At 52.1% G+C, this 279,317-nt stretch overlaps 8 protein-coding genes and 1 long non-coding RNA gene across 45 annotated transcripts in view; 3 read left to right on the top strand and 6 right to left on the bottom strand.

Annotated features, from left to right (window-relative positions):
- Window positions 1-4,292: 4,292 nt before the first annotated feature.
- On the bottom strand, window positions 4,293-33,457 carry ATP1A3 (ATPase Na+/K+ transporting subunit alpha 3). The gene is made up of 23 exons (XM_021930363.2): window positions 33,257-33,457; window positions 27,781-27,867; window positions 27,623-27,682; window positions 26,985-27,188; window positions 25,140-25,253; window positions 24,888-25,022; window positions 24,118-24,235; window positions 23,729-23,997; window positions 19,072-19,270; window positions 18,886-18,995; window positions 18,666-18,800; window positions 15,759-15,951; window positions 15,316-15,491; window positions 15,101-15,237; window positions 13,601-13,751; window positions 12,437-12,605; window positions 8,110-8,264; window positions 7,907-8,030; window positions 7,157-7,302; window positions 6,530-6,660; window positions 5,380-5,481; window positions 4,956-5,047; window positions 4,293-4,676 (listed from the first exon to the last, which is right to left on the bottom strand). Exons 1-23 carry the CDS (start codon window positions 33,260-33,262, stop codon window positions 4,648-4,650), a joined length of 3,042 nt encoding a protein of 1,013 aa, XP_021786055.2. The 5' UTR covers window positions 33,263-33,457; the 3' UTR covers window positions 4,293-4,647.
- Window positions 33,458-37,480: 4,023 nt separating this feature from the next.
- On the bottom strand, window positions 37,481-119,102 carry GRIK5 (glutamate ionotropic receptor kainate type subunit 5). Of its 7 annotated transcripts, none has more exons than XM_031660274.1 (20): window positions 112,555-113,478; window positions 109,017-109,145; window positions 108,533-108,697; window positions 106,067-106,164; window positions 105,796-105,961; window positions 102,927-103,105; window positions 100,635-100,688; window positions 100,372-100,533; window positions 98,007-98,159; window positions 97,508-97,612; window positions 97,285-97,392; window positions 86,285-86,488; window positions 64,334-64,447; window positions 64,040-64,149; window positions 63,387-63,560; window positions 46,173-46,338; window positions 45,264-45,489; window positions 42,872-43,000; window positions 42,650-42,771; window positions 37,481-38,458 (listed from the first exon to the last, which is right to left on the bottom strand). In XM_031660274.1, exons 2-20 carry the CDS (start codon window positions 109,093-109,095, stop codon window positions 38,030-38,032), a joined length of 2,943 nt encoding a protein of 980 aa, XP_031516134.1. In that variant the 5' UTR covers window positions 109,096-109,145; window positions 112,555-113,478; the 3' UTR covers window positions 37,481-38,029. The 7 variants fall into 7 exon arrangements, with proteins under 7 accessions (XP_031516134.1, XP_031516133.1, XP_031516135.1 ...); XM_031660273.1 differs by having other exon boundaries at window positions 37,484-38,458; window positions 64,238-64,447; window positions 112,555-113,481; XM_031660275.1 differs by lacking the exons at window positions 37,481-38,458; window positions 112,555-113,478 and adding exons at window positions 41,038-41,794; window positions 118,626-119,102 and having other exon boundaries at window positions 64,238-64,447.
- ZNF574 (zinc finger protein 574) lies at window positions 113,714-124,853 on the top strand. Of its 9 annotated transcripts, none has more exons than XM_017952921.2 (2): window positions 113,714-114,314; window positions 121,872-124,853. In XM_017952921.2, the coding sequence occupies exon 2, from the start codon at window positions 121,892-121,894 to the stop codon at window positions 124,580-124,582; it is 2,691 nt and encodes an 896-aa protein (XP_017808410.1). In that variant the 5' UTR covers window positions 113,714-114,314; window positions 121,872-121,891; the 3' UTR covers window positions 124,583-124,853. The 9 variants fall into 9 exon arrangements, with proteins under 9 accessions (XP_017808410.1, XP_017808408.1, XP_017808414.1 ...); XM_017952919.2 differs by lacking the exon at window positions 113,714-114,314 and adding an exon at window positions 119,385-119,543; XM_017952925.3 differs by lacking the exon at window positions 113,714-114,314 and adding an exon at window positions 119,673-119,726.
- Window positions 124,854-129,730: 4,877 nt separating this feature from the next.
- On the bottom strand, window positions 129,731-133,020 carry LOC103880105. Its single transcript, XM_009194594.4, has one exon. The coding sequence runs from the start codon at window positions 132,985-132,987 to the stop codon at window positions 132,409-132,411; it is 579 nt and encodes a 192-aa protein (XP_009192858.1). The 5' UTR covers window positions 132,988-133,020; the 3' UTR covers window positions 129,731-132,408.
- On the bottom strand, window positions 130,767-242,106 carry POU2F2 (POU class 2 homeobox 2). 20 transcript variants are annotated; one of them, XM_031660280.1, is made up of 15 exons: window positions 240,956-242,106; window positions 205,006-205,066; window positions 166,221-166,286; window positions 166,054-166,088; window positions 165,837-165,893; window positions 160,621-160,803; window positions 143,680-143,785; window positions 143,490-143,581; window positions 139,714-139,875; window positions 139,420-139,561; window positions 139,177-139,325; window positions 138,921-139,097; window positions 137,458-137,524; window positions 135,676-135,877; window positions 131,225-135,547 (listed from the first exon to the last, which is right to left on the bottom strand). In XM_031660280.1, the coding sequence occupies exons 3-15, from the start codon at window positions 166,276-166,278 to the stop codon at window positions 135,097-135,099; spliced, it is 1,881 nt and encodes a 626-aa protein (XP_031516140.1). In that variant the 5' UTR covers window positions 166,279-166,286; window positions 205,006-205,066; window positions 240,956-242,106; the 3' UTR covers window positions 131,225-135,096. The 20 variants fall into 20 exon arrangements, 19 of the variants coding, with proteins under 19 accessions (XP_003915659.1, XP_003915658.1, XP_021786064.1 ...); XM_031660281.1 differs by lacking the exon at window positions 240,956-242,106 and adding an exon at window positions 221,776-221,866; XM_009194589.3 differs by lacking the exons at window positions 205,006-205,066; window positions 240,956-242,106 and adding an exon at window positions 176,084-176,196 and having other exon boundaries at window positions 131,225-135,198; window positions 135,474-135,547.
- Window positions 176,255-178,165, top strand: LOC101017710. The gene is made up of 3 exons (XR_640991.4): window positions 176,255-176,458; window positions 176,602-176,725; window positions 178,001-178,165. It is a non-coding gene; the product is annotated as an uncharacterized LOC101017710 (long non-coding RNA).
- A 1,066-nt stretch (window positions 242,107-243,172) lies between the features above and the next one.
- Window positions 243,173-265,936, bottom strand: DEDD2 (death effector domain containing 2). 2 transcript variants are annotated; one of them, XM_003915613.5, is made up of 5 exons: window positions 264,838-265,832; window positions 263,886-264,251; window positions 262,047-262,166; window positions 254,807-254,947; window positions 243,173-244,399 (listed from the first exon to the last, which is right to left on the bottom strand). In XM_003915613.5, the coding sequence occupies exons 2-5, from the start codon at window positions 264,211-264,213 to the stop codon at window positions 244,008-244,010; spliced, it is 981 nt and encodes a 326-aa protein (XP_003915662.1). In that variant the 5' UTR covers window positions 264,214-264,251; window positions 264,838-265,832; the 3' UTR covers window positions 243,173-244,007. The 2 variants fall into 2 exon arrangements, with proteins under 2 accessions (XP_003915662.1, XP_009192863.1); XM_009194599.4 differs by lacking the exon at window positions 254,807-254,947 and having other exon boundaries at window positions 264,838-265,936.
- A 1,147-nt stretch (window positions 265,937-267,083) lies between these two features.
- On the top strand, window positions 267,084-273,885 carry ZNF526 (zinc finger protein 526). Of its 3 annotated transcripts, none has more exons than XM_009194596.1 (3): window positions 267,084-267,170; window positions 271,045-271,138; window positions 271,220-273,885. In XM_009194596.1, the coding sequence occupies exon 3, from the start codon at window positions 271,237-271,239 to the stop codon at window positions 273,247-273,249; it is 2,013 nt and encodes a 670-aa protein (XP_009192860.1). In that variant the 5' UTR covers window positions 267,084-267,170; window positions 271,045-271,138; window positions 271,220-271,236; the 3' UTR covers window positions 273,250-273,885. The 3 variants fall into 3 exon arrangements, with proteins under 3 accessions (XP_009192860.1, XP_003915667.1, XP_003915668.1); XM_003915618.2 differs by having other exon boundaries at window positions 267,163-267,277; XM_003915619.4 differs by lacking the exon at window positions 267,084-267,170 and adding an exon at window positions 267,267-267,523.
- Window positions 273,886-277,271: 3,386 nt separating this feature from the next.
- GSK3A (glycogen synthase kinase 3 alpha) overlaps window positions 277,272-279,317 on the bottom strand; it is a 14,072-nt gene continuing 12,026 nt past the window's right edge. Inside the window, exons 10-11 of the mRNA XM_003915616.5 lie at window positions 279,200-279,292; window positions 277,272-277,956 (exon numbers count right to left, since the gene is read on the bottom strand). Coding sequence (XP_003915665.1) covers window positions 277,883-277,956; window positions 279,200-279,292 — 167 coding nt within the window. The 3' untranslated portion in view covers window positions 277,272-277,882. The remainder of the gene's footprint in view (window positions 277,957-279,199; window positions 279,293-279,317) is intronic.

Genomic DNA, 279,317 nt, shown 5'->3' with positions numbered 1-279,317 from the left:
AACATAGCGGCAGAGGCCTGGAGGTGTCGAACAGCATGGGCCATGGTGGGAGATGGGGTGGGGGACAGTGGAGTCTGAGGGGCAAGGACATTGCAGGAGGGGCCTTAGGAGTGGGAGGGTCGGGGGGGGACTTTGAATAAGGGAATTTCAGGAGATGGGGCCTGGACACAGGGGCAATGTGGGAGAGGAGGGCCTGAGGCAGATACATCATGAGAGATGGTGAGAGATGGGGTCCCTGAGAGAAGGGGCCTTTGGCAGATGGGCCCTGAATTAGGGGAGTAGGCGGGTGGTGTGCTGGGAGATGAGGGAACACCCAAAAAGATTGTGAGTTCCAGGCAGGGTATGGTGGCTCACGCCTGTAATCCCAGCACTTTGGGAGGCCAAGGTGGGTGGATCACTTAAGGCCAGGAGTTCGAGAGCAGCCTGCCCGACATGGTGAAACCCCATCTTTACTAAACATACCAAAAAAAAAAAAAAAAAAATTAGCTGGGCGTGATGGTGCGCGCCTGTAATCCCAGCTACTGGGAAGGCTGAGTCAGGAGAGTCACTTGAACCCAGGAGGCAGAGGTTGCAGTGAGCTGTGACTGTGCCACTGTACTCCAGCTTGGGCGACAGAATGAGACCCTGTCTCAAAAAAAAAAAAAAAAAAAAAAAATGGATCCCTCCAGCCTGAGGCCTCCTCCCTGCCTCCTGGGATCCCCAAGGAAGTGGTGCTGGGAGAGCAGGAAGACCTTAGTGCATTCAGCCAGAAACCTGGGGTCACTGTCCCTGCTGTGTGACCTCAAGGAAGGCCCTCCCCTCTCTGGGCCTCAGTCTCCCCACCTGTCTATGGGAGCGTCTCTTCCCCTGCACCAGATAGATAAAGCAGTATTTGTGGGTTTCCTAGGAGAGGTCTGGGCTCATGTAGCCCCTACCGGGATCAGACTGTACCCTGGGGTCACGAGGGGTGTCCAGCGCACGTGGCCACTGCCCTCCAACTGCCTTTCCCCCTCAGATTTGGAAGCTTCTCCCTCAGCCATTGTCTTGTGCGGTGGGTGTGTACATGCACTTGCACACTCACCCACTCACACTTGCGCTCAGCATCCCGGCCATCCAGACACTGGCATTGGAAGGCAGGTAGGCCCAGGCCTGGCCCCAGCCCCCCCTCTGACTTGCCTCCCTGGGCTGTGTTAGGAAGACTGCCTCGAGAGAAATGGATTCGCTGCCCCACCAAGGTGGCGAAAATGAAAATGAAAAGGACTGACAATTCCCAGTGGAGAGGGGATGTGGAGCAGCTGCTGCTTCCTTACGCTGTTGGACGCAGAATGGCACTCGAACTTTGGAAAAGGTCTGGCAGCGTCCATGAAAGCTAAACATAGTCTATCCCATGAACCAGCGATTCCACTTCCAGGCACGTGCGTACCCAACAGAATGCACATCTGTCATTAAAAGACACAACTAGAGGGCCGGGCGCGGTGGCTCACGCCTGTAATCCCAGCACTTTGGGAGGCCAAGGCGGGCAGATCACAAGGTCAGGAGTTCGAAACCAGCCTGACCAACGTGGTGAAACCCCATCTCTATTAAAAACACAAAAATTAGCTGGGCGTGGTGGTGCGTGCCTATAGTCCCAGCTACTCGGGAGCCTGAGGCAGGGAAATCACTTGAACCCAGGAGGCAGAGATTTCAGTGAGCCGAGATCGTGCCACTGCACTCCAGCCTGGCGACAGAGCAAGATTCTGTCTCAAAAAAAAAAAAAAAAAGACACAACTAGAGGGCTGGATGCGGTGGCTCGTGCCTGTGATCTCAGCACTTTAGGAGGCTGAGGTGGGTGGATCACTTTTGTTTTTTTTTGAGACAGAGTTTCATTCTTGCCCAGGCTGGAGTGCAATGGCGTGATCTCAGCTTGCTGGAACCTCCGCTTCCCAGGTTCAAGCAATTCTTCTGCCCCAGCCTCCCAAGTAGCTGGGATTACAGGCATGTGCCACCACGCTCAGCTAATTTTGTATTTTTAGTAGAGACAGGGTTTCTCTATATTGGTCAGGCTGGTCTCGAACTCCCAACCTCAGGTGATCTGCCTGCCTCAGCCTCCAAAAGTGCTGTGATTACAGGCATGAACCACCGCATCCAGTCTGTTTTGTTTTTTTCTTTTTAGATGGGGTCTCACTCTGTCACCCAGGCTGAAGTGCAGGGGCGTGACCTCGGCTCACTGCAACCTCCACCTCCCAGGTTCCAGTGATTCTCCTGCCTCAGCCTCCTGAGTAGCTGGGATTACAGGTGCCTGCCACCACACCCGGCTAGTTTTTGTATTTTTAGTAGAGACGGTTTCACCGTGTTGGTGGGTGGATCACTTGAGGTCAGGAGTTCAAGACCAGCCTGGCCAACATGGCAAAACCCAGTCTCTACTAAAAATGCAAAAACTAGCCAGGCGTGGTGGCAGGCACCTGTAGTCCCAGCTACTTGGGAGGCTGAGGCAGGAGAATCGCTTGAACCCAGGAGGTGAAGGCTGCAGTGAGCTGAGATGGTGCCACTGCACTCCAGCCTGGGCGACAAAGCAAGACTCCGTTTCAAAAAAAACAAAAAACAAAAAACGACATGACTAGAATGTTCCTGTCCCTAGCAGCACCAATTGTAATAGCCCCAAACTGGAAACCCCAAAGTCCCTCAACAGGAGAATAGACAAGTTGTGTTATGGAATGATAAGGAAGGGGCCACAGATACAGGTGACAATATGGATGACTCCTATAGACATAATGCTGAGAACAAGGAGCCAGACACAGAGATGACATGCTGTAAGGTTTCATTTGTATGAAGCTCAAGAACAGGCACAACTGATGTGTGATGACAGAAACCAGATCAGCTCTTGCCTCTGGAGGGGAGGCGACTGGAGGGGCTCCAGTGAACTTTCTGGGTGGAGGGAAAGGTTCTATGCCTTGATCTGGGTGGTAGCTTTGCAGATGCAACTTTTTTTTTTCTTTTTTTTTCCTGAGACGGAGTCTCACTCAACCTCTGCCTCCCGGGTTCAAGCAATTCACCTGCCTCTGCCTCCCGAGTAGCTGGGATTACAGGCATGCGCCACCATGCCCAGCAATTTTTTTTTTTATTTTTTATTTTTTTTGAGACACAGTCTCGCTTTGTCGCCCAGGCTGGAGTGCAGTAGCGCGATCTCGGCTCACTGCAAACTCCGCCTCTCAGGTTCACACCATTCTCCTGCCTCAGCCTCCCAAGTAGCTGGGATTATAGGTGAGTGCCACCATGCCCGGCTATATTTTGTATTTGTAGTAGAGACAGGGTTTCACCATGTTGGCCAGGCTGGTCTAGTACTCCTGACCTCAAGTGACCTGCCCTCCTGGGCCTCCCAAAGGGCTGGGATTACAGGCGGGAGCCACGGCACCTGGCCTGCAGATGCAACTTTAAAATCATTGAGCTGTAGCCTTAAGATGTGTGCACTGCACTGTATGAAAGGTTATCTCAATAAAATGAGAGAATAGCGTAGTGACCTAGAACTTTGGACAGCCTGGGTTCAAATCCCAGATGTGTCTCTTCTTAGCTGTGTGCAAATCACTTCTCCTCTCTGTGCATATTTATTTATTTATTTATTTATTTATTTATTTATTTATTTAGAGACAGAGTCTGGCTCTGTCGCCCAGGCTGGAGTGCAGTGGCCGGATCTCAGCTCACTGCAAGCTCCGCCTCCCGGGTTCACGCCATTCTCCTGCCTCAGCCTCCGGAGTAGCTGGGACTACAGGCCCCCGCCACCTCGCCCGGCTAGTTTTTTGTATTTTTTAGTAGAGACGGGGTTTCACCGTGTTAGCCAGGATGGTCTCGATCTCCTGACCTCGTGATCCACCCGTCTCGGCCTCCCAAAGTGCTGGGATTACAGGCTTGAGCCACCGCGCCCGGCCTCTCTGTGCATATTTAATGTGCACCTTGTGCAGAGTGCTTAGAAGTGGGCAGAGCACATAGCGGGCACTCAGTGAATCACTGTCATCACCATCATCATCAGCATTGTGTCCCCTGGGTCCTACTCCTATAGGAGAGGCTCCCAGTCACCATCCCACATCTGCTTCCCCTCCCTTTCCCCTGTTCTGATTCCACAATCCCATCGCCGGGCGAATTCAAGCTGCTCTGAGTTTCGTGGAGTTGAAAACTCCGTGATTAGATGGCTCTGAGATTCGGTGACTTTCAAGCCAGTGCCAGGCTAAGTTCCTGAGGTTTTGAGAATCTCCTGGCAACGCGCCCCAGCAGAGGGGATGCCATCCCGGCCATCCCGGCCACAGTCCCTGTCCAGAAAGCAGGCACGACACACACACTGCTTCTCTCTCCCCACTGATATATTTGATAATTGTCCAGAACCAGAGACAGCATCAGCCGAGGGGCTGAAAGGGAGTAAAAAAGAGCCCAGGGAGGTGGCTGGGGCCGGAGGAACGGATAGAGGGGTGAGGAAAGGGAGAGAAACTGACACAGAAAAGAGAGAGGAGAGAGGCAGGGGGCAGGGGAGAGAAGCCAGCCAGAGTAGGGGTGTCAAGAGATAGTGGAGGGGGTGGGGGCCAAGGTGGGGCCATGGGGAGAGAGGGCTCCTCCCCGCAGAATACAAAATGGGGGGGACTGGCAGGGGCGGTCCTGGGCTTGGGGGACAGGGAAGAGACGGGCGATGTGGTGGGGCTGAGGTCAGTAGTAGGTTTCCTTCTCCACCCAACCTGGAGAGACAAAGGAGGAAAGAAAGAGACAGAGTAAGAGATGGAGAGAGATAGGCAAGGTGAGCCACCCAGCAGAGAGAGGGACAGAGAGGGAGAGAGACAAGGAAACCACACAGAGACCCGTGAGAAGACAGAGCGGAGGCCTGGAGAGATGGGAAGAGAGAGAAGAGTGGGAACTGGGCGGCAGAGCCATCCAGCAGGGCGAGGGGAGCCTGGGACCAGCCGCCTGAGACCCTGCTGTCCCCCGCCCCCCTTGGCCGCTTTGCCAAGCCCCCTCACCCCCTGGGTTCCTGCGCAGGATGAGTTTGCGGATTTCGTCGTAGACGAAGATGAGGAAACTGTAGGGGAAGGCACAGAACCACCAGCTGGGCCTGTGGAGGGGAGAGCAGGAGGGCTTGAGTGCGGGGCCCTAACGAGAGGCAGAGCTTCAGGGGACAGGAGGGGACGTGGCAGGGACGCGGTGGGGCAGTCTCCCAGGACCCTTCGTGCTCACAGGTGGAGGCTGCCCTGGGTAGGGCTGGGGCCTGGGGTCTGCGGAGTAACCCGTGGTAGGAGCAGCCCATGGGGGAGACTTGGGGGCATCAGAATGGGGACTGCAGTGGGGACACCAGGGGAGGTGGGGCCTGAGGTTCAGACTGAGTCTAAGGGAAGGCTCCGTGGCAGGTGCTGGTGTGGGCAGGGCTGGGGGCAGCGGGGCACTCACTTGAGAGGGTACATGCGCAGGGCCACATCCATGCCGGGACAGTAGGACAGGAAGGCAGCCAGGGCCGTCTCCTCAAACAGCCCGAAGATCAGGATCTTGTTCCTGGAGGCACAGAAGGGCAGGGCTGGGCCCAGAGAGCACCCACCCTGCACATGCCACCCCGCAGAGACAGGGAGAGGCACAGTGCAGACACCCAGAGACAGCAGCACAGACACAGAGACAGAGGCAGAGACACAGGAAGAGAGACGGAGATGGGGAGACATGCCCCAACAGAGAGAGACAAAGAGGCAGAGCAATGGTGACACAGAAAGAGACAGAAAGACAGGGACACAGAGACAGACACAGAGACAGGGACAGACACAGAGACAGACACAGAAATCAGGACAGACACAGAGATAGGGACAGACACAGAGACAGACACAGAGACAGGGACAGACACAGAGAAGCACTGGTATAAAAAGAAAAGGACAGGAGCACCTCCACCACACACAGAGGCTGAGAGAGAATCAAGGACACACAGGATCCCTTGAGAGAAAATCAGTGCAGTGGCAAAACCCAAAATGGGCTGGGCATGGTGGCTCACATTTGTAATCCTAACACTCTGGGAGGCTGGGGCGGGTGGATTGCCTGAGCTCAGGAGTTTGAGACCAGCCTGGGCAACATGGCAAAACTCTACTAAACATACAAAAAATTAGCCGAGCCTGGTGGTACACACCTGTAATCCCAGCTACTTGGGAGGCTGAGGCACGAGAATCGCTTGAACCCGGGAGGTGGAGGTTGCAGTGAGCCGAGATCGTGCCACTGCACTCCAGCCTGGGCAACAGAGCAAGACTCTGTCTCTAAATAAATAAGCAAACAAACAAATAAATAAATAAATAAAAATTAGCCATATATGATGGTGCATGCCTGTAGTCTCAGCTACTCAGGAGCCTGAGGTGGGAGGTTCACTTGAGCCCAGGAGGTCAAGGCTGCAGTGACCTATGTATGATTGCACCACTGAACTCCAGTCTGGGTGACAGAATGAGACCCTGACTCAACAAAACAACAAAAATCCAAAGCAAGGACACAAGAGGAAGTACACAGACAGACAGACAGACACTCGGACAGGACGGATGGCTGTACAGCCGCTGTGTGTGCCCCCAGCTCTCACTTCATGCCCTGCTGGAAGACTGAGTTCCTCCGGGTCTTGCAGATGATCAGATCTGCCCACTGGACGACTACGATGCTCACAAAGAAGGCTGTGTGGCAGGTGAACTCCACCACCTTCCTCTGCTCGTATGTCTGCAGGAGCGGTGACCGGGGCATGGGACATCAGTCAGTGGCACTGCAGCCCTAGCCGCCACCCCGACGTTCTGGTGCTCTTTGACCCACCCCATCCTGCATGGGGTCCCCAGGGCCTCAGGTGTGTCTTCCTTCTGCGGGCTCATGGTCCCAAGGGAGGAGGCAGGAGATGTACAAGAAAGGAGAAAGGTTAATGGTGACCTCACCGTCCACCAGGGGCCAGGAGGATGAGGACCCTGTGGTCCTCCCAAGGATAGACAGCAGCTGGACTTTGAAGGGACAGACAGAGGCAGGGAAGAAGGCCTGGCAGGGCAGAGAGCTCAGGCAGTGGGAGACAAGGCTCCAGATGGGCTGGGCAGGGGCATCCAGGAAGCCCCAAGTGCCCAGCAAAGGCCTTGACACTGCCATGGGGGACTGAGGAGCCATCGTAGGAAGTGGCCGTGCATGGCTGGGACAGCTCGCCCCGGGCAGGAACACAGCACCCTGCCTCACTCACCCACTGCTGCCCGTAACTGTCCTCCAGGTCGTTGACAGTGCGGTCATCCCAGTTTAGCCGGATGCCCACCAGGTTGCCAGGCAAGAAGCCATTTTCTGCCAGGATCACAAAGTAAGAGAAGAAACCACCGAGAGCCTGGATCATTCCTGGAAGGAGGAGAGAGGAAGCAGAGGAGAGGCTCAGGTCGGGGCCAGCAGCCAGCCCAGGGCACCTCGGAGGGCCCAGAAGCCCCCTTGGAGAGGGAAGTGTGCCCCTCTGGCCCTGTTATCTGGACACCGGTTCCCAGAGGGCGACCTGAGGTCTCACTTGGTGGTGAGGCCCTAAGATGGGTGGGCCACCTGGGACAGGGGCTTTGGAGAGGGGGATCTCCCAGAGGGATAACCCGGAGCCCCTCTCCCACCCGACCCAGGCCACCTAAACATCATGAATTCTTGGGGGATCCCCAGCTTGAGCTCCCAACACAGGAATGACCTCCCTGGGCCTAGGACCACCGCCATGAAGTCTCTGCTTGCTGGGACAGCCCCCAAGTGTGGCTGCTTCACACCTCTGGGGCTCTGCACACATCGGCAGCAGAGAGGAGGAGGTGGAGAAGGATGGGGTGCAGACCCCGCCCTCAGATAGCTCACTGGCTGGTCCTGTCCACGTCTGCTCCCCTGAGTCAACGCCAGGGTCCCAAGCACCCACGGTGGGCCAGGCACTGCTCTAGGCCTGGCATTGGGCCGTAAGGAGATGGAGTCCCCGGTGCCTCACCGATCTGCCCATAGGCCATGCTGATGAGTCTCTCATTGACCAACTTGTCCGTCCGTGGGTTCCTGGGCTGTCTCTTCATGATGTCACTTTCAGCAGCCTCGTATGCCAGTGAGATGGCAGGGACCTGGGTGGAAGAGGCCAGGTGAGCCGGGAAGGGGAGGACTCCACCCTCCTGGGCCCCAAGGGTGGCCGTCAGGGCTCACCATGTCGGTGCCCAGGTCGATGCAGAGGATGGTGATGGTGCCCAGGGGCAGCGGGATGTTGGCCATGATGAACAGCAGGAAGGGCGTGATCTCTGGGATGTTGCTGGTCAGGGTGTAGGCGATGGACTTCTTCAGGTTGTCGAAGATCAGGCGGCCTGTGGCACGGGCGGGCTCAGAGCAGGCACCCATGCCAGGGAGCTCCACTCCCTCTGCTCCTCCTCCGCCCCTGTCCAGCGTCCTTTTCTACCTCCTAACCTACCCACCATTTTTTTCTTTTTGGGACAGGGTCTCACTCTGTTACCCAGGCTGCAGGGCAGTGGCACGATCAGGGCTCACTACAACCTCGACTCCCAGGCTCAAGTGATCCTCCCACCTCAGCCTCCCGTGTAGCTGAAACTACAGGCACGCGCCACCACGTCCAGCTAATTTTTGTATTTTTAGTAGAGACAGGGTCTCACCACTTTGCCCAGGCTTGTCTCTAATTTCTGGGCCGTGATTCCACCTCAGCCTCCCAAAGTGCTGGGATTACAGGTGCGAATCTCCACACCAGGACTGTCACCCACCCACCTTTCCACATAAACATCCAACCACATCACCTTTGTCGAAACATTCTGGAAATAACCACTCTGGAAGATGGTTTGGGAGTTTCTATCAAACAACCCCCACCCCACCGACCCAGTAATCTGACTCTTAGGTTTTATACCCGAGAGACAGGAGGACTGTTTATGCCCAGCAAAAAGCAAGTACAAGAATGTTTATCATAGCACCACTCATCACAGCCAAAACCCAGAGTCAATCTCACGTCCATCAACAGGTGAGGGATGAATAAACCACTGTTGCACTCCAGCCTGGGCAACAGAGTGAGACCTTGTCTCTAAATAAATGAACAAGTAAAAAGATTAGCCCATAAATAAAGAGGTCAATCATTAAGAAAGAACAGGCCAGGCGAGGTGGCTCACGCCTATAATCCCAGCACTTTGGGAGGCTGAGGCGGGTGGATCATGAGGTCAGGAGATCGAGAGCATCCTGGCCAACATGGTGAAACCCCATCTCTACCAAAACACAAAATATTAGCTGGGTGTGGTGGCGCACGCCTGTAGTTCCAGCTACGTGGGAGGCTGAGGCAGAAGAATTGCTTGAAGCTGGGAGGCGGAGGTTGCAGTGAGCTGAGATCATGCCATTGCACTCCAGCCTGGCAACAGAGCAAGACTTTGTCAAAAAAAAAAAAGAAAGAAAGGAAAGAAGGAGAGAAGGAAGGAAGGGGGGGGGGGAGGGAGGGAGGGAGGGGTAGGCTGCCTGCGGTGTGGCTGCTTTGATTGCTTTGATGGCTCTTGCGTAGCAATAAGAGCCTGAGCCACTCCCGCCTGATATTCTCGTTCCCTGCATTGTGCTCTTCTCCACAAACTAGTGGTTTCTCGTCCTAAAATATTTATGGATGAAATGATGACTTAAATGTGCATCAGCATAATCCAGTGTGTGTTCCAGGGGGTGGGGAAGAAACAAGGTGTGCCGTGCGCTGATGGCCGCTGCAGCTGGGAGGGAGGCGCAGGGGCCCACTGTGCCTTTGCTCTACTTTTGGGTATATCTGGAATGCCCTCTGATGGAAGTTATTTTGTTGTTTGTTTGTTTGTTTGAGACAGGGTCTTGGATCTCTATCTCCCAGGCTGGAGGGCAGTGGCACCATCATGGCTCATGGCAACCTTGACCACCCAGGCTCAAGTGATCCTCCTGCTTCAGCCCCCCGAGTTGCTGAGACTACAGGTGTGTGCCACCATGCCCTGCTAATTTTTTAAATTTTCTGTAGAGACCAGGTCTTAATTTGTTGTACAGGCAGGTCTTGAACTCTTGGGCTCAAGCAATCCTCCCGCCTTGGTCTCCCAAAATGCTGGGATTACAGGCGTGAGCCCCCGTGCCTGGCCCCTGACGGAAGTTAGACATTTCTTCCCTCCCTTCAGAGAGGCCTTCCATGTCCACCCCATCTGGGCAGGACTCTCATTATTATCTATTGCAGCAACCTGCTTTCTTCTGGGCATATATCACAATTTGTAATTACGTATCTGTTAACTTGTTTAAGGCTGTCTCTCCAGCCCCATGAGAACAGGGATGGTGCCTGCTCTGCTCACAGCTGCCTCCCAGCTTCCAGCATGATGCACAAGATTCGGAAGGAGCAGATGGCTGTATCTGAGACAGTGTGTGTATTGTGTATGCATAAGATGCCTTGGGGAGGCCAGGCATGGTGGCTTACACCTGTAATCCCAGCAAATTGGGAGGCCAAGGTGGGAGGATTGCCTAAGCCCAGGAGTTGAAGTCCTGGCTGGGCAAGGTGGCTCATGCCTGCAATCCCAGCACTTTGGGAGGCCGAGGTGTCGGGATCACTTCAGGTCAGCAGATCAAGACCAGCCTGGCTAATATGGTGAAACCCCATCTCTACTAAAAATACAAAAATTAGGCCGGGCGCGGTGGCTCAAGCCTGTAATCCCAGCACTTTGGGAGGCCGAGACGGGCGGATCACGAGGTCAGGAGATCGAGACCATCCTGGCTAACATGGTGAAACCCCGTCTCTACTAAAAAATACAAAAAACTAGCCGGGCGAGGTGGCGGGCGCCTGTAGTCCCAGCTACTCGGGAGGCTGAGGCAGGAGAATGGCGTGAACCCAGGAGGCGGAGCTTGCAGTGAGACGCCGTCTCGAAAAAAAAAAAAAAAAAAAAAAAAATTAGCTTGGTGTGGTGGCATGCACCTGTAATTCTAGCTACTCGGGAGGCTGAAGCAGGAGAATCGCTTGAACCCAGAAAGTGGAGGTTACAGTGAGCCTAGATTGTGCGCCTGTACTCCAGCCTGGGTAACAGAGCAAGACTCTGTCTCAAGAAATAAAACACTAGCCTGGCCAACATGGCGAAACCCCATCTCTACAAAACCTTAAAAATCAGCCAGGTGTGGTGGTGCATACCTGTAGTCTCAGCTACTTAGGGGCCTGAGGCAGGAGGATCGATTAAGTCCAGGAGGTGGAGGCTGCAGTGAGCCGTGATTGTGCCACTGCACTTCATCCTGGGCAACAGATTGAGACCCTATCCCTGCCCCCACTCCCCGCAAAAAGATATCTCTTGGGGGGATAAGAAGATGTTAACCATGGTTTCCTCTGGGACATAGGAAACAAGGACTAAGGACATTTAATCTGTTACTCTGGGCTCAGCTTTGCTGTTTGAATTCTCTTTTACCATGAACTACTTTTTACACTAGAGACATTTCAAATAGGAGAGAGAAATTGCAAGAAAATCCACTAAGGCATGAATCGTGATTATTTCTGGATGGCAAGGTTATGGGTAATTTGATTCCAATTTTTTCCTGAATGCCTTTTTGCATTTGTTTATAATTATCATGAATTAATTTGATGATCAGAATAAATCTGAATGTGAACCAGCCCTTCTGTGGCCTCGTCCGGGCCTGTCAGGAGGTGGTGCCTGTGGGCTCTGTGGCCTGGGCTCCCAGTGCCCCCACCTCAGCAGCAACACCAGCCTCAGACCCAGCCCCTCACACTGCCTTGCCTGTGTACCGGTTCCTCTGCCTATGACTCCCTGGCACTAGTCTATGTGGACGCCACAGCATGGCCCCTGACTTGGCTCAGCCATCCCTGTACACTCTGGGAAGCTCCCTTGACCTGCAGCCCAGGCTGGCAGAGAGGCCCCCTGAGGCCTCCCCCAGGGTCCCTGACTTCCCTCTGGTTTGGCTTGAGAATTTTTTTTTCTTTTTCTTTTTTTTTTTTTTTAAGATGGAGTCTTGCTCTGTTGCCCAGGCTGGAGTTCAGTGGTGCAATCTTGGCTCACTGCAAGTTCTGCCTCCTGGGTTCACACCATTCTCCTGCCTCAGCCTCCCGAGTAACTGGGATTACAGGCACACGCCACCACGCCTGGCTAATTTTTTGTATTTTTAGTAGAGACGGGGTTTCACCAGGGGTGTTAGCCAGGATGTTCTCGATCTCCTGACCTTGTGATTCACCTGCCTCAGCCTCCCAAAGTGTTGGGATTACAGGTGTGAGCCACTGCGCCCAGCCGATAATATTTTTTAAAAGTCTCCAAGTCAGCTTCACCCACCAGATGGGACCTGGGCTCGATGATGTGGGGACCCTGAAATATGTCAGCTCAGTCCTGCCCAGGGGAGCTTCTAACCCCACAGGGAAGGAAGACAGACAAGGACAGCCTCAAGCTCCTCCAGGGCCAAGGGGGCTGTGGTCTCTGTCACACATCCCCCTGCAGCCCTGGCCAGTTCCCCTTGCTGGTCTCAGGCCTCTGGCAGTGACCCTGGTTTCCAGGGCCAGCCCTGGCCAACTCACCCTCCTCTACCCCCGTGACAATGGAGGCAAAGTTGTCGTCCAATAGGATCATGTCGGCTGCCTGCTTGGAGACATCAGAGCCAGCGATGCCCATGGCCACCCCAATGTCGGCCTTCTTCAGAGCGGGGGAGTCGTTCACACCATCCCCGGTCACAGCCACAATTGCACCCTGGAGGGAGAGAGGGTAAGGATGACACCCAGGGGCCAGGCCCCAGAGTCTCCTCCCTCAGATCCAGAAGCCCAAGACCCCAGCCCCGTCCTCCTTCAGACCCAGGAGTTCAGGTCCCCAACCTCCTCTTCCCCTCAGACCTAGGAGTTCAGGCCCCCAGACCTTCCTCCCTCAGACCTGGTCGTCCAGACCCCCAGACCCTCTTCCCTCAGACCCAGGGGTCTAGGCCCCCAGCCTCCTTCTCCCTCAGACCCAGGAGTCCAGGCCCCCAGCCTGTCCTCCCTCAGACCCAAGGGTCCCATTCCCCAGTCCTCTCCCTTCTGCACCCAGGTTCCAGCTCCCAGCTCTCTCCCTCCCGGTTCCCGTGTTCCCAAGCCCTCGCTCCTCCTCCTCCTCGGTTCCTGTGTCTCAAGCCCCAGCTCCTCCTCCTCTGCACCCCAGCCCGGCCCCAGCTCTCCTCCCTCTGACCCTGGTGGCCCAAGCTCCCAGCTCCTCCTCCCTGGTTCCTGTAGTCCAGTTTCTGTCCTCCCTCCTTTCGACCCAGTGTCCCATTCCCCAGTCCTCCTCCCTGGTTCCAGGACTGTGTCTCCCAGTCCCTCCTCCTGTTCAGTGTCCTGGCCTCCCTGTGCTCCTCCCTCCTCGAGTTTGTCTCCAGCTCCCACCCCTCTCCCCTGTCTCTGTAGTCCCAGCCCCGGTGCCTCCTCTGACCCAGAACTGAAGTCCCCAGCTCCTCCCTCCTGAGACCAGAGTTCCGCTCCAGCCCCTCCTCTCCTGTGAGTTCCAGCCCCAGCCCAAGCCCCGCCCCTTTCTGGGACCCAGTCTGAGGTTCAGCTTCCTTCCCAGACCCAAGGTCCAGGCCCCCAGCCCCTCCCCGTGGTTCCAGTGGGAAGTCCAGCCCCAGCCCTCCTCCCTCAGACCCAGGAATCCAGGCCCCGGCCTCAGTGAGGACCCAGGAGTCAAGGCCCCGTCCCCCTCTCTGCGGGAGCGCAGCACACCTGTCTCTGACAGCCCTCCACAATGATGAGCTTCTGCTGGGGGGACGTGCGGGCGAAGACGATCTCGGTGTGATTCTGCAGGATCTCGTCAATTTGCTCGGAGGTGAAGTCCTTGAGGTCGGTGCCGTGGATCACACAGGCCTTGGCATCCCTGGGAAGAGCAGAGAGGGTGATGGCTGAGGTCAGGGTGTGTGAGGAGTGGCACAGTGAGCCCTGAAGCACAGAGAAACAGAGGGGCCAGCTCCACAAATAGGAGAGCCAGAGGACCAGGGGCTGCGGGAAGGGGCCTCTGGGGGAAGCAGGGGAGAAGGGGGCTACTGCAGCAGGGCATGCGGGCAGACCTGAGGAAGGACTTCCAGGCAGTGCATTTATGTATGTATGTATGTATGTATGTATTATTTTTGAGATGGAGTCTTGCTCTGTCACACAGGCTGAAGCACAGTGGTGCAATCTCAGCTCACTGCAACCTCTGCTTCCTGGGTTCAAGCAATTCTCCCATCTCAGCCTCCCTAGTAGCTGGGATTACAGGTGCCCACCACCACGCCTGGCTAATTTTTTTATTTTTTAGTGGAGTTGGGGTTTTGCCATGTTGGCCAGGCTGCTCTCGAACTCCTGACCTCAAGTGATCCACCTGACTCGGCCTCCGGGGTGCTGGGATTACAGGCATGAGCCACTGCGCCCGGACAAGGGGCAGCGGATTCAGAGGAATGGAGATATATGGACAAACGGAAGGGAGGCAGAGTCAGAGATAGGCATGAGGATGGAAAAACTGAAGAAGTCAGAAAAACAGAACAGAAAAGAGAGAGACAAAGAGAGACAGACAGGAAAAAAGAGAGACAGACACAGAAGTACTGGATTCTACTGAATCCTCTGAGATAGGAATTATTAGTAGCCCATTTTAGAGATGGGCCAACTGAAGTTCATGGATGCTAAAGGACTTGCCCAATGTCACACAGTTTGTGAGCAGTAAAAGCTGGGATGCAGGCGGGGCACGGTGGTTCACGCCTGTAATCCCAGCATTTTGGGAGGCCGAGGCAGGTGGATCACCTGAGGTCAGGAGTTCGAGACCAGCCTGGCCAACATAGTGAAACCCCATCTCTACTAAAAGTATAAAAAAAATTAGGCAGGTGTGGTGGAGGGCCCCTGTAATCCCAGTTACTTGGGAGGCTGAGGCTGAGGCACAGAATTGTTTGAACCTGGGAGGCAGAGGTTGCAGTGAGACATGATTGCGCCACTGCACTCCAGCCTGGATGACAGAGCGAGCCTCTGTCTCAGAAAAAAAAAAAAAAAAACAAAGACTGGGAAGCAAACCTATGCCTGGCTACCTCTGTGGCTGCAATGTCCCCACACCAGACGGAGGGCTGGACCCAGGGCCTGGTCCATGGAGAAGTCCCAGAAAGAATAGGAACGGCAGTGCAGTGGGAAGTTGCGGGGAGGCAGTGCCCCTGTGTCAACACCCTAGAGGGATGTCCAGGGTCCTGGTTGGGATGGGTGGCTCACCGGGGGTTAACCTGGCTGACGGGAATGTTGAGACGGGCGGCGATGTCCTCCACAGTCTCGTTGCCCTCAGAGATGATGCCCACGCCCTTGGCAATGGCCTTGGCCGTGATGGGGTGATCGCCGGTGACCATGATGACCTGCAGGCATTGATTTTTAGAGATGGCCTCCCCCGCCCCATGTCTGGCTTCGCCTTCCCCAGCCACCCCAAGCCACACCTTGATGCCTGCGCTGCGACACTTGCCCACCGCGTCAGGGACGGCTGCCCGGGGCGGGTCGATCATGGACATGAGGCCCACAAAGCAGAGGTTGTCTGTGGTGAAGTTCACGTCATCACAGTCGAAGGCAAAGCCCTTGGGGAACTGCTCCTCGGGCAGGTAATAATGGCAGAAACCTGGTGGCAGGGAAGGGTTGGGGTGTGAGGGTTCCAGCCTCGGAGCCCCTGCCCCATGCCCCTAGATGTCTGCATCGCCCGCATTCCATCTCCCCATCGGCAAGACGGCCGGTCAGCATTCATTTCCTAGGATGCCTTCCCCTCTCATTCATTCATTCATTCATTCACACTACATTCTGGGAGGCCCTGGACTGAGCCAGGCTTTGGGCAGCATCACAACCCTCCTTGCCCTCTAGGGACCCCAGAGCCCGCCCGGCAGCCTCGCACCAAGCACGCGCTCGCCCAGGCCGCCGAGCTCGAGGTAGGCATTCTGGAAGGCCTCCTTCATCTCCTCATCCAGAGGCTGCTCCTTGCCCTGCAGCAGGATGGTGGAGCAGCGGTCCAGGATGCGCTCGGGGGCACCCTTCATCACCAGGAGGTATCGGTTGTCATTGGGGTCCTCGGTCTCATGGATGGAGAGCTGGGGACCGAGCAGAAGGTGGCGTGCCTGAGCCACGCAGACACCAGGAACCTCCCTGCCCCATCCTGTCCCTGGTCCAGAGCCAAGGGTGCCAGGACAGACCCACACAGGGGCTCCCCCAGAGGGGACACTCTCACAGAGACCTCTGCTCATTCCTGTCCGCTTCTGTCTATCTCATGGATATTTCTTTCTCTTTTTTTTTTGGAGATGGAGTCTCACTCTGTTGCCCAGGTTGGAGTGCAGTGGTGCGATCTCAGCTCACTGCAACCTCCGCCTCCTGGGTTCAAGCGATTCTCCTGCCTCAGCCTCCCGAGTAGCTGGGATTACAGGCACCACCACCACACCCAGCTAATTTTTGCATTTTTAGTACAGACGGGATTTTGCCATGTTGGCCAGACTGGTCTTGAACTCCTGGCCTCAAGTGATCTGCCCTCCTCAGCCCCTCAAAGTGGTGGGACAACAGGCGTGATCCACCACACCCGTGCTCCCCTCCCCCCACCGTTTTTTGTTTTGTTTTGTTTTGTTTTGTTTTTTAAAGACAGAGTCTTATTCTGTCACCCAGGCTGGAGAACAGTGGCGAGATCACAGCTCACTGCAGCCTTGACCTCCCAGGCTCATGCGATCCTCCCACTTCAGTCTCCCACGTAGCTGGGACCACAGGTCCGCACCACCATGCCTGGCTAATTTTTTGTAGAGATGTGCTGTCCCTATGTTGCCCACGCTGGTCTCAATTTCCTGAGTTCAAGCGATCCTCCTGCCTCGGTCTCCCAAAGTGCTGGGATTACAGGCGTGAGCCACCACGCCCGGCCATATGCTTCCATTTTTATGAAATGTCCAGAATAGGCAAATCCATACAGACAGAAAGTAGGTTAGTGGTTGCTTAGGGCTGGGAGTGTGGGGGAGGAGGGGGCGGGTGACAGCTGAGCGATGCGGGGTTTCTTTTTGGAGGTGATGAAAATGCTCTAAAATTGACTATGTGGATTACTGCCTATATCTGCAAATATACTATTATACATTTAGAGGGACGAGCTACGGTATGTTAATTATATCTTAATAAAGTTATTTTAAAAGCTCTGAGTCAACTCCTGTGTCTCTTTGGCTCAGAAGCCCCTGGAGGCTTGTGTGCTCCTCAGAGTCACAGCCAAGTCCTCTCCATGCCCGTGAGGTCTGACAGGATCTAGCCAGCACCCACCACTCCCACCAAGCTCCCTGGCTCCTAGCCCCTCTGCATTGGCTGGCTGGCTGGCCAGCGTTCAGATGCGCCAGCACACTCCCGCCTCTGTGCCTTTGCACAGGCTGTGCCTGCTACTCAAGTGCTCTTCCCCCAGACACCTGAAGGGCTCCCTCCCTCAGCACCACAACCGCTATGATTACCTCCTCATGCCTTTGTTATTGCCTGTCTTCTGGAGCCAGACCGTAAGTCCCAGAGAGTGGGGGACTTCACCGTTTCACTCACTACTGTGTGTACACCCAGCACCCAAAACAGCGCCTAACATGTGGTGGCTGCTCAACAAATGTATACTGAATGGGCCAGGCATGGTGGCTTATGCCTGTAATCCCAGCACTTTGGGAGGCCGAGGTGCACCCACCTCACTTGAGGTCAGGGGTTCAAGACCAGCCTGGTCAACATGGTGAAACCACATCAATACTAAAAATATAAAAATTAGCTGGGCATGGTGGTGCACACCTCTAATTCCAGCTACTTGGGAGGCTGAGATACGAGAATCACTTGAACCCAGAGGCGGAGGTTGCAGTGAGCTGAGATCACACCACTGCATTCCAGCCTGGGCGACAGAGCGAGACTCCGTCTCAAAAAAAAGTTTGCTGAGGCCGGGCACGGTGGCTGACGCCTGTAATCCCAGCACTTTGGGAGGCTGAGGTGGGCAGATCACGAGGTCAGGAGATCGAGACCATCCTGGCTAACACGGTGAAACCCCATCTCCACTAAAAATACAAAAAATTAGCCGGACGTGGTGGCAGGCACCTGTAGTTCCAGCTACTTGGGAGGCTGAGGCAGGAGAATGGTGTGAACCCGGGGGGTGGAGCTTGCAGTGGGCCGAGATGGTGCCACTGCACTCCAGCCTGAGCGACAGAGTAAGACTCTGTCTCAAAAAAAAAAAAGTTTGCTGAATAATTGAAAGTTGCTGCTCTGCCCCAAGAGGTCTCCTGCTTGTTCCCACTCTCTGCTGTAGGAAAACTTTTTTTCTTTTTTTTTTTTTTGAGTCAGGGTCTTGCTCTGTCACCCAGGCTGGAGTGCAGTGCGTGATGTAGGCTCTCTGCAGCCCCAACCTCCCTGGCTCAGGCAATCCTCCTGCCTCAGACTCCCAAATCGCTGAGATCATGGGCACATACCACCACACCTGGCTAACTAAAACAACAAAAAAAAAGATTCATACAGATGGGGTTTTGCCATCTTGCCCAGGCTGGTCTCAAACTCCTGGCCTCAAGTGATCCTCCTGCCTCAGCCTCCTAAAGTGCTGGTGTTACAGGTGTGAGCCACCACACTCGGCCTGCAGGAAGATCTTTACTCCTCAGCGTCTCACTCCAACAGAGATCTGGCTCCTACTCCCAGGTTCTCCCCGTTCCTCTCCCCACCAGGTGGGTATTATCATTCCCATTTTATAGATGGGAAAATCAAGGTTCTGTGACACCTCTTTACGGGCATCATAGGGAGCCTGAGGTCCAGGCTGGCTCTCCCGGAAAGCCCAGAGTACCTGGTATTTGTTGGTGGAATTGAAGGGAATCTCAGCCACTTTCTTGTTGCGTTCACGCATCAGCTTCACGGAGCCAGAGGACAGCTCAATGCACTTGAGCAGGGCAGACTCAGAGGCATCCCCGGCCACATCCCTCTGCAGGGAGAGAGAGCCGTCAGAGCAGGGGCAGCGGAGGGCAGGACACAGGCGGGGCCGAGGTGAGGCCAGCAGCTGAGCCCACCTTGAGCACAGGGATGTTGTCCTGACCACCCTTGAAGACGGCGCGATTGCAGAGCCCGGCGATGTGAGACAGGGCCACCCAGGTGTGTGAGCTCTTGTCGAATGAGGTTCCTGGGGGAGGCACGTGTGAGGGCCAGGGGCTCCTGGAGCCAGGCGCCCATGGTCCTCACCCGGGGCCTGCGCTCACCTGACTGGTCCTCAGTGGTGTCAGCCTCGTGGATCTGGTTGTCAAACCACATGTGGGCGACCGTCATGCGGTTCTGAGTGAGGGTCCCTGTCTTGTCCGAGCAGATGGTGGACGTGGAGCCCAGGGTTTCTACAGCCTCCAAGTTCTTCACCAGGCAGTTCTTCCGGGCCATGCGCTTGGCAGTCAGCGTCAGACACACCTGGAGGACGAGCAAGGGCAGGCAAGTTACAGGGACAAGCCCGGCAGGCAGGGTTGGATGAATGACACCAGGGCCATAGCCCAGCAGCCCGGCCCCCGGAGAATCCTGAAGGCCTGGAAAAGAACGAGGCAGCAACGCCACCCTCAAGTTCAGACCAACAGAAACAGGGCAGAGATACCCAAAGACAGGGACAAGAATGCTCATAGCAGCCACATGCATAATAGTGCAAAATGGCCAGGCGCAGTGGCTCACGCCTGTAATCCCAGCACTTTGGGAGGCCGAGGTGCAAGGATTGTGTGAGCCCAGGAGTTTAAGACTAGCCTGGGCAACACAGTGAGACCTCAACTCTAGAGATTTTTTTTGTTTTTTCAGTTAGCCAGGCATGGCGGCACGCACCAGTAGTCTTAGCTACTTGGGAAGCTGAGGCAGGAGGATCGCTTGAGCCCAGGAGTTCAAGGCTACAGTAAGCTACGATGGCATCACTGCACTCCAGCCTTGGCGACAGAGTGAGACTCTGTCTTAAAATATTGTCCAGGCCAGACGGGGTGGCTCAGCCCTGTAATCCCAGCACTTTGGGAGACCGAGGTAGGCACATCACTTTAGATCAGGAGTTTGAGACCAGCCTGGCTAACATGGTGAAACCCCGTCCCTACTAAAAATACAAAAGTTAGCCGGGCATGGTGGTGAACACCTGTAATCCCAGCTACTTGGGAAGCTGAGGCACAAGAATCCCTTGAATCCAGGAGGCGGAGGTTGCGGTGATCCGAGATAGTGACGCTACACACCAGCCTGGGCAATAGAGTGAGACTCTGACTCAAAAAAAAAAAAAAAAAAAAAAAATTGGCCAGGCACAGTGGCTCACGCTTGTAATCCCAGCACTCTGGGAGGCTGAGGCGGGTGGATCATGAGGTCAGGAGATCGAGACCATCCTGGCTAACAAGGTGAAACCCCGTCTCTACTAAAAAATACAAAAAATTAACCAGGCGTGGTGGTGGGTGCCTGTAGTCCCAGCTACTCGGGAGGCTGAGGCAGGAGAATGGCGTGAACCCGGGAAGCGAAGCTTGCAGTGAGCCGAGATCGTGCCACTGCACTCCAGCCTAGGTGACAGAGCAAAAAAAAAAAAAAAGAAAAGAAAAATTGTCCAAAACTGCAAACAACTCAGATGTCCACTAACAGCAGAAAAGATAAATTGTGGACAATGGAATGCTATACATTGATAAAAACAAATACATTATTGCTGCCTGCACCCGCATGGGTGAAGGTCAAAAACATGTTCAGCCAAAAAGAGCCAGAAATGAGTTCACACTGAATTATTCCATTAATACAAAGTTTCAACACAGGCAAAGTTAATCTATGCTGTTAGCAGCCAGATTAGCGGTTACCCTTGGCTTGGGGGTGTAGTGGCTAAATAAAGTCTTGAGGGGGCTTCAGGGAGATGCAATCTTGATGCAGCTGACGTGATTGTGTTCAGTTTGCCCCAAATCATCAGACTATATGTTCACAATATGCTAAATCCTTTGCATATAAAAATCTCTTTGACATAAGGTAGCATTTAACATAGCTAATACGGAAAACGGTAAACTTGTTTTTTTGTTGTTGTTTCGTTTTGTTTTTTTGTTTTTGTTTTTGGACATAGTCTCGCTCTGTCGGCCAGGCTGGAGTGCAGTGGCTCAGTCTCAGTTCACTGCAAACTCCACCTCCCAGGTTCAAACGATTCTCGTGCCTCAGCCTCCTCAGTAGCTGGGATCACAGGCACCCACCACCACGCCTGGCTAATTTTTGTATCTTTAGTAGAGATGGGGTTTTGTCATGTTGGCCAGGCTGGTCTTGAACTCCTGATCTCAAGTGATCCACTCACCTCGGATTCCCAAAGTGCTGGGATTACAGGCGTGAGCCACCCTGTCCAGCCTTGATATGTAAAACTTTGCATAAAACATTAAGTCAAACAATGAAAGAGGAAAATGGTATTTCTAGGATAGTCCCTGGCATGCACCTTGAAGACAGCATTTAGTCAATATGCTCACAGCTGTCAGGGGGACCTCACAGAGAACAGACTTCTGGGGTGAAGCAGGCAGCAAAGAAGCCAGAGGAAAACTTTTAAATTAGTAGTAGTATTAGTATTAGTATTTTTTTCTTGAGATGTATTCTCCCTCTGATAAACAGGCTGGAGCGCAGTAGTACAATCATGGCTCACTACAGCCTCAACCTCCTGGGTCAGCCTCCCGAGTAGCTGGGACTACAGGCATGTATCAACACGCCTGGCTAATTTTTAAATTTTATTCTATTTATTTATTTTTTTGGGGGGACAGAGTCTGGCTCTTGTCATCCGGGCTGGAGTACAGTGGCGTGATCTTGGCTCACTGCAACCTCTGACTCCTGGATTCAAGCTATTCTCCTGCCTTAGTCTCCTGAGTAGCTGGGATTACAGGCACCTGCCACCAAGCCCGGCTAATTTTTTTTCTTTTTTTTCTTTTTTTGAGACGGAGCCTCGCTCTGTCACCCAGGCTGGAGTGCAGTGGCACGATCTCGGCCCACTGCAAGCTCCACCTCCTGGATTCACGCCATTCTCCTAACTCAGCCTCCCAAGTAGCTGGGACTACAGGTGCCTGCCACCACGCCCGGCTAATCTTTTTGTATTTTTAGTAGAGACGGAGTTTCACTGTGTTAGCCAGGATGGTCTTGATCTCCTGATCTTGTGATCTGCCCGCCTCAGCCTCCCAAAGTGCCGGGACTACAAGTGTGAGCCACTGGGGTTGGCCACGTCCAGCTAATTTTTGTATTTTTAGTAAAGATGGGGTTTTGCCATGTTGGCCAGGCTGGTCTCGAACTCCTGACCTCAGGTGATCCTCCCGCCTCAGCCTCCCAAAGTGCTGGGACTACAGGCGTGAGCCACCGCACCAGCCTTTACATTTTTTTGTAGAGATGGGGTCTCACTCTGTTGTCCCGGCTGGTCTCAAACTCCTGACCTCAAGCAGTCCTCCTGCCTGGGCCTCCCAAACTGTTGGGATTACAGGAGTGAGCCACTGCACCAGGCTTATTATTTTATTTATTTTATTTATTTATTTTTTTTTTTGAGATGGCATCTTGCTCTGTCACCCAGGCTGGAGTGCAATGGCATGATCTCGGCTCACTGCAACCTCCGCCTCCCGGGTTCAAGTGATTCTCCTGCCTCAGCCTCCCAAGTAGCTGGGACTACAGGTGCCAAGCACCATGCCCAGCTAATTTTTATATTTTTAATAGACACAGGGTTTCACCATGTTGGCCAGGATGGTCTTGATCTCTTGACCTCGTGATCCGCCTGCCTCGGCCTCCCAAAGTGCTGGGATTACAGGCGTGAGCCACCGTGCCCAGCCTATTTTATGTATTTTATATTTATTTATTTATTTATTTTTGAGATGGAGTTTCACTCTTGTTGCACAGGCTGGAGTGCAATGGCGCAATCTCGGCTCACTGCAACCTCCGCCTCCTGGGATCAAGTGATTCTCCTGCCTCAGCCTCCCAAGTAGCTGGGATTACAGGCATGCACCACCACGCCCAGCTAATTTTGTATTTTCAGTAGAGACAGGGTTTCACCATGTTGGCCAGGCTGGTCTTGAACTCCTGACCTTAGGTGATCTGCCTGCCTCGGCCTCCCAAAGTGCTGGGATTACAGAGTGAGCCACTGTGCCCAGCCTCATTATTTTATTTTATTTATTTATTCATTTTTATTTATTTATTTTTTGGAGACGGAGTCTCGCTCTGTGGCCCAGGCTGGAGTGCAGTGGCATGATCTCGGCTCACTGCGAGCTCTGCCTCCCGGGTTCACGCCATTCTCCTGCCTCAGCCTCCCGATAGCTGGAACTACAGGCGCCTGCCACCACGCCCGGCTAATTTTTTGTATTTTTTGTAGAGATAGGGTATCACCGTATTAGCCAGGATGGTCTCGATCTCCTGACCTCGCGATCCACCCGCCTCAGCCTCCCAGAGTGCTGGGATTACAGGCGTGAGCCACCGCACCCGGCCCTATTTTATTTTTTAACTTGATGTACTCTTCGAACTTTTCATCATGAGCGTGCACTTCTTAATTTTGTAAGTAAACTTAACAAGCGATAGGATTGTTGGCTCTTTACGGCTTGCCAGTGTTTTTCCAGATTTTTGTTTGTTTCTTTGTTTGCTTTGTTAATGAGGCCCTCTGAGTCAGGCCCAGGTTGTCTTTCACAAGAACACTGTGATCCAGGTCCCCAGCCCCTTCTTTCCCAGCCCCACGTCCCATAGACACATGGGTCCAGGCCTCCAGCCCCTCCTCCCTCAGACTCAGAGGCCCAGGCCCCCAGCCCCTTCTTTCCCAGCCCCAGGGGTCCAGACCCCAGTCCCACCTCCCCCAGACACATGGGTCCAGGCCTCCAGCCCCTCCTCCCTCAGGCTCAGGGGTCCAGGCCCCCAGGCCCTCCCCGCGCAGACACAGGAGCCCGGCCTTACAGTGACAGTGGCCAGCAGACCCTCTGGGACATTGGCCACGATGATGCCGATGAGGAAGATCACAGCCTCGAGCCAGGTGTATCCGAGAATGAGGGAGAGGATGAAGAAGGAAACGCCCAGGAAGACAGCCACGCCAGTGATGAGCTGGATGAAGTGCTCAATCTCGATGGCGATGGGCGTCTTGCCCACCTCCAGCCCTGAGGCCAGGGTGGCAATGCGGCCCATGACAGTACGGTCGCCCGTGGCCACCACCACGCCCCGAGCCGTGCCTGCAGGCCAGAGGGGTTAGGCTGAGGTGGGGTGGCTCAGGGAGGTTCCAGAGGTCCTGACCCCTTGGGACACATCCCTGTGTCTGCCCCAGCTGTGTGTCTTCTCTGCACCCGCCTCACCTTCCACACAGTTGGTGGAGAAGAAGGTGATGTTCCGAGTCTCCAAGGGATTGTCGTGTGTGCAGTCGGGAGAGCGAGTCTGGGGCTCGGATTCGCCAGTCAGGGAGGAGTTGTCCACCTGGGGGTAGGTGCAACAGAGACAGGGTTCAGTCCAGGGCCTGGGACAGGAGGGTGTTTGTGCAGAGGGCTTGGGGCTGAAGGCTGTGTGCCTGGAGATCAAAGCTAGAAGCCTGGGTGCCCAGTGGGCGAGTGGTGTGTGGGAGGCCAGAGGCTGGAATCTTGAAGGTGGGGAGGACACAGGGCTGCTGGCCAAGGTCTAGGGTCCCTAAGGATCTCCGAAGGGTGAGGGCTAGGCCTGGACTCCTGACTGTTGGGTAAGGAGGGGTCCCAGGGTCTAAACTCCTAGGCTGAAGGAGGAGGGCCTAGGGGCCTGGACTCCTGGGTCTGAGGGAGGAGGGGCTGGGGGCCTGGACTCTTGGGTCTGAGGGAGGAGGGTTTGGGGCCTGGGCTCCTGGGTCTGAGGGAGGAGGGACTGGGCCTGGGCTCCTGGGTCTGAGGGAGGAGGGGCTGGGCCTGGGCTCCTGGGTCTGAGGGAGGAGGGGCTGGGCATGGACTTCTGAGTCTGAGGGAGAAGGGGCTAGGTCTGGACCCCTGCGTCTGAGGGAGGAGGAGTTGGGGCCTGGGCTCCTGGGTCTGAGGGAGGAGGGGCTGGGCATGGACTCTGGGGCAGCCTGAGGGAGGGTAAAGCCCGGTCCCAGGCCCAGGCCCACCTTGCAGCCATGGGCTGAGATGATCCGCAGGTCAGCTGGCACTCGGTCTCCGCCCTTGATCTCCACCAGGTCCCCGACCACCACCTCCTCAGCGTTCACCTGCATCTTCTCACCTTCCCGGATCACCAGGGCTTGCTGGGGTGGGATGGAGTAATGTGACCTCCAAGACTCCCTCTGCCTGGGGGTCACTGGGCCCAGCCCCCAGCCCATACACTAACACCCCTCTCTGGCCCCTTGCCGGGCACCCTTCACCTGCGGCACCATGTTCTTGAAGGACTCCATGATCTTGGAGCTCTTGGCCTCCTGGTAGTACGAGAAGCAGCCAGTGATGATCACCACGGCCGCCAGCACGATGCCCAGGTACAGCTGTGGGGAGATGTGGGGATGTTGATCAGGGGCCGCCCACACCGCTCCCCACCAGTCCCTGCATGCCTGGGAAGGGAGCTTTGTGTCAATGGGGGTCTGTATTTGTGTGTCTGACCCCAGACCGGTTATGAGGGTTGGTGTGTCTGAGTCTCCCCTGTCTGTGCTTGAGTCCCTCTTTCTGTAACAGCTGTGTTGGAATCTAAGGGTCTGTCGATTTTTTTGTTTTTTTTTTTTTGAGACAGAGTCTTGCTCTGTCGCCCAGGCTGGAGTGCAGTGGCATGATCTCGGCTCATTATAAGCTCCTCTTCCTAGTTCAAGCGATCCTCCTGCCTCAGCCGCCTGAGTAAGCTGGGACTACAGGCGTGTACCACCACACCCGGCTAATTTTTTGTATTTTTAGTAGAGATGGGGTTTCACCACATTGGCTAGGATGGTCTTGATCTCCTGACCTTGTGATCCGCCGCCTTGGCCTCCAAAAGTGCTGGGATTACAGGTGTGAGCCACCGTTCCTGGCCTTTTTTTTTTTTTTTTTTTGAGACAGGTCTTGCTCTGCTACCCAGCCTGGAGTACAGTGGCGCAATCTCAGCTCACTGTAGCCTCAACCTCCCCAGGTTCAAGCAATCCTCCCACCTCAGCCTCCAGAATAGCTAGCACTACAGGTGTGCGCCACCAGGCCTGGCTGTTTTTTGTATTTTTTTGTATTTTTTTAGAGACTGGGTCTGTCTGGGAAACTCAGGTTTCTGGAACTCCTGGCCTCAAGTAAGCCTCCTGCCTTGGCCTCCCAAGGAGCTGGGGTGACAGGCATGAGCCACCATGCCCGACTTGTCCATCTATTTTGTGTGTGTGTCTGTCCTCCTGCACATGTTAAAGAGTCTAGGATGCGGCTGTCTGTCCGTGTGTCTGTATGACTGGCTGCATGCCTGACTTTACATTCTACAAGGCAGCTTCTTCGGTTCCCTGTGTGTGGGTCCCTGTCTCTGTGTCTCCAGCTTTGCCTCTCTGTGAGAGCTTGTGTCTGAGACTGTTTAGATTTGAATATCTGAGGACGCTGTCTGTGCCTGACTCTCACGTCTCTCCGGCATGAGGTTATGCCTGCATTGCTGTGTGTGTGTGTGTGTGTGTGTGTGTGTGTGTGTGTGTGAGTGTGTGTGAGCTTCTCCGTCAATGTGTGTCTGAGTCTGTGTCTGTGTTTCTGAATTAGGTGGCCGTGTTTGAATGCATATCCTGGTGTGGTGTCTGTGTTGACCCTCCACGTGCATGCATGTGTGTGCACCTACGCAGGTGAGCATCTCTGTGTGGCTGGTGTGTGGGTCTGTGTTACGTGCATGGGATCTGAGGCTGCATCTCGAATGTGTCCCTGTGTTATGGGGATGGGCCCTGATGTATCAGCAGCGGGGTGTGCCTGGGTCTCTATGTGATACTCACTCTGGGTATCTGTCAGGCCATGACCACCTGCTGGTGTCTGTTCTCAAGGCCACTGAGGTCACACAGCCTTGGGACATAGCCCCGGGTCACACATCCTGCTGCGGGGCCTTGGACAAGTTACCTGGCTTTTCTGAGCCTCAGTTTGCCTTGTATTTGATTTGGTTCTCCTGCTGGGTGATTGTGAGTTAGATGGGAAAAAGGGAGAGGGTGGGCTGTGAAAAGCCTGGAGGGATGGGAAGAAGTTGGGGGGTGGTATCCATAAATAAATGTGTAGGGCCTTGCGCAGGGCAGGGTCCAGGCACTCACGTTGTCACCAGAGGGGTCGTCCTCGGTGCCTGCCTGGATACCGTAGGCCAGGAAGCAGAGGATGGCCCCAATCCACAGCAGGATGGAGAAGCCCCCGAAGAGCTGCCGGCAAAACTTGACCCACTCTGGGGTGGTAGGCGGTGGCGTGAGTGCGTTCGGCCCGTCCCGGGCCAGGATCTCCTGGGCTTTGCTGTGGGTCAAACCCTGAGGGACAGAGGACTCACACAGAACCCTCCCTGGGAAACCCTGGCACCCCAGGCCTTCACCAGACCCCCAGAACTTAAGACACCAGCCCCAGCCCCTCCTCCCTCAGACCCAGGGGTCCAGGCCCCAGCCCCTCCTCCCTCAGACCCAAGGGTCCAGGCCCCAGCCCCTCCTCCCTCAGACCCAGGGGTCCAGACTCCCACCCTGCCTCCCTCAGACCCAGGGGTCCAGATCCCCAGACCCTCTTCCCTCAGACCCAGGAGTCCAGGCCCCCAGCCCCTCCTCCCTCAGACCCAGGGGTCCAGGCCCCCAGCCCCTCCTCCCTCAGACCCAGGGGTCCCGGCCCCCAGCCCCTCCTCCCTCAGACCCAGGAGTCCCAGCCCCCAGCTCCTCCTCCCTAATTCCCATGGTCCCAGCCCGCAGCCTGGCCGCACCTGCACACAGTCTGTGTTGTACTTCCGGCAGACCTCTTCCACTGACATCTTGTGCTCTGTCTGAGGAACAGGAGTTTGGGGAAGACGATGAGTTCCTAGGCCAGCCAGGAACTGGTGAGGCTCTCTGGGAGGGTGTGCGGGCAGAGGGTAAGGCTTACCATAGCCACCTCCTTCTTGAGGTCATCCAGGTCCCGGCGCTCCTTGCCCTTGTTCTTCTTGGGCGAGTCCTTGTCATCTTTCTTGTCCTGCGAGGTGGCGATACGATAGCTGTCAGAGTCACCAGACTGCGGGCGAGAAGGGGTTCCAGGGGGACACCGGCCCTCCGTGCCCCGGCTATCCTCCTGGCCGGTGCCCCTGCATCTCTGGGTGGGGGTCTCTGCCTCTCGGAGTCTCCCTGTGTCTCCTGGCACCTCTGGATGACTTCACCTCCTTTCTGCCTCTGGTGACTCTCAGGCCTCAGTGAGTCTCGTCTGCTCCGATCGGCTTCCCTGTCTCCGGTTCTGTGTGTCTCTGAGTCTTTGTCCCCGAAGGTCCCTGTCTGGCTTCTGCCTATGTTTCTGTCTTTCTCTGTTTCTGTACCCATCTTTGCGGGCCTCTCCCCTTCTGTGTTCTGTGTCTATGTGACTTTGTTTTTGTTTTTTGAAACAGTGTCTCACTCTGATGCCCAGGCTGGAGTGCAGCGATCACAGCTCATTGCAGCCTCAACTTCTGAGGCTCAGTGATCCTCCCACCTTGGCCTCCTGTGTAGTTGGGACTACAGGTGTGTGCTAATTTTAAATTTTTTTCTAGAGATAGGGTCTCACTATGCTGCCCAGGCTGGTCTCTAACTCCTGGACTCAAGCGATCCTCCTGCTTTAGCCTCCCAAAGTATTGGAATTACAGGCGTGAGCCACTGTGCCCCGCCTCTATGTGACATTTTAACTCTGCTTCTGTCTCTTCTTCCCTCTCCCTGGCCCTGTCCAATCTTCCTACATATCTGTCTTTTCTATGTCTCCATCTGTATCTCTCTCTATCTCTTTCTCCTCTGTCTGTCTCCCTTGATGTGTCTCTCCAGGTCTGTTTGTGGCTCTTGGTCTTATTGTTTTGTTTCATCATCTCTCTGTCTCCTGTCTCTTTATCTCTCCATCTCTGTATCTCTATCTCTGCAAGGCTGTTTCTCTCCCTCGATAGCTCTCTCTCTCTCTATCACTCTGATCTCTTTATGTTGTCTCTGTCATTCTCTATCCTGATCCCAGTCTCTGGATCTCTCTGCTTATGTCTTTCTATGATTTTGTCTCTCTCTGATCTCTGGTTCTTTCTGTCTCTCTGTCTTGCATGATGTCTGTCTCCATCTCTTGGCTGTCTCTCCCCAGGTCTGGCTGAGTTTCTGTCTCTCTGGGTTCTTATTTCCCTCTGAGTTGGCGTTTCAAGGATCAGTACTTTCTGTCTGTCTTTTTCCACCTTTCGGTCTGTCTCCCTCTGTCATTGTGTCTCTATCTTCCTCTCTCAAGCTGTCTCCTCTGGGACGCTCACCTCTCTCCCTACCTGTCTCTTCTCCTGTTTCAACCTCTCTGTCTCTCTGATATCTCTCTCTCTGGGATCTGCCTATCTCTGTCTCTCTCCCACTCTCTCTGGGATCTCCTCTCTATCTCTGAATCTCTCCTCTCTCACTATCACTAAGATCTCTTCTCTCTCTCTCTCTCTCTGTGTCTCTCTTTGGAATTTTCCTTTCTGTCTCTCTTGAATCTTCTGTTCCCCTCCTTCCCCATATATCTCTCATTCTTTTTCTCTCTCTCACTGTCTCATCCTGGGATTTTCCTCTCTATCTCTGTCTCTTTCTCCCACTGTCTCTCTCTCTGGGATCTCCTCAATACCTCTCTCTCTTAATGTCTCTCTCTGAGACCTTCCCCTCTCTCTCTCCCCATATATATATATATGGAGATCTTCCTCTCCATATATATATATATATATAGGATCTTTCTCTCTCTGTCTCTTTCTCTCACTTTCTCTCTGGGATCTTATTCTCTATTTCTGCCTCTCTGAGATCTCCTCTCTCTGTCTCTGGGATCTGCCTCTCTCTCTCTGTCTGTATCTCTGTCTCTGTCTCTCTCACTGTCTCCCTCTGGGACCTTCCTCTATCTCTGTCTCTGTCTCCCTGTCTCTGCCTCTCTCTGGGATCTCTGTTAAGGATGCCCATGGAGCGTCCTTAACAGAGGCTGGGCATGGCCAGGTCCCTGGAGGACACAGCAGGAGAGCGAGAGGCAGAAGCCCTAGTCCTGGCTTGAACTGCGCATGGTGTGAGTGCCTGAAGTTCCAGTTTGGGAGCCTGGGCGGTTGGGGAGGGCAGTGTCCGAGGCTGGTGGGAGGGGTGGGGCGAGGCTGGGTGCCGCGAGGGCTGCTGACAGGTCCTGCAGGCCCAGGGCCAAGCTGGGATTCGAGGCTCAGCGCGGCTCAGCACTAATCTCCTCGTGACCTTGCAGAGGGCCTGAGCTGCCTGCTGTCTGCCCCCAGACCCAGACGCTGAGTCGGAGGGTGGGGGTGTGCAGGGAGGGGCAGCAGGCTGGAGATCTGGGAGCCTCAAGAAGGGGTGCAGGGGGTGGGAGGGAGGCTTGGCCCCACGCCAGCCCTGCAGCAGCACTGCGTCTCAGATGCGGAGGCACAGAGGCTTGGGGGACGGGGAGACCATCTTTCATACTCCCCTGCAGTGCCAGGGGTGGTCTCAGCTTTGCCGGACAGGGTAGACCCAGGGATGGAGAGACATGGAGAGATGGAGAGTTGTGGAGCTACAAAGGCCTGGGGTCAAGTCCTGTGCAGGAGGCCAGGAGAGGGGTGAGATGGGGGTCAGAAGAGAGAGAGAGGGAGAAAATCAGCTGCCTACCCAGAAACCTTAGTGAAGGCTGGGAGCTGATGCTTGGGGCCCCATAAAAGCTAAGGGCAGGGCCGGACTTTCAGATCCTGGAGGCTGGGGTCCTGGACCCCTGGGTCTGACGGAGGAGGGGCAGGGGCCTGGACTCCTGGACTGGAGGGAGTGAGGGACAGTGACTCCTGGTCGAGTGGGAGGAGGGGTCTGGGGGGACACCAGTCTGAGGGGAGGAGGAGGGCTGGGGCCTGACCTGGGTCTGAGGGGTGAGGATAGCCAGGACCCTGGGTCTGGAGGGAGGAGGAGGGTTAAAATGGACCCCTGGGTCTGTGGGAGAGGAGTGGCTGGGGCCTGGACCCCAAATGGAGTGGAGGAGTGGAGGGAAGGAAGGAATCTGAGGGAGGGAGGGAGGGGGAATGGTCTGGAGGGAGGAGGAGGGAAGGAAGAGGAAGGGCTGGGACTGGTCTTGAGGGAGGCTGCCCGGGACTCCCTGGTCTGAGGAAGGGACTGACCTGGTCTGGGAGGTCAGGCCTGGACTCTGGTCTGAGTGGGGGTCGACCCTGGGTCTGAGGGAGGGGCCTGGGAACCTGGATCTGGAGGGATGGCCTGACTCCTGGTCTGAGGAGGGACTGTGGGCCTGGACCCTGGGTCTGGACCAGTGGAGGGACGGGGCCCACCCACTGAGGGAGGAGGGCCGGGGCCCGGGACCCGAGGAGGGGCCGGGGCCTGGACCCCAACTGGAGGGAAGTGAGGGGCTGGGGCCTGACCCCTGTCTGAGGGAGGAGGGGCTGGGGCCTGGAACCGGGTGAGAGGGGCTGGGGCTCCACCCCTGGTCTACAGGGCTGGGGCCTGACTCCTGATCTGGGGAGGGGCTGGGGCCTGGACTCCTGGTCTGAGGGAGGAGGGACCGGGAGCCTGGACTCTTGGCTCACCCTGGCCCTGGCCTTGGCTCCTGCTCGCCCTTGCCATGATCAGACCCCAGCGGGCTCCCATCTGTTGGAGTGCAGAGCTGAGGCTTTCCCAGTCAAGGCAGGAGGCCCAGATGGGCGCACTGTGGGGCGGGAGCACCTCCAAGGGTGGGGGCCACGCCTGTCTCGCTGTGGCCGCCTCTGCAGCTCCTTGCCATTTTCTGTGCTGTCCGCCTCTCCCTGATCTGGCGCCAGCTCCCGCAGCCTCTCTGCGCCTGGGCCAGCCTCCCCTCCCCCTCGCAGGGGACCTGGCCCACATCTCTGGCTGTCTCTCCCTTGACCTCCCCCTTTGCCCTCTGCCTCTTCTTCCTTTCCCTCAGACTGACTGTGGTTGCCGCTAGATAGGAAATATCTGTCCTTGTGTCTCCTTCTCTGAGCCTCAGTTTCTCATTTTCTCTCTCAATGTCTCTCCATGTGTCTCAGACATGTCTCTCTGCTTCTCTGTCTCTTTCTCTCTATGTCCATGTCTCTTTCTCTGTCTCTTTCAGAGCATCTCTGTCTTTCCATGTGTCTCTGTCTTTCCTTCCCATGTCTAAGCTGCCTTCATTTCTCCTCTCGTCCCCACTCCTTTTCCTAAGACCACCCTCCCACCACTTCCTTCTCTAGGGCTTTTAGCATCAGTCTTCTCCCAATCCATCCACAGTTTCCCTCACTCCATCCCACTTACCTGACAGCTATCACTGACTACCCCTTCTCCCTTCTCTCCCCTAGTCCTGCCCCAACCCAATCCTCCTTCCCAGCCCCCCTGGCCCACCCTGCCCCACCCCACAGAGCTGCACCCCCATCCCCCACCTCCATCTCTGGGCCCATCAGCCTTTTATCCGCCATCTTTCTCCCTAGTCCTCATATTCTCCCTCCACTGGCCTCTCCCGCCCTCTTCATCCCACCTACCTCCACCCACCCCCTCCTCTCCTGATTCCCCCTCCCTTCAGCCCCGCCCCAGACACACAGGGAGGAATCCAGGGCTGCAGCAAGGGTCAGGTGGTCAGCCAGGGAGGGAGGCGGCATCTGCTGGAGAGACTCACAGACAGACAAGGACACACGGACACAGAAGCAAGGACACAGCCAGGCATGCACGCTCCCCACTACACAGTTGCACACGCACACCCTCATCTGTGCACTCAGTCTCCCCACCTTGGCTCTCCTGTTCCTCTCCTCCTCCCAGCCTCCCATGCCTGCTCCTCTACATGAGGGGCTGTACACACACACACACTGCAGCCCCACGCTGCGACACTGCGGAGCCTGCACACACACACACACACACACACACACACACACACACACTGCAGAGCTCCCCCATCCAGGCCTGGAAGGAGAAAGAGAGGTCATCTGGTGTCCATCCCAAAGCCTGGACCTATCTGCACCCTGCCAGGGAAGCAGGAGGGCCTCAATAACCCCAGACGCACTAACATGAGCTCTCATAGACACACCCAGATGCGACTGCAGACTTTCAGACACTACGGGCCCCACACACTCGCTGCCAGGGCCTGACCAAGCCAGCAGCTCTCATACACACATGCAACCGTGCACATGCAACCGCACAAGGTCAGGCGGAGATGCTGAGGGCTGGCCCACGACCTCGCTGATCCCCGCACACAAAGCCATGTCAACGTGCGCCACAGACCCCCCGCCGCCCCCTGCGGCCCCGCGCACACATTCGCAGCAGCCCCACGACCACATGCATTGGCCGGGTCAGCCGGCTTCCCGGGTCTCGCAGGCCTGGCCCCGGAGGGCAGGGGTTCCGGCGCCCCCGCCCCCCGCGCACACCCAATGTCACCGGCCCCACAATGTCACACGGAAGCGGCGCCCAGCCGGCCCAGCACCTACCCCCATCTTGGCGGCTCCGCTGGGAGAGAGCCGGGCGGGCGGGGCGGGGGCCTCTGGGAGGGCTCAGGCGCAGGCTCGGGCTGGGGGCCTCTGCAGCGCCCGCGCCTCGGTCGGTGCGCGCGTCCGTCCGTCCGTCCGTTGGTCCCACCGCACAGAGGCTGCGGCGGCCGCCGCCTCCGCCTCCTCATATGCCCGCGTCCACGGGAGGGGGGCGGCGCTGGCCAATCAGGGGCGCCGCCGTGCAGACGGACGGCCGGCGGCCCCACCCCCGGTACTGCAGCTGTCCTCCCCCTGGGCTCCGCAAAGTGGCGGCGCGGCAGCGAAAGAGGAGCGCTGCGGGGGGTGGGGGGATTCCCGGAGACCCCCGCAATAGGGGACCTGGAGACCCCCTCAATACGGGGTAGGGCCTCCAAGGAGGGGCGCTCAGGGAAAGAGAACCCCGGAAATCCTCTCATTGTGGGGGTGTGCCACCATCGAGAAGGGTACGCTGTGGGGGGGCGGGTGGTGACACGAGGTGGGAGGAAAGCCCGGTGAATCACTGCAGTGTGGCACCAGGGCCCCTAGAGACGGTGGGGGGTGGTGCTGTTCAGGGAGCGGGCCCTGCAGGAGGTGAAGTTGGAGGGGAACACAAGAGAGCAAGAAAGGCAATTGAGGAGGGGAGATGGGGGGAGGAGCCCGGAGATTCCTTCACTGTGGGTGCCCCCCCACTACGCCTGAGCTATCCAATGAGCCACAACCACACAGGGTATACGGGAGACACAACACGGTGGAGGATGGCCCCAGGAGACCCAGAAAATGCCCAGTGTCACAGTTACACAGGACCATCACACTCATAGCCCAGACGCTAGGGACATGCACACACCACAGGGTTGCACTCACATTCCATCACATGCCAGCATGTGCCCTCACACACACACCACCCCATCACACACAGAGTCTCAAACATATAGGAGTGAAACACACACAAGGCACACACCTTACACACCCATCATACCACAAGATAATCACAATCACAGTCACAAAGTGCTGTGCAGACTAACATGGACACTCCGAAAATCACAGACTCACACATCACACACTCTACCACACCTGACCTCCCACCATTTCACATAGAGACCCACACCGTGCAACCCAGAAACCAAAACACACCTGCACTCAGCACCATCACACACACACAGGCCTCACACTGCCTCCAGACACATTACATCAGCCTTTGTGGACATCGTTGCATGATCCCACAATGTTGTACACATCCTCACACACACTGCTCCCTAGTGTGTCTGGGCATGAGCAACAGCCCACAGTGCAAAATTGCCAATGCTAACTGTGAATGACAGACAAAAAGGTGCACACACTTACACACAGCACAATAATTAAAACACAAGTCACACGACACCCACATCTCCCACACATACACACATCACGTTATTGCAGCACTATCGCAGACATCTTTGTTGCACCTCCAAACACACCCCAACGCCCTCACCCACATGACACACAGCCGTCACAGTATATGTACACACACAGACGCGCAGCCGGCACCCACACCCCAGGCCTGCCGCCGACACACAACACCCCATCAGTCACCCCACTGGAGCCCAAGAAGTTGAGGCCTCCCCACTCACTCCAACACCACTTTGTTCTAGGAGGAACACCCCAGACTCTCCCTGGAGATGGTAGAAGAGGGAGAGACACAGAGAGCATTTGACCTTGTAGCTTTCTCAGAATGTGGGTATCCTCTCCACCTATGGGAAAGGAGATGTAGGAGACACAGGCAAGGGATGGGGAGTGAGCTTGGTGTGTGAGGGTGGGTGGGTGAAGGTTGAGGACCTGGTGCAAGGAAATGTGTGAAAGGCTGAAGGCCAGAGAGAGGTACAAAAACAGAGACAGAGATTCAGAGCCACAGCATATGAACAGAGATAGGGCCAGAGAGTGAATGGAGACTTTCTCCAGTGCCCAGAGCCCCATCCCAATCCTGTCCTCTGACCCGTCCCCATCTTTCTCGCTGTCCTTTGTTGCCATGGTAACAGGGAGGCTGCCTCTGCAGCAAAGGAGGTTGGGCCTGCAGACTGGGCTGTTGCCATGGAGACTGGGAAAGGGGGAGGAGCTACATCTTTTAACCCAGATGCCTCGCCCCCAGATGCCCCCTCCCCAACTCTGCCCTCTTCCTGGGGGAGGCAGAGCCTATCAACATATCCTCCGTTCCTTCTCTTGACACCTTGGCCTAGAGGCATGGGCCTGGACCATCGAGAATGGGATTGGGGAGATGGAGAAGCCTGGGGAGGTGGGAGAGGCCTGGATTCCAGGAGATTCTAGGCTCTCTCTACTCTTGCTCTCCAGCTGGGCTGGGGGAGGCCTCAAGTCCTTCCCATCCCACCTCAGACACAAGCTCACGTCCCCCCTCATGCACTCCCTCCTCAGGCACGAGCCTGATGAGACTGATGACTGTGCATCGTGCTCCCGGTGAGGATCTGCAGAAGTGGGGGGGGGGGGGGGTGAGGAGGAAAGACTGGGAAGGTCACAGGGATAAAGGGGGATAGGGGAGATAAATGTGAGAGGCAGAAGGAGAGACACAGGGGGAGAAACAGACAGGCAGCCCAGAATCAGAGACAGGCAGATACAGACAGATTGAAAAAGAGAAAGAGATTGGCAGATGCAGAGATGAGAACACGGAGACAGAGCAACGGAAGAGTTCAGTGAAGGTGACAGAGACAGAGGGAGGTAGAGAGCCAGGCAGAGACAGGCTTGGTAAACTAGGGAGACTCAGAGATAAAGGCCAGGGGGAGACTCTGAGCAGAAACCTGGCAGGGGATGGGGGACTCAGAAATGGGGGAGAGACCCCAGAGGGAACTGGCCTCGAGGCATTGGGACAGAGAAGGGGAGAAACCAAAAATGTCTGTAATCATGTTCTTCTAGTCACCTCGACAGACAGTCCGGCCCAAGGGCAGAAACATTGATTGGAGTGTGTAAGAGACAGATGCGAGACAACAAAGAGAGGCTGGTGCCCGCCCCCACACCTGTCCGAGGGGCACACAGGCAACCAGGGTCTGAGACGCAGAAGGGGATGGGTGGCGACGGGGGGCGCTGTGTGTGGGGAGGGGTCTCCCGAGGTGGGGCCGGCCTGCCAGGACTGCGCAGGACAGGCAGGCCCTGGAGGACAGTCGGGAGCGCTGGGCTGAGGCTGGCCAACTGGGTGCTGAACGGACAGCTCCCAAGCCCCGGGCCGCCGCCCAGGGATGGGCCCAGCCTCGCTTTCTCTGGGACCCTTCCAGTCAGGTTTTCCTCTCCGTTCCAGCCCCCTCCAGGCTCCATTTAGTTCTTTATGGCTTCCTGTCTCTTGCCTCAATTCCAGGTGTCTCTTACCCTCCCGCTTCACCTCTGGTCTCAGCCCTCTATTCCTTCTCCACCTCACCCAGCCTCTCTCCCTGTCTCTCCGGCTCTGTGACCCCCAGCTCCCTCTCCCCATCCCTCTCCCGCCCACTCTGCCCGCTTCGTTGTCTCTCCCCATCTCTGTCTCTCGCCATCCCTCCATCTCTCCCTTTCTGCTCGGCCTCGTTTTGACTCTTGCTGTGTGACCTTCACTCGTCCTTCCTCAGCTGCAGTTTCCACAGAAACCTCCGGCGGGGCGAGGGAGGGCGGGGACAGAAGGCGGACCCACCTTTCTCCTGCGCCATCAGCCCTTCAGCCTCTCCCACCCCTGCCAGCCCGCCCGCCCCCCAGTCTACTGGGATTTCTCACTTCCTCTCTTGGGGGCTGGGGAAGTACATTTTCAACAGAAACACGGGGGTCACAGTCACAGACAGTTGAAGATGGCCTCGCGGATACGTGCACACACGATCACAACGTCACTGAATCACCCCGGCCCAGGCACACACTCGCCACCCCAGGCACGGCCACACTCAACAGCTCACTGGCCCTCCCCTCCCCCAGCCCCATCTGCTTTCTTTCTGTGTCTCCGCTTCCGGTGTCTCCGCGTCTCCAGATCCCTGCATCTCTCCATCTGTCTCAGGGTCTCTGTCGCAGCCTCCCTCTGTCCTGAGAGAAGGTCAGTGGAGAGGGGCCAGGTGCTGGAACCCCGGCTGGCCTGCAGCCTGTAGGCAGGGCCGAGGGTGGAGAGAGCATAGAAGTAACCATCGAGGCTCACTCCGGTTCTCGGCAGGTGCCCCGGGGACCCAAGCCTCCAATGCCCTCACACCCCCAGGAAATGAGAGCCGGTATCCCCAGTTCTGGGGTTTTGTTCTTTTTTTTATTCCAACAGGGGCTGAGATGTGGCAAGGGGAGGGATGGGGGCCCAACTGACCCCCTCCCTGGGGGGGTCTCATAGAAATTCCGAGGTTTCTCCCCCCAAAAAAGAGAGGAAGAGAAGAGTGGAGGGGCACCAGGGGACACCCATCTGTCCAGAGGCCCTCCCCACCTCCAGAAGCGTGGGGGGCTGCGTCAAGTCTTGGGGAGCCTGAGCAGTTCCAGAATGGGGTCCTCCCCGCTGACTGCTTTCCGCTTCCTAGAGCGGCCCCCGAAGTCCCCAGCCCCTGGAGTCCTCGGTTCCTGCGCCCTTCTCGCCCGCGGCACCCTCTTGCGAGTCCACTGGGGGGCGCAGGCGGGCTCCAGAGCCGGGCCTCGGACTTCACCGGGAACCAAAGGCAAAATCGCGGCGTCCGGGGCGCCGGCGCACAAGTCCTGTCCCGCGCCCGCTGGGGGAGCGGGGACTGCTGGGGCCTGGGGCAGACCCCGTCCCTGCGGTCAGTTCGGGCGCCCGAACGGCCCCGCCCGTGGTCACTCGTGCTCCGCCAGCTCCCGGGAACCGGCGGGGCCAGGCCGCGGCCGGGGCGGGCTGGTGGCTTCGGTGGGGGCGCCCAGGCTACGTGGGGGCGCGCCGGCCCCCGAGGCCCGCAGCGCCTGGATGCGCCGGCACTCCTGGCAGACGCGCACGTGGGTGCAGGGGGTGGGGGCAGCGGGTCGGGCTCCGCTGGGGGGTCCTGGGTCGTCCAGGAGGCGCTGCGGGCCCCCGTGCGCGCCGCCCGCATCCCCGCCCGCGCCGGCCGAGTACAGCTTGCCGTTGCTGAGGCGCATCTCGCGGACTGCGCGCAGCGACAGCAGGGCCCGGCTCGGGCCGCCCGGGCGCCGGCGCCGGCGGGAACGCGACGTCTTGCGGCAAGACACGGCGTGGCGCAGCTCCTGCAGCATCTCCTGGCACACCGACACCTGGGGGCGGCGCGGGCGGTCACCGTCCCGGCGCAGTCCGCCTCCCGCCTCCCCCAGCTCCTCTCCACACCCCACTCCTCCTTCTCCTTTCCTCGGCCGGGTCTTTCTTCCTTCTGCCCTCGCTTCCCTTCCCACTTCTCTTCCCTTTATCCCCCCCGTGTTTTCTGCCTCCCCTCTCCACCTCTCCCTTCCTGTCTCCCCACTTATCTCCAATGTCTCCATTCTTCTCTGAGTTTGTTCCTGAATCTGCCCTTCACCTTCCACCTACGCTCCTCTCTTTCCTCTGGTCTTTTCACTCTAAATTTTCTCCAGTTCTTCCCTCCTGATTTCCCATCCTCTGCCCCCATCCATGCGTTCATTATTGCAAGGCATATTTACCCGTGGCCTGCTGTGTGCCCGTGGCACTATTCTGGGCACTGGGGATATATGGCAGAGAACGAAACAGACAGAAGTCCCAGCCTTCGTGGAGGTTATACTCAAGTGTGCAGACAGAAGATAACAAACATTCATGTAGTATGTTAGGCGCAATGAGTGCTTTGGAAAGAAAATCGGGAAGAGGCCTAAGGTGTATGGGTAGGGAGTGGTGATGAATTCTGAGACAGGGCAGTCAAGGAAGACCTCACTGAGAGAAGGATCCTTAAATAAAGACAGGGTGAGCCACGTGGAGACCTGGGACGCCAGCATGCTGGACAGATAACCAGGCAGGGCTGGAGTGCCCAGGTGGGAGCGACTTGGCACGTCTGAGGCACTGCAAGCAGGTCAGCCTGGCTGGAGGGGGGCGTGCACAGGGAAGACAGGGAAATGAGGTCAAAGGTGGCTGGCTCTGCTAAGGCCCATAAACCATTGGAAGGATTTTTGGCTTTCATTCTGACAATCAGAATGGAAGAGTCAGATGGGAGCCATTGGAGAACTTTAGATACAGGACTGCTGTGTTTTCACAGGATCACTCTGGAGCTGTGTTGAGAACAGATTGTAGGGAGGCCAAGGGTAAGAGCAGGGAGTCCATGGAGGAAGCTATGACAATAACTCGGGCAGGAGATGGGGGTGGCTGGACCAGAGTGACCTGAGAAGGGGCTGGATTCTGGACATATTCTGAAGGTGAAGCCAATAGGATCTGCTAAGAGATCAGATACGGGGCATGGAAGAGAGGGAATAGTGAAACAAAAGTCCAATATTTTGGCCTGAGCAACTGGAAGGACCAAGTTGCCTCACGGGTGGGCAGAAGCCCAATATTGGACACATTGCATCACGTGCACACCTATCAGACATCCAAGTGGAGATGCCAAGTGTGGAGCTGAAGTTGCAGACCTTGGCTTCAGGGGAGACACATATTTGTGGGTTAAGGCAGGCAGCCCTCAAGATCCCACCTCCTGCATCCATACCCCTGTGTAATCCCCTCTGACAGCGTATCAGAGCTGGTCTGTGTGACCAACAGAATTAGGCTTGGCAATTGCACATTCTGTTCCACCTTGCTCTCTCTGATTACTCGCCCTGGGGGATCTCAGCTGCCCCATGGTATGAGGACACTCAAACAGTCCTTGGAGAGGCCCTTGCTTGAGGAACCGAGGCCTCCTGCCAACTGCCATGTGAGTGTATTCATCGTGTTTTTTATTTTCTGTGTCTTAGGATGTTTTGACACTTTAAACATCTTGCAGGCTGGGGAGAGACTACCCCTCCCAGAACTAGCCAAGCCTTAGAGATAGCAGAGGGCTCAGCTGCCTTTCATGTGCAAACCAACCAATCCTGAGTCTATACCCCCAACCTCCCCTTTTACCTAACTCTCACATACCAAGCCAATATTCTTCCTGCCCTAAATGAACCCAGGGGCCAGGTACCAGATAACTAGGGCCAGCCCCTATAGCCCAGAGTCCACTGACATTATTCAAACTGGTCAGTTGTAAGCTGTTTCCCCTGCCCTGCCTTGGCTTTCCCGAGGAAACCCCAATAAAGGGTGTGGGGCTGCTGGCTCCTGCTTCTAGTGTTTCCCTTGTGCCCCCTTCTCCTGGGAAATGTTAAGGAATAAAAATCATTTTTCTTTCTTTTTCTTTTTGAGACAGTCTCACTCTGTTGCCCAGGCTGGAGGCAGTGATGCGATCTCGACTCACTGCAACCTCCGCCTCCCAGATTTAGGTAATTCTCCTGTCTCAGTCTCCTGAGTAGTTGGGACTATAGGTGTGCACCACCATGCCTGGCTAATTTTTGTATTTTTAGTAGAGACAAGGTTTCACCATGTTGGCCATGCTGGTCTTGAACTCCTGGCCTCAGGCGATATGCCCTCCCAAAGTGCTTGGATTACAGGCATGAGCCACCATACCTGGGCAAAAATCATCTTTCGATGAAATTGGTCTCTCCATGTTGTCACTTGGCTACTTCCAGAAACTAAAATCCCATGGGGACATTTGGGACAGTGAGCCATCTTAGAAGGGAACCCTCCACCCCTTGTTGAGCCTTCAGACCACAGCAGTCTGGTCAAAAAACATGACTATGATCTCACCAGAGACCCACGGCAGCCAGAAACATTCAACTAAGCTGCTCCCAGGCTCTGGACCCACAGAAACTGTGAACCAATGGAAGCTGGCTTTTTAAAGCTGTTAAGGTCATTTTTATGATAGCAATAAATAACTAACACAAGAGTCACCAGCACATAGCGGGTCTTAAGAGCCATTTGGCTGGTGGGATCACCGAAGGAGTAGAGAAAGACCGAGAAGAGAAGCAGTATAAGGACTGAGCCCTGGAGCCCCACAACAGAGGCTGGGGAGAAAGAGAAACCCAACGAGGGAGTCTGGGAAGGAGTGACCAGAGAGGTGGGAGAAGGGGAAGAAGGGGTTTTGAGGACTGAGAGTGACTGGCTGTGCCGAAGCCCATTGCTACCTCATATAGATGAGGCCTGAGACCGGGAATTTCAGACGTGGAAGTTGTTGGTGAGAAGAGTGGCTTCAGTGGAGTGGCAGGGACAGATGCCAGACTGGAGTGGGGGCAAGAGGAAATGGGAGGAAAGAAGAAACTGGAAACATCAGGGAGACCCCCACTGCTGCCAAGGCTGTAAAGAGAAGGGGAGAAAGTGGGTGGTGGCTGGGAGGGAAAGTGAGGTCGGGAGAGGGTTTCTTTAAGACTGGAGAAATGACAGCACATTTGTATGTCGGTGGCCTGAATCCAATAAAGAGAGGATAACTGATGCTGCAGGAGGAAAGGAGAGACTTGCTGGAGGGATGTCCTTGGGAAGGCAACCTGGACACAGGTGGAGGGCACCTTTACTAGCAGCATGGACAGCTCCTTCAGAGGAGTCCTCGAGCCAAGTGCAGAACACTGGCAGGCAGCTGGATGCAGAGCCAGGGTCTGGGGAGTAGATGTAAGGTCAGCCGCTGGATGTGAGGAGGGGATGAAGGGCTGGAGGCTGACAGAGAGAGGGGAAGTGGGGAACCAGCAGTCCAGGGGTGCAAGAGCACGAATGGGTCTGAAAATGCAGGGGTGTGGCTGGGCAGCCCCCAGGGACACGGAAGCAGCCCTCCTGAACACGGTGTAGGACCAGACCAGGGCTATGCCCCCTTCAGGTTCCATCGTCTACTGTTTCCTCACCTGTTTCTCCTCTTCTTTTTTTTTTTTTTTTTTTTTTTTAATTTGAGACGGAGTTTCCCTCTGTCACCCAGGCTGGAGTGCAGTGGCACGATCTCAGCTTACTTCAGTCTCCACCTCCCGGGTTCGAGCGATCCTCCCACCTCAGCCTCCCTAGTAGCTGGGATTACAGGTGTGTGCCACCATGCCCAGCTAATTTTTGTATTTTTAGTAGAGATGGGGTTTCACCATGTTGGCCAGGCTGATCTTGAACTCCTGACCTCAGATGATCTACCCGCCTCAGCCTCCCAAAGTGCTGGGATTACAGGCGTGAGTCACTGCACCCGGCCCTGTTTCTTATTTCTTCTTGCTTTTCTGCCTCTGTGGCTCCCCACATCCTGTCCCTCACCTCCTCTCCCTGCATCCTCATCGTTCCCTGTACCTACTTTCCCTCCTGTTCTTCCTCACGCGCTGATTCTCTGGCCCCATCAGCTCTCTTACTTCCCCACCTCCTGCATTCCTCCGCCCTTCTCACGATCCCCACCACCCTCCACGTATGGCTCCCAATGCCACGATCTTCACGCACCTCAGCCCCTGGGGGTCCCTGTTCCTGCCCATCCCCGCCCCTAGCCTCCTCACCTCCTCGGACTCTGCTGACCTCCGTGTGGACCATATGAATTCCATGACCGCCACGAAGACAGCAATGATGAGGCCACAGATGAGTACGACAAAAATGCCACCAATGTTCTCCATGCCCAAACCTGGGGGGCAAAGGGAGTTGGGGAGTCATGGAGTCGGGGCCGTGTGGGAAGGGGGCTGGGAGGGGGCTGTGGGAAGGGGACACCACACGCAGAAGCTGACCTTTAGCTCGATGGTCCTCCTCCTTGGGGCACCGGCCCCCCTCCCACCATTTGCGCTTCAGGATCTCCAGCCGGTTGTTCTCCTGAAGCTGCAGGATGGCCAGTGTGATCTCATCCCGGAATGGGGAGCCTGGGCGGGCACATGAGGCGCTGGACCAGCCATCGGAGCCCCGCAGCCCTGCCCGCCCCAAACCCCAAACTGTGCCCTCACCACAGCCTTCCCCCGCTTCCACCACGTGCCCGGGGTCTTCCCTGTGGCCTCCCCTCACCCACCCCCACCCCGCCCAGTCTCCTCTCAACATAGCAGCCAGAGAGACAGTGTTAGGAAGAGTCATAGGCCACACCTTTCCTGTGCTCAGGACTCTCCGTGGCTTCCTGTTGCAAGCTCCTCCCCTCAGCCACTCTCAGACACCCTCATCCCCACGGCTCTCAGCTCCAGCCCCACCAGCCTCCTGGATGCTCCCCAAATCCATCACACACAGTCCTGTCTTAGGACCTCTGCCTCTGCCTGGAATGTTCCTCTCCGCACTTCATCCAGGTCTCTGCCCACATGCTGGCTCCCCAGGGAGTCTATTCTGACGACTTTATTTAAAATGGCACCAAGTGCCCCACTCCCTGTCAGTGTCTTCCCCTTAATTTACTTTGGAGCAGCTGTTACCACCTAACACTGTATTATATGGCTATGTGTTTATCATCTGTCATCTGCAGCCCCGTCAGGGTATCACAGCATCCATTGCGGGACTTGGTATGCAGTAGGACACCAGACGAATCCCCATCCACACTTCTCCCTGGACTACCTCTCCTCCCCACCCTCAAGTCCTGCCCTTAAGCTATCCTTGGGTTTCAACACCTCACACACCCTATTCTATACTTATTTCTTCATTGACTAAGATACTTCCTGACCATCTACCACAGAATCAGAGACATGGGCAGGTAAAGGTGATTAATATCTACCAGGCACCAACTGTGTGCCAGACCCTGGGTTTACTCAGGTCTTATGATGATCCTGTGGGGCAGGTATTCCCACCTGAGGCAAGTGTTTCTGAATGAGGAAAGCGATACACTTGCTTAAGGCTGTGCGCTGGGTCAGGGAGGAAACTGGGATTTCTTTTTTTTTTTTTTTGAGACAGAGTCTCACTTGGTTACCCAGGCTTGCATACAGTGGCATGATCATTGTTCACTGCCACCTCCACTTCCTGGGCTCAAGTGATCCTCCTACCTCAGCCTGTAGCTGAGACTACAGGTGCATACCACACCTGGCTAATTTTTTAATTTTTTGTAGAGACAGGGTCTTGCTATGTTGCCCATGCTGGTCTCAAACTCTTAGGCTCAAGTGATCCTTCTGGCTTGGCCTCCCAAAGCACTGGAATTATAGGCATAAATCACAGTGACCAGACGGAACTGGGATTTGAATCCAGGTCGGTGTGACTCCTGGGCCTGTCCTCCAAGCACTAACCTACACTGCTTCCCTGGCACCGACTCACCTACAAAACTGCTAAGATCTGGGGCAATTTGCTATGCAGTAATAGATAACTAATACAGGTGTCATCAGTACGTGGATGATTTTAAAAGTCAAAATGCCAAAATTTGATGACAATTTGGTCGTGATTTCTAGCACTGAGTCCTGGAAAAACATGTCCTGGGCCACGCGACGTGGCTCATGTCTGTAATCCCAACACTTTGGGAGGCTGAGGCGGGCGGATTACCTGAGGTCAGGAGTTTGAGACCAGCCTAGCCAACATAGTGAAACCCCGTCTCTACTAAAAATACAAAAATTAGCTGGGCGTGGTGGCGGGGGCCTGTAATCCCAGCTACTTGGGAGGCTGAGGCAGGAGAATGGTGTGAACCCAGGAAGCAGAGCTTGTAGTGAGCCGAGATCGTGCCACTGCACTCCAGCCTGGGTGACAGAGCAAGACTCCGTCTCAAAAAAAAAAAAGTGTCCTGAAATGTAAATAGGCAATACAAGTCTCCCTACCAGATCCCTCCATCCTTCCCATCCATCTTACAAGCATTTTTCAAGCACCTGCTCTGAGCCAGGCTATAGGTTTTATGCAGGAAATAGGAAACAAATAAGACCAGGTCCTCACTCCCTCAAGGGGCCCTTGAGGGAAGACAGCAAGTCCCACCACCCACATATACTGAATTGTACACACAGTCTCACTGAATTCTCCCAATAGCTCTGCGAGGGCTGGATTGCTGCTAGGCCTGGTTTTGTAGGTTGGGGGCACAAAGGCTCAGGATGGTGGTGTCACCTGTCCAAGACCATACAGCCAGGAGGCCACATGCAACACACCCAGCCTGCCTCGGGGGTGCCTGGCCCGGTCCTGGGCCTGCTCACAGGTGGTTTCGGATGCCCATGGCCCCGCTGTGTTCCACACCACGCTGTGCCGTACCCAGCGGCATGCCGATGCCGTAGCCCTTGGTGTCGAGGAGTCCCCCAATCTGGGTGAGGTTGCAGTTGAGGCGCCGGTGGTACTCATTCATGGTGGACTCGAGCAGGAAGGCATAGCGGGAGTTGAGGACGCGGGCGATGCCCTCTTCTGTGCTCTTGACGAACACGCTGGGCTGCTTCGACTGCATGTAGTTCCACATGCGCTGGTACGTTTGGTACCGTGAATTCTGCGCAGGGGAAGACAGGGGAGGGTCTTTCCAGCCGCTTCCTTTCCCCGAGCCCTTCCCGTCCTCCAGGAAGTCTCCCTCAACCCAGGAGAGTTCAAGGTGATCAAAGGAAGACAGAAAGAACCAAAGCAGAGGAGAGAGATGAGACGGACAAACTGTCCAGGCCAGGTCCAAGGCATCCCCACAGCCACTGTGCCCACCACCCATCTGGGGGCCCGGTGAGTGCACCTCCACCTCCTCCCCCTTAATCCTCCAGCCAGTGACCCCTGCCCAACTCAGGCCTCCTTTAGACCACTAGGACCTCCCTGCCAAGCTTGCTTTCCTTTTCTTTGTTTCCCACCACCCCAAAATAAAAAGGATCAAGCACTTTTCACCTTGAAGGGCCTTCCCTTCTCTCTGTCAGCCCATATTCCTGGTCCCGACACTTCCAGCAGCCTCCTTGATCCCATTTGGCCCATATGACATTGACATTTGATACCACATATGCCTCCCTGCCCTCATTCCCCAGTTCCCTAGCCAGCCAGCTGTGATCCCCATGACAGAACGTTTTCTGCTCCCCAGCCTCCAAAGCTGCTACTGACAGTCAGTCCCTCTGACCCAGGAGACCCTGCCCAGACCTATCCTGAGCTGCTTTGCATGGCAGGGATCCCAATACCATGCCCAAGAGGTTCTGGTAGCCCCACCTGGAAGAAGGTCATGGTGGAGCCAGCATGGATGGTGCCGTACTCGATGTTGGTCTGATCTGCCAGGTCATCGGCCGACTCCACAGGCACCTCCATGCGCTGCACGGTGAGGAAGGCGGCCAGGTTGGCCGTGTAGGAGGAGATGATGATCAAGGTGAAGGCCCACCTGAGGGGTGGGAGGGGTGAGCCATGGGCTGGAGCCACCCCTGCCACCCTGCCCCCGTGGCCATGCCCCCCATTGGTGGTGCCCCTCCCAAGTGACCCCAGCATCCAGAAGGCTCAGTGATTGCTGGGTGCAGAAGCAGGGGGTGTGGATTCTGAAGCCACACTCCCTGGTTGTAAATATTGCATCTGGAGATTTCTGCTTCCAGATATAAAAGAGTAAGATGGTCTGGAAATACCTTCCCACCATAAACAGCTAAAGAGCTGGATAGAATACATGAAACTTTTTTTGTTTGTTTGTTTGTTTTGAGACGGAGTCTCGCTCTGTCGCCCAGGCTGGAGTGCAGTGGTGCGATCTTGGCTCACTGCAAGCTCCGCCTCCCGGGTTCACGCCATTCTCCTGCCTCAGCCTCCTGAGTAGCTGGGACTACAGGCGCCCGCCACCACGCCCAGCTAATTTTTTGTATTTTTTAGTAGAGATGGGGTTTCACCGTGTTAGCCAGGCTGGTCTTGATCTCCTGACCTTGTGATCCGCCTGCCTTGGCCTCCCAAAGTGCTGGGATTACAGGCATGAGCCACTGTGCCCGGCCTGTTTTGTTTTTTTGGTTTGTTTTTTGTTTTTTGTTTTTGTTTTTTTGAGATGGAGTCTTGCTCTGTCACCCAGGCTGGAGTGCAGTGGCACAATCTCAGCTCACTGCAAGCTCTGCCTCCTAGGTTCACACCATTCTCCTGCCTCAGCCTCCTGAGTAGCTGGGATTACAGGTGCCCTCCATCACGCCCGGCTAATTTTTGTATTTTTAGCAGAGACGGGGTTTCGCCATGTTGGCCAGGCTGGTCTCAAACTCCTGACCTCAGGTGATCCACCTGCCTCAGCCTCCTAAAGTGCTGGGATTACAAGCGTGAGCGACCATGCCCGACCAGGAAACTATTTAAAGACATATTATTAGTTCTCAGCAGTGATGAAAGCCAACAGTCTGAAAACAGTGAGAATGAAGAGGATACTTTATGTTTTGTTGAAAATAGTGGCCAAAGGGAGTCATTAAGTGGAGACACAGAAAGTCTGTCATGTGACAATGCATTGTTTGTAATTGACACAACTCCTGGAATGAGTGCTGATAAAAATTTTTACTTGGAAGAGGAAGACAAAGCAAGTGAGGTTGCCACTGAGGAAGAAAAAGAAGAGGAAGAGGGTGAAAAAAAGTGAAGAAGATTCATCAGACCATGACGAAAATGAAGATGAGTGTAGTGATGAAGAAGACTTACTAAATAGCACAAAGGCTAAACTTCTAAAGTTGACAAGCAGCAGCATAGACCCTGGTCTGAGTATCAAGCAGTTGGGTGGTTTGTATATTAATTTCAATGCAGATAAACTACAGTCTAACAAGAGAACCCTAACACAGATCAAGGAGAAAAATAAAAATGAGCTTCTGCAGAAAGCTGTCATTACACCTGATTTTGAAAAAAACCACTGTGTTCCACCATATAGTGAATCAAAGTATGAACTTCAGAAAAAACGCAGAGAAGAACGACAAAAAACAGCAGGGGATGGCTGGTTTGGTATGAAAGCTCCAGAAATGACAAATGAACTGAAAAATGATCTCAAAGCACTGAAGATGAGAGCCAGCATGGACCCAAAGATTTTACAAGAAAAATGATAGAGATGGCTTCCCCAAGTACTTCCAGATTGGAACCATTGTTGACAATCCAGCTGATTTCTACCATTCACGAATTCCCAAGAAGCAAAGGAAAAGAACTATTGTGGAAGAACTGCTGGCTGATTCTGAGTTCAGAAGATACAGCCGAAGGAAGTACTTAGAGATCATGGCTGAAAAAGCAGCAAATGCAGCAGGAAAAAAGTTCTGAAAGAAGAAGAAATTTCGCAATTAAGATTTACCAAGCAAACTGCCACATTTTATATCGCCCCTTTATTTACTTATTAAAAGCGTTTTGAAAACTAACACCATCATCTAAATTAATTTACCGTAGACTGGCCCTGTTCGTACAGGAATTTCTATTTGGAAAAAGTTGATTTGAGAATTGATTACATGCCCTTAGAAAATAGGGGTGTCTAAAAGACCCACCCTGGTGTAGACTCTTTAAGGGAAAAAAGGAAAAAGAATCTCAACCATTTTAAGATAACTGATGGTTTGTAAAGTTTTCAATGCTTAAAGAAAATTTAAAAGATAGGATAAAGTTTGCTAACATGTTCAAAGAACTTTATAAAAATGATCAAAGATATATAAACATTATTGTAATTTAAAAAAATAAAAATAAAAATAAAGACATAGGACAACAGACATTGTAGAACTGTGATTCCTGAGAAGAGAAACAAAATGAGTCTTATCATTGTCCAGGCTGTTTGGCTGGATTTAATTTATAGGAAGGGAAGCCCAAACAGCCCAGCAATCCTGCTGAGTTGCAGAGATGGAGACTGGCGATCAGGCAGGCCAAGATGGCTGGAATCTGGGGGACAGAGTGCCTGAGAGGAGGGAGCTGTGAAGAGAGAGAGGGTTCAGAAACCAGTGGTCCCCTTGAGTCTTTGACTGAATATCAATCTGTGCATGCATGGGGTGAAACTCTGTGGGGCTGGACAAGAGCAACTTTCAAGGAGAGAATAATTCTTAAGAGTTCACACAGGGCTGAGAGCCTTTTGAGTTCCCTCCAGCCAGAGTAGAAAGATTTCACTGAATACATGAGACATTCAGTAGAGACCCAAAAGTGTAACATACTAGAAATAGGATTAAGTTAGCCCTAGAATAAAGGCAATGCTAAAGTTGTCCTAAAAGAGTTTAAAAACAGGCCTAGAAGGATCAAAGTAATTCACAAGTAACTTAACTAGATTCCAGGAAAAGTCTCTAATACCCTTTAGAGAAATATATTCAGCAATGTAAACAATGTCTGTTATGTAATTTTTCTTTTTTGAGGTGGAGTCTCACTCTGTCGCCCAGGCTGGAGTGCAGTGGTACGATCTCAGCTCACTGCAACCTCCGCCTTCCAGGTTCAAGCGATTCTCCTGCTTCAGCTTCCTGAATAGTTGGGATTACAGGCACTCGCCAGCACACTTGGCTAATGTTTGTATTTTTAGCAGAGATGGGGTTTCACCATGTTGGCAGGTTGGCCTTGAACTCCTGACCTCGGGTGATCTGCCCGCCTCGGCCGCCCAAGGTGCTGGGATTACAGGCATGAGCCACCAAGCTTGGCCTATTATGTAATTTTGTTTGTTTGTTTGTTTTGAGATGGAGTCTCGCTCTGTCACCCAGGCTGGAGTGCAGTGGCGCGATCTCGGCTCACTGCAAGCTCCGCCTCCTGGGTTCACGCCATTCTCCTGCCTCAGCCTCCCATGTAGCTGGGACTACAGGCACCTGCCACCACGCCCAGCTAATTTTTTGTGTTTTTAGTAGAGACGGGGTTTCACTGTGTTAGCCAGGATGGTCTCGATCTCCTGACCTTGTGATCCGCCCATCTCGGCCTCCCAAAGTGCTGGGATTACAGGCATGAACCACCGCACCCAGCCTATTATGTAATTTTTTTAAAAAAAGACCAGGTTGGGCATGGTGGCTCACACCTGTAATCCCAGCATTTTAGGAGGCCGAGGTGGGCGGATTGCTTGAGGCCAGGAGTTCAAGGACAACCTGGTCAACATGGCAATACCCCGTCTCTACTAAAAATACAAAAATTAGCTGGGTGTGATAGTGCACGCCTGTGATCCCAGCTACTTGGGAGGCAGAGGCATGAGAATCGCTGGAATCCAGGAGGTGGAGGTTGCAGTGAACCAAGATCACCACTGCACTCTGGCCTGGGCCACAAAGCAAGACTCATGTCTCAAAAACAAAAAAAAAAGACCAGGTAAACAAAGGTGCAGGAAAATGTGACCTATAACCTATAACCAAGAGAAAAATCACTCAAATGAAACAGACCCAGAATTAACATAGATGATGATGGAATTAGCAGACAAGGACATGAAAACAGCTATTATAAATATGTTCAGAATGCTCAGGAGTCTAGAGAAAAACATGAACATAATGAAAGGAACAGAAGACATAAAAAAGAAATGAACAGAACTTTTAGAGAATGAAATACACACATCTGAAAGAAAAATTTTACTGAAAGGGATTACACAGATTAGACACGGTAGCAGAAAAGCTGAGGGAATTTGGGCAGGCACCGTGGCTCATGCCTGTAATCCTAGCACACTGGGAGGCCGAGGCGGGAGCATCACTTGAGGCTGGGACTTTGAGATAAGCCTGGTCAACATAGCCAGACCCTGTCTCTACAAAAAAATAAAAAAATTAGACGGGTGTAGTGGTGCCTGCCTATAGTCCCAGCAACTTGGGAGGCTGAGGTGGGAGGATCACTTGAGGCCAGGAGTTTAAGGCTGCAGTGAGCCTGATCATCACTGCACTCTAGTCTGGATGACTGAGTGAGACCTTATCTTTAAAAAGACAAAAAAAAAAAAAAAATCCCAGCACTTTGGGAGGCCAAGGTGGGAGGATAAGCTGAGTTCAGGAGTTTGCGAACAGCCTGACTAACATGGCGAAAACCCGTCTCTACCAGAAATACAAAACTTAGCCAAGTGTGGTGGTGCATGCCTGTGATCCCAGTTACTCAGGAGGCTGAGGGAGGAGAATTGCCTAAACCTGGGAGGCGGAGGTTGCAGTAAGCTGAGATTGTGCCACCGTGCTCCAGCCTGGGCGATGGAGTAAGACTTTGTCTCAAAAAAAAAAAAAAAGAAAGAAAGAAAGAAAAAGAAAAAGAAAAGAACGGTGGCTCACGCCTGTCATCCTAGCACTTTGGGAGGCCGACGTGGATGGGTTGCCTGAGCTCAGGGGTTCTAGACCAGCCTGACCAACATGGAGAAACCCTGTCTCTACTAAAAATATAAAATTAGTCGGGCGTGGTGGTGCATGCCTGTAATCCCAGCTACTTGCGAGGTTGAGGCAGGAGAACCGCTTGAACCCAGGAGGTGGAGGATGCGGTGAGCTGAGATCACGCCACTGCACTCCAGCCTAGGCGACAAGAGTAGAAATCCATCTCAAAAAAAAAAAAAAAGATTAGAGAATTTGAAGACTGCAATAGAATCTATCCAAAATAAAGCACAGAAAGGAAAAAGTGACTGAAAATGAGCGCAGAGCCTCAATGGCAAAAAAATCTGATGAAGTAATGGCCTACAACTTTTCAAATTTGATGAAAACCATAAACTTGCAGATCTAAGCTCCATAAACCCCAGGTAGGCTAAACACACATATTTATAAAACGCACCAAGACACATTCTAATCAATTGCTGAAAACCAGCAATAAAGAGAAACATCTTAAAAGCAGCTAGAAGGGGGAAAACATTACATTCAGATAATCAAAGATAACATGGGTGCCAGTCGACTTCTTGTCAGAGAGTGTGCAAGCCCAAAGACGATGCAACATGCTGAAAAAAAAATCAAAACAAGCTGTCAACCTAGAATTCCACAGCAGGCAAAAATATCCCTCAAAGAAGACACACTAACACATTTTTCATACAAAACCAAAGCTGGGAGAATTAATTGCCAGCAGACCTGCACAGCAAGAAATATTAAGGGAAGTTCTGCAGCTAAAAGAAACACACCACCAGATAGAAACGTGGATGTACCAGAAGGGGTGAAGGGTACCCTCTTCAAATGGTAGATTTGTGGGTAAATAAAAAAGATATATTCCTCACTTTCAAATTTCCTTATGAAGCATTTAGTGATTTTGTTTTGTTTCTGAGACAGGGTCTCGCTCTGGGGTGGAAAGACATGAACATAGCTCACTGTAGCCTCAGCCTCCTGGACCCAAGCAATTCTCCCACCTCAGCCTCCCACGTAGCTGGGACCACAGGCACGCATCACCATGCCTGGCTAATGTTTCTTATTTTTTTGTAGAGGTGAGGTCTCGCTATGTTGCCCAGGCTGGTGTTGGACTCCTGGGTTCAAGCAATCCTCCCACCTCAGCCTCCCAAAGTGTTGGGATTATAGGCGTGAGCGGTGCACCACACCCAGCTGCATTTACTGTTTAACACACACACACACACATACACACAAACCTAATGTATTATGGGGTTCATAAGATATGCAGAGCTCAAAGGATGGGAGGGTGAGAGGAACATATGTTGTCAAGGTCTTATATCTTATGTGAAATGGTATAATGTTACTCGAAAATATTTTGTAATAAAGATGCATATTGTAAATCCAGAAAACCACTAAGAAAAATAGAACAAAGAAGCATAGTTAACAAGTCAAGAGTAGAGATAAACAGAATTTTTTTTTTTTTTGAGACGGAGTCTTGCTTTGTCACCCAGGCTGGAGTGCAGTGGCTGGATCTCAGCTCACTGCAAGCTCCGCCTCCCAGGTTTACGCCATTCTCCTGCCTCAGCCTCCCGAGTAGCTGGGACTACAGGCACCCGCCACCTCGCCCAGCTAGTTTTTTGTATTTTTTTAGTAGAGACGGGGTTTCACCAGGTTAGCCAGGATGGTCTCGATCTCCTGACCTTGTGATCCACCCGTCTTGGCCTCCCAAAGTGCTGGGATTACAGGCTTGAGCCACTGCGCCCGGCAACAGAATCTTAAAAATCCCAACAGGCCAGGCACAGTGGCTCATGCTGTAATTCCAGCACTTTGGGAGGCCAAGGTAGGCAAATTGCTTGAACTCAGGAGTTTGAGCAGCCTGAGCAATGAAGTGAAATCCCGTCTCTACAAAAAATAAAAAAATTAGCTGGGCATGGTAGAGCGCACGTATGGTCCTAGCTACACAGGAGGCTGAGGCAGGAGGATGGCTTGAGCCGAGGAGTTGTATTAGTGCCACTGCACTCCAGCCTGGGTGACAGAGTGAGACCCTGTCTCGAAAGAAAAGAAAATAAAAAGTCCCACTAAACCCTCAAACATAGAAAAAGAGAAAAAGGGGAACAAAGAACAGATGGGACAAATAGCAGATTGGCAGATTTAAACCTAACCATATCAGTAATTACATTAAGGGTAAATGGTTTGAACCAAGGGTTGGCTAACTATGGCCCACAGGCCAAATCTGGCCTGCTGTCTATTTTTGTACAGCCCCATAAGCTAAGAATGGTTCTTACATATATATAGTATATGTATATGTACATACATATATACATATACGTATATATACACATATACATATACGTATATATACACATATACATATACTATATATATGTAAAAACCTATATGTATAATCACTCCAGCCTGGATGACAGAGCGAGACTTCATCTCCAAATCAGAGTCTCGCTCTGTTGCCCAGGCTGGAGTGCAGTAGCACGATCTCAGTTCACTGCAACCTCTGCCTCCCAGGTTCAAGCAATTCTCCTGCCTCAGCTTCCCAAGTAGCTGGGACTACAGGCACACACTACCACGCTAGGCTAATTTTTTGTATTTTGGTAGAGATGGGGTTTCACCTTGATGCCCAGGCTGGTCTAGAACCCCTGAGCTCAGGCAATCTGCCCGCGTTGGCCTCCCAAAGTGCTAGGATTACAGGCGTGAGCCACCACACCCGGCCGGTTTTCACATTTTTAAATGGTTAAAATGAAATCAAAAGAACAGGCTGGGTGCAGTGGCTCACACCTATAATCCCAGCACTTTGGGAGGCCAAGGTGGGTGGATTGCTTGGGCCCAGGAATTGAGACCAGCCTAGGCAACATGGCAAAACTCTATCTCTACAAAAAGCCAGATTTGGTGGCACGTGCCTGTGGTTCCAGCTACTCAAGAGGCTGAGGTGGGAGGATTCCTTAAACCTGGGAGGTTGAGGCTGCGGTGAGCCAAGATTGTACCACTGTATTCTAGCCTGGGCAACAGAGAGAGATCTTGCTTCAGAAAAAAAAAAAAAAAAAAAAAAAAACAGGAATATTTTATGACACATGACTTATATAAAATTCAAATTTCAGTGTCAGTATCCATAAATAAAGTTTTATTGGAACACAGCCACACTCATTCATTTAATGTATCATCTACAACAGCTTTTATACTACGGTGGAAGACTGAGTAGCTGGAACAAAGACCATATGACAAACAAAGTCCAAAATATTTTACTTAGGGCCAGAGCAGTGGCTCATGCCTGTAATCCCAGCACTTTGGGAGGCCGAGGCAGGAAGATCGCTTGAGGCCCAGGAGTTCAAGACCAGCCTGGGCAACAAAGTAAGAACTCTCTCTCTACACACACACACACACACACACACACACACACACACACACAAGTAATAATAATAATAATAAATTAGTCAGGCACATAGTCCTAGCTACTCAGTAGGCTGAGGCAGGAAGATCCCTTGAGCCCAGGAGTTTGAGGCTCTAGTGAGCTATAGTCACACTGCACTCCAGCCTGAAGACAGAGCAAGACCCTGTCTCTAAAAAAATAGGGATAAAGATAAAGATTTAAAAACATCTTTACTTAGAGAAAATATAAATGTTTGAGGTGATGGATTTCCCAATTACCCTGATCCCAGCATTTCAGGATGCTGAGGTGGGAAGACTGCTTGAGCCCAAGAGTTTGAGACCAGCCTGGGCAACATAGTGAGACTTCGTCTCTACCAAAAACAAAAAAATTTAGCCGGGTGTGGTGGTGCACACCTGTGATTGTGATTCCAGATACTCAGGAGGCTAAAGTGGGAGGGTCACTTGAGTCTGGGAGGTTGAGGCTGCAGTGACCTGTGATCACACTACTGCACGCCAGCCTGAGTGACAGAGCAAGACTCCATCTCAAAAAAAAAAAAAAAAAAAGTCACCTGTACTCCCAAAAATATGTACAACTATTGCATAGAAATAAAATTTAAAAGAAAAATTACTGGCCAGACATGGTGGCTCACGCCTGTAATCCCAGCACTTAAGGAGGCTGAGGCAGGTGGATTGCCTGAGCTCCAGAGTTTGAGACCAGCCTGGGCAACATGGTGAAATCCTGTCTCTACTAAAATACAAAAAATTAGCCAGGCATGCTGGCGTGCGCTTGTAGTCCCAGCTACTTGGGAGGCTAAGGCAGGAGAATTGCTTGAACCCAGGAGGCAGTGAGCTGAGATTGTGCCATTGCACTCCAGCCTAGGCGACAGATCAAGAGTTCATCTCCAAAAAAAAAAAATTTACCATCTGGCCCAATGCAGAAAAAGTTGGCCAAACCTTGCTCTAAGGCCTAAGCGTACATTGTTTATAAGAAACACACTTGGGGTGGGGCATGGCGGTTCATGCCTATAATCCCAGCACTTTGGGAGGCAGAGGCGGGTAGATCACTTGAGGTCAGGAGTTCAAGACCAGCCTCGCCAACATGGTGAAACCCTGCCTCTACTAAAAATATAAAAATTAGCTGGGTGTGGTGGCATGTACCTGTAATCCCAGCTACTCAGGATGGTGGCATGTACCTGTAGTCCCAGCTAGTCCGGAGGCTGAGGCAGGAGAACCACTTGAACCCAGGAAGTAGAGGTTGCAGTGAGCTGAGATCACACCATTGCACTCCCCGATACTCACCACACACTTGGTCAGGTGTGGTGGCTCATAGCTGTAATCCCAGCACTTTGGGAGGCCAAGATGGGAGGATCACTTGAGCCCAGGAGTTGGTGACCTGCCTGGGCAACAAAGTGAGACCCTATCTCTATTTAAAAGAAAAGAAAAGGAATGATCTTTAAATATAATAATCTAGATGGGTCGAGAGTAAACGAATGGGGAAAAGATATGCTATGCAAACATTAAGCATCAGAAAGGCAGAGTGCCTATATTAGTATCAAATAAAGTTAACTTCAGAACAAGGAATGTTACCAGGAATAAGGAGAGACATTATATAATGACACGCGTCAATTCATCTAGAGGACATAACAGTCCTAAACATTTGTGTGCCTAATTACAAAGCTTCAAAATGCATAAGGCAAAAATGGATAGAATTGAAGAGAAATGGATAAATTTCCTGCAATTACAGGGTTAGATTTCAAAACTCCTCTCAATAACTGATGGAACAAGTAGAAAATCAGTAACGATAGAGAAAACTTGAATAACGTGATCAATCTACTGGCCCCAATTGATCCTTATAGAACACTGCACCCACCAACAGCAGAAACACATTCAATGCAACTCCACATAGAACATTTACCAGGACAGACCATATGCTGAGCTCTAAAGCAAGTCTCAATAAATTTAAAAGGATTAAAGTCCTCTAGAGAATGTTCTCTGACCATGATGGAGCTAAATTAGAAATCAATCATAGAAAGATCTCTGGAAAATCCCCAGATCCTGTCTCCATCACTGCCTTGCGTGTGACCTTGGAATTGTGCTGCAGCTTCCTCACCTGTGAAGTTAGTACAATTGTAGGCCCTTCCTCACTGGGTTTTGCGAAGAGTGACTGAGTTCATCTGGCACACAGCAAGTGCTATGCAAGTGTTTGCTCTCATTGTCTTGGTGACACAGGACCGGCCCAGGAGAACAGGCTCCCACCAGCCTGGCTGCAGGACCCCAGAGCAACCGCTTGTCTTACCGTGGCCCCCTCTGTCCTCCCTACTGGCAAGTAAGAATGGCCAGGGTCCCTGTAGGTCATATAGATCTGAGGGGCCTGAAGGCAGGAGATGCTGAAAAGGGCCTCCCAGACCTCCCACCCTCACATTCCCAGCACGTGATAATGAAAACAGCAGCTGTTCTCTGCAGAACACACGTGCAAAGTGCTACGCTAGGCACTGGGATGGGGATGGAGTGAGGGCTTGATAGAGAGAGATGAATTATACAGCCTCCTGCAAAATAAAACCAAAACCCCAAGGAACAAAGACCCAGGGTTTGACTTAGCCTCTCCAGAAACCAAGTCTCTCCAAACCCATCTTACTGGTCAATGCTGTCATTCATGCAAAACAAAACTGTTTGCCCAGGCGCAGTGGCTCACGCCTGTATCCCAGCACTTCAGAAGGCCGAGGCGGGTGGATCATCTGAGGTCAGGAGTTCGAGACCAGCCTGGCCAACATGATGAAACCCCATCTCTATTAAAAATACAAAAAATTAGCCAGGCGTGGTGGCTGGCACCTGTAATCCCAGCTACTTGGGAGGCTGAGCCAGGAGAATCGCTTGAACCCGGAAGGTGGAGGTTGCAGTAAGCCGAGACGTCCCATTGTACTCTAGCTTGGGCAACAAGAGCAAAACTCCGTCTCAAAAATAAAAAAATAAAAACAGAACAAAACAACAACAACAAATATTACTCAGTGCCTAGTACACACCAGAAATGCACCTCTTGTTTTAATTGAGGGATGACTGGGTGTTGTTTTGTTTGGAACTTTGCTGAGAGCTGCTCACTGTTGGGGGAAATCATGTCTCTGACAGCAACTCCACTCAAACTGGAGACCCAAGTCAAGACCCTTGCACCAGCTGCATTAGCAAATCACGTTCACAGTGACTTGTATTTGCACAAACATACTTATTCATCAACTATTTCGATGTGTCAGATATCAAGTGGCAACATAATTCTGTTAAATTATCTTACTTCTCATCATGCCACTTACTCATTCTAAGCAGGCACCGACTGTTGTATTCTGTCTTCTGGTGTAGCCACACCCAGGCATTTGTGTATTGCCATAATATTACTTTATTAGAAGTCACTTCCCTGCTTTTTCTCCTTCATATTGCAATTGGGGCGTTATATTGATTTTTTTACAAATTATGCGTGTAGGAAGATATATTACCCTTGAATTTCAGCTCGGGGTGGAAAAGGATGTATTTAAAAATATTTATTATAAAAAGAGGGTGTTGGGTCTGCAAGCACTGAAAACTCACTGGTGGGAGCAAGAAGCCCCATTTGAGGGATGGCAAGGGCAGAAGGAACCCACAGCAAATGAAACAGGACCAGAGAAGTTGGAGGAAACCAGGAGGACACAGAGCCTAGAAGCAAGGAGAGAGTTTCTAGTAGGGTGGCTAACCTGGTGAATGCTGCCTGGAGGTAAGACAGAGACTGGAGGCATGGATAAGGGGTCATATGTGCCCCTGGTGCAGCTGGGGTTGGGGGAAGGTGGGCAAAGCCCAACTACTGGCTAGATCTGAGGTTTTATGGTTTTCTGGCCAGGAGGGCGTGAGGAAAGGAGGACCTTGGGAAAAGTTGAGGACAATGGCTGCAGAGACAGCCTAGGAGCCACCTAGAGATGGATGAGTGAAAGCAGGAAGGGCTCAGAGAATGGGAAGAGGGAGGTCAGAGGACTCATCGCACCAAGTGACCAAGGGAGAGTCGGGAGGGATGGGGTCCACGGTCAGAGTGAAACCTTAGAAATGTTGACTCCCGGCCGGGCGCAGTGGCTCACGCCTGTAACATCCCTGCACTTTGGGAGGCCAAGGTAGGTGGATCACGAGGTCAGGAGATCAAGACCATCCTGGCTAACATGGTGAAACCCCATCTCTACTAAAAATACAAAAAAAAAAAAAAAAAAAATTAGCCGGGTGTGGTGGCAGGTGCTTGTAGTCCCAGCTACTTGGGAGGCTGAGGCAGGAGAATGGCGTGGACCTGGGAGGTGGAGCTTGCAGTGAGCCGAGATCGCGCCACTGTACTCCACGCTGGGTGACAGAGCAAGACAAGGAAAGGAAAGGAAGGGAAAGGGAAAGGGAAAGGGAAGGAGAGAAAAGACGACTTCCAGCCAGGTGCCATGGCTTACACCTGTAATTCCAGCACTTTGGGAGGCTGACCCAGGTGGGTGGATCACTTGAGGTCAGGAGTTAGAGATCATCCTGGCCAATATGGAAACACCCCATCTGTACTAAAACTACAAAAATTAGCCAAGTAAGGTGGCGCACACCTGTAATCCCAGCTACTTGGGAGGCTGTGGCAGGTGAATCACTTGAACCTGGGAGGCGGAGGTTGCAGTGAGCTGAGATCATGCCACAGCACTCCAGTCTGAGCGACAGAGCAAGACTCCATCTCAAAAAAAAAAGGGGTAAAAAAAAAAAAGAAACGTTAACTCCGGAGGCAGAGTCGTCCTGAATAGTGACAAGACCTCGGGTGTGGCTGCAGGAGGCTGTGGGCTGAGGGGGCCTTGGAGAGGAGGGGCCCAGTTGGTGGGTTCTGGCCAGGCTGCTGCAGGTCAGCTACCAGCCAAGTCCTCAAGGGTGATGGCACCAAATCCCACCCCCTACACTGGACCCTGAGTCCCACAAGGGCAGGGACTGGCCTGCTGAGTCATGGTGCTACGTCACATCTGAAGATTCTCAAACATCTGCTGAATGAGTGAATGTGTGGGAGGACTTTGGGTGCAGAAGAGAGTGGGCCCCAGGGCCAAAGGCTCCGATGAGGGAGGGAACATGAGTGGGAGCTGTCCAGGTGACAGCGATGGGAAGGGGCAGAAAACAGCTGGCTAGAGAGTGTGACCCTCAGGAAAAGGGCCCCTGGCTGGGCGGCAGAAGCAGTGACCAGCAGAGAGGAGGCCACTGGTCTCCCCCAACCCTCCTGTGAGGACGCCACCATATTTGTCACGGCAGGTCTCCTGGGCGCCCTCTCAGCACCTCACACACCTGGCCCTCTCCCTCTCTAAAATGCTCCTCCCTCTCCTTGGCATGGACGACTCTGTTTCTGCCTTTAGGATTCAGCCCACTTCACCTCCTCAGGGGACCCTCCTCTGACAGCCCCCATGCTCTACTGTTCTGTTACTGTATCCTGTTTGGTTCCTCAATAGCACATTTTATGTGCATCTGCAACATCATTATATAGAAAATATTAGTACATTTCACCTGGACTGTGTGGCTGGCAGAATAGGCCCCACCCACCAGCACCAAAGAAGTCTCTATTATAATCCCCAGAATACGTGAAGATGTGACCTTACTCGGCAAAAGGGACTTTGCAGCTGTGATTAAGTTAAGGATCTGGATATGGGGGGGATTACTCTGGATTATCCAGGAAGGCCCAAAGGAATCACAAGGGTCCTTATGAATGGAAGAAGGAAGTTACAGAGAGAGATTTGTGGATCCTATGCTGCTGGTTCTGAAGATGGAGGAAGGGGCCATGAACCAAGGAATGCAAGTGGCTTCGAAACGTTAGAAAAGGTAAGGAAACGGGTTCTCACCATAGAGCCTCCACAAGGAACCAGCCCTGCCAAGAACTTGATTTTACCCCATTGAGATCTATTTCAGACTTCTGACCTCCAGAACTATAGGAGAATAAATGTGTATTGTTTTAAGCCACTAAATTTGTGGTAATTTTTTGCAGTAGCAATAGGAAACAAATACGGCTATAGGGCTTTCATTGGATTTTTTTGGGTTTTGTGCTTTTTTTTTTTTTTGAGACGGTCTCGCTCTGTCATCCAGGCTGGAGTGCCATGGCGCGATCACAGCTCACTGTAGCCTCAACATCCTGGGCTCAAGCAATCCTCTACAGGGGTATCATCGGAAATGATGCCCATCCAAAACCGTTTAAAAAAACCATCAAGACTTGCAAGTGTCCAAGCCAAGTGAATTGCTAATGCCTGCCATACCGCAGTTAGTTCCACTTAGGAGAAGGGAAAAAACTGCCACCTATTAAGGTTAGTCTTGAATTGAAAAAGGCACAAATTAGATAATATCTTTGGGACCTATTCTTTGAATAAAATAGGAAATCCAGTGTCGATTTATCTGTTTACTAGTTTATTGTCAGCTCCTCTGCCTCTCCAGGGCAGGGATGGGGCTGATTCCTCACCTGAGTGCGTGGCACATGGACAGGCTCAATAGGCATCTGTGAAATTGTTAGAGGCATGTGAACCAGAGCAACTCCATCTTGAATAGGAACTGAGTAAAATGAGGCTGAAACCTACTGGGCTACATTCCCAGACGGTTAAGGTATTCTAAGTCACAGGATGAGACAGGAGGTTGGCACAAGATACAGGTCACAAAGACCTTGCTGATAAAAGGGGTTGCAGTAAAGAAGCCAGCTAAAACCCACCAAAACTAAGATGGCCACGAGAGTGACCTCTGGTCGTCCTCACTGCTACACTCCCACTGGAACCATGACAGTTTACAAATGCCATGGCAACGTCAGGAAGTTACGCTATATGGTCTAAAAGGGGGAGGCATGAATAATCCACCCCTTGTTTAGCACGTCATCAAGAAATAACCATGAAAATGGGCAACCAGCAGCCCTCGGGGCTGCTCTGTCTATGGAGTAGTCATTCTTTTATTTATTTATTTATTTATTTATTTTTTGAGACAGAGTCTTGCTTGGTCACCCAGGCTGGAGTGCAGTGGCGAGATCTCAGCTCACTACAGCTTCCGCCTCCTGAGTTCAAGCAATTGGAGTAGCCATTCTTTTATTCCTTTACTTTCTTAATAAACATGCTTTCACTTTATGGACTCGCCCTGAATTTTTCCTTGTGAGAGATCCAAGACCCCTCTCTTGGGGTCTGGATCGAGACCCTTTTCCTGTAAAAGAATGACCATGGGTGAGTGAATTCTGTGGTGGGGAGGTGAGGAAGAAGTGTTCCTCAAGAAGGCCAGATACCTGGGGTTGCCCTGGAGAGGCTCCCAAGGGCCTTGAGGGCTAGGCTGAGCTTGGACAGTGCTGAGGGCCCACTGGCATGGGGGAAGGAGCCTGGTCCTGGCCCCAGCCCGGCCCTGCCTCTAGCTGACTACACAGTCTTTAGCAAGCTATTCCTTCTCTCTGGGTCTCAGTCTCCTAATCCATAAACAGGGAGCATATTCCCTGTTCCAAGCATTCTCCTCGGCTCTCCGTGGTTCTTGTGAGGAACAGGAGGTGAGAAGAATTGCAGGAACAGCAACCAAGTCCAGCTGCTATTTAAAGCCCAGGGTAGCAAACGTGGATGCTTACGGAGGCCAGGCCAGCAGGCGACTGCAGTGGGCAGTGGGAACGGGGGTGGATGGGAGCAGACGGTGACACCAGGCAGGAATGCCAGCCAAGCGCTGCCAGATCTCCCAGATTTTCAAGGAAAGCAAGAAATCTAAATTTGTGAGTGAATGTGCTCCAAGTGTTGGCATTCAATTCCCAGTTTCTTAAAACTGTGAGCCAAGGCTGGGCATGGTAGCTCACACCTGTGATCCCAGCACTTTGGGAGGCTGAGGCAGGCAGATCACTTGATGTCAGGAGTTCAAGACCAGCCTGGCCAACACGGTGAAACCCTGTCTCTACTAAAAATACAAAAATTAGCCAGGTGTGCCAGGCGCGGTGGCTCACGCCTGTAATTCCAACACTTTGGGAGGCCAAGGCAGGTGGATCACGAGGTCAGGAGTTCGAGACCATCCTGGCCAACATGGTGAAACCCGTCTCTACTAAAATACAAAAAGCTAGCCGAGTGTGGTAGTGCATGCCTATAGTCCCAACTACTCAGGAGGCTGAGGCAGGAAAATCTCTTGAACCCGGGAGGTAGAGGTTGCAGTGAGCCAAGATCACGCCACTGCACTCCAGCCTGGCAACAAAGCGAGGCTCTGTCTCAAAAAAAAAAAAAGAATCGCTTGAACCTAGGAGGTGGAGGCTGCAGTGAGCCGAGATTGTGCCACCACACTCCAGCCTGGGTGACAGAGGGAGACTCTCTCAAAATAACAACAGCAACAACAATATCAAACCTGTGGGCCAGACACCACAAGCTGTGGGTGTTTGCCGTCTGACATGTAGTTTCTTGGGGCTTGGGACGGGGGCAAAGAAGTTCTGTCTGAGATACTGGGTCCCTGTGGGACTTTGAGAAAACATCTAGGCAGTGACGGCTATCTTGGCTTGGAGATTCTATGTCCCTGTGATGACCAGGGCAACGTCCAAGACAGTGACACTGATCCTGTTACAATTGTACGCCTCCTGCCCACACAAGGCTGTAGGGCTCACAGAGCACTCTTCCATAGCAGCCTCACTGAATCCTCACAACCCTGAGACGTGGGCATCTTTCTCCTCATCTTTCAGGGAAGGCCACTGAGGCAAGGGGAGGGGTGCGACCTAGCTAAACTCACACAGCCAGTGAGCGGCAGAGCTGGAGCTCAGCTCTCCCCACCCCATTCCTCGTCTTTCAGCTCTGCAGGGGGAAACGGGGAATCAAATCTGCCAGGAGATGCCACAGCCCCAACCCCACCCAGGCCTCAGATGGGTCCCTCCCCTACCCCGGGCAGAGGCAGATAGAAAGCTTCTCACCAGACTCCGCTGACACAGCGCGTGGACAGCGCCCGGGGCATGATCTCCGAGCCCTGCTGCATGAAGCCCCCCACGGGAAACCACAGGCTGTTGCCCAGCGTGTACTGGTTCTCCAGGATGTGGGGGCGTGCGCGCAGGCATGGGTGCGGGTTATACCACTCGTAGGGGCTCAGCCTGTGGAGAGATGTGCAGCGGGTGGATGGAGCCCAGGGCCCAGGTGGGGAGGAAAAGGAGAGAAGCAAAGGAAAAAGATGAAGTCACAGTGATCAGAAGAAAAAGGGGAGAGATGGAAAAAGGAGTGAGATGGACAGAGACACACAGAGAAGAGGCAGAGAGAGATGCACAGAGATGGAGACAGAAGAGGCAGAGACAGACACAGAGATGCACAGAGAGAAATAGAAAAAGGACGCGGTAAAAAAGGGAGAGGAGGGAAGGGGAGAGACCCAAACACAGAATCACAGAGCAGTCAGAGCCACAAGGGGAAGAATGAGACTCAGACACAGGGTACAAAATTGAGAAAGGAGGGTGCAGGGAATCCAAGGCCCCAAAGGGGAGGCCAAGGACAGTTCCGAGAGAGAAGGGGCAGGTCAGTCCCAGAGGCCCCGGCTCGTGCCTCCTCCAGCCCCTTCCTTCCCAGTAGGCAGTGGACTCACCTGGCAGCCAGAAACAGGACACAGCTGACAGCCAAGTAGGCAAGAAGCATGAAGAGCCACACGGCAGGGGAGAAGGGGTCCAGGAAGGAGAAGTAGCCAGGCTTGCGGCCCTGTGGGGAGAGGGAATGAGACCCAGAGCCACCCCTGGCCTGAGCCTCACACCCAGCCCCTGCCCCACCAGGGACTTGGGAGCCTGACCGGCCCATCTGAGGTCCTGGGGAAGTCTGGCTCCCACTCGCAGCCTCCGAGCCTCCATGCCAGGCAAGCAGCCCATGGTCTCCAGGGGAACCATACCATGTGCACTCGGTAGAGGATGCTGATCCCCAGGGTCATGAAGGGCTTGGAAAAGTCGATGACCTTCTCCCGCTCAGCTGTGATGGTGAAGGCGGCCACAGCCAGGTCTGCCTTCTGCTGGAGGGGAAGCCAGGCGGGGGCGGAGGGGGGCAGAGGGGAAGACAGAAGTGGACAGTTAGAGAGAAATGCATGGAGAGTGAGCAACTGAGGGAGGTAAGAGAGAGAGAGGTAGGGAGCAGAATGGGCCAGGAGCCTGGACTGACTGCAGGAGTCCACCTTGGGCCTGAAATCGGACTGTCATCACATATCCATCCTCATCATCTCACGTCTCCAGGCACACTGACTCCGTCCCCTAGGCCTCAACTGTGCCCCAGCATCAAGGGCTGGGGATGGGGGCTCTCCCCAAACTCCAATTCAAGCAGCAACTTCTCCCTAGGGCCATAAAAGAGCCAAGGTCCTGAAGGGGCTGAGACTGACAGAACTCGAGATAATACAGGCCCAGACAGAACACAGAGCAGGGAGAGAGGATGCAGGGCCCAGAAATGACCCTGGGTAGGGAGGAAGGGTGCAGGTCAGCATGTCTCCACAGCCAGTGGAGATATAACCCAGGCCCCGGCCCAGTGTATAGTCAGGGAGATAGGGCACAAGCCCCAAACAGCATCCTGGTCAGGAGATGACACCAGTACCAAACCACAACCCTGGATGAAGGAGAGGTGGCCCAGGCCCAAAACTTCACCTGGAGTCAGAAATAGATGGCACAGGACCCAGATACAAACCCAAGGTCGGTGAGAGATGGCACAGGCACAAAAGATAACCACGAGGTAGAGAGAGGTGGCACAGGCTAAAAACAAAACCCATGGTCAAAGAGAGAGCAGACAGGCCCACCGTGAAATCCAGGGTTGGGGAGAGAGGACACAGACCCCAAAGATGACCCCAAGCAGAGAGGGAAATGGCCCAGGCTAAACAGCTAAAGCCAGGTACGGGAGAGATGGCACTAGCCTCAATATAACCGAGGAGCAGAGTGAGACAGCACAGCCCTGAAGCATCATCCAGAGGCGGCGGTGTGGCAGGGGCCCAGAATGTGGATTTGGAGAATCTCTCTGGGAATTCCTGGGTGTTGAGCATAGGGAATTTCTCTCCCCTTTCTCGTACACTTGCCACTTTTATGACTAATACGTTAGTCGTTGTGGGAATCATCACAACTAATATAGGACTCTAATTATTTTAAGCACCCACTGGGGGTCTGTCCCAGCAAGGCCCTGCTTGGTGGCCACATCCTCATTTCAGAGAGGAGGAAGCAACGGCCTTTCAGGTGGGCTCTGGTCCTGGGGCCAGACGCTCAAGATCCCACTTCCTCCTGAAAGCCTAAGGGCCCCCCATCCTTTGTTCCCACACTGGCCTTCTCCTCACTCACTCCTGGGGCCATGCCTCAGGCCAGACACCTGCCTCTTGCTGGGCCAGGCAAGGACAGCGGCTCTGCTCCTGAAACACTCCTTGGATCTGTCCATTTCTCTACAACTCTACTGCCTGGGCCTGGGCCACTGGTATCTCACTCCTGACTACAGCACTGGCTGCCTCCCCGGCGCCCCCTGTCGCCACTCATAACCTCCCAATCCATTCCTCACATATAAGCCAAGGGGACAGTCTCCTGTTTAAAACCTGTCATGGCTTCCCCCAGCACCTAAGACAAAACCCTCTCATGGCCAAGAGGCCCTGGCGACCTGGGGCTCAGCTGCCCTGCCAGCCTCCCCTCATATCTTCTGTCTTGCCAGCTCTGCTCCAGCCACGATGGCCTGTTCTTTCCTCAACGCAGCAGGCTCATGCCCGCCTCAGGGCCTTTGCACATGCTCTCCCCCAAGCTCTTCTTCCCCATTCCAGGCTCCCATCACACCCACCCCTTCAGCCCTCACCAAAGCAGCCTCCAGACCCCACCTCACTCCTACCCTAGGGTCCTCTCACATTCCCCAGGCCCTTTTTTTTTTTTTTTTTAAGATGGAGTCTTGCTCTGTCACCCAGGCTGGAGTGCAAAGGCGCAATCTCAGGTCACTGCAACTTCCGTCTCCTGGGTTCAAGTGATTCTCCTGCCTCAGCCTCCCGAGTAGCTGGGATTACAGGGGCATGCCACCATGCCGAGCTAATTTTTGTATATTTTGTAGAGACGGGGTTTCACCAAATTGGTCAGGCTCGTCTCGAACTCCTAACCTCAGGTGACCTGCCCACCTCAGCCTCCCAAAGTGTTGGGATGACAGGCATGAGCACCACGCCAGGCCCCATCACCCTGTTCTTAGCACGACTGGAGATGGCCTTGCTCAGATGCTTGGTAATAGGCTGTCTTCACTCCATTACAGGTTCCTTGCCTGTCTGGCTCAGTGGGGCAGCCCAGAGCCCACAGACGGCAGGTTCCCAACAGACCCTGCTTGGGTTTGACCGAGTACAGCCTCTCTGACTGGCATTCTAGGCAGCCGATGGCTCCCCCACCGCATTCCTGGGCCACTCGCCACCCCTCTCTCTCGTGCCAGCTTCTTTCTGGCTCTGTCTGAGGCGCCTGTCCACCCTGTAGAGCTGGATCCTATCCATCCCTCCAGGGCCCCTCATGCCTTCGCTCCTCTGGGATGCCATTCATGGACCCCCACTCCCTGGACACCACTTGATCTCAACACATCGCTCAATTTGGAAAATATCTGTTTCTTCTCTGCCTGTGCTGCTAAACCACAAACATTTCAGAAGCAAGGCCAGTTGGACATGTCATGTGTTTCTGGCACTGCTCGGGGCCAGCTTAGAGCAGGATCTGCTGTGTCTCATGTCCCATCCTCCTCCGCTGAAACCCCGGAATGTTGCTGCTTCCTCTGGGGCCCTCCCAGATGCAGAGACCTCTTCTTCCCTGGTACCACAATAAAACCTCACGCAGTCAGACACTCGCATGCACACAGCACTTACCCCATGCAGCCCCTGTCCCAGGGTTTTCCTCAGAGTAGCCTGTTTGGTCCCCAGAGCAACCCAATGCAGAGGGACCTCCATTTCTACCATTCTACACATGAAGAAACTGAGGCACAGAGACTAAGCCTCTTGCCACAGTCAACCCCTGGATTCAGAACCACTCCCCGCCTAGGGGCTTTATCTGCCTGCAGCCCTGGTCCCTCCATGGCTGGGGGTACCTGAGGTCAGGCCCAGTTGGGTGACTCCTCCCTGGATCCCAGGGAGTTCAAGAAATGAGGGCTTACTGATGGGAGGAGTCAGCGAGTCCTTGAACCTCTGGCCAATATGGTGGCAGCAGCAGCCTCCATCTCTCCCTGACACTGCTCCACATCCAATCTTCCATCCAGCACCATCTCAGGCAGAAGCATGGGGGTTGTCCTGTACACAGCCTCTCCCTCACCCCTCACTGCATCCATCCTCAAGCCCCCGATTTTGACCCCTAAACACCTCTGGAACAGAGTCACTGCCTTCTGCCTCCGCCACTCACACCCGCCCATGCCACCATCTCTGACTGAATAGCTGGTCTCTGCCTCCCAGGACATACAGCCTGCAGCCCCAGAGATCTCAACATATGACAGTCTGGTCACAGTATTCCCCTGCTTAGATTCTGCAATGGGCTGGGCACAGTGGCTCATGTCTGTTAACCCAGCACTTTGGGAGGCCGAATCAGGAGGAATGCTTGAGCCAAGAGTCCAAGACCAGCCTAGGTAATGTAGCAAGACTCCATCTCTACTAAAACTAAAAATAAATAAATAAATTCTGCAATGACTCTGCTTGTTCATATTTTTATTTTTAGAGACAGTGTCTCGCTTTGTTAACCAGGCTGGAATGCAGTGGTGCAATCATAAGTCACTGCAGCCTTGAACTCCTCAAGTGATCCTCCCACGTCAGCCTCCTGAGTAGCTGGAACTACAGGTGCGAGCCACTACGCCTGACTAATTTTACTTCTTAGAAAGACCAGGATATGGCTATGTTCCCCAGGCTGGTCTCGAACTGCTGGGCTCAAGTGATCCTCCTGCCTCAGCCAAAGTGCTTGGATTACCGGTATAAGACATGGCACCTTGTTCTTTTTATTATTACTATGACTATTATTATTTTTGAGACCAAGTCTTGCTCTGTAGCCCAATCTCTGCCTCCTGGGTTTCAGGGATTCCCCTGCCTCAGCCTCCCGAGTAGCTGGGACTACAGGCGTGTGCCACCATGCCTAGCTAATTTTTTATTTTTAGTAGAGATGGGGTTTCACCACGATGGCCAGGTTGGTCTCAAACTCCTGACCTCAGGTAATCCGCCTGCCTGAGCCTCCCAAAGTGCTGGGATTACAGGCATGAGCCACTACGCCCGGCCCTATTTATTATTATTATTATTATTATTATTATTATTATTATTATTGAGACGGAGTCGGCCTCGTCGGGTTGTGTTTGAGACGGAGTCTCGCTGTGTCGCCCAGGCTGGAGTGCGGTGGCGCAATTCGGCTCACTGCAAGCTCTGCCTCCCGGGTTCACGCCATTCTCCCGCCTCAGCCTCCGAGTAGCTGGGACTACAGGCGCCCGCCACCTCGCCCGGCTAGTTTTTTGTATTTTTTAGTAGAGACGGGGTTTCACCATGTTAGACAGGATGGTCTCGATCTCCTGACCTCGTGATCCACCCGCCTCGGCCTCCCAAAGTGCTGGGATTACAGGCTTGAGCCACTGCGCCCGGCCGAGACGGAGTCTTATCACCCAGGCTGGAGTGCAGGGATACAATCTTGGTTCAGTGCAACCTCCCAGGCTCAAGCAATTATCCTGCCTCAGCCTCCTGAGTAGCTGGGATTACAGGTGAATGCCACCATGCCCAGCTAATTTTTGTATTTTAGTAGAGACAGGGTTTTGCCATGTTGCCCAGGCTGGTCTTGAACTCCTGACTTCAGGTGATCCACCTGCCTCAGCCTCCCAAAGTGCTGGGATTACAGGCATGAGCCACCGCACCCCATCTTGTTCTTAAACTATCATCCAAACGCCCCACCCAACCCGACGAGGCCCTGACCACACCTATCACCCCAATAAGACTGTGCCCCACACCTGTTCCCCTTATGACACCCTGCCTTACACCTGGCCCCAAAACGTCCTGCACCATCCAACCCCCACAGCCTCACCCCCTACCATCTTGCCCTGTGTCCCACATTGCAGCCACATTGCCCTTTCCATTTGTTCATTCTTTCATTTATTTACCTGCTTGACAAATATTTGCAGAGCACCCTCCACTAGCCCAGCACAATTCTAGCTTTGGGGATACAGCGGTGAATAGAAACATACAATGTCAGGTAGCGACAAGTGCTGTGATGAAAAATCAAGCAGGCAGCTAGAGAGAGACTAGGGGAAGATGATGTTTTAGATCTGCTCCCCACTGTTGCAAGGGGGGTCTTATTTGAATAGCAACATGAAGGAAGTACAGAAAAGGCAGGAGAAGACCTAGGGGGAAGATTCCAGGCTGAGGGATCAGTGGGTTCAGTCCCTGAGGTGGGAAGAGACTTGCAGCATCCAGTAAGGCTGGAGCAGAATAGAAGGGGCAGGGAAGGCAACAGAGTGGGGCCCAGAGCCTGGCAGGGCCTTGCGGGCCACAGTAAGGGAACTGGATTCTGCACCTTAGGCAATGGAGGACATTGCATGAGGATGTCATATAGGAAGGTGTGAAAAGAGAGTGACATTATCAGACCACAGGCACAAGAGTGGATGTGGGAACCAGGGAGCCAACTGCAGATGCCCATGGTGGTGCTGGGGGCAGGACTGAGTGGCAGCAGTGGTGGTGGAGAGAGATGGTGAGATTTGGGTTTCATCTGAAGGTGGGATGGAAGGATCCTAAATGCTGCAAGTTCCTCCTAGGCTCCTCCTAGAGTCTTTGGAGCCCCCTTCCCTCCTCCTACTCACTTTTCATTTCTAAAAGAAAGGCTTATTTATTTGTTTTTGTTTTTGAAACAGAGTTTTGCTCTGTCACCCAGGCTGGAGTACAGTGGTGTGAAAATGGTTCACTGCAGCCTCAAACTCTTGGGCTCAAGCGATTCTCCTATACCTCAACCTCCTGAGTAGCTGGGACTACAGGTATGTGGCACCTCGCCTGGCTAATTTTTTCATTTTTTGTAGAGATGGGGGTCTCACTATGCTGCCCAGGCTGGTCTTGAACTCCTTGGCTCAAGCAATCCTTCCACCTCGGCTTCTCAAAGTGCTAGGATTACAAGTGTAAGCCACCACGTATGGTACAAGACCTATTTCTTAGAGATGACTTCCCCACCCTGACCCTCTAGCCCCTACCCTGATGGGCCCCCTCACAGTTATTTAATCTCTGAAATGAAATCAGGAAGAATTAGAATGATAAGTCATCCATAATGATGGGGGGGGTGTCATCTAAATGCCCAAAGCCAATCAAAGCACTTGTGATAGTCCCCCAGCTCCCAACCCATCCTGTATACCCTGTTCTGTGCAAACCATATTCCTGCTTTGCCCGCTGCGCTCTGCCAGGCTCTGCCAATAGGGGGCGCTAGAGGGAGGTTGCCAGACTGAGGAGGGAGGAGGGATTGCTCCTTCCTGTCTCCTCTCCCACCCCAGCCGTCTTCCGCCCTCTCCCTGGCAGCATCGTTTCTTCTCCTGGCAGCAGAGAATCCGGTGTGCAGCTTCCCGACATCTACAAACCCATCTCATCCAGCCTCTCTCCAGAACCCAGCGCCAGCTGCGAGCACCTCTCCCAGGGTCTGACTTTCAGCTCCACGGAGCCCTTCCTCTAAGTTTCCAAGAGTTTCAGCTCTTCCCTTTCTTCCTTCAGAACTAGAGATGTGGCCACTTCCTGCCATGATACTTCCATGACACCTGAGAGTGAGGGGTGGGAAAGCTATGACCCTTGGGCCAAGTCCAGCCCATCTGTCTGCCTTTGTACATAAAGTTTTATTGGAACACAGCCAGGCCCACTGTATTGTCCATGACTACTTTCCATACAACAGAAGAGCTGAGGAGTTGTGACAATAAGGCCTTAAAGCTGAAAATATTTACACTCTGGCCAGAAAAAGCTGGTTAGGTCGGTGCAGTGGCTCATGCCTATAATCTCAGCATTTTGAGAGGCCAAAGAAGGAGGACTGCTTGAGCCCAGGAATTCGAGACTAGCTTGGGCAACACAGTGAGACCCCATCTCTACAAAAACTTTTTTTTTTTTTTTTGAGATGGAGTCTTGCTCTGTCACCAGGCTGGAGTGCAGTGGCATGATCTCGGCTCACTGCATCTCCGCCTCCCAGGTTCATACGATTCTCCTGCCTCAGTCTTCCGAGTAGCTGGGACTACAGGCGTGTGTGTGCCACCATGCCCAGCTAATTTTTGTATTTTCAGTAGAGATGGTATTTCACCATGTTGGCCAGGATGGTCTCGATCTCCTGATCCACCCACCTCAGCCTCCCACAGTGCTGGGATTACAGGTGTAAGCCACTGCGCCTGGCTGCTACAAAAGCTTTTAAGAATTAGCTGAGCATAGGCGTTTGAGACCAGCTTAGTCAACATGGTGAAACCCCGTCTCTACTAAAAATACAAAAATTAGCCAGGCGCGGTGGCAGACGCCTGTAATCCCAGCTACTTGGGAGGCTGAGGTTGCAGTGAGCCAAGATTGCGCCACTGCACTCCAGCCTGGGGGACAAGAGCAAGACTTCTTCTTAAAACAAACAAACAAGCAAACAAAAAACCCCTAGAGGTCTGCACAATGAGCTAGCCACTGGTGCCTGCTCAAGGCTCCATACAGCATTCCTATTTGCCATCAACACTTTGCGAGTTCATCTCCGGATCTGCTGGTTACATCTGGCCCAGGTGGCAGATCAGCTCGCATGCAGCCTGGACTGGCTGCAGAGTCTCTGATGCTCTGGACCTCACTCCAAATGAAAAGCCTTATGGGGTGTATGGAAAGTAAATGGATTCGAAGTAGCACATCCCAATGTGGTACAAGTTGTCACCAAAATCCAAAAAGTCCACGAAATGTCACAGCATCAACCCAACAGCACCCCTCCTCAGCAGTCTAAGTCTCAGCTCTGTGGGGCCCCTCCTCTGAGCTTCTAAGTTTTCATCTTTCAAACTCTTCCCCTTGTCCCTTAAGGACTAAGGGTGGTAGCTGCTTTCTGCCGTTGCTACTGCCATGACCTCTTAGTTTTCTTTTTACCCTTTAAGTTAGCTGGTTAACAATTTTACATTTAGTTAACAATTCTTTATACTAAATGCTGTCTGTTCAAATAACTGATATGATTCTATTCAAGTAAATGGGGCTGGGTTTTGTTTTGTTTTTGTTTTTTTTTTGAGACAGAGTCTCGCTGTCGCCCAGACTGGAGTGCAGTGGCACAATCTCGGCTCACTACAACCTCTGCTTCCTGGGTTCAAGCGATTCTTGTGCCTCAGTTTCCTGAGTAGCTGGGATTTTTGTATTCTTAGTAGAGACGGGGTTTCACTGTGTTGGCCGGGCTGGTCTCGAACACCTGACCTCAGGTGATCCACCCACCTCAGCCTCCCAAAGTGCTGGTATTACAGGCGCGAGCCACTGCGCCCAGCCCAGGTTTTGTTTTTGTTTTTGAAACAGGGTCTCGCCCTGTTGCCCACGCTGGAATCCAGCAGCGTGATCATAGCTCACTGTAGTCTCGAACTCCCAGGCTCAAGTGATCCTCCCACCTCAGCCTTCCAAGTAGCTGTGACTATAGGCATGCACCATGCTCAGCTATTTTTTTTTTTAATATTTAGTAGAGACAAGGTCCTGCTATGTTGCCCAGGCTGGTCTTGAACTCCTGAGCTCAAACAGTCCTCCTGCCTCAGCCTTCCAAAGTGCTGGGATTACAGGCGTGAGCCACTGCGCCTGGCAACCGGTGCTGTTTTGTATCCATTCTGGACCCTGCCAGACTGGACCCTGCCAGACTGCCATCCACCAGGTTTAATGCCAACTGCACTTACTCAACTACTTCCTGCTCATCAGATCTGATCAGCATAATGTTGTCAATGTAGGGGACCAGTGTGAGGCTATGTGGACTGTAGAGTTCAAGTTCTTTGCAGCCTAAATCAGGACAGAAAGTGGGAAAATTGATGTTGCACTGAGCAAGACTGTGAAGATGTGAACCCTTGCCTTCTGGTAGCCCTTGGAAACTGGTATGAAGAAAAAAGCATCTGCCAGGTTAGTAACTCACACCAGCTGCCAACGGCTGTGCTGACTTGCTCCAGTAGATAAACTTCATTTGGGACAGGAACTGCAATTGGAGTCACCCCGATCACGTTGACAATAATCCAAAGTCATTCTTCCAAAATCCATCTGCCTTCTGTACAGGCCAAACGGACCAGCTGAATGGGGATGGGATCACTACCCCTGCTTCTTCCAAGCTGTTAATGGTGACACCAATCTCCACAATTTCCACAAAGGTTAGAGAATTGCTTTTGAATTACTATTCTGGGAAAGACAGGGAGTTCCAGGAGCTTCCATGTGGCTTTTTCTACCATAATGGCCCTGACTCCATGGGTCAGTGCGCCAATGACAGATTCTGCCACCTACCATGTGTGTCTATTCCAGTTATACAACCAGGACCTGGGAAAACACAGAGTGGTACCGTGGCCCCATCAGGCCCCTTCTGAGTTAACCTGGGTTCAGATTCCATCAGTCACTTGACCACATAAGCCCCACTGTGTGGCCTACCAGTCAAAGCAGGAAAAATCAAAATGATATGTCATCCATGAAAATGACAGGGAGTTGTCTAAATAGCTAAAAGCCAATAAAAACACTCAATGCTGAGGAGCCTGTATAGAAACTGTTGTAGTCTTTCTGGAAAATAATTCAACAAAATATCACAAAAGCCACAAAAAGGGTCTTCTTCTTCCCCCGGGTTATTCTATCCAGAGAACCAATCCTAAGAAAATAGGCTACAATGCAGGCAAAGCTTTTGTGCATAAAGATGCTTGTTGGCCGGGTGCAACGACCCATGCCTGTAATCCTAGCACTTTGGGAGGCCAAAATGGGTTAACCACTTGAGCCCAGGAACTCAAGACCAGCCTGGGCAACAAAATACAAAACCATTAGCCAGGCATGGTGGTGCACACCTGTAGTCCCAGCTACTCAGGAGGCTGAGGTGGAAGGAGCACTGAGCCTGGGAAGGTTGAGGTGGCAGTGAGCTGTGATGGCACCACGGCACTCCAGTCTGGGCAACTGAGTGAGACCCCAATCTCAAAAATAAAAAAATATGTTTGTTAATGGTTATTTATAAGAGCACAAACAATAAAAACACCTGGAAACAACTAGTTATGAAAAATGGCTAAATAAATTATGGTACATCCACATGGGATTACTAGTATGCGGCCAGGTAACATTCTGTTTAGGTTAAAACAATAATATTATATTTGGCCTTCGAGATGGGCAAAGCTTTTATTTTAAAGACTGATGACACTGACTGTTAGCAAGAGTATGGGAAATTTCACATTCTCATGCACTTTTGATAGGAATATAAATTGGTGAAGTCTTTTGGAACAGCTATTTGGCAGTATACACTTAGAAAAAATTCATACCCTTTGACCCAGCACTTTCACTTCTTGGAATGTATCCCTCCGGAACACTCCCACAAATCCGTAGGCCAAGTTGATCGTGACACTGGCTATGCTAGCAAAACTGGAAGCCATCCAAATAGCCATCAATATGGGATATGGTAAATAATTCATGCTGAGTCACACAATGGAATCCTTATATCCTCACTTGAATTTTAAGCAGGCATCTCAAATGATCCGTGCCCAGAGAAAACTCTCATTTCTCGGCCCCAGCAAACTGCTCCTCCCATGTCCTCCTTAGAGGGGAAACCAGCCTCGCCGTTCGCCAGGTGCCCTGGCCAAACCCCACAGTCACCCCGATTCCTCTCTTCCTCTTATGCACATCCAAGCTGGCTGCATGCCTGACACAGCTGCCACTCAAACAAAGGCAACATCTTCTCTCATCCACGCCCTCCAACAGCTTCCTAAATGGACCATTCTGTTTCTACTCTTGTCCCACTAAGGTGTTCCTCGAGACAGCAGCCAGTGCAATCATTTTTAAATGATTTAAAAATTAGATACCGCTGGTCTATGTATACAATGGAATATTATTCAGCCGTAAAAAGGAATGCAGGTCAGGCACAGTGGCTCACGCATGTAAACCCAGCACTTTGGGAGGCCAAGGTGAGTGGATCACGAGGTCAGGAGGTCGAGACCATCCTGGCCAACATGGTGAAACCCTGTCTCTACTAAAAATACAAAAATTAGCCAGGTGTGGTGGTGTGCGCCCATAGTCGCAGCTACTCAGGAGGCTGAGGCAGGAGAAAATTGCTTGAACTCAGGAGGCGGAGGCTGCAGCAGTGAGCCGAGATCATACCACTGTACTCCAGCCTGGGCGAGAGAGCAAGAGTCCGTCTCAAAAAAAAAAAAAAAAAAAGGTGCGGGGAATGCAGTACTGGTATATGCCATGATGTGGATGAACTTTGAAAAGTTGGAAATATCATGCCAGGTGAAAGACCATATATTGGAGGTAGCCCACACATTGGATGATTCAATTTACGTGAAATATTTGCAATAGGTAAACCCATGGAGACAGAAAGATGGGTGGTTGCCAGGGGTTGGGGTAGCGGGGAGGGAATGGGGAGCGACTGCTTAATGGGTATGAGTTTTCTGGGAGGTTATGAAAATGTTTTAGAGCTGGATGGCAGTAGTGATTGCACAACACTGTGAATGTACTAAATGCCACTGAATTGCACTCATTAAAGTAGTTATTTTTATGTGACATAAATTTCACCTCGATAAAAAGGAGAAAAAAATTGATCAGGCTGGGCACGGCGGCTAATGCCTGTAATCCCAGCACTTTGGGGGGCCAAGGCAGATGGATCATTTGAGGCAAGGAGTTCAAGACCAGCATGGCCAACAAGGCAAAACGCTGTCTCTATTAAACATATAAAAATTAGCCGGGCATGGTGGTGTATGCCTGTAATCCCAGCTACTTGGGTGGCTGAGGCACAAGAATTGCTTGAACCCAGGAGGTGGAGGTCGCAGTGAGCCATGATCGTGCCACTACACTCCAGCCTGGGCTACAGAGTGGGACTCTGTCTCAAAATAAAATAAATAAAATAAAATATCATGGCACATTCCTTGCTTAAAACTTTTCTTTTTTCTTTTTTTTTTTTTTTTTTTTTTTGGACGGAGTCTCTCTCTGTCGCGCAGGCTGGAGTGCAGTGGCTGGATCTCAGCTCACTGTAAGCTCCGCCTCCCGGGTTTACGCCATTCTCCTGCCTCAACCTCCCGAGTAGCTGGGACTACAGGCGCCCGCCACCTCGCCCGGCTAGTTTTTTTGTACTTTTTAGTAGAGACGGGGTTTCACCGTGTTCGCCAGGATGGAAAACTTTTCAATGGCTTTGCAGCACAATAAAAATAACAGCCAAGGCCAGGCACGGTGGCTCACACCTGTAACCTCAGCACTTCGGGAGGTCGAGGCAGGTAGCTTGCTTGAGCCAAGGAGTTCAAGACCAGCCTGGCCAACGTGGCAAAACCATGCCTCTACAAAAAATACAAAAATTAGCCAGGCATGGTAGAGCGTGCTTGTAATCCCAGCTACTGGGAAAGCTGAGGTGGGAGGATCGCTTGAGCCTGGGAGGTTGAGGTTGCAGTGAGCCAAGATGGCACCACCGCACTGCACCACTGCACTCCAGCCTGGGTGACAGAGCAAGACCCTGTTTCAAAAACTAAAAAATAATAAAAAATAACAGCCACACTCCTTAGCAGTGACTGTGAGGCCCTGTGATGTGGGCCCTGCTCTCAGATCTCTCTGCCCCTCACTCTTTCCCCTTAACCAACTTTTCCCCTCAAGTCTTTATACACATGGGCTCTCTACTTGGAAAACACTCTTCCCCCAGATCCATCCTTTCACTCAGCAATTATTTACTGTGCACCAGCTGGGTGTCAGATGGTTCTAGGCGCTGGGGATGCAGAAGTGAGGAAAATAGTCAAACTTCTGCCCTCGTGAAACCCTCCCTGGTGGGTCTTCTCAGGACTGTATTCCCCACCCCTTTTAGGTCTCTTCTCAAACGCTACCCAACCACCTTGTCTAAAACAGCATCCACGCACCAGACACTTTTATCTCCTTACCTCGCTTCACCTAACACGATATTAATATATCCGCTGTCAATTTCCCCCACTAGAACATCAGCAGTGCGGGTGGGGGGCGGGAAGAGGGGGGACAAGGAGCACATCTGCTCATTACACTGCTGCCCCCTAGTGGCCGAAATGGAGTGGGCGCAGAAGGCTCTCTCAATAGTTATTCAGTAAGTGATTTTGTTTTTCAGTAGCTGGTTTGTTTTTGTTTTTGTTTTTGTTTGAGACGAAGTTTCGCTCTTTTTGCCCAGGCTGGAGTGCAATGGCGCGATCTTGGCTCACCGCAACCTCTGCCTCCCAGGTTCAAGCAACTCTCCTGCCTCAGCTTCCCGAGTAGCTGGGATTACAGGCATGCGCCACCACATCCAGCTAATTTTTTTTTTGTATTTTCAGTAGAGACGGGGTTTCTCCATGTTGGTCAGGCTAGTCTCGAACTCCCAACCTCAGGTGATCCACCTTCCTCGGCCTCTCAAAGTGCTTGGATTATAGGCGTGAGTCACTGCACCTGGCCTAAAGGTAGCTGTTTTTAAAGACGAGGCAGATCTGTGTGTACTAACATGGGAAGATGGCCAAGTCATAAGTAAAAAAAAGCAAACTACACAGCAGTAAGTATAGCAGGATATCATTTTTACAAAAATAAAAATTTAAGAAATTTAGGCCAGGCATGGTGGCTCACGCCTGTAATCCCAACACTTTGGGAGGCCCAGGTGAGCAGATCACCTGAGGTCAGGAGTCAAGACCAGCCTGGCCAACATGGTGAAACCCCTGTCTCTACTAAACAATACAAAAAAATTGGCCGGGCATGATGGTGGGCGCCTGTAATCCCAGCTACTCAGGAGGCTGAGGCAGAAGAATTGCTTGAACCTGGGACGTGGAGTTTGCAGTGAGCCAAGATCGTGCCACTGCACTCCAGCCTGGGCAACAGAACAAGACTCTGTCTCAAAAAAATTAAGAAATTTAAAAATGTACCTCTATTAATAAATTTGTAGAAAATGAATTGGAGGAATATGGTCTCTGAGGTGTGAGACCATCATGTATATCCAGTGTTTCTGCTATTCGTACCATTTGATGTTTTATCATTTGGTATTACATATATAAACAGAAAATAAAGGAGTTCCTTCTCAAATAATTGCTTATGAAAATTTGATGGTATGCAAAAATGCTTTTTAATGCATAAATACTTGCTATTGTTGTGCAAAATGGGATTATATTTAGTACAAATATGTTTTATAATCGGAAACACAGTATAATGTAAAATTTTTTTAGTGAGATGGACTTTAGTTAGTTAGTTATTTTTATTTTTGAGACAGAGTCTCGCTCTTGTTGCCCAGGTTGGAATGCAGCACAAGCCTGGCTCACTGTAACCTCCACCTCCCAGGTTCAAGCGATTCTTCTGCCTCAGCCTCCCGAGTAGCTGGGATTACAGGTGCACACCACTATGCCTGGCTAATTTTTTTGTACTTGTAGTAGAGATGGGGTTTCACCATGTTGGCCAGGCTGATCTTGGGTGATCTGCCCGCCGTGGCCTCCTAAAGTGCTGGGATTACAGGCGTGAGCCACCATGCCCAGCCTATTTTTTCAAAACAGGGTCTCACTCTGTCGCCCAGGCTGGAGTGCAGTGGTGCAATCATGGCTCACTGCAGCCTCAACCTCCCAGGCTCAAGTAACCCTCCCACCGCAGCCTCCTGAGTAGCTGGGACTACAGGCACATGCCACCACACTTGGCTAATTTTTTTCAATTTTTGTAGAGACAGGGTTTCACCATGTTGCCAAGGTTGGTCTTGAACTCCTGGGCTCAAGCTCCTCCCACTTCGGCCTCCTAAAGTGCTGGGATTACAGGCATGAGCCACTGCATCTGACCTGTTTATAATTTTTTGATGCATATATACCCACTATTTTTTGTGCAAAATGGGATTATACTTAGTATAAATAGTGTTTTATAACCTGAAACACAACATATGTAAAATTTCCAAATAACAAATAAGCATAAAAACAAGTATTCTGCAATATCTTCCTTCTCTGTACCAACCTATGTTTTTTGTTTGTTTGTTTGTTTGTTTGTTTGGTTTTGTTTCAGAAATGAGGTCTCGCTCTGTTACCCAGGTTGGAATGCAGTGGCACAATCATAGCTCACTGCAGCCTTGAACTCCTGGGCTCAAGCAATCCTCTCATCTCAAGCCTCCTCCCAAGTAGCTGGGAATACAGGTGTGTGCCACTATGCCTGGCTAATTTTTTGTAGAGACAGGGTTTCACCATGTTGCCCAGGCTGGTCTCAAACTCCTGGCCTCAAGTGACCCTCCCGCCTCAGTTTCCCAAAGCACTAGAACTACAGGTGTGAGCCACCATGCCTGGACGTGTGTTTTTCACAATGAGTAAACATTTTAGAATTGGAAGACAAATACTACATGTCATTTGAAAATGCAATCTAGAAGACGATGCAACCCCCCAGGAGACAGGGTTGGATAAGGAATGTAAGCAGGAAAGTTGAAATCCACCACTATGTGCTCAGCTGAAGAAAAACTGCTGGGTGTGTGTGTGTGTGTGCGGGTGTGTGTGTGTGTGGTGTGTGTGCATCTTCTCTTTTTAATTCCTTTTTTTTTGAGACTGAGTCTCACTCTCTCGCCCAGGTTGGAGTGCAGTGGTGTGATCTCGGCTCTTTGCAACCTCTGCCTCCCAGATTCAAGCGATTCTCCTGCCTCAGCCTCCTGAGTAGCTGGAATTACAGGCATGTGCCACCACGCCCAGCTAATTTTTGTATTTTTAGTAGAGATGGGGTGTCACCATGTTGGCCAGGCTGGCCTCGAACTCCTGACCTCAAGTGATCCACATGCCTCAGTCTCTCAAAGTACTGGGATTACAGGCGTGAGCCACCACGCCCGGCGTGTGTGTACATCTTCTATCAGATGAAGAGAACTGGGGACAGCATTTCTAATGACTCCTTGACAGAATCAGTCAATTGTCCATTCAACACTAACTTATTGGAAACCTGCCATGTGCCAGGCCCTGAGCTGAGGACACAGCAAAGTAGACAAGGCTCCCATCCCCAGGGTGTGGAGGCCACAGGTGAGGTGGGTGGGTATCGTCTTGGTCATGACAGCATCTATGACCTGTGTTGATCTCATCTGTCCCCTGTGATACCCCTCCAAGTTAGGGGTCACCACTCCCCATTTGAGGGGACACTGAGGCTCAGAGGGGGCAGCCACCTGCCTGCAGGTCACAAAGCCAGTAAGGAGTAAGTCCAGATTCGAACCCAGGGTTAGCCAACTCCAAAGCCCATGCTTCTAACCACACTCACATACAGACCGCCTCAAGAAAGATATCTAGCAGTAGTGACCACAAGTGAGCCAGGCATGTGCCAGGCTCCGTGCAAATGTGCTCTCATTTAAACTCATCAAAACTCACTGTCTGGGTACAGTGGCTCATGCCTGTAATCCTAGCACTTTGGGAGGCCAAGGCGGACAGATCACTTGAGGTCAGGAGTTCAAGACCAGTCTGGCCAACATGGTAAAACCCCATCTGTACTAAAAATACAAAAATAGCCCAGCATTGTGGTGCGTGCCTATAATCCCAGCTACTTAGGAGGCTGAGGCAGGAAAATCGCTTGAACCCTGGAGGCAGAGGTTGCAGTGAGCCGAGATCACGCCACTGCACGCCAGTCTGGGTGACAGAGTGAGACTCTGCCTCAAAAAAAACAAAAACAAAAAAAACCCTCAGTGAGGGAGGTAACATTAGCCCCTTTCCAAGAGGAGTGACTGAGGTTCAGAGATAAGTGGCTTTCCAGGGATCATGTGGGAGCACTGGGGACCTGAAGCTGGCTCCTTCTGGCTCCTAACCAGTGCATTGCTACAGTGGACACCATGGTGGCTACCCAGACTCTGTTTCAGGAGTGGGGCACTCATTGCCTCAGCTACTCAGGGTGTAGGTGGCTGACGGCTCTCAGCTCTGTCAGTAGAAGAGTGTCCCTTCACCCAAAGTCCTGACTCCCCAAAAGCAGCCCACATCCAGTGACGTATCAGTGAGTGCTTAAAGGCCTGGCACCCTTACCACAGGGGGAGGTCCTTGACGGCCAGTCCAGCTCCAGAGCTGCCTGTGGGGCGGCTAAGGCCCAGTTGTGACTGCAGCACAGCTCAATTCCTCTGCCCAAGCCTGCTTCCTTCCCTCCCGCATGGGGCAGGTTTCCAGGGGCTCGCCATCACACCTCCTGCCTGTATGTCTCCATCTCAGAGTCAGCTTCCTGGGACCCCGACCTAAGATCTTCTCTGTCCTTGAAGGCTAAGCTTTATCCTGACGGCCTCAGGGGCTTCCGTGAAAGCATACAAGTGACAGATCAGACTCGCACTGTAGAAAGGTTCTGCTGGAGGACAAGCTGGAGAGTGGAGAGACTGGAAACCAGGAGGCCAGTAAGGAGGCTGATGAGAGGGGTGGGACCTGAATTCACACCATGGCAGTGATGGCAGGGAGAAGGCCAATGCCAGCCATGGCCACTGGGTGGAATAAATGGGTCATAATTCAAGACTGGCCAAGGAGCCCTGTGCCTGGCCCCGGGGATGACTGGCGGGATGCTGGTGCCCCAGGCTGTCTTCCATCTGGAAGTCACTCACCAGCTCTGGGCCACCCTGATGGGGTGCCCACCTTGGCTCTCCCAGTCTCTAGCCATGTGGCCTGGACATGAAACCCTGGTGTCTCATCATACATTTGAGAAAACGGGGCTAATACCAGTCCCTTCCTCATTGGGTGGCCATGAGGAGTCAAGGATGGAGACAGTCAGAAAGCTCGGACAAGGCCCTGGCACAGCATGCCACTCCATCAATGTACTCCAGGCTTCCCAAGTTCCTGGCTGGAGGGCTGGAAAGGGCACGGGCCTTAAGTCAGACACACCTGGCTGCAGCCCTGTGTGTTAGGGACTCCAGGTCTCACACTGGGCAGTGATCCTCAGGCCATGAAGGACTGTTATGAGAATTATGTTAAGTAACACTTGAAAAGTTCCTCGCACATGGTGTGAAATCAACAAATGACAGCTGCTGCTGTTGTGATGATGGTGGTGACTATTCCTGTGCAGCTCGGCACACTCAGCTATCCCACAGCAGGGCAAGGCCAAGCCCCGCCTATCCTTCATGCTCCAGCTCCTCCTCCAGTGTTCTCCCCATAAATGTCACTGCCATCACCCAGATGCCCAAGCCAGACACAGGAGGAACACTCTCCCTTCTGTCCTCTCCTGCATCTCCCACCCTAGGCAGTTACCAAGCCCTGGTGCTCTTTAGCCCTTCCCCTAGTCTCTAGCTCTGACTTCCTCCCGCCTGAGGCCCACCAGCTCATTCCTCATCTCCTCACTGGTCTTCCTGTTACCACTGCTTCCCCCAACCCCAGGGCCAATTCACTTGAGCCAGATCAAAACCCTTCAAGGGTGGCCGGGCACGGTGGCTCACACCTGTAATCCCAGCACTCTGGGAGGCTGAGGCAGGTGGATCACCTGAGTTCAGGAGTTTGAGACCAGCCTGGCCAACATGGTGAAACCCATCTCTACTAAAAATACAAAAATTAGCCAGGTGTGGTGGCATGCGCCTGTAGTCCCAGCTACTCAGGAGGCTGAGGCAGGAGAATCATTTGAACGCAGGAGGCAGAGGTTGCAGTGAGCCAAGATTACCCCACGGCACCCCAGCCTGCCTGGGCAGCAGAGCAAGAGTCCGTCTCAGAAAAACAAACAAAACAAACAAACAAACAACAACAACAACAAAACCCAAAAACTCTTCAAGGGCATCCCATGGGCTTTCTGCTGAGGCCCACACCCTTTAGCCCACTCAATAAGAGCACATCGGGCTTGTTCACCATGGTATCCCCGGGGTATAGCACAGGGCTTGGTATACAGTAGACACCCAACAAATACTGGCTGAATGGAAAATGGATGAACACACAAATCTATGTATGTGCTGGCTATGCCAGTATGAATAATAACAATAATAAAAATAGTATAATCCCAGCACTTTGGAAGGCTGAGGTGGGAGGATTGCTTAAGCCCAGGAGTTCAAGACCAGCCTAGGCAACAGGGCCAGACCCCATCTCTACAAAAACCACAAAAATTAGCTGGGCATGGTGGCATATGCCTATAGTCCCAGCAACTCGGGAGGCTGGGGTGGGAGGATCACTTGAGCCCAGCAGGTTGAGGCCTCAGTGAGCTGTGATTGCACTACTATGCTCCAGCCTGGGTGACAGAGAGAGATCCAGTCTCAAAGGAAAAAAAAAAAAGGACACACGCATACAGCACCCACTATGCACCAAGCCCTGTTCTAAGTTCTTCATTGCATGTTGTTCTTCAGAACAACCCTATATGCTAAAGGACTTTAATTCCCCAATTTTACAGTAGAACAAACTACAACCTAAAGAAATGTTAAGCACTTGCCCAAAGCCACACAACCAGTGCACAGCAGAGCTAAGATTCAAACAGCCAACCAGAAACACTCCTGGCTGCCACACTTTGCTGGCCCCAGGCCCCAAATCCTCTCACCCCACACTACTGAGTAGGCCCTGAGACACAAAGGTCAGACAGCTGTAAATAGGACTGTTCCAGACTTCTGTGTTGGTGAAAAAAGGGCATCCAGTTCAGAGTGACTTCAGGTGCAGGGCTACTCCCTTGGAGCCTGCTTATTTCTGGGATACCAGATGAAAGAATATTTCTGAGCCTACGTGACTAAAGATCAGGCTGTGGAAACAGGTCACGAGAAAGCCTACACCCTCAGGTGGGCATAGAGCTGTCAGCTCTGGGGCTACTCATCTCCTGTCTCACCAGCGGCCTCTTTGGGCTTCAGGCTTTAAAATTCACCCTGAGCTGGGTACAGTGGCTCACACTTGTAATCCTAGCACATTGGAGGTGAGGTGGGCAGATCACTTGGGGCCAGGAGTTCAAGACCAACCTGGCCAACATGACGAAATCCTGTTGCTCCAAAAAATACAAAAATGAGCCAGGCATGGTGGCGCACCTGTAATCCCAGCTACTCAGAAGAGGCCAAGGCAGGAGAATCGCTTGAACCTGGGAGGTGGAGGTTGCAGAGAGGCAGAGGTTGCTATGAGCAGAGATCGTGCCACTGCAATCCAGCCTGGGCAACAGAGGAGACTCTGTCTCCAAAATAAATAAATAAATAAAATAATAATAACAATAAAATTCACCCTGACCTTAAAACTCACCCTGGGGCAGAAGTTTTCAAGCCAGCTGGCAGCTTTATGGGGCAGCGCCTCGGGGCCTACCTGTGGGGTGGGGTGGGAGGCCCCCCTATCTCTGCCTCCACCAGAGCAGCTCTGCTCTTGCCCAGGGTTCTGAGGGAGCTTGTAATTGGAAAAAAAGTTCTGCTATCAAAATAACTTTTGAAAGTCAGTGCCCTAAGGGATAAACGTCCTTGTCAAGCAAAGTGGCCCTCTCGTGTCTTTCCTGGTGATGTTCAGGGGGTTGGATGCTGTAAATTCTGGCATGAGAGAGAGGAGGGTGAGAATCTCTGATGAGCTCAGTAAAGTCTAACGTCAAGGCCGCCCTGGCCATCTCTGGCCACAGTCACTTGCTCTGCACACCAGCTCTGGGTGTGTCCTAACCAGGGGCCTACTTATCTCCCAGGGCACAGTCCTGCCTCTGGGCAGTTGCGCCCATAGTTTCTCCCACTTGGAATAAAAAGAGGAACTACATTTCAGTCCCCTAGTATCTGCCAAGCAATGTGTGAGGTACTTGTCCCCATGTCCCGTAACCCTCACTATAGACCTGCAAGGTATTATTATCCCCATCTTAGGGAGGGGAAAACTGAGGTTCAGAGAAGAGAAATGACACTTAAGGATTCAAATCCAGGATTGTCTGATGCCCAAAGATCCTTTCCACTGCACCCTTGCCTGCCACCTCCCATGGCCCTGCCTTCCATCCCTCCTCAGCTGCAACCAAATCCTGTCCATGCTCAGGCCTTGCTGGTTTCTCCAGTGCACCCCACTCCCTCGTATCACCCCACCTTTGTAGATGCTATTTCCTCTGCTCCAAATACGCTCCCCTTCCACACCCCCTTCACCTTGCTGACTCCTTCATGCCCTTTGGGAATCACTTTGGGTATCATCTCTTCTGGGAAGCCCCCCAGGATGCCTGACTGGGTCAGGAACCTTCTCTGGGACCCTCCTCTGAGCTCCCCCATCAAAGCCCAGATGGCTCTGTGCTGTGGTCATTTGCTGTCTTGCACCCCAAAGAGACTCTAAGCTCCTGGGGGCGGGGTCCAGATCCACTGTACTAATAGTGGGATCCCATGTCCAGCAAGGAGCAAGGAACATAGTAGGTGCTCAATAAACACCCACTGAACGGGTGAATGTGTGAGTTCTACACGCAACCCTCCAGGTCCATAACATGCCAGGCCCTCCCCGGCAGGTGCTGGGCATAGCACACAGGTGAGGTGCACTTCCTGCTCTCAGCCCTGCCTCCTGCAGGAAGCCTTTGACCACCTCAGACCTTTTCCTGCTCGCCACTCCATGTCTCTTTCATTCACTTAACAAATCTTTGCACACCGACTAATCCAAGGTGGCACGACAGGGGCATTTGGCAAAGCAGGACACAGGTGGTGATGCATGTACCACCTCTCGATGCATGTACCACCTCTCCTCCTCTGTCCCATCCCATGGCACCCGCCAGGCACAGGCATACAGCACAACATCAGTGAGGTGGTCTGAGGAGCCCTTCATGGCTCCTTCCACTTCTGCCACCGGCCAAATTCTAAGGTTCGACTTCTAAGGTTCTAAGGTTCGACTGCTTCTAAGGTTCGACTGGCTGCCCAGCTGCCTGCCCTCCCTCACTCGCCAGGTCCATGCCTCTTCCCCAGCCCCAGCCCAGCCGTACCCGGTTGATGAGCTCGCCAACCATGCCTGTCCAGGAGCCGTTGGGCTCGGGTGCCCCGTACAGCCCATCCTCCACCAACCGCAGGCGGTAGCGGAAGCGCAGCAGCTCGGCCAGCTCCCGCAGCATGTCCACGCAGAAGCCCTCGAAGCGTTCATTCCCTGACAAGGCCTGGAAGTTGGGCCGCCGCATGACGTATGGGTTCTCCTGGGTGGGCAGAAGAGAGCAGGGGTCAGAGACTGGGTGTCTAGGAGCTGGGTTGGGGATCCTAGAGCCCGGACCAGGCAGGTAGAGCAGGAATCTGCTTGCTGAGCAGGGATGATTTATTCATAGTACACATTTCTCACTTACAAATGCTCAGAGTGGGGAATAGACCTGAAAGCCAGGGAAAAACACATGGGCACTGCCAGTCCCTAGCAGATTGCAGGGAGCCATTTTAATCTCCAGCAGCCAACCTGACACTCATTGGTCCCAAGCTCAAATGCATACGAGGGAGGAGGTAACTTTAGAGTGAGTCAGACTAGGTAGAGCTTGTGCCAAAGTGGATCAGGGGCTTTCAGATTTCGTATTACAACTCACAGTAAAAGATACATTTTACCCTGCAACCCAAGTCACCCACACATGAACACACATAACTAGACTTAATTCCACAGAACAGTCCTTGCCCTAGTAACTACGGGCAATACACTGATATTTTCTGTTCTGCTATACTTCATCTTTCCACATGTCCGGTAATGACTCACCAAACCAACTTCATGAGCCACCAATGGGTCCAAGAGAGTATCCTTCACCAGGGTTTAGCTCCAGCCCAGTGCCCCATGAGGGAGGGAGGCTGAAGATGACAGATGGTGCAATTTTTTTTTTTTTTTTTTTTTTTTGAGACAGAATCTCACTCTGTCACCCAGGCAGGAGTGCAGTGGCGCAATCTCAGTTCACTGCAACCTCCACCTCCTGGGTTTAAGTGACTCTCCTGCCTCACTCTTCCAAGTAGCTTGGATTACAGGTACCTGCCACCACGCCCAGCTAATTTTTTTTTTTTTTTCATATTTTTAGTAGAGACGGGGTTTCACCATGTTGGTCAGGCTGGTCTTGAACTCCTGACCTCAAGTGATCCGCTCGCCTCAGCCTCCCAAAGTGCTGGGATTACAGGCGTGAGCCACCGCACCTGACCCAGACGGTGCAATTTCAAGAGAATTTGGAAACCTAAGATTGTTTTGTAAAATCTCCTGATTATAAATGTTAGTAACTCTCATGCCTGAAATCCCAGTGCTTTGGGAGGCTGAGGTAGGAGGATTGCTTCAGCCCAAGTTTGAGGCTGCTGTGAGCTATGACTGTACCACTGCACTCTAGCCTGGGCAACTGAGCAAGATTCTGTCTCTAAAATAAAATAAAATAAAATAAAATAAAAGTTAGCAACTGATATGGTTAGGCTTTGTGTCCCCACCCAAATCTCACCTTGAATTGTAATCCCCATAATCCCTACGTGTCAAGGAAGAGACCAGGTGGAGGTAACTGAACCATGAGGGCGGTTTCCCCCATGCTCTTCTCGTGATAGTGAGTTCTCACAAGATCTGATAGTTTTATAGTTTTATAAGGGGCTCTTCCCCCTTCACTCAGCACATCTCTCTCCTGCTGCCTTGTGAAGAAGGTGCCTTGCTTCCCCTTCGCCTTCCACCATGATTGTAAATTTCGCGAGGCCTTCCCAGCCATGCTGAACCTGTGAGTCAACTAAACCTCTTCCCTTTATAAATTACCTAGTCTCGGGCAGATCTTTACAGCAGTATGAAAACGAACTAATACAGCAACCAATTCAAATTCTAATACCGATTATTATTAAATGTTCTGCAGGCCAAAACAAACACAGTTTCTAGTTTGCACTCTCTGACCTACAGTCAGTTTGCCACGTTGATGCTTATTTCTGAGGGGTTTGAGCAAACTTTACTGACCCCATTGTGCCAAAGAAACACAAAAGCAGGCCGGGCGCGGTGGCTCAAGCCTGTAATCCCAGCACTTTGGGAGACCGAGACGGGCAGATCACAAGGTCAGGAGGTCGAGACCATCCTGGCTAACACTGTGAAACCCCGTCTCTACTAAAAAATACAAAAAAAAAAAAAAAAAAAAGAAACACAAAAGCAGAAAGGATGGTCTAAGTGCTAGGAAGACAAGGCATGTAAAGATGGTAACAAGTGGGAAACTTATCTGGACACAGTTATTGTCTAAATGGCTGGTTGCACAATGTCACTTTGGACTAATGAACAAAAGGACTTAGGACTTAGGGAAGACCCAGGAAAGAGCTTTGGTTAAAATATCCACAATGAGCCAGGTGTAGTGCCTCAAGCCTGTAATTCTAACACTTTGGGAGGCCAAGGCAGGTGGATGGCTTGAGCCCAGAAGTTCAAGACCAGCCTAGGCAACGTGGCAAAACCCCGTCTCTATAAAAAATGCAAAAATTAGCTGGGCGTGCCGGTGTGCACCTGTAGTCTCAGCTACTCGGGAGGCTAAGGTAGAGTCCCAGAGGCTCAGGTTGCGGTGAGCCAAGATTGTGCCACTGCCGGCCAGCCTGGGTGATGGAGTGAGACTCTCTCAAACAAATAAATAAAATAAAATATCCACAATGGTTATTGTGTATTGAGAACCTGTGCTGTGCATTCTCTCAATTACATCATTTCAATTCCTCATGGCGACCTTACATTGAAATGGGCATGAGTAGATTCCTTTTACACATGTGGACACGGAGGCTCAAAGTGGTCAAGTGACCTCTGTCACCTCTCATTCATTCAACACACAATTACTGAGCTCCATGGTAGATGTGGCCACAATATTGTGCTGCTTCTTCGTTAGCAGATGGGGTCCATTTATCCCTGGGTCCAGACTCCTTGGTCTGAGCTGGCCTTATGACTTGTTTTGGCTAATTGGATGTGGCAGAAGTGATGCTGTGTGAATTCCAGAGCCTCAGCCTTCAGAGCAGCCCCCATTTAAGGAAGCCCAGGCTAGCCTCCTGGAGGGTGAGTGAACCAAGGCATGCCAGCCAACAGCCAGCATCCACAGCCATTCTTCACTTACCAGTCCAGTCTGGACAGCAGCTGAATGCTGCCACAGTGTGCCCAAGCGAGACCAGCCAAAGAACCACTGAGTTGACCCATGGAATCATGCAAAATAATCAACTGCTATTCTTTCAGTTTCTGGGTTCTGGGTGGTTTGTCACACAGTGATGGAATCTCCTACTATGTGGCCAGGTCATAGGCTCTGGACTCCAGGACCCCACAGAGCCCTACAGCTACACAATGATGGGATGGAGGGCAGTCAGTGATTCTCTATCAAGCTGCCTTTCCAGAACCAAAACTGTGGAACTGGGAACAAGAATGTGAGATAATACTAATAATAGCGGCAGCAGCCAGCATTTCTTGTGGGCTTGCTGTGTGACAGCAATTCTGTCAGCGTGGGAGGGCAGTATTATTACCTCTCTTTTAGAGATGAGGATGCTGAGGTCCAGACAAGTGAAGTAGTAAGTGTCTGAGAAGGACAAGCTGGTCTGATTCCAAAGCTCCCCTCTTAAACCCTGTGCTAGACTGAGCTCAAGTGGACAGAATCAGACAGTGGATATGGGAGAAGCCAGACAGAGGTGAGGGACCCAGGCTGGGTATCAAAGCTGGAGAATCAGAAATCGAGAATCCTAGAGACAAGGGCCTGGCTCCCATACAGTCCCCTTGACATACAGAAGATAGAACCAAGGCTCAGAGAGGTAAAGAATCTAGCCCAAGGCCACCCAGCTGAAGCAGGGCAGTGGGAAGGGAGACGGAGCAGAGCTGGGCTTCACAACCCAGTCACTGTGCACTCTGAACCCTGTTCCTTCACTATGCCAAGCTGATCTCTAATTTCAAGACTGAGGAACTTGGGTTCAGGGTCTCAGGACTGGGGTCTGAGCTTAGAAAGACAAAAAGAGTCTAGGGTCTGTGAATAGAACTCAAAATTAGATAACCATAATCTAGGACTCAACTTAGAGCCACAGACTATTAGAACAGAAGGGTCCTCAAGGAGCCTCAAATCCAGGGTCTTCAGACTTCAAAAAGAATTGTATGCAGAAGCCCAACACTGCAGCCAGACAATGAGATATTGCTAAGTCCAGTTCTAAGAATTTACCCTACAAATGGCTGTGCATCAAAAACGCAGGTCCAAGAAAGTCAGCGCAGCATTGCTTGTAGTGAGAACAAAGACTGAAACAACCTAATTTGGGCCAAGTTAAAAAGATTATCGATGTCATAAAAGAATCCCAGGCAACCACTAAAATAGCAAGGTCTACAAGATATATTAGGAGGAAAAAAACAAGCTACGGAACAACGTGTACAATATGCTACTCTTTGTTAAAGAAATAGCAAGGATGTGCTTGTATACGTGTAGACATTTCTGGAAGGATGGTGGCCTCTGAAAAAAGAAAATGAAAGACCCAGGGAAGGAAGGAAAATGATTTTTCACTCCTCACCTGCTTTGTACTCTTTGAATTCTATTTTACATAGGTTTGTATTAACTTCTGTCCCTTCCCCAATTTTATTTATTTATTTTTGAGACAAGGTCTCGCTCTGTCACCCAGGCTGGAATGTAGTGGTGCGATCTCGGCTCACTAGAACCTCTGCCTCCTGGGCTCAAGTGATTCTCCCACTTCAGCCTCCAGAGTAACTGGGACCACAGGCACGTGCCACTAAGCCCAGCTAATTTTTGTATTTTTTGTAGACACAGGGTTTCATCATGTTGCCTGGGCTGGTCTCGAACTCCTGAGCTCAACTGATCTGCCCACCCCAGCCTCCCAAAGTGCTGGGATTATAGGCGTGAGCCACCACGCTCAGCCCCCACGCTCAGTGTAACAATTTTTTTTTTAATTGAAGTATGAGATTTAAGTGTGTATGAAAATGCAGGGTTGGCTGGGCTTGGTAGTTCATGCCTATAGTCCCAGCACTTTGAGAGGCCAAGGAGGGAGGATCACTTGAGCCCAGGAGTTCAAGACCAGCCTAGGCAACATAGGAAGACCCGTCTCAATAAAAATAACTTACAAAAAATAAAAAGAAATGCAAAGAGTCAAGAAGAACCAAAGTAATCCTAAAGAAGAAAAGCAAAACTGGGGTTTACCCTGTCAAATATTAACACTTAATTTAAAGCTATGGTATTTAAGACATTGTAGTACTAGAACAAAGATAGACAAATAGACAGTAGAATGGAGTGTTTGGAAACCCACATATAAATGGATATTGATTTGTGACAAAGGTAAAACTGTCCTGAAGGGGGAAGAATGATTGTTATAATAAATGGTGCTGCTGAATTAAATACCCATATGGAAAAAAAATGTATTCTGGCCTAGGCGCGTTGGCTCATGCCTATAATCCCAGCACTTTGGGAGGCTAAGGCAGGTGGATCACTTGAGGTCAGGAGTTCAAGACCAGCCTGGCCAATATGGTGAAACCCCTACCTCTATTAAAAATACAAAAATCAGCCAGGCATGGTGGTGGGTGCCTGTAATCCCAGCTACTCGGGAGGCTGAGACAGGAGAATCACTTGAACCCAGCAGACGGAGGTTGCAGTGAACCGAGATCACACGCTACTACACTCCAGCCTGGGCAACAGAGTGAGACTCTGTCTCAAAAAAGTAAGTAAATAAAAGAAAACAAAAAACAAAACAAAAAAACAATAAAACAAGAACAAAATGTATTTTGACTCCCCTACCCTATGTAAAAATCGATGGCAGACCCAAATGTAAAAGGCAAAATTATTAAGTTTTTAGAACACAAATAGTAGAATATCTTCATGATATATGGGTATCCACGGAATTCTTAAATTCTAAAAGCATTAACCATAAAGGAAAAAAGCTGATGGAGTGAACTTTAGTAAAGTTAAATATCAAATCCTTTTATCCAAAATATACTACTGAGAATGAAAAGGTAAGCCACAAAGGGGGAGAGGACATTTGCAATACATACATCAGACAAATGACTTGTACTCAAGAATGTATAAATAACTCACAAATCAATAAAAATGTCATATATCCCAATTTTTTTTAAATAGAAAAAGACATGAATAGGAACCTCACAAATGAGGGTTTCCAAATAGCCAATAAAGGGCCAGGTGTGGTGGCTCATGCCTGTAATTCCAGCACTTTAGGAGGCCAAGGTGGGTGGATCCCTTGAACCCAGGAGTCCAAGACCAGGCTTGGCAACATGGTAAAACCCTGTCAATTAAAAAAAATTTTGTTTTTAATTAGCTGGGTGTGGTGGTATACGACTGTGGTCCCAGCTACTCAGGAGGCTGAGATGGGAGAAGCGCTTGAGCCTGGAGGTTGAAGCTGCAGTGAGCTACGATCGGGCCACTGCACTCCAGCCTGGGTAACAGAGCAAGACCCTCTCTCAAAAAACAAAAACAAAGAAAAATCAAATAGCCGATAAACACAAAAAGGTGTTCTACCTCCCTGATCATCAGGGAAATGCAAATGAAAACCACCATATATGGTTGGTACCTTTATACACTCACCACTGACAAAACAAGGAGCAAGTGGAATTCTCATTCATTTGCTGCTGCTGGGAATGAAAGTGAAAGTGGTTCAACCACTTTGGAAAACACTTTTACAATAACTGCTAAAGCTGAGACAAACACCCTGCAACTCAGCAACTAGAACACACCCAACAGAAACACCAATACACGTTCACCAAAAGACATGGAAGAGAACCTTCCTAGCAGTACTATACCTAACAGCAAAAAGCCAGAAACAAACATCCATCCAGAGTTGACGAATCAGGAAATTGCAGTACATTCAACATACAACGAGACTACACCACCTGCAATGCCACAGATGAATCTCATAATGTTGCCAGAAGAAGCCAGTCTCAAGAGAGAACACATAGTACGATGCCATTTATATGAGGTTCAAGGGTGGGCAAAGCTGATCTGTGGTGACAGAAGCTGAGATGGGGGTTAGCCTTGGAGGGTTAATGATTGGAAGGGCATGGGGTGGCTTTGGGTTGGGGACAGCTGGTTGATTACACAGGTGTGTTCAGTTTTTGAAACTTCAGTGAGAAGTAACACAATTTGTGCACATTTCTGTATGTGTGTTACATTTCAACGAAAATCTCTGGAAAGTAAAAACAAAAAATTAAAGTAGGGTAGGTTCCAGAACATTCCTTACAAGCTGATTGCTTGGATGCTTTCATGAACCTGGGATCCAAATCCTTGTCCAGGATTTCCTGGAGTGTAGTTTAAACAACAATGATCTAGTCCAACCTCCTCACTCTGCTATGAATATTTTATTTACGCATTTATTAATTATTATTATTTTTAGACAGGGTCTCACTCTGTCACCCTGGCAGTGGTATGATCTGGGCTCACTGCAGCCTCAACCTCCCAGGTTCAAGCAATCCTCCTGCCTCAGCCTCCCAAGTAGCTGGGACTAAAGACACGCACCACCACGCCCAGCTAATTTTTGTATTTTTAGTAGAGATGGGGTTTCGCCATGTTGCCCAGGCTGGTATCGAACTCATGGGCCCAAGTGATCCTCCCACCTCGGTCTCCCATAGTGCTGGGGTTACTGGTGTGAACCACCATGCCCAGACTGCTAGGAATACTTTAATCCCCTCACTTTAAAGGAGGAAACCGAGGCTAGAGAGAAGAGACCTGCTAGGGTCACACAGTGTGTGGATGGCAGTGCCAGGCCCAGGACACAGCCCTGAGGGCTCAGAAAGAAGTAGAAATAATAGAGGCAACATGGCCGGGCGCAGTGGCTCATGCCTGTAATCCCAGCATTTTGGGAGGCCGAGGCAGGCAGATCACAAGGTCAGGAGATTGAGACCATCCTGGCTAACACGGTGAAACCCCGTCTCTACTAAAAATACAAAAAAATTAGCTGGGCATGGTGGCAGGCGCCTGGAGTCCCAGCTACTCGGGAGGCTGAGGCAGGAGGATGGCGTGAACTGGGAGGCAGAGCTTGCAGTGAGCCGAGATAGTGCCACTGCACTCCAACCTCAGTGACAGAGTGAGACTCCATCTCAAAAAAATAAAAATAAAAAATATTAGAAGCAATGTGGTGCAAAAGACAAGCATGTGGGCTCTGCTGCCTTCTAGCTGGGCAACCTCGGGCATGTCATTTAACCCTCCCATGCCTGAGTTTCTTTATCTGAAAATCAGTGCTTCTGTGAAGATTGAGTCACATGAGCACAGGGCTTGGCACAACGCTCAAAGCCATGAACCACAAGCTCGGGAGAGGGAGGGAGGGAGGGAGGGAGGTTCTCTCACGCGTACCTTAGGCACTGCAAGGGCCTTCTTAATTCATGTGATCCTCTCACTGCCCCTCAAGGTGAGATGCAGACCCGTTTTACAGATAAAGCAAAGGAGACTGGAGAGTTAAGGGACTTGAACTAATAAGAGCAGAGGAATGGGACTGAGGTCCCTCTGTCCGCAGCAGAGAGACTACTCTTAACTGCCACACTAGTCACCAAAGGGCAGGGTGAGGTGTCTCAGTTCAATGAAGGGAATCCTCAGGACCACCTGGGGGCCCTGAGAAATTCTCCAAGACTGGGGCAAGACCAGGGGCTGAGGAGGGCAGGCCCCTGCACTGTCTCAACTCCATGGGACTTCTGTACCCCAGCTGGGGCCTCTCTCCATCTCAGTGCCAGTCCATCCTATCTCAGCACGAGATCCCTGAGCCTGCCCCAGGGGCAGCGCTAGCCTGCACTCCCATCACCAGAGCCCCTCGCTCCCACACCTGGACCACCTCTAATCCCTAGCAGCATCCCTCAAGGGCCAACAAGGAGCTTTCCTGACTCCAGATCTGGCCCCGCCCCTTCCTGCTCAACACTCTCTCTCCAAGGTAAAGCACAGGACAACTAGGTCCTTCAGAGCCCCTTCCCCACCTGCTGCCCCACAGCCCCTAGGCTGCCTCTGTCCCATCACTCACCACAACCCTCTGTACTTGCTAGGTGTCAGTCATGGCTCTAGGCCCTGGGAATAGAGCAGCGAATGAGACAAGTTCTAACCCACATCTTGCCCTAGGCACCCAGTTTGAGTCACATCTGAATCTCCAAGTACCTGACACAGGTCTTGCCAAGAAACCCATGTCAGGCAATACCAGCGAATGAACAGGGCTTGTCTGACTGTGTACACAGAGGCTGTTGCCTCTCTGTTCAAACTGACAAACACCTCCTAAAACCCTGGCTCCTGCCCCTCCTGCCGCTCCTGCTGCCTGGGATATTTTCCGCACACCCAACTCCTATGCAACCCATCTAAGGTCACCTCTGCCAGGAAGTCTTCTTCGAGCCTCTTAAAGCTGACTCAGTCCCTCCTTTCTTTGGGAGGCCCTCATTGTGGGAATGACTGTGTCCAGGTCTGTCTCCTCCATCAGACTGGGACCACCTCCCAGTGCCACCCGAGAGCACCTGACTCATTTCTGTGCTTCTAGAATGTAAGGGCCAGCACCATACAGCTTTGGTAAATATTTATGGACCAAATGAATAAGTGAATCAACCCATCAAGAGATGGGCGAACATCACGAAGGGAAGAAAAATACAAGCTCCCAGGCCTTGAGAAGAAGCGGGGAGGAGAGTGAAGAAGACACTCGAAGCTCCCAGGGTCATGACTCAGCTCTCCTGACCTCCCCTCCCTGACCTCTGCACCCTGTTCCCCACCAAGGCCCCGAACTTTTCTGCCTCCATAGGCTTCAGGGATTGACCGCATACCGCAGCACAGAGGGTCTGACTGCTCCTAGCCAAGCCTCCACGGTCCCCTGGGGAGGCTGTTAGGAGGTGTCTGGTTTCCCATCTGCAGGCCATCTATCCCTCCACAACAGGATCACTGGCCTTGCTCCAGAGGGACTCGAGGTCCATTTTAGATCAGGAGTTCCCTAGGGACCGAGGGAACTGCTCTGCGACTCACTGCTTTAGGGGGCCCTCTAACATCCTGCAAAACCCTCTTGTAACCCTCTCTGAATGTCAGCATCCACAGCTAATAGCTGACACAGCTCAGAGTTACTGAGCAGCTCCCTCAGTAACAACAAATGCTGACAGGCTGCAGACTTGGCCGCTCTGAAGAGCGTGGCTGCCTGGCGTGTCCAGCCTCCAGGCCAGCTGCTTGGGGAAGCCTCCTGCTCGCCAGGCCTGTGCATCACCCCCTCCCTGACCTCCTAAGGCCAGGGAGGAAGCCCATTGTGCCTGGCAGGAGGCAGCATGGTGCAGCAGAGAGGGCACTAGCTCTGAGCTGGACACTCAGCTCTGCCGGGAACTTACTGTGTGACCTGCTTCCTTATCCTCAAAACGGGGAAATAAGACGAAGCTCACAACGGTAGCCATGAGGTCTAAAGAATGACGCTTGGAAAGGGCCTAGCACAGTGCCTGGTGCAGAACAGGTGCTCAATAAATACTTGACGTACAAAGGCCCCTCTGCCTCTGATTTGGCGAAATGCAGGAGTGGCACTCTCAGGGCTACAGGACAATGCCCCTCGCTGGTGCTTGGGTACTGAGAGGTCTGGAGCTTCAGAACACAGTGGTCAAGACTCGGGCTCTGAAGGATTAGAGACATAGCTTTCAGTCCTGGCCTGTGCTGGATACTTGCTGTGTGACCCTGGGCAAGTTGCCTCCCTCTCTAAGCCTCAGTTTCCACAACTTCAAGATGGACACTGAGTTGGCATTGTTGATACATGTTGTCGTCAAAGGTGGCAAAACAACTGTTCTGGCAATCATGATTCACCAGGATTGACCAGGGCCAGACACTGTGCAAAGAGCTGGGTTAAAGTTGGCCCTGAGGGCAGTCTGCTCCCTCCCTGCTCTGGCAGCATTTTGGATGGTAGTGCCTTATTCACAACCTGGAGTTGCTGGGTGCAGGAATCCCGGCCCCCACTGGCCTGTGCGCTGTGCCAGCCAATGTATCCCTCCACCTCACGGTGGGAGCTAGGACTGGGCTCAGGGCAGCGTCAGGGAAGGCCCAGCGTTCAGGCCCCTTCACTTACCACTCCCAGGCCCCCGTCTAGGGCCACTCACCAGGATGGTTGTGACCACCAGCGTCTTGTTGGCCAGTGTCTGCGACAGGTTGATGTCCAGGGTGGTGGCATTCATGGCCAGGGTGCGGTTAGAGTACCACACCCCAATCTAGGGGGCAGAGAGGGTGCTGTCAGCTCAGGCCCTGCCCAAGGTCATGGCAGCCTCTGGGCCTGCCCCCACCCTCACCCCAGCAGGGCTCTGGCGTCGCCCTGGGTCTGCTCACCTCACGGTGGCCCTGCCGGGACTTTTCTAGGATGCGCAGGGTGTAGTTGGTTCTCTGTCCTTTGCTGTTGAACTCGACCCGCCCGGTCAGCCCATCATACTCTACCTGGCAGGGTGGGGAGGGAGGGCAGAGGGAGGATGCAGGGGCCCAGAGATGGGCAGGGAAGGCCCAGCGTGATGAGACATCCACAGAGAAAGGCACAGACACACCAGGGTGGAGGGGACAAGAGAGAGAAGAAAGAGGAAGATCACAGTCAAAACAGCAAGATAACATGCAAGGAAGCAAGGGGAGATGGGACAAAAGGCATGAAGAAGGCAAGACTCGGAAAGAGAGAGTGCGAGCAACCCAGACAGGCAGCAGCAGCCGGGAGTGGACAGGGGAGGCAGTGGGTACAGTGGGAGGAGCAGGGAGGGCAGAGGGCCACAGGGTGGACACAGTGAGTGCTCCCACCTGAGGTGGCCATGCCCTGCCTCCTCCACCCACCCCTGCTCAGGCTCACCATGCGCAGGTAGTTCATGAGGCTGGTCCCATGGGGCCAAATGTTGGCCGACGTACAGGCCAGCGGCTTCACACCGATCTCCTGGCTGCGGTTCAGCTCTCGGACAGCGCTCACCACCACGTGCACGGCATCAAACATCAGTGCAGCTGACAGCTGTGGTGGGACAGAGGCGGGGGTGGGATGGATAAGAGGCTGCTTAGCCAGGGGAGCCCCAAAGGCCCCTGAGCTGCCACCCTCAAGCCCTCAAATAACTTCCCTCTCCCCAGGAATGGGAAACTGGGTGGGTCAGGAGTGAGGAAGTGGCTCCAGTGTCTTTTTTGGGAAGTGGAATTGACAGCGGGGAAGGTGTGTGTGCTTCCTGTGTCTTGGTGGGAGTAGGTTTCCCAGACTGTGTGTGGCCATGTGTCTCTCAGAGGGTGCCTGGATAGCCAGCTGTGTCACCTGCATGGGCAGGTATGTCCGGCAATCTGGGTGATGCAGGCCAGGGAAGATGGCCACAGTCCCCATCTGAGTGTGTCTGGGACATGTTTACATGAGTGGGGCTGGATGACCATGCCCATTCATCTATACGAAGGGTGGGTGTGGTGTCAGAAAGGTAGGAGCGTTTAATGGTTGGTCCCAGGCCTGGGAGGCAGGTGGCTCAGAGCTAGAGGCCCGGCTCTGCTATTTTCTCATTCTGTGACAGGGCTAAGTCCTCATTCCTCCCTGAACCTTAGTTTCCTTTTCTGTAAAATGAGGATAATAGTAATCTCTACCTTCATGTGCTGTTGTGGGGATCTGGTGACATAACGCCTGTAAAGCACTCAGAACAGCACCTGGCACACAGTGAGCGTCCCATACACTCTGGCCACCAAGCTGTGACACAACCACGGTGTCTGTGTGTGCTTGTTAGGGTGTGCCCTAGCTGTGTTAGTGTGAAGGTCTGAGTATCTGTGTTGTGTAGATGTGCACAGGAGTACACACAAATGTGCCTCTGTGTTGGGGCGTGTGATGTCCCTGTGTGGACCCAACTGACTAGACAGCTTGGTGTCCATGTGCACTCTGTGCATAGAAGTGTCTTGGTGTCTTGGTATCTGAGTAGATGTCAGTGAACAAATACATATAAATATGCATCTTCTGTATGCTGGTATTTATTCAACATCTATTATCAGACACCTGTTATGAGTTACGCTGTTTTAAGTACTGGGGATACAATGCGGAACAAAATAAACAGAACCCCCTGCCCTCATGGAACTTACAGTCCTCAAATCCATATCTCTATGTAAGTCTAATATACGGTAAGCCACATCGTGATGAAATAAGCAAATATAAGTGCTATGGAAAAAGACAAGGCAGGGAGGGGTAAAAAAGTAGATACTTTACCTTTTTTATTTTTTCTTTTGAGACAGAGTCTTGCTCTGTCGCCCAGGCTGGAGTGCAGTGGCACAATCTTGGCTCACTGCAACCTCTTCTACCTCCCAGGTTCAAGCAACTGTTGTGTCTCAGCCACCCAAGTAGCTGGGATTACAGGCACGTGCTACCACACCCAGCTAACATTTGTGTTTTCAGTAGAGACAGGATTTCACCATGTTGGCCAGGCTGATCTTGAACTCCTGACCTGAAGTGAGCCTCCTGCCTCAGCCTCCCAAAGTGCTGGGATTACAAGTGTAAGTCACCATGCCTGGCCAGTTTATCCTTTTTTTTTTTTTTTTTTTTTTTTTTTTTGAGACAGAGTCTCACTCTCTCACCCAGGCTGGAGTGCAATGGCACGATCTCAGCACACTGCAACTTCCGCCTCCTGGGTTCAAGTGATTCTTCCGCCTCAGCCTCCCAAGTAGCTGGATTACAGGCACCTGCCATCACACCCGGCTAATTTTTATACTTTTGTAGAGGTGGGGTTTCACCAGGTTGGCCAGGCTGGTCTTGACCTCCTGACCTCAGGTGATCTGCCTGCCTTGGCCTCCCAAAGTGCTGGGATTACAGGCGTGAGGCACCACGCCAGGCCAAGTTTACCATTTTTTAAACAGGAGGAGGAAGGAAAAATCTTATACCTGAGGGGACACTGGAGCAACGTCCTAGTGATGGGGAGCGACCCACCGCTTCTCTCAGAAAGTTCACGGGAAGCAGGGGGAAGAGGGTGTGGAGAGGCCCTGAGGTGCACCTGTGCTTGGGGCATCAGCGGCACCTCGAGGAGCTGGTGTGGCCAGAGTGGTGTGGGAGGTAGAGGGAGAGGAGGACATGGCCCCAGTGCATCACAAGGCCACACCACGAGGCCTCAGGGAGGCAAGAGGGTTCTGAGCATGATCTGAGCGAGGTCTGAAAGGGGGTCCCAGAAGTATCTGTGCACAGAGTGTCTCTGGGTGTGACTGGGTATCTGTGTGCTCACCGCAGGGCCTGGGTAGGTGCTGGCTTCACAGTTCTCCCTCCAGGACATGTTGAGGCTGCGGACAAACTCAGGGTAGAAGGGGTGGGATGTGTTGAACATGGAGAAGCCCAGGATGTTGGAGGAGTCCTCCACAATACCGTCCAGATGCAGGATGGGGAAGTCCTGGGACCAGAAGAGGTGGTGAGGCCTGGGGCCGAGACCTAAGTGGGACAGCTGTGGTGGGAGGGAAGTGGGGGCAGAGAGGGGCCAGAAGGCCTACGCACCATGGTGGTGAGGATGTACTTGTAAAATGCTGAAGTCATTCCCAGTTCTGAGGCCTGGAAAACACAGGGAGGCAAAGAGGCAGAGTGAGAGACAGAGACCCACAGGCAGAGATGGGGAGGACTCAAGAGAGGAAGAGAGATTTAGAGACAGACCTGGTGAGAAGACATCCCATGGGAAACACAGTAAAGTAAGAAATGCTCAGAGATAGACAGACAGGGAGGAGGAGACAAGTGGGGGCAGAGGGAGGCCTTAGTCCCTGGTGTCCTGGCATGCTGACTGCTGTCCCAGGTAGGATGGAGATTTTGCTAGAGGAGAGAATAGGGTCCCCAAACGCCCCCATCTCTCATGAAGGCACTTACAAGATTTCCTTCTGGAGACAGGTAAGAAGAAGTCTCAGAAATAGGGCAGGAAGGGGAATTATTATTTTTATAAAGATAGGATCTTGCTCTGTTACTTAGGCTGGAGTACAGTGGATCATAGCTCACTGAAACCTTGACCTCTCAGGCTTAAGTGATCCTCCCACCTCAGCTCCTGAGTACCTGGAATCATAGGCATGCACTACAATGCCCAGCTAATTGAAAAAAATTTTTTTGTGTGTGTGTGTGTGTGTGTGTGTGTGGAGATGGGGTCTTGCTATGGTCCCAAGCTCCTGGCCTCAAGCAATCCTCCTGCCTTGGCCTCCCATCGTGCTGGGATTACAGGTGTGAGCCACCAGGCCCAGCGGAGAGGACAGCCTTAATTTTAAGCCCTACACTCTCCAAAAGCCAAGGTTGGGCTGCTAATGTGTAGGGCTCAGCCCAGGCATAAGGTCAGAAAATCGATTCCCTGCAATCTTTAAGAGTGCTTTGCAATAATAGCAGCCAGTTTGAATGTCAAGATTCATTCTTGAGCCCCTTTTCTCATAGTCCTCAAGGAAAACAAAGCTGGAAAAATTCTTCCTGCCAGAAGCACCCAAGTCTGTCCCCCCACGAGAATTATAAAATTAAAGGGCACCAGCTTGCATTTCCTGGGTGGCAGGAGTTGGGCTCTCATCACGTGGGTGTCAGGGAAGGGCAGGCTTGGAAAGGGAAGAGACAACTGTTCACATGGCTGGCACAGGAGGGGACAGGATCCCAGCCCAGGCCTGCCTGGTGCCCAAACCTGAAACCTCTTCCTTAAGTCATCCTGTCTCAAGAACCCAGTGGATTCTGTTCACACTTCCTGTGGGCTACAGCCAGCAGTGATATATGGGTTTTTTGTTTTTGTTTTTGTTTTTTTTTTGAGACCAACTCTTGCTCTGTCACCCAGGCTGGAGTCCAGTGGTGCAATCTCAGCTCACTGCAACCTCCACCTCTCAGGTTCAAGCGATTCTCCTGCCTCAGCCTCCTGAGTAGGTAGAACTACAGGCACCTGCCACCATGCCCGGCTAATTTTTTTGTATTTTTAGTAGAGATGGGGTTTCACCGTGTTACCCAGGATGATCTTGATCTCCTGACCTCGTGATCTGCCCGCCTCGGCCTCCCAAAATGCTGGGATTATAGGCATGAGCCACTGCACCTGGCTGACATACGGTTTTAATTTAAAAAAAAAAAAAAAAAGTAGAGAAAAATAAATAATACAAATTTGGTTACTGGCCGGGTGTGGTGGCTCACGCCTGTAATTCCAGCACTTTGGGAGACCAAAGCAGGCAGATCACTAGGTTACTAGGAGTTCAAGACCATCCTGGCCAATATGGTGAAACCCTATCTCTACTAAAATACAAAAATTAGCCAGGTGTGGTGGCAGGTGCCTATAGTCCCAGCTACTTGGGAGGCTGATGCAGGAGAATCGCTTGAACCCAGGAGACGGAGGTTGCAGTCAGCTGAGATTTCGCCACTGCACTCCAGCCTGGGCGACAAAGCAAGACTCCGTCTCAAAAAAAAAAAAAAAAAAAAGAAAAAGAAAAAAAATACATGCAAAAACACCTTAACACAGAGCTCAATAAAAAATGTTTAAAAATCCTTCAGTGCTACGATGTAGCCAGATCTGACTCTGGGCCAGGCACTGCCCTACATACTTTACTTGCCACTCACTCATTATCCTCACAACCCACTGAACAGTGACTATACACAGGCAGATGGGGTGACTGCCCAGGACCACACAACCAGGAAGCAGGCGGGCTGAGAGACAAACTTTATAATTATCATCTTCACGGAAGAAGAAGGTCTTGAAGCCCCCTTTTGACTCCTGAGGCCCATGGCATTGGGTGACTTGCTCAGTCACCCCAAGTTTCTGGCCCCAGTCCTTTGGGAAATTAGAGGTGGGGGGCTCACCTTACGGAGGATGAGGTGGGAGATGGAGGCGTTGGCATCGATGATGATAGTGGACACCTTGTCATCACGGATCTCCTTGAGCAGCGGCGTGGGGTCCCGGCTGTCGTCCAGCATCCTCACTGACAGTGTCTCCTTGGAGATGAGGAAGCCACGCACCAGTTCCTCCAATCGCAGCAGGCCTGAGGGAGGGGTGGGGCCTTGGGTTGGAGCCCTTCTAGGTACCCAGGCATGGCACAGACACTCACTCTTCCTCAACATGGGGCAGCTGGGCAGAGGACTGGAGGGTGTGCAAGGACATGAGGCAGCTGGGCAGAGGACTGGAGGGTGTGCAAGGACATGGGGCAGCTGGATCCCATGGGGTAATGGGCTTGGGGACTCGAAGCCTGGGCCCTCCCCAATTAAAATCCCAACCTAGACCTCTTCCTAGAACTCCAGATTCCTGTCTCTGCCACCTTCCTGACCCCTCACTGGGGTGTCTGACAGGCATCTCATGCTTAATCTCCTTGCTCAACCACCACGGCTTTCCCGTGTTGGTGAACAGCATCTCCAGTGTGCCAGTTGCTCAGGTCAAAACTCTGGCTTCCTCTCTTTCACACCCAATCCATCAAGGCCCTACCTTCCAAACACGTCAGATCCCCTTACCCCATGCCACTGTCACCACCCTGCCCTGAGCCAACACCAATTCCTGCCTGCTGCAATCCCCAAGCCTGCCCCTGAGTCTGTTCCGTACACAGCAGCCAGAATGATGCAGGTCAGATGTGCTCCTCCTCTGCCCCAAACCCTCGAATGACTTCTCAGTTCAGAGTCATTGAGGCCGAAGTCCTCACAGCCTCCAGGGCCCCACACAATCTGCCCACCTCACCCCCTTGTTACTGCCCAGACTGCAAGAGTTCAAGACCAGCCTGGCCAATATAGTGAGACACCATCTCTTTAAAAAAAAAAAAAAAAAAAAAGGTGCTTGTTGAGCATGTGCTCTGAGCCAGGCTCTGCTCTTAGTATTGGGGGTCAGCCGTGAGTGAAGCAGACCGGGTACAGGATGAGGAGATCAGTAGGGCAACAAATACCGCAAATAAGTGCATTACATGGTTAGAAGTAATGAGTTCTACGTTAAAGCAGAAGTGAGTTATGAAGACTGGGAGTCTAGTGTGGGTGTGGGGTACAACTTTAAATGAAATGGTGGGTGGGGGACTCATTGAGACACTAGAGTACAGACTGATCCCTAATAGCCTAATACCAAGAGCCGGGCCTGGCACATAGCAGCTGCTCGATAAATACCTTTTTTTTTTTTTTTAAACCACCCAGCCCACAGCCCTTCCTCTCCCCACCACTCACTCTCTGGGCTTGAGCCACACCGCCTCCTTGCTGTTCTGCACACACCACAGTCTTGCTCCTGTCCTGCAGCCTTCACGCTGGCTATTCCCTTGGCCTGGAACCCTCTTCTTTCACATCCTCACATGGCTCCCTCCTTCCCCTCCTCCAGGTCTCTACTCCAACGTCACCTTCTCAATGAGGCCCTCGCCCACTATTTCATTTAAAGTTGCACCCCACGCCCACACCCTTCTTCATAAGTCATTTCTACTTTTCCATAGAACTCACTATTTCTAACCATGTAATACACTTATTTGTGGTGTTTTTTGCCCAAGTCCTCTCATCAGAATGTCCTTGGACTACTTCACCCACGGCTGACCCCTAATACCAAGAGCAGCGCCTGGCACAGAGCAGGTGCTCAATAAATTTTTTTTAAGAGATGGGGTCTCACCATGTTGCCCAGGCTGGCCTTGAACTCCTGGCCTCAAGCCATCCTCCCACCTTGGCCTCCCAAAGTGCTAGGATTATAGGTGTGAGCCACCACGCCTGGCCCAGTAAATACTTCTTGAAGGAGGAATTCCTTCTAGAGGCTATGGAGCACAGTCCCTCCCTGCCTCAAGCTCCATACCCACAAATCCACCAGTCTACCAGACATCTCACATGAATGTCTCAAAGACACACCATGCCCAACGTGTGCCCCTGATGAATAGTGTTCCTCCTTGGCAGAGGCCTCACACCATCCCTAGCCCCACCCTCTTCCTTCCGTCACTGCCTCTCATATCACCCTGGCCCCCTCATTCCAACTGCCACCACCTGGGCCCAGACCAGTGTCACCTCTCCCTGCCTTTCGCTTGTCTCCTTGCCACCCCTCTTGTCACTCTCCAGCCTGTTCTCTACACTGCAGCCTAAGCGCTCTTCCTAGAACACGAATCTGACCCTGTCCCCTCGCCCTGCCCTGCATGGGGACCTCCCATGGCTCCCATCATCTCTTGCTTCGTTGTTCCCGTATTTCAGCCACTGGGAGCATCTGTAAGCCTCTTGAAGGGCCGTGCTCCCTGGGCCCTCTACCTCTGCCCTTGCCACACTCTGCTTAGAACCTGTTCCCTCTTTCTTCCCACACCCTTCAGGTTCAGCTTAGATGTCTCTTTCTCATAGGCACAGGCTCTGAACCTCCCAGATGGATTAGGATCCCTCCTATGTGATACCAGAGGCTCCACATGCCTCTTGGCAGCACACGTACCACTCTGTATCACAACAGCTCAATGACCAATGACCTCCACTAGAACCGGAGTTCCAAGCACCCAGGGACCACGCCCAGGGCCTAGCAGAGGGCCTTGACATGACAGGTGCTTAGTCACCATCTGGGGACTAAATGGATCTCTTTGAGGAGAGAAGGGGTCTGTGGAACCAGAGGCCTCGGTTTCTGAAGATGGGAGAAGAGCCTGGTGTCTGGGTGCCCCAGGGTTCTAACTAGCGGGCAGTGAACCACTGTGTGGGACACCAGATCTCTTGGGAAGGGGTGTCTGGGGAACAGAAAACAAAATATCCAGTTCTCCCTCACACTCAGCCTTGGCGCAGATAAGGCTGGCCGAGGGGTAGTTGAAGGACTTGAGGATTCGGGAGACTGCCAAGCTGACGTCCTCGTTACTGGGGTACAGGCTGACAGATGCGAAGCGAAGGTACTGAAGGCGGGGTGTCTCCTCGGGACCCACCTTGATGTGGGGGATCTGGACAGAGAGGAAACTTTGGCCTCCATCCTGCTTCTCCGCCCAGCCCTTGCCTCCCAGGGACCCACTCCCCGCAAAGCCCTGGGCCCATGCTCCCCACCTCACCTCCTTCTCTCCACAGATATGGCTCACAGTGGAGGCAGATGCTGGGCTGGAGGAGGGCCCAAGGACAGACACAACCCCTTTGGGCAAGATCTGACACACTGCAAGGGAAGGGGAAGAGACCACAGAGTCAGGGACCCCCTGCCTCCTCTCCTTCCCCATCTCTCAGGGAGCCCCCATGGCCCAGGAGAGGATCAGACACTGGCAACTGCCCGATCCTCTTCTGCCATCCGGGACCCAGAAGGACAGTCTCTGACCCCACCCAACAAGTGAACATGAGGGGGCATGAGACAGAGAGAGATGAGGACACAGCAACAGAGGGACAGGTCAGGCCAAGGGAGATCAAAGGAAGGGATAAAGAGAAAGAGACACCAGGGGCCTCCTCTGCCTGCAAAGCCTGTGCCTAGTCCCTCAGCCGCTGTTGTTCTCAATCTTTTCAGCCATGCCACAACCCACGGTGCACTCACTACCTCCTCCCCTGACCCCGCAGCCCAGGTCCCCTGGAGCCTCCTCATATTCCAAACACCACTCTCCTGCTTTACCTACTTCCTCCTCTTTCTTCTGCTCTCTTCCTTCTTAGACACATGTGTGTCTCGAGACTGGGAGGTGGAAAGCTGCTGTTTTTGCTTGTCCAGTGCCTGTTTTCATGGCAGAACCCTAACTTCTCCTGGGGGAACTATCCCCACCCTTCAGTCCAATGTTCCCAGGATTGACTGACACCTGATGCAGGCCTTGGGGAGTCACAGAACTCCATTCTTCTAGCCATGGCAACTGGTTCAGAGATACGTATGCGTGCAAATCAGACCATGGAGCACCTTCCCCAGGTCTTTTGCTACAATTATCACTGGGTTTGCTAAACTGGTGAGATGTAAGCTTGGTGCTGCTGGGGCCATCTCACCACCAGCTGAGAGAGCATTTCTGAAAATAAAGCCAACTCAGAGGAAAGCAGGCCTCAAAAGTAAAGACACAGAGAGATTCTCCAGGATGTCATTTGTATACCTGAATCCAGCCATGCCTGAAACAATCCTAGGCCATCGTTTGAACACCTGGATTCAACCATGCCTGAAATTTGTCTGTAGGTCTTTTAGTGACATTTGCTAATATGTTCTCTTTTTTCCTTAAACCAGGCTGAGTTTGGTTTCTGCCACCTCTAACTAAAGGCGTCATAACTGAACACCTCATTTCCTCCAAATTGGCTCCTTCTGGACCTTCCACACTGGTGAGGGCCCCACCATCCACACAGACCAGATGCCTGGAAATGGTCCTTGCCTTCAATCTCTCTCCTGACAGCCAATTAGTCACCACGTCCTGTCTCTTCTTTGTCCTCAAATATCTCACATCTGTCCCCTTCTCTTCAACCCCTTGGCCCCTGCCCTAGTTTAGGACTCTCAACTCAGACATATACCAGAGTTCTCACTCATTACCCAAATCCAGCCTCCAGATTCTCTTTCCAGAAGCCTTGCTCCCTGGTATAGACCTATCAATGGCTTCTCAGTGCTTGTGGGTGAAGGCGGCATCTTTCAGCCCAGCACTCTAGCCTCCTTGAGCCGGCCTGACAGCCTGCACAGCCTCGCTTCCTACTGCCTCACACTGAGCTCTGAAGTCTCTCACAATCTCTCCAAATATGCCCTGAATCCAGGTGGATTCAGGATGGGCTCAACCCCACACACCCTCATTCCTTGGCTCCAAATATTTCCCTCTGCTCCCACCCTGATCCCCATCCCATCTCCAGACTCTAGGCACATGCCTGGAATGCCATCTGCCTCCTCACCCTCCATCCCAGCTTCTCCCAAATTGTACTCTGTGCCACACCAGCCAAAAAAGCCTGGGAAACGCCATACCCCATTCTCCCTCTTAGTGATCTGAAACATGCAGTAACACCATAAAGCCTCTGATAAGGCCTGCAGGAAAGAAACCTGTCTAAAACATGTTTTAAGGCAGCATCTCCCGAAGGTCTAACTGCAGCACATCTGTTCAAGTGACACCTTTGAACATTCAGCCCATTAGTATTCCATAGACACTTCCACACCCCCGTCATGTGGCCGGCTGTGCTTGGAGCCATGCCACTCCTTCTACATCCTGTTCACCTTTCAGAGCCCAGCTTCAGACTAGCTTTCTCCAGAATGCCTTTGCTGACCCTCGCGCAAGCCTCCTGCCCTCCATGCCTGGGGCTTGTTATTAAGCCCTGGGGGCTAACAAGCATCCATGGCCAGCTGGGATGACAGGGCTTATCTTTCCAATGCCACCCTGTGCTCCTCCAGAGCAGACCTGGGGCTTATGCTCTCCCTCTTCTCCAACCTCCAGGCCCAGCAGCAGCCATGTCTCAGAAGAAGGCAGAGACAAACACAAAGGAAGGGGGAAGATGGAGCTAGAAGAGGACAAGACCAGGTCAGAAGCCAAGGGCAAAGGGATGGACTGAGGGCCACCGGCCTGCCCTGCCTCACCCCATGCCCCCAAGGCCCCGCTCACTGGTGTCCGTGGTCTCGTACTGGCTGTCCCGCTGCAGCTCAAAGATGTCTACTTCCACTCGGGCCTTGGCTGGGACCTCGATGATCCCGTTGATCTGCTCCCGGGCCAGGGCTAAGGCCAGACGCTCACCGCGGCCACACACTGTCTGATCATCCAGGATTGCAGCTGAGGGGACACAGGGGTTGGGGACCAGACTCCTGAGTCATGAGGAAGGAGGGGGCTGGGGTCTTGGACTCCTGGGCTCTAGGGTGAGGTAGGTGTAGGGACCAGGGGTCTAGACACCTGGATCTGAGGTTGGTAGGAGCTAGGGGTCTGGACTCCTGGGTCCTGGGGGAAGGAGGAACTGGAGGCTGGGACTCCTTGCTGCTGAAGAGAGTTGAGACCCAGGTCCTGAGGGACTGGCATGCATGGGTCCCCAGAGGAACCCCAGGGCCTGACGGGAGGGTCTCTGAGGACACAGGGGCAGGGTGCAGGAGGGCCTCACCCATGCGCAGTGATGAGAGCACCTGGCAGCTGGGGCTGGCGAAGGCAACAATCAGCAGCAGCAGCAGCTCAGCCGGCATCTTCCTCCCCTCCTCATGGGGACGCAGCTGCCGCGGCCCCCACTCGCCACCTACAGGGAGACCCCCCAGCCCAGGGGGAGATTACTATGTGGTGGGATGGAACCCCTTGGAGGCCTGCTGGATGGGGTGATCACAGAAGCCTTGGGGACACTGTTGGCAAGCAGTTCACAGCTCTGCAGAGCCCTGCTCTGTTCAGAAGCTGGCAATACTGAGGGCATTGCGAGAAGGGAAGCTCAGCTCAGAGAGGAGAGTGGAGGTCACAGTGCTCAGGTGCTGAGTGGGACAGGCTGCAAGAGAGAGGATGGGCACAGCTACCAAAACAGGAGGGAGGCGTGCAAGGTTCTCAGGTAGGAGTGAATTCCTGGGACCAGCCCCACCCTAATAGGAAACCAGGAAGTGCCACCCCCCACCCAGTCCCGCCCCTGTCTCTGGGCAGGCAGCCGTTACTAGGCAACAGAAACCGGCTGGAGAGGATGCGGTGGTTGCTAGGCAACCCCATCCCAGGCCTCACTTGCCACTTCCTGACGTCCCTGGTTCCCACAATCCCATGGGGAGAGAGGCCTGGACATCCGAGGTCTGGAGGGGAGAGTATCCAGGAGTTAAGAAACTTCGGGAGAGATGGAGAAAAAGAGAGAGAGGCACACACAGAGCCCCATAGATGAATGGATCCAGAGCAGTAAAAGAGCTAATAAATAAATAAATAAATAAGCAAAGAGAGAGAAGGGAGGAAACAGAGAAAGTGAAAGAGAGGCTTAGAGAAGTGAAAGACAGAGACTCAGAAAAAGAGAAAGGACAAAATAAATAGAAATACAAGGGAAGACAAAGACAAGACAATAGGAAAATGGGGGTAGAAATGGAGAGAAAAGAAGAGAGTTACAAGGAGCTAGGAAGAGGACAAGAAGGGAGAAAGAGGGGAGAGACAGGAGGATGAGGAGGCAAGATAAAGAAAGGACAGAGCAGGGAGAGGAAGAGAGAGGGACAGGCTGGAGAGGTGGAAACCAAGTCACAGGTGAGACACAGGAAGACGGAGACAGAGGATGGAGAAAAGATATGAACCGACTTGGATACAAACAGGAAGAGCTGGAAGGGAGGAGTTAGTAAGGCAGGGAGTGAGCTGCCTGCCAGAAGTTGGTGCCAAACTGCTGCCCCCCACCCTGCTAGGGAGCAGAAGTAAAGGGGGAGATGGTATATCTTTGCTCTTCACAACTCTCCACTCCTATGGAGTCAGGGATTCCTCTAGGCACCCCAGCCTTCTGCAGGGCAACCAGTTCGGCCAGACGCACAGCTCCGCTCCCTCTGGCTGAGGGCTGTGCCCCAAGGGAAGGGATGCTTGGGTTTCCATGGAGTAGGGTTACTGTGGGGGGCCCAGAATGCTGTGAGGTGGGCCTGGACACCGGACCCCACTCAGTCCCCATGGAAGGACAGCTTGAGCTGGTGAAACTGGAATGAGAACTTTGAGGGAAGGATAGAGGCACAAGTCCTTCTGACCATCTCAAGTGGCCTGGAAAACCCAGGCCAGGGATCAGTCTCAGCTCTGCCCCAGACTCACTGCGTGATCTTGAGCAAGTCACCGCCCTCTGGGCCTCTGAGAAGGAGAGAGTGCCGGGTGGGAAGGCATGATGGACAGGCTGGCGACTGCAAACTATAATGTGGATTACGGTGAAGGCTTGTCAAGTATGGAGGCACAAGGGATGCTGGGAGACCGGGAAGAGGCGCTCACAGTGGGAGGAGTGTGAAGGGCGGGGCTAGGAGAGAGGCAGGAGGGGAGTGGGTCATCCTGAGACACCAGGGACTCCTGAAGAAAATCAGGGAGCAGAGGACAAAGGACAGAAAGACTGAAGGAAAGATGGGGCAGAAGGACAGGAACCCACAGGTGGCAGCCAAAGGTGGGAGTGGACAGAGAAAAAGACTACACGACAGGGTTGAGGGGCAGCAGGTGGACACAGATACACACAGAAAGACAGCCCAAGAGGTAGGAACTGAGGCTAAGTGAGAAAGCAAGAGGCAGACACGGCCTAGAAGCGAGACATCAAAGGAGACAGAGACAGGGCAGGCAGGGTGTCAGGCAGGCCCAGGACTCATAGCCCCAGAGACTGGGCAAAGCCAGATAAAGGTCAAAACCCAGCAGAGAGCTGAGCAACAGTGGGCACAGGAGAGACATCAGCAAAGGTGAGAGGCAAGGAGGGCCAGCAAAGGCACACGGGGTGAGGGAGAAGGCAAAGGGAGATAAAGAAATAGCAGCAGGTACAAGACTTGGGAGAAGGAGAGAAACGGCCAAACTCCGCAAAGAGAGATGGCCAGTCGGAAAGAGAGACAGTATGTCACAGCTGCACAGCAGGCCCATAGAAGAGGAAGGGGCAAGGGGGAAAAGCAACTGGGAGACAGAAAGGGGGAGTCAGGGAGAGAAACAGAGGTGGGAAGATGGAGTGAGTGCACTAGAGGGGCACAGGCAGGGACAGGGCAAGCGCCTGCAGGAGGGGCTAGACCCACACAGAGGCACAGCCACCCCAAGACAGTCAGGAAAGCTGTGCAGGGGAGCAGGAGATCCTGGGGCCCAAAAGCCCCCAGATATGGAGAGAAAAGGGAGCAGAAAGGCCACGTGAGGTAACACAAAAGTGGGGAGAGAGAATGGGAGGGGAAAGAGTTGGACCAGCCAGGAAAAGTCAGCATGGACCATGGAGCAGTGGGGCAGCAGCTGAGGAGGGAGGGATGGAGGAGCTGGGCACCCAGAGTGGATCTGGGGGAAAGAGGTGGAAAAGTGACAGAGGGAAGACAGCCTCCAAGCCCAGAGGCAGAGAGAGGGAGGAGGACAGGTGAGCGGAGGCACAGAATGGAAAGAGAAGTGGAAAGAGACCTGCCAAGGGAGACTCGGAGAGAGGGAAGCCAGGGTGGAGGAGTTCTGACAGAGACAGGGATCTAAACAGAGACATGCTGAGAGCAGCCTGGGTTAACAGCGAAGAGAGAAGTTGGACAGAGTCAGAGAGGGGCCCAAGAGACACAGAAAATGGGGGCTCAAAAGCGGAAAGACATCTCCAGGAGACAGAGATTGGATGGGATGGGGACAGGGCCAGGGCCCACCGAAGGCAGGCAGAGGATGAGGCTCAGAGGAACAGAAAGAGCCAGTCTGGGACCAGGACGGAGGCTTGGAGACAGCAGGGGCACAGACATGCCAGGGGCCCGGGGTAAGTCAGAGCCCGAGTAAGAGCAGTCAGCCCAGTAGGACCCACAAAGCTGGAGAGCTGGGGGTGGCAGCGAGCTATGTACCCAGAATAAGGGGTGAGAAGAGGTGGAGGTGAATGGACACTGAGGCGATGGAGGGCGCAGAGCAGGCCCCCAGTGGGGGAGGGTACTTGCCAGTCCGGAGAACGGGGAGAATGTGGTGCCCCCCTGCCAGGCAGCACCAAGCCCAGCCTTCCAGGACCCAGAACCCAGCCCAATCCCCGCCCTGCAGACACTCACGGATCCTGGTGGGACGGAGGGCTGGGCTCCCTCGAGGCCCGAGGACCGACAGCGGGAGGTGCTCCGGCACTGGGTGGCGGTGGGGCTGGGCGGGGGGAGAGGGCAGTCCACAGGGCCCCCTCCCCCGCCGCTGGCGGTGGCCCCCAACTAATCCAAAACGGTGGCTCCACAGAAGCAGGGAGGAAGGACAGGTGGAAGAGGAGAGGGCGGGCCGGGGAGGGGGAGGAAGGGGAAAGGAGAAAATGGAGGAGAGAAGGGGAGAGAGGAGAGGGGGAAGGAGCAAATGGAGGGGAAGGAGAGAGGAAAGGAGGAGAGGAAGGTGAAAACGGAAGGGGGGGCACAGGCAAAGCCGGGGGAGGGGGAAGCTGGCCCAGGAAAGGGCCCCCGCCCCCTCCCCTAGCCAGGCCGACCTGGGGGGGCCACAGGGGGCGAGGACTGGGTGGAGAAAAGGAAGCCGGCCATCAGGAGAAGTGGGGGAGGGGAGGGCCTGCTGGGGGAGGGGGCCGCCCCCTTCCCCCCTCCCCCCTGGAGCCTGGGCCCTGCCCTGGTTGAGGCAAGGGCCCGGAGTCCTCAAGCCCTCAGCCCCCACGGGAAAAGCATGCTGGGGGCGGGGAAAGCCCGGGAGTGGAGGGCTGGGGAGGATGGAGAGCTGGGAGACCCAGAGAGGCCGAGAAGGGGGCAAATGAGGTGGAGAGAGAGGGAGGAGAGAGAGGAGGATGGAGAGGAGCAGGTGGAAGAGAAAGGCGGAGGAGGGTGGGGTGTCCCAGGGGCTCCCGGTGCTGGGCCTCAGTGGGAGGGCCTGGTCACAGACTCCTGGTCCCCTGTGAGGAGAAGCCGCTGGCTCCAGTCCCCGGCTGGGCCTGCCTCCCCGCCGCTGGCTGCCGCCACTGCTGCCGCCACCGCTCAGTCTCCCCTCTGAGGCCGCCGCCTGCCTGCCCGCCTGCCTGCCCGCCTGCCACCCGCGCTGGGTCCTGGAGCGCGGGGGGGTAGTGTTGGGGGGGTTGTGGGGAGAGAGAAGAGGGAGGGAGGGAGGCAGGGAGGAGGGCGGGCAGGAGGAAGGGAGGGAGGCAGGCAGTGAGCGAGTAGGGAGGGGAGTCGGGGGAGGGGGAGCCCGTATTGGTTGGGGATGGGGGCCCCCCCGCGAAGAGAATGCTGATGAGAAGACGGAGCTGCATTGGATGGAGGGCCCACCCCCGAGCCACCCCCTCTACCACCCCATGCCACCGCCCTGCCCAGACAGCCCTGGGCACAGGAGCCCACAGAGATGGGAGGCAAGGAGACCTGGGTAGAAGGCCACTGAGATGAAGAGAAATGAAGAGAAGAGAGACAGCCATCAAGACTGTCCAGAGAAGTGGGCTGAGGCCCATAAACCCCACAAGGACAGGAAAAGCCCAGGGATAAGAAAGAAAGGCCCATGGACACAAGGGAGCAGCCTGCACAGACAAGCAAAAGGACCTCGGAGACAAGGGGCAGTATGAGTACACAGAGACCTCCCGTGAAGGAAAACAGGGAAGAAGCCAGAGACACGAGAGAAGCCCCTGGAAACAGAAACCACTCCTCAGATATGGGGAGCGGTCCACAGGGCAGGGAGAGAGCCAAGGAGAGCCGAAGAAGGTCACAGAAACAAGGGAGGTCTACAGACACCAGGGGACCACAAAGACAAGGATGTGGCTCATAGACACAAGAGAGCCACTGAGGCAGGAGCTGCCAGCCTGGAGATGCGGGGCAAGCTTCTCCCAATAGAAATAGCTCCTATAGAGGTGAGGGGATGGGTGGTGAGTATGGGAATTCCCTATGGTGCACAGAGAAATCCTTGGGACCCACAGGGATGAGTGGGTGGAGAGAAGGGGCCCTCATTATCTAGTCGCAGGAGCAGAGAGGCAGTGGGAAAGGTGGATAGGAGAAGGACAGGGAGCTGGAGGGCAGAGCCAGGAGAAGTGGGAGACTCCTTCTCAGGGAACACTCTAAGCCTCTCAGAAGGAGCTGAGCAGGGCAGGGGGATGGAAGAGAGAAGCGACACAGATCTTGGAGTGGGGGTGGGTGGTGCATGGCTGGCTGGGGGGGTGAAATTTGGGGGGAAGAAACATGACAGTTGGCACTGAAGGCTGAGCCCGTGACTCACCACCACCCCCGATGCTCGTGATGGGGAGGAGACACTGACACACTCACGTGCAGCCCACAGCACATGTGACCGCATGCCTCGAACACACAGCTGGCACATGGCAACTCCTGGACCACATGCCAGCCTAGCACGGGAAGCCCTCTGCAAGCTGGCATGTGGGGCATCCTGGACACACATCTGACACATATATCTGACACTGAAGGACCACCAACTTTGCACACACCTCCTTACCCCACTTGGTCAACATCTACACCCACCCCTCAAACACCACACTCAGCTTCAGCCAGGCCTAAAAGCCCAGACTCACACCTGCCTCTGGGACTTTGCTTATGGAGGACTTCAACACAGAACACCATCCTTTCAACCGGGGCGGTTGCTCATTCCTGTAATCCCAGCACTTTGGAAGGCTGAGGCAAGTGGACCACCTGAGGTTGGGAGTTCAAGACCAGCCTGGCCAACATGGCAAAACCCCGTCACTACTAAAAATACAAAAATTAGCCAGGCCTGGTGGCATGCTCCTTTAGTCCCACCTACTTGGGAGGCTGAGGCACGAGAATCGCTTGAACCTAGGAGGCAGAGGTTGCTGTGAGCCATGATCATGCGACTGCGCTCCAGCATGGGAGACAGAGCGAGACTCTATCTCACAAAAAAAAAAAAAATGACCACCATCCACTCTAAATTCAACCTGTCCCCGAAATCCTAGCCAGTCCTGTGCTACCACCTCCAGAAAGACCAGTCCAGGCCTCAGCTTATTCCTATATCATCTGGAGAGAAGAGAGACCTACATAACCCAAATCAAGTTGGGAAGTCCAAGCTAAAGGCCTGAGAAGTTACCTGGATCCTCAGATTTTCTTTTTTTCTTTCTTTTTTTTGAGATGGAGTCTCGCTCTGTTGCCCAAACGAGTGCAGTGGCGCGATCTCAGCTCACTGCAAGCTCCACCTCCCGGGTTCACGCCATTTTCCTGCCTCAGGCTCCCGAGTAGCTGGGACTATAGGTGCCCCCCACCACACCCTGCTAATTTTTTTGTATTTTTAGTAGAGATGGGGTTTCACCATGTTAGCCAGGATGGTCTTGATCTGATTCGTGATCTGCCTGCCTCGGCCTCCCAAAGTACTGGGATTACAGGTGTGAGCCACCACGCCCGGCCAGATTTTCTTTTCTTTCTTCTTTTTTTTTTTTTTTTGAGATGGAGTTTTGCTCTTGTTGCCCAGGTTGGAGTGCAACGGCGCCATCTTGGCTCACTGCAACCTCTGCCTCCGGGGTTCAAGTGATTCTATTGCCTCAGCCTCCCGAGTAGCTGGGATTATAGGCATGCACTACCATGCCCGACTAATTCTGTATTTTTAGTACAGACGGAGTTTCTCAATGTTGGTCAGGCTGGTCTTGAACTCCTGACCTCGGGTGATCAGCCTGCCTGGGTCTCCCAAAGTGTTGGGATTACAGGTGTGACCCACCGCACCCAGCCCGATCCTCAGATTTTCAAGTGGGGAAAAGGAAGTTTCAGCAGGAGCAAGAATCTGCCCAAGGTCACACAGCCTGTCAAAAACTGAGCATGGCTTCCACTTCTCTGGCACCTATCCCAGGTGATTTTGCCCTAAGGGCAAACCCAGACTGCTTCAAAGCAGGCCAAGCCTAGCTTTAGCTCACTAATTTCCACCAGCTCTTTCCTTTACTTCTTGCATTCATCCCTTCAACACTGAACCACTTGAACTTCCCACCTGCCAGGCAGGTGAGCCTGGGGGCCAAGAATGGAGACCTTAAGGTCAACTCCTGGGTTGGAATCCTGACTCTTCCTAACTATGGGAACTACGACTAGTTACTTCTCTGGGCCTCGATGTTTTGTAAAGTCAGTATGACAGTTTCTCCCTTACATGATTGTTGAGAGGATTAAACTGAATAATGCATGTAAACATTGAGCATAATACCTAGCACGTCATAATACACTCAAGAGATGTTCGTTATTACCATTAGGCTCCTAGAGATACTAATAAAAATCACAACTGGCCAGACACAGTGGCTCACACATGTAATCCCACTATTTTGGGAGGCCAAGGCAGGAGGACGGTTTGAGCCCAGGAGTTCTGAGACAGCCTGGGCAACATGGTAAGACTCTATCTCTACAAAAACAAAAAACAAAAAAACAAAAAACGGGCACGGTGGCTCATGCCTGTAATCCCAGCACTTTCGGAGGTCAAGGTAGACAGATCCACTTGAGGCCAGGAGTTCAAGACCAGCCTGGCCAACATGGCAAAAACCCGTCCCTACCAAAAAATATGAAAAATTAGCCAGGCATGGCAGCACATGCCTGTAATCCCAGCTACTCAGGAGGCTGAAAATTGCTTGAGCCTGGGAGGCAGAGGTTGCAGTCAGCTGAGATCACACCACTGCACTCCAGCCTGGGTGACAGAGCTACACTGTCTCAAAAAAAAAAAAAAAATTAGGAGCTGGGCACAGTGGCTCACATCTGTAATCCCAACACTTTGGGAGGCCGAGTTGGGGGTGGATCATCTTAGGTCAGGAGTTTGAGACCAGCCTGGCCAACATGGCAAAATCCCGTCTTTACTAAAAATATAAAAATTAGCCGGGAGTGGTGGTGTGTGCCTGTAGTCCCAGCTACTCGGGAGGCTTAGGCAGGAGATCACTTGAACCCAGGAGGCGAAGGTTGCAGTAAGCTGAGATCATGCCACTGTACTCCAGCCTGGGCGATGAGCGACAGGATCCCTCTCCAGAAAACAACAAAGCAAAACAAAAAATTAAATTAAAAAAATAGGCCAGGTGCAGTGGCTCACGCCTACAATTCCAGCACTTTGGGAGGCCAAGGCAGGTGGATCATGAGGTCAGGAGATTGAGACCACCCTGGCCAACATGGTGAAACCCCGTCTCTACTAAAAATACAAAAATTAGCCAGGCATGGTGGCAAGTACCTGTAGTCACAGCTACTCAGGAGGCTGAGGCAGGAGAATCGCTTGAACCCGGGAGGTGGAGGTTGCAGTGAGCCGAGATTGAGCCATTGTACTCCAGCCTGGGTGACAGAGCAAGACTCTGCCGTCTCAAAAATAAATAAAATAAAATAAAATAAAGAGTAACTCCTAGATGTCTTTTACTCTGTGCCTCACAACCACCATGAGATGGGTTGTGATTAGCCCCATTTCACAGATTAGAAACTTAGGCTCAGGATAGTTGACTTGCCCTAGAACCAGGATTCCAATCCGGCAATCTGTTTTAACTACACAGGCCTGCTGTTAGAGAATTTAATCCATGAGAAGGTTAGGACATCTAATGACTAAATGACCATAGCAAAGCTGATGAATTGGTCCCGGGTCTCACTGTGAGACGCATCCCATAGTGGCTTTTGGCATCAGGTAGGTAAATAAATAACAGTTCTGAGAGTGAGTTTCCTCATCCGAGAAACTGAAACTCCTCTGTGCTTGGGTTCAGGGAGTAGGTCTGGAAACGTTTCTTTTTTTCTTTTAGATGGAGCCTTGCTCTGTCGCCCAGGCTGGAGTGCAGTGGCACGATCTCGGCTCACTGCAACCTCGGCCTCCTGGGTGCAATCAAATCTTGTGCCTCAGTCTCCCGAGTTGTTGGGGTTACAGGCACAAGGCAGAACACCCAGCTAATTTTTTGTATTTTTAGCAAAGATGGTAGTTTCACTAGGTTGGCCAGGTGGGTCTCGAACGCCTGACTTCAAGTGATGAACCCTCCTCAGCCTCCCAAATTGTTGGGATTACAGGTGTGAGCCACGGCGCCCTGCCTGGAAACGTTTCTAACAGTACTGGGGCAACTCCCTCCCAAGGCCCTGAGGGGCGCAGGAACGAGGTGAGTAGGAAGGGCCAGAGCCCCTTGGACACATGGGGCCCCGCTCTCGAGGTGTAAGGGTCAGAGTCACCCCGGAAGGAGGTGGAGTGGAGTCCGCCCTCGAATGGCTCACTTCCTTCAGGCTCTCACCCCGATTGTCCTTCAGGTCCTCTACCCGCCACATTCCCTGTTTCTTCCAGTGAAATTGTCTGTCCTTGCTTCTTTTTCTCGATATCCTCGCTTTCCTTGCTTCCCCTCTGACATTTCTCCTCTCTCCACTTCCCAAAAGTCCCCTCGGTCTTTACTCTGTTTCTTCCTGTCGCCTTCATTTCCCTCCTTTTAATAAAGTGAGTCTGGAGCCTTGGTTTCCCTTTTCTCCCTCCATGTGACTGGCACTGAATGCAGTTTGCCCTCGCCCCATCACGCTAAGTGGTTTCACTTTCTCCCTCTGACCCTCGGGGAAACCACAAAGGTTCCTGTGCCTCCATTCCCCGGTTCCAGCCCTCGGGGTGCCGCGTGCCTCAATTTCCCAGGATCTTTTCCTCCCTCTCCCTGACCCCAACGCTGACTCCCTCATGGCGTCCCCAAGATGGCGCCCGCGGCGGCGCTCCGCCGCCTGACGTCATCGCACCGCCCTCCGCTCAGAGTTGCCCACTGGAGCCGTCGGAGGCGGAGTCAAGGAGGAGGAGGAGCATCCTCTAGGGAGGATTAAAGGGGCGGGCACTATCCACCCGAGGGCTGACCGGTGAGGGAACGTCGCTAAAGGATTGGTTGGGCGCTGCGGGAAATCTCGATGCTCCTCACTATTGGCCCAAGCCTCAGAGACATGAACTTCGATTGGCTGAACGGCAGGGCCCGAGCGGGCGATGATTGGTTGCGTCCGGCCGTCCGTGCGGCGGCCGACGGAAGGTGGGAGGGGCGTTGCTGAGGGTAGCTGGGGGCGAGAGTGAGGCTACGGAGCAGGCGAGAGGCGACGCGAGAGCTAGAGCGGGCGCAGCGTTAGGGTGGCCGTGCAAGGGGAGCCGTGGCCCGGGCCCGGGCCCGGGGCGTGCGAGACGGCTGAAGCAGGTGAGCGCGAGCGGGCGCGCAAAGGCTAGCCGGGCTGCCCTCCCTGCCGCCGCGGCCTCCTCTCGCCAGGCCGCCTGCGCACTGAGGGCCTGAGGGGGTGCGCGCCGGGCAGTTAGGGCGGAGCGGCACCAACGGCCGACCGGGCGCGCGGGCAGCAAGGCGGGGGCCGGGCCCGAGCGGCAGGTGGGGAAGGGGCCTGGAGTCGCGTGCGGGGCTGAGTGAGGAGGGGCGGGGCTTGGGCTGGGGCTTTGGCGGGGCACCTGGGCGGGAAGGGGAGGCCTCAGAGCTGTCCCAGAAGGGCTCCGCCGCTCCCCAGGGTTTGGGGTAAAGGACTTGGTGGTGTGGCAAGTCCAGGACGAAGGGGCTGGGCCGGTTAGAGGCACTTGGGTGCCCAGTGAGGGGCTTAGGGCGTGAGAAAGAGAATTAAGTTAATGGAGGGGGAAAATATCTAGTTCTTCCTGGAAAGAACTGGGGCAGTGAGAGGGGTTTTGGTGTGAAAAAAATATTAGGAAATCGATATCCCCAAGGGAGCGGTTTAGAGCTAAGGAGGGGTCCAGTTGTAACGGATGGGGTTAAAATAATGTGAAGAGGCCTTAAACCATGTATCAGGAGGTTGGGTACCCTTGGAATACGTGGAGAGAGGTCTCTGTACAAAGAAGGGTTATGTGTGTTTTAAAAGGATGTTTGGGTGTTCCTAGAATGAGCCGGGAAAGGTAGTCTTTTTTAAGTACAGGTAATTAGGCCAAGGTGAAGATGGGATTTGGTTATTGGAAGGGGAGGAAGTAGGGTGGGAGAGATCTGTGTGCTAAAGTGACGAGTGCCTGGGAATTCCTGGAATGAGACTGAGAGGTTGCTAAGACGTTGGGGGTCTGAGTACCCCCAAAGTAGTAGGCTAGTGAGAGGGGCTTGAGTGTGAGGAAAAGGGGTCTGTCTGCTGGAGTAGGGTGGTGATGGGGGTTCTGTATGAGAATAGGAGGTCCGGGTATCCCTAAAGGGGATTTGGGCAGCAGGAGGGGTGTGTGTAGAAGGAGCTTAAGCCGTTGTGAAAGACGGTCTGGATATCCCTGGAATGGGTTGAGTGTGTGTGGATCTTTACACAAAGGAGTTATGTTGCTACGAAGAGGAGGGTCTGAGCATCCCTAGAATGGGTTAGGGTGGGTTGGGTCTTCTTGCAAATTAAAAAAGATTGGGTTAATAATGTGAAGGAGGATCTGGATATTCCTGAGATGGATTTGCCGGGGCAGGGGGAGGTCTGTTTGCAAGAGAGGCATAGGTTGATATGAAGTGAGGGTATGGGCGTCCCTGAATGAGTGGCTGTGTATGAATAGGAAGGGTTTTAATCAATGGGAAGAGGGGACCTGGGTATCCCAAAGGGGATTAGAATTGTCTATTTGGTCTTGGTACAAAGAAGAGGTGATGAATGTAAAGAGTGGAAAGATACCCTGGAGACAGGAGTTAGGGTGGTGGAAGGGTCTACGTCTGAAACAGGAAGGAGTAGGCCTTTGTGAAAATGGGTCTGGGTATTCTGGATAGGGGGTTAGGGTTGGAGAGAGCCTTGATTTGTAGAAGAGTTTAAGTAATTAAACAGGGCTGGGTATCATGAAGTGGTTAAGGTGGGCAAAGTCTGGGTGTGGAGATGGGTTAGGCCAACGTGAGAAAATCTGATTGGGGGGAAGGGATATAGTTTGACGTGAGGAATCCAGGCACCCGAGGAAGAGTTGGTGGGTAGCAGGGGAGTTGCGTGTGAAGGGGAGAGGTGGCACCGTGTACAGTGCTGAAAGTGGAGTGGTGGGGCGTTGGGCAGTTTGAGTGGTCTGGGTGTAAAAAGAAGTCTGAGAACCTGGGAGAAGGAGCAGAGGTCATGGGAGGGGTGTGGCTGGGAGAAACAGGTGGGGAAGGCCTATATGGGGTTTCAGTTGGGTACCTTGGAGAGGAATGGGGTGATGTGAGTTGGTAAGAAAAGGAGTCAGTGGAAGGAGGTCTGAGTGGAGGTTCCCATGTGCTGGGCGTAACTGTGGGGCCCACTGTAAGGTGTGGGAGATGAGGGGACTGAACAGGTTACAAGGATCTGGTGGGTGGAATTTGATGCAAGTTGATGTAGAGGTGAGACTGGGTAAATTCCTGGGGAAGGGACTGCCTGGGAGATTTTGTGTTTGGTGTTTTATGTTGAAGGGAGGAAGGATTATTAGGAGGGAAGCAGAATTTTAAAAATCGAAGGAAGAACTTAGAGGGGGCATAGATCTAAGGTATTGGGAGTGGAGAGTGATAAAGGGAAGAGCTGAGGAATCGGTGACCTAACTGGTTTGTCCCCACTGTCCCCTCTTCCAGCCCAGGGCCTTGCTGCCGCCATGACTGAGGAATCAGAGGAGACAGTCCTGTACATTGAGCACCGCTATGTCTGCTCTGAGTGCAACCAGCTCTATGGATCCCTGGAAGAGGTGCTCATGCACCAAAACTCCCACGTGCCCCAGCAGCACTTTGAGCTGGTGGGCGTGGCTGACCCCGGAGTCACTGTTGCCACAGACACAGCTTCAGGCACGGGCCTCTATCAGACCCTTGTGCAGGAGAGCCAGTACCAGTGCCTGGAGTGCGGTCAACTGCTGATGTCGCCCAGCCAGCTCCTGGAGCACCAGGAGCTGCACCTGAAGATGATGACACCCCAGGAGGCAGTGCCAGCTGAGCCACCACCCAAGGCACCACCCCTGAGCTCCAGCACCATCCACTACGAATGTGTGGATTGCAAGGCTCTCTTTGCCAGCCAGGAGCTCTGGCTAAACCACCGGCAGACACACCTCCGGGCTACACCCACCAAGGCTCCTGCCCCTGTTGTCCTGGGGTCCCCAGTTGTTCTAGGGCCTCCTGTGGGCCAGGCCCGAGTGGCTGTGGAACACTCATATCGAAAGGCAGAAGAGGGTGGGGAAGGGGCGACTGTCCCATCTGCCGCTGCCACCACCACTGAGGTGGTGACCGAGGTGGAGCTGCTCCTCTACAAGTGCTCTGAGTGCTCCCAGCTCTTCCAGCTGCCAGCGGATTTCCTGGAGCACCAGGCCACTCACTTCCCTGCTCCTGTCCCCGAGTCTCAGGAGCCTGCCCTACAGCAGGAGGTGCAGGCTTCGTCACCTGCAGAGGTGCCTGTGTCTCAGCCTGACCCCGTGCCAGCTTCTGACCACAGTTATGAGCTGCGCAATGGTGAAGCCATTGGGCGGGATCGCCGGGGGCGCAGGGCCCGGAGGAACAACAGTGGAGAAGCAGGCGGGGCAGCCACACAGGAGCTCTTCTGCTCAGCCTGTGACCAGCTGTTTCTCTCACCCCACCAGCTACAGCAGCACCTGCGGAGTCACCGGGAGGGCGTCTTTAAGTGCCCCCTGTGCAGTCGTGTCTTCCCCAGCCCTTCCAGTCTGGACCAGCACCTTGGAGACCACAGCAGCGAGTCACACTTCCTGTGTGTAGACTGTGGCCTGGCCTTTGGCACAGAGGCCCTCCTCCTGGCCCACCGGCGAGCCCACACCCCAAATCCTCTGCATTCATGTCCGTGTGGAAAGACCTTTGTCAACCTTACCAAGTTCCTTTATCACCGGCGTACTCATGGGGCAGGGGGTGTCCCTCTGCCCACAACACCAGTCCCACCAGAGGAACCTGTCATTGGTTTCCCTGAGCCAGCCCCCGCAGAGACTGGAGAGCCAGAGGCCCCTGAGCCCCCTGTGTCTGAGGAGACTTCAGCAGGGCCCACTGCCCCAGGCATCTACCGCTGCCTCCTGTGCAGCCGTGAATTTGGAAAGGCCTTGCAGCTGACCCGGCACCAACGTTTTGTGCACCGGCTGGAGCGGCGCCATAAATGCAGCATTTGTGGCAAAATGTTCAAGAAGAAGTCTCATGTGCGTAACCACCTGCGCACGCACACAGGGGAGCGGCCCTTCCCCTGCCCTGACTGTTCCAAGCCCTTCAACTCGCCTGCCAACCTGGCCCGCCACCGGCTCACACACACAGGAGAGCGGCCCTATCGGTGTGGGGACTGTGGCAAGGCTTTCACACAGAGCTCCACACTGAGGCAGCACCGCTTGGTGCATGCCCAGCACTTCCCCTACCGCTGCCAGGAATGTGGGGTGCGTTTTCACCGCCCTTACCGCCTGCTCATGCACCGCTACCATCATACAGGTGAATACCCCTACAAGTGTCGTGAATGCCCCCGCTCTTTCTTGTTGCGCCGGCTGCTGGAGGTGCACCAGCTCGTGGTCCATGCCGGACGCCAGCCCCACCGCTGCCCATCCTGTGGGGCTGCCTTCCCCTCCTCACTGCGGCTCCGGGAGCACCGCTGTGCAGCCGCTGCTGCCCAGGCCCCACGGCGCTTTGAGTGTGGCACCTGTGGCAAGAAAGTGGGCTCAGCTGCTCGGCTGCAGGCACACGAGGCGGCCCATGCGGCTGCTGGGCCTGGAGAGGTCCTGGCTAAGGAGCCTCCTGCTCCTCGAGCCCCACGGGCCACTCGTGCACCAGTTGCCTCTCCAGCAGGCCTTGGAGGCACTGCTACAACATCCCCTACAGCCCCTGCCCGCCGCCGGGGTCTAGAGTGCAGCGAGTGCAAGAAGCTGTTCAGCACAGAGACATCACTGCAGGTGCACCGGCGCATCCACACAGGTGAGCGGCCGTACCCATGTCCAGACTGTGGCAAGGCGTTCCGTCAGAGTACCCACCTGAAAGACCACCGGCGCCTGCACACAGGTGAGCGGCCCTTTGCCTGTGAAGTGTGTGGCAAGGCCTTTGCCATCTCCATGCGCCTGGCAGAGCATCGCCGCATCCACACAGGCGAACGACCCTACTCCTGCCCTGACTGTGGCAAGAGCTACCGCTCCTTCTCCAACCTCTGGAAGCACCGCAAGACCCATCAGCAGCAGCATCAGGCAGCTGTGCGGCAGCAGCTGGCAGAGGCGGAGGCTGCCGTTGGCCTGGCCGTGATGGAGACTGCTGTGGAGGCGCTGCCCCTGGTGGAAGCCATTGAGATCTACCCTCTGGCTGAGGCCGAGGGGGTCCAGATCAGTGGCTGACTCTGCCTGACTTCCTCTTCAGCACCTCCATGCCCTGTTGCTGAAGGCCCTCCAGCATCCCCTTAAGCATCTGTACATACTGTGTCCCTTCCTCTTCCCATCCCCACCACCTTGTAAGTTCTAAATTGGGTTTATTCTCTCCTGAGGTGGGTGCTTTGGGGTCCTTGACACACAAAAAGGTGCCCCCCCTACCTTCCACCTCTTAGCACTGGTGACCCCAAAAATGAAACCATCAATAAAGACCGAGTTGCCAGCAGTGTATAGAGTGGAATTTGGGAGTCACGGGTCTTACCTCTCATGGCTGCGTCATCAGCACCCAGAAGTGGGCCTGGCAGGTAGCAGGGATAGTACAAGCCCAGTAAACATTTGCTGGGCTGAAGAGAATGACCTGGTGTTCATGGGCATGGCTCTCAAGCAGGGCCTTCACTTTACTGCTAGATGGAGGTAGCATGACTCTTGCCACTAGAGGTCCCTGGTTCTGTGGAAAAGCTCAAGTGTGCTTGTGCTGGCAGCAGGAACTTTCAGAGAAATCAGATTCTGACACCCCTGTCCCTGACTCCTGGCCTGATATGGGCCTTGTCTCCCAAGGCCATCTGGTTTTCTCATTGATCCCCAAGAGCAAATGCAGGTAGGCATGATCTCTGGGGCTGTGGAATTAAAGGAGATTCTGAATAATATGTGTCTGGACATAGGGGTGGTGACTTGAATCCCCTGAAGTTGGACTTTGGCTCAGCCAACAGATTTTTATTGTGAGAGATGGATTGTTGGAATGGCTGGCCAATGTTTGAACATCTAGTTAGTCTCAAGTACTATGTAACAGTAATATTCACACTGATTAGGTGAGAACATTTTGCAGGGAAGGAATCTCCAGTCAAAAGCATTGAGATGACTTCCCCAAGGTCAGATTCAATCCAGGCAGGGCAGAGCTTGAATTCAAGCCTGATTTCTTTTTTTTTTTTTTTTTTTGAGACAGAGTCTCGCTGTGCTCCCAGGCTGGAGTGCAGTGGCGTGATCTCGGCTCACTGCAAGCTCCGCCTCCCAGGTTCACGCCATTCTCCCGCCTCAGCCTCCCAAGTAGCTGAGACTACAGGCGCCCGCCACCACGCCCGGCTAGTTTTTTGTATTTTTAGTAGAGACGGGGTTTCACCATGTTAGCCAGGATAGTCTCGATCTCCTGACCTCGTGATCCACCCGCCTCGGCCTCCCAAAGTGCTGGGATTACAGGCTTGAGCCACCGCGCCCGGCCCAAGCCTGATTTCACTTCATTTGGTTTAATCACCCATATGCTTTTCTCTCCATTCTGCTGCCTTCTGCATACTTCGGGGAGGGTGGTGGAGACAAGATAGGAGTATGTGACTGGGGGGATGCTAGGCTGCTGTGCTAGCCTTGCTTCTGAGACCCCCTCTCCCCAGAGATTATTCCAAATCCTTCTGTTGAACTCGTTTTCCTTTTATTTATTTATTTGTTTTTTCGAGATGGAGTCTGCTCTGCTGCCCAGGCTAGAGTGCAATGGTGTGGTCTTGGCTCACTGCAACCTCCACCTCCCAGGTTCAAGTGTTTCTCCTGCCGCAGCCTCCCAAGTGGCTCGGGTTACAGGCACATGCCACCACACCTGGCTAATTTTTGTATTTTTAGTAGAGGCGGGGTTTCACCATGTTGGTCAGACTGGTTTCCAACTCCCCACTTCAGGTGATCCACCCGCCTCAGCCTCCCAAAGTGCTGGGATTATAGGCATGAGCCACCGCGTCTGGCCTAAAACAAAACAAATTCTAATAATCTTGTAAAATAAATGACATAACATTTGAAAAGTTAATGTATTAGGGTTCTGTTTATACAAAAAAATACATAGTAGGTTATGTGTATGTGTATCCTACCTGTTACATGTATATAAATTATACAATAGATATAGTAAATATTGATACATATATAAAGAGATTTTTATTGTTTCACTCTTTATAGACATATATAAACATACATTTTAATGTTTATATACATATAGTTCCAAATCCTAGGATTTTTTTTAAATTAAGTTCTGGGATACATGTGCAGAACGTGCAGGTTTGTTACATAGGTATACACATGCCATGGTAGTTTGCTGCACCCATCAACCCGTCATCTACATTAGGTATTTCTCCTAATGTTATCCCTCCCTAGCCCCCTGCCCTCTGACAGGCCCTAGTGTGTGATGCTCACCTCCCTGTGTCCATGTGTTCTCATTGTTCAACCCACTTATGAGTGAGAACATGTGGTGTTTGGTTTTCTGTTCCTGTGTTAGGTTTTATTTTTATCTTTTTATTAGAAATGGGGTCTTGCTATGTTGGCCAGGCTGGTCTCAAACTCCTGGCCTCAAGGGATCATCCCATTTTGGCCTCCAAAAGTGCTGGGATTAGAGGCATGAGGCACAACACCTGGCCTGTTGTTTTTTTTTTTTTTCTATTTTTCAGAGTCTTGCTTTGTCACCCAGGCTGGAATGCAGTTGCACGATCACGGCTCACTGCAGCCTCAACCTCCTGGGCTCAAGTGATCCTTCTGCCTCAGCCTCCCAAGTTGCTGGAACTACAGGCGAGCACCACCACCTCTGCCTAATTTATTTTGTAGAGATGGGGTCTTGGGTTCTGTGTGGTTCTGACTGTGCCACCTTGAAGATGGGCCTGAAGCCAATGATCTTCCTCCATGTACTATTCTTATGCCTCATCCCTGCTGACTTGTTTGGAGAGTTGAGGAGCTTTGCATTTTTTCAGTCTTGCCAAAACACTGCAATGCTAACACTTCTTGTCTTACTACATATGAAACCTATCTTTCACTCATACTTTTCCTGTGCCTCGATTCCCACAGCCCTCACTATCAAATTTGCAGGATCCCAGCACCTGTGTGCCAAGCATACATTAGAGGATGGAACAGTGTTGAGGAAACCCAACAGCTCTTTTTCCACCCCCCCCCCACAAGATAGAGTCTCACTCTGTCACCCAGGCTAGAGTGTTGTGGCATGATCTCGGCTCACTGCAACCTCTACCTCCCAACTTCAAGTGATTCTTGTGCCTCAGCTGCCCGAGTAGCTGGGATTACAGGCGTGCACCACCACGCCCGGCTAATTTTTGTATTTTTAGCAGAATGGGGCTTCACCACATTGGGCAGGCTAGTCTTGAACTCCTGGCCTCAAGTGATTCGCCAGCCTGGTCCTCCCAAAATGCTGGGAGTATAGGCGTGAGCCACTGCGCCCAGTCTTAACAGTGCATTTTCATTAATACTACTTCTACCTTTCAGTGGTGAGGTCTTAGGGATCAGTCCATGGCCTGATGGCCTGCAGAAGCTGTTGCTACTGCCGAATGACAGATGGGCACAATAATTTGAGTAAGAGTTAATGTTGCTCTAAAAAGGAAGGGGGTTGGTGTGTACATTGTACCACCAGAAAACTTCAAAATCAACTCTGGTTGGTTGGTTTGAGACAGGGTCTCGCTCTGTCACCACCCAGGCTGGAGTGCAGTGGTACTATCATAGCTCACTGCAGCCTTGGCCTCCCGGGCTCAAGAGCTCCACCTCAGCCTCCCAAGTAGCTGGGACCACAGATGTACACCATTATGCCCAGTTAATTTTGTTCAATTTTTTTTTTTTTTTGAAATGGAGTCTCTGTCATCCAGGCTGGAGTGCAGTGGCACAATCTCTGCTCACTGCAACCTCCACCTCCTAGGTTCAAGCGATTCTTCTGCCTCAGCCTCCCAAGTAGCTGGGACTACAGGCACGCACCACCACGCCCGGCTAATTTTTGTATTTTTAGTACAGACGCGGTTTTACCATATTGGCTAGGCTGGTCTCGAACTCCTGACCTAATGATCCACCCACCTCAGCCTCCCAAAGTGCTGGGATTGCAGGCATGAGCCACCACACCTGGCCCAATTTTGTTCAATTTTTGTAGAGATGGGGTCTCACCGTGTTGCCCAGGCTGGTGTTGAACTCCTGGGCTCAAGGGTTCTTCTTGCCTTGGCCTCCTCAATTCTAGGGTTACAGGCAGGAGCCACCGCACATGGCCTGGTTTTTTTTTGTTTGTTTGTTTTTTTGAGATGGAATCTCGCTCTGTCGCCTGATCTGGAGTGCAATGACGCAATCTCGGCTCACTGCAACTTCCACCTCCCGGATTCAAGCTATTCTCTAGCCTCAGCCTCCTGAGTAGCTGGGATTACAAGCATGCACCACCACGTCTGGCTAATTTTTGTATTTTTAGTAGAGATGGGGTTTCACCGTGTTAGCCAGGCTGATCTCGAATTCCTGACCTCAGGTGATCCGCCTGCCTCAGCCTCCCAAAGTGTTGGGATTACAGGCGTGAGCTACTGCGCCTGGCGTTTTGTTTTGTTTTTTGCATTTTTTTGGTGATGTGAAAAAATGACGTATAACTCTTCTGTTAATTTATTTGACAATTTGTGAGGCTGAAACTTTTTAATGTGTTAAGTGAAACTCTGGTTTTGAAGAGTCTCTTTAGTCCTCTAGGGAAGCACCCAGGGATGGAAATGGGGAGGTACTTGCTGGTTTCCTGGCTTTCTCATAGCTCTCGTTTATTGAAGACAGTGTGCTGGAGCCCAGTCCTAAGCACTTGACTTAGACCATCATCCTACAACCTTGTGAGGTAGGTATTGTCCCTAATTTACAGTGAGGACACAGAAACTCACATATTGAAGGTCATAGAACGGCAGAATTGAGATTTGAATTAGGAAATGTGAATTCATCCTGAATTCAAAGACGGTTCTTTGGCAAGAACATTTGTGCAGGTTTTACTTCCAAACAAACATTCACTATTTTTAAACATTTATTTTATTTATTATTATTTTTTAAACACGGTCTCTCTCTGTTACTCAGACTGGAGTGCAGTGGCATGATCACGGTTCATTGCGGCCTCGACATCCTGGGCTCAAGCGATCCTCCCACCTCAGTCTCCCAAGTAGCTAGGACTAGACAACAGGCACACGCCATGATGCCTAGTTGAGTTTTTGGGGCTTTTGTAGAGAAGAGTTCTCACTCTGTTGCCCAGACTGTGAACATTCACTATTGGAACAGAAGTAAAGCCCTCCCCTCCCCAGCATACAGATCTCCAACCCCACACCCTGATGTCTTCACCACTCTTCCCAGGACAGAGAGGAGACCAAGGGAGAGCAGGCATCATTTCTCTCTGTACAGTTTTTAATTTTTTATTTTTTGATGTTTGTTGTTCAGATGAATGACACACTCAAGTTACAAAAATGGGGCCTTAAAAGAAGCACATTGTACAATGAACAAGCAGATTGGAGTTAAGAACACTGAAACGCTAACCCGCTACCACGAGAAGAGACAGGGAGGGGGTACAGGAAGGGAAGGAAGGGGCTACCAACACAGGGGTCAGACGGAACTGAAAGGGAGGCTAACTTGGTGAGGATGGAGGAAAGACAGGTCTACTCTGGGGCTGATTTCTGGATGCCAGTTCTTGGGCACCCTTGCCTTGTACTTGCCACCCCCTCCAACTTCACCCACCTCCATTCCAACCTGGTCATTCTGGGCGGTGAGAGACACCCACACCAGAACGGGCTGCGCCAATCAGGTCTTTACGAGGTAGGGTGGTCACCTTGCCCTAGTGCAGCCCTGGATTTGGAAGGTGATGGTGGCAGCAGTGGGACAAGAGGCCAGAAAGGAGTTGATCAAAGTTCAGGCCACTGCTCTTCCCAAAGACTCCTCACTCTTTCCCCACCCCACCATGATCCAAAGGCCCTCTATGAGTTGCCGAGAGAGGCCCCCAGTCACCCTGCAATTATATAAATAAATAAATACTGAGCCCCTGGGTTTGGGGGACAGGTTGGGGGAGGGGCAGCAAGGATAGAGGACAGGAAAGAGAGGAAGGGGAGGGAGGCAAAAGGGAGGGGTCACAGACATAGTAAATAGTCGTCTCCATCCCAGCAACACTTCTCTCTGGATTTTTCTCTCCTTTTCTTGTTTGTTTAACAAGGAGCTAACAATTCAAGGACAAATACTTAAAAATATACATTATTTTTTCTTTGTTTCCGCCTTTGTCATCGTCGTCTTGCTTTGGAGACTGCTGAGGTCAAAGTTCAAACCGCATGAAGGACCTGCGGCTTGGAGTTTTTGTGTATTTTTTTTTATTTTTATTTTTAAATTTTTTTCACTTTTTTTTCCAACGTATAAAAAGGTAGCGGAGTTGTCTGTGGGTTTTTTTTTTTTTTTTTTAATGGTTAAATCTTTGGTTTGTTTCTTTTTTCTCTTGGAGGCCTTTATCTCTCGCACTTGCCTTTCCCACTCAGAGACCAGTGGGGGCCCGCGTGTCTCAATCTTGCTGTCTGTCTCACTCTCTCACTCAGGTCCCCCTACCCTGGGCTAGAGGAAGAGAGAGGCACCCTGGTATTCGGGTGGGTTAGAAAAACTAGTCAGGTCAAGAGGTTACCCTGACTTGGCTAGTCCCTCGCCAAATCTCCCCAGGGCTTGGAGAGCCCATCATGGCCTTCTCCGGGGAGATGGGTAGAAAACTCATATCCTTCCCCTCCTCCTGATCTCAGCCCCAACTCCTACTGGGGCTTGGGTTCCCCATCCCTACCCACCCCAACACACACACACCCACCCCCCCCCCCAGAAGAGAACAGAGAGAGGTGGTTTAGTTACTGGCATCAGTTTTTTTTTTTTTTTTTTTTTTTGGCACAATGAAAAGGCCCACCATTAGGGTAGACCCAGTCTCTGTCCCTCCCTTAAGTAGGAGGTCAAGGTTGGGGAGAAGAGAAATTCAGAGGGCTCCCCACTGCTCCAATCCACTCATCTCTCCTCTCTTTCTAGCCCAGGCCCTCAGCTCCCAACCTCGGACACCTAACCTAGCCCATAGCCTAGCCTGGGGTTTCCCTCCCCATCCCCCACATAAAGCTCCCCAGCCCTCCAACTCTCTCGCTCACACACAGACACACGGACACAGGCTCTGTACAGACCACAAAATAAAAACGATGAGATAGTTTTGTTTCCCGGAGTCGAGACGGGGGACCAGAGTGGAAGGGGCAGATGGGGGTGGGGGGCATGAATTCCCCCATCACCTTCCCAACCCTGGCTCCCTCCAGCCCCCCAGCCCCTTGCCCTGGCTGGCCCCCAGCCAACGATATTTGGTTTCCTTTTTTTAACATTAAAGTTCTATGAGGTATTTGGTGCCTTATCTCGAGTCCTCGGGGGAGGGGGGCCCAGGGGGGAGACCTGGGGCTCACCTGCCCCTCCTTCCCTCCTACCCCCTTCCCAATATTTGGTTTCACAGCTGTAGTTAAAGCTTGGGATTTGGTTATTTTTCCCCCTCCCAGGAATTTTCTTTTTTCTTGTTTTTCTTTTCCTAGGTGTGAGGGTTGGATGGGGAGGGTCCCCAGCACCCCTGGCTGCACAGGGTTCCCTCCACCAACATCAGGGCATCTGCCCCATTCCTGCCCCCTGCTCCTCCTTGTCTGTTTGCCCCACTACCCCATACTGGGGTGGGGAGAGGTCCCAGGTGGTGGGACTTGATGGGGAGGAAGCAGGATGAAGTGGGTGGTGGTGAGTCCTGGATTTTCTTTCCTTTTTTTTTTTTTTTTTTTTCCTTTTTGGTCTAGAATCATAGTTTTTGTTTGAGTCATCTCCACCATGCCTTCCATGCTGCCTGTCTTCTCGGAGGGGGTTTTTGGTTGTAATTCCTTTCATTTTGCTCTGCTCAAATGTCCTTCCTATTTGGTCAGGAGCCCTTGGCCCCCTCTCCACCCTTGGGCTGGGGCCCAGGCCCTCTTGCCAGTCCCTTCTCTCTTCAGGAAATAAACATGGACAAACTCAGAGGTAGGGTAAGGGCAGGGAGTCATTCAGCGGAGATGCTTACATTCCGGCGAGGATGGGTCAACAAGGTGCCAGGCCCCATCGTGCCAGGGGTGGGAGGGGCGGCTACTCCACCACTGCCCGGACAAGGCACCCGGAGGCCCCTGCAATGGCCGAGTCTCTGCTGCCTCCGTGGCCCAGCCCAACAGTTTCATTTCCCGGGTGGGAGAAGGGAGACAAGAAAAAAGAGAACGCTGAGGCCTGGGGCTCCATCTGCCTCTCCTCAAAGTGTCCGGCAGAAAGTGGAAGCTGCCCAGGCCAAAGCCCTGTGGTCTCAGGGCTCTCCCCTCTCTCTGCTCCTGCCCAGCGAGGGGCGGGGGCCACACTGTGGCTGTCAGGCCCCACCCTGATTTCAATGGCTCGTGTCCTTCACTGCAACACTTTGGTTTGAGGAGAGACACAGAAAGAACAAGATTGAGAGAGGAGAGAGGAGAGCAAAGGGAGACGGAGGAGAGAGGAAGGAGGGAGAAGAGAGGAAGGAGAGGAGGAGAGAGGACAGACAAAAGAGAACCGAAAAAGAAATCAAAGGAGGAATCAAACCACCGGAGGGTTAAGTTTTCCTTCATCTGTTCTTTTTGCTTTCTTACTCCCTTTTTTCCTGTCTTTCTTTTCTTAAAGCTTTTTCAGTTGATTTGGGGGGGGAGTTTGGGGTTCTTCACCCCTGTCCCTGACACCCTCTCTCAGCCCCACCCACCTGCTTCTATCTGCCCTGGCCGAGGGACAGGCCCTGCCCCAGCCGCCCCCTCCGGCTTTCCCAAAGACGACGTCCATGAGGTATTTGTGAAGAGAAAGAAGCATCCGTCCTTCTGTCCGCCTCGGGGAACAAGGGCCACTGGTGCAGGGGCTTGGCTCCGCCTCGCGGTTCCGTCTTATTCTTGAAGAGTCCTCATCTTCTTTCCCTTTTATATATATATATACGTATATATATATATAAATTCTTTTTTTCTAGTTTAAATTTATTGTTTGTTTCTGTTTTTTTGGTTTTTGGTTCAAAACTTTGTTGGCCTCCACAATAGCAGGAGGGCAGGGTGGCTCCCAGTGGTGTCTCTCCTCTGTCCGTCGTCAGTGGAGATGTGTCCAGGGCTGGTCAAACACAGGGTCCAGCCAAGACTTGTGGAGGTCTTGTGGGATTGGTGGCCACCACCGCACCCTCTCAGATGGGGACCACAGGCTGTGGCTCTGTCCCACCACATGGACCCTGATGGGGATGCCATCTTGAGGAACCCCACCACTGGGGTGTGTGCGTGTGTGCATGTGGGGGGGAGGGAGAGGCATTCGCCAGTACCAGAGGGGCACGGGGTGGGAAAAGCAAGGTGAGTTCTCTTTTTGGTTTCTGGTTAATGTCAAAGAACGTGAAGGATCCCACGGATAGGCACTGGAATATGAATTTTTTTTTTTTCAGGGAAACAGACAGGATGGAAAAAGACAACTGAATGCCCTCAACTGAATGCCTTCATCCCCTCTAGCCTGAAACTTCCACCTTCCCATAAGATGGGGAGGGGGTCGCTTCCAGAGCAGAGGAGCGTGACAGGGTTGAGGAGGGACTTGTGAGAGCTAGAACTTGGCAAAATGGCCTAGCCCACCTTTCAAAGGGGAAAAGAGGGAGGAACAGGGGATGAAAAGTTGTCCCCAGGCCTTCTCTTGAACTCTCCCCTGGCTGGGGGGAGGCAGGAGGTTAAAGCGAGCCCCCCTGCCCAGGTGGGGAGAGCTGGGGGCCAGGGGAGAGGGGGACACATGGTAGGGACACATTCTGTTGAGCACAATGCTAAAAATTCTGTACATCCTTTGGATGAAGCTACTGAATATTTGGTGTAAGGTTGTTCAGGCCCTTTCTCTTTCACCTTCTGGAAAAGAACATTTGGTGGGTGGTGCTGAGCCCCAGCCCATCAGCCCATCTGCCCAGGCTGTGCCCTGTCTTCGCTGGTCCAGGGCTGGGGGCTGGGACTAGGAAGCTGGCATCTTCTTTTTCCATCTGTAGCCCCCATGCGGGGAGGCAGGGTTGGGGGTTGGTCCCACAGCCAGGGCTCGGTGGCATGAGGTCTGACCTGCTGGAGGCTTCTCCGCCCCTGGCTGGGGTTCTTATTTGGCGTTGTAGCAGTGAGGGTGAGCACGCTGAGGTCTGGCTCGCGACTGGATTTTTGGTTTGTTTGATTTTGTGGGGTTTTTTTTTTTTTGGTTAGTTTTTGGTTTTTTTTTGTTTGTTTTTCACCTCTGGTTCCTTTGGGGCAGCTGGTTTCTGTTGTGATTATTTTTGGTTTTCTCTTTTGTTGGTTAGTTTATTTCCTTTTTTTTTTTTTTTTGGTTGGTTGGTTTTCTTGGTCTTTCCTCCCTTGTCACTCTGCTCTGAGGACCCTCTGTGTCCCCACCACTGGCCTCCTCGCCCTCTTCCCAGGTGAGGGACCAAGGCAGGGATCAGAGGAATGGGAGGGGAGGCATGGCTGGCCCTCACTCAGGTTTGGACCCTGCCTCGGGCCCCCCTGGGCCTCCAGGGGTCTGTGCGGCCACCTCGCTGCAAGTGGAGGAGGAGGAGGAGGAGGATGAAGAGGATGAGGAGAGGCCAGGAGACTTGCTGGAGATGGAGGCTGCCACAGCCGCAGCTGCTGCTGAGACCAGGCCCACGCCAGGTGGGGTGCTGAGCAGGGGCAGCCCAGCATGGTTCAAGAAGAGCGGCGAGGTCACCAGGCCAGGGCTCCCCGGGGTTGCGCCAGCTGCCCCCAGCACCAGGTTCCCGCTGCCATCAAGGCTGGTAAGGGGCAGGGTTCCACCAGAGGCCAGGGCTGGCGGGGAGAGAGAGAGGCTGGGCTGGGGGCACGCCGGGCCAGGGGAGACCTTTGCCTTCCAGCGTCCTGCCCAGAGTGCCCCCCATCTCCCCATCGGTCCCACTGACCCCCATCAGCACCCCTCACATCTTCCCCAAAGGTGAGATGGGTATGAAGAGGCGAGCGATGCAGTGAGCAGGGGCGGGATGGCATGGCTGGAGCAACAATGGCAGGGCTCGAGGCCCCAGAGGATAGGGCTGGTGACGATGGGTGTGACATGAGGCAGCACGCACCTTGGATAGTGGCCAAAGGGTTGTTGCTCATGAGGGCTGGACTCAGCCCGGAGCTCAACCCCACCATTGTGCTTCTGCAAGAGGCAAAGCAGAGGCATTAGCAGGGGCAGGGACCTGCCAACATAACTGGGGTGCAGCTCCCCACCCTAGAAGCAGCAGCGACCCTGCTTCTCCCCACAGCCTCCCACCTGCACCCACTTACCCCGTGCTGGGGTTCAGGCCCGACAAGCCGATAGCCGAGTGGCTGCCTTGAGGGCTGGGGTTTGTGCTGTTGGTGGTGGCCGGGGGTGGGGGAGTGACAGAGGGGATGGAATTGAGGGGGGGCACAGCCCCGCCCCCGCCCCCACCCCCTCCAGCTGTCCGGCTGGGGTGGAGCGTCCCCACAGCTGAGGATAAGGTAGTAACTGCCAGAGAGAGACAGAGAGATGGGGGCTTCAGCTTCCACTCATCCCCCACTGAGGAACCTGGGGTGAACTCCTACTTGTCCTCCCACCCAGCTCATGAAGCATCTCCTCAGTCAGAACAGCCTTAGACCTCCCTGCCCTCTCTTCCCAGAGTGATTTCCCTGTGCCTCTGCCATAGTGACCCCTATCATAACAATGGAAGTCAGAGCAGCTGCTTCCTGCTGAGCCCTGGCACTCTGCACTCCCCGCCCTGAACCACTTTTTTACTGACTAGAAACGGGGGCCCCCAGGAGTCAGAACCCTATGGCTCCCTCTAGGGGAGGGGCGAGGGATGCCAGGCACATTGCCACAGCTGAGGGATGGGCAACCTGGCAGGGACTGAGGGCCCAGACTCAGCCAGACTGCTGGGGTAGAAACTCCTGGCTCTGTCTCATCCCAGGGGTGCCCTGGGGCGAGTGCCTTAACCTCTGACCTTCAGATCCCTTGTCTGGAAAATGGGGATAATAATAGAACCTATCTCATAAAATGAGTTTGAGAATTAAGTCAGTCAATGCAGTTTACAAAGAGCTTAGTACAGTGCCAGGCAAGCACTACTTTATAAATCTCCACTTACTATTTTCTAGCCTGGGGACAGGCAATATGTTGTTCTATGTGTGTATGTGTGTGTATATATATCTATGTGTATATATATCTATTACGTATATATTATGTGCATATATATTATGTGTATATATATTGTGTGTACATGTGTGTGTGTGTGTATATATATATATATATTTTTTTTTTGAGATGGAATCTAACTCTGTTGCCCAAGCTCGAGTGCAGTGGTGTGATCTCAGTTCACTGCAAACTCCTCCTCCCGGGTTCAAGCGATTCTCCTGCCTCAGCCTCCCGAGCAGCTGGGATTACAGACACACGCCACCACACCCAGCTAATTTTTGTATTTTAGTAGAGACAGGGTTTCCCATGTTGGCCAGGCTAGTCTTGAACTCCTGACCTCAGGTGATCTGCCTGCCTTGGCCTCCCAAAGAGCTGGGATTATAGGCATGAACCACCACACCAGGCCAATTTTATATTATTCTTATATATATGGTGTATAACCATACATCTAAACCTGCCGTGTCCCAGGAATAGGGAGGGGAACTCTGGGTACAAGAGTATGTATGTATGCATGTATGTGTGTATACATACATACACTCTTACATACATGTATTTATATCTTTTGTATGTATTACAGATTTATAATAATTTTATAAAAACTGAGGCTTAGAAGGATAAAATAAGCACTTGAATTCACACAGCCTAAAAATGACAGAGGCCAGGCACAAAACCCAAGTGCCTCACCTTTTACCAGGCCCATGCTTTTCTCATATGAAATCGTGAAGCAGATTAAAGCTGAGTTGCTCCTGTAGAGGAGGGGTGAGTCCTGCCCTCTTCCCACTGTTTCTCCCATTCCCCCACCCACACTCCCCGGGCTCAGTCTTGAGGCCCATGGACACCCAGAGCCACTTGGGAACCTCAGGCTCCAGCCTGTGCCACATCCTCCCAGGCCCCCCTCATCATCTTCTGCCCTCCCTGACCTGTTGTGCTCAGACTGCTGGAAGCTTGGGACAATGGTAAGGTTCCCGCGCCCCCTTGGGGTGTGACCTGAGGAGAGAAGAAAGGAGGTATGGTTAGCCACTGTCTGCCAGCAGCCCCTGTGATGCTCCCTGCAGGACCCCACTCCTCTGTCCCAGGATGGGGGCAGGGGGCTTTGGCACAATGCTGCATTTGTATTATTCCACATGCTTTCTTCACACTTGCCCTAGCTGATCCTGAGCCACAAGCATGAAGGGCTAATTCTCCATTAAGAGCACCCCGAACCTCTCTTCTGACACCGCCCTGTCTGGCTAGTCTCTGCAGGGTTGCATCCTGTCTGAAGTGACTACACTGGAAGAGTGGCTGCTCTACATGCTCCTACTATTGTTGGTTCTACAAAACTAAAATTCTTTTCCCTGGACAAGCAAACACCACCCTTTTACCAGTGGGGTTGGCAAGCAATGCAGCAGAGACTGATCAAAGTGACCCAGGCAGGGAAAGAGCAGATCTGAAGTGTGAGGCTAAATGGATGCATATCTTTGCATCAGGGTGTTGAGATGTCATATTACTTGATTTTCTGGGACCATCCACCAGCTTCCTTCTTGGCCACCCCACCTCCAGTCTCACCTTTGCATCAGCTCCAGAAAAACCTCACTAAGTGTGGTTTCTCTCCTTCCCCAGCTTAAAACCCCTCCTTACCTCCTCACTGCCCATGGTTCAAGTTCCAGCTCTTCACTGTAAAACTTAGGGTACATGCCCCCACCCCTTCCCCAACCTCATTCATATAAACTGCAGCGCCAACCACACTAAATTGCACTGGAGTTTCTCAAATTGGGCTGGGCACACCCGGGTTTCTAGGCCTTAGTGCACACTGGTCCAGGAAGGCCCTTTGCCTTCTCGTGGCTGGCTAACTCTCCCTTGTCCTTTAGAACTCAGTTCAGACAGTGCCTCCTTCACCCCACTGGGGGTGGCGGCTCCTCTCTGGAACATCACAGCTCTTTCCAGGAATGGAAATAAAGGGATGGGATAAAGGATGTCCCAGCTGTGTCTGAGATCAAGTGGGCCTGTGTGTAGCTATGGACCTGAGAGTACACCCATGGGTGTGACAATGTCCCTGAATGGCCAATAAATGCCTCTCCCTGCCTCCCTGTGGCTGTGAGCCTGTGTGTGCTAAGCTGGACCACGTCCTTGGACATATATCCCTCCCTGTGTGGCTATGCCACTGTAATAACTCTGTGTCTGGCTATGTCGGTGTGTATCTAGGGGTGCTTGTATCCCCCAGGTAAGACCACAGTTCCCTGGAAACTGCCCCTGTGTGACTGTGCCCCTCTACGTGATGGCCTGTCCCCAAGAGTGACTCTCCTTGCCTCTGTTCTAGGCTCTGTGGACAACCAGGTAGGGTGGGTTTCACACAGGTGCCTGCGGAGTTCTGTGGTCTCCCATCCCCCAGGCGGGCTCTTCGTACCATATGGGGGCTGTAGCTGGCCGGCTTCCCCGGGCTGGGCAGCATGGGGGCCGCACTGCAGGGGTTGATGCGTTTCTCCTTCTGGCGCCGGTTGCAGAACCAGACGCGGATCACTTCTTTCTCCATGTGCAGCTGCTCGGCGATCAGCAGGATCTCCTCTGAGGTAGGCTTCTGGTTCTGCAGGCAGAGGGCTTGTTAGCCCGGGGCCCACCGCCCGCCACCCCTCAGGTGAGGGCCACCCAGGAGAGGGCCTCACCGCTAGAAAACTCTTCTCTAAGGCGAAGCGGACGTTTGTCTCGATGCTGGTCCTCTTCTTGCGTCTCCGGCCGGGCAGCCCGTCGAAACCCAGGCTGGGGCTGCTCAGCTGGTTGGGGCTGGGCAGGCTTGAGTCCACAGACATAGTCTCTGTGCCCCGGGGGAGACGAGAGCATTAGAAGGCGCCTCCCGCGGCCACCGGCCACCGCCCGCCCCCTACGCGGGAGCCCCAGCCTAGTCCCACCTGCGTCGTTGAGCCACTTCTCCAGGAGGGGCTTGAGTTTGCACATGTTCTTGAAGCTCAAGTTGAGGGCCTCGAAGCGGGAAATGGTCGTCTGGCTGAAGTCGTTGCCGTAGAGCTTGCCCATGGCCAGGCCCACATCACCCTGTGCCAGTGCGGGGGGGAAGGGGCGGAGGTCAGGGCCGGGCCTTCCGGAACTGGGCCCGCTCCGCCCACCGGCTGGCCACGCCCCTCGCGGCATTCATCAACTGACCACGCCCCCACGCCCACTGCCCAGCCTGCAAGGTGGCTCCAGACCTGCGTGAAGCCCAGCTTGATGCGGCGTTGCTTGAAGGTGCGGGCGAACTGCTCCAGCTCCTCCAGATCACTGGGCTCCTCGGGGTGGGATGGTGGCTCCAAGCATTTGGGGGGCTGCGGGTGCGAGAGGTGCGGGTCGGGCAGCGTAGGGCGGGTCACGGCCTGGTGGGGTGGGCAGGTGGGTGGGATGTAGGGCGGAGGACCAGGAGTGGGCTCAGCGATGGATGCACAGTCTCCCTCCCGCCCTCTTCGCCCCTGCGTTCCATCCGCCGCTTGCAGACTCCCCCCGCCTTCCTCCACACGTACTATCAATCCCTTTAAAGGTTGGACTCTGCTGCCCTACATGGGTTTCCTCATTGCCTGGGACTCTCTGCACTGTCCCTTCACGCCTGCGAACTCCCAGTAGGAGCAGCCAGGGCTCTTTCCCTGGAGCTGGAGGCAGTGGTTCATCCTCATCTCAACCGGGGAATCAAGGACTGGCCCTGCCACCAAGTCACTGCTTAGCCCAGGCCTCACTTTCCCCCTCTGCGGGATGGGAACAATCACTGCTGTTCTGTCTACCCAACGGGGCTGTTGAGAGAACCGGGTTAAAGATGAGTAGGTCGTGCAGGCCCATGGACTGTACAACGCCAAGAGTGAACCCTAATGTCAACTATGAACTTTGGGTAATAGTGATGTGTCAATGTAGGTTCATCAGCTGTTACACTTGTACCACTCTGGTTGGGGATATAGATATGTGGGAAGCTGTGCATGTGCAAGGGCAGAGATAGATGGGATATCTCTGTATCTTCCACTCAGTTTTGCTGTGAATCTAAAACAGCTCTTAAGAAATTAAGTCCTAAGCAATGAGTAGATTGTAAATAAAATAAAATAAAATAAAATAAAATAAAATAAAATAAAAGGACTGGGAGGCAATTAGGGAGATTTACAAAAAAGCAACAGCTCTATCTGGGATGATTCATTGCCCTAAAAATAAAGGATCTGAAGCAAGTGGTGGGTGCAGGGATGTCCGTCACTCAGGTCCTTGATCCATTATTCTCCAAAATGCTGGGGCCAGATGTTTAGGAATTTTTCAGATTTTTGTTGTTGTTGTTGTTTTAATTTTATTATTATTTTTATTTTTATTTTTTTTCTGAGACGGAGTTTCACCCTTGTTGCCTAGGCTGGAGTGCAATGGTGCAATCTTGGCTCACTACAACCTCTGCCTCCCGGGTTCAAGTGATTCTCCTGCCTCAGCCTCCTGAGTAGCTGGGATTATAGGCATACACCACCACACCCGGCTAATTTTGTATTTTTAGTAGAGATGGGGTTTTTTCATGTTGGTCAGGCTGGTCTTGAACTCCCGACCTCAGGTGATCCACCCACCTTGGCCTCCCAAAGTGCTGAGATTACAGGGGTGACCACCGTGCCCGGTCTTTTTTTTTTCTTTTTCTTTTTCTTTTTTTTTCTTTTTGTATAAATTTAAGGACAACAGGTGCAATGGCTCACACCTGTAATCCCAATACTTTAGGAAGCCAAAGTGGGAGGATCGCTTGGGCACAGGAATTTGAGACCAGCCTGGGAAACATGGTGAAACCCTGTCTCTACAAATTTTTTTTTTTTTTTTTTTTTTTTTTTTAAAGACAAAGTCTCGCTCTGTCGCCCAGGCTGGAGTGCAGTCGCGTGATCTCGGCTCACTGCAACCTCCGCCTCTGGGGTTGACGCCATTCTCCTGCCTCAGCTTCCCGAGTAGCTAGGACTACAGGCGCCTGCCACCATGCCCGGCCAATTTTTTGTATTTTTAGTAGAGACAGGGTTTCACTGTGTTAGCCAGGATGGTCTCGATCTCCTGACCTTGTGATCTGCCCACCTCAGCCTCCCAAAGTGCTGGGATTACAGGCGTGAGCCAAAGCATCCAGCCATATCTCTACAAAACTTTAAAAAATTAATCGAGCATGTGGGGCGTGACTGTAGTACCAGCTACTCAGGAGGGCTGGGGACTGCTTCACTTGAGCCCAGGAGGCTGAGGCTGCAGTAAGCTGTGATCGCACCACTGCACTCCAAGCCTGGGTGACAGAGTAAGACCCTGTTTCAAACAAAAAACAAAATGTTAAGGGGTACAAGTGCAATTTTGTTACACAAATGTATTGTGTAGTGATGAAGCCTAGGCTTTTAGTGTATCCATCACCCGAACAGTGTACATTGTACCCATTAAGTAATTTCTCATCATCCACCCACTCTCACCCCTCTCAGGTTTTGTTGTTGTTGTATTAGAGACCAGTCTCACTATGTTGCCCAGGCTGGCCTCAAACTGTTGGGCTCAAGTGATCCTCCTTCCTCAGGCTCACAAGTAGCTGAGACTATAGGCATGCACCACCGTGCCTGTTTCAGTTTTCAGAAAACCTGCATAGGCAACCAGGCACGGTGGCTCATGCCTGTAATCCTAGCACTTTAGGAGGCCGAGGCAGGTGGATCACCTGAAGTCAGGAGTTCGAGACCAGCCTGGCCAACATGGTGAAACCCCCATCTCTACTAAAAATACAGAAATTAGCTGGGTGTGGTGGCGCATGTCTGTAATCCCAGCTACTTAGGAGGCTGAGGCAGGAGAATCGCTCGCTTGAACCCGGAAGCAGAGGGTGCAGTGAGCTGAGATTGAGCCACTGCATTCTAGCCTGGGCAACAGAGCGAGACTCCATCTCAAAAAAAAAAAAAAGAAAGAAAGAAAGCCAACATAGGATGTATATCATAGATAATGTGGCACAGCCCCCACCCCCACTGGGGTCAAGGATATTACTACATAATCAGATACAGTAACAGTTTTGCAGCAGCAAAAATGCCATACCAAGAGGGGCAAAGAAAAGTCACACACTGCCTTATATCATGGCAGGGCAGGTTTTGCAGTCAAATGAGTTCTCATACCAATGGTGCAAGAACAACTTGACTTTCAGAGCGTTTGGGATTTCAGAACTGCAGCTAAGACCTGTATTAGTCTCTAATCTTTTCAGTCCTTCTGAAATAGTTAACGTATATTTTTTTAAAGGGCTATAAAAAATGGGTGGAAAAAAACGTTGAAATTCATAAAAGGTGGTGAAAATGATCATTAAAGTCTATAACTCAGGCAGCAAACTGAACGAAAGGCCTTGGGGTCCAGGTGCCAAGGTGGTCTGGAGAGCTGGCACGCTAAGGGGCCTCTGCTCCTGCTAGTGGTCAGGCCAACTGCTCACTGCGCCAAGCCACCACATAGACACAGGTATGGCCCTGCCAGATTTTCTGGTTTATCAAGAGGAACTGAAAATCTGGTGCTTTCTGGGAATTTAGTTGACAATGGCCAAATAAAAGACACCTGTGGGCCTTGTTTTCAGTCTCCAGTCTGGGAAGTGGATGTGAAATAATCACCTAATGAAGGCCTTCTTCAGAGAATCCTCCATCGCAGTGCTGGAAGAGGCCCGAGGCATTTGTAGCCTAAAGGCTCGCAACGCCCTACAATTTTGTTTTTGCACATGAGCATTTTGGGGGAATGGGGATCAGATCTAAATCTTTCATCACATTCTCAAAGGAGCCCATGTACCTGAAAGGGTTAAGAACCACTCGTCTGGGCCAGCTCCCCTCATTCTATGGAGGAAGAGGCTGACTCAGACAGGGAGATGGGCTTGCCTGAGGTCTCACAGCAAATCACTGGCAGAGTGTGGCTGGGTCAAATGGAGAGGAGACTCTCACTCGCTCCACACCCCCGTTTACCCTGCTTTCAGCAGGCCTTGCTGCTGGCCCAGCCTGGTGCACTCAGTGGACAGTCTCACCTGTGTGGGAAGCCCGGCCCGGGGCTGGGAGGTCAGAAGAGCTCCCTGGGTTTGCTGAGGTAGCTGGAATAGATTTGGTGTCGGTAGCAGGCCTGGAGGGACAAGGGGAAATACACAGGGTGAGGGGGAGGGGAAGGTGAGGAAGTTCTGTAGAGGTGTCAGGGAGGCCATCTGGGGTGGGGGGCCTTACCTGGCTGGCTCTGCTGGGCCTGCGGTAGCAGGAACTGAGCAGGTGGCTGGAGGTGGTGGCCTGGCACAAGCACCAGCTGCTGGAGCTGGAGGAGCTGCTGTATGTCCTGGCAGGGAGCGGGGTGGACAGAAAGACAGCCTGAGTCCTGGCTGGGTTTCATCCTCTCTGCATCACCTGAACCCTGAGGGGCTGAAACCAGGAAGCTGCTCCACATGGCAATCTGGCACTGGGCAGTAAGGGATGGTCCACTCGATCTTTGAATGGCATCCCTGAGCTAAGGGCACCCAGAGGCTTCTCTCTACCATGGGGTACCAGACAGTCCCAACTGGGCAGTTGTGGGAGGGCTCACTCTTTATTTACTCCTTCTTTCTTTCTTTTTTTTTTTTTTGAGATGGAGTCTCGCTCAGGCTGGAGTGCGGTGGCCTGATCTCAGCTTACTGCAAGCTCTGCCTCCCGGGTTCATGCCATTCTCCTGCCTCAGCCTCCCGAGTAGCTGGGATACAGGTGCCCGCCACCACTCCTGGCTAATTTTTTGTATATTTAGTAGAGACGGGGTTTCAACATGTTAGCCAGGATGGTCTCGATCTCCTGACCTCGTGATCCGCCCACCTCGGTCTCCCAAAGTGCTGGGATTACTTTGGGAGTCACCGTGCCTGGCCACCCTTTCTTGATGAAATATCTGCCTTGTTTTAACATTTCCACAGAAAAAATAGAATTATTTAAAAATGTAAGCCAGGCCGGGTGCAGTGACTCATGCCTGTAATCCCAGCAATTTGGGAGGCCGAGGTGGGTGGATCACCTGAGGCCAGGAGTTTAAGACCAGCCTGGCCAACATGGCAAAATCCCATCTCTACTAAAAATACAAAATTAGCCAGGTGTGGTGGTACATGCCTGTAGTCCCAGCTATTCTGGAGGCTGATGCAGAAGAATTGCTTGAACCTGGGAGGCATAGGTTACAGTGAGCCGAGATCACGCCTATTCACTCCAACCTGGCTGACAGAGTGACTCTGTCTCAAAAACAAATAAATAAATAAACTGTAAACCAGACCAGGTCTTTCCTCCTTCAAAAACACCCCCAGCTGGGCACGGTGGCTCACGCCTGAAATCCCAGCAATTTGGGAGGTGAAGGCAGGCGGATCATGATGTCAGGAGATCAAGACCATCCTGGCTAACACAGTGAAACCCTGTCTCCATTAAAAATACAAACAATTAGCCAGGCATGGTGGCACACACTTGTAGTCCCAGCTACTCGGGAGGCTGAGGCAGGAGAATCGCTTGAACCTGGAGGTGAAGATTGCAATGAACCGAGATCATGCCACTGTACCTCTCTGCACTCCAGCCTGGGCGACAGAGCAAGACTCTGTCTCCAAAAAAAACAAAAAAAAACAAAACAAAACAAAAAAACACTCCCAAGGCAAATAATATCATGTCTGGACTTAGCTTTAAAATGCTCCAGCAAACAGTGTAAATTAGTACAACCACTTTCGCAAGCTCTTTAGCACTGTTATAGGTTGCAGTGTCTCCCCCCACTCCCTGCCACCCCCCAAAAAGATATGTTGGAATCCTAACCCCCAGAACCTCAGAGATTAACCTTATTTGGAGATAGGGTCTTTGGCAGATGATCAAGTTAATATGAGGTCATTAGGGTGGGCTCTAATCCTATATGACTTGTGTCCTTATAAAAAGGGCAAATTTGGACATAGACATGGATAAAGGGAAGATGATGTGAAGAGACACAGAGAAAAGACAGCCACCTACAAGCCAAAGAGAGAGGCCTGGAACAGATCCCTCCCTCACAGCCCTCAGAAGGGACAGATCCTTCCCTCATAACCCTGCTGACACCTTGATTTCTGACATCCAGCCTCCAGAACTGTGAGACAATACATTTCTCTCAAGTCACCCAGTTTGTGGTTCTTTGTTTTGGCAGCCCTAGCAAACTAATATAGACACTATCTAAGAAAGCTAAACATACACCACCCTTATGACCCAGCAACTCCACTCCTGCATGTAACCCACCATACATGTGTATGTGTTTACCACAAGACATGCACTACAATGTTCACGTGGACCATTTGAAATAGGCAGGACTTGAAGATAGCCCAAGTGCCCACAACAGTAGAATGGGTAAAGAAACTGTTTCAGTGGAAGCTACGGCAACAAGAATGAGCAGTCCTACAAGTCGCGGTTACGTGCCACAACACAGACTTCCCAAACATCATCAGTGAGAGAGCTAGTTATGACAGAGAACATCCTGTATGATTCTAATGGTTGAAGTTTGGGGAGTAAAGACTGAAAAGGGACACCAGGGGGTTTCTGGGGGCTGGCCACATTGTTTCTAGATCTGGGTACCGGTTCCATGGGAGTGCTCATAGCTGTATACCTATGATTTGTGCACCTTTATATATGTATTATATTTTAATAAAAGTATTTTTTAAGACAGGGCCAGGCACAGTGGTGTGTGCCTGTAATCCCAGCACCTTGGGTGGTTGAAGCAGGAGGACTGCTTGAGTCCAGGAGTTCAAGACCAGCCTGGGCAACATAGTGAGACCCCTATGTCAAAAAAAAATCTTGTTTGTATAGTGGTAAGTAAAAAATAAAGTAAAATAAAGAGAAAAAAGGGGGGATGAGGTAGGGAGAGAGGGAGAGGAAAAAAAATTCAATCCTCCACCCACCTGGGAGGCATAGGTTACAGTGAGCTGAGATCACGCCTATTCACTCCAACCTGGCTGACAGAGTGAGACTCTGTCTCAAAAATAAATAAATAAATAAACTGTAAACCAGAAAAAAAAAAAAAACAAAAAAAGTAAGGAGTTTAGATGAAACCCTATTTGCCAATAGGACTGGCAAAATGTTGATATCTATTGAGCTTGGTGAAGAGTATATGGGGTTCATGACATAATTCTCTCTACGTTTACGTTTAAACATTTCTGAAAGAAAAAGCAAAACCACCTTACATACACAGTCCAGTGGCTTCTCATAGCCCTCAACAACGCAAACAAAACCCCTCACCTGCCTACAAGTCCCTTTATACTGAAGCCTGTGCTTGTCTCCCTGCTCATCTCCCACCACCCTCTCCCTCCCTGGCTGTGCTCCAGCCATTCAGCCCTTTTCTGTTTTTTTCAAATGCACCAAGCTTGTTCTTGTTCCTGCTCAGGCCCTTTACACATGCTATTCCCTCTACTGGGCAGTTCTAATTCTGACACTTATGCCTGGGTCCTAACACAAAGTCACCCTCTCAGAGGTGCCCTCTTTGACCACCCAGTCTATACCAGCCCCTGGCCCGGCCTCCCCTTATCACCCCATTTCATCTCCCTCACAAGGCTTATCACCATCTCCAGGCATCGCTATTCCGTTTACTCATTCATGACATGCCCCTCTCACTGGGACGTCAGCTCCATGAGAGTGTGATCTTGACTGTTTCAGTCACCACTGTATCCTCAGCACCTAGAACAGCACCTGGCACCCAGTAGGTGTTCCACATAGATACGTTAATGAACCGACACTGATGCTTCATCATTTACTTGGCAAATTTTATGTAGAGTTGAAAGCTATAACATGTTACTTACAATTTTTTTCCTTCTGGGAAATTGTGGGGGTTGGGACATGCCCCTCAATTCTTCCCAATGCTATTATTATTCCAAAGACCAATTTGATGTGCCAGGAAGTGAACAAATTGGGAAAATATATAAGCAATTCAACAGAAGGGGCTCATTTCTTGAATATACAAAGAGTGATTTTGCAAATAACTCTATATAATTAAAAAAGAAGAAGAAAAAAATAGTGATTATGAATCCGTAAGTAAAAAACTGACAACCCAGTAGTAATGTGGCTGACAGACAGGCCTGGAGAGTGCCCAGTGAAATAAATGTGAACAGCTCTGGATGGAAATACACTCAGATTCACTCACAATAAGATAAACACAACTGCAATTGCACTGAGATATCATTTTTACCTCTCAGATCACCAAATATAAAAATAGTGTGTAATACTACACTGGGGAGTGTGGGGAAACACACATTCTTGTACATGCTGGTGAGAGGGTGATTTGGCAATGTCTATCAAAATTACAATTGCACACAGCCTTCAACTCAGCCATTCCACTGCTAGAAATTTATCTATTCTCACTCTAGAAGGCTGCACCTCTCTAGAAGGCTGTTCCCAGCAGCAAGTGGCATTTTGGTAAAACAGTAGAAGGTAGCTGGGCATGCAGCAAGAGAGGACGGGTTGGATGAATGAAGGTAGAGCTCTACAGTGGAATACTATACAGTCATCAACAAGAATGAGGAGTCTCGTTTGTGTCCTGATATGGAACAATCTGCAGGATGTCTTGTTGAGTGGAAAGCTCAAGAGGCAGAACAGAGGGTATGATGTGGTACTGTTTGTGTCAAAAAAAAAAAAAAAAAAAAAGAGTATATCTGGATATTTGCTTGGGTATGCATAGTTGATGTCTGGAAAACCATACTAGAAGGCCACGCTGTAAGTCCATCCATACCTCTGGGATTTGAAACACGTACCTGGTCTGAGTAAATAAATATCCCAGTGTCTCACCCCCACACACCCAAACAGTCACTGCTGATCAATATCCCTGCTTTTCGACGGCTCGACGCTATTCCCTGACCCCCTGGGGGTGCCTCTGCTTATTCTGTGTATGGCAGTGGACTGGGTACTCCTGTGCTCCTGATCTCTCTCACTCTTGCTGCTAATCATCTCAGAATCCAGTTTAAGGGTTCTGAAGTCCTAGCACTCTATCCTGTGAAACAATGTCCACCCTGCCTTCCCTTTCCCAGCTACCCCAGCCCAGGAATACCTCCACCTCCGCTTCACCTCAACTGTGAAGTGCGCAACACTTATGCTTCATGGCCCCCCATTTACAGTGAACCCTTTCAAGACCCCATACCTAATTTTTGTTTCAAACATTGTCTTTTTCTTTCAAAGGGACTCCAAGTTGCATAATCTTTTGGCCCCACAAAACGAGACCCACCTGCCCTGTGCTGCACATCTCCCAAGTCAATGCATTTGCTTATGTGTACCTTTCCTCTGCTAGACTGAAATTCTAGCAGACCAGAGGCATATCTTATTCTTCTTGTATCCCTAACTCATATCGGAACCTGGTAAGCCCCCATTAAATGCCCACTGAATTGAATCTAATGAATAAGACCAGAAATCAAGTCTTATTACCAGTGTTTTTCTGATTTCCTATAACCCTTAGCTTGCTGATTAAAGTATTTGTTAACTCCTGTTCCTCCTCAGCATGACTCTCAGTGAAAATTCCCCTTTCCTCCAGAAGCCTAGAGAGGTGTCTGTGGGTTTCATTCTGAATCACCAGAGAGAGGAAAGAATGGGGAAAGTGCATCCCAGTTTGCAGAAGGTCTCATGGTGAGAAGTTCAGATGGGAAACATTTAACCACATCCCTGTCCAGTTTCTCAGACCAGAGACTTAGAGGTCAACCTTAATCCCACCTCCCTTCCTCTCCCCATCCACCCAATCCATCTGCAAGTCCTCTCAGTTCCCTCTACATCTCCTCCTGTCCACAGTCACTGTCCTGGTCCAAACCACCATCCTTCTACCCCAGACCATCCATTCACCCCCAGGCAGGCAGAGAGGGGTCTAAAACAATAGAGTTCTAAACTTTTTTGTGCCCTGAATTCTTTAGCATCTGAAAAAAATAAAAAACCCTATTGCCCTTTTCTCAGAATTAAAAACACATAAGATATATAGAATCTTTCTTTCTTTCCTTCCTTTCTTTCTCTCTCTTTCTCTCTTTCTTTCCTTCCTTCCTTCCTTTTCTCTCTCTCTCTCTTTATTTCTTTCCCTTCTGTCTCTCTTTATTTCTTTCTTTTTTTGAGACAAGATGGAGTCTCTCTGTCACCCAGGCTGGAGTACAGTGGCTCAGTCTTGGCTCACTGCAACCTCTGCCTCCCGGGTTCAAGTGAGTCTCCTGCCTCAGACTTCCAAGTAGCTGAGATTACAGGTGCACCCACCATGCCCATGCCCACCTAATTTTTGTATTTTTAGTAGAGAAGGGGTTTCACCATGTTGGCCAGGCTGTTCTCAAACTCCTGACCTCAGATGATCCACCCACCTCATCCTCTCAAAGTGCTGGGGTCACAGGTGTGAGCCACCATGCCCAGCCAGATATATAGAGTTTCAAATGAAATCAATCACATACAATTATAGTCATCATCACTAGGGACTCCAAAGGGAGGGAGAAGGGCAAGGGCTGAAAAACTTCCTACTGGGTACTATGTTCACTATCTGAGTGACAGGAACAATTATTCCCCAAACCTCAGCATCACGCAATACAACCCTTGTGACATACCTACACATGTATCCCTGAATCTAAAATAAAAACTGGCTGGGCACAGTGGCTCATGCCTATAATCCCAACATTTTGGGAGGCTAGATGTGAGAATCTTTTTGAGCCCAGGAGTTTGAGACCAGCCTGGGCAAGATGGCAAGACCCTGTCTCTACAGGAAAAAAAAAAAAAAGAAGAAGAAAGAGAAGGAGGAGGAAGAGGAGGAGGAGGAGAAGGAGGAGAAGGAGGAGGAGGAGGAGGAGGAGGAGGAGGAGCAGGAGAAGGAAAGGAGGAGGAGAAGAGAAGGAAAATAAGCCAGGCATGGTGGTGAGTGCCTGTGGTCCCAGCTACTCAGGATGCTGAGGTGGGAGGATCCTTTGAATCCAGGAGTTTGAGGTGGCAGTAAGCTATGATCATACCATGGCACTGCAGCCTAGGCAACAAAGGGAGACACTTGTCTCCAAAAAACAAAATAAAATAAAATAAAAATTAATTAATTAAAATTTGGCTGGGTGTGGTGGCTCATGCCTGTAATCCCAGCATTTTGGGAGGCCAAGGCGGGTGAATCACCTGAGGTCAGGAGTGCGAGACCAGCCTGGCCAACATGGTGAAACTCCCTGCTACCAAAAAGTACAGAAAAAAATTAGCCAGGTGTGGTGGCGGGCACCTGTAGTTGCAGCTACACGGGAGGCTGAGGATGAAGAATCACTTGAACCCAGGAGGCAGAGGTTGCAGTGAGCTGCGACTGTGCCACTGCACTCCAGCTCAAGCAACAGAGTGAGACTCTGTCTCAAAAAAATTAATTAAAATTAAAAAAAATATAGTCATCAAACATATTTCGAATTATCATATAAACATTTATGCGTTTCTTTATTAGCACATTAAGCAACAAGATCCAGCAATAGATCTGATGACTACTGTCATTTCAAAGTAATCATGAGTGAAAACAGTATTTGGAGAGATCTGCAACAAGTATAAGAAAATCTGCGCGCATTCTCTTGGTGACAAAGTCTGAGTACTGTGGTCTGTTGTCTACATTCATGATAGAGGGACATGCTATGGTTTGGTCAGAAGATAGTAAAAATTGAGATGTAATTTTTTTCCCCATCCAAGTTCTTGGACTCTGAATTCTATGCACAGACTCCTCTAGGGGTGGTCTATGGACTCCAAGTCCTTGTTCTAAAATATAAATTGAGCCACAAGGTCTCTACTGACTTTCATCACATTTGTGGTATAATCCAGCTCCAGGCCATGGCCCTGCATGGCCTGGCACCCCCTCTTGCCTCTCCTTCCTTGCCTCACATGACTCTAACTCCCTAACTCTGATCCAGCCCTACTGGTCTCCTTCCTGTTACTGAACCCACAAAGAAGTCCCCACCTCAGTACCTTTGCTATACCCTTTCTAGATCTACACAGAGGTGGTCCCTCCTCATCATTTAAGTCTCCATCAAATGCCCCCCTCCTCAGAGAGGCCCTCTCTGGCCACACACTCTGATGAAGTCTTCCTTTTCCTCCAACACTCTCTATTACGCTCTTTTCTTTCCTTCATAGCAATTACCTGCTTCCTGCCTATCTCCCCAACTACAGCGGGGTCAGCTCCAAGAGGGCACAAACTTATCTACCTCATTCTCCACTATATCCTCACCCAGAAAGGCGCTTGGGCATGGTGATATTCACTAAATATTCGCCAACTAAAGGAATGAAAGAAGGGGAGAAAGCTGGTGGGGCATGGTGGCTCACACCTGTAGTCCCAGCACTTTGGGAGGCTGAGACAGGTGGATTGCTTGAGCCCAGGAGTTCCAGACCAGCCTGGGCAACATGACGGGGTCTCTACAAAAAATCCAGGCATGGGGACACATGCCTGTAGTCCCAGCTACTCGGGAGACTGAGGTGGGAGGATGGCCTGAGCCTGGGAGGTCGAGGCTGCAGTGAGTCATGGTCATGCCACTGCACTCCAGCCTGGGTGACACAGCGAGACCCTGTCTCAAAACAAAAGAAAGAAAAGAAAAGAAAAGAAAAAAGAAAGAAAAAAGGAAGGAAGGAAGGAAGGAAGGAAGGAAGGAAGGAAGGAAGGAAGGAAGGAAGGAAGGAAGGAAGGAAGGAAGGAAGGAGAGAAGATAAGATTCTGGGTGAACAGGAACAGTAAGTTGGCTCAGGACTGGGGTAAGCCGGTAGGAGGCGCCATTTCTCCACAATCTAGCAGCAGCATGGCCATCTGAAGCCACTTGGGGGCGTGTTACGTCCGAGTCAGATGGTGGAGAAGTTATAGTAAGTGGAGACAGGCCAGAGAAAAGACCCTGGCTGGCTTATTTCGTGGATCAGCTGCTCTGTCCCTAAGCTTTAAGGAAGCCTAGCACAAGAGCTAGCATGTCCGTGAAAGCTGAGAAGGGACGGTACCGATTCTTATTCATTGCTGTATTTTGATCACCCTCCCAGTGCAGGAGCCTCATAGGTGATCAATACATTTCAATGAATGAATGAGATGAAACCTCAGGACAGACTGGCAGTACTTTGCCATAGCTGGGACTTTGGCTATGAATGGGGGCAGAAAGATGGATATGTGGATTACAGGATACATGGGTGAATTGCCCACTTTCCCACCTGGGCTCTGTTCCACCTAGGGGGGGAAGAGAAAGCCATTAACAGTGAACTTGAGGAGGCTGGGCCCCAGAGCCGACCAGCTGCAACGGCCCAGGTGCTGCACCTCACTCCAGTGCACAAGGCAGACGGCCCATCCCCCGTGGCCTCTCGCACCCCCATTAGGGGCCTCCACACAAGCTTTGGCAGTCCCCATGACTGGAATGGTGTTGGTGCACGAGTTGACATTCCTTTCCCATCCCTGATATGGCAAATTGTGACCAGTTCTGGACCTTCCCTCTCTAGGACAAGTTAAGTCCAGAGTAGGGGAGAACAGGAATGAGTGGGGTCTGGGAACTATGTAAACTATATCGTGATAGATTGTGTTCAAAATGAGGAGGGGAGAATGGATGGGGAAAGGGAAGGAAGACAACGGACACGGAGTTTCAGCGAGATACAGGAATATATTCTGTGTTCTATTGCACAGTGACTACTGCTAATAATGTACTGTATATTTCAAAATATCAAAGAGAGAGTTTTAGTTTTTGTTTTAGTTTTTGTTTTTTAAGAGACAGGGTCTTGCTCTGTCACCCAGGCTGGAGTGCAGTACATGATTATAGCTCACTGCAGCCTTGAACTCCTGGGCTCAGGCCATCCTCCCACTTCAGACTCCCAAGTAGCTGGGATTACAGTGCGCCACTGTGTCTGGCAAGAAGTGTATTTTAAATGTTTTCGCCACGAAGAAATGATAAATATTTGAGGTGATAGGCATGCTAATTAGCCTGATTTGATCATTCCACAATGTATACATGTCCCAAAACATCATATTGTACCCCATAAATATATACAATGATTATTTGCTAATTAAAAAATAAACTAAAACTCAGCCAGGTGCAGTGACTCACGCTTATAATGTCTGTACTTTGGGAGGCTGAGGTGGGAGGATCACTTGAGGCCCCAAGTTCAAGACCAGCTGGGCAACATAGTGAAACCCCATCTCCACAAACAAACAAAAAAAAATTTTTAACTTATCCAGATATGATGGTGCATGCCTGTAGTCTCAGCTACTCGGGAGGCTGAGGTGGGAGGATTGCTTCAGCCAGGAGGTCGAGGTTGCAGTGAGTTATGATGGCAATAGAGCAAGACCTCGTCTCTAAAAAAATAAATAACTGCATAGATAAAACTTAAAATTAAAATGAGGTCAGGCTTTCTGACACTCTGAGTAATCTCAGTCTGTCGGATGGTGGGACGCACTGCCTGGGAAGGGAGGGGTGCCTGCCATGGAAGCCACCTGGGTGAAAATCCTCACCTGGCAACAACAGTGACAAGGAAACGCCTAACCTAGGGGAAGGTTAGACTAGTGGGGTGCAAGGGTCCCTTCCAGCTTGGAAACTCAGGGGTTTGAGCATTGGCCCTGTCACCTGCTTCTTGCTGTGTGCCTGGGGGAAGCCACTTTCTAGGTCTCAGCCTCCTTAACTGTATAGGATCACAATGCAAGGTGTTATGCAGAGACCTGGGCCTTGGAGCCCAGAATCCTGACTGCCCCTCACACACCTCAGGCAGTTCCTTACCCTCTTTAAGCCTCAGTTTCCTCAGGTGACACCACAATAAATCTTACTTCATGGAGCTGTTAAAGGAATTAACTGAGACAATATGTGTAGAATGTTTAGCCTGATTCCTGTTCACTTAATTGGTCCTTCATAAATGGCAGTCATTATGACTGAGTCATTTATCAGGGCCTCAGTTTTCTTATCTGTAAAATGGGGATAATAATGTCTAATGTTTCAATGGGTTGTTCTGAGGCCTGAGTAATAATATCTAGAAAGCATTTTGGAAATTACAACATATCCCTCAAAATGAGCATTTGCTACCATTGCCCACCTCATGTCACCACACTTGACTGTGAGCTCTTGAGAGTGGGAACCCAATCTGGCTGAATCTTCCTTCCTTCCATCTGTCCATCTGTCCTTCCTTTTCTTTCTTTTTTGGAGACAGAGTCTTATTCTGTCTCCCAGGCTGGAGTGTCATGTTGCAATCATAGCTCACTGCCATCTTGACCTCCCATGCTCAAGCGATCCTCCTGCCTCACCCTCTCAAGTAGCCTGGGGGCTATGGGCATGCATCACCACACCTGGTTATTTATTTATTTTTTTTTAGAGATGGGGTCTCACTATGTTGCCCAGGCTGGTCTCGAACTCGCCTCACGCCATCCTCCTGCTTTGGCCTCCTAAAGTGTTGGCATTATAGGCATAAGCCACTGTGCCTGGCCAAGTTCATTCTCTTCCAGACAACTAACGACTTTCAGCTCCTGCCCCGATACTCTGCTGAGCTTCAGCCTCAAATATGCATCTGCTTAGTTAGTGTCCCCATGTGGATGTTTAATAGACTCTCCAAACACTAACATGTCCAAAATGAAACTGCTGGCTCCCTACCCCAGCCTTCCAAAACATCCCACTCCTCCCGTCTTCCCCAACTCAGGAAACCACGTCATCACCACCCAGCTGCTGAAGCCAAAATCCTAGGAGTCATCCTTGACCTATCCAATCAATACAAAATAGCAACCAGGACACCCATCCTCACCCTCCTGGCTCAAGCCACCCTCATGTCCCATCTGTATGCCTTCAAGGACTTCCTACTGGGCTCTCATTTCTACTCCTATCCCCTGCAGTCCATTCTATGATTAGTACAGTCACTCCACTAGGGCAAGCTCTAAAGATGGGAGTAGGGGTCGAGGAGGTGGCCATTCTCCAGTGTGGGTTCTTCTCTGGACCCTCAGAGGTTGGCCCTGTGACATGGAACCCAGGAAGTTGTGGAGATCAGGGCAGAACACCACAAATGGAGAATGATTCAACAGGGAGAAAAAAAAATACCTACATATGGACTGCATGTTGTATCACATGCTACCTTATGCTAAAATTCCAGGACAGACAGGCAACAGCAGATCCCAACCCCAGAACCAGTGGGAGCAACTGGCATGCCTGGGCCAGGCTCCTGTACTCCAAAGCCCTGTGGATGAACTGACCACACACCTCCAGGCGGGCAGTTTTGGCTGGCCTGGTATCCACTGCCCTTTCTTCAACTTACTCAAGCAACAGAACCCATCTCTTTCGGGGGTTACACTTTCCCATCTTCAAGTCACGACGTCCAGATAGAGCTGAACTTGCCTTCTCTGGGGTCGAGGGCAAGGACTCAAACCTAGCCAGGGGACATGTTTTTGTTTGTTTGTTTTATTGAGACAGAGGCTCACTCTGTTGCCCAGGCTGGAGCATAGTGGCACGATCTTGGCCCACTGCAGCCTCCACCTCCTGGGTTCAAGCAATTCTCTTGCCTCAGCCACCCAAGTAGCTAGGATTACAGGTGCATGCCACCATGGCTGGCTAATTTTTGCACTTTTAGTAGAGACAGGGTTTTACCATGTTGGCCAGACTGGTCTTGAACTCCTGACCTCAAGTGATCCGCCCACCTTGGCCTCCCAGAGTGCTGGGATTACAGGCCTGAGCCACCCCACCCAACCCAGGGGATGTGTTTTATCTCCCTGAGCAGGATAGCTACAAATCTGGAAATGCTGACACTGATTATGCCTGCCCTATAATGAAACAGGGAGACAGACCCCTGGAGCTGGGCCTGATATTCCAGGCCAGGCCTTTTCAGTGACCTGAGCCAAATATTCCTGAGTCTTCTTCAGCCACCTGGACTTGGGCTTTGGCTCCTCCCTCCCAGTTCATCCATCCCTATTTGTGCCGCTGCAGCCTGCCCTGCTTTCTCACTTTGCACTTGCCATTCCCATGGCCTGGAAGCCCCTTCCCAGCAAACTCTTTCCCATTCCCCTGAGTTCAGATCCCACCTCGTCCTGAAAGCCTGGACAGATGTGGGTCCTGATTCCCTCAGACACACATCCCATTTCTTTTCCCACATTCCCATCACACTTAGTTGGTTTCTTTGGGAAACTTTCACTCGCTAGGTCCTAGCAGCCTAAAAGATTTTGTCAAGCTTTATTTGCCATTGTCCGATTAGGAAAATAGGATTTTTTTCCCCCTACTCTCCAATAAAAAAATGATGTTTTAACTGTTAACATAAGTTTTCAATCAATGCCTGCCCTTACCCCAGACATTCTGAAATACTTCCCTGGAGAGGTATCTTTCCTACCCTTGACTGAAAATCTGCTGCAAAACATCCCTCACTGATTCGGTAAATATCCACACAGCCCCCTCGGTAGAAGACGTCACACTGAGCAATGGACAGACAAATTATAAAACTGTATTATAATTGCCCCTTCATCTGTACAAGCTAGGAGATTGCAGGGAAGGATCCTGCCAAACTGTTTAATCAGCATTACTCTGGAAGCTGACATCAGAGGGATGGAAGGGGGACTTTTCCTTGGTACTTTATATCATTTCAAAGGGACAGCATTTATGAGTGTTTTTTACTCTCTTTCCTGGGCTTCTTAGTATCTTTCAAGTGGAACATTTCTTAGTGGCTCACTGATGTGCTTGCTCTACTGCAGGACAGGGAGCCCCTCAGGGGCAAGGATGGCTGTGACTCACTCCTAAGTCTTCAGCTTCCTGCCATGGCCTGACACACAGGAGGCCAGGAAATGTTTGTGGAATGACTGCAGGATCAGAGCTTAGCAGGCATGAGAAGTGGACTGGGGGTGGAGGGCATGAGATGCAGCCCGGGAGAGCCATCCAAGCCTAGGAGCCAGGGAAGGCTGGAGCAGTGGGTAGGTAAGTCAGGAAAAGCTGGTCCCTCTGAAGCCTAGGCCCGGCATGGTGCCCATAGGAGGTGCCGTTGTAGAAATGATGTCAAAGGGCAACTCAGTTTGTGAGAAGGAATTCCCAGAAAACAAACTTGGCCCAGCTTCGCACTTGTTGAGGACAGAAAGGGAAAGATCCCAGCTGAGGGGAGCTGGGGAAGGAGGAGTGAGAGGAAAGGAGGAGGGGTTTAAGGAGACCTTGACAATCAGGGCCTGGGCTGGACGGCAGGTGGTAGAGGCTCAGCGTGCTGCTGCTGGGTCCCTGGGGAGCTGGGGGAGGTGGCTCTAGGAATGCATAGGCAAGAACGTCTGCTGCTTACAGAGGTGGTGGCCTGGCTGGGTCTGTGCTAGGCTGCCCTGTTCCGCCTTCTATCCTCTAGTCTTTGTTCCTTCAACTGATATTTCCTCGGACAGATTCAGGCACAGCTGGAGGGAGGGAAGTCATCATGACTTCCCAGAGGTGTGGACTCCTAGGCTGGGGCTTAGATGAAGAGGAACTGTCCAGGTAAAGGAAGGGAGCAGACTTCCACAGAAAAGAGAGAACAAGATCAGGGCCACTGAGATGTGAAAGAGCCTAGCCCCAGTGAAGAGCCCCAAGCCCTTGGCGTTGCTCAGTAAAGGGGTGTCTATGCTACGAGGCAAATGGAACACCTGCTGCTGGAGTCTCTGGTGGCCGGGGTGGGAGGGGCTAGAAACCATGTTCCGTGAAGGACAGCTAAAAGCAGCAGCCGCGGATCATGTGGTTAGAGCCCTGGACTTCCAGGCCGGCTCTGCCACTCCTGCTCACATTATAATCTGGGGCAGGTCACTTTGCCCCTTGGAGCTTCAGCTGTGGGGAGTATTCATGGGTGCAAAGAGGCCATCACTGGCATGGTGCTTGGAACAAAGGTGGCACCCAACAGACTAAGTTACTATTACTTGGAGAGTCAGGTATTGAAAGGCTATGTTTGGGCCGGGCACCGTGGCTCATGCCTGTAATCCCAGCACTTTGAGAAGTCAAGGCGGGCGGATCGCTTGAGCTCAGGAGTTTAAGACCAGCCTGGGCAACATGGCAAAACCCTGTCTCTACAAAAAAATATGTATATATAAAAAAATCAGTTGGGCGTGGTGGCATACACTTGTAGTACCAAATACTCAGGAGGCTGAGGTGGGAGGATTACTTGAGCCCAAAGAGGATGAGGCTGCAGTGAGCCATAATCACACCACTGCACTCCAGCCTGGGCAACAAAGCAAGACCTCATCTCATTAAAAAAAAAAAAAAAGGCTACATCTACAAGAGCCATCACGGAGCCGTGGGCCCAGTTTACAGTGTCTCCAAAGAACCAGGCCCAGTGGAAGGAAGTTCTAAGGAGGCAGGTATCAGCTCAGCTTTAAGGAAAGTCCCAAATGGAAGCATTGGTCAAGAATGGAACAGGCCATTATTGGGGTGAACCGTATCAAGGGAACAGCCTCATCAGGGCTGGACAGCTCCCTGCATGGACAGCATCTATATCTAGGGTTCTGTGGAAGCAGCTGGATGGAGTAAGAGAAAAGCCTTTGGTGGAGCACTCACTGAGGGAAATGCTAGGCTAAGGGAAGTTTAACAGGTGGCTTTGCTGTAGGGCTTCCTAGGACCTTCACTGCCCTGAAACGTGGCCACAACTCTAAGGCTTGTGGAAACCAGACAGACAACATGAATGGGTGACGTGGGAAGGGGTGGACAGGAGTGGGCTGGAGACAGCTGCCCTTCGGAAGAGGAAGCCTACTCAGCTCCCACTCTGCTCCCCTGGCTGTCCTTATGGGAACTCTATTGGCCACTGTTAGGGGTTAAATTGTGTCCCCAAAAAGATATGTGGAAGTCTTCACTCTTGGTGCCTGTAAATGTGACTTTATTTGGAAATAGGGTTGCAGATGTAACCAAGTTAAAATGAGGTCATCGGAGTGGGCCCTAAACTAATGACTAGTGTCCCTACAAGAAAGAAAAATTTGAATACAGAGACAGGTGCACAGAGAGAAGATGGCCATGTGACAACAGAGGAGGCAGAGATCAGAGTCAGCCATCTACTAAGCTACAGAACACCAAGGATTGACAGCATCATCGGAAGCCAGAAGAGTCAAGGATGGATTCTCCCTGGAAGCCTTCAGAGAGAGCATGGCCCTGCCAACACTTTGAGTTTGGACTTGTGGTTGGAGACAATGTTTCTGTTGTCTTAAGCCACCCAGTTGGTGGTATCACATTATGGCAGCCCTAGGAAACTGAGACAGCCACTAATTCATGATTAACTATGGACTAGCAAAAGCTCCAGAGTCGGGCAGGTGATGCAGAACCTCCTAACTCATAGATCACAGGCCCCTTTTTTTGAAAGAGCATCTTGTTGGATGAGCCAGGGGACACGATGAGGGTAGGGCACTCATTCTTATTCTCAGCCTTTTGTTTTGTATCCACATGGTACCATTCACGGGAGTGACTCCTGGTTTCCTTACCTGTAAGTTGAGGACAACAATCTCAACCTCCCAGGAGGCTGTGAACTCCCAACGAGATGCATAGCAAGCACTGCCCCCAACACACCACCAGAGGAAGGATTATGATGTGGGATATTCCTTTCTGTGAGCCTCACTTTACCCTACTGTAAGATGGGATAGCAACATCTCCCAAAGCTTCCTAGGGTTGCTAGGAACTGCCTGGCATGTGGCTGGTGGTCAGAACAGTCCATGTGGACCAGTCAGCCCCTTCCCGCACACTCACTGTTTCTGCATGTCCTTCGCTGCAGGGAGCCTGGTCCCCAGTGGCTGCCCTTACCTGTGCTGTGAGCTGGATGGGTTGGGACAAGGTGAGCTGTGGGGTCCCAGGGGGCTGGCTGGCAGGCTGTGGTGGTGGCAGGTCACCCCCCCCAGAGGAAGCTGGGGGCTGCGAGGTCGAGGAGGAGGCAGAGGAGGAGGAGGAGGAGGAAGTAGAGGAGGCGGAGGCGGCGGCGGCGGCAGCAGCGTTAGCAGCAGCGGCGGCACTGGACTGCTGCACGGCGGCGGCCAGGAGCTGGGCCTGGGCTTGCTGCAGGAGGAGCTGCTGCTGAGCTGGCATCAGTGCCGTGAGCTGTGGGGTGTCGGGGACAGCAGGAGTCGGAGCAGGGGGTTGAAGAGGAGCAGAGAAGGCAGAGAGGGGTTAGTGCCTAAGCCAAGCAAGTAAGGGGACAAGACCTCCTGGAGGACAGAAGAGGGCAAGAGGCAGGCGTGAGAGAGTGGCCATGGCCTTGGTGGAACAGTTCATCCACTAGCCCTGTAACAGATGAGGGGTGGCTGGTTTGTCCCCTCGTCCCCATCCTTCCCTGAGTACTTACCCCAGCTAGCTGGCTGCCCGTCAACATGAGTTGGGCCTGGGGCAGATGAGGCTGGGTCGGCTGAGGGGGCAGGGGTGCTGCTGGGGCTGAATCGCCACTGGGGTCTTCAGCCTTGATCTGGGGGGGAGAGAGGCAGGGTCCGGGACCCCAGAATGTTAAGTGGAGGCCAGAGAGAATGCCCACCTGTGAACCAAAGAGAGGGCACATGTGTGGCAATGGCAATCAGGCTGGCACAGGAGGAGCAGACTGGGGTGTGGATATGAGGGTGTGGCCTGTGGTCCTGCACTGACCGCTGGGAGCTTCAAACCACTCCTCTGGCCTCAGTTTCCTCATCAATCAGATAGGGCTAACACAACACCTGCACCCAAACTCCCTACAGGAGAAGTCCCCTTTGCAGAGTGCTTTTCCACTCCTGAGAGTCAGTTTCCCTGTCTGTAAAATGGAAAATAGTGGCCGGGCATGGTGGCTCACACCTGTAACCTTAGCACTTTGGGAGGTCGAGGTGGGTAGATCACTTAAGGTCAGGAGTTCAAAACCAGCCTGGCCAACATGGTGAAACCCCATCTCTAAAAAAAAAAAATAGAAAAAAAGGAAAATAGTCCCACTGGGCACCTGGGAGGTCAAATAAGCGGGTTCTGGGTCCTACACCCTTCATCTGTATCACACAGAGGTGCATCTCTCTTGCTTTTCTTTTCCTTTTTTTTTTTTTTTGAGACAAGATCTTGGTCTGTTGCCCAAGCTGGAGTGCAGTGGCATGATCACAGCTCACTGCAGCTTCTACCTCCCAGGTTCAAGCAATCCTCCCACCTCAGCCTCCCGAGTAGCTGAGACTACAGGTGCCCGCCACCATACCTGGCTAATTTTTAAATTTTTCTGTAGAGACAGGGTATCATTATGTTGCCCAGGCTGGTCTTGAACTCCTAGGCTCAAGCGATCCTCCTGCCTTGGCCTCCCAAAATGTTGGGATAACAGGCATAAGCCACTGCACCTAGCCAGGTGCATCTCTTATTTGTCCAATGAAGTAAGACTTTGTTGGAAGAAAAGGTTTTCAGGTATAAGAAAAACCACCACCTTGGAACCTGGGCTACAAACTCAGAAGCTCACAGAAATGAGCACAAATGAATGACAGGAGTAGGGGTGGATGGAGGTGGGCTAGAGAGAGTGCCTGCCTGAGTGGAAGTCTTATCTGGCTCCTACTCAGCTCCTGCTGGCTACTCTTTTCAAAATCTAGAACAAAAATACTGGCAGAATAAGCAAAGCACAGCGTTTGTCCTGCACTGTGGACAAGCCAGATGTCGCCCAGGAAATGCCAGGCTTCAGCCTCCGCCCCTGAGGTCCGCAAAGCCTCTCCATGTCTCTCTGAATATGATATGGACACATCTGCACCATACACACAGAACAGACCACCAGCATGGAGCCACCCTGGCCTCTTCCGCTCCTAGGTAAAAAGCCAGACAACAGCAGCTGTTGGCTGAAAGGCCTATTGGCTGAAGCACACACAGTGGTGGGAGAAGGCATGGCCTGATGGATTACATACCCTCAGGCCTAAAGTGGACAGTGGGATCATCCTTCAGCCTGATAGCCCAACACCATTTTGTAAAAGGAAGCCCAGAGAGGGAAAGCAACTTGGGCAAAATGACACAGCGTGTTGGCAGGGGGGTGATATTTGAAATGGGGACACAGAGGCCAAGGAAAGGCCAAATAATAGACAGTGAATGGCATGTCCCAAATTATGGAATATAAGCATTAGAAAGTTTAAGAGCTACAGAGGCCAAGTGTGGTGTAATCCCAGCATTTTGGAAAGCCGAGGCAGGAGGATTGCTTGAGGCCAGGAGTTTGAGACTAGCCTGGGCAACAGAGCAAGACACTGTCTCTTAAAAAAAAAAAAAAGAGAGAGAGAGAGAGGTTAAAAAAAAAAAAGAAAAAGAAAGTGCTGTAGAGATGCAGCATGAAATGACACTGAGTATGAGAAGTCAGGGTAGTGGCTATCCCTGGCAAGGGTATTAAGGGCCTCTGGAAGGTTGGTCGTGCTCTGCTTCTTGATCTGGTGCTAGTGACATGGGTGTGCTAAGTTTCTGAAAGTTCGCAGAGTCATACATTGAAGATCTATGTGTGTTTTTAATGTGTATCATATTTTAAAACAAAGTTTTTTAAAAAACAGGCTGAGCATGGTGGCTCACCCCTTAATCCCAGCACTTTAGGAGGCTGAGGCGGGAGCATCACTTGAGGTCAGGAGTTCAAGACCAGCCTGGCCAACATGGTGAAACCCTGTCTCTGCTGAAAATACAAAAATTAGCCAGGCATGGTGGCACACACCTGTAATCCCAGTAACTCGGGAGGCTGAGGCAAGAGAATCACTTGAACCCGGGAAGTGGAGGTGCAGTGAGCCGAGATTGCGCCACTGCATTCCAGCCTGGGCAACAGAGCGAGACTCCGACTCAAAAATCGCTTGAACCCAGGAGGCGGAGGTTGCAGTGAGCCGAGATCATGCCATTGCACTTCAACCTGAGTGACAGTCGCGGGGCGCTCCCGTCTCAAAAAAAAACTTTTAAAAATAATGTTGAATGCCATGGTAAGTACACTATTCCCTTTTCAGTGCTTTTTTTCTTTTTTTTTTTTTTTTTTTTTTTTTGGGGTGAGTCTGCGCTCTGTCGCCCGGGCTGGAGTGCAGTGGTAGCGATCTCCTCACTGCAAGCTCCGCCTCCCGGGTTCACGCCATTCTCCTGCCTCCAGCCTCCCGTGGCTGGGACCACAGAGCCCTTGCCTAAGCCCGGCTAGTTTTTTGTATTTTTTAGTAGAGACGGGGTTTCACCGTGTTCGCCAGGATGGTCTCGATCTCCTGACCTCGTGATCCGCCCGTCTCGGCCTCCCAAAGTGCTGGGAATACAGGCTTGAGCCACCGCGCCCGGCCCTTCAGTGCTTTTTCATTGTTTCTGGTTATCTTACTAGTCTCTGACTAGTGCTTGAATGTCTTTACCATCTCTCCAATACTAGCTAATCTCCACTTTTATTTTAATTTAATTTTTTTTGAGACAGGGTCTTGCTGTATCACCCAAGCTGGAGTGCACTGGCACCATCATGGCTCACTGCAGCCTCGACTTCCCAGACTCAAGCGATCCTCCTGCCTCAGTCTTAAGTAGCTGGGACTACAGGTGTGCACACCCAGCTAATTTTTGTATTTTCTGTAGAGACAGGGTCTCACTATGTTGACCAGGCTGGTCTTGAGAACTCCTGAGCTCAAGCAGTCTACCCACCTTGGCCTCCCAAAGCGTTAGGGCTACAGGCTTGAGCCACTGCACCTGGCCTAATCACCGTGTTTTTTTTTTTGTTTTTTTTTTTTTTTTTTTTTTTTTTTTGAGCTGGAGTCTCCCTCTGTTGCCCAGGCTGGAGTGCAGTGGTGAGATCTCGGCTCACTGCAACCTCTACCTCCTGGGCACAAGCAATTCTCCAAAATGCCTCAGCCTCCCAAGTAGCTGGGATTACGGGCACTCACCACCATGCCCAGCTAATTTTTGTATTTTTAGTAGAGTTGAAGTTTCATCATGTTGGCCAGGCTGGTCTCAAGCTCCTGACCTCAGTCCGCCTGCTTTGTCTCCCAAAGTGTTGGGAATACAGGCATGAGCCACCGTACCCAGCCCTAATCTCCTCTTTTAATAAGCAGAGAACAGGCCTCTGAGGTTTAGACCCTTCGGCACACAAGAGACTCTGGGTAAATTTTAATAATCATCGTATTTATTTCCGTGGCAAGTGATTCTGGTTTTCCATTTGTGAAATTTCCATTTAAAAAACATTTATTTAAAAAGCTGTCGAAAAGCAAGCCAGTTCATGAGCTAGTAATTGTTGAAGCTGATTGATGGCTATCTAGGGGGTTTATTTTCATTATACCCTTCTCCCTATTTCTGTATCCACTTCACATTTTCCATAATAAGGTGTTTTTTTAAAAAATTGAGCCAATTAACAAAATTATATGTAAATAGTTGCACACAGCGGTCTTATGCCTGAGACCGTGACAGGAGCACATGAATCACTTCAGTTAGGGAAAGACTGAGACAGAAGAGATGGAGAGAAGCTGAGCGGCAAAGGCCAGAGAAACAGGGCGAGTTGTGGACAGAGCCCGAGGCCAGGAAGGGGAGGGAGAAACCTTCTTTCCCTTGGTCCCACTGGCATCCCCAAAAGAAGAAAGCCTGCTGCCAGTCTGAGAACAGAGTGGAAATATCTGATTCAACTGAGGACAGGGTGGGGGCAATGGATAGACGCTGTGCTCTGAGGGCTAAGGCAAGAGCCAAACCTGCCATCAGAGGGTCAAGGAGGTCAAGATCGAGAGCCCGTCTCCACTGGATCCCGTTCAAAGTGCTCAGCACAGAAGCAGGACACCCATTCACAAAGCACTTTTGTCCTCCCCTCTCACGGTGGCAGGGGGGTACACCAGACATGGAGGCAACCACAGAGGCCATCCCATCCGACTGCCCCCTCCCCCCTGACCAATGATACCGAAGAGGAAACTGAGAGGCCCAGAGAGGGGAAGTGACTTTCCCATGGTCACAGAGCAAAGCTGTAGCAGGGTGGGGAGCAGTTCCCAGCCTCCCACCCCATCCCTCAGCCACTGCTGGTCAGGGTCTGGAGTCTTGCTCACACTTTCTCTGCCCCCACATCCAGTGCTATCTTCAAGCCTCTGGACCTGCCTGCTACCCCTGGACCAGGATGGAGGGTGGAGACCGGGGCCCAAGCAAACCCCAAGAAGCCCAGAATGCCAGGCACAGGGCCCCATCTGGATGTGGAATTTGCACTGCCTGGCTGCTTCCGGCCTCCCTGTCATTCTCTCTTCCTGCATCCCTACAGCTATCCTCAACTGGTGCCAGCTCCCCACCCCCACCTCAGCTGGCCACTAAATGTGTATATTGGGGGACAGGGGATGGTGCAGGCCCCTGTTGGGTCAGGGAAGTTGGGATGGGGGCGGGCCTTTGGCTTCCTGTTGTTCATCGCCCTGGGGCTCTGGGGGGGATTTCCCTGGCCACCCCCACCCCCTAGGGAAGGGGAAGGAGCCTGCGTGAGTCACAGGCCTGGGGTGGGAGCCCAAGAGTGAGAAGGGGCGGGAGGAACCTCGTTACCAAGGTACCAAGGCTCAGTGCTCTCTCAGCCCTGGGACTGAGGCAGGCCTCCTGAGGACCCACTTCCAAGCGCTGCCCGCTTCCCTGGCTGTTCCGACAGGTGCTTACCTTTGTGCTGGGGCCAGTTGGGGACACAGAGAATGGGGAGGTCTTATTCTGGGGGTTCTGCAAAGAGAAAGTAGGGGCAAGGGGATGGGAATAGTGCAGTGAAGCAGCTTCTGACCACCCCAGCTCCCAGTCCTCCTACCACAGGTGGCACACAGCCCCCTCTGACCCCTCTCCCCATTCCTCCCCATCCCCTCCCGCTTATCCACTACCTCCTAACCTGATGATTAGTGTCTGGTCCATTTCTTTCAGTGTCTGCAAAGAGAGGGAAAGGATGTGCTGTCATCAGCCACCCCCACCACACCTATCCCCTCCCAGCCCTCTTCCCATCTGCCCCACTTCCCCTGCCCACGGTGACCCCTGCCCCCCTGCTCCCTGCCCACCCACCTGTGTGCTCTGATGGGGAGTCCAGACCTTGCTTCTCGGCCTCCAGGGGCTTAGACATTCTTATTTCTGGGGACAGAGGAGGAATGGAAGTGGGGTGAAGGAGGGGAAGCCAGGAGGGCTCTCGGGCCGCCGTTCCACCACACTGCCCGAGCCTTTCCGCCAAATTCCCCCCTTACCCCCAGCCACCTTGGAAGTGTCTCTTCCCAAGAGACATGTCCTCCGCTCTGGGCCTCTGCCCTCCTCTGGCAAGATGAGACACAGCCCTCAGGCCTTGGGGGATCTGGCCTTATCCTTTCACTCCTCCAGAAAGTGACAGAGGGGTGTTATCCACAGTGCAGCATAGGCCAGGGCAGGAGGTGGAAGGTGGTCGTGAGAAGGTATCAGCTGCCCAGGAGGAGGCTGGTGACGTCCCAAAGGAGGGAGAGCAGCCTTGGGCCTCCTCCTGCGGCGGGCCGCCCAGGCTCCCGTCCTGCCCTACCAGGTTTCGGGTGAGACATGTTTTCCACTCTGAGTGGGGCCTCAGAGATGGGGCTGCAGCGTCCCCAAAGGAGGCAGTTGTCAGATCTCTGAGTGTGTGTGATTCAGCCACCCTCTGGCCCTCTCCCCACCCCACCACTTTCCCCGTCCACATCTCACTCCCACCTGGCCTTTCTTCTTATGTTTAGCACACCCGCCTAGCAGATCCATCCTGATCCTCTGTAACCCCAGCCCCATTCAGCTCTACCCCTGAGCTTGTCCTCCAATCAAAACCTGATCTGGGACTTCAGGCTTGAACCCTCAAGCCTCAAGTCCACCCCTGTAATACAACCCCATTCTATAGCTCCCTAGGCCCAGGAAATGAAAGGAGGCAGCCAAGGGAGGGTGGCAGGCAACAAGCTGGGCACCAGGAGACATAAACCCACGGAGACAAATGCCTGTCCTCAAAATGCTCCGATACTTTTCACAGAAAGGCGAGTGCTCACCAGTGCCAAGCACAGAGCTAGATATGACTCACAGCTCACATTAGTGGTTAGTGCTAATATTACCATGTTTTACAGAGGAGGAAACTGAGGCTCCAAGAAAGGATGTCACCTCCCCAAAAGCACGGCAAGACAGTAGACATGCCCTGACTGGACCCCTGGTCTTCATGACTCCAGGGCTCCTACTTGTAATCAGATCCACTGTAGTCTAATGGCCCCAGTCCTGACTTCCAGCCATCTCATCTCCAACAGTCCCCTCGCCCAAGCTCATCCTGAAACTGAATGCAACCCTTCCTGGTCCTCGACCCCAGGACAAATCTGGGCTTCAGCCTGACCCATCCTTAGTCCACTTACTCACCTTGAATCCCAAGTTGTGCCCAGATGGTTCAAGTCCTTCATCTGACCTTGACTCCCAACTGTACTGAGACCCTGTCCCTGATCCAAACTCTTCCCACAACTGACTCCAAAATCCCTACCTAAACCATGACCCCACCCCTACTAAAGGAGCTGTCCAGCTCTAGTGTGCTCTGCACCAAGATACTTAAAGAAGACAGCTAGGCCAGGCACAGTGGTTCACGCCTGCAATCCCAGCACTTTGGGAGACTGAGGTGGCCAGACCTCTTGAGCCCAGACGTTCAAGATCAGCCTAGGCAACATGGAGAAACCCCATCTCTACTAAAAATACAAAAATTAGCTGGGCATGGTGGCATGCACCTGTAGTCCCAGCTACTGGGGAGGCTGAGGCAGGAGAATTGCTTGAACCCAGGAGGTGAAGGCTACAGTGAGCTGTGACTGCACCACTGCACTCCAGCGTAGGTGACAGAGTGAGACCCTGTCTCAAAAAAAAAAAATAATAATAATGGAGCTAAAGTGAGGGATAGGAAATAGGAAGAACTCAGCAACTGCAAAAAAAAAAAAAAAAAAAAAAAGTCTAGAAATCTTGCAATTGAGGATTATTCAATGTGAAATGCTGCTTGAGTTTTAAATTCCTAATTAAAAAGACAGGTCGTGCATTGCTGGTAGGAGTGTAAATCGATACAAGCTCCATTCAGAAAAGTTGAAAAGATGCCCTCTCCCTAAGATGCAGCACGTCCACTCCTGGACATCTGCCCAAAAGAAACACGTGTCCTGCCCATCAAAGGACATAGGCAGAAATGCTTCTGCAGTCTTTTCATAACAGCCCCAAACTGGAAACAGCCCAAGGGGCCATCAACAGGTGAATGGATAAACAAAATGTGGTATGTCCATACAATGAAATACGCCACAGTAATGAAAAAGAACAAACTCCTGCTTCATACACATGGCCGAAGCTTGGAGACATGAGGCTGAATGAAAGATGCCAAACACAAAGGCAGACGTAATTTATGATTCCAATTACAGGAAATTCAAAAACAGGCAAGCTGATAGCAGATGATCACGGTCAGATGAGTGAGCACCTTGGGGGTACTGACTGGGAAAGGGCATGAGCCTGCAGCAGGTGAGAAAGGATCTTGTTTGGTGGTTACAGGGTCCTTACATATGCAAAAATTCATCAAGCTGTACACTTAAAATTTGAACACTTTACTCTATATACATTACGTTTTAACAGCAAGAAAACATTTAAAAGCTAAAAAGCAAAAAAGCCAGCACACAGTCCCATTAAATGCACACTGCACCAAGGCAGGTAGATAACTTGAGGCCAGGAGTCTGAGACCAGCCTGGGCAACATAGTGAAATCCCCGTCTCTCCAAAAAATAAAAAAGTTAGCCGGGCATGATGGTGGTGAGCACCTGCAGTCCCAGCTACTCAGTAGGCTAAGATGGGAAGATTGCTTGAGCCCAGGATGTTGAGGCTACAGGGAGCCGTGATTGCACCACTGCACTCCAGCTTGGATAACAGAGCGAGACTGTCTCAAAAAAAAAAAAAAAAGATGCAGACTGCTGAGGGGGGGGGTGGGGAGTGGGTGCCCAGGATGCTACCAGAGCTCAGGTCCTGTTTCCTGGCCCTGGGGACAGGGCATTAAATGGCTACTGATACAAGATATAAGGACAAGAAGGGAGCTGGGCGGCAAATGTATCCTGACTCTGGAGCAGTAAAGGAGGGAATCCTGCCTGATCCTAGCTCTAATTCACCCAGACCTTAGCCCTACTTCAGACAACCACTAACTCTAACCTGGTCCTAAATCCCACCCCTGCTAGCTTTCCTAAAACTGCAGCCCCAGCCTCCTCTGGCCGCCTTCCCTCAGGCAGAGCTCCACATTGCCTCAGGGCAATCCTTTCCTGGCTCCTCCCTATCTCCTGGAGAAACAACCAGGCTGATGGGCCTGGCCTCCAGGGGTTGGCCCACCACCCTGTACTGCTTTTCTCTTGCAGCTCATGCACCGTGCTCTTCAACCACGTTGAGCATCTCCCCCTGCTTGGGGGTTCTGCTTGACAGACAGCAGACTGTGCAGGTTCCACACTCCCAGCTAGCTGGGCATCCCTCTCCCACCCACAGATCAGGCCAGGCTCAGACCCCACTGCCAGCCCAGCAAGTCCACACTCATCCTCAGCCTCTGCTATGGGCTGAGTTGCATCTCCCAAAATTCATACACTGAAGTCCTAATTCCTGGTACCTCAGAATGTAATTGTATTTGGAGATAGGGTCTTTAAAGACATAATTAAGGTAAAATAAGGTCATTAGGGTGGACTTACTGAAATCTGACTGGCATCCTTGTAAGAAGAGGGGGCCGGGAGCAGTGGCTCATGCCTGTAATCCCAGCACTTTGGGAGGCCGAGGTGGGCAGATCACCAGTTCAGGAGTTCGAGACCAGCCTGACCAACATGGTGAAATCCTATCTCTACTAAAAATACAAAAATTAGCCGGGTGTAGTGTGCACCTGTAATCCCAGCTACTCAGGAGGCTGAGGTAGGAGAATCGCTTGAGCCCAGGAGGCGGAGGTGGCAGGTGGCAGTTAGCCGAGATCACACCACTGCACTACAGCCTGAGTGGCAAAGCAAGACTCCGTCTCAAAAAAAAAAAAAAGAATAGAAAAAAGAAGAAGAAGAAGAAGAGGGAATTAGGTCACAGATGGGAACAGAGGGAAGACCACATGAAGACCCAGGAGAAGACCAGCTGACCACAAGCCAAGAAGAGAGGCCTTGGAAGAGGCCAACCCTGCTGACATCCTCTCCTCTTCTCTAACTTACAGCCTCCATAATTGTGAGAATGAATTTCTCTTATTTCAGTCACCTAGTCTGTGGTACTTTGCTGTGGAAGCCCTAGCAAACTAAGACAGCCTCTCACAGCCCCTGCTCCTGCTGTCCCATCCCTGAGCCCCCAGCTGTGACCGTCTGTGTCCAGGTTCCTTCCCCACAAGACCAAGGCAACAGGCCTGGTCTGACTCATCACTGGGTCCCCAGCATCACAAGCCCAGAACGGGTTGTAACTGTTTGCTGAATGTCCCTCTCTGCAGCAGTCTCTGTCTCCTACTACTCCCCATCCCTGTCCTACTGTCTCCCTGCTATTTATTTTATTGTATTTATTTTTTAAGACAAGAGTCTTGCTCTGTCAGCCAGGCTGGAACGCAGTGGCACAATTACGGCTCACTGCAGCCTCGACCTACTGGGGTCAAGCTATCCTCCTGCCCCAGCCTCCTGAGTAGCTGGGACCACAGGTGTGCACCACCACATCCAGTTAATTAAAAAAATTTTTTTTTTTTTTTTGTAGAGATGGGTCTCTATGTTGTCCAGGCTGGTCTCAGACTCCTGGGCTCAAATGATCTTCCTGCCATGTCCTCCCAAAGTGCTGGGATTACAGGTGTGAGGCACCAAGCCGTACTCTGCCATTTAAAACATTTCCTGAGGCCTTGGCATGGGCTGTTCCCTCTGCCTGGAACAGTGTTCCCCAATCTGTCTACATGGTGACCCCCAACTCATCCTTCAGAACCCAGCATAAGCTCTGTTTTCTTTTCTTTCTTTTTTTTCTTTTTTCTTTTTTTTTTTTGAGATAGAGTCTCACTGTGCTGCCCAGGCTGAAGTGCAGTGGTGCGATCTTGGCTCACTGCAAGCTCCGGAGGTCTCCCGGGTTCAAGCAGTTCCCTGCCTCAGCCTCCCAAGTAGCTGGGATTACAGGTGTGTGCCACCACGACCAGCTAATTTTTGTATATTTAGTAGAGAAGGGGTTTCACTGTGTTAGCCAGGATGTTCTCAATCTCCTGACCTCATGATCCGCCCGCCTCAGCCTCCCAAAGTGCTGGGATTACAGGCGTGAGCCACTGCGCCCGGCCATAAGCTCTGTTTTCTATGAAACAACCACCTCGATGCCTTCAGCTCCCAGCCAGGTCTCTCTCCAGCTCCCCCTACCCTAGCACCTCCCCTTGTCACTGTCTTAGACGCTGACTGTAGCTAGCCGGGCCCCAGTATGTCTCCCCTATCAGACCGGGAATTTTTCAAGGGCAGGTCTGATCTCAGCTTCTTAAACACTGCCCAGCAGAAGACATGTGGATCAGTGGCCCCAAGGTCCTGATCTCCCTCCCCCAGGCCTTTGCCTCTGCTCCTCTCCCACTTGGTTGACCCTTTCCTTCTCTACTGGCAAACTCTTGCTCCTCTTGAAGGTCCAGCTCACATGTCACCTCCTCTGTGAAGTACTCCCTGATTCCCCAGATGGTCAGTGTCTGTCTCCTCTGGGCTTCACTGCCCCTGTACTGTTGTCCATCACATCCTGATCATCCCGGGCAGAGACTTCCACCCCAACTGTCGGCTCCACAGGAGCCCAGGCTGGAGTCATTGCTGCACAGGCCTAGGAGTATGTCTTTGGAATGAATGAATGCATTAAAGAATCCCCTAACTGACCAGGGCCCAATCCTGTCTAAAACAAACCCCTATTGCTACTGTCACCCAACATCCCTAAGAAATCTTAACTTAAATCTTTAAGGTACGATTTCCTCTGCAGGGACAGTGGCTGGAAAGACAAGAATGGTTTGAGGGAAAATTTTTCACCATTCTGTTACCCTTATTCTCCCCAAATTCTTCCAACCACTCCTACATATCCCTGCATACCCCCTGCCCTACACTTGGTTGGGCCACAACAAAATGGCCAACTGCTACCCTTTGTCCTTTCTCTTTCCACCTCCCCTATCAGAGCTCAATCTGAGAGAAGGGTCAGATTATTTCCACCAGAAATGAACAGGGAGCTCCATTTCCACTGTGGACTAAAAGCCAAATGATGCCTTAACAGGGACTCCAGGGCACCAGCAACCATGGACTTGGAGGGTCCGTCAAATGGCTCAGCTTTAGCCTCAGCCCAGGCAGAGAAGCCCATTGCCTGTCACTCAACTCTACAGAAATATTGATGCCTGTTCCCACCCTAGACTCTCTGATTTCAGTGGTACAGGGTGTGACTTGGGCATCCAGATATTTAAAAGTCCCTCCAGGTGATTCTTTTTTTAGATGGTGTCTCACTGTTGCCCAGGCTGGAGTGCAATGGTATGATCTCGGCTCACTGCAATCTCTGCCTCCTGGGTTCAAGCGATTCTCTTGCCTCAGCCTCCTGAGTAGCTGCAATTACAGGCATGCACCACCATGCCTGGCTAATTTTTATATTTTTAGTAGAGACAGCGTTTCGCCATGTTGGGCAGGCTGGTCTCAAACTCCTGACCTCAAGTGATCCGCCCACCTCGGCCTCCCAAACTGCTGGGATTACAGGCATAAGCCCCCTCCAGGTGATTCTAATGTGCTCCATCCCCTGGCACCTTCAGAAGCTCCTCTCAAAGCCTCATTCACACATAAAAAATTGGTTGGTTATGTATGGCCATTTCCACCCCTCATCATAGGTAATGTGTAATATTTTAAGGGAACTGGAAGAGAAAAAGCAATGCATAGCCCTACTAGGTCCCTTGGAGCCATGTTGCCCCTTGAATCCCACCTTCCTCAGGTCAGAACCCCCCACCCTCCACAACTAGGGCTGCCTAGCCCTGAGCTCACACTCGCTTGCCCGACTGCCCCAGGCCTAGGACTCTGGGTCCTCTCCGCCCTCCCACTCCTCCCTCCCCGGACTTTCACTTCTCCTCTGCATTTCCCCCCGCCAGTTTTAGCAGACTTAGACCAGCTTCTCGTTAGCACTTACCGAAAATGGGGCTAAATATAGAGGACCCAAGGACTGCCCCTCACCCCTCCTGGCCCCACTTGTCTTGTCCCCTGGGTCCCCTGCCTCCGCAGCCTGCTTCAATTAAGGGTACGGCCTGGGAGCCCCTGTGGGCAGGTTGGTGCTGCCGGGAACCTCTGTGGGCCCAGCTGGCCGAGTCCTCGTCCTCCCCAGAAGCAGCACCTCACCCCTCCCCACCCCACAGCTGTCCCTGGGTGGCCTCAAGGGAGTGAACATTTCTGAGCTGTCAGGAGGGAGGGATGGAGATACGGGCAGCAGACACAACAAGAGAGGTGGCCCCACAGCTGCACTGACAGCAGGCAAGAGCTGCCAACAGTACACACCCCATGGCCACAGCCAGGCAAGGCCCTGGCCAACACACTACAAGAAACTGATGTGCACAGATTCCAGACAGGAATGTGAACAGGTTTGCAGATACGACACATGCCCATACATGATGCCATGGGCATATATGCAAAACACACGCCCAGATGTGTGTACACACATGCACTTACACACACTGTCACACTGAGTGACACACAGCCAGCCAGACACACACAAGAAGTACACAAAACTCACACACCCAGAGTCGAATACAGATAGACACACAGACACCCCCCCTACATACTATACCCAGTCACTCATAGACTCAGACATGTGTACGCACACATGTACTTACACACATGTACTTACACACGTTCTCACACCAAGTCACACCAGTCCGGCCAGAGGTACACACCCAGACATGCACATGTTCACACAGAGTCACACACACGCACACATACAAGTACACACACATACACCCAGAGTCACCTCATCCTGGAAGATGGCCAGGGCTGACCTCTGAACCCAGTTCATAGGTGTGGAGTCTGAGAACAGGCAGGGTGAATGATCTGCCCACAGTCACACAGTGTATTAATTCATGTCCAGGCAGGGAAAATCCATCCCAGTCTTCCCAGGCAGGGCTGTTCTGTGAGAAATCTCAAGTAAAGAGTTTAGCCTACTGCTCAGCACCTCTGAGGTCCCCATTTAACCCCAGAGAGGAATGAGTCAGTGGGAGCAGACACCCAGGATCTCTGTGTCTACACGGTATGGACACACATACATACACACAGTTGCATACACAGTCACCTCAACAAATAAACACATGTCACCCTGCAAATAGTCTTCTTTTCATCCCACCCCCCTCCTCACCGCCTTTGCTTGCTCATACCCACTCATCCTTCATATCCCTGCTCAGACACCCTCTTCCTCCAGGAAGCTCTCCTTGATACTCCACCAACTAAATCACATGTTTTCAGGGCTCCTACAATCCCCTAATACCTCCCTGTCCTGGCCCAATCCCTCTACCTATGTTCCCCTATCCTGGCCCTGACCCCTCTGTGTGGGCCTCCCCCATACCAGCCCCAACCCCTCTACTGACATCCCCCCATCCCAGCCCTGATCCCTCTGCCTGAGCCTCCCCCAACCCAATCCTGACCCCTCTACCTGGGCCTCCCCCACCCCAGCACCGACCCCTCTGCCTGGGCCTCCCTCAACCCAGCCCCAACCCCTCTTTGTCCCCCCATCCCACCCCTGACCCCTCTGCCTCTGCCCCCCACCCCAGCCCTGACCCTTCTGCCTGAGCCTCCCCCACCCCAGCCCTGACCCCTCTGTCTAGACCTCCCCCATCCCAGCCCTGACCTGTCTGTGTTGTCATTGGTGACAGGTGTGTCTTCTCCAATAAACTGGGAGCTCCAGGCGAACAGACCTGAGCTACCCTTTCCACTGTATTTCCAACACCCAAGACAGAACTGCTCAATAGATACATGTTGGTGGAGGACACGGGGATGCCCGCACACAATGGCACATATAGGACAGCACATACCACCAAACCAAGACTCACGCCCATGGTCATGCCTACACAGCCACAAATAAAACAGGCATGTAGGGCTGAGTGCTTGCCATGTTCCAGGCACTGTGCTAAGCATGCTACATGTATTATCTCATTTAAGACTCCCATCAACACTGCTGAGTAACAGCCATCACCACCTTGTACCGTGCCTGGCGCGCAATATTCACTCAGTCAACTGACATTTGGTGGAGAAGGCATTTAATAAGCACACAAACAAACACATAATGAAATTCCCAACAGTGATAAGTGCTGTGAAGAAAAGATAAAGCAGGGTGAGGGAACTGAGAGTGACAGGATCAGTGCCAATTTAGATGGGGAGGTCAGGGAAGGCTGCCCTGAGGAGGTGACGTCTGAGGTGAATGAGGTGAAGAAGTGAGCCAGGCGATCATCACCCCACAATGCCACACACAACAGCCCCCCACACTCACAAGCACAGAGCAGTCCCACTCAGAGCACTCAGAACTACTGCACACACACATGCACACACACACCCGTACCAGATGTGCACACACACACTCAAAAGGGAATGACATCCCCCAAGTCCAGCAACTTGGCATTCCAATCCCTTTGCAGACCTTATCCAAGGATCGCCCATGTCACCCACCCCACTGGTTCTCCACATGAGGGCCCGCTACCAACACCCAGCTCCCTCCCTCCTGTCCCCAGACCCTTCTGAACAGGGCAACAGAGAAGAGAAGAGGTTGGAAGTTCCAGTGCCTGATGTGGAATGAGAGGGCAAAGAGGAGCTGTGGGGGTTGGAGGAGACCCGGCATGGGAGAGAGGGAGTTGCTAGAGTACAGAGAAGGACAATGGAGACAGCTGAGGAGGAGGGGCAGGGAGGGCCCGCAGAGCAAACCTAAATGTGCTGCCTGTCCTCTGAGCAGTGGCGCAGGCACCAGCCCCCTTACCTGGAGCCCCCATGCTGGAGTGAACCATGCTGCCCGCCCCGCCAGGGCTGGGGGAACAACTGTGTCATCTCCCCACCCTCTCTGGGGGCCGAGCCCTCCCTGCCGGAAGTCACTCAGGGAGGAAACCACAGGGCCGGTCCGCCCCCTTCGGAAGGGAAAATACCCTGGCCCACAGACCCGCCCCGGCAGCCTGGCCCACCCCAAATCATGTGTGTGTGTTGGGGGGTGGGGGCTAGTGGGGCAGAGGATAAGCAGGCTAGAAGAGCCGACTCCTACAGCTGCGATCCGGGAGGTGCCTGAAACTGTTGCCCCCGGCTTCTATCGCCCCCATGGAGGCAAACAAATCTGGGACAGGGAATGGGTCTGGGAGAGAAGGTGGGTCCACAATAGTAACAACATTAGAACACTAGCCAGCAGCTCACTGGAGACAGGGCTTTGCTGATGCCTGACCCTGTGCCTCACTTTTGACAGGTGCTGTCTCCAATGAGGTGGTCACTGTTATTTGCTCCATTTTACAGATGAAAAGACTGAGGATCAGAGAGGTGAGCAGTAGCTTTCCCAAGGGCCCAGAGCCAAGAAGCGTTGAAGCTTAAAAGCACGCCACGGCAGGGAAGATCAAGCAAGCCCTGCGCCTATCTGCAGGTGAGCTGTTGGGTGTCACCATTGGGAGGAAGTGGTGCCCGTGGGCAGTGGTAGTGGGAACGGTGGATAGGGGACTTGGCCTGGAGCTACAATAAATCGCCGGCCAAATGCGGGCGCCCGAGGCGGCTCCGGTGGAGGGGAGCACCAGGTCCCCGGGCTGCCAGCTGGCTCTTCGCGCTGCGGTGCTCCCAGGTCAGCGCTTCCCTCCGAGCCCGCCAGAGGGCGGCCGCGCCCAGCCAATGGCCCGGAGGGCGGGGCCGGCTGCGGAGGAGAGAACCCCTCCCTCCACTCCCCTCCCCAACACCCCCCTAACACCCCCGCGCGCACACCTGCGAGGGTCACACAAAGGCGCAGGACTCCCAGCGCACCGCAGCTCAGACAAAGGCGCGCCCGAGTCCGCTGCCCTCATCCTCCTCTTGGTCCTGAGGTCTGAGGCTGTGGGGCTGCCTGGCGTCTCCAGACACCCCACCTGCCCGCCTGGGCTCCGCAAGACATGCTGCGCCCCGTGGCTGGGGGAGCCCCTAAACCACAGGTGCATGCACAGACGCCTAGACTCACCCACCCACACACAAATATTTCTACAGATGGACCACAGCACTTCACACACACACACGTACACACACAGACGTGCATGAACACATCTATGTGCACAGGCCCTAACACCAGCCCTCCCTGCTGACGATGGTCACTCCCATATACTGATACCCGCTCTACTCCCTCACATGGACCCATGGGCACAAGGGCACTTCTACACATATATGCCCAGGCATGCATCCTGGCCACTCGCACCCACTCACACACAGGCACACTTGGAAAGGGCATACTACAGGCAGAACTACAGGAGTGCCCTCCCTTGACTGCACACTACAGGAGTGCCCTCCCTTGACTGCACACGTGCCCTGTGCACCCAGACACGCCCAGGCAGGCAGGTGGGCACAACAGGAAGGACTGGCAGTTCTCATATATGCACACGAGAGGGGACTGTTTCCAGGCAGCTACACTCCACAACATCCCGTATTGTAAAGGCCATTTCACAGAGGAGATCCACAGACCACACAGAAACTGGCCACAGGATTTCTATACATGAGGGTCTTCCCGACAGCAGCCTAATGGCGGTGGGTACTGGAGCCTTGTCTCAAAGCGACATTTACGCAGTAAGCTTTGTTTTCAGTTAGGATTTGTTTTGGGGGGCTTAGAAATGGGGCTATAGGACATTGTGCGGGGCGGGGGGCGGGCAAAACCTCACCAGCCACCCCTATGCTCCACCCTGGACAGATTCAACATCATCCATGTCAGGAGCACGGTTTTGGACGTGACCCCATTCCAGCCCCCTAGAGCCGGCAGAGAAGGACCACCCACTTCCAGTACGGCCAGGTCTGCAGTTCAGTCCTGGAGCTGGGGAAGGCTGTATACGCTCCCTGAAAGATGAAACAACCCCATACCTCTCGCCTCCTATGCTGGCTCCATTCTCAGTGCCTCAGACCAGAGCTGGGCCTGGTGAGGGCATCCTGAAGGAGGATGGGCCTGCCTGAGAGAGGATAGAGGGACGGAGTTTGGAACACACTGGGTGGGTATAACCTGGCAGCTGGAACAGGGAGACTCAGGCAGGGGGAGATGGTGGCCTCGTTGCCACAGAAGAGTCCTCAAGCCATGCTGAGCGAGGCAGGTAGGGCATGGGAGCTGGGAAGCAGTGGGGGCCACTTGAGGTGCAGGGAGCTAGGAGGGAGGCAGCACAGGGGAGGCCAGGCTGGGCTCAGGGCTGAGCGGTAATTAAAGGAGACGTAGGGGGCTCCCCAGGGCCAGCGGGGCTGGTAACTGACACACGGGCCCCATTGCTCCGCTCATATTTCTCGCTGGATCGATACGTTTGACTCCCGACAAGACAATAATCGCTTGTACGCGGCCGGCGAGTCGATCAAATACATTATTAGAGCGAGGTCCCCCGAGGGCCCGGCAGGGAGTGGTGGGGGGGAGCAGCCAGCCCACCGGGGACAGCAGAGTGAGATTCTTCACCCCTCAGGGCCCCCCAGCCATGGCCTCTTCCTCTTGGCCACCCCTGGGGATCCTCTCTGTGGCTCAGTTCCCCAGCCTCTCTCTAAATGCCTGCTGCTTTGGCGATCTCTCTACTCAGCCCCCAGCATCATCCTTGCTCTTTTCCCATAGGCACTGCCCTCATCTGTAAGGCTATAGCATGTGGGAGCTCAGAGAGGCCCCTCAGACCCCTAGCTTGTCAGGAGACAGAGAGACCAAGCCTCAGGCCACACTCCGAGTCCATGGCTGGGCCAAGAGATGAACTTGGGCCCAAGACTCAGTGACACCCACCTCCCTCTGCCCAGTCTCCTTGCTGCATCTAAGCACACAGGGCTTCAGCAGCACCCAGGCCAGGGGCAACCTCTGGGGGTTAGGGAAAGCTAACTTAGAGACCCAAACAAGCAGGAAAACAGGATGACAGGGGTGGCAGACAAACACATACACAAAGAGATGTGTGTCTGCTCCTGCTGCAGGGCCATGTGGTCCCCCAGTGGGCCTCAGATACCCTCAAACCATGCCCAGCTTCAGCTCTGGCCCACCCTAGACACTGCTTGCCACTCTTGCCCACTTTCCTGGCTTCTGGACTCAAGCCTATTTCCCTTTTTTTAAAAAATTAAATTAAGCTTTAGCTTTATTTTTAAAGTCCAGGCTCTTTTTTTTCTCTTTTTTTTTTTTTTTTTTTTTTTTTTGAGACAGAGTCTCACTCTGTTGCCCAGGCTAGAGTGCAATGGCACAATCCCAGATCACTGCAACCTCCACCTCCTGGGTTCAAGCAAGTCTCATGCCTCCTCAGCCTCCCGAGTAGCCGGGATTACATGTGCGCACCACTAGGCCAAGGTAATTTTTGTATTTTTAGGAGAGATGGGGTTTTACCACATTGGCCAAACTGGTCTCAAACTCCTGAGATCATGTGATCCACCCACCTCGGCCTCCCAAAGTGGTGGGATTACAGACATGAGCCACCACGCCCAGCCTCAAGCCTATTTTCTGTTTACACACCTGCTTTGCCCTCTAGACCCGAAGAGCCCCTTTGCTTCTCCGGCAGCCCTAAGTCAAAGTCAAGTTCTGTTTAGGAATATCCAGCATTCCGAGACTTAAAATATATCTTCCTCTTTGTCTTCATTAGGAGCAGCAGCCACCACAGCATTGCTGTCTATCCTTTCCTTTTTTTTTTTTTTTTTTTTTAGACTGTCTGGCTCTGTCACCCAGGCTGGGGCTGGAGTGCAGTGGCACAATCTCGGCTCACTGCAACCTCTGCCTCCCAGGCTCATGCCATCCTCCCACCTCAGCCTCCCAGATAGCTGGGACCACAGGCGTGCACCACCATAGCCAGCTAGTTTTATACTTTTAGTAGAGACATGGTTTTGCCATGTTGCCCAGGCTGGTCTCGGAACTCCTGGGCTCAAAGCCATCCACCCGCCTCAGCCTCCCAAAGTGCCAAGATTATAGTCGTGAGCCACTGCGTCCAGCCTACTCTGTGCTATTTGAACCAATACATTATTTCTAAGTCTTTATGACAGTCTGAGGAGGTAAGGTCTGCTATCATCCTCATTTTACTAACAAATTGAGCCTCAGAAAGGTGAAGTCTCCTGCCCCAAATCACACAGCGTGAGTGGTGGAGTCAGGATTTAAGCCCAGGTCTGTTTCCCTAACAGCTTGATCACTTTGTACTGAGCCATGGAGCTCCTTCTTGGAGGCGTGAAATGCTCCCCATCCTTCAGGAGACAACCGTAACAGTCAGCCACTCCTTGTCCAGTCAGCAATGCTGGAATACCTCTGCAGCTCACAGCCCAATGCCCACAGCCTTCAAGTCAGTTTCTTGATATTCGGTAATCCTGATCCCATCAGCTCCTGGCTGAAGGTGGGCCAACCCTTCCCCATTTCCTTCAGTTCAAACATTTCCTCATATCCCTCAGTGCCAAGCCCTGTGCCAGGAGCTGAGGACCCAGAGGTGAGCTAGATCTAAAATCTGACCTCAAGGAGCTAACAGTCTGAGAGGAAGACTGGAGTGGATAAAAATACCTTGGTAATTTATCACTCAATAAGTATCCAATAAATGCTATTATGTGCTAAGCCATTGCTAAGCTCAGAGAATACAGTGGTTAAAAGCACCCCATAGAGCTTATAGACTTTGGGGGATAAACAATTTTTTTTTTTTTTTTTTTTTTTTTTGAGACGGAGTCTCGCTCTGTCACCTGGGCTGGAGTGCAGTGGCCAGATCTCAGCTCACTGCAAGCTCCGTCTCCCGGGTTTACGCCATTCTCCTGCCTCAGCCTCCCGAGTAGCTGGGACTACAGGCGCCCGCCACCTCGCCCGGCTAGTTTTTTGTATTTTTTTAGTAGAGACGGGGTTTCACCGTGTTAGCCAGGATGGTCTCGATCTCCTGACCTCGTGATCCGCCCGCCTCGGCCTCCCAAAGTGCTGGGATTACAGGCTTGAGCCACCGCGCCCGGCCGGGATAAACAATTTTTAAAAGTTATCAACTAGCCCGGCGTGGTGGCATATCCCTGTAGTCCCAGCTCCTGTGGAGGGTAAAGCAAGAGGATCACTTGAGCCCAGGAGTTCAAGGCTGCAATGAGCTATGACGGCGCCACTGCACTCCACCCTGGGTGACAGAGCAAGACCCAATCTCTAAAATAAATAAATAAACAAATCAAATAAAAAATAAAAAGCCATCAAATAAATATGTAATTCTAAGTTAGGAAAAGTGATTTCAAGAATAGGTAGAGAAGGGCCTGGGCATGGTGGCTCACACCTGTAATCCTGGCGCTTTGAGAGGCTGAGGTGGAAGAGTTGCTTGACACCAAGGGTTTCAGACCAGTCTGGACAACATATCGAGACCCCATCTCTACAAAAAAAAATTGTTTTAACTTAGCTGGGTGTGGTGGTATGCATCTGTAGTCCCAGCTACTCGAGAGGCTGAGGTGGGAAGATTGTTTGAGGTCAAGGCTGCAGTGAGCTACGATCATGCCACTGCACTCCAGCCTGGGTGACAGAGAGAGACCCTGACTCTTAAAAAAAAAGTAGAAGGAGGATACCTGATGTAAACAAAGGGTGGCATGTTGCAGAAAACTGTCCCAAGGAAGTGACATTTACATAGCAATTGGACACAGCATTCTTGAGGCAAAGAATGTGAAGGAAGACACTCCAGGCAATGGGAACAGAGGAGGCGACGGCCCCATGGCAGTAAACAGGGTGGCAATTCCAAGACCAGAAAGGAGGCCTATAGAGCTGGAGCAGAGTGAACAAAGAAGAGAAGATAGGAGATGAGGTGTGAGGTGGTGAGGTGGCCAGGGCCAGACCACACAGGGCCTTGAAGGCCAAGGTAAGAATTTGCGACTTCAAGAACAGTGGGACACCTGAGAAGGTTTCAAGCAGGGGAGTGGCGTGGTTCTGTGAACACTTTTGTGACAATCCTGGCTGCTTTGGAGGCCGCAGTGAAGAACCAGAGGATGGGGTGTGGGGGTCAGTGTGAGGAAGCTGATGAGTTCCACATCACCATTCGGTGATGGTGACAAGAAGCAAGAATTGGTGATTGGCTGAATGTGGGGCATGGGAGTCACAGAGAAGTCAAGAATGAGGTCCAGGTACGTTAAAGTATCTTTCCTGCCACAGAAGATTGGGGCAAGTGGAAGAGCTTAAGCTCAGGTAAGAAAGATCAGGGTAGGACCCGAGGTCCTGAAGGATGAAAAAAAGGGCAGGAGGTGGGAAGCAGCATTCAAGGGGGTTGCCAAGGTTGAATACCCCAAGGTGGGGACAAACTTTGTCAGTGGCCAGTTGAGCCATCAGTCTATCTCACCTATTCTTGTTTCTTTCAAGCTATAGAAAGTTAGAGCTGGGGCTGGGCACGGTGGCTCATGCCTTTAATCCCAGCACTTTGGGAGGCTGCGGTGGGTGGATCACTTGAGGTCAGGAGTTTGAGATCAGCCTGGTCAACATGGTGAAATCCTATCTCTACTAAAACTACAAAATTTGGCTTTCCCAAATTTGTCCTCAAGTTGCTTTGAGGTTGGATTTGAAGTTGCAGGTGGAAGGCTTCTGTGCAGAAGCATTCTGTGTAAGGAAGTTCTACTGGGGACAAATGTGGGGACAGGCTGGTAGCATGGAATCTGGAAGCAGGATGACCAGTGGGGAGGCTGGGAAAGTGGTCCAAGGCGGGAGGGGAGAACGGAGTCATGAGGATTAGGATGAGGATTAGGATGACATTCAAGCTGGAGTCTACAGGAACAGGATATGGGAAGTGGGTGCTGGGCTGGGGTGGCTGGGTGGATGCGAGGCCATCACTGTAAGACAGTGAGAAGGGAAGCAGAATGGGGACGACACTTGGGTCAGTTCCCGGGGGAAAGTCAGGAAGCAGCATCTTCCAAGAAGCAAGGTCTGTGGACCAGGAAGCCAGCAGATGCTTAACAAATTCACATGGACACAAACATTCCTCATCATATCTCCCCACCACAGCCAATTTTCCACATCCATCAGAATTCCCAGTTCTCCTCATGTAAGAAAAGAAGCACTGTGATGTGGCTCAAGGAAGATAAAAGAAGACTAACTGGCCAGGCGTGGTGGCTCACACCTGTAATCCCAGCACTTTGTGAGGTCAACGAGGGCGGATCATCTGAGGTCAGGTACTCAAGACCAGCCTGGCCAACATATAGTGAAACCCCATCTCTACTAAAAAATACAAAAATTAGCTGGGCATGGTGGCACATCCCTGTAGTCCCAGCTACTTGGGAAACTGAGGCAGGAGAATCACTTGAACCCAGAAGGTGGAGGTTGCAGTGAGCCAAGATCACGCCACTCTACTGCAGCCTGGGCGACAGAGCAAGACTCTGTCTCTCAAAAACAAACAAACAAACAAACAAAAGAAGACCAACCAATCTCTGTTCTGAAATTCCCCCTCTAGTGACCTAGGGCCAGCCCCCTGAACTCCCTGGACTTCAGTTTCCCCAGATATATGTCTGAGATGGGCTGGAGAAGCACTCTAAGACTGCTTCCAGCTAAAACATTCTTTTATTCATTTTATTTATTTATTTATTTATTGACTAACTGCAACCTCCACCTCCTGGGTTCAAGTGATTCTCTTGCCTCAGCCTTTCAAGCAGCTGGCACTACAACCATGCGCCACCATGTCCAGCTAATTTTTGTATTTTTAGTAGAGATAGGGTTTCACCATGTTGGCCAGGCTGATCTCAAACTCCTGACCTCAAGTGATCCACCCAACTCAGCCTCTCGAAGTGCTGGGATTACAGGCATGAGCCATGGTGCTTGGCCCCAGATCTAACATTCTATATAGCTTGAAAGAAACAAGAACAGGTGAGATGGACTGATGGCTCAACCAGCCACTGCCAATAGGGAGGTAAAGCATGGCCAGCCTACTCTAAGGATGCCCTGGCTGGGTATACTCAGCAACCCATTTACTTCTCACTGTCATCTTCTGAGGGAGAGACCATTATCATCCCCACTTTAAAGATGAAGAAGCTGAGGCCCACAGTCACACAATGAGGCTGGGGTGAACCCAGAGGCTTGCTGACCCCAAAGTTTGTGCTTCAGCTGCTGTGTTGAGCTCGCTGCTCCTCAACCTGGCTTGTGCGAGTCTCACTTAGACTGTAGATCCCCCAGGAACAGGGTCCCTTGGCATCCACTGCCATGTGCTCACCAGGGTCTCCGAATGACCTGTGGGAGCAGGCGCCTGGCCCTGGGTCTTCCTCAACGAGGCTCCACTCTTGGCCCAGGAGCCCCCAGACCCACAGGCTTTCCACAACCCATGTGCACACTTTCTGTTCTCTAGCTCCCACTCGCCTAGCACCAACTCTGCAGGCTCAGAGGCCGCTGCTGTCACCCCAGCACAGGGAGCTGTCCAAAGGCTGAAAAGCAAGAGCCCATGGCCTTGGTCCAGAGCCCTCCAGCCATGCTGCCCCCAGGACAAACCCAGTCCCCTTACTGTGGCCTCCAGGGCCCTACAGGACTTCCCCTCTGGCCACGGCAGTACCACACCCCAGACACACTGGAGGAAGCTAATTTTGTCCCCAACATGGGGCCTTCAACCTTGCCAGCCCCTGTGAACGCTGTTCCCCACCTCCTCCCCTTCCTCTCATCCCTCAAGACTCCGCTCAAACGCCAATCCTCAGAGAAACCCTCCCTAGTCATGCTCCGCTCCATTCCCAGTTTTATTTCCTTCAGAGCACTCTGAAATTCAATTGCCGCCTATTTGCTTTACTGTCTCTTTCACCCTCTAAAATGTAAGCTCTCTGAAGACAGGTGTCCTTTTCTGTCTTGTTCACTGTGGTATTCTTGGTGCTTTAACAGTGCCTGGCATATAGTTGATGCTTGAACCTTACTTGTTGAATGAATAAATCCTTCCAGGCACCCATGGTCCACAGAATAAAATCTAAGGCTGGCTCTCCAAACCCAAATGGATATGGTGCCTCTCAACCTCCTCAGCTATCTCACCCTCAGAGCTCACCTTTCTCCTCTGTTCAATAACTTGGGCTCCCTTATGTGTCCCATCCCTCATGCCTGCTTTGTCTGACACAAATTCTGTACACACCAGCCTCTGCTCAGATCTCCTCTCTCTGGAAGCCTTCCCTGACCTCAGTCTTGCCACAGCTCCAGGCAGCACCCCTGGGCTTTAGCACTAATGGTACTGCACTGAATCACCCCCAGTGAGGCTGTCCCTACAGACTGTGAGCTCCTTGAGAACAGGGCTCAGTTTGACATGTTCTTGTAGACTCAGAGCCCAGCACTGGGCCTGCATTTAGCCAAGGCTCCAGGAATGTTTGTTGGGTAAGGACAACTGCCCTGCAGATGGTTAACCATCTATACAGGTGCATATAATGAATAGTTTGGGAGTCAATCAGACGAGGGTTTGGAATCTGGTTACTCCATTCACTTGCTGTGTGACCCTGGGCAAGTGACTTCCCTCTCTAAGCCTCAGGCTCCTCATCTGTGAAATGGAGGCAGTAACATTGGCTGACGGGAACTTAATTCACTTTTTTTTTTTTTTTTTGAGACGGAGTCTTGCTCTTGTTGCCCAGGCTGGAGTGCAATGGCACAATCTTGGCTCACTGCAACCTCTGCCTCCTGGGTTCAAGCGATTCTCCTGCCTCAGCCTCCCGAGTAGCTGGGATTACAGGCATGCACCACCACGCCTGGCTAATTTTGTATTTTTAGTAGAGATGGGGTTTCTCCATGTTGGTCAGGCTGGTCTCGAACTCCCAACCTCAAGTGATCCGCCTGCCTTAGCCTCCCGAAGTGCTGGGATTACAGGCAAGAGCCACCATGCCTGGCCAGGAACTTAATTAATCTTAAATACTTGCCACCATGCCCTAAGAACAAACATGTTCACTAACTACATCATGATTTGAGGTTGAGAAAAATAAGAAACAGTCTAGATGCCACCAATAGGACAGTGGCTAAGTAAATTATAATACATTCATACTCAGGAATACTTTGCAGTTATGAAAGAGAATGAGACTGATCTATGGGTGTGGACATGAAAAGTTCTCCAAGACACAGTTGACTGAAAAAGCAAGTTGCAGAACAATTTATCCAATTTAATATCATTGATGTAAAACACATACATCTATTTTTAAAAACTATATCTTTTCTATGGGTGCACAAGTATTAAGCCAATGCAGAAAAAATGGTCTGGAAGGTAATTAATTATAACCTCTTCTGTAATAAATTCAGTTTTTGCTTGTTTGTTTGTTTGTTTTGAGATGGAGTCTCACTCTGTCGCCCAGGCTGGAGCGTAGTGGCGTGATCTCAGCTCACTGCAACCTCTGCCTCCCAGGTTCAAGGGATTCTCCTGCCTCAGCCTCCCGAATAGCTGGGATTACAGGCGCATGCCACCACACCTGGCTAATTTTTTGTATTTTCAGTAGAGATGGGGTTTCACCATCTTAGCCAGGATGTCTCAATTTCCTGACCTCGTGATCCTCCTGCCTCGGCCTCCCAAAGTGCTGGGATTCCAGGTGTGAACCACCATGCCCGGCCATCACTTTAGTTTTTATAATGAGATTGTACTTGTTTTTTGGTGGGGGGGTTGGGGTTTGGGGGTTTTTTGTTTGTTTTTGTTTTTGAGACAGGGTCGTCTCACTTTGTCAACCAGGCTGGAGTGCAGTGGTGCAATCTCAGCTCACTGCAACCGCCACTTCCCAGCAAGCAATCCTCTCACCTCAGCCTCCTGAGTAGCTGGGACTACAGGCACATGCTACCACACCCGGCTAATTTTTGTACTTTTTGGTAGAGACAGGATTTCAACATGTTGCATGGGCTGGTCTTGAACTCCTGGGCTCAAGTGCTCCTCCTCCCTCAGCCTCCCTACCTGCTGGGGTTTCAGGCATGAGCCACTGTGCCTGGCCTGTACTCATTTTTTTTAATTATTAAAATTAGAACATATCAAATGATACACATGCAGAAAATCAAATAAATCATGATCCCAAAAGTGAGAATTGTAGTTACCTCCAGCAGGGAGGAAGGAGTATGTTTGGAAAGAGTCACACGGGGTGGGGTTTCTGGGTGCTTTTGACATCTCCACCCAAGTGGTGAATGCACAGATGTTCACTGGATCAAGATTCATTAAACTGGCCAGGTGTGGTGGCTCACGCCTGTAATGCCAGTACTTTGGGAGGCTGAGGCTGGGTCACTTGAAGCCAGGAGTTTGAAACCAGCCTGGCCAACATGGTGAAATCCTGTCTCTGCTAAAAGTACAAAAAATTAGCTGGGTGTGGTGGTGCATGCCTGTAATCCCAGCTACTCGGGAGGCTGAGGCTTGAACCCGGGGGTCAGAGGTTGCAGTGAGCCGAGATCACACTGCTGCATTCCACCCTGGGCAACAGAGCAAGACTCTGCCTCAAAAAAAAAAAGAAAAAATTCATTAAACTGTACATTAACGTCTTGTCCAATGACTGTATGCTTCCTGTGGGCAGGGGCCAATCACTGCGATATCATGTTTCCCTATCCCCATTTCACTGCCCAGAAACAGACTTAATATAAGTTGTGTGTTCAGTAGGGAGCGCCCATCTCGGCAAGCGCTCAGAAGGGCCAAGGCCGCTGTCCAGGGTACTAACGACCCAAGCCTGGGAGGCCACAGAGATGGCCAGCAAAGCGAGCCGGCTTCAAGATGCCTCATTCTGAACGGCCCCTGCCTGCCTCAACTCCTCTCTCCCCACCCTCTTCACTCACTTCCTCCAAGCTGGCTGCCTTTCTGTTCCTGCAATCCACACTTGCACTTCTTCTTGCCTCAGGACTTTTGCTCTTGCCCTTCCTCCTGCCTGGTGCAGTCCTTCCCCAGGTGTTCCTATAGCTCATCCCCTTACTTATTCCAGAATTACACTTAAACACCCCCTCCACAGAGAGGCCTTTTGATATCCTGCCTCACATGGCACTTCTCATCACTATGTCCTCTACCAGGCTGCACTTTTTTCTAACACTTTTTGCTGTCTCACCTTCAAGCTTCATGTCACACGCTTGTTTATCACCTCTTTTCCCCCAACCTGAATGTTTATGCCAGCACAGGGAGCACGTGTGTCCCGTTATGTCTCATCCTGTCTTTTAGAAGGATCCCAGGTGCACAAAATTGGATTAATCATAATCCTTGGTTCATGGCATACTCCCGTCACTGGGCTGGACAGAGCCCTCTTTCTCTATCCATTCACTTATTGTTTTACTTCTTTTTAATAATGAGTTAATGTGAATCCACATTCACCATTCCGATTAGAACCATGATAATAATCATACTAGCCTGTGTCTGTCCTGTTCACCGCTGTGTCTCCAGCACCTGCAACCCAGGAGGTGTTTGGTATTGATTCGTTGAAGAAGAAGCTGACAAAGGGGCAATGACCTCCACACCCTGCAAAAGGGAGCTAATGGGAGCACCCGCCTGGCCTCACAAGGCAGGAGAAGAAGGCAAAGGCCAGGTACTCCACTCAGCTCCCTGGTCCTCCCCTGGTGCTCCACTCCTGCTCAGCCTGGGCAACAGCCTCTTCCACACCATTCAGTTCCACATCTTTAGGGAGGGCCCACTGTTCCAGACCTTGTGCCAGGAGCTGGGGACACAGGGTGGCTCAGCTTGGCCATGCTCCTGGGGAGCTCTCAAGCCTCGACGCCCCAGGCCCCTAGACCATCCCACTATTCTACTAAGTAACAAGAGCAGCTACATGGCACCTGCTCTGTGCAGGCATGTGTTACGTGCATTCTTTGCATCATCTTTTGGCATCTTCCCAACAATGCACTAAAGCAGGGGCTGTTATTATCCGCCCCCTTTTCAGAGGAGCACCCCAAGGTGGGTCAGAGAGGGCAAAGAGTTGCCCAGAGTCAGTCATGGGCAGGCCGATTCCAGAGCCCAGCTCCCCTTGCCCCAGGCCTTGCTGTTACACTGATCACATGCATGTTTCTCTTCCTCCAAAGTCTGTGAGGTCCTGGGTCTCTTGCCTCTCTGCAAAAGCAACTGAGGATGGCTGAAAAGGTGTCAAATTTGGAGTCACATAAATAGGTAGTTAGGTCCCAGCTGCAGGGCTAGGTGTGGCCTATGTGTCACTTGGTCACATTCCTAAGGGGATGAAATTAAAACAAGATGTGTATTTTCTACTTTATAGTTGAGTGACACTGACAGACCACACCACCTGTAAGATACTATGAATTTTGTTTTAATAAATCCTGAAATGATCTTATAAATATTAGTTAATGTGGTATTTTATTGTTGTCATTGATAAAAGCACAGGTCTGTAATTCCATTTCAGTATTCCTCCATCCTTAGTACACTAGGAGGCTCAAGAATTAGAAGTGGCCTTGGCCTCTTTCAGCCTCTGCAAAGACTTCTGAGTTCTAGCTGTGTGACTTTGAGCAAGCCACTCAACCTCTCTGTGCCTTTCTCAGAACTGTGTGGACCCTGAACAGCATCCACAGAGGGCCCTGCCTACAGAACGTGCTCTACATTGATTCAGAGGAGTTTAACTTAACAGAACTGTATTGGCCCAGATCACATGAGATACAGTGCCTGTCATCATTGAAGCAAACTCTGAGCTCTGGACATTTGAAGGAAAGTGAGGGATCAAGGAGGAAGTCTAGGTTGTTGGTGTGACAACCATTTACTGAGATGGACACAAGCTCCTGGAGAAACTTGGAAAAGGGAATCAAGAGTCCTGCTTTAGGCCGGGCACAGTGACTCATGCCTGTAATCCCAGCACTTTGGGAGGCCGAGGTGGGTGGATTGCTTGAGGTCAGGGGTCCAAGACCAGCCTTACCAACATAGTGAAACCCGTCTCTACTAAAAATACCAAAATTAGCTGGGCATGGTGGCACACACCTGTAATTCCAGCTACTCAGGAGGCTAAGGCAGGAGAATCACTTAAACCCGGGAGGTGGGGGTTGCAGTGAGCTAAGATTGTACCACTGCACTCCAGCCTGGGTGACAAAGCGAGACTCTGTCTAAAAAAAAATAGTTCTGCTTTAGACAAGTTAAAGAGAAGCCCTCCACCTACATTAATATTTAGAAGCATTTTCTCACTGAATCTTCTCAATACTCTACAAAAAAGCATTGTTAACATCCCCATTTTACAGAGGAAAACACTGACGCCTAGCAAAGTTAAATCATTTGGCTGGAGACACAGATGGAACCGAGATTGGCACCCAGGCAGTCGGACTCCAAAGTTCACATTGCCATCCACTGTTCTCTTCCTCTCCCTCAAACCCTTGCCCACTTTGTCCCATTGGCTCAGCAGGAAACACTGGACTTGGACCTGGGCTTTGCTGTCTGAGACATTTATGCGTCTCCCATCCCTGTCCCCAGTTACGGCCTTCTGCCAATATGAACCATTCACTGAGTGCCTTCACGTCACCTGCCCACCTTGAGTCATGACAACTCTGGGATGCAGATTGCACAATGCTCCCCAGCCCTACTTTGTGGGGCCCTAGCAGATTCTCCAAGCTCACACAGAAAGACCAGCTGTGAGAGGAGCCAACACCTTCAAATCTACTCGCTCCCTACACCACCTTACTCAGAACTCACCTCCTCCATGAAGTCTCCTAAGGGAAGGCCCCTCATTCACATCTGTGCAAGATCCCCGTCTGGCAACAAACTTCTCAGTGCCAACCAGGCACTTTAGGGTTCACATGGAGAACACTAAATAGAAGCAATGCAGGCACCTGCCTCATGGAGGCTTCCGGCAGCCTCCTAGGGAAAAAGTAGCACCTGACCTGGTAAGAGGAAAAGCTCAGGTTTGGAAGGGTCAGACTCTCACTCTCTGCTCTCCACTTCTTTGAGCCTTGATATTGTCACCAATTCCAAAAGCAAAAGCTCTCTCTGGTTCCTCCACTCCTCCCACTGCAGTCCAGGCCACCACCACCTCTGGCCTGAGTGACTTCAGTGGTCTCCTCCCCGAAGGTATCCCTTCTTCCATGACTGTCCCAGATAGTCTCATCTCCCCCACCGGCCCCCAGAGAGGGTCCTTCTAAAACGTAATCAGGTGGTGTCACTCCCTTGCTTAAGATTCTCCAGGGGCTTCCCATGCATTTGGGAATAAAACTCAATCGCTTTAACCCGACCTATAAAGTCCTATGTCATCCCACCCCTGCTGACACCTCTCATCTCTTCCCCCATCACTCTCCTCTTTGCCTACCCTGCTCCAAGCTGTGCTGTCTCCTCTCTGTTCTTTAAACCACACTCTTTGCAACCCCAGGCCCTTTGCATGTGCCATTCCCTCTGCCTGGAACACTTCTCCTGTGTTCTTTGCCCCGTTAAATCCTACCCGTCTTTTAAGGTTTGGCTTAAATACCTTGCCCTCTCTCCTGGCTCCCTATTCTAGTCTATTCTTTGGGACAGACTTATCAGTTTCTGATTTTGTATTTGATTGATGTTTACACTGAAAGATCTGCATCTTCTCTAGTTGTCAACTCCATGAAAATACGCTGTGCTGGTTCTGCTTCCTGCTACATATTTAGTGCCCAACAAATGCCGGGCACATAGTGGGTGCTCAACAGACACATGGAATGAATGAATTAAATGGATCCTGCATAGGGACAAGCACCTGAGGCAGAGTACTTAAGTCTTCAAAGCCTCAGTTTCCACTTCTATAAAATCAAGATAATAATTCCTCCTTTAAAAGTTAGTGGTAAGGATCCAAATAGTCAATGAATATTGACAGTGCGTTAGGAAAAAATGCTCCACAAATATGAAAGTTTAAAAGACCTGGAACCTAGAGGATGGGCAGGAGTCAGAGAGGAGAAGAACAACAGGAAAGGGCATGGCCATTTGTCAGGTGACACTGCGTTTTGTATTTCCCCTTTCCCTGACCCCTATGAGGTAGTAGTTATGACCCAGAGGAGGAAATAAGGCTCAGACACGAGGAGCCCCCTTCCCGGGGTGTCATGGTGGGTCCGTGGAAGAGCCAGGATTTGTACTCCTCACACCAAGGCAGGCAAGTTTCCCGAGCATCTCCAACAGAGCTTGACCCCTAGCAGTGGGCTGTTGACAAACATGAATGGAATCAATTCAGAGGGCCAGCCAGAATCACAGTCCTGGCTCTGCCTCTCACTGTCTAGAGACCTTGGGCAAGTCACTTCCCTTCTCTGAGGCTCAATGTCCCCATCTGCAAAGTGGGAATAATGAAAATGCCTACAGCCTAGGGTGGTCGGAGGTCAGCAGGAGCACAGGTTGAGGGCCGGGCACACAGAAGGCAGTCCATAAGCAGCTGCCAGAATGGTTCCGCTTCCAGTGAGGGAACAGCATGAGCGAAGGATGATAAGAGGCTAGCGGTCAGTCAGAGAGGACTCACAGGAGGGGCAGCCGGAGCCAGATGGAAAGGGACTCCCAAATCTGTGCCCAGTTGCCTTCTCAAGGCAGGCAGTGGGAAACCTGTACATATTGTGAACTCCAAAGAGCAGCCCCTGTCCAGGGGGCCCTTCCTCAGGCAGCCAGGGAGGTGGTGAAATGGTCATTGCAGGAGAAGCATCCCCTGATCTCTTGCCCCCTTCTTCATCCTTCACCCCCAAAGCCCTCACCTCTTTCCAGGTTTCCTGGCCTTGGCCCGAATCCTATACTCCTCAGCTGATCCTGCCAACCTCATCTCCAACCCAAGACCCACCCAGCCCTGGCCCAGCTGACGCCTAGTTCTTATGCTCACACCCTGGCCTTTCCCACATGGCCCAGAGGGACCTTTCTGTCTTCTATTAGGAAGGCCTTGTACTACTTGGAAAACTTTTGTTTGATGGTAATGCCAAAAAATTCATAACTGGTGAAAAGTAAGCATTGTTTCAGGCATAAGCAAGCACATAGCATGTGGGTAAATACGTGGGTCTGCACACACCTTTGAAACACAAATGCCGATCTCCTATGTCAGAGGGATCTCTCTAACACAGAGATCCTCACTGCCCTCCGCAAACCAGGTAGCTGTGAGGCCAGAGGTGGGGAACTGTGAAAGCTGCACTAATGCAGAGCTTGTTGGTGTGAGGTAGAGGTGACTGGTCCTAGGTGAAGGAGAGAGGCTTGGCAAGGACACCCAGGGTCATCCTGAGATCCTCCTCCTCCTCCAAATGCCTCCATCCGTCAACTTCTCAATTCAACCCAAAGATGTCTGAACCCCTCTGCTCCTCCCACTGTGCCTCCTACTCAGGACTTACTCCTCCCCAACCGGCCCGGCCCCGCCCCAGCCCATACTGTTGCATGGGTTCTTCCTCACTTGCTCCACAAATGTCCCTTGAACCCCATATGTGTGGCAAGCAATGAATCAGGGACCAGTGATGTCACGGCCCCTGCTCTGGGGAGCTGACAATGGACATGGACCCAGGCGTATTGAATCCATGCCCCATATTCCTTAAAGCATGACCCTGGTCGGGCCTCTCTGCCACCCAGACCGAGAGGAAAAATCTCGGCACCCTAGACCTGCCCACGTCTGCAGCTTCACCTTCCCAAGACACCATGAGAAGGTGAGAAGAGGGGCAACCATGTTTCCCAGCGTGCAGATCCTGCCCTGAACTCCCTCCCTAGGATACAGAGGACCTTGGGCTTTCGAGGCAATATAATCCACAGGGGAGGCTGTAAACACCCTTGGAGCAGCTCACTTTTCAGGGGAAACCAAGGCTCAGGGCCGGCATGACTTGAGCAAAGCCACACAGCTCGTCTGTGGCAGACAGACAGACCCCACCCCTCAGTTCCCAGCAGACTTGTTTGAACTCCCCTAGGCACTGACACTGCCAAGAGAAAGAAGAGGGGCTTAAGACCCTTTTTCTGCATGTTCTGCTGATGTTCCAAGGACCTGAGCCTCCGCTTCTTTCTATGGCTGTGGGAGGGGAGATGAACCAAGAGAGATGGGGCTAGACAAGGGATGTGGGGCGCAAGCAGGGTAGAAAAAGACAGAGTGAAAAGCATGCAGCAGGACAGAGAAAAGAGGGGTGCAGGGAAAGAGTAACTGGGGACTATCAAGGTAGAACAGAGAAGTATATGGAGGTTTTTAAATCCCTGGAGGGAGAGGCAGCAATAAAGGAAAGAGAGTCAGAGTGAAACAGAGAGACAGAGACAGGAAGATGCAGATAAAGAGGCAGAGACAGAGAACAGCAGAAAGAGAGACAAAGAAAACAGGAGAGAAAAGAAAGAGGGAGGGAGGGGAAGAGCAAGCTGACATGGGGCCACCAGGGCCTTCTGTAAATTGCTTCCCAACACCCTTTCCTCTGCCCCTCACACCAGCAGTCCAGCAGGGTGTGTGGTGTCATCCCCATCCCTGAAGGGACGCTCTGGGCAGAGCTGAGACTGATGCATGGGAAGGTGTCCAGCTCCCGGCCCTCTCTCTTCTCCTACACCCAGCTGCCTCCCAAAGAAAAGGGCCAAGTTCAGTGTGGAAGGAGCAGAGATAGGTCCTGGGGGACTGAGAGCTGAAGTGCTGTAACCAGGGGCAGAGGGGCTGCAGCCCGTCTCCCCTCTCCAGGCACTGGTCCCCACAGACACCCTACTGTTCTTGTCCCTTGCTGGCTGCCAAGGGACAGGCTTTGGCTATCCTGACTTTGGCCAATGCCTCCCTCAACCTGTGGCCATCGTCTCCCTGCCTGGCGACCCCAACACCCTCCCATACCTCCTCCTACCCATCCCTGTGCCCCCCAAGACCACCCATCCCGTGACCACCTTTCTGCTCCTCTGCAGGTTTGGGGTTAGGGAAGGGAGCACAGAGGCCTAGATGGGGGGTGGAGGGCTTGGTGGATTATTGAAGATGTGCGGGCACTGCAGCTGACATGGATGAGGAGGAAGAGGAGGGGGTCTTGGTGATGGACGATGCTGATCCTGCGGTGGGGGGAATGGCAGGGGAGGGGGTAGAGAGGGGTGGGGGAGGGGTGGCTAGGAAGCAGGTTGGGGGGGGAGCAGGACCAGGCTCACATTTGGCATTCAGGGCAGCTGACAATAAAAATGCTTTATTGCCAAGAAACTGGATCGATCGGGGCTGGAGGGGGCCGGCAGGGGGGACGCGGAGGGCTCAGCGCAGAGGCCGGCGGCCGGCCTTCGCAGCGACCAGGGCCCGAGCCGCCCTCCCCCCTGCACCCCCCTCCCCGCCTCCTGCCCTTTCTCTCTCCTGCAGCCACCGCTTAGTTCTTATTATATTTTTTCTTATATATTTTTCCCCCAGCTTCTCCTGCTCCTGTTTTTTTTTTTTTTTTTCTTTTAATTTTTTTTAAAACTCGCTGCACTCCCAATGCCGCAGGCCAGGTGGGGGCGGGGTGGGGGCATCTGCCTGGGCCAGGCCCCTATCCACAGGGTGCCCAGAACTGCTGGCTCTGGGATGAGTCCCACTTTGCTTCTGTATCCCCCAATCCAACCAGGTTCCTCCTACAGCCTGTCTTCTGTGGGTGCCCATCTCCCCCTGCCACCCTTCCTAGGGGCCTCCTTCCAACCTCAGAGCACCCACACACACATATCCGTGGTGGGCTGAGGGCCCTGGCCAGGCCTTCCTCCCCTCCCCCCTACCTGGCCCCCTGCTCAGTCCTGGAGCCATTTGGCTGATGGTCAGAACTGTCCGTCAAGGGGGCTCTGAGCCCCTGGGGACCCAGATGGGAGGAGGGAGGGGGAGAGGTCGGGGGTCAGGCCACGTCCCCTCAGCTTGTCTCTTTCCCCTCCCCCTTCCTAACAAAGGGAGCATCGGCCTGATGCTGGCGGGATGGCCTGGTACTCAGGGAAGCAGGGAGGAGAGGGGCTGTGGGGATGGCCATGGGCAGAAGGCGGGGGTGGGGGCCGCCTGCCCCTCCTCTGCCCTCCCCCTCGGGTCAAGGCTAAGGTGATTCCTCAACCTCTCGGAGGCTGGGCTGGGAGGAGAGGAGGATCTGGACAGACAAAGAACTGGAGCCCTGGGGAGTTGGGGGCTGGGGGGACGCACCTGGGACCCGGGCAGTCCTGGCTGAGGGAGGGGCAACAGGCACCCCTCTGGCCCTGCGCTCACCCTCTGGATGGCCCTGCCTCCCATCTGCACCAATCCCTATGGATCTCAGAGCCATACAGACCTTCCAGCTTGGGCAGGGTCGGATGGGGGTGGGGGGAAACTGAGGCCCAGAGAGGCGAGACAGCCTAGGCCCAGGGTTCTCAGCGCTGTCCCAGAGTCTCGCCCCTCACTTCTCTTCCTACTAAGGGAAGACATCTTCCTTTCCTGCCGTTCCCCACCCAGGTCAGGGGAGGTTTGGTGGGGGCAGATGGTAGAAGGTTCTATGGAGAGGGAAGAGGAGGCTGAGGAAAAAATGCGGCTAAGCGTTCTCCTCTCTTAAGCCAGTGGGCAGGGGAGGAAGCCAGAAAAAATGTCTAAATGTGACCTCGAGCACTGGCCTGGCACAGCTGTGGGAAGAAACTTAATGTCCGTCGGAAAGGGCGGGAAACCAACATAGACAGAGTGCTCCTGAGTACCTGGCTCGAGGTGGCTGGGGAAGAGGCCTTCAGTTTTCCCCTTTGGGAAAATGTGGCCCATGGCCACAGGGAAGGAGGAGGATTCACACTCTGGTTGGTCACAATCCACCCATAACACTGCGTCAGGGCCTCCCATCCACAAAGCCCAACTGTGGGGCGCAAAGGGTAGCTGAGGCAATGAACAACTGTGAGCCCCCATGCCCACAGGGATAAGGAGCCTCCAAAGAGACAGAAGGAAACAGGCAGATCTTCTGTACTTAAATTCTCCTATGAAGGCTGAGGTGGCTCTTGGCTGAGAGGGCCGCAGCCAAGAGGAAGAGGGGGAGGATAAGGCGGGCCTCTTTTGGAGGGGGTGGGATGGGCTCACACATGCCCCCACAGCCTGCCAAGAAGGCCCCAGATGGGCCAAGGACTATAGGGGTCCCGGCTGCCCTCCCCCAAACCTCCCCTCCCTTCTCTCCCTCTCTCTTTCTTGGCTGGCTATCGACCGGGGCTGTGACATGGTGGATCAATACGGCAGGGATATAAAGCCGGCTGGCTGGCTGCCTGCCTCTGCCTCTCTCTCTCTCCCTTGCTTGCCTTGCTTCCTTTTCCTGGAGCCGCACCCAGGTCCCCCACCATCATGTACCCCTTACCCAGGCCTCTGAGGGGCCAGGCACCCCCCACCACTCCCCTACAGCAGGAGAGCTTAGGGAGGCTGAGAGCTTGGACAGCCGGGAGAGGGGGTGAGTATGGGAGTGGGCAAGGAAGCAGATGGGGATCGGGGCCACAGTTTCAGGTAGGGGGCTGGGATAAATTGAGGGACAAGCCCCCTGGGAGAAAGCAGGCATCCCCTCAATTGGGAGCAGCTCAGGTAGATGGGGCCCTTTGAAGGTGTGTGACGGACAGAGCTCTGGGAGGTGGGCAGGGGGCACCTGCGGGTCCAGAGAGACACTGTCCTGAGTCCGTGAGGCAGGGGAAAGTCTGGGGGGTGCTGGAGTAGCCTACGGTGAATGGACGCAAAGAACAGTGGGGCGACCCCTCAGGCCAGCCTGCGCCTACCCACAGAGCTGCCAGCTGCCCCGCCTTTGGGTCCCTGTGGGTAGAAGCTGCCTTGGCCTCACCCCAGGGTCTGGCCTGCACATGTGTGGTGGGGGTGGGAGGCTTGTGTGGCTTCGGACAGGAGGTTCCAGCGAGAGGTCTGTGGTGTGCAAGCTGCCATGGACGCAGGGTGTGCATGTGTCCTCAGGCTCTGCTGGGAGACTCTGGGACTGCACATACCCAAGCGTCTTGGCCCTTGAGTCATGTCTGTGTGTGACCATGAGTTCATGGATGTGTCCCAGGAGCACTGGGTGGCTGTGTATGCACTTCCATGAGTGTTTCCTTGACCCTGGGTATCCCTATGTCTCTGTCTGTCCCTTGGGGATGTATCCCAGGAGCACCTCAGGGATCTGTCTCCTCTGTCCCCGGTTAATGGGGTAGCTGTGTGTTCCCATGTGCTCTTGGAAGCCTGTGTGTGTTGGCGTGTGCGTGCCCCTGCCAGAGTGTCTGAGCACCGATGCTGCTATGCGCGAGCCTCCATGGGTCCCGTGTGGACCCGTGCCTGTGCCTGTGGGCAGCTGTGTGTGCTTCAGGGATCTGCGCGGTGGTCTCTGTGTGTACTGGAAGCGCATTCTCCTCATGAGTGTCGGAGAGTCCATGTGGTTTCTCTGTGTGTCTATGTGATGTTGTGTGTCCCTGTGTGCCGATGGTCGACTGTGTTTCCACAAGTGGGCTGGAGGCTCTGGGTGTGTCCCTGTGTGTGTCATGGTGACTCGGTGTACATGGCAGGGTATGTGTGTGTAGAGGCTACAACTCTGAGCCTCTGAGTGGGGGAGGGTGGCGAGGCAGCAGGGGCTGCCACGGAGACACTGGCTAGCCTGTTTTATCACTACATCATCTCCAAATCCCAATGTCAGGGCCTGCCTGCCTTCTTTCCCTTCCCTGCCAGAGACCCCAGACCCCTGCCAGGATGGGCCCAGGCCCCCACCTCCCCACACCTTGGGCAGGCTGTAGCTCTGCTCCTCAACACCCCTGCTTTGGTGGATGCCACCTCAACTCCACCAAGCGACCTCCGTCCCTCCCAACCCCCCCAGCGCCACCCGCTCCCCCCGCCCTCCCCCCACCACAAGTCCAGTCCAACCCAGACAAAAGCAATTACTCCAGAGGTAGGATGTGAGTGTGGGTGTTAGAAACAGGAAAAAAAGGGGGGGGCAGGGAGGGGGAGCGAGAGAGACACACACAGAGGCAGGGATGGACAGCCAGAGACCCCGAGAGACGACAAGAGAAAGAGAATGGCAGAGTGAGAGACAGAGGGACACACAGAGAGACGCACAGAGAAGCAGAGACAGAAGATGAAAGAGACTAGAAGGGACACAGACACCAAAACCAGGAGGCAAAAGCAGAGAAAAAGAGCAGAGGAAGGGCAAAGGCAGAGAGCACGACAGAGAGACACAGAGACAGAGACTGGAGAGACAGAGAGAGAAACAGAGAAAGAGCACACAACAGAGCGGAAAACCCAGTGATGGAGCCACACAGAGAGAAGACGCAGATAAAGAGAGAACGGGGGCCAGAGGCAGGGAGAACTAGAAAGGGGGCAATGCACAGAGAGGAACAGAAAGGCTGAGTGAGAGTGAGAGACAGAAAGGAGACCAGAGAGATAAAAGGCAGACGGCAGATAGTGGTGGAGGGGAGTTGGTAACGCACTAGAGACTCTGAGATGGCAAAGCTAGAGAGAAGCTGAAAGGGGACCATGTCCAAAGTGACCTCTCTCTCTCTCTCTCTCTCTCTCACTCACTCTCACACACACACACACACACACACACACACACACATACCCCTTTCTCCCCATTCCCCAGGCCAGAAGTCAGGGATGCTCAAGCCTTTTCCATGTTCCTCTGAGTCCCTGTGAACCAGGGTGGGGAGGGGACAGGATGAATGGACAGGGATGATCTCAGGTAGCTTCAGGGACCAGCCAGAGCCAACTGGGACCTGATCACAGGGGCAGAGAGAGCAGTACATTCCTCCTTACCACACACCACCACCTCACCCTCCACACACAGTCCACACACACCAGAGCCTTGGCCAATTTCCTCGTACTGTGCCAGGCATGGCCAGCCTGGGGGGTAGGGGCCAGGTGTGAGGTCCTTCCTTCCTGCCCCACAGTCCTGCCCATCTGCCTCAGCTGCAGCTGCCCCAAACTGTTTTTTTCTTTCTTATTGTCCCCTGCCTTCATCCCAGCTGCCTTCATCTTTCTCTGACGCACTCTCACTCACTCAGCTCGCAAGCACGCTCCCTCTCTTTCTCTCTGTTCCTTTCTGTCTCTGAGTCCCTCACTCTGCTTTCCTGCCTCTGACTTTTCTGCTGTTCCCTCTTCCTCTTTGCTGCTCTCCATTGTTCCATTCCCCTCTCTGTGTTTCTCTGTGCTTGTTCTCTGGGTCTTCCTCTCCCTCCACTCCCATCTGGTATATTCTGGATTCCCCTTTCTTAGACAATCCCTCTGGCCCTCCTATCCACCTCATCCCCAAGAAAAGCAAGGTTGGGCACAGTGGTCCTAGCCTGTAGTCCCAGCTACATGGGAGGCTGGGGCAGAAGGATTGCTTGAGAGTCTGAGAAACGCAAAGGTGGATCACTGTGTAAAGGACCTCAAGCTGTCCTGGAGTGCCAGGAGTGGGTAAATACTTCCTTTTTTGTTTTTCCCTTAATCATCTTTTTTCCTCCTCTCTTTCCTCCCCTGCCTCGCACCCATACCAGGCCCGATCTCTGGATCTCCCCAATCTCCAGATCTCAGTGTGGCTCTCTCTGGAGACAAAAGCTAAGACTCAGCCCACAGGCAACACTCAGCACAGAGATCCAGCTCAGAGAAAAAGGAGGTGACCAGGGAGGAATGGAGAGGCCAAGACCTATAATGAAGACCGAGAAAAAGAAGAAAGATGATGCTGGGGCTGGAGCCAAACGGAGAGGAAGAGGAAAGGAAGGAAAGCCAGGAGCAGAGACCCGGTAGGGCAGCGTGAGCCCAACAACTGCAGGGTGGGGGTGGGGCACGCATCAAGATTTCTAACAAGCACAGCTGAAAACATCCAGGGCTGTTCTCTGAGGCCTTCTCTCTGCCTACCAGCCCTCACCAGTGCTTCGAAGAGCCCCGAGGAATGTCTCTCTATTTGAAGTCAGAGCCAAGTGCCTGCTCTCGGCACCTGGGGCTCCATGCTTACCAGGATGGTGGCTACTTGACCTTCATTTGCTGTGGGACTGTCAGGGATTCCAGGGACCCACTGGTCCCCGAACTAGCTCAGAGATGCAAGCCATTTTTACCTCCTACGCATCTACAACCCCCACCCCATGGCTGACAAATATTCCCAGTCCACAGCTGTCTCCACCCACCCAGTGACAGAGCACAGGCAGCCAAAAGGATCAAGCAATCTCTTGCCACCTCCCAGCACCCCAGAGTGGTAAACAGACCCTCACATCTGGACTCCACATCCAGCGAGTAGTGCCCCTGCCCACTACCCAGATCACACAGCTGCCATTTACAGACCACCCTATGGGTCCCACCCCACAGTCATAGCCCACCAGCATCCCAGAGCGGCCTCTACACTGAAGCTCTGTCCCAGTCCAGTCATCCTTCAAGCCACATCTGGAACAGCACACACCCTATTCCCCTAGCCAAAGCTCCCAGGGGTGCAATTCAGAAGGAGGCAGACTGGGCCTGGGGCATGCGGACAAGTCCCTGACGTCACCCCCTGGCTTCTTCGGCTTGTCTGCGGAACCTGAACTGCCCTTAAGGCCTGCGCCTCCGACCCCAGGGCAGCCCCCTGCCACACCTACACTCTTGGCCGTGGGAGAATGTCCTCATGTGCGGCTAAACATCCTCCTCATGCAGCCCTGAGTTCTGTTCCTTCCACATCACCTCACCAGCGCAGGATGAAAGCCGCTCACCTAGGGCGAAGCTTCTGCTTCCGAGGCATTCAGGACTCCCCTCAGGGTATGCCAGCACCCTGGGGCACATCCCTGCTGCTTATGTCTGAGTTACCTCTGTGGCCCTGGGACCACTCCACATTGAAGTCCGTTGTGTCTTTTTATGGAAGGATGGAAGGACAGAAGGGAAGGAGAGACAAAGTGGTACCACAGCCCTGCTCCTGCCCTGGCACTTGGAGGGTACCAGATGCCCAGGGGACTGTAGCTGGCTGTGAGGACTCTGAGGCCAGGTCAGCATCCACAGTCCCCAATAGTGAGTAGGAACCCAGTCAGTCCACACCCCTTCCCATCCACCCGAAACATAATTTAGCCCTCGGCTTCTCCTTACCTTTCAGGAGTTCTCTCCTTACCCCCAAAGACTTCCTGAGGACCCCCTAGGCCGACCAGTCTATCCCTCTCTCCCCTAACCCAGCATCCTGCAGTCCCCTGGTTCAGGTTGGTGGTGTCTGTGCCTGAGCCCCCACCAGCCTGAAAGCCCCTCAAAGGCCACATGGGTCTCCCGCCTCTCTGCATCTCCAGATGGTGGCACGAGGCCTAGTACACAAGGAATCCCAGAAAATGTTGGTTGAAGGAATAAATGGATGGATCTGCGTTGATGTGTCTGTTTGCTCACTTATTTATTCATTCAACTCACGCTTGCTGAGCACTTACACTGTGCCAGGGACTGAGTGTAGACAGATGTGTTAGACAAACAGAGAGGTCCTTTTACCCAGTGGCTTCTGGGGGCAGACATTAAACATACAGAATATAATCAGATATGGTGATAGTGCTCAGGAGGGAAAAGGAGGTGTCATCCAGCCCAGGGGTCAGGAAAGGCCCTCAGAGTTGAGGAGCCTTAGATGGAGAGCTGAGGAGGTAGAGAAGTAAAGTCAACCCAGAGTGGAGAGAAGGCCCTGGCATGGGTGGGAAGAGATTTGGAGGAAGGGCCAGAAGGGAGAGGAGGAGGGGGAGTCACACGGGAGTGCGAGCAGCAGAGGCAACCACGACCCCAGGGCTGGGAGGGGATCTCTTGCTCATCCTGGAGCTCCAGCTCCCACACAGAGCATTGAGGGCCTCCAGACATGTTTGGGGCATCACTCACCTTCCAAGTGTGGCCATAAAGGAAAGACAGAGCAGGTGGGGGCGATGTTTATTGTAGTTGTTTCGTAACAAAACTATACACCTAAAAGAGTATGGCTTCTTTCAAAGATGTCTCCTCAGGAGGCTGAACTTTTTCTTGAACCATCTGATATTTTGGCAACAGCCTTCAAGGCCAGTTTACAAACTCCATCAGCAAAGCGTCTCTCTAGTATATAATTGTCTCCAGTTTCTACTAAAGACCAACAAGTGGCCCCAGTATTATCATTGCTAAATTCATCAGAGCTGCTGCTAAATCAGACTTCAGGTGGTGTCCGAAATCAAATTCACTCCCAAAGTACAAAAATTTGCCGCACTGTGGAGATACCAAAAACTAGGGTGGGTTTTGGTGAGGTAAAAGAATGAGAGCTTTAAGGTCAGGCAAACCCAGGTTCAAATTCTGACTCTACTGCTTACATGTTGGGTGGCCTTAGGCAAGTTGCCTTCACGCTCTGTGCCTCAGTTTCTTTCTCTTGTAACAGGTGCCAACGCCCACTTCACAGGGTTGCAGTGAGGATTAAAAGCAAAGTGCCCAAAACAGGCCCTCGCACAAAGGTGGCCCCTAATAAATATCAGTTTCCTCACTGGAATGTACCGGCCCTGTTACTAGTTACCAATCAGTCACCCACATGTCCGTGAAATCATGGATATTTAATGAACACCTATTTGAAGACAAATAACTGAAATCATAGATCTAACTGTAACCTCTACCAACTGGAAACATAATTAAACTCCTCTGTTACTTCAGCCTAACTTTCAGACATTCCTCAAAGCCAGTCTCTAGCTCCCAAACTAATTCTGCAACCTGGAAACTCCTTGACTCTCTTTTCAAGGATGTGAGGATTCCTGGAAAAGCTGCAACTTCAGTTCCCTGGAGAAAGCACACTAGAGAAATGACACATCCCGGAACGAATACTCTCAGCGATAACAGGGGTCCATGAATGAGCTTCAGGGGGTCTGTGATCATCCCAAAGTGTAGCACAACTGGGTATATGTAGGGATGTGTTTTCCTAGGAGAAGCTCTATACTGTTGCGAAACTTGGTATCTATGGGCCAAAGGTTGCCTGAAACGTGGTTTGGACCACAAGGAGATTTTGGAAGTTTTGCATTAGTTGCCAACATTTAAAGGTTGGAAGACTTCACACACAAGTCTGGGATTCTGGCTTCTTTTGAAAAATCAGAAACCCTGGCAAGTCAAGGTTGCATCTGTGCATGAGAACAGTCAGAGGAGCTAAAAAGCAGTCCCCCACCTCATGCATTTTTCAGTCCATCACAGTCCCTACAATACTGGGTTGTAAACCCTGGGCTACAGCTTCCATCTGCTTCTTAAAATAGGTCTGTGATTCTTGGTACAGCAGAGGACTCCTGGGTAGGAGTCCTTCAAGGGCACCCAGAGGCCTCCCCAGGGTCCTGAGACCTGTGGGTTAAACTTCTCTGGTGGGAACAGGGGTGGCAGAAGAGGGCTGTCCCACCCCAGAAGACCTGTCCACCCTCCTCCCTAGATGCTCATTGCCAAGACCTCACCAAGCCAGCTGGAGCAAACACCAGGGCAAATGGCCAGAGCTCCTGCTTCCCACAGAGGTGAGCAGCAGAACTACGGCTTCTACCTGGGAGTCTCAGTAGGCTTCAGGGAGGGGCTTCATAAAATCTTCTTTGTTCAGGGGAACGCTTCCAGCCATATTTTGAGCTCCCACTTCTCCAGCTACACGATTCCAGTGAATAAGTACTTTCATCTTCACGCCACCTCCATGTGGCAAATGCTATTAATTACCTTCCTTTGACATATGGGGAAACTGAGCCATGCCCAGGATCACTCAGCCACCTGTTCTTCTTCCTCTATCTCCTTTTGCTCTCAGGATGGCACTTCAGGTGGGTTCTATTAGTATTCCTACTTACAGATAAGGAAATGGAGGCTCCAACTTTCCCAAGTCCCGCGAAGTCAGGAAAAGAGATTCGAACATAGGTGTGTTTGACCCCAAAGCTGTGATCTGAGCCACCGAGTTACCCCTATCTCTCTCCTACTGAGCCCTAACACTCATCAGCAGAAACACCCACAGTTACCAACACCAAGAACCACTGGTTTGGCCCGAAAGCCACAGGATGCGTGGAGGGTGAAAACAGAGCAGTCACATTCTAACCTCTGGGTGGGCAGAGTGGAGAAGAGCAGCAACACACCCAGGGTGAGTCCAGAGACGAGAATGGGAAAGCAGAGACTTCTGTGAGAAAACAGAAGGTGCATCAATAAGCAAAACTCTGAAGCCGTGGTCCTTACCTCTTGGGCAGACGCAGCGAAGCTAATACATTCAGGCCACCAACCCGGTCCAGTCGAGAACCTGGAGAGAGAGGAGAATTCAGTCAACATCCTGGAGAATTCGTCTCATCCTCATGCGGGATTCCGCATTCCTCCAGTGGAGGAACCCTCTTCCTGTCACATCATCAGGAGCTGCAGTTGGCGAACTGTGGAGTCAGGTGCCTGGGACTCAGGTCCAGTGAGCCACTTGCTGCCTTCAGTGGTCACTTCTGGCATCTGAGTCTCAGTGTCCCCATCTCATAGATGGGCATACTGGTACCTGCCACTGTGGAACATCATTTTTCCCATCAGACTGGAAGCTTTCTTAAAGTGCAGGGACTGTGTCTTGTAGCTTTTGTGTTTGGCAGAGGGCCTGGCAAATTTGAGATGCTCAATTAGTGCATAACGGATGACAGAGTGACTGGGTGGGTGGATGGAGGAATTAATTGATTAAACTGTGTATCTCAAAGGACTGCTAGGAGGATAAAATGAGACAGAAATTTGAAAGGGTTACTCATTATTAAGTTCCTCTGTGCTGTGGGGAGATTAAAAATAAAAGTCATAATGATATTTCTGACTTGTACATTTGTCCATTCATTTGTGCATTTAGTTCATCAACAAATATCGAGGCTTCTCTGGCTCTGAATCAAGTGTGGCAGGGGACAGAGATGAATTAGACAAGGTCTCTGTTCTATTATGGGGCTCACAGGCAAGTTGAGGAGACAGAAGGAAGAGCCAATGCCAACACGCTGGAATAAGCAGAGGGTGCTGCGGGCATCCTGGGTGAGATCACAGAAGACTTAGGGAGGAAACAACACCCAAGCCAAACCTGGAAGACAAATTTTAGTCAGAGAAAGAACCAAGTGCAAGGAACGAGAATGCCAGGACTTTGCCTGTCCAGGGTTCAGTAAGAGAACTGGGGACAGACGAGGCTTCTAGATTGCAGGGGCTGCTCCTTGCAGGGCCTCAAGTGCCTGGTCCAAGCAGCCAGGGCTTCGTTGGAGAGGGAGAGGGAGACGGATACAATCCAGTTTGCCTTTGGAAAGGTCCTTCTACCTCCTGTGTACAAGATGGAGAGAACAGAGAGGTAGGCAAGAGGTCAGGAGGCCCATCCCCAAAGAGGGTTTGCTGAGCCTCTCCACAGCCCTGCAGGAAGGAGGAGTGAGGAATTAAGGGAGGCACCAGAGTTCAAGAGGTGGAGGAGGACAGAGAAAAAGATGGACTGAGAAAGAAGGGGAGAGAGAAAGAGAAGAGATGGGGAGACATAGACAGAGAGGAATGAAAGAAGCTGGGGCAGAGAGACCAGGGAAAAGCCCAAACAAGAAGCAAAAGGGGAGTAAAAAGGGCCAAGGGTCTCCCCACTTCCTCTTCCATCTGTCCTGTCTCTCCCTGGGCCTTCATCTTCAGGGCAGAAGGGGACCAGAACCGCTGGGCCCTGGAGGGAGGGAGGATCTGGGGTTGCTCCCCGCCCAGGGGCTGCTTCCCCCCAGCCCCCGCCCTGGAGCTAATCAGCGGCTGTCATCTCCACGGTGAGGTCTTGGTTAAGGAGATTTAGGGCCGGGATCAATAGGAAATTTAAAAATCGATGCAGCGCGCAGGGCAAAATCGATGGCGTTTAATCGCCTTGCCGATTCCCAGTCAAAACAATTAGCCGCGCTGAGTGTTGAACACGGTGGCGACACGGCATTAACCGTCAATATTGGTGTAAGTGATGGTGGGTGGGGCGGGTGAGGGAATCCCCAGGCCTCGGGGGGGCCAGAGTCAGACAGCGCCTTAGGGCTGGGGTCTTCCCCCAGGCAGTACCCCCACCTTGGGCTTCCCTGCAGCAGGGCCCACACTTCAGTCTCCCTGCCCTCTGCTACCTGGGGCTGTGAAGCTCATAGGCAGCACCATCCCTGGCATATCTGCTTCCAACTCTCATCCCATCTCCCAGGTTCCCAAACCCCAATATGCCCTCTGACAGAGGGGAGAGGACCCCTCTCCCAAGCACACAACACCTTCAAGTAGAGAGACAGTCCATAGGATCTGGGAGCTGTATTCCCAGCAGTGCCTTAAGACTGGGAGCTATTTACAAGATGTCTTCTCCCATTGTACAGATGGGGACTCTGAGGAACAAAGAGGGGCAGCAGCTGGCCCACAGTTAGCAGGCACAGGAAGAGGGGGAGCCAGAATTTGAACCTGATGTGTCTGACTCCAAAGCCTACATTTCCTGCAGCTGTGCCACATAAAGGGTAGATTCCAGTGTTCACAGAAGGAAAGCAAGCTCAGGGTTTGGTCCTGGCCCAAGTCTCCTCTCAGCTGGTGTATATAATGATTTGCCGTGTCCTGGGGTCAGTTTGCCACGTACGTGGCAGACTGTGAGCTCCTTGAGGGCAGGGCAGGGCCTGGCTCCTTTGGGGGTCCGAAGCATTGCCCAGCACAGGGAGTGGTCCCAAGCTAGGGCTTGGGACAGGCCTAAGAATGATGATGCCACTTGCCCCCACAGACACAGAATGCCCATATACAACCCCACTGATGGACAGATGGAAACACTGGCACTCACAGACACATTGGTACTGGCATTTCCTGAGTGCTGGTCATGCACCAGGGTTGGGTCATTGCTCTGCAGGTGTGATCTCTCGGCATCTCACATTTGTTCGGTGAGTGTCATTCCATGACACTGCTGTGAAAAATGGAGGCTCAGAGAGGTAAAGTCACTTGCTCAAGGTCACACAGCCAAGTGGGGACAGCTCTATCTGATTGGACTCCGAGGAGCAGGGGACATACAGCAAACAAGATCTAATGACTCTGAGTAAGAGAGGTGGATGCAAGGAGAAGGTATGGGAACTGGGTACCTGAACAGAGGACCAGGAATAGCCCACAAAGGGCCATGGGGCTCCCGGTTCTGGGGTGCTGTGTTGGGAGAGCAGAGGCTTCTGTGGCCACCTGCTCCCTGGAGCAGAAGAACAGGAGGGAGTGTGTGGGCAGGGGAGGAGGCCCACAAGATGAGCCAGGGATTGATCTGACAAGGTCCTAATCAAATGGTCAATATCGCTGACCTGACCACTTAACCTATTGATAAGCTGGCAAGGATGGAGCAGGCGATGAGTGGGCTCAAGGAGGGGGGCAGCGGAAGGATGAGGGAAGCCTGAGTGGGCAGGACTGAGGCCAGCATCGCGCCTGGTTCTGGGGCCTGGAAGAGGGTGGTCTCCTCCTCAAGGGCCCCTGCCTCCCCTCTGACATGTCACATGTCTTATGTCTTGGGGGCTTCCTCTACCCAGGCTTCTCTCTCCTCTCAGGGTCCCTCAGACCCTCCCTGAGGGAGGCCAGGGACTGTTGCTGGCACCCAAGCGGTCCCCAGCTCCCCTCTGACTGTGCCTTAGCTTTTCACACATGTGAGAGGCTTCACATTCGAGCCTCAATGTCTTCATCTGTTAACTGGGGATAATTATATTATAATTATAATTCATCTGTTAACGGGATAATTATAAAACCAACCTAGATATCCTATGAGTGGGGACTGGTACAATAAATGATGGTATAGTGGCCATACAAAGAAGGACTGCAGAGTTGTTGAAAACATGGTTGAAATAAATTTTTTTTTACACTCCTCTCAGCTCACACCATGAAATAAAATTATTGACAAGGAAACTGTGTTCATAATCTGTTGTTAGGAAGAGGAAAAGGCAAGTTATAAGCAAGTAGGTAGCATATCATTCCGTTTTTACAAAATACACATACAGATGGTTCCCCTCACCAAAAATAAATAAATTTGGAACAGAAATCAGAATTCTGAGTTTGGACCAGTCTGGCCAACATGGTGAAACCCATCTCTACTAAAAATACAAAAATTAGCCAGGTGTGGTGGCAGGCTCTGCAATCCTAGCTACCCAGGAGGCTGAGGCAGGATGGAACCCAGGAGGTAGAGGTTGCAGTGAGCTGGAGATCGCACTCCACTGTACTCCAGCCTGGGCCACAGAGTGACACTCCCCTGTCTCAAAAAGCCAGGGCACAGTGGCTCATGCCTGTAATCCCAACACTTTGGGAGGCCAAGGCAGGCGGATCACCTGAGGTCAGGAGTTCGAAACCCCGTCTCTACTAAAGATATAAAAAAATAGCCAGACGCGGGTGGCAGAGACATTCTGTAATCCCCGCTGAGGCAGGAATCGGGCTTGAACCTGGGAGGCAGAGGCAGGCTGCAGTGAGCTGGAGATCATGCCATTGCACTTCAGCTTTGGTGTGAGTGTGGAGACTCTAACCAAAAAAAAAAAAAAAAAAATCTGAGTTTGGGTACTCAGGTAATCTAAATTTTAATAAATTCCTTGGGTAAAGTCATAGGTATAATCCCCTTTGTATCTAGGGACAGACAGTCAGGGTGCAATGGTTCATGTCTGTAATCCCAGCACTTTAGGAGGCCGAGGTGGGCGGACTTGAGCCCAGGAGTCCAAGACCAGCCTGGGCAGCATAGCAAGACTCCATCGCTACAAAAAAAAATACAAAAATTAGCTGGGTGTGGTGGCATGTACCTATAGTCTCAGCTACTCGGGAGGCTGAGGTGGGAGGATCGCTTAAACCTCAGAGGTAGAGGTTGCAGTGAGCCAAGATCTCTCCACTGCACTCCAGCCTGGGTGACAGGCTATCTCAAAAAAAAAAAAAAAAAAAAAAAAAAAAAAAAAGACAGACAGCAAAAGGTAATGTCCTTTTTGTTGTTCGTTTAACTGGATTATCATGGTCATTTTCTTCTCATCTCATTGAATTTCTGTGTTTTCTGTTATTTCTACAATGAACATCGTTCACATCGTTTGTTCACATCGTTCACATTGTTTGTCTGTAATTGGTAGACTGTGGCCTGGTGCTCAGTGGAGGCACCACGAGTGCTGTTTCTCCACTCCCCTCTCCCTTTCCCAGCCAGGCTTGTCTTATGTCCTCCCTTATGTCCAAACCCAGCAGAGTTCAGTGCCCTCAAGAATGTGAATGAATTTGAAGTCTGCTGAATGGAGAAGAGCTGGCTCTTCTGACTTCTGCTCTCAATAGAGTGGGCGGGGTAGCACCAAGCCAAATACAGTCCCCTGTCCCCTCTTCAGGAAACTGGCTGAGGGCTTACAGACAGGAGGAACTGCTGGAGGGAAAACGAAGACCCAGAGGGAGGGAAGGGATTTTCCCAGAGCTACTCAACTGGTCATGACACAGCTGGGACCAGAAGCTGGGGCTCTGGGCTCCTGGATCTGGGTAGTGCCATCCAACTACTGGGAGAGGGACAACTGCAAGAACAAGTGTGCATGCAGACTCCTGAGATAATGTGCGCTTCTGTGGGGCAGAAGAGTACAGTGGGTAAACACGGGGTCAGCCGCTTCCTCGCTGTGTGGCCCTGGGCAAAAGTCACTTCACCTCTCTGAGCCTCAGTTTGCTCAAACATAGCATGAAGATAATAGTAACAGCTGCCTCATTTTGCTGGTGTGAGAAGCCAACAAGCCCATGCTTATAGGGAACTTAGCAAAAGGCCTGACACACAAAAAAGGGTCAATGAGTGGGAGAAATTAACAGTACTACCGTCAGCAGCCACAAATGCTGTGGGTAGTAAGTGAAGGTGGTGGGTAGGGAAGGGAGAAGGTATGTCTTGGTAACCTGAGCAAATGAACAAATGCAATGAAGATACTCAGCTAAAAATATTCCTTTGTTCATTCATTCATTCATTCAGTAAGCATTTCCTGTGGCCAATTCTAGGCCAGATCCCATGCTGGGCCCTGCAATCCAGATATGAACAATGAAAGCTCCCAATGGGTTGGTAAAGGGGAATTAAGGATGGCTGGGGATGGCCCCTTATCTCTGAGAGTTGCTGCTGCAATGGCCCCCAAACTATCTCTTGGGGCTTCTGCAGAAAAGCATCGAGTACAGGAGCACAAGCTCCCCATCACCTGACTTGTGTGACACTTTGGGTATGTGTGTGCACACACTGGAACAGTAAGCTCTGCAGATGGACTATGTTCACTTTTGTCATTCACAGCACCAGACACCAGGTCTCATGCTCTGGGGACACTCCATGCTCAGAGTCTTTTTTTTTTTTTTTTCCTCCATTTTTAAAAATGAACAACAAAAAAAAAGTTCAAAGCACCTTGCACAATGCTTAACACCTGGCAGGTACTCAATAAATAGCAGCTATTATTAGCGTCATCATCACACGTGCCACTGCTCTTCATCCCGACAAAAACCTTATTTTGCCGGCAAGGCAACTCGAGGCTTAAAAGGAGTGATGTGACTCAAAGCCGGGTGTGTCTGACTCCACAGTCTGTGGTCTCCCCTCCTTTGTGTCTGGGGGCGGGGGCCATCAGAGTGTATGCTGGAGGTGAAGGAGGGGAAGGGCAGCAGCATGCATGGGGGGGGGGGTGAGCAGATCTGACAATGGGAGTAAGGAGGAGTTGGTTGGAGTGAGGGGAGTGTCGTGAGGGAGATGAGGGTGCAGGATGGGAGCAAACAGGCCCAGGATGATGATGGTTTTGTAGTCTGGCTGCTCTGAGGCTCAGGTAGGAGGTGGACTCACTTGCCAATGTACCCCTCCAGCACCGATAGGTGCAGCCCCCGAAGGTGAGCTCTGCCATCCTTGTCTGACACAGCAGACGTCTACCTCCACCATTATATTGGGCAAGTAGGTGATATATTGGGCAAGTAGGTGACAGGGGATCCGGCTTCAGTTCATTTGACAAAACATCCAATGAGCATTTATCGTGTTCTGGGCACTATGCTACACACTAGAGATACAACTATGAACAAGACAAAGTCCCTGCCATCGTGGAATCCACCTTCTAGTGGAGGAAGGGATATGATAGACAAGAAAATATATTTAAGAGCTAAGAAGAAAAATAAAGCAGGGAGAAAGTGGCTTACAAGATGCTGCTATTGGCCGGGCGCAGTGGCTCAAGCCTGTAATCACAGCACTTTGGGAGGCCAAGGCAGGCAGATCACCTGAAGTCAGGAGTTCGAGACCAGCCTGGCCAACATGGTGAAACTCTGGCTCTACAAAAATATAAAATTTAGGTGTGTTGGCGCGCACCTGTAGTCCCAGCTACTCAAGAGGCTGAGACACAAGAATTGCTTGAACCTGGGAGGCAGAAGTTGCAGTGGGCTGAGATCGCACCACTGCACTCCAGCCTGGACAACAGAGCAAGACTCTGTCCACCCTCCCCCCCAGAAAAAAGCTGCTATTTTAAACATAAAGGAAAGGCCTATCAGAAAAGGTAGGTTTTGAGAGCTTTCCTGGCAAAGGAAACAGCAAGTGCAAAGGCCCTGGGTCAGGAACAAGGTTTAAGGAACAGCAAGAAGGCCAGAATGGCTTAAGCTTCCAGAGCCAGAAGGGAGGGAGTAAAAGTTGAATAGACAGAGGTGCTAGCTCATGCAGGGTTTGCAGGCCAAGAAAGATGTTCTAAGCATGATGGGAGAAATGACAGGCTTTCTCTGTGGCAGGTATGGGTTGGTCTCACCCTCACAAAACCAGGCTCCATCCTCACCCATTGCCCATATAGCCTATGGAGCCTTCTGACCCATTCATTCTCCAAGAACAAGCCCAAGAAGCCCTCAGTAAGCCCTCAGAGTCCCTTGACAGGGCTGTGTCAGGGTCAACCTCCCCAGACTGAGGACTCCTCTAGAACATGGAAAGATCTGCCTCATCTGGGTGACCGGACATGCAGCTCAGGCCTGGCCACAGGAGGCTCAGAAATCAATAGAACATCAGTAGAAACTAAGGGGGACTATAGCTCCTGATCCCCATTCCCTAGCAAATCTCCATTTGGGGGCAAATCGTAGCAGTGGCCAAGATATGGGGCTGGGAGCAAGGCGAAAGTGGTTCTGTACCACCTCCCTCACCAGGCCTTGACCAGGGTTCCCATACTGGACAGGTAGAGCAGAAGTCCTTGTGACTGGTGGCCTGCTCACTGGATCCCTTCCTCCAGGGGCTACCCATCCTGTCCCGCCCCCACATGAGGCTCAGAAAGACCAGACTTGGTACCTGGCTCACACACCCTGTCTAGTCCCTTCTTAAAACTCTTCTGTGGTTATGTGGCTTGCCCAGAATAAATCCCAAGCCTCACAGCCCTTCCCAGTCATGTAACGTCTCCTCTCAGTCCTCCTGAAGGTCCCGTGACCCTGGGCCTCACGTGATTGTTGGGAACAGTCTATGCTGGTTCACATGTCCATGCCCTTGCCCAGGCAAGCACCTCCATTTAGAGAATCGTCTGCCTTCCTTCTTCTCATAACCTTATCACCCTCTCCACGCCTCCTCCTTGGTGAATCCTCCTGGGCTCCCTACTCAGCACTGCCCCCGAATGCTTTGTGCACCTCATCCAGAGCCCAGAATCTGAGCCCCAGGCGAAGGGATCCCATTTCCCACCTAGGGACAGGCCAGAGGAGTTTCTAGAGGGAAAGGTGCAGCATAGTAGGGTGAGGGTAGGGGCATCTGAGTGCTGCATTATTTATGCCTGTGTGGCCTCTGTGAGTTTCAGAAGCGATATGTGTACACATTTAGAATCTGTGTGTTGTGTCTGATGTCAAGCTTAAATGTCACTTCCTCAGAGATGTTACACCTAGCCCACCAATCTAAACCAGGTGCTCCCATGATGCCCTCCTGTAGCCCCTTTTTCCTCTCCGTACCAGATGCTATCTCCATTTATAACGAACTATACACTGAGGTCTGATCAGTGCCAGTCCTGTTGGCTTAGAGCTCTTAGAGAGCAAGGCCCAGGTCTGTCTTGTAAACCACTGTTTCCTCAGCTTCTAAGATAGAGCCTGACTCCTATAGGGGCTCAGTACCTATGTGATGAGTTCATTAATTCCATGCACATTTTCACACTTGAACATCTACCTATTTTGTTTCACTTTAAGGGGATGAGGCTAGCCTGGGGGGTGTTTGTGTGCTATAACTCAGGGCATGGCCCTTTCGGTCACCACGTGTGGCCTCCCTGTGGGATTTCTGAACATGGCTGGTGTGCACCCACGGGCATACAGGCTGGGATGCTGCCATGTTTTAGTATTTCTATATATACATTTTCTATTGAAAAACAAACCTCCACACGAGGAGCACCCTGGTGTTTTGGTGTCTGTTTTGCCCTGAGAGGTCTCAGCACCTACGTGCCTGCACAGATATCTGGGTTTTCATACCTGTGTCTGAGTATGTGTTTATCCTTGTTTCCAAATCTGGTGTGTCCATTTTGGCAACTCTGTGGACAAACACACACATGTCTATGTGCATTTGCAGGGTTTAGCATCTATGAATTTTCTTAGAGAATCTCTGACCAAAAGTATGGGTACCTGGGTCTCAGGACCCAGGGGTGCACATGGCTATCATGTGTTTCAGAATCTGTGTATGTCTCTTGCAGGATCATTGCATGTGTCTGCATGCTTATGTATTTCAGTATTTGCCTTGTGCATCTGTTAAAGACTTATGTGGCCTCTCTAGTTTGGCGAGTGAGTGCGTGTGTGTGTGTGTGTGTGTGTGCGCGCCAGGGGTGATACAAACACATGTGTGTGTGTACCTGTGTCTTTCTTCCCCTAGCTGCTGCTGCCTTCCCAGTCTGGATGAGTACCTTTTCTCTATCTCTCTCTCTCACACACACACACTCTTGCTCATATGTGCCTTGCAGATGGGGAGGGGGCCAGGGTGTCAGCGAGCTCCTGTGTCACAAGGTTAATTTCTCCACAGCCAGGCAGGCTGGGCCCTGAGGGGAGTGGTGGGGGAGGGGCTGGTCCCCACAGCCCCGCTGATAAATATGTATTTGGGGCTGCTGTGCTCAAAGGTCATGGGGGGAAAAGGAGGAGGAGGGGTGGTCTGCACTGTGCCGTGCTGCTGGGTCCCAGCCGGGCTCAGCATGGGTTGTGTGACCCCCTCCAGAGGTCTGATGAGATTCAGGGAGATGCCCCGCTCATCCTGGTCTGGCCCACTCCACCCACATCCATGCTCAGAGGGAGATGCTGCTGTGGATACACAGATATTCAAACTCTGAAACAGGCAAGCACACAAGCCCACACCCGCCGACACCTAGACAGAGGCTCAAACAGATGCACAAAGACGGCCTCATGGGCCACCAGATGCATGGACGGCTCAGAGTGCAGAGCCAGACCCATCGCTTCTTCCCCACCCTAACCTTCAACCCAACGTCAAAAAAAAAAAAAAACAAATGTTCAAGAGTGCATAGTGTCTCATAGTAAGAAAGGTTTCTACACATTCAATAGACACAAATGCACACATGGACACAAAAATGCACAGAGTCCAACAAGAAAGGTCCCTGAACACTTTGTGGGTGGGCATGTACACATATACGCATAAGCGCACACACACACAAAGGCACATACATAGATGCACACCAAGAGTCCCAAAGACACAAAGTTCTACAAAGGTAGGCACACGCTGACAACTGCAGATAAATGTATGAACACACATGCACACAAACACACACACATACAAAGACCCCAAGACACACACGGCAGGCGGGATGCACCATGGAGCCAGGCTGGGAAACCCACCCTGCTGCAACAGAGCTCAATCTGGCCCCTTCCCCGCTGAGGCGAGAATGGCTGCCTGGTCTCTGGTCACGGGCCCCCCAGCCAGCTTCAGCCAAATGCGCCATCATTTGCCCAGCTCTGAGTCACATCAATTGTCGAGCCTCCCCTCCTCGCTGACCAGCCATCTCGGCCATCGGCGGCCTCGGCCATTAGTCGGCTCCTGCCTCTGGCCTGTATTTGTTGAATCTCCCTTACCTGGCAGAACCGTCCGGACCAATGGAACCCTCTTGGGGTTGGCCTGACCTTTTCCTCAAGGGATTCCGATGTACCCTGTTGTATGACCCTCAGCCCATGCCTCAGGGCGACCCTCCCCTCAGCACACTGCTCAGACTGTCATTCTTCAATGACCGCTGGCCACAGTGGTTCTGGTGGATTGTGAGGCTGTGTGTTTATGTGTGGAAGTCCGCTTGTAGGTATATGTGTATCGGTGGTGGGATGGCTATAGCTATGCTTTAAGTCAAAACGAGTGTGTGTGTGTGTGTATGCATGTGTGCCTGTGTCTGTGCCTCTGTGTGTGTGTGTGTCTGTGTATGAATAAGGGGATAGGAAGTCAGCAGCTTAGCTTAAAGTCAGAGTGCCTGAGTATACGGTTGTGCATATGGGGAGATGGAATGTCAGGGGCTGAGCTTCGTGTGTGTGTGTGTGTGTGTGCGCACTTTAATGCAGGAGTGACTTGGTGTATCAGCCTGGGCTTGGTGTGGGGGGCCATGAGGGGCCGTGCCTGTTTTGGGCATGGGGGGCAGTGCAGTACAGGCGTCTGTTTCTCAAGCAGTTGTGAGCAAGTGGAATGTGTCTCTCTCAGACTCCGTTGCTTGTGTTTGTGAAAGTGACAGATGCTGCCTCCCTGGCCTCACTGCGGCGGATTAAGTCTGTGAATGCCACATGAGTCTGCACCCCAGATGGGGGAGGGTCCCCAGTCTGCTCTTATATTTGCGTGTGTGGGCCACAGCCCTGTACACTACAGGATCCTGAGAGTGAGGACTAAAGTAGCCCCCTAACCTTGTTGGTTTCTGTGAATGGATGCCAGGATAAAGGTCCTTGTGTGTGTGCACAAGCACACTCATGCTCACACACAAGTCCGTATTATCCAAAGTACATTGTCACGAGATGCACTTGTATATGTGTATGTGTGTGTGATTGCAGGCATGACAGCTCCCCGCTGCCAGCCAGATCAAGTTCAAACTTCTCAGAGCAGCAGCTGAGCATCCACAGACAGGGCCTTGCAACATTGTGCCAACCTCTACTCTTAGACTACACCTCCAATCTGGGCTGCTTCCTCCTCACTTCCCTCTGCCATCTTTATGCCCTCCGACCAGCCTGCTTTTCTCAATGTCTGAGCATTCTCAAAGACTCACCTCCCTGTCTAAACCCACGCCATCCTCATTCCCCAGATTCCTAATGACCTGGAAACTCCCTTTGTGCTGACAGTCCAGGCGCCCCAGAATCCTGTCTAAGGCTGGGATTGGTTCTGCTTCAGAGTCCAGGCCTGTGTTGGCCCATGGTCCATGCCTAGAGATCATTTTCAGGTTAAGGAGTGATCGTACCACCATTGCCCGATTACCTCAGGGAACTCACTGGACTTTATTTGTTCAGTGATTCACACCACTCAATAAATACCTATTGAATGCAGGGACCTTGCAAGTGGAGCCACCACCTTCAGCCTCCTTCCGAATGCGTCAGAGCTGGGAAAGCTGCCTGTCCTGAGGATCTAATGAAGTTGGGGTGGTGATTGAGTGAGGGAAAATGCACCTGCCTCCCAAGGCCACCATGTGGATTTGCAAAGGTGACACAGGGCTCATTAAAAGGGGTAGGGGGGACCATAAGCTCATGCAAACCCGTCTTTGAACAGGCCCAGCCCCAAACCATCACTGACAGAATGAGCTCAACCATGCTCATTTGCTGGCTCTCCCTTCAGGATATAAAGTGAGACCCAGGTCCTCAGAGCCCTCACTGAACCACATAAGGCATCCATCCACCCAAAAGGTCCTGGGAGACAGGTCTGTGGATGGACATCTCAGGGGGCAGGGAGGAAGTGGGGGAAGAGGCAGAGCCAGTGAAAAGAAATAGCGCTGGGGCAGTTAATGGGAGAGGGCAGACCTATAAGGACAGAAAAGGCTCGGTATGAGGAGGACCTTGGTTCTAGCGCCAGCATGGCTGCTGACAGGCTGAGCAAATAATGTGGGCCTCAGAATTCTCATCTGTGAGAGGGGCACCATCGGGGCTGCTGTGAGAGTGAGGTGAGTGTAAGAGACATCATTGTCATTATTATTACTAGATCAGGAGATGTTGAGCCCAAGGGAAAAATGGTAAGTGACATATATTCAGAAGGAGGAATAGACATCAGTCTGAGGAGGCCTTACACCCACTCTATCTTCTAACAACTCTTCACACTTGGGTTTCTCAACCACCTCCATCCTGAAATATCTTGGAAATTAACCAGCACATGCCAGAGATGGAAACTTCTCCCTTGCCCCCACTGATGTCCAAGTAGCCCCTGGTGTGGCCATCTGTCCCTGCTCCCCTCGTTGCAAGTCATGCCTCTACACATTATGATTATGTACCAGGGCTATGAAAAGCTCTACCCAGTGGGGTGCTAAGGTTGGGGCCCTTGCTTGGCTGTCACATTGGTGGAGGAACAAGTTCTGGCCTATGGGCCCTGCATACAAGAAGGGAGTATATATGAACCAGAATGGAGGTGGCCTGGAGTGGCCACTGATGGGACTTGCTGGAAAAAAAAAAAAAAAAAGCCTGGCCAGCATGTTGTCTTGGACATATAGGCTAACAACCTCTATGCACACAGCATGAGTACAGGGGTGTGTGCATACATGGCCCTGACACAGACACTTTCATTTTCCCTGCAAAGACTAGCAGAGGGAAGTGAGGGCAACCAAGACCCCCAAAGATGACACTGCAACCTGCCACAGGGTTCACCAGCAGCCTCAGGGAAATGGGGGTCTGGACCTCTCCAACGGCAAGGATGGGCCTCTGTCCAGCATTACCCATAAATCAGGAAGTAGATGTGGAATCGCATTATCAGCAACTGGAGATGCTGCCTATGGCCCTGATCAGCTTTACTCCTGGTCTGCCTGTCACCCCCTGACATGGGATGCTTTGTTACTACAGAAGGTCCAGGGAAGGTTTTCATGGGCTGGTAGACTGCGGGGAGAGGGGATCTTTTCTTGTTTTGTTTTCTTGAACCCAGCTTCAAGGTTGCTGTGCAAGCATGCTGTCAAACTCAGCCATACGCCCGTGACCTCTGTGCACTCATACATCTCTCATCACTCTACCCCAACCCTGCTTCACAAACCCACCCTCCCTTTTACCTGGGACACACAGAGACCCCGAGCAATAACAATATTATCTCCATGCAGAAATCGTACTTTCACATATGTGACTTTCTTTGATGTGCACCCTTGTGTGCACACACTACGTTCAGACCTAGTACCCATACACAGAGCCTCTACTCCAAACACGCTGCACATACAAAGTGTCACGTGTCCACTGCTGAAGCCAGACTCGGTACACGGGCCTGCACGCGCGTGGACGGCTTCCATGCACGAAGGCAAAGAGGGCCTCCTGAGTGCACGCATAGCGAGTGGTACATAAACATCAAGACGAGGGAGACATCAGTACAAATTCGCACTGACTCCTTCGTGCACATATGTCACCCATGATGGGGACCCCCAGTACCCGACCCCCCACAGAAAATGCATGTCACGATTCTACACCTTTGGCTCCTCAGTCTACCAAGGCTTCCAGGCCCAGCACACAGTTAGTCCTTCCTGAACACATCTCGCCACACATGCAGGCCTTGTACACATGCATGCTGCCGTCATGGCCTGACTCTGTACACACCAGCCCCCCACTGCGCACTGACTCTGTACCCTCCACTTATATCCTGGGGGGTGGAAGAACAAATCCACCTGACAAGATGGCAAGAGAACTAAAAGCTACTGAGCAAAGCGGCTGGTTGGATCTTTCTCTAAATCCAGGACCTACTCCCCAACTCCAGGGGCCCCAGGAAGGAGGCAGAAAGTGGGGAGTGGTCATCAGGCCAAAGGCTTTCTCTCAGGATCTTTTACCTGGACTCGAAAGCTCTAAGGACTCTCTCAAATGGACCTCCGCCCCAATTTCCTCCCGTTTTCACTTCCCGCTAGGCATCCATGTCATTTTCTTCTCTGTCCACACCCTTCTCAGTGGGGCTGAGTCCACAGCCATGAGCCCTCACTTAAGATGTTCCCCTCCCCCTCCCAGAGCCCCAGTGAGCATCGAGCAAGACTTCTCCAGGAGGCCACAAGGAAGTAGGGGGTGGCGCTGGAACCCAGGGGACAGACCCAAACCCCCACTCAGGGTAAAAAAGAGAGTAGAAATATATGAGGTTTCAGAACAGGGGTTAGGCTCTGGTAGGAAGTTGGGGATTCCTGCCTTTGCATGGAGCCCCTTTCCCTGGCACCCTGTTGAAGGCCAGAGCAGCAAGAGTGATGAATAAATGAAACTGAGGGAGGAAATAGAAAGAGCTGGCAACAGGGGAAATGAGTGGCAGGAAGGGAAGAATAAAAAAAGGGGGAAAGGGGAAGGGAAAAGGGGGAGAAAAAAGAAGGGAAGGAGGTGCAGATAAGGGAGGTAGAAAAAGAAAAACTAAGGGGTGGGGAGGAGGGGAAAGCTTTTATTGAGAGGAGGAAGAGACAGAGAAACTGGAAAACAGGGAGAAAGAAAAAACAGTAAAGGAGATAGAAATAAAGGAGCCGAGAAAGGACATGAAAAGGGAAAGAAAAGAGAGCAAAGAGGCAGCAGGCAATCAAAGGGGTTCCCCAAGTTACAGACTTTGTCCAGAGAGCTGAGGGGTGCACCGTGGCTCCCCAACATCACTCTGGGGCCCTGGAGCTCCGTTTGCTACCTCTCCTCCTGCCTGAGATGCCACCGCCTCTGAGTGCCCCATCCCGGCTGCTTTTTCCTATTTCTCACCGTTTCTGCTGTCCAAGGCACCCTGTTCCTTTCTCTCACTCCTCATTCCCACCCCCCAGCCCTTTCTCGTTCCCTGTGCCCTCTTACCTCTCCCCCCCATGCACCCTGCTTGCTTCGGAGCTTCAGAGAGCATCACCGACCAATATCCTCACCATCATCATACTAAACCGGCCCCCACGCCCCCAGGAAAGGAGAGAGAGAGGAAAAAAAAAAAAAAAACAGGCGGAACCGCCACCAGCCCTGACCCCCTCTCGCCTCATTTTCTCCACAGTCGCCCCTTCCTCAAATGCAGGGTCAAAATGGGGTCCCGCCCAGCCCGGGGAGCCTCTCCGAAGCGCTGCAGCCAGCCGGGAGCAGATGCCACCTCGCCTCTCTTCTCCGTCCTCGCTCGTTTTTGTGTTGGGTGGCCCCGGTTGCGATTTGTTTTATTTTCATCGTCTTTTTATTGGTATTTTTTTTTCTTTTCTTTTCTTTATTTTTTGGCCTGGGGGCAGCAGTGGCGAAGCGCCCACTGCCTGCCTCTTTCCTCAGCTCTGCGGCCGTCAGGCTCTTTCTCTAGTCTGCGCTCTTGCCTCCCTCCTTTCTCCTCTGCCTCGGCTCTCGCTCCTCCGCTCCTCTGTCCTTTCAGGTCCGTCCTCAGCCGACTGCCCTCTCCTCTCTCTACTGTTTCCCCCTCCACGCCTCTCCTTTCTCCATCCTTCTTGCCCCTTCTCCCTTTTTCCTCTCCCTCTTCACCTCCTCTCCGTCCCCATTTCTTCCCATCCCTTCCCCCCGCCCCCACGTACACCTCTCCTTTGGTTCCCTCACTGCCACTGAGAGCAAGCTGACCCCCACCCCATCCCCAAATAATAAAAATACCCAGCCAGGGGGCAAAGCCCCGGCGCCGGGCGCCGAGAGGGAGGCGAGAGGGCCGGGGCCGCAGCGGCGGCGGCGGCGGGCAGCCGGAGCGCGGTGCGGAGTGAGCGGCGCCCGCCCGGCTCCCGCCCGGAGAGCTCTCTGCAATAGGCCGAGCCGGCTGCATTAAGCTTCTTGCAATCAATAAAGCGCGGGTCAGATTATGCAAAGCGCAGATATTAATATGCAAAGTTTTAAAGATTTTTAAATGGAAGGGCGAGCGCGGCGCGGGCGGGCGGGCGGGCAGGGGCTGCGAGGGGAGAGGGAGGAAGGGAGGGCGGGCGGGCGGGCGCGCAGGCGAGCTGGGGAGAGGAGGAGGCTGCCCGCCGCCCGCCCGCCCGGCTGCGCCGCGCCGCCTTGCCTTACCGCTGCTCCCATCGGTAGGCGCCGCTGTCTTCGCCATGCGCGTCAGCTGCACGGCTCCGAGGGGATGGCCGAGGAGGAGCCGCCGCCGCCAACGCTACCCCCGCTCCCGCTCCCGCTCCCGCGCCCGCTCGCTGCCTGCTGCTGGCGCTGCTCTGGCCGCTGCTCCTCGCCTGAGCTGCCGGCGCGAGCCCAGGCGCGCGCCATCCCCGGCTCCCACCTTGTCCCCATGGCAACCCCGGGCCCAAGGATGCTCAGAGAGAGAGCGCGAGCGAGAGAGCGAGGGGGGAGAGAGGGAGAGGGAGAGGGCGGGGAGCGCAGGGGACACGGAGGCAGGGAGAGGCCCGAGACCCACAGAGACACAGAGAGACACAGAGACGGAGAGATACAGAGATATGCAGAAACAGAGACACAGAGATAGAGGAGAGGGTTAGGAATAGAAGGGAACACCGAGACAAGGAGAATCCTTGAGACCCACAGAGACCCACAGAGATACTGAGAGACACAGAGACACACGGACACACAGTAAGAGACAGAGGGGAAAGGGAGAGGGGCAGGGAGCAGAGAGGGATTCAAAGGTATGGGGAGACCCTGAGGTCCAGAGACTCACAGAGATACTCAGAGACACAGAGATGCCCAGAGACAGAGACAGAGGAAAAAAAAGAGAGGGGACAGGACAGGGAGCACAGAAGATGCAGAGGCAGAGAAAGACTCCTAGAGGTAGAGAGATGCTCAGAGACACAGAGAGACACAGAGACACATAGAAACAAATAGACACAGGGACACACAGAGAGAAAAGAGACAGAGAAGGGTGGGGAGCACAGGGGACTCAAAGGCAGGGAGAGGCCCTAAAAGCCAGAGACTCAAAGAGACACCCAGAGACAAAGAGGAAAAGGAGAAGGGAGAGGGCAGGAAGTATAGGGGACATGGAGGCAGAGAGAGAGACTCATAGAGGCAGAGAGATGTCCAGAGACACACAGAAACATAGAGACACAGGGACAGAGTGGGGGTAGAAGAAGGAGGAGGGAGCAGATGGGGACACAAAGGGGTACCAAGAACCACAGAGACACCCAGGGACAAAGAGATAAGGAGAAGAGGTCCATGCAGAGAGAGAGATGCAGAGTCAGAAAGATAGCCACAGAGAAGTAGACACACAGAGATAGGGAAATGGTGAAAAAATATATATGAAGAGAGAAAGAGACTAATTCACAAAGAGAGAGTCACAGAAATAAGAGATAGATATGCACAAATCAGAGATAGAAGAAAGCTACATGCAAAGAGAGACAAATGAAGATGCAAGGCAGTGTTGCAGAGATACAGAGATAGGAAGACATAGAGACAGAGGCAGACACACACAGAGGTAGAAGAGATAGACCTGAGGAAGCAGAGATTAAGAAAGAGCCATCGAAAGAGACAGAGAAAGAGAGACAGAGAGATGCAAAGCCAGAAAGACAGACACTGACAGAGACCAAAAGATACAGAGACTGAGACTGAGACAGAGAAAAAGGCACACAGAGAGAGTCAAACAAGGAGACAGAGTCAAACAAGGAGGTGTAGACAGAAACACAGAGAAATATACATAGGGATTCTGAGAGAGAACCTAAGAAACAGAGACAGAAAGAAATGTGCAAAGAGAGAAACAGAGATCAAGACATAAAAAGAGATGAAAAGAAATACAGAGATGGTGAGAGAAAGAAAGCAAAGGCAGAGACCCAGAGAGTCAAAGTGAGGCAGAGAAATGCAGAGACATGGACAGAGACTGCAAGAAAGTGACAGGAACAGAGGAACCTCAAGAGACACACAGAGAGACACACAGTGAGATGGAGAAAGGCACTGGAAGAGGCTTTCTGTTGGACAGAGGTCCACAGAGAGATGCGAGACAGAGACAAGAAGAGACAAACGGAGAGTGAGAAATAGAGAATGAGATCTGGTAGCCGAGGTTGGGGATGGGGGGCAAAGAGACAGAGCCCAGGTAAAGAAGGAAGGGACAGGCTGGGGTGAGAGCAGAAAGTAGGAAGGTGACAAGAGGGTCCAGGGAAGCACCAAGGGGGAAAGGGCAGATAGGAGGGGAGAGAAGAATAGCAGAAAGGAGAGGAGTGGGGAAGGGAGGGGAGGGGAGGAAAGAGAGGAGGGCAGTGCCCAGTCACCAAGCACCTCCCCTGTGCCAGGCACATTATGGCTTGGGGACAGGGAGGAAGGAAAGGAAGGCCAAGGGTGAAGGGGCTCCGACCAGAGGAAGGTGGGCATAGGGTCTTGGGAGGGTGCATGGCTCCTGCCCCCTGCTGGCAGGGGCGCAGTGGTGCAAAGAGGAGGATAGGGTTGCAAGTGGTACCCAGACCTGGGAGGGGGGTGTGAGAGGGAGGAAAAAGGAAGGGGAAGGCAGGGAGGGAAAGGGAGGAGGAGGAGGAGGAGGACGCAGGCACGCGCTGCGCGGTCTTGGCTTAGCAGCTGCAGCCGCCCTTCGCTTTGTTACCAGCAAGGCTACCCCGTGCGTACTGAGTGGGCATGCGGGACCCTCGTGTATGTGTGTGAAACACGAGAATCACCAACTGCCCACGTGTATGGAGAATGCTCCTGAGACCTACACTGGAAGTGCGTAACATAAATAAATATAGGAAACACCTACCCCGTGGGCGTACAAAGTAAGTACCCAGGACCTGTGCAGCCTGTGCATAATAGACACAGAACTACCTACTACTCCCTGTACAGAGCAGCCTCCTGGGACCCGCACTGTGTGCGCAACACAAATAAATGCAAGGAAACACCCTCTGTCCATACAAAGTAGGTATGTGGGTCTTATGCAGCAAGTACATAATGGACATGGGACCACTTAATACCCCCCATACAGAGCAGACTCCTGGGATACACACGGTGTGTTCACAACACAAATAAATACAGGAAACGCCCACTCTACCTGCACACAAACTAGGCACATGGGCCTACAGGGCATGAACACAGTGGATACGGAACCACCCCATAGCCACCTACCAAGCAGCCTCCCTGGGACCTATACTGTGTGATCACAACACAAACGAATGCAGGAAGTACCCCATCCCCCGTGCCTACAAAGCAGGCACACCAACCTAATAGACTTAGCTAGTGTGAACATAAGAGACACCCATGAGCAGGTTCTGGTGACCCACAGAAGGCACATAACAAAACTGAACATAAGAAACACCCACTCCGCTTGCATGCAAAGGCACATGGGGTCCCACTAGTGAGGAGGGAACTCAAAAAATGATGTGTATAATGAAAGCTCACATACTATCCACTCTGGAAAGAGCAAAAAGGAATACCGGACCCTGCAATGAAGCTACCCAGAAGACTCCCAGGTCCCTCTGTCTGTACGTGTACAATAGACCCAAGAGGCGCTATGGAAAACCTGAGTACCTACTAGAAGGGAAGCAGGGACAGGGCAGAGGCCAAGGATGTCCTGTTCCCTCTCTTGGCCCTGGCTCCTACAAGGACCAGTACATGGATGGGGTGGGAGGGGTCATCTTTTCTAAGAATGACCAAGTACATAATAATTGTGTGTACAGTGAGTATACACTAAGCACACAGCGCCAATTTTTGTTTGTTTATTTGTTCTGAGACAGGGTCTCCCTCTGTCAACTAGGCTGGAGTGCAGCAGCGTGATCATGGCTCACCGCAGCCTCACACTCCTGGACTTAAGCAATCCCCTCTTGCCTCAGCCACCCAAGTAGCTGGGACTATAGGCATGACCACCACACCCACCTATTATTATTTTTTTTTTAGCAGAGATGAGGTCTCCATATGTTCCCCCAGACTAAAGAACCAATTTTAAGGATCCAAAAAACTTCGTTTGATATGTGCTAAGTCCATATCATGTGCTTACTTGCCAGCATGTTAAGAGTCTGTGGTCCACAGCCTATGCATGATTGGTATCTTAATTATCCAGAATATCCATATTAAGCAGAAGCTGACATCCCTCACGGACTTACAAAAGTCAGATCCAATAAGAGACTCAAGCAATCCCCACATGCAGGTTGCCCTAACTGATTTCTAGGGCTCCGCGCAGCCCTGAGTCATGATCCCACGAAGGCTGATGCAGCATATGTATACACACCAGGCACATGCAAAGATGTACACCATACACTGCATACAACACAGCAAAAACATGTGTGCTTTCTTGGCTTCTGAAATAGCCCAATTCCAGAAGTACTAGACTCCTCTGAGGAATATGTGTGTGTGCATGTCTGAGTGAGGGCCATCTCTGGGTACAGGTGTGCATGTACATGGCTCTTCCTGTACAAGTGAGCTCAGCTCTTATTCCCTCCTCGTTCTGCCTGTTCATCTTTCAGAAATATGTATACAAATAATAGTACCTGATGTATACTAAGTACAAAACATTGCAAGCTATGGATGCCTTTAATTGCGTGTGTGCGTCTGAACATACATTTATTTATTTGTTTTTTTTTTTTTTTTTTTTTCCTCGAGACAGAGCCTTGCTTTGTCACTCAGGCTGGACTACAGTGGCACAATCTCAGCTCTCTGCAACCTCCACCTCCCGGGTTCAAGCTATTCTCCTGCCTCAGCCTCCCAAGTAGCTGGGATTACAGACGCATGCCACCACGCCCAGCTAATTTTTGTATTTTTGGTAGAGACGGGGTTTCACCATGTTGGTCAAGTTGGTCTCAAACTCCTGAGCTGGTAGTCCACCCACCTCAGCCTCCCAAAGGACTGGGATTACAGGTGTGAACCAACACACCCAGCCTTGAACACATCTTTAGATAGATGCATTTGCTCATTAATGAAACATTTGTTCACACATCTGTGGCTGTGTGTGTGTGTGTGTACATCTTGGTGTCTTGGTTACGAGTCTTGGGGCTCCCTTCCAACCTCTGAGGATAAAGGGTATGAGATAAAGGAAACGAAGGCGCACAAAGCAGGAAGGGAAGAAACTGGAGAGAAGGAAAAAAAGTGGTGCAAGGAGAAGGGGCAAAAAGAAGAGACCTGTTATTCGGGAGGCTGAGGCACAAGAAACACTTGAACCCAGGAGGCGGAGGTTGCAGTGAGCCGAGATTGTGCCACTGCACTCCAGCCTGGACAATACAGCAAGACTCTGTCTCAAAACAAAAAAAAAAAAAGAGAGAGAGACAGACCTGGACCTGGAACTGGATGTATGGAAGGAAGGGAGGAGGCCCTGAGGACACAGGCAGAGGGAGATGTGGTGGGTGAGGAAGGAGGAGAACAAGGACAGGAGAATGGGTGGGAGAGAAAAGAGGAAGCTAGGAAAAGGAGGAAGGGAGGTGAATGGTGAGCAGAGTGGAGTGAGGGTATCAGGAAGAGTGAAGGGGACTGGGGAGAGGAGAAAGAAGATGGGAGAAGGAGATAAAGACCCAAGGGAAAGAAATAAGAAACAGACAAAGGCTTTTCTGGTCGAATGAAATTTAGAGGTTGCCCCAGTGATCTCCTATGGGGAGGTGTTTGAGTCGGAGGATGAAGGTGAAGCAAAAGAGAGAAAGGAAGAGGAATCACCACCTAGCTCTCTAGAATGGGGCAGCCAGCTGTCTCCATCATCCTAGAAAGGGCCCAGAGAGAGGGACCCGGAGGCACAAAGAGAGAGGTACGCAGAGCTGGACTGACATGTGGAGTCATCTGAAGTGGGTAGGGTCCTGGGACAGGCAGGAGGAGGAGTGGAGAGACTGGCAGACTCAGGGAGGCCAGGGCTCAGTGGTGTGGAGACTTCCAAAGACCAGGAGGAGGTTGGAGCAGGCAATGGAGCAGGCAATGGAGCAGGCCCTGAGACCACAAGCGGGGAATCGAAGACCAGGTGAAGAGAAGCGGGTTAGAGAAGGGCAGAGAAGTGAGGGCCTGCTGAACAGAACCAGCCAGGGTAAATGGAGGAGCAGCTGGAGTGGGATGCAAAGGCCATGAGGCATCTTGCAGATGGGTCCTGCCTTACGCACACCTGGGTTCAGAAGCTCTCCCAGGCTGACTCTTCCTGAGCATTCAGTTTGGTTCCATTTAAGACATGCGTACCAAATACCATCACGGGCTAGCACTATGTTGCAAGCTGAAGAAACAAATGCAAATGATACACAACTCTGCCCTCATAGAGACCCTCATCTGAAGTTGTTGCCGGGGGGGGAATGAACAATAAATACACAGTTACTGATACACACAGCAACACAGATGTACCTCACAACCAAAGTGAGAAATGCAGAAGACCACACACTGTAGGATTCCATTTACATGAAATTCTAGACAGCAAAACTACTGTGACAGAAAAGCAAATGAGTGGTTGAAAAGGGTTGGAGTGGAAGGAGGGGACCTGACAGCAAAGGCGCCGGAGGGAACTTTTTGGGGTAATGGAAATGTTTTGTAACATGATTGTGGTGGTGGTTACACAACTGCGTGTGCGTGTAAACTCATCAAACTGTATACTTAAAACTGGTGAATTTTATCGCATGCAAATTGTATCACAATAAAGCTGACTGCAAATAAATAAATAAATTATTACCAGCCAGAATATTCAAGACTCAAGATAAAGTTCTATGGGAGCCAAGAGGAGGTGGATGGGGCAGTGAGGGAAGGCTTCTGAGAGGAGGTGATGCCTGAGATAAGACCTGAAGGATAAAGAGGAGTCAGGATGGAGGAGACGTTCCCATGGAAGAAGAGCTTTCACCTGGAAGCAGGTGAGAACTGAAAAAAGTTCACTATGTTTTGAACACAGAATGCAGAATAAGACTATCAAGAAGTGAGAGCAAAGAAAATCAACGTTCAAAATACAAACCCATGGCTATTGGAAGTACCGTGTTGAATAAAACCCACCTGCACCTGGAAAGGCCCAGAGAGAAGGAAAGTGCAAGACACAACTGGGGATTTTTTTTTTTTTTTTTTTTTTTTGAGACAGGGTCTCCCTCTGTCATCCAGGCTGGAGTGCAGTGGCGCAATCACAACTCACTGCCGCCTCAACCTTCTCCTGCCTCAGCCTCCTGAGTAGCTGGGACGACAGGCGTGCGCCACCACACTCTGGTAATTTTTGCATTTCGTGGTAGAGACAGGTTTTTGCCATGTTGCATGGCCTGGTCTCGAACTCCTCGGCTCAGGCGATCTACTGGCCTTGATCTCCCAAAGTGCCGAGATTACAGGCATGAGCCATCGCACTGGGCCAGGACTGGGGATTTCTCTTTTTTTTTTTTTTGAAACAGAGTCTCGCTCTGTCACCCCGGCGGGGGTGCGGGGGCGCGGCCTCAGCCACCTGCCGTTCCGCCCTCCCGGGTCCACGCCATTCTCTTGCCTCAGCCTCCCAACTCGCTGGGGCTACGGGCACCCGCCACCCGGCCCGGCGAACGGCTAATTTTTTTTTTTTTTTGCATGTTTAGTGGAGACGGGGTTTCACCATGTTAGCCAGGATGGTTTTGATCTCCTGACCTTGTGATCCGCCCGCCTCAGACTCCCAAAGTGCTGGGATTACAGGCGTAAGCCACCGCGCCCAGCCAGGACTGGGGATTTCCAATTGGCCTCCTGTCTGCCCCACAGAAAGGTCTCCTTCCCGCTGCCCTTCCCAGAACTTCCTCCCTGCTCTTTTCACATGGGGATGTCTCTCTTCATTAGGAAACATCCTCTGCTCTGGACCTGTCCCCCAACGCTGTCCACATCTCCAACAGCTTGTGGGCCCCCGTGAATCCCTCCAACCTGGATTCCATGTGGCCACTGCCCCCTGGTGGCTGAAGTGATGCATTACTAAGGATGAAGGGACACCTCCAAGTCCAGGCCCAGCCTGCCCTTCCAGAGGCCAGTCCAAGCCACTCCCACTACTGTCCCCCAAGACACACCCCTGTTCCTGACAGTCTCCTCCTTGCTAAATCCAACAAACACTTTCCAGTCCTATCTGACTCTCCTCTGCAGCATGTAGCCATAGATATCTTTTCAAAATAATCTTGGCATCTAAGAAACCTTACTCTCTTGGTTCTCCAGCTCTGTCTGGCTGCTCTCCCAGGGTGAATCATCCCCTCCCACAACTGCTTTCTCTATGCTAGTAATCACTAAATTTGTCTCCAGTTTAGCCCTCTCTCCTAAGCTTCACATCAGGATACCCAGCCACCTCCTAGAGGTTCTAAAAATACCTCAAAATCAACATGTCTAATCTAAACATGTCATCTACCCTACCATGCCCCCAGACCTTGGTTCCCGCTCCCCATGGTGACACTCCATCCGTTCTGGCATTCAAGTCAGAAAAACGGTCCCTGTCCTTGACACCTTCCTCTTCCTCATATTCACATCCAATCAAAGACTTGAAATCCCATCCAGTTCATTTACTTCATTAATATTAATATGAAAAATTATGAATATATGAAATTGACAATATCACCTAGCTTTTTCTTACAAAACAGGAATTTCATAGAGTTCAACTGAGTATTTCTCAAACCCATCTCCTCTTCTCTTCCCTGCACCCAGTGTCAGGCCTCCACATCTCCTGCTTGGCCCATGGATCTCCTTCCTACCTGGCCTCCCAGTTTCCCGTCTTGCCCCCTTTCTAGTCTATCCTCCACAATGGCTACTGAGGTAATTAATCTTTCTACAATATGGCTCTGATCAAATCACTCCCCTGCTTCAAACTCTTATTCCCTGTTGCACACAGGACAGAAGCCAAACTCCTTACTCAGCTTTTCAGACCTTCACAGCAACTGGCTCCTGGGAGCACCACTATGCACCCTATACTCCAACCACACCAAACCACTGCCACTTCCTTGAATTCACCTCCCTTAACCTTCTGGCCTTTGTACTTGCAGTTCCCTATAACTGGAATGCCTTTCTCACTCTTCTTACCCTGGCTAACTTCTACTTGACTTGAAGAACCAACTAATATAAATCATATGTTAATGTAGACCTCCAGTTCATCCATTCATCCATTCAATACACATAGCTTGAGCACCTATACTTGTATGATCTCCATAGAAGGTACTGGGGACACAAAGCAGAACAGTACGCAATTCCTGCCATCAAGAAAGCTCATGGTCCAGTAGGAGACACAAATGCATATATAAATCACAACAGTATAGTGTGCTAGGACACAAAACTAGACCGGGAAAATTGAATTTTACTTATTTTTGAGATGATGTCTCACTCTGTTGCCCAGGTTGGAGTGCAGTGGCACTATCATGGCTCACTGCAAACTTGAACTCCTGGGCTCAAGTTATCCTACTGCCTCGCCCACCCCAGTAGCTGGAACTGTAGGTGTGCACAACTACACCAGGCATTTTCTTGAATTTTAAAGGGGATTGGTCGGCTGAGGCGGGTGGATCACGAGGTCAGGAGATTGAGACCATCCTGGCTAACACAGTGAAACCCTGTCTCTACTAAAAATAAAAATAAAAATAAAATTAGCTAGGCGTGGTGGTGGGTGTCTGTAGTCCCAGCTACTCGGGAGGCTGAGGCAGGAGAATGGCGTGAACCTGGGACGTGGAGCTTGCAGTGAGCCAAGATCGTGCCACTGCACTCCAGCCTGGGTGAGAGAGAGAGATTGTCTCAAAAAAAAAAAAAAAAAAAAAAAGACTTTTAAAGGGGAAATAGTCCTTCTGAAGGGGTCATTAAAATTGGAGGGAAGCATGAACAAAAGCACACAAGTGAGGAAGAGTAGGTTGTGTGCAGGAAGGCAGTTGGGATTGCTAAAGCATAAACCATAAGAGAAAAATGCAGCTGGAGAGACTAGATGGGGCCCAATCATTAAGTATCTTTTGATCTAGGAGGCCATGGGGAGCGGCTGACGGGTTTTCATCAAGAGCAGCTTTGCATTTTTGAGAATATGAATCTGAGGGGACAAGAATGAAGGCAGGAAAAGCCAGGAAGCTACTGCAATAGCCTAGGCAAGAGATGCTAATGGCCAGTATTGACATTGGTATCAGGGACATGAAGGAGGCAACAGGTTTAAAAAACCCGGAAGTAACTCAAGTCAGCAGGGCTTTATGTTTCGATATGAGGGTCAGGGAGAGGGTTGTGTCAAGGATGATGCCCACGTTTCTCACTTGCATGCCTGGATGCGTGGAGGTGCCATTCATTGAGACAGGAAAAAATAGAGGCACAGAACTTATTCAACAAAGTTCTTTCTTGAACCTTTTATATCTGAGGTACCTATGGGACATGCCCTGGATCCAGCAAAGAGTTATATTAGAATACAGTTGTGTGTAGTGTCATGGAGAGAGGTCTCTGGGCTGAAGATTTGGACATCATTAGCATAGAGTTGATAGCTGAAATCAAGAGTCGATGATGTCCCTCAGGAAGAATACGCCGAATGTGAAGAGCTCTAAGCCCAGGAAAGAGCCCAGGAGAAGCGCCACATTTCAAAGGTGGGCAGAGGCTAGGTGCGGTGGCTCACGCCTGTAATCCTAGCACTTTGGGAGGCTGAGGAGGGCAGATCACCTGAGATCACGAGTTTGAGATCAGCCTGGCAAACATGGCGAAATCCCATCTCTACTAAAACTACAAAAATTAGCTGGGCGTGGTCGTGGGTGCCTGTAATCCCAGCTACTTGGGAGGCTGAGGTAGGAAGAATCGCTTGAATCTGGAGGCAGAGATTGCAGTGGGAGCAGAGATCATGCCGCTGCATTCCAGCCTGGATGACAGAGCGAGACTCCATCACGAAAAAAAAAAAAAAAATGGTGGGCAGAGGACTGGAGTCCCTAAATAGACCAGAGAAGAAGCTGTCAGGGAGAAGAGAAGAGAACCGTGAGCCTGCTTCATTATGGAAGCTGTGGTAGGCAGTCCTTAAGAGGCCCCAGTGACCCCTGCCTCCTGACACTCATACCCTTGTGTGGTGCCCTCTGCTTGAACGTGGGCTAAACCTTTTGACTCACTTATTTTTTTAAATCATTCTATATTTCATTTCAAAAGTGACTCACTTCTCATGAATAGAATGTGGCAAAAGTGACGGGATACTTCTGAGATTAGGTTATAAAAGACTATGGTAGGCCAGGCGCGGTGGCTCACGCCTGTAATCCCAGCACTTTGGGAGGCTGAGGCGGGTGGATCACGAGGTCAGGAGATCGAGACCATCCTGGCTAACACGGGGAAATCCCGTCTCTACTAAAAATACAAAAAATTAGCCGGGCGTGGTGGCCGTCACCTGTAGTCCCAGCTACTTAGGAGGCTGAGGCAGGAGAATGGCATGAACCTGGGAGATTGGAGTTTGCAGTGAGCCAAGATCGCGCCACTGCACTCCAGCCTGGGGACAGAGTTAGACTCCGTCTCAAAAAAAAAAAAAAAAAAAAAAAGACTATGGCCTGGCGCACTGGCTCATGCCTATAATCCCAGCACTTTCAGAGACCAAGGCAGGTGGATCGCTTGAGCTCAGGAGTTCGAGATCAGCCTGGGCAACATGGTGAAACCCCGTCTCTACCAAAAATACAAAAAATTAGCCAGACATGGTGGTGCGTGCCTGTGGTCCCAGCTATTCAGGAGGCTGAGGTGGGAGGATCACTTAAGCCTGGGAGGCAGAGGTTGCAGTGAGCTGAAATGGTGCCACTGCACTCCAACCTGGCTGACAGAGTGAGACCCTGTCTCAAAAAAAAAAAAAAAAAAAACAGGGCTGGGTGTGGTGGCTCACGCCTGTAATCCCAGCACTTTGGGAGGCCAAGGCAAACAGATTGCTTGATGTCAGGAGTTCAAGACCAGCCTGGCCAACATGGTGAAACTCCGTCTCTACAAAAAATACAAACATTAGCTAAGGGTGTTATCACACACCAGTAGTCTCAGCTAGTCAGGAGACTGAGGTGAGAATCGCTGGAACCTGGGAGGTGGAGGTTGAGCTGAGATTGCACCACTGTACTCCAGCCTGGGTGACAGAGTGAGAGAAAGAAAGAAAGAAAAAAGAAAGAAAAGAAAGAAAGAAAAAAAGAAGAAAAGAAGGAAAGAAGGAAGGAAGGAAGGAGAAAGAAAGGAAGGAAGGGAAGGAAGGAGGAAGGAAGGAAGGAAGGAGAAAGGAAGGAAGGAAGGAAGGAGAAAGGAAGGAAGGAGGAAGGGAAGGAAGGAAGAAGGAAGGAAGGAAGGAGGAAGGAAGGAAGGAACAAGGAAGGAAGGAAGGAGAAAGGAAGGAAGGAAGAAGGAAGGAAAAAGAAAGGAAAGGAAAGGCAGGAGGGAAGAAGGAAAGAGAAAGAAAGAAAGAAAGAAAGAGAAAGAAAGGAAGGAAGGAAGGAAAAAGAAAGAAAAAGAAAGAAAAGAAGGAGAGAAAGAAAGGGAAGGAAGTAAGGGAGGAACGGAGGAAGGAGAGATAGATGAAAGAAAGAGAAAGAAATGAAATGTATAGGGAAAGAAAGGAGGTTAAGGTGGACAATGGAAGGAAGGACTAGCCGGACAATATGGTGGAACACCATGAAGGTATGGTGGAATCTTGAAGAATGGGGCTGGAGGTGGAACATGGAATGGAGGGAAAGAATGGAAGGAAGAATGGAAGATGAAGAAAGAAAGAAAGAAAAGAAGAAAGACAGAGGGAAGGAAGGAAGGAAGGAAGGAAGGGAAGGAAGGGAAGGAAGGAAGGAAGGAAAGAAGGAAGGAAGGGGTTTGGGTTGATTTAATATGCAGAAGCCAAGGGAGGAAAGATTTCTAAAAGAGAGGTACTGGTCGATGGAGTTAAAGCTTTAGAAAAAGATGAAAAATATCCCTGGATTTGGCAAGAGAAAGTCCTTAACAAGCTCAATGTGAATGGTTTCAGTGAGCTGTGACTCAAATGGGAGGTGAAGGCCAGGACTGGTAAGCAGGAATGGATACCAATGTTTCTGCCTGTCCAGCATCCATTTCGCCATCCTCTGTAATGGCTCCCTGACTTTTCACTGAGTACCCATTACCTATGTCCTACTGGATATGTTTCCATGAGACTGTCAGGGCACCCAGCTGTCCAAAGGCCAAGGGGAGTCATGGGAGGCCGCATGACTCAAGCTGCACCAGTCAGAAGCTCTCCCTGGAATCTGAATCATAAGCTTATGTGACAGGAGTCCCAAATCTGATTGGAGCTGATTCATGCTGCACCCAGGGCCCTGAGGAAGCTGCCATTCCTTCCTGCTACTTCAATCCCTGCTACTGCCCTGGTTCTAGTCTTTTCTGAAGCCTGCTTCTTTAGTCTCTCCCTGTTGTGACTGCCACCTTAATCTCCTTCTAATAAATATCTTTCTTGCTTAAGTTAGCAAGAGTTGGTCTCTGCTGTTGCAGCCAAAGAACCCTAACTCATACTTGTCCTTTCAAGAATTTGGGATGAGATGAGGAGGACAACGAAGGACAAGCATGAGGGCAGCAAAGCCTGGAGGAAAGTAGAGGTTTTTTTGAGTGGGAGGGAGTTTGTTTTGTTTCTTTGTTTTTGAGAGAGGGTCTCACTCTGTCACCCAGGCTGGAGTGCAGTGGTGGGATCATGGCTCACTGTAGCCTCAATCTCCCAGGTTTCAGCAATCCTCCTCCCTCAGCCTCATGAGTAGCTGGGACTACAACAGGTGCACACCACCACATTTGGCTAATTTTTTTTATTTTTAGCAGAGACAAGGTCTCACTATATTGCCCATTCTGGTCTCGAACTCTTGGCTCAAGCAATCCTCCCGCCTCGGCCTCCCAAAGTGCTGGGATTATGGGCATGAGCCACTCTGCACCTGGTGAGGTTTTTTCTTTTAGTTAGTTTCTAAGGTAGTAGAAATGTGGATGTATCTATAGGTTGAGAAGGAGGACAGAGAAGAGGGAAGGTCTGAAAACAGGGAAGGGAAGAAAGATGGAGTGAGTCTGGGAGTCATGCTGGGATGAGCAATACACAGGTGGAGAGGGGGACCAGAACAGAGCCTGGAGAAGTGAAATAAATATAGGTGTGGCTACATGAAGGGTTGTTTCATTCGTTTAAAAAAATCTATCTATATATATGTATAAAAACCTATATATATATATATATATATATATAGGTTTGATAACAAGCTGAAGGAAATCATGGTCCATTTGCCTCAATTTTATTTGTTGAGACTGAAAGGGTAGGGTTGTAAGGATACTCAAGGGAGAAGGGTAAGTGAGAGAGGGGGCTAGCTAAGAAGTTTGAGTGACACTTGTATGTGCTACTCTGCCACCATTTTTCCCTGAGCCAAGTTCTACCACCTGGACCACAGTCAGGGATATGCTGGCAGATGAGGCAGAGGCTGGAGGTATAAGGGGCTGGGCACGATGGCTCACACCTGTAATCCCAGCACTTTGTGAGGCCGAGGCAGGCTGATCACTCGAGGTCAGGAATTGGAGACCAGCCGGCACAAGATGGTGAAACCCGGTCTCTACTAAAAATACAAAAATTATAAGGATTATTCGTATGACTGCTGTTAGTGAGATAAATGAGCCTACAGATGAGATAATATTTCACGCGGTATATGCATCAGGATAGTCGGAGTAACGTCGAGGCGTACCGGGTAGGCCAAGGAAGTACTGTGGGAAAAAAGGTTAAATTAACACTTATAAATACAATGGTGAGGTGGATTTTAGCATAGGTCTGGCAAAGTCTGTAACCTGAAAAAAGGGGGAACCAGTGGATACCTCCTGTGATCCCAGCTACTTGGGAGGCTGAGGCACAAGAATCGCTTGAACCCAAGAGGTGGAGGTTGCGGTGAACTGAGTTCGCGCCACTGCACTCCACACTCCAGCCTCAAATAAATAAATAAATAAATAAACAAACAAATAAATAGAAGAAGAAAGAAGAAAAGGAAGGAGGAGGAGGAGGAGGAGAAGGCGGCGGCGGTGGCTAGGGTTGTAGGGGAATTGAGAGCGTATGCTGGTCATTTTCCATTTGCCCTCCAGGTCCACCCTCCATCCTTCTCTATCCATATAGGTGGCATCATCTGACCCCCCTTGCTCTCTGACTTCTAATTAGGTTCCTCCCTAAGAGAAGCACCAGCAGGACATCAGAGAACAGAAAAAGAAAGCATTCTGGATACTTCTTCTCCAACTCCCAGCTCTGTGTCAGCACCTTGGTTCTGGCAGTGGTTGTGCCCCTCCACAACTCCGGCTCCTCTCAGGCATGTTCTATGACTCTCACAGCACTCCAGTAATACCATTCCTTTCCTCACTCCTTCAGACCTAAGGGTGGTCACAGCTTCCTGCTGCCTTCACCTCCCTTGTTGGTTACCTCAACCCTGCCCACACCTCTGCAAATAGTCCCTTCATTAAATTATCTTCAAAATCCCAGCTGTGGTGCCTTCTGTTTCCTGCTGGGACCTTGACTATTAAGAGAGCTAGTGAAAGAGCTCAGATGGTCCAATATGAGACTCTGGCTGGGCAAGGAAGGGAGAAAAGCCAGGAGGGGTCTGACAGACTGGCAGAAAACAGAGGGATCAAGGGAGTAGAGCTCTCTTTGAGTTGACGCCACAGGTGTGATGGCAGTGAGGGGCTGTCAGACCTGAAAGGCAGGTGCTGGGATCAAAGAGCAGGATGCTGGATTCTAAACATGGAAAAGAGTACTGGGTTGTGGTTAAAATCAGGGATTTTTTATTTGGAACTCAGAAAGTCATGTGTTAGAATCCCGCTCTGCCATTTTCCTAAATGTGTCACCCAGGCAAGTGACTTCACCTTCCTGAGTGTCTATCCTCATCTGTAAAATGAGGATAATAACACCAGCCTTCCAGGTTTGTCTCAGCGGTAAACACATGTAAAGTATTCGGCAAAGTGCCTGGCATGTGGTATAACTGCTCTGTAAATGTTCACTATGTATGTTACACTTCCCGGTAATGACTAAATCCAAGGTGTGGTCATGCGAGTGGATGACTAAAGTGGTATGAAGGTCACCAGAAATGAAGTGGAAAGAGACTGTGAGGCTAGAACATTACAAGGATGGACTATCAGGGACAGTTAAATATCCCAGCAGGAGAACATGGGTTGGGGTGGAGAGGAAGTCTGTGAGCAGGTGCTACTCTTCAGGAACGAGGTGAAGTGACCACGGAGTCAATGGATGTCAACAGGGAAGTAGGACAGAGATTGGTGGAACCTGAGGACATAAGTCTCAAGGAAATCCAGGTCCTGTGAAGCCAGGTTAGAGTTGGTGTCTTCCTCATCTGACCGCCACAGTCCCTCTTACATCCCTTTGAGATGTCCCCAGTGATCATGTTCCCTACTAAGCCAGAGTTTATCAAGGGAGAGGTTGTATCTAACTCATCTTGTAGTACCTAGGACAGGTGTTTAAGCTGGTAAATGTTTGTTGAATGACTTGGTGTTTGAGGGAAACAGAAAAGTCTACCTCTGCATCTTATTTACCCTTGGTAATAATAATTCTCTTTACTTTAAGTAACCTAACGCATCTTTTAAACCTCTTATTCAATTTAAACAAGTATTTCCTGAGACCTTCATACATGCTATTCCATCTACCTGGAATACCCTCACCCACTCTATACACTCAAACACCTCCTACTCCTCATTCAAGAAAAAGCAGAATTTAATCATTAGGAAGAAGAAAAGTAAACCACAATGATAAACCGCTACACATTCATCAGATCAGCAAAACTAAAGCATCTGACAACACATAGTATTGGTGACGATGTGAAGCAAAGAGAGCTCTCATTCAGTGCTGGTGGGAGAGTAAACTGGTACTGACACTTCAGAAAAATAATTGGAGAGTGTAGTGTGCAGAAAAATTTCCTGCAAAAGATGTCCAGACTGAAGTGCTGGAACCTGTGAATGTTACCTTAAATGGCAAAAAGGATTTTGCAGATGTAATTAAAGATTGTGAAATGAAGAGATTATACTGGATTATTTGGGTGGGCCCTTAAAGCAATCATATATATCCTTCTAAGAGGGAGGCAGAGGAACATTTGACACAGACAGAAGAAGAGAAGGCACCACAGAAGCAGAGCTTGGAGTGATGCTGCCACAAGCCAAGGGATGGTGGTGGCTACCAGAAGCTGGGATAGGCAAGGAACACATTCTCCCCTAAGCCTCAGGAGGGAGTGCAGTCCTGCTGGCACCTTGATTTCAGTCTAGTGGAACTGGTTGTAGATTTCTGGCTTCCTGAACTGTGAGAAAATACATTTATATTCTGTTAAGCCACCATGTTTATGGTAATTTGTTGTAGCAGTTACAGGAAATAGTATAGACAGCCAAACTCATGCATACTCATACCTATGTCCAGCAATTCTACTTCCAGGTATATCCCTACAGAAACACAAGCATTTGTTCACCAAAAACCATGCACAGGAATGTTCATAGCAGCATTATTCATAACAGCCTCAAACTGGAAACAACCCAAATGTCCATCAGCAGTTCAGTGCATGAACTCATTGTGTATATTCATACAATGGAGTACCATGATACACCAATAAATGAGTCAACTACAGACAAGGAAAACATAAAAGAATCTCATAAATGCTGAGCAAATGAAACCAGACACAACAGCAAACATATGGTATGATTCCATTTATATTATGTTCAAGAAGAGATAAAATTAACTCTATCACTGAGTGATGAAAAACTAGAAAATTGAAGAAAAACAAGGCAGTGGCTCATGCCTGTAATTCCAGCACTGTAGGAGGCTGAGGGGGATTGCTTGAGCCCAGGAGTTCAAGACCAGCCTGGGCAACATAGTGAGACCCAGTCCCTACTAAAAAGAAAAAAATTAGCCAGGTGTGGTGGTGTGTGCCTGTAGTCTCAGCTACTCAAGAGGCTGAGGTGGATTGCTTGAGCCCAGGAGTTTGAGGCTACAATGAGTCGTGATCGTGCTGCTGCACTCCATTCTGGGTGACAGAGCAAGACCCTGTTGAAAGAAGCAAAAGAAAAAGAGAAAGAGAAAGAAAGAAACGAAGGAAGAAGGTGAGGGAGAGAAGAAAGAAGGAAGAAAAGAAGGAAGAAAGAAAGGAAGAGGTTGGGTGCCGTGTCTCATGCCTGTAATCCCAGTACTTTGGGAGGCTGAGGCTGGAGGATCACCTTAGGTCAGGAGTTTGAGACCAGCCTAGCTAACATGGTGAAACCCCGTCTCTCACTAAAAATATAAAACTTAGCCAGGCATGGTGGCATGAGCCTGTAATCCTAACTACCAGGGAGGCTGAAGCAGAAGGATCTCTTGAAACTGGGAGGCAGAAGTTGCAGTGAGCCGAGATTGTGCCATTGAACTCCATCCTGGGCAACAGAGTGAGACCTTGTCTTGAAGAAAAAAAAAAAGGAAGGAGAGGGAGGGAGGAAGAAAGGCAGGAAGGGAGGAAGGGAAGGTGGAAAGAAGGAAAAAAGGAAGGAAGGAAGGAAGGAAGGAAGGAAGGAAGGAAGGAAGGAAGGAAGGAAGGAAGGGAGGGAGGGAGGGAGGGAGGGAGGAAGGGAAGGAAGAAAGGGAGGGAGGGAAGGAAGGGAAGGAAATGGAGGGAGGGAGGAAGGAGAGCATGACAGAAAGGTAGGCAGGTGGCTCCCTGATGTCCCCCAGAGTCCCTGCTGCTAATGTATTTCTTGGCATGGGTGACACAGGAAAGAAGGGAGGTTCCCTCCTTCATTTTCTTCCCTTCCTTCCCTCCCTCCCTCCCTTTCTTCCCTCCCTCCCTTTCTTCCTTCCTTCCTTTTTTCCTTCCTTCTACCTTCCCTCCCTCCCTCCCTTCCTCCCTTTCTTCTTCCCTCCCACGCCTTTCTTTTTTTTTTTTAAGACATGGTCTCACTCTGTTGCCCAGGCTGGAGTTCGGTGGCACAATCTTGGCTCACTGCAACCTCCACCTCTCAGGTTCAAGAGATCCTTCTGCTTCAGCCTCCCTGGTAGTTGGGATTACAGGCATGTGCCACCATGCCCGGCTAATTTTTATATTTTCAGCAGAGACGGGGTTTCACCATGTTGGCCAGGCTGGTCTTGAACTCCTGAACTCAGGTAATATGAACTGTTTCTGTCTTGCGCTTTTAGGAATGTTATTTCACAACTAAATATATCTGGGCTGTGGCGGTGGCGGTGGTGATTCCTAACAGAACGCACAGGGAGCTTCCCGGTGCCCTCAGCGTCCTCTGGGCTCTGACCCGCTGTGTCTGCATCATCGCAGGCACCCTCCAGAGCCAGCGCCCAGGCCAGAGTCTCCTCAGGGACCTTTGGGCCATTTGCTGCCGGCCCAGGCATGCTGGGCCTGTCTCACGTGACCTCCTTGTGTGGTAACTGTCGGGTTCCAGGCCTGTGTCCCCACCTGTGCCTGCTCCCCACGCGGAAAAACGTGGAGACCATGGCTGCTGACCCTCGAATGGGTGATGGTGGCACGTTCCCACTTACCTTTTACTCTGTCCGTCTGACTATATCCCATTCAGGCACATCCCGAGACCTTTGCAAGGGCCGAGAAATTCCAGCAAAGGCTGTCCCGTGCCCAGAATGCCCCGTCACTCTGCGGAACTCCCGCTCAGCCCGCATGGGCCAGCTCAAGGTTCCGCTCCTCTGTGGGGCCACGCCGGCCTCCCACATCTCCCGTGGGCTCCGATCTCCCGTGGCTGCACGCCCTGTCTCCACACGATCCTGTTTCTTTACTCCCGAAGCTCCCTGGGTTGTTCTCCGGGCTCAGATCTGACCCACTTCTGAGCCCCGAGGGTCTGTCCCTCACCCCCGCGCGCCTCGCCGGCACTCTGACTCACTCAGGCGAGCTCCACGGCGCTTGCGCTCTGGAGGCCCGAGCCTCTGCCTCGCGGTTCCCGCCAAATGCACTTCCCCAGCGCAGATCCCTTCAACCTCAAGGTTGGCCCTCCTGACTTCCGGCAGGCACGTGCTGGGCGGGACCGGGGCTGAACAGGGCTGGGGGGAGGTGGCCCAGAGAATGGGGTGGGGCCAACAACGTGGAACGGAAGCAGGGGGCAGAGCCTGAAATGTGTCCAGCCTTGAGGTGGGAGCCGTATTCAAATGAGGCCAGGAGAAAAGCCAGGGGCTAGGGGCTCAAGGGAATGGCAGGTCCTAGAATTTAGCCCAGTAGTTGAGAGCCCAAACACAGGTAACCCCACCTAGAGGACAGCCTCAGCCTTAGGTCATGAAAATGGAAGGGTCAGGGCAAGGGAGTGGAATCCCCACCTCATGCCTCACCTAACTGCAGTCACTAAGGTACTCCCCATCTCAATGCTCCCACCTCTCAGGTAAATCACCTGCCCTCTCTCAGTTCATTTCACATCAAACATGGCTTTAAAATCCCACAGCGTGGCTGAGGGCTAAATAGACCTTGAGTAGGTGTCCGGTGGAACTCAGCTTCCTCCCAGAGAGGGTCAAGGCAGAACCTGGGATCACATAGCAGCAGGCTGGGCCAGGCCTTGGCTCCTGGATGGGACTCAGGACTAGTCTTTGCCACTCCCCTCCTGCACATTAAGACAGGATGAAGTTCCAGGACAGGCTCCAAGATGTGGGCAGTGGTATCCCTCCCTGCAGGAAAGGCAGCCTTGGAAATCCCTGCCACCCTACCCCCCCACTCCCCACCCCTGAGTCCCTTCCCCCTCAGGAAGGAAAACCCTGAGTATTGAGTAAGAGAAACTTGAGTTCCTGAGCCCTTACACGACGGGTGGGGGAAGGGCAAGGGGCCACAACCTCAGCTGGAGCCATGGAACAGCAGGAGGAAGTGTTTGGCCTCCGAAAGAAGAGACCCAGGTGAAGAGAAGGTCAATGTCCAGAAGGTGTAACCAGTAGGGAGCCACGTGGAGACGAATTCCAGGCAGAGAACACCTGGCTGCCTATCTTTTCCATTTCCAAAGCTTAGGGGCTCCATCAGCTTTGGGTGTAGCTGGCCTACCTCACGGAACAAATTAAAAATCCTGGGAGCAGCTGGGCGCGGTGGCTCATGCCTGTAATCCCAGCGCTTTGGGAGGCCAAAGTGGGCGGATTACAAGGTAAGGAGATCGAGACCATCCTGGCTAACACAGTGAAACCCCGTCTCTACTAAAAATACAAAAAATCAGCCAGGTGTGGTGGCAGGCACCTGTAGTCCCAGCTACTCAGGAGGCTGAGGCAGAAGAATGGCGTGAACCCGGGAGGCGGAGTTTGCAGTGAGCCGAGATCGCATCACTGCACACTAGCCTAGGCGACAGAGCGAGACTCCGTCTCAAAAAAAAAAAAAAAAAAAAAATTCTGGGAGCCCCTAAGAACATATAGGAGCAAAGCATGTGTAAAGATGGTTGGAAGAGTTTCTGACTCCGAGGCAATATTCTATTTCTTCCTTTGACAGATGAGAAGACTGAGGCCCGGAGGGAAGACAAGCGTGTGGTTATCAGCTGGCATATGGTCCAGCATCCTGTCCAAGCTCCAGCCCCTAACACTGGGCCAGGAACACTCCTTCCCCCAGCCTACTGTGGTCCAAAAGCTGGGCGTGGTGACAGGCACCTGTAGTCCCAGCTACTTGGGAGGCTGAGGCGGGAGGATCGCTTGAGCCCAGGAGTTTGAGGCTGGCCTGGGCAACATAGCAAGACCCTCAACTCTAAAAAAATTTTAAATTACATAATAAATAAAGAGTCCTAGAGAGGCCGATGCCCACCTATGCCCTTTCCAGGGCAGTTTAATTGGTATCATTTGTAAAAGATCTTTTCCATTACCCCCAAAGCCTTTGCATTCCCCTTCTAAGAAGGCAGCTGTTTACTGGTTTTGGCCCCATGTGCAACAGTAGGCCTTGGTCTGATGCTGCCACAACACTCCCACGTGACACTCCAGATGACAGTCCAAGTGCAAGTCTATGTCCAGCTCTGGGCAGCAGGGGGAAGGTGAGGAGAGTCAGGTCTGTAAATTGAAGCTGGGCAGGGCCCTGGCTGGCTGGAGATGGGTGGGCAAGGTGAGCAGGCCCCATGTGCACCCCAGCTCCAGTGCCCACTGGTGTGGCTGAAGCCCAGGTTGGGTGTGGTCAAATTAGAGGTCCTGAGAGAGAAGCCCTTAGGCCAAAGTGTGTGCTGGGAAGCAGGCCAGGGCAGAGGCCCAGGGAAGATCTCAGCAGGGGCAGTGTGAGCATGAGCAAGTGTGTGCACCTGTGAGCGTGCAGATAGCCCAAGATCAGAGATACAATGTGCAGGGGCCTTTGGTGAGTGTGTGGCTGTGCCCCTCCCTTCTGAGATACAGGCCCAGCCCCTGCCTCCAGAGGCTAAGGGAGCACACCTGGGGGTAGGAGGAGTTTGGGAAGGAAACTCAGCTGGAAATGGTTTAGGCCTCAGAGCCCACATCCTGTGGGAGGGGCTGTCAAGGGGCCTGCTGTCCTGGTCCTGTCGAAGTCCTCAGAGATGCTGGAGTGACAGTCCTCTAGGGGTAGAGATGGTCGTCTTCCCAGGAGAAGGTGGCCCAGAGACTCAGAGGTGGGATCAGTCCTGCCAGTCCTGGATCAGGAGGCCTCTGTCGGGTGCCGCCCCCCTTCCTCCTCCATCAGCAACAGGCGGCGCCGGCCAGCCTCATAGTCAGCCTCATCCACACTGACCAGCAGGCGAACAGCCTCCCGGCCCACAGCCTCTCGCAGGGCCTCAGTCAGGAACACGCCCCGCAGGGCCTGCAGCAGGGCGCCACTCAGGTAGTCACCCCAGAAGGCGTCCAGATAAGAGAGCTCTGAGAACTTGATGTCACAAACCACGGAGCCCAGGTCCCTTGAGCGCAGCACCGCGGTGGCCTGACCAAACACATCCAGCTGCCGAGCCAGCGCCTGGGGCCGCCGGGATGCCACGCCCTGCTCCAAGGCCGGCCCATGCTCGCAGTACTCCGCTCGAACCCGGAGCCGGATGTCTGCAGGGGAAGGAGGGATTTGTCAGGGAGGGGGCCAACACTAGACACACTGCTTGCGGGGACCACCACCACCCTTCCTCCCTCCAGCCTTCTCCCTCCACCCACTTCCGGTAGCCACACCCTAGTCCTGACACAGCCTCCCCAGCTCTGTGGGTTCCCTGACCAAGTACGTCCTCCTCCTCTCCAGCCCCACCACCTCCTCACTGCTCCAACAAGCCTCTCCCCTGCCAGGGGTGCTCTTTCCCTTGATCTGCACAACACTTGCTCCCTCTCTTCCTGCAGGTCTTTGATCAAAAGCCACCTTTCCAACAAGGCCCACCTAGACCAACCTATTTACAACTGTAACCACCCACCCAGCCCTCTCCACAGCACACCAGGTCCCACACCCTGCTCCATTTTTGTCCAAGGCACTTATCACCTTCTAATCTCCTCTGTCAGTTACTATCTGGTCATCATCTGTCTCTACACTCAGTGTGGAGAGACAGATGACAGGAAGGAAAGGGTTTTTGTCTGTTTTGTTCACTTGTGTAACTGTGGCACATAGTGGGGGTTCAATATGTATTTGTGAAGAACTAATGCATGAACTAAAGGACTTGCCTTTAGGCAACCAGCCTCACACCCAGCCCCCAAATAATGAGATTCACATGGTGCCAGCCACATCCCCATCCCTCCCATGCACCTGAGCCACCACTGCGGACGCGCAGGGTCCTGACCAGGCCAGGGAGGCTTGCAGCTGGACCTGTGCTGGCTCTACTGGGAGTCAGGTGCTCTCTTGCCACAGAGCTGCTAAGATGATGGGCTGGAAGCCCAGAGCTGCTGGGGGCCACTGTGCCAAGAGGAGAGAAGGAAGCCTACATAGGGCCAGCCGCGGAGAGAAAAAGATTCCTGAGGTCATCACATTAGCCCATGATCGTAGCTGGATTTTCAGCTACACTCAACTCCCCTTTTTGCTAAAGCCAGTTTGAGTTGGTTTCTGTCACAGCTGTCCCCACATATGCCCAAATGAGGTGGCAGCTGTGCACAGGGGACAGAACACTGGACTTCTGAGGCTATCCTGTAATCATGAACTTCGCTTACCACCTCTCTTCCAGCATTTCTGAATTCCCACCCATCACCTGGGCTAGAGACAGTACCCCCATTCTCTCTACACACCCAGTGAGGCTGTCCTGAGGATTAGCTGTGAGCCAGAAATAGCAGCAGCCAACACTTACAGAGTGCTGACTATCTGCCAGGCGCTACACCAAGTACTTGAATCACAGAAACTCATTTAACCTACAAATGACCCTGTGGGACAGGCCCTATTACCTCCAACTTACAGATGAAGAAATGGAGGCCAAGAGAAATGAAGTGACTCACCCAAGGTCACATGGCCAGGCAATGGCAGTGCCTGACAGAGGTCATTTAACCTCCTATGTCCCTGAGAGTAGGCTCCTCAATCAATTAATGAAGTGGATTCCCACACAGGAGCCTTCAGCAGTGTGACCTGTGACAAGTCACAACCTCTCTGAGCATGGGTTCCTGCCTAAACAAGGGGACAATTCCTGCTGTGAGGAGCTGTTAAGAAGATTAAAAAGAGCAATGGATGGAAAGGAACAAGCTAACACTGCACACAGTGTCCAAGGGGTGCTCCTGGAATGGCAGCCACCAACCCCTCTGATATGCCAATCACCTTGGGGATGCAGTAGAATCAGCCCTGTGGGGCAGGGGCCACCGTTAGCCCACTTGACAGATAAGGAAACGAGGCTCTGGGAGGGAACGTCTCATGCTGTGGCTCCCTTCAACTTTCATAGACCATGTCAGCCACTGAGCAGAAAAGAGAAGGCAGGGCCCCTGCTCCCCAAGACAACCTCACAGCCCTGCCCACTTCCTCCTCCCACCCCAAACCCTTCCTCTTTCTGGCTCTAGGGGAACCCCATCCTCTCCACTCAATGCCCAGGGAAGCCTGCCCGGCCTCAGCCCCCGGGCCCTCCCACGGCATTCAGGCCCAGCTGTCTCCATCCAGAGGACCAGGTCCTTGACTGAGTCCTTGACTCCAGTAAGCAACTGGCCATGACCTCAATCAATGTGGGTGGGAAAGCAGGGGGCTGGGAGGAGCAGCGCCTGTTCCAGGCCACACAGGGGTGGCTGGCCACAGAGGCAGGGCCAGGTGGCAGAGTCCTACAGACCTTGAGGTGAGTCCCAGCTCTGCCACTCTCTAAGCTATGGGGCCTTGGGTATGTGACCTCACCTCTCTGAACCTGTTTCCCCATCTGACACACAAACAAACAAGAGGTCCCTGCTGCACATTGAGGTCACAAGGATTAAATGAGGCAACTCGTAAAATGCTTGACTCACAGCCCTACGACAAAGAAGGCTCCCAGAAACAGGAACTGTAATTTCGACACCCACCTCCCTACCACTATGGCCCTCACCCAGGCCTTCACCTCTCTCTCATGGGTCCCTAAGCCAACCTCCTCCTTGGACTCCTCCAACCCCTCCCATGTCCCCCCATACCCTGCACTCGAGTCATAAGAAAATGTTCCCAACAAGAGCCTTACTTAGAAAATGACCTGTCTACCTCCTCCATCCAGAACACTTGCCAAGGCTCAGCTAGTGAGTTGAGTCCTCTCTCAGTTCGTCCTTCTCCCCAGCGTGAACCTCTGGTGTAAATTCTCAATTCACCCAGAGCCCCTACCATGTCACAGTGGACAGGGGAAAGGGAGAAGGCCAGAGCAGATCTCTGTGCCCCTGTTCAATCTTTTTTTTTTTTTTTTGAGACGGAGTCTCGCTCTGTTGCCCAAGCTGGAGTGCAGTGGCATGAACTCGGCTCACTGCAAGCTCCGCCTCGTGGGTTCATGCCATTCTCCTGCCTCAGCCACCGGAGTAGCTGGGACTACAGGCGCCCACCACTGCGACCGGTTAATTTTTTTGTATTTTTGGTAGAGACGGGGGTTTCACTGTGTTAGCCAGGATGGTCTCGATCTCCTGACCTTGTGATCCGCCCGCCTCGGCCTCCCAAAATGCTGGATTACAGGCGTGAGCCACCGCGCCCGGCCTCAATCTCTTATTCAACAGATATTTCATGAATGCCAGGCATGCTACGGTGACACGAGGGCCCTGCCACAAGTGGGACGGGGAGACGTGTAACCCACAGTTAGGAAGCACTCCCCACAAGCCAGGCTCTACTCAAGGGCTTTCCTCTCTCAGCCCATCTAATCCTCAGAGCACTTCATCAGCCCCGTTTACAGATGAGCAAATCCTTCAGCAGACCACACTCCCACCTCTGAGCTGGAAAGCATGATCATGGTGCACAGGGAAAAGACAGGGAGGTGTCACCAGGCAATAGGAGAAGGCGAGCCTTCTTTGAGCCTCTGCTCCACCCTTAGCACCCAATCATGTGCTTTACCCCTCCCCAAAATAATCACAACAGGTGACACCTGCATATAGCTTTTACTATGGGCTGGCACAGTACTACATACTTCACATCTGCCGACCCCTTTGATTGTCCCCACAACCTTATGAGGTGATGCTGTTATTATCCCTTTTCTGCAGATGGGGAAATTGAGGCACACAAGTTGAGTCACCTGCCTAAGGCCACCAGACAGGAAATGGCAGAGCTGGAATTTTACCTGAGTATTGGTTCCTGCATCTGCGCTCTGAACTACCCCATCCTGTTTGCTACCTCACACAGAACCATACACATCAAATACACAACTAAAAGACATCTGAGGGCCAGCAGAGAAAATCAGACAGAGCAAGTTATAGTTCAGATTGAAAGGATCAGAGATCTCTCTAGAAAATGACATCTGAAGTAAAATGTGAAGGAGGACAAGTAGGTTTAGAAAGAAAAACAAGAGAGAAAAAAAGAATGGCATTCTCAGGAGAGATGAGCATTCATGGAAGTCCAGAGAGAAAATGAACTTCAGGCCTGCACAGGCTGAGGGGCCGGTGTGGCAGGAACGTGGAGGGGAGAAGGGCACTAGAGGAGAACTGGCAGCCAGGTCAGGGAGGCTGATCTCAATCCCAAACGCCAGCAGAGTCAAGATTCTACGGCCTCTGGAGGTGACCACACCTCTCTGCACCTCGGTGGCCTCCTGTGTAAAACAAGGCTCCCCCTAGCAGCCGCCCACGTGGGGCTATTGTGATAATTTGGGGCTGAATGCAAGGAAAGAGGGGAGGCCAGGAAGGCCAGGCATGCAGAGAGGACAAGAGGCAGGACCTGCTGACTTAGGGGCGACTCCAGCTGTGCTGTGAAGTGGCAGGTGGGTAGAAACAGGGCCACGGCAGCAGGTGGGGAAGGGTCACAAGTGGCTGTCCAGGATGAGAGCAGTAGACACGGAGAGAAGTGGAGGAACTGTCCAGTGTGGCCCTGAGTAGGGAGGCGGGAAGAGTATCCAGCACCATGTGTGCTGGACCGAGAGCTGGCTGCATCTTTTCCACTTTGGCAGCTGTGGGGAAAAGTTCCCTGTCCCTGGGAGGGCAGGGGCAGGTGCCACGCCTTCCTAGAGAGGAGAGCTGCTCCTGCTTCCTCCACGCAGGTGGGCCCGGCACCCTTTTGTCCCCCACCCCCACCTCACCAGTCTCTCTTCGGGGCAGATGAGACATCAAGTGAAATGGGCTACTCAGTGGGGGACCAGGGCGAAGTTCGAGGGAGCAGGTCCTGGGCTGGGTGTGTCTGGGAGCCCAGAGATGAACCTCATTCAAGTCCTCCCTCCAAGAGTTCCTAGTTGGGTGGTGATCAGGTTTGGATGTGAGTTCTCTCCCAATCTCATGCTGAAATGTGACTCCAATATTGTAGGTGGGGCCTGATGGAAGGTGTTGGATCATGGGGCTGGGTCCCTCATGAATCCCTTGATGACGAGTGAGTTCTTGCTCTGGTATTTCCCGTGACAGCTGGTTAAGTGTGTGGCAGCTCCCCCACCCCCCACCTCTTGCCATGTGACAAGCCAGCTCCCTTTGGCCTTCCACCATGAGTGGAAGCTTCTGGAGGTCCTCAACAGAAGCAGATGCTGGCGTCATGCTTCTTATACAGCCTGAAGAACCGTGAGCCAAATAAACCTCTTTTCTTTACAAATTACATAGTCTCAGGTATTTCTTTATAGCAACACAAAAATGAACTAACACAGGTGGGCTGGGGAAAAAGAGGACCTGTGCTTCCACAGTACTGGAGGGCTTCCAGCCTTGCTGGAGAGAGGTGGCCAATGTGCTTCAGTGGAGAGACCCCACACCTGCCCCTGCCACCACACCAGGACCAGCACCAGCCCCCTCTGGACAATGGTGGGACCCCTCCCAGCATCCTGGCTTGCCTCACTCATCTCTTCTCCACAACAAAGCCAGCATCATCATGTCAAATGGAAAGTTCTTCAACTCCTACTGAACTACTGATTTGAGGCAATGAGGAGAAGCTGCCTCCAACTCCAGACAGGGATAAGCAGCCATCACCTGCTTCCTGATGGAGGGGCACAACACACCCTCAGAAGCAGGCTTGTGGAAAACAAAACATCAAACCAGAATCTGATCAAGCCTCTCCAGACCCCACTACCAATCTTCAGGAAATACAAAAGACAGGGTAGAACACACTGAATCAACCCTACTGCAGGATACAGTCAGCAAAATCCAGTCTTCGGGAAATGCTACGGGACAACTGCTTTCAAAAATACAATGCAAGGCAGAGAAAGACAGATGGTAGGGGAAAGGACAGACTTCAGAGAACCTACACTTATGAGACAACTGAAAATCTGAGCACTGATCAGGTATTTGATAGTAAGGAGTTATTAATCTTTTTTGGTGTGAAACCCTATTTTTATCTTTGGCCAGCCACAGTGGCTCACACCTGTAATCCCAACACTTTGGGAGGCCGAGGCGGGCAGATCACCTGAGGTCGGGAGTTCAAGAACAGCCTGACCAACATGGAGAAACCCCATCTCTACTAAAAATACAAAATTAGCCAGGTGTGATAGCATATGCCTGTAATGCTAGCTACTCGGGAGGCTGAGGCAGGAGAATCGCTCCAACCCGAGAGGCAGAGGTTGCAATGAGCTGAGATCGTGTCATTGCACTCCAGCCTGGGCAACAAAAGCAAAACTCCATCTCAAAAACATAAAATACACAGTGAAACATCTACAGATGACATCATAGGGCAACCAGAATTGACTCCAAAATTCCTAATTATCCTAAGTTGAGATCAGTCATGAGTTGACAATGGCTGAAGCTAGTCTATTCACTTTGGTATATTTCCCACAGAAAAAATTGCAGGGGCCAGGCGGTGGCTCATGCCTGTAATCCCAGCACTTTGGGAAGCCAAGGCAGGTGAATCGCTTTGAGCTCAGGAGTTCAAGACCAGCCTGGGCAACAGGGCAAGACCCTGCCTCTAAAAAAAAAAACACAGAAATTAGCCAGGCATGGTGGGTGATGTTTGCAGTCCTAGCTACTCAGGAGGCTGAGGCTGGAGAATCACTTGACCTGGGAAGCGGAGGTTGCAGTGAGCTGAGATTGAGCCACTGTGCTCCAGCCTGGGCGACAGACTGAGACCCTGTCTCAAAATTTAAAAAAAAAAAAAAAAATTGCAGGGGAGAAGCAAAGCTGATCCTGTCATTCAAATCCTCCAACTGCTTTCCATAATTAAAAGAAATGCAAAACCCAGGCCCCGCAGGATCTGCCCTGGTTCCCTCTCCTAGGGGTCTCCTCCATTCCTGCCAGTTTCCTTGCCATCCTCCACGCTGCGCTTGAGCACTGGTACATCCCACTTGGGCCTGTGCTCCCGCTGTCCTCTCCATCGAGAACATCCTTTCCCTGACATCTGAAATCTCTCCCTTGGCTTTCTCCCGCCAGAACACAAGCTCAATGAGGGCAGGGCCTCCCATCCCTGCTAACCTAGCAAATACTAAACACTCTATAAATACATATGGAATAAACAAATAAACAAACCCAAGTTTCAGTCCAGCTCTGCCCCCTGCCACTGAGACTAGTGACTGCCTTTCCCTGAGCATGCCTCTTCCTTTGCAAGATGTCACCCCACCTCAATGGCTGTTTTGAGAACTCACGGCCAGGTGTGTAGTGCCCACCACAGACCCTGAGAAGGACACGGTCGCTCAGATGTCCTGTGTCCAAGCCTAGGACCACCAAGGTGCCCTTCCTCACTGTCTCAGGCAGTTGGGAGTTTGTCTAGTTCTATCCCTCAATGGAGGGCAGCTGGCGGGGAGTCACAGGTATCACAGCTGAGGAGGGGTTAAGAATGGCAGGCCTCTTCTTCAGTCAGGCCTTCCACCTCTGGCATTTGGCCTCTCTAAAAGTAAGCCATCCCTTTTTTTTTTTTTTTTTTTTTTTTTGGAGACGGAGCCAGGCTGGAGTGGTGCAGTGGTGCGATCTCGACTCACTGCAACCTCTGCCTTCTGGGTTCACTCCATTCTCCTGCTGAGTAGCTGGGACTACAGGCGCCCGCCACAACGCCCTGCTAATTTTGTGTGTGTGTGTGTGTGTGTGTGTTTGGTAGAGACGGGGTTTCACTGGGTTAGCCAGGATGGTCTCCATCTCCTGATCTCGTGATCCGCCCGCCTCGGCCTCCCAAAGTGCTGGGATTACAGGCGTGAGCCACTGCGCCCGGCCGCCATCCCATTTTCCAGAGGGAAAAACAGGAGCCCAGATGGGGAGAACCTTACTCCAGCCCCACCCTGCCCGGTGAGTCAGCAGTCAGACCTGCTCACCCATCTCCCACAGAGGCCTAGCCATGCCCTGGTTAACAACCTCCTCGCCTCGGGAAACATTCGAAGCCTCCCTTGGTCTGTTCCTGTCTTCCTTGAGGCAATGACTCCCTCACCTGCCCAGCCAGCCTGGTGGCTCTGGGAATTACTGGCTGATTCGAGGGGGAGTCACACCAGGCAACCACCCCCTCAAACTCTGCCCCACAAGCCCGCGTAGCTGCCTGGACCTAGGGCTGGCTCTCTAGGTCTGTTCCTTCTGACAGCACCCAGCACAGGTATCTGCGGCCTCATCTACAAAGTGGGCATGATGCCCACTCCCTGGAGGGCCATCATGGGCACTAGGAGGGGGCAGGTGTGCATGCTTTGTGGACTGGAGAAAGCTCTGCAGATGGCAGAAGGAAGCACCTCCAGGCCAAGGTCTCCTGGAAGACGAGACACGCCAGCATCTCACCAGCTCCAACTAGGCCTCCTGACCTCCGGCTTCCACACTGGCCTCCTCCACTGAACCCTTCCACCTTGAGCACCTGCCGCTTCCCCCAAGTGCCTCCTCCCCTCCCTCAGCAGCCTCAGCCCTCCACAGGGGCTCAGCGCCACCCCTAGCCTCATGTTTCATTAGGGCACTTGTCACTAGCTGATGCCACCTGCTATGCTGGCTTATTTTCGAGTTATCTGTCTCACCCACTATAATGTAAACTTCTGGAGGCTGAGGAATTTCTTCACCTGGTCCAATTCTGTGCCCTCCATGCCTGGAACAGTGCTTGGTATAGAGAAGATACTCACTAATAAAAACTGGATGAAGGAATTAACAAATAAACCCTTCTATGGCTCCCCCACCCACCGCCCCCTGCAATAAAATCCAAACCTTCAAGGCCCCCTGCCTGCTTCGTCTCAACCCGCTCTCACCCACAAAGCCTCTGCTCCAGACAGACTCAGCCCTGACCACATCCGGCTAGGGACTGCACACATAAGTCACTCTGCCAGGATTACCCTTCCCAGCTCCTCTTCCAGCTTCCTTGAGCTTGTTCTAGACATGGCACCTCCACAAGGAAACTGGGGCTGGCCAGGGGACTCCCTGCACACGCCAGAGCCCATGCACTCACGATGCCTGTGCCACTTGTCACACCAGCCTGGCTGCCACTTTTCTGATCTGTCTTCTCTGCAGCCTGAGAGCTCGAAGACCATATTTGATCCCTTCTGTGTTTCCAAAGGCTGCCCAACTAGACAAAGGAGTACTACAGTTGAGGGGGTGCTCATGGCTGTGTCCTCCCCACAGGACCAAGTGGAATTTCTCAAGGGCAAGGTCAAAGTAGTCTCAGAGCAGAGTCCCCAATCCACTGTGTCTACAGTCAGCCCTATGGCCAGTGCCCTTCTTTACTTCCTAGGTCACTTCTCACCCTCTCCAACACGACCCCCAGGCCAGACCTCTGCCCAATCCTTCTCTGCAGACCTCACAGCCTCTTCAAGCGATTAATCTACTTAACACACACCTAGCAGAGCACCTACTAGATGCCCAGTGCGTGCTAAACACTTTGAAAACCCTAACTTGCTTAATAACCGATTTTCCAGATGGAGTTAGAGTTCCTTGAAGAGGTATCACATCATGTCACCCTCCTGCTCAAAACCCATTGACAGTGCCTGGTGCATGGAATAAAATCCAAACTGTCATCCCTGCCGTGGTCCTCCAGGCCCAGCTGCTCCGGCCCCAGCCTGGCTCCTCCACATGCTCCCACCCTCTCTTCGTGGCGCTTATCATTGTCTAAAATGATCTTCAGTCTCACTGGTCACCTGACTAGGTCAGCTCCATAAGATCGGGAACTCTCGCTGCAGCACTCCTGCCCCAGGCATACTGCGCAGCAACAGTGAGAACAATAAACCCTCGTACAGCGTGTGCCAGGTTGGGCACTGCTCCAGGCATATCGTGGGTAAATCTGTTTTCTCCCAACAATCCAAACAGGGAGGCGATTATCAGCCTCACTTTACAGATGTGGAAACTGAGGTGGATGGCTGGACGCGGTGGCTCACACCTGTAATCCCAGAACTTTGGAAAGCCGAGGCAGGTGGATCACTTGATGTCAGGAGTAAGAGACCAGCCTGGCCAACATGGTGAAACCCGTCTCTACTAAAAATACAAAAATCAGCTGGGCGCGGCAGTGGGTGGCAGTAATCCCAGCTACTTGGGAGGCTGAGGCAGGAGAACTGCTGAACCCAGGAGGCGGAGGTTGCAGTAAGGCAAGATCACGCCACTGCACTCCAGCCTGAGAGACAGCGTCTCAAAAAAAAAAAAAAGAAATGAAATGAAACTGAGGCAGAGAGGTTCAATTACTGGCCTGAGGTTGGACAACTTATTTAAGTGCCAAGACCAGGATGTAAATCAGGCAGCCTGATCCAGGATCGTTGTTTTTTTAGCCTGTGATATGCTGCCACTGCACAAGAAACGTCTGAATAAGTAACCCCAGGCATTCAGATATTTACTGAATACACAAATGAAACTAGGGCAGGGGGTTGTCAGGAAAGGCTTCCTGAAGGAGGTGGCACAAGATCTGATCCTTCAACGATGGACAGGATGCAGACAGGCAAGATGGCAAGAGAAAGGACAAGAATTCCACTGTGGTGAACGAGAGCTGCCACCCATCTGCCAAGTGTGTCATATGCCCCAGAAAAATGCTCATTTCTCCCACCCTCTGTAGCCCGCCCGGGGCACGCATTGCCAAGGCCTGCAGACACCTACCACAGGTCACTTTGCCTTCGGAGGAAGGTCTGGCGGGCTCTGGCTGCTGCTGGGGTACGGCTGGAGCCCCTCTCCGCCGCCGTCTGGCACCACCACTGGGCCGGCCTCGACTCCGCCGCTGCCGCTTGGTTGGGGGGGAGCCTGAGGAGAAAAAAATGTGGCAAGCTGAGGACTAGGATGACAGCTAGAGTGCCCAGCTGTATGCCTGGAAAATAACTCAAGGTGTTCTTGGTGCTGAGCCCCTGAGTGAGCCACTCTGCCTCCCTTCTTCAGTGGCCCTTTCTAAAAGATGAAGAGTACCAACTAGTATCATCTAGGAAGGGCACATGAATACACCCTACCATGCTGCAGCAGGCCCACTCCAGGTGTGATGGGACCCTAGAGAAATCTCTGCACACTCACACCAGGAGACAAACACGACAACCGCCACCAGGGCATTGTTTATCACGATGAAAACCTGGGAACAACATGTGGCAAGAAAAAACAGGAATATAGGAAGATCTCCAAGATAGACTGTTTAAGGAAATAAAGCAAGATACAAATAAGTATGTACAATGTGCTGTACTTTGCATAAGAAAAGAAGGAAATTAAGATTATATATATTTGCAAAATGAAACACTGGAAGCACAGACTAGAAATGAATGAATTGGGGGTGACGGACACCCAACAGTAGAAATGACATGTCTAAAAACACTTTTCTTTTTTTTTTTTTTTTTTTTTGAGACGGAGTCTCACTCTGTCACCCAGGCTGGAGTGCAGTGGCCAGATCTCAGCTCACTGCAAGCTCCGCCTCCCGGGTTTATGCCATTCTCCTGCCTCAGCCTCCCGAGTAGCTGGGACTACAGGTGCCCGCCACCTCGCCCGGCTAGTTTTTTGTATTTTTTTAGTAGAGACGGGGTTTCACCATGTTAGCCAGGATGGTCTCGATCTCCTGACCTCGTGATCCACCCGTCTCGGCCTCCCAAAGTGCTGGGATTACAGGCTTGAGCCACCGCGCCCGGCCTTCTTTTTTTTTTTGAGACAGAATCTCACTCTGTCGCCCAGGCTGGAGTGCAGTGGCACCATCTCGGCTCACTGCAAGCTCCGCCTCCCGGGTTCACGCCATTCTCCCGCCTCAGCCTCCCGAGTAGGTGGGACTACAGACGCCCACCACCACGCCCGGCTAATTTTTTGTATTTTTTAGTAGAGACGGGGTTTCACAGCATTAGCCAGGATGGTCTCCATCTCCTGACCTTGTGATCCGCCCGCCTCGGCCTCCCAAAGTGCTGGGATTACAGGCGTGAGCCACCGTGCCTGGTCAAAAAACACTTTTCATATTTGTTTTTTTGTTGTTTTTTTTTTGAGATCGAGTTTCGCTCTTGTTGCCCAGGCTGGAGTGCAGTGGCGCAATGCAACCTCTGCCTTCCAGGTTCAAGCAATTCTCCTGCCTCAGGCCCCCGAGTAGCTGGGATTACAGGTGTCTGCCACCACAACCGGCTAATTTTGTATTTTAAGTAGAGATGGGTTTCACCATGTTGGCCAGACCAGTCTGGAACTCCTGACCTCAAGTGATCCACCTGCCTTGGCCTCCCGAAGTGCTGGGATTATGGGCGTTGAGTCACCAAGCCCGGCCCCATGCTTCAGTTTTGACTTTTGACTCATGTAACCAATTTACACATTTAAAAAGTTAAAAGAAATAAACCATAAAATTAACACAAACAGGCCAGGCATGCGGTGGCTCCCACCTATAATCCCAGCACTTCTGGAAGACCGAGGTGGGTGGATCACTTGAGATCAGGAGTTCGAGACCAGTCTGACCAACATGGTGAAACCTGTCTCTACTAAAAATACAAAAATCAGCTGGGCATGTTGGTGCTCACCTGTAATCCCAGCTACTGGGGAAGCTGAGGATGGAGAATCGCTTGAACCTGGGAGCCGGAGGCTGCAGTGAGCCAAGATTGTGTCACTGCACTCCAGCCTGAGCAACAGTGTGAGACCCTGTCTCAAAAAAAAAAAAAAGAAAGAAAATTAAACACAGAAGAAAATGAACCTGGTCGGATGCTGTGGTTCATGTCTGTAATCGCAGCCTACAGCCCAGCAGTTCAAAACCGACCTGGAACCTGGGGCAACATGGAAAAATCCGTCTCTATTAAAAAAAAAAAAAAAATTAGCCAGGTGTGGTGGCACGTGCCTGTAGTTCCAGCTACTTGGGTGGCTGAGGTGGGAAGACTGCTTGAGTCCAGGAGGTCTAGGCTGCAGTAAGCAATGTTTGCGCCACTGGACTCCAGCCTGGGAAACAGAGCTAGACCCTTGAAGGGAGAAGAAAGAAGAGAAGGAAAAGGAAGGAAGGAAGGGAAGAAGGAAGGGAGGGAGGAAGGGGATTGTATACATAATTGGTAACATGAATAATCAGATGAAAGATTATTCAAGTAACTTGAAGAACATTCTGACTGTAAAATCTCAATGAGATATGCTCAGAGAACAAAAAACACAAATAAAATCTAAGTTTCATTCACCAGATATAGTCAGCAGTTGTACTGACTTTGTTATTTTGATGCTATTTAATTACCATTGTAAAATAAATCAAACAAATCCACATCACAATGTTATTAAGAAGAAAGACTTTTAGTATAAAAAAGTCTGGCTGGGGCCAGGTGCAGTGGCTCACGCCTGTAATCCCAGCACTTTGGGAGGCCAAAGCGGGCGGATCACCTGAAGTCGGGAGTTCGAGACCAGCCTAACCAACATGGAGAAACCCCGTCTCCACAAAAAATACAAAATTAGTCGGGCGTGGTGGCACATGCCCGTAATCCCAGCTACTCAGGAGGCTGAAGCAGAAGAAATGCTTGAACCCGGGAGGCAGAGGTTGCAGTGAGCCGAGATCACGCCATTGCACTTCAGCCTGGGCAACAAGAGTGAAACTCTTTCTCAAAATAATAATAAAAAAAAGTCTGGCTGGGAGCAGTGGCTCACACCTATAATCCCAGCACTTTGGGAGGCCAAAGCAAGCAGTTCAGCTGGGGTCAGGAGTTCAAGACTAGCCTGGCCAACATGGTGAAACCCCGTTCCTACTAAAATACTAAAAATACATTAGCTGGATGTGGTGGTGTGTGCCTGTAGTCCCAGCTACTCGGGAGGCTGACACAGGAGGATCGCTTGAACCTGGGAGGCAGAGGTTGCAGTGAGCTGAGATGGCGCCACTGTACTCCAGCCTGGGTGACAGAGTGAGACTCCATCTCAAAAAAAAGTCTTTGTAACGTTGTTTCTTTGTTTAGAGTCTGGGTCTCCTTCTGTTGACCAGTGGCATGCCACCACACCCAGCTCATTTTTTTTTTCTCTGAGACAGAGTCTTGCTCCGTCACCCAGACTGGAGTGCAGTGGCATGATCTCAGCTCACTGCAACCTCCACCTCCCCGACTCAAGCAATCCTCCCACCTCAGCCTCCTGAGTAGCTGGGACTACACGCACACATCACCATGCCAGGCTAATTTTTTGTATTTTTTATAGAGACAGGGTTTTGCCATGTTGCCCAGGCTGGTCTCAAATGCCTGGGCTGAAGCAGTCCACCCGCCTCAGCCTCCCAAACTGCTGGGACTACAAGTGTGAGCCACTGCACCCAGCCAGGTTTTTTACCTTTTTAGACAGAGGGTCTCACTATATTGCCCAGGCTGATCTTGAACTCCTAGCCTCAGGCAATCCTCCTGCTTCAGCCACCCAAAGGACTAAGATTACAGGCATAAGCCACCAAACGTTGCTATGATGTTAATCTTAAATTTAAAATACTAACAGAAACTTTTTGAAAAGTAAAGTCTCTAGCACTATTCACTGAAAGAACCTAGAAACAATATACACACTCAGCACCCAGGTTTTGGTCTCTAAATACTACAGCTTCCTTGAAAAACAGCTGATTCTAGGGTGGGGAAGGGAAAGTTCAAAGTGAGCCCAGGACATCTTGCAGTGCCACAAAGCAGGAAGCACCCAAAGAACAATATAAACACATGAAGAAGACGCAAGAGGTTAGCCAACTGGAACCTTCGGAAGACTGACTGACTGTAACAAGTCCGTAAATAGCGTACGGGTCTATAGTGACACTCAAACTCAAAGGGGCATTGGGGGAATACCTCTTGAAAGAGAAAGAAAAAAGAAAAAGAATTAGAAAAATCACCATTTTATAAACACCAATGTGATAACTGGTTCAGAAGGAGCTCACACATGTGAAACCCACTGAGTAAATGGCTATTAGGGAACAGGACGTGCCAAAGTATCACCTCATAGACTGTTTACTAACCACGAGAACTAAACGTCCCTTCTCAATGGACAAACATGGCAGACATCCACTTAACCAGGTGATCAAATTTTCCCACATCAGAAAAGCCAGGCCATACATGCCTGGGGATGTACTCCAGTATGAACTAGATGGCAGCAACCAAGGATTATTCCTGCCAGAAACGTATAAACTGAATCTAACCAAGCCTCAGACACAATTCCCATTTAATAAGAAATGTAAGGGAAAGAGGGACGAGTTAAATGACTCCATCAGGAAATAGATAAACAATCAGGACATTCTACAAAACAACCGGCCTGCTAGGGTGAATAAATCAATGTTACAGGAAAAAGAAAAAGGTATGGGGTGTAGGGACAGTTTCTGCACTACGGGAGGAAACTAAGGAGACATAACAACGGAATGCATGCCAACTCAACTATGAACAGATTCTGAACGGCCCCACAATCTGCGGATATGTGAAAATTGACCGTTAGAATATCAGAGAATTGGCCGGGCGCGGTGGCTCAAGCCTGTAATCCCAGCACTTTGGGAGGCCGAGACGGGCGGATCACGAGGTCAGGAGATCGAGACCATCCTGGCTAACACGGTGAAACCCCGTCTCTATTAAGAAATACAAAAAACTAGCCGGGCGAGGTGGCGGGCGCCTGTAGTCCCAGCTACTCGGGAGGCTGAGGCCGGAGAATGGCGTGAACCCGGGAGGCAGAGCTTGCAGTGAGCTGAGATCCGGCCACTGCACTCCAGCCGGGGCGAAAGAGCGAGACTCCTTCTCAATGTGAAAATTGACCGTTAGAATATCAGAGAATTTGTGTTTATTTTCTTAGGTATAATGGTCTTAAAGTGGTAAAGGAGAACATCCTTATTCTCCATGGATGCCTAATTTAGGGGTAAAGCATCCTGATGTCTGTAATTTACTTTCTTTTTTTTTTTTTTTTTTTTTTTGAGAAAGAGTCTCGCTCTGTCGCCCAGGCTGGAGTGCAGTGGCCAGATCTCAGCTCACTGCAAGCTCCGCCTCCCGGGTTCCCGCTATTCTCCTGCCTCAGCCTCCCGAGTAGCTGGGACCACAGGCGCCGCCACCTCGCCCGGCTAATTTTTTGTGTTTTTAGTAGAGACGGGGTTTCGCCGTGTTAGCCAGGATGGTCTCGATCTCCTGACCTTGTGATCCGCCCGTCTCGGCCTCCCAAAGTGCTGGGATTACAGGCTTGAGCCACCGCGCCCGGCCTGTAATTTACTTTCAAAGGGTTCAACAAAAAATCCAGAATTACATATACACATAAAGCAAAGTAGGAAAATCTTAACAGTTACTGAACCTAAGTGGAAGATGTTAACTGTACTAATCTTTCAACTTCTATGTTTGAAATTTCACATAATAAAAAAAAAAAAAAGAGACGTGGCCAGGGCGCGGTGGCTCATGCCCGTAATCCCAGCACTTTGGGAGGCCCAGGTGGGCAGACTTCTTGAGACCAGGAGTTCAAGACCAGCTTGGGCAACATAGTGAAACCTCATCTCCACTAAAAATACAAAAATATTAGCCAGGCATGGTGTCACACGCCTATAGTTCCAGCTACTTGGGAGGCTGAGGCAGGAGAATTGCTTGAACCTGGGTGGCAGAGGTTGCAGTGAGTAGAGATTGCACCACTGCACCCCAGCCTGAGTGATTGAGACTCTGCCGCAAAAAAAAAAAAAAAAAAAAAAAAAAAAACCAGGCCGGGCGCGGTGGCTCATGCATGTAATCCCAGCACTTTGGGAGGCCAAGGCGGGCGGATGACGAGGTCAGGAGATTGAGACCATCCTGGCTAACATATGAAACCCCATCTCTACCAAAAATTAGCTGGGCATGGTGGCAGGCACCTGTAGTCCCAGCTACTCGGGAAGCTGAGGCAGGAGAAAGCAATGAACTCGGGAGGTGGAGCTTGCAGTGAGCCGAGATTGCGCCACTGCACCCCAGTCTGGGCGACAGAGCAAGACTCTGTCTCAAAACAAACAAACAAAAAAACCAAATAGGGGTGGCTGGGCATGATGGCTCATGTCTGTAATCGAGCACTTTGGGAAGCTGAGATAGGAGGATGGCTTGAGGCTAGGAGTCCAAGACTAGCCTGGGCAACAAGGGAAAGACCCCATCTCTATAAAGGATGAAAAAATTAGCCAGATATGGTGGCATGCCCCTGTAGTTCTAGCTACTTAACAGGCTGAGGAGGGAAGATAGCTTGAGCCCAGGAGTTCAAGGCTGCAGAGAGCTATGATTTCACCACTGTACTCCAGTCTGGGTGACAGACCAAGCCCCTATCTTTTTTTTTTTTTTTTTTTTTTTTTTGAGACGGAGTCTCGCTGTGCTCCCAGGCTGGAGTGCAGTGGCGTGATCTCGGCTCACTGCAAGCTCCGCCTCCCGGGTTCACGCCATTCTCCGCCTCAGCCTCCCAAGTAGCTGAGACAACAGGCGCCCGCCACCACGCCCGGCTAGTTTTTTGTATTTTTAGTAGAGACGGGGTTTCACCATGTTAGCCAGGATAGTCTCGATCTCCTGACCTCGTGATCCACCCGCCTCGGCCTCCCAAAGTGCTGGGATTACAGGCTTGAGCCACCGCGCCCGGCCAAAGCCCCTATCTTGAAAAAAACAAACAGAAAAAAAAAAAATTAGGGGCGGTGAGGAGAATAAATAAGTTAATTGGGGCATGGCAATTAAAAGAAAACAATCAGAGATAGTCAGCATGAATAAATCTCAGACACATCTAGAAAGACCACCAGGTGCAGAGTAATACCCACAATGTAATACCATTTAAAAGAAATATGAAACCATGTGCAACAATTCTATATGTTGCTTCAGAACAGAGTATTTGTAGCAATAAAAACACACACATACATATAATACACACACACAGTGAAAATGAGACAGAATAACCCCTCAGGCCCCTTCCTTGATAGGCACAGTTCATAAGGAAAAGAGGGATGCGGCCATCACACCCACCTAGCTGGGCTCACCTGTCTCCCACTGACCCTGCTGAGAATTTGCAGAACTGCTTGACTGCCGACGGCGACGGCAGCTACCCTCTGTCCTCTTTGAAGAGCTGGAGGTGCCATAGCTATAGCGTTCTGGAGACACTGGAGGAAGAGAAGAACAGGAAGAAGCATTCAGTCTCCTGGCCCTAATTCCCACTCTGGGAAGAATGCCTGCACCACGGGGTGCCTAAGTTCCCCAGAAGTCAGAGCCCAAATACCCACTCATTCTGAAACACCTCCTGCAGAGGTTGCTCAGATGCCTCCTGAGACAGAGAACTCATCACCACTTGGGGCAATCTAACCCATGTCTATGGCAGCTCAAACTGTCAAGGTTATTCTGTTAATAGTCATGGTCAGGGTCTTTGTAATGGCCCTTTGCCTTGGCATCAACTGCCCCCAGCTCTCCCCAAGGAATAAGCAGGCCTCTGTGCAGGCTCTGCAAATCTTCTCTTCTAGAGCCTAATGTTCAGACATAGATATCCAAAAACGCTGTCAGCTCTTCCCTAGAGCTGTCCTTCTCCTGCTCATCAAAATCCTATGGGCTTACTCTGGGCCAGGGAAGGCCATAATCCCCCCTCCCCAAACTAGCCACTGCCCCTTTAGCAACCCAGACAAAGGCTTGGTCTACGCATGCACAGGGCTACTGGCAGCCTGAACCCCTCCTAGCTTCTCACCTCAAGACTGCTATCCTCCAGGGGCACTTCCTTCACAAGGATTAAGGGCATCAACTCTGGGGACAAGCTGGCTGGGTTTGAATTCTGGCTCCCACACTTTCCAGTTACGGTCTCTGCAAGCCCCTTCATGACATAACTTACCTCCCTCTCTCCCCTAGCTTGGGTCCCCTCTGCTCCTGCCACACTGGCCTCTGATGATGCCAAATTCCCACCTCGGGCCTTGGATGCTCCCTGGGATTTTCTCCCCTGGGGTCTATGCATGGCTGGCAGTGCAGCCTCAGGACAAAGCCTCCCTTCACCTTGCTGCTCTCCCAACTCTCTCTATTCCATTATTTTTAGTCTTCCTAAAACAGCATCTAGGCCGGGCGCGGTGGCTCAAGCCTGTAATCCCAGCACTTTGGGAGGCCGAGATGGGCGGATCACGAGGTCAGGAGATCGAGACCATCCTGGCTAACACGGTGAAACCCCGTCTCTACTAAAAAATACAAAAAACTAGCCGGGCGTGGTGGCGGGCGCTTGTAGTCCCAGCTACTCGGGAGGCTGAGGCAGGAGAATGGCGTAAACCCGGAAGGCGGAGCTTGCAGTGAGCTGAGATCCGGCCACTGCACTCCAGCCTGGGCTACAGAGCGAGACTCCGTCTCAAAAAAAAAAAAAAAAAAAAAAAAAAAAAAAGAAAAAAAAAAACAGCATCTAAAAATAAGTTCTCTGTCTGAGTGTTCCACTAAACTTAAACTTCATGGAACAAACACCTTGTCAGCCCCATCATCCTGTACCCCCTAGACCCAGCAAACAGGATTGTTATTACATGTGCAAACTGCTTAACTTCAACTTGTTATTTTCCTGGTTACAGTGAAGACAGTAACAGGACTTCCTTGTGGGATTACTGGGAGGCTATAAGGCACTAGTTCATATGAAGGGCTAACAGCTGTGCCTGGCATGAAACAAGTCCTCCGTAAACAGTGGCCATAATCGTCATCACTGATGTGGCCAAATTCCCAAAGCCATGCTTCCCTCCTCTTGTGTTTCTCATTGATATTGTGGGAAGAGGGAGTAGTGGAATGGGACATAAGCTGCAGGCACCAGGAGGCCCAGCGGGAGCCAGGCCCATTCCTCCCGGGAAGTGTGACACCCTCCCATTCAACCGTACCTGGCCGGCGCCGCTTGCGCGCCAGGTGCGGCAGCAGGTCGTGGCGGGCCAGCACGCGCAGGAGTTGCCCCAGCAGCCGCAGGTTGCTCTCGTCGCACTGCCCGCGGCGCTCCAGCTCCAGCAGGAGCTCTAGGCCGCTGCGGGCCCGGGCTAAGCCGCCGGCGGCACCAGGAGCCTCATCCAGCAGAAAGGCCAGGAGCTCCAGCTCGCACTCGGTCAGTTGCCCGCCCACCACCTCGAACATACGGTGAAGCGACAGCATCCCGTAGTAGTCCAGGCACTCATCCTCCTCCCAGCACGGGGCCGGGGTCGACCCGGATAGCGCCATTCCCGGGGGAGGGAGGCGGAACAAGCTCAGAACCCGGCCTAGAACCCACACAGCGAGGAGGGGGCAGTGGTCAGCGACGCGGAGGCCCGAACCCCACACCGCCAGCGCGTCTCCTCCGCCCAGTCGCGCCGGGCAGGGCCGCTCCCGCACCCCCCAACCGCCTCGGTTTCCCCCTCCCCCGGGAGGGGATGGTCCCGCCCGAGGTCCCCTAAGAACAGGTCGGGACGCCGGAGCCCGCTTTGCTTCTGCCCCCCCACCGTGCTACGTTCGGAGCTCGCCCCCGGACCAGACCAAACGATGCGGCCCAAAGAAACCTCGGGGTCCACCCCGGGGCTCCCTGCCGACTGCCCCTGACTCTGGGTAGGACTGCCCAGACGAGCCCCTTTGCTCCGTCCAGTGGTACCGTCTGATGAGTCCCCCGGCTCTACGCAAGTGGTACCGCCCGAAAGTGACCCTCTGCCCCCTCCACGGAAGAGCGACCCAAGCAGCCCCTTTGCTCCACACAGGTGGTATCGTCCGAACCCGACCCCCTCGCCCTGCAAGGGCGGCCCCGCCTGCTTCCCAGAGCCCAGGTGGTCCTGTCTACCCGCCACCAGTCACCATTAGGCCTCTCTGGATCCTCACCAGATTCTGGCGTCCGGTGACTCCTGGGCGACGGCCGCAGCCACTTGTTTTGGATCTTTCTGGCACCTTCTCTATTATTACGCCTGCGTCACCTCGCCCCTCCTCCTTCCCCCAACTCGCGCAGGTGCGACCGCCACGCCCCTTAAGCGCATGCGCAGAACGATGCCTCCAAGCCCCGCCCTTCCTGGGCCGCTTGACCTGCCCCCAATAGAAGCGTCTTGGTTCGCGGGTGCTGCGCTTGCGCAGAGCGAGAGCGCGCCGCATTTGGGGCTGTATGTGGTACCCGGTTCCAGGTCCCTACTTCCCGCCCGTGACTCAAGCCTCCGGGACCATGTAGCGCCACGTCACGAGTAGTTGTAACTACTCATCTCATTAACTACAGCCCCCTCTTGATCACGAGCTAGACGCCCACATCACCACCGCCCCTAGTTGCCCGTGGCAAAGGAACACAATCACTACATTTCTGGCTCCCAGTAACTCCTAGGCCTTATATGATCTGGTCCTGGGCACTCCTCCATTAGATTGTCCCTCACTTCTAGTGACAGCCAGGGATCTACATCTCAACTGTGCTGTCTCGTGATCCCAACTGGAAATCCCGTCCCCAGTCTAGAAGTTCCTTCCCCTGATCAAAACCGGAACTCGCTCATCTCACGTTCAGGACGGATACCTCCTTCCAGGCGGCAGCAGAACCCTCCATTCCGACTGTGCACATCTCGATGGCGTCCATCACGACCCCCATCACAGTCAGACGTCTCCACCCAGAGCCAAAACAGCCTCTCCGTAACCTCTTCCAATCTCTGCCCTCCGGGGTCGCCCAGTTACCCGCTCCCTAACTTGCAACAACTAGAGAGGGTCTGTCGGGGAATTGGCGTCTAGGCTGTGGTGTATGCGTGTCCCCTTACCGCGGGGCCTTGTGTGTGACGGTCGCCACGCCCCCCATTTAGGTGACTCAAAGTCAGGGCCTGCATGTGCTTGAGACAAGTCCCCTCCCTGGACCGGTTCCCACCCCCGGAATTAAATCCTCTTGGGAGTCGGGAAACCTGGGTCCTGCCTAGCACTGGCCCAGTACTGGCTCTGCCTGAACTGCAGCAGTGAATTGGCTGGGCACGGTAGCTCACGTCTGTAATCCCAGCACTTTGGGAGGCCGAGGTGGGCGGATCACACGAGGCCAGGAGTTCGAGACCAGCGTGGCCAGCATGGTGAAACCCTGCCTGTACTTAGCCGGGCGTGGTGGCACGCCCCTGTAATCCCAACTACTTGGGAGGCTGAGGCAAGAGAATCACTTGAACCAGGGAGCAGTGAGCAGAGATAGTGCCACTGCACTCCAGCCTGGGTCACAGGACGAGACTTTGTCTCAAAAAACAAACAAACCCCGGGCGCTGTGGGTCACGCCTGTAATACCAGCACTTTGGGAGGCCGAGGCGGACGGATCACCTGAGGTCGGGAGTTCAAGACCAGCCTGACCAACATGGAGAAACCCTGTCTCTACAAAAAATATAAAATTAGCCGGGCGTGGTGATGCATGCCGCTAAGCCCAGCTACTCGGGAGGCTGAGGCAGGAGAATCGGTTGAACCCGGGAGGCGGAGGCTGCGGTGAGCCAAGATCGTACCACTGCACTCCTGTCTGGGCAACAGAGCGAGATTCCGTCTCAAACAAACAAAGCCCCCAAAAAATCTCTTCCCCTCTCTGGGCCTCAGTTTCCCTACTTGTGAAACAAATGGATGGCAATGGTAAGCTACGGAAGCATAGTCCTGGGCTAAACTCACAAGGAGCGCCTGGTAAGGGACTATCATTAAATCAAACGAAGAGTAGGAAGACAGGAAAGATAGGAAAGCAATTTAACAAACTGTGAAGGATTCTGTCTTGCTAAGTGGGTTGTAGTGGGCGCCTACAGTGTACGAGCTCTGTGCATGTGTGATATCATCCAATCCCCTAAACAACCTTTGAGGTGGCTGTGACTCAAGCTCACTTCACACCAGCAAAACTGAGGCCTGGAGAGGCGAAACTCCAAGTGTGTCGGGCTCTAAAGCTGTACTCTCAGAAATGCTCCGTCTCTTCAGCTTTGAAATGACACCTCTGTAAAGGTCTCCCGCCGCCCAGTTCACTCCATGAGCCCAACGCTCACCAAAGGTTGCCCGCGTCTGTCTACAGAACTCTCCGACGCTTGACCCAACAGGGTCCCGGAGAACTGCGCAGGCGCCTCTCCTCGCCCTGCGCCCCGCCCACAGGGCGCAGATGTGTGCGTGGAAAACTCCCGGAGCCCCGCCTGAGTGGCAACACGCAGGCGCAAGGTCGCGTGCCCTGCGCTGCGGGCTCTGATTGGCCGCCACGGGTAAGGGCACCGCCCAATGGGAGGTGTGGATAGTGAGGGGTCCCACACACCCAGAGCCGAGGGTCTGTGTCAAGAGCGGCAGGGGCTGCAAGAGATAAGAGAAACGGGTGAGGGCGCCGCGGGGCGGGACGGGGAAGAGAGCGCTGGGTGGACGGAGAGGGCGGAAGGAAAACTAAGGGGTCTGCAGGGATCGAAGAGCCTTGAGGCCTGCGCTAGGGCGGGAGCGGCGCGGGCTGGAAGGAGAGCGCTCCTTCCTGTGTGCCCTGGGGCTCCTTTAGTGTGCAGTAGCCTACGCTGGAACTCGCCCACCACCCACTGCTGCGAGCTCTCACCCGGCCGAGGAGATGAGTCTGGTAGGAGAAAAGCGTTGTAAAGCGGGAAAGTTGAATTTCCAGGGCCCTAGTGGGTTCCTTCCTGGAAAGACTTACTGATATACTGTGTGAAAACCCCCCATTCCTTTCCTAAGTAGTTCACAATTCAAGAGTGAGAGAAAGAATCGTAGACGAGGAAAGGGCAAATTTCAAGTCTCCCGGGCCACTTCGTAGACATTTATTGGGTACCTGCTTTGTGCAAGCTTTGCAGCAGGCACTGGGCCTCGCCCTAGGGGAGTTCTCTGTTGGAAATGGGACTGTAATCAAAGAAAAATGGAACTCTCGGGCCCCTGGTTGCCTACTTCCAGGAAGGTCCTTTATGGAATGGCTGTTGTGTACAGGGGCCTGGCAACTCAAAAATTAGGAAGGGGGTTGGAATAGTAGATAAGGAAAGTTTAGCTCCAGGTCCTTTAGTGAATAATTTACTCAAGGATTATTTTGGGGGCATTAACTGAAAGCAGTGCCCTGTACTGGGCTGTGTATTTTGGGAATTCACAGTCTTATGGGAGAGTTGGTCTGGTAGAAATGGACTGTGCACAGGGACAGTTAAACTCAGGATCGGCCAAGCAGTGGCTCACACCTGTAATTCCAGTGCTTTGGGAGGCCTAGGCTGTAGGATTGCTTGAGCTCAGTAGTTCGAGACCAGCCTGGGCAACATAGGGAGACCTTCTCTCTACAAATAATTTAAAAATTAGCCAGGGGCCAAGTGCGGTGGCTCACGCCTGTAATCCCAGCACTTTGGGAGATCATGGCGGGCAGACCTCTGGAGGTCAGGAGTTGAAGACCAGCCTGGGCAACATGGTGAAACCTCATCTCTACTAAAAATACAAAAATTATCCTGGTGGGGTGGTGAATGCCTGTAGTTCCAGCTACTTGGGAGACCGAGGCTGGAGAATTGCTTGAACCCAAGAGGCGGAGGTTGCAGTGAGCCGAGATCGTGCCACTGCACTCCACTCTGGGCAAAAAGAGCGAAACTCTGTCTCAAAAAAAGTAAAATAAAATAAATAAAAATTTGCCAGGCATGGTGACAGATACCTGTGGTCCCAGCTACTCAAGAGACTGAGGCAGGAGGATCACCTGGGTCCAGGGGGTGGAGGCTGCAGTGAACCAAGATCGCACCACTGCACTGCAGCATGGGCAACAGAGTGAGACCCTGTCTCAAAAAGAGGGGAAAAAAAAAAACCTCCCAAGGTCTCACTTCCCACTGCAGCCTCAACCTCCTGTGCTCAAGTGATCAAACCACCTCAACCTCCTAAAATGCTAGGATTGCAGACGTGAGCCACCATGCCTGGCCTGGGAGCATTTCTCAGTCACTAAATATGTACTGTGTACTAGACCTTGTTCTTGGCACTGGACATACTTCAGTGATGTACAGGCTAACCTCCTCTCCTCTGGGTGCTTAATATGAGCAACTTTTTTTTTTCTTGAGATGGAATCTCTCTCTGTCTCCAGGCTGGAGTGCAGTGGCGCAATCTGAGCTCACAGCAACCTCCGCCTCCCGGGTTCAAGCCATTCTCCTGCCTCAGCCTACCAAGTAGCTGGGATTACAGGCATGCACCACCATGCCCAGCTAATTTTTGTATTTTTTTAGTAGAGGCAGGGTTTCACCATGTTGGCCAGCATGCTCTCAATCTCTTGACCTTGTGATCCGCCTGCCTCGGCCTCCCAAAGTGCTGGGATTATAGGCATGAGCCACTGCGCCTGGCAATATGAGCAACTTCTATGTGCAAGGCTGTAAACTAGACTCCACCTGCCCTCTGGTACTAATAGATTAGGTGAAAAAGAGGTAAAGAAGATGTGTTTGAATTCATGAGATTAGCTGCTAGGCCTGAGAGGGAGGCAGTCATTTGCTGAGTGTACTCTGAGTCCCTGCTGTGTGAAGGGGCCCAAGTGGGGTTCAGCCCACATACGTAGAAGGGAAGATGGGGCATATAGAGGGAAGTTTGAAAGTTAAAATTCATGGCCGGGCGCGGTGGCTCAAGCCTGTAATCCCAGCACTTTGGGAGGCCGAGACGGGCGGATCACGAGGTCAGGAGATCGAGACCATCCTGGCTAACATGGTGAAACCCCGTCTCTACTAAAAATACAAAAAAAACTAGCCGGGCGAGGTGGCGGGCGCCTGTAGTCCCAGCTACTCCGGAGGCTGAGCCAGGAGAATGGCGTGAACCCGGGAGGTGGAGCTTGCAGTGAGCTGAGATCGGGCCACTGCACTCCAGCCCGGGCTACAGAGCAAGACTCCGTCTCAAAAAAAAAAAAAAAAAAAAAAAAAAGAAAGTTAAAATTCATGTCCCTGCTCAGAGATTTTGTTGCTGACTGGAGCCTCCACAATGAGTCAGACCCACAAACTCTCAGTCCAGTGAGGGACAGTGAGATGCCACCCCAAACTCATGATATTTGCCATGATAGAGGTGGCACAGGATATCATAAGAACCCTGAGGATGTAGAGATGTCAGACAAGGCTTCCCAAAAGGTGCTGGGTAGGAGTTTGTCAGACAAAAAGAGGAGAGAAGTTTCTTGGCAGAGGGAATAGCAACATCAAAGACTTAGGGTCCAAAAACAATCTTTCTGGAGAACTACACAGGATTACAGCTGACCTTTACAAGTACCAGGGACTTTGTGTCAGTACTACTTTTAGCCCCGTTTTACAGGTAAGAAGACAATCTCAGAGGAAGTAAGTCGTAGAGCTCAGATTCAAGCCAAGGACAGTCTGGTTCCAGGGCCTGTGTTTTTAAACATTTGGGTGTATCTGTGTGTGTATATATAAGAGGCAGAGGAAAAGTGTTGCACAAAGAGGAAACTGCGCAGCAGGCAAAGGCTGTGGTATTCTCAGAAAAGGTGTGCCTGGCCCTCTCGGTAAAGAGGCCAGGCTGGCTGGGCCAGGTGTGGTGGCTCACATCTGTAATCCCAGGACTTTGGGAGGCCAAGGCAGGCAGATCACAAGGTCAAGAGATCAAGACCATCCTGGCCAACATGGTGAAACCCCATCTAAAAATACAAAAATTAGCTGGACATGGTGGTGCACACCTGTAGTCCCAGCTACTCGGGAGGCTGAGACAGGAGAATCACTTGAACGTGGGAGGCAGAGGTTGTAGTGAGCTGAGATCGCACCACTGTACTCTAGCCTGGCAACAGAGCAAGACTCCATCTCAAAAAAAAAAGAGGTCGGGCTGTTGGCTGGGGTGGTGGCTCACACCTGTAATCCCAGCACTTTCGGAGGCAAAGGCAGGTGGATCACCTGAGGTCAGGAGTTTGAGACCAGCCTAGCCAACATGGTGAAACCTTGTCTCTACAAAAAAAAAAAAATACAAAAATTAGCCAGGCATGGTGGCATATCCCTGTAGTCCCGGCCGCCCAGGAGGCTGAGGCACGAGAATGACTTGAACTCAGAAGCGAGAGTGAGCCAAGATTGTGCCACTGCACTCCAGTTTGGGCGACAGACCAAGTCTCTATCTCAGAAAAAAAAAAAAAAAGAGGCTGGGCTGAGTGCTGATTCTCTCCTGCAGGCTGCCATGGGGTGTTTGTAGGCTTCGGAGACATGGGATCACAGAAGACCGTGGCAGAAACATTGGATTAAGACTTTCTGAGCAATAGAGGCTGGTGAGTAGTGGGATGGGCAAGAGAACTCCACCTCCCCTTGGTTTCCTGCTTTCTCACTGGCTCCTGCCCCTGTTTCTCCAGGCACTGCCTTCCCCACAATGGCAGAGGTGGTGGCTGAGGTGGCCGAGATGCCAACACAGATGTCACCAGGGGCAGTGGAGATGTCAACACCTATGTCAGGGGAGATGATAGAGATGTCAACAGAGGTGACTGAGATGACACCTGGGGAGGCCCTTGCCTCATCCCTCTTCTTCCAGCATCACCAGTTCATGTGCTCTGAGTGTGGCAGCCTCTATAACACACTGGAGGAAGTCCTCTCACACCAGGAGCAGCACATGCTTGCTGTCTCAGAGGAGGAGGCACTGACCACAGAGAATGTTGGCCTGGAGCCGGAGCTAGTGCCGGGTACTGAGGGGCCCTTCCAATGTGGTGAATGCAGCCAGCTCATCCTCTCCCCTGGTGAGCTCCTGGCCCACCAGGATGCCCACCTCCGGGAGTCTGCAAACCAGATCCAATACCAGTGCTGGGACTGCCAGGAGCTGTTCCCCTCACCCGAGCTGTGGGTGGCTCATCGAAAGGCCCAACACCTTTCTGCCACGGTAGCTGAGCCACCAGTGCCACCTCCTTTGCCTCCCCCAACACCACTGCCTCCACCTTCTCCCCCATCCGAAGTCAAGATGGAGCCCTATGAGTGTCCTGAGTGCTCTACCCTCTGTGCCACCCCTGAGGAGTTCTTGGAGCATCAGGGCACCCACTTTGACTCCCTAGAGAAAGAGGAGCGCAATGGGCTGGAGGAGGAGGAGGAGGACGATGAGGAGGATGAAGAAGATGATGAAGAGACGGAGGATGAGGAGGCCATGGCAGAGGTCGGTGATGATGCTGTGGGAGGTGACGAGTCCACAGCTAGCTGGGCTCAGGGCTGCGGGGACTGTCCCCAGCACCGGCCCTCAGCAGGGGCTCGCCGGCAACACCGGCGGACATCTCACAGCTCGGCATCTGCTGCCCACCCCTTCCACTGCAGCCAATGTCAGCGCAGTTTCAGCTCCGCCAACCGGCTGCAGGCTCATGGGCGGGCCCACGTTGGTGGCACACACGAGTGTACAACCTGCTCCAAGGTCTTCAAGAAAGCAGCGTCACTCGAGCAGCACTTGCGGCTGCACCGTGGGGAAGCCCGCTACCTCTGTGTAGACTGTGGCCGCGGCTTTGGCACAGAACTCACATTAGTGGCCCACCGGCGGGCCCACACTGCCAACCCATTGCATCGCTGTCGCTGCGGCAAGACATTCAGCAACATGACCAAGTTCCTCTACCACCGGCGCACTCACGCTGGCAAAAGCGGGGCACCTCCCACAGGAGCAACAGCTCCCCCAGCTCCAGCAGAGCCCACCCCTCCACCACCACCCCCTGCCCCACCTGCCCAGCTGCCCTGCCCACAGTGCTCCAAGTCCTTTGCCTCAGCTTCCCGGCTGTCCCGGCACCGGCGGGCAGTACACGGGCCCCCCGAACGGCGCCACCGCTGTGGGGTTTGTGGCAAGGGCTTCAAGAAGCTGATCCACGTGCGCAACCACCTGCGGACACACACGGGCGAGAGGCCCTTCCAGTGCCACTCATGTGGCAAGACTTTTGCTTCTCTGGCCAACCTCAGCCGCCACCAGTTGACCCACACGGGCGCACGTCCCTACCAATGCCTGGACTGTGGCAAGCGCTTCACACAGAGCTCCAACCTGCAGCAGCACCGGCGGTTGCACTTGCGGCCAGTTGCCTTTGCCCGCGCCCCCCGCCTCCCCATCACTGGTCTCTACAACAAGAGTCCCTACTACTGTGGGACTTGTGGCCGCTGGTTCCGCGCCATGGCGGGCTTGCGACTGCATCAGCGGGTCCATGCCCGAGCTCGGACTTTGACACTACAGCCTCCCAGATCACCACCTCCTGCCCCACCCCCACCCCCTGAGCCTCAACAGACTATCATGTGCACAGAGCTGGGGGAGACCATCGCCATCATTGAGACATCCCAGCCGCTGGCGCTCGAGGACACGCTGCAGCTGTGCCAGGCTGCACTGGGGGCCAGTGAAGCAGGCGGGCTCTTGCAATTGGACACAGCCTTCGTGTGACGCAGCTGAAAAGCAACGAAAGGGTTTGGTTGCAACAGCCAGTGTGGGTACCTCTGGGGAGAGAGGACCTCCTCTGCCAACCTGGTCTGGTACCCACCGTGTGCCAGGATCCACCCTGGCCTCTTTTACCCACTGACTCCCCAGAACAACCCTTCCAGGCTTCTCTTGTCATCTTTCTCTGCCTGAGGGGAAACTGAAGCTCTGAGATGCAATGTGATCTGTACCAGGTCACCCAGCTACGCTGCAAAGCGGGTTGGCCAAGGCCCTTTGCACTGCATCACCCTGGTGCCCAGCAACATCAGGTAACCTTCACTGAGCACCAAGCTTATTCCAGGTCTGTGCTGGCCACTCTCATATACCTCTTCAGATCCTCTGCTTGTACCCCCAGCCCTTGCCTTCCCTGGATTTTGGGTACCCAGGACTTTGCTCTGCCTGGTGGAGGAGGGTACTTGATTTCTCTGGGCTTCCTTTGTCTCAATTCTGACAGTGTGGAAGGAAATCTGTAGGTACCCAGGTCCTCAGCTCCAGACTGGGTGATGCTGGAGACCCAGGAGCAAGTCAGCACAGGCTCTGCCCACAGAAGGCATGCACAGTCTGATAGGAGAAACACACAAGTACAGATGGCTTGCTCTCTGAGTGTGTCTCATTGATTCATTCAGCCTGTGTGTCCTAAGGCCTCCCTCTTCACATACTGGGTGATGCTGGGGGCAGGGATGAGTCAGGCCTAAGGCTTCTCAGGGCTATGATGGGGATGTGCAGGGACAGTGGGATCCCAGGAAACAGACCTCCATGGTGGAAGATCAGGAGTCAAGGACTCCTAGAGGAGGTAGTCCCTGAAGGAAAAGTAGGAATCTGGTAATGAAAGAGGAAAAGAACATTCCAGGTAGACAGCACTGCAAGAGGGTGAGCTCTTGGTATATTTGGAGACCATCCAGTTATTCATCTGACTGCCTAGCCGAGGCAAGCACCATACTGACCACTGTATGTGTACTATGATCCCAACAGCCTGTGACATAGATTTCAATATTATCCCTGTTGTACAGATTTTTAAAACTGGTGGCTGGGCACAGTGGCTCACGCCTGTAATCCCAGCACTTTGGGAGGCCGAGGCAGGCAGATCATGAGGTCAGGAGATCGAGACCATCCTCGCTAACACAGTGAAACCCTGTCTCTACTAAAAATACAAAAAATTAGCTGGGCGTGGTGTCGGGCGCCTGTAGTCCCGGCTACTCAGGAGGCTGAGGTAGGAGAATGGCGTGAACCCGGGAGGTGGAGCTTGCAGTGAGCCTAGATCGCGCCACTGGGTGACAGAGTGAGTCCATCTCAAAAAAAAAAAAAAACTGGCCAGGTACGGTGGCTCACGCTTGCAATCCCAGTGCTTTGGGAGACTGAGGCAGGAGGATCATTTAAGGCCAGGAGTTCGAGACCAGCCTGGGCAACAGCAAGACCTCATCTCTACAAAAATTAAGTTAGCTGGGCGTCTGTGGCACATGCCTATAATCCGAGTGCTTTGGGAGGCTGAGGCAGGGGGATCACTTGAGCTCAAGAATTCAAGACCTGGACAAGAGAGTGAGACTTTGTCTCTATTAAAAATAATAAAGCACTTTGGGAGGCCGAGACGGGCGGATCACGAGGTCAGGAGATCGAGACCATCCTGGCTAACACAGTGAAACCCCGTCTCTACTAAAAAATACAAAAAACTAGCCGGGCGAGGCGGCGGGCGCCTGTAGTCCCAGCTACTCGGGAGGCTGAGGCAGGAGAATGGCGTGAACCCGGGAGGCGGAGCTTGCAGTGAGCTGAGATCCGGCCACTGCACTCCAGCCTGGGCGACACAGTGAGACTCCGTCTCAAAAAAAAAAAAAAAAAAAAAAAATAATAATAATAATAATAAAGATTGGCCGAGCATGGTGGTGCACACCAGTATTCCCAGCTACTCTGGAGGCTGAGGCAGAGGCAGGATTGCTTGATATGGGGGAGATTGAGGCTGCGGTGAGCTTTGATCACACCACTGCACTCCAGCCTGGGCAACAGTGCAAGACCCTGTCACTTAAAAACACACACACACACACACACACAGGAAAAAAAGAAAACTAAGAACAGATTTGTACAAGGTTTCACAACTAGGCAGAGACATTGTGAGATTTGAGTCCAGGAGGTCCCTTAGGCCCCCATTTGTAACCCATATTGTTCTGAGTGATTAAGACCTGAAACTTGTGCAGGTGTAGAGGATCAGAGGACGATTCATCCTAACTAGAGGAAAAGTAAACCAGTGTCAGAGCTGTTGGGATTTGAGGGGACCTCAAAAGATCAAAGGTCTTGGAAGCAGGAAGATTCGCACCTTGTTCAGAGGTTACCTAGGATAATAGTCTTTCTCTCCATTGATTGAGGTGGAGTCTTGATCTGTCACCCAGGCTGGAGCACAGTGGTGCAGTCTCAGCTCACTGCAACCTCCACCTTCCAGGTTCAAGCGATTCTCCTGCCTCAGTCTCCCTAATTGGGCTGGAATTACAGGCGCCCACCATTGCACCCAGCTAATTTTTGTATTTTTAGTAGAGACAGGGTTTTGCCATCTTGGCCAGGCTGGTTTCGAAGTCCTGACCTCAGGTAATCTGCCCGCCTTGGCCTCCCTAAGTGCTAGGATTACAGGTGTGTGCCACCAAGCCCAGCCATAAGTCTTTCTCTCCCTAAGCAAATGTAGGTGATTCATGATAGGCTCCTCCCAGGCCCCTGCAGACCAGAGTGCTCAGGCAGGGGAGGTGAAATGCAGCTGTATGGAATTGTCCAGGAAGGAGGCCTAGACTTTGGAAGGCCTTGAAAGCTGGGCTGAGTAGTTCCAGGTTGGGGGAGGGTCATAACTGGGTATTAGATCTGGGCTCAAAGTGGGGTGAGTGGGAGGCTAAAGATGGTCCAGCAGAAGACAGGGCCAGACCTGGGAAGGGGTCATGGGGTGGTAGGAGGGTGAGGGACACCTCAGTGACTTCATGGCTGACCACATGTGAGTAGCAGGGAGGAAGGCATCCCCAGGATCCCAAGGTCTGCCCCTTGCCCAGAATGGCCATCCTCCCCCTTATCAATCTGCTTGCTCTTTATATTCATTCATTCATTCTACAAACCAGGCGAAATCCAAGTTGTGTTGAGCAAAGAAGGGGCAGGGTCTGTCCTATCCCAGGCAGTGTAAAGATGCCCCTGGAGTGGGGTGAGCAAACTGGAGAGCCCAGACCCCACAGGAACAGTCCTTTTACTCCATCTGGAGCATTTGAAGGTCCTCCCTTTTTGTTCACCAGTGGAATCCAGTAGGGGGCATACCCGTTGCTCCTCCCCAGGCCCCCTTCCAACCCTGGGGTGTCCTGGCCACACTCACTGCTTGGTGCCATGTGGAGGAGATAACATTTCCTTCTGCCTATGCCCCACTATCTGGCCCCAGCATGTTTTAAGTGAGGATAAAAGTCAAGTTCTCTGCCCCTGCCTTCCCAGGGTTGTCACTTCCCAAGATCCCTAAGAGGTGGACCAGGTAGGTGTCCTGTTTAAGACTTGGAAATGAAGGCTTGGAATCTTCTAGGGTGCCACCTCCAGCCATGGCCACCCAACAAAGAGTCTACAAGCAGGCTAAGTTTTGTCCTGAGTAACTCATCTCCTGTCCCCCCAGACCCTAGAGCGGCAGGCAGCTTGGGCTAAGACAGCCTGTTCAAGTCCTGACTGTCACATAAGCCCCATGACCTTCCCTTCTCTGATCCCCAACTGGCTCACCAGTTACTGGGAGGTTAATCCCTCCCTCTCTAAACAGAAGCAGATGATTTATGCTGGGTCATGGGGCAGGCTCCTCCCAGGCCTTGACAGCAGATAACAACCTAGACGGAGCTCATCACCACACGTGCAGAGAAAGCCACGGTGCGAGAAGGCTGGGCACCTGAGCCAGGGCTTTCAGACAGCCCTCTGCCTGAGATGCAGCTCACTCCTGTCCCAGAACAGTCCCCACCTAGGAGCCCCCACCACCTCAGTGGAAACAGGCAGCCAGACAGAAAGCAGGTTTTCATGCCAATAATTTATTGAACGGAGGTCTGTACACAGGCAAACCTTACTGTGGAAACTAAGACATCAGGAGCTCTCTCCACTCCCCTGGCCCTCCAGGGTGGGGTTAGGAGGGAGTAGACCTTGGGGGCAGAGGACAGGAGGGGAGTTACAGCTGTAGGAGGGGCGGGGCCAGGTTGGACGGTGCGAATCGACGTTTTCTTTAAGAAAAAAATTATAACAATCTATTTACACCCGGGGGCCAGGGAAGGGAAGGGGAGACAGGGACTGGGCTGGTTCTATTTACAAGGAACACAGGAGGGGAGGGGGTTTGAAGGAGGTGGGGGCCTGGGGGAGGGGAGGGGGCCAAGGGGGTAGGAGGTCCTCATCCCCCCAACACCCTGTCCTTCTCTTCCCTCCCCACAACCAGTTAAAATCCTCTTAAAAAGCCCACCACAGGGGTGAGGCTGGTGAGGGAGGGACTGGAGGTGGGGACAGGGACTCATTTACCTCTGCCCTCTAATCTAGGGGCCCAGCCAGGGCAGGAGCTTGATGGGCTATGGCCCCCCTTCCCAGCCCCTCTTGGGGCTCCCAGATGGAAGTGGAAGGGTGGTTGGTGGGGCCCTCAGGAGGAGTTAGTGAGGGTAGGTGTGGCATCGGTCGACTGCCAGTCTGAGCTGGTCGGAGTCTCAGTTAAAGCTGGAGGGAGGGAGGGAAGGAGCAGAGTTAGCCTTTGCCTTTCAGACACCCATTCGCCCAACCCAAGAGTAGGAATTATCTTGTCATAGATGCCGAGATTGCGCCACTGCACTCCAGCCTGGGCGACAGAGCAAGACTCCGTCTCAAAAAAAAAAAAAAAAAGTTACAAGCTGTTACTTTAGGTGAAGGGTTGCAAACTCAAGTAAGTGCTAAAGGGCCAGGATAGTAACTCAGTGACACACCAGAGTGCCAGGCTCCATGTAACGGAGTGGCTGGGCTGGGCACAGTGGCTTATGCCTGTTATCCCAGCACTTTGGGAGGCCGAGGTGGGCAGATCACAAGGTCAGCAGTTCGAGATCAGCCTGGCCAACATGGTGAAACTCCATCTCTATTCAAAATACAAAAATAAGCCAGGCATGGTGGTGTGCGCTTATAATCCCAGGTACTCGGGAGGCTGAGGCAGGAGAATCACTTGAACCCAGGAGGCAGAAGTTGCAGTGAGCCGAGATTGTGCCACTGCACTTCAGCCTGGGTGACAGAGCAAGACTCCATCTAAAAAATATAAAGGGCGCCCACTGTCTACTGTCAGTAGGATGGGCGGGCCCTCTGCTGCCCAATCTGGTTTTCTTCCCTGAGAGAAACAGGAAATCTGAATTTTTACACAAAATAGCCCAGTTTTTAAACCTGGGCAACATGACCAGGCACAGTGGCTCACGCCTGTAATCCCAGCACTTTGGAAGGCCAAGGCGGGAAAATAACCTGAAGTCAGGAGTTCGAGACCAGTCTGGCCAACATAGTGAAACCTCATCTCTAGTAAAAATACAAAAAGTAGCCAGGCATAGTGGTGTGCGTCTGTAATCCCAGCTACTCGGAGGCTGAGGCAGGAGAATTGCCTGAGCCCAGGAGGCAGAGACTGCAGTGAGCCGAGATCGAGCCACTGCACTGCAGCCTGGGTGACAGTGAAACTCTATTGCAAAAAAAAAAACCTGGGCAACACATTCAACTTTTTGTTTGTGTTCAGGCCAAACGCTATTTCTCTGGCTTTCCCATTGGCATTTAAACACAGAAGTACGCAAGAATGCCCTCTAAAGGTGGTCATTCACATGTTGTAAGACGTGCTTCCTAAGCCATCAAAATGTCAATGATTTAAAAATACATTCAGGAAACCCAGCGATTGAGCGAACAGCCCCACACTCCCCAAGCTGAGAGATACTTTAACCCCCAGCAGATGGCCCCCACTTACCTTGTGAGGACTGGGTGAGGGTGGTAGTGCCCGCTGGGGACCTCAAGTGAGGAGGGATGAGAATGGCATTGAGAGACGGTTGGATGGAGAGTTCTAGAAACACGACATACCAGTCAGG

Source organism: Papio anubis, chromosome 20, assembly GCF_008728515.1.
Source record: "Papio anubis isolate 15944 chromosome 20, Panubis1.0, whole genome shotgun sequence".
NCBI lineage: Eukaryota > Metazoa > Chordata > Mammalia > Primates > Cercopithecidae > Papio > Papio anubis.
Note: the sequence above shows the minus strand (reverse complement) of the source record. Positions and strands in the feature narration are given on the sequence as shown.

Bases quoted from the DNA above. Each gene is read 5' to 3' on its own strand.
- ATP1A3 (XM_021930363.2), bottom strand. The intron at 15,238-15,315 runs GTGTGGCTTGGG...CAATGCCTGCAG, and splicing joins GTCGCAGCGCAGGCATCAAG to GTCATCATGGTCACCGGCGA. The intron at 4,677-4,955 runs GTGAGGGGGCTT...TTGTCTCTCCAG, and splicing joins CCTGCGCAGGAACCCAGGGG to GTTGGGTGGAGAAGGAAACC.
- GRIK5 (XM_031660275.1), bottom strand. From the start codon at position 118,659: ATGTGGCGGGTAGAGGACCTGAAGGACAATCGGG. The intron at 108,698-109,016 runs GTGAGGCCCTCC...GTGTCCCCTCAG, and splicing joins GCTCTCATCACTGCGCATGG to CTGCAATCCTGGATGATCAG. The intron at 100,534-100,634 runs GTGCGTAGGCCT...TTCTGGTCCCAG, and splicing joins AGTACATCCTCACCACCATG to GACTTCCCCATCCTGCATCT.
- ZNF574 (XM_017952921.2), top strand. From the start codon at position 121,892: ATGACTGAGGAATCAGAGGAGACAGTCCTGTACATTGAGCACCGCTAT.
- LOC103880105 (XM_009194594.4), bottom strand. From the start codon at position 132,987: ATGAAGGAAAACTTAACCCTCCGGTGGTTTGATTCCTCCTTTGATTTC.
- POU2F2 (XM_031660279.1), bottom strand. From the start codon at position 176,111: ATGGTTCACTCCAGCATGGGGGCTCCAG. The intron at 139,876-143,489 runs GTGAGACTGTCC...CCACCCCACCAG, and splicing joins GGGCCGGGCTTCCCACACAG to GCCGTGACCCGCCCTACGCT. The intron at 135,878-137,457 runs GTCAGGGAGGGC...TCTCTCTGGCAG, and splicing joins CAGCAGTCTGAGCACAACAG to TTACTACCTTATCCTCAGCT.
- DEDD2 (XM_003915613.5), bottom strand. From the start codon at position 264,213: ATGGCGCTATCCGGGTCGACCCCGGCCCCGTGCTGGGAGGAGGATGAG. The intron at 254,948-262,046 runs GTGAGCCCAGCT...TTTTCTCCTCAG, and splicing joins GCAGGGTCAGTGGGAGACAG to GCTCCCCCCCAACCAAGCGG. The intron at 244,400-254,806 runs GTAGGTGTCTGC...CTTCCCCTGCAG, and splicing joins CGAAGGCAAAGTGACCTGTG to ACATCCGGCTCCGGGTTCGA.
- ZNF526 (XM_009194596.1), top strand. From the start codon at position 271,237: ATGGCAGAGGTGGTGGCTGAGGTGGCCGAGATGCCAACACAGATGTCA.